The sequence below is a fragment of the Diadema antillarum genome, unplaced genomic scaffold (assembly GCF_040938485.1).
Source record: "Diadema antillarum isolate AM-2024a unplaced genomic scaffold, OU_Dant_1.0 seq00000377_RagTag, whole genome shotgun sequence".
Lineage (NCBI taxonomy): Eukaryota > Metazoa > Echinodermata > Echinoidea > Diadematoida > Diadematidae > Diadema > Diadema antillarum.
In genome coordinates, this window is record NW_027271376.1 from 229,495 (window position 1) to 472,993 (window position 243,499).

Consider the following 243,499-nt stretch of genomic DNA (forward strand, 5'->3'; position numbering starts at 1 on the left):
TGAAACCATATCTGGGTCCATTTGTTGTATTTTATTATGATGTACCATGTGTGTTATTTGTAGTTTGTCTGATATGGGGTCTTCTTAAAAGCACAATTTCCCATCAAGACTAAAAGAACTCGTTATGCATATCGTGTATAATGTATTTGCATGTCTATAAACTGTGAATCTGGAATACCTTTTTTTTTCCCCTGTAATCGTCATAAAATGCTGGAATGATTTATCATGGGACAAAGGTAGCTGGATAGTGACAGAACGTTTCAAGTAATTTTTGCAATCTCTTAGTACCTCCCCTAAGGCACTTAAACTGTTTAAAAAAACAAAACTTTAACTGTTAAAATGATATAGCCATTCATCTGATGTATGCCAAATAATGTGGTGGGATATTTACTTTTCCTGCCAAGAAGATGGCGACTTTGCCGCCAGGAGTGGTAATAAACATTCAAAGGCATCAAAGTTCAATTTAGAAATTCAAAAGGTAGTAAAAGAGAATATGAGTTCGCTAAAAGAATATAAACCGTTTTCAAATGAAGATGTTTTCGGAATGATTATTCAGCGCAAAGTTTCGTCACCGAAAGCATATTTATAATAAACCCAGGCCTGGCTTAATTTTCATGATCTAAGTATATGTCCTATCGAGAGACAAAGACATTCCAAGAAAACATCGGAAAATTACTGAAGATGCCAAATAATAAATACATTTTCTGCCTGCCTTCTTCAGCCTCGTTCAATTTGTAGTCATACGTCTTGGTGCAATAGTAATGATGTGATATAAAATGATAACTACTGCAACAAACAATGATTATAAACGTAATAGTGATAATTTGTATAGTAAAATCATTGACGATTATGATAATCGTATCATTTCTTTTTCAGTCATGACTTATCTTACATTGTTCAGTGACATTGCGGTAAAACCTAAACATGAATTGGTTATTTGTAAAGCAGCAAATGTAGGAGAGAGTTTCGTCGAACGTTTGGGATCCCTTTTGCGTAATGGCCCAGCCTCCACTTTATGTGGTGCGAAATTGTTTAGAGGTGTTTGTATTTTAATTTGACCATAAGCTTATTGTAATCCGACCTATATGTCATTCTTGAATCTATAGGCTCCTTAGCATATGGAGTTATTTTTTCCCGACAAACTGTTATAAGCTACTGAAATCCTTGCATCTGATGGGCTGTGAGCGAATTTGTCAGAAATTATCAGACAAACTCTTCATAAAATCCCCTCCCCTTTCTCTATGGAAATATTTCCATATATAGAGAGAGATCAGTGATGTAAGCTTGCAGCAGTGCTTGGCCCTACATGTCAATGAGCGTTGATGGCAGCAAACACTAATTGCGGTGATGCCACAATACAGTTTTGATGTACATTGTACCAGTACTTGAAGTCAATATAAACACATTTACTGGATAACCATAAATTTCGTTTGACTTTTTTATTTCATAATGTTCTCTTTCTGGCAAATTGATAGTGTGAAGCGGGAAAGGTAGATAGTCTGTAATATGGAGAATAATTGGACTGGCATACACTGTACATTATCACATGATTCTTTAGAGATATATTTAGAGTTAGTATACCATCGATTACTACCGTTAATATAATCATCATCATCATCATCATCGTCGTCGTCATTATTATTATCATCATCATCACCATCATCATCATTTCAGTTTCAGTTTATTGATCATGTACGTGTAGGAACATTTTTTACAATATCGGTTTACAAAATTGCAAGACTTTTAGGCCTACTCTCTTTAAAAAGATCGAGTGAAAATATTCACTCTTAAAGGAGTGAGTTCAAAAAAGAGTGAATTTAGAGTGAAATTGGAGTGAATTTTGAGTGAAAGTGTTCATTTTCACTCGTTTTAGAGTGACGTCAGGGATCCTCCAAAATCTTCGAGTGATCCTTGAGGTCACTCCAAAATGAGTGAAAATGAACATTTTCACTCGAAATTCACCCCAATTTCACTCTAAATTCATTCTTTTTTTAATTCACTCCTTTAAGAGTGAATATTTTCACTCGATTTTTTTTAGAGAGTATGCATTCTTTGCTGTGAGGGACCTAACTAAAACACAACTTGTTGAACAAGATCCCAAAGTATACAATACATCATGTAGATAAGTGAAAGTAATGTAGATTATCATTACTTTTTTTAAGGTAAAGCTGGGATGAGAAAGAAAGTGGGAGTAGAGGGAGGGGGAGAGGGAAAAAAAACCAAAGTGAAGGAGATGACAGAGAGTAGTAAGTTGGCACAGTGCAGCAATGTGTTAACCCTCTATGTGCTACGTTTATTTCCTGTCCATAGGTATATTTCTTTTGTCCACATTAGACGCATTAGCACGGAAAGGGTTAATCATGGCTGCAATATGTGATTGATGATGGCATAAACATTGAGAATGACCTGGGAATTATGTTTTAGAAGGAATGCACAAGTTAGGTAACATTTTCATTAGTAGTCAATCATGTCAGGAATTGCAAAAGTGACTTCTTAGTTTCCACTGAACGTGGAGTTGTATAGAAGATGAATAATTTTATTCAAAAATACAGAGCAAGTCTGGCATTATTGAATAAATTGCATATCAATTGACTGCACAGAATTAGTAACGACAATTGTGAGTACAGAATACTACTATGAGTAAATTAAGATGTGCATTGGCAATTAATGAGTCAAAATATGATTTCATTAACCAACACGTAAGAAACAAGGAAGAGTTTTTCTTTTCTTTTTTACTTTCTGCTTAAATGCAAATGAAGAGATAGATTGTTAAACGAGTTATTTCCATTCTTGTCAATTTGGTATAATTATATCAAATAACAAAGGAAATGATACCAAATCATGGAGTATTTCAATCATAACTTCTAGAATATTTTTTGTTATGCAAGAAGTGAAGTGTCATCGGAAAAGTTTTATTTTGCTCCATCTGATGATGGGCATTCTCTAAAATGCTAAAAAGAAAAGAAGAAAAAATGGGGCTTAGCCTATTTTGCGCAAAAAACGAAACAAAACTGGGGCATATTTGACATCGAGTGGTGCTTATACCATCTTAGAGTTTAGGACCAGAAACCCCCACAAATACAACGTATTATATTATGCGTATACGAAGCATGTGGAGTATTGCTGATGAATAGAATGAATTGATGAATTAGCGATTACCCCACTCCCCACCCCCCCCCCCCCCCACCCCATCAGTCCATCGCTAGCTGGCAATGTAGGGATCATCTTCAGCAAGCAAGCTCATTCTTGTACTAGTATTATCTGCGTCGTGATTTATTAGTTTGATGCCGGTAATTGATTCTCTAATAGAATGGTTTTCGATAACCTGGGGTTTCTTAGCCAGAAAGACCAAAGTTGTGTTAATTGACTATACACAAATTTGAGAAATCCCTGTGTATAGGTCACCTGACACATCGAGGGTGTGAGGGGAGGAGCAATAGCCACAGAACACAGAACTATTCTGTGGCATATCAGTAACTCATTTCACGTTTTACGTACAAAAAAAACTAGCGCAAAGATGGCAGAGGACGAGAAAACAATCTCAAAGGTGTCCAGTTTGTTGAATGGTATTGCTAAACGAGATTATCTCGGAGTTGAAGGAATCACCGATGAGCTGATGAAGGAAGAATTATTTTCGGATCTCTCTGAGGATGAGTTTGCGAATTTATTGACGAAATGCAAGAGCCTGTTGAAGGTGGGTCTCTTTTACGAGGTGTTTAGTCCCATACATTTAACTTGGTGTAAAGCGCAGTTTTCTTCGATGACGATGGTTGCATGGTTTGTTTGTCCACGTCCTTTCACTTCTGAAGATTATCGCGGTTATTCACCAAGAAACAACATGTATGTCGTGATCGTATGCAGGTCAAATGAGTCAGTGCAGTAATAAAGATTATTTGCAATCAATATCATGATGGGGCCTAACTCACTGCGATCAGCCCCAACGTGCAGCGTTGGGGCTGGGCAGAGCGGCGGGTCTCCGGGGCTAGATGGGGCCAACACCTTCTTCCTGTACCAGATGATGATGATGATGATGATGATGGGGGTCCGGTCCGGTCCACCTAAATTTTGAGCATGGCTTTCCCTAACCGCAGCCATCAGCAGCGACCCCAATCAATACTACTATTAGTATTACTATGTTACAGCGCCCCGTGCCGGGGTTCGGCTTTCCCTTATACCGATGGCGATGCTGTCAACCAAATATTGGCGGAAGAAGACTTCTCAAATTTATCTAATTTTATTTACCTACATGGTAGGTAGGTACGTAAGTCGTAGGTAGCTGTAAATACCTTACCATTATAATGATGTGATGATGAAACACTGCAGCATGCAGGCACAGCAATTGCAGTATGGTTGGGGGCTTTCAGCTTAATTACATTGCATGCCTGTTTAGTTTATTTCATGCCCTTATGATAAAAATTTCCCTGTGAAATTCCCATCTGAGTATTTAATACTCAGTTGGGAATTTCACAGGGAAGGAAGTTAAGCTGTTCTAACTGCTTGAAGATGGGAGTGACAGGGATTCTTGAGTGACAGCAGTATGTAGCCATGCTATTAAGAATATCTATAAATTTTATATGTTTTCAGGAATATTTTTCTGTTTTCATGAGGTGGTGTAGAAAGCTGCTCCTAACTAGAGAAGAGGTCTATACACAGCCCTGTCGCCGTACACAAATGTCGCAATGTCTAGTTGGGCTCAGCTGCTCCCTGCCTAATGAAGGACATTATGAGATAAACAGATTCTTTAATGGAAAACTGAAGATTACATCCATATTTTGTCATATTTCTATCTTTTCAGAATGTTGCATCAATTGACATGGATTTCAATCAACTTGAGGCTTTTCTGACATCACAAATGAAGAAGAAAGAAGGCGGAATATCCCAAGCTCAAGCCACAGCTTTCACCAAATTTTGGAAGAGTAATCGCTCAAAGATTCATGACAAGGTGGTTTATCAGGTAATTGAATAGCTTCATTTCTTGGACATACATCTACATGTATGTGCTTCACTTCCTCACAAAGAAAAGGATTCAGACTTGGTGTGGTAGTCCATGCTTCACACACACTGAAAAAAAATGGACAAATGATACAGACTCCTTGTGATTTGCCTTAGGTGACTAGCAATACATATGTAGTCAGCAAATACGGCATCGGCCTGGCATATTGTGCCATATAAATGAAGCGCTCAATGAATTACGGAGAGGGGCAAAATGCTTCAGATTTTTTCTGGATTTCCTTTCTTTTGCTTGATACGAGGTGAAGGTAAAGTATTGATTAAATCACAATGCCATAGCTAGTCTTTCTTGTTTTTCTTTTTATGGCAATTTGATTCTCCCTCAGTGAGTATTACCCTTAGTCACCCTCATGATCACTGAAGGTAACAACAAAGAAAAATAATTAAATCTTCATTGTAGATGTATTTAAAGAGAGTGAAACTGGCAAGTATGCCATAAACAAATTGAAGATTATTAAGTTTGTAGGTTGAGAAATTCAGCTCTGGGCTGAATGATCCTAATTAAAGGACAAGTTCACCTTCATATACAGTGTGCTTGAGAACTGAAAGGATGCAACAATGTTAATAGAACACATCAGTGAACGTTTGAGGTAAATCAGACAATCTGTTCAAAAGTTATTAATTTTTGAAGTTTCAGTGCTGTCATCGCTGGATGAGAAGAGTACATGTGTACTACAGCTTGTGGTGTATGTCACATTTGTAGAACTATGTAAAGAAAGTATACATGTACGAAGAAAATTCAACATATTTTCACTTTTCTTGCAAAAGGAAGGAGCACTTGACATGCTCTTTCAGAAGGCAGGGGGAATAATATTACCCTGGACATACGTAGGTGACAAGTTCAGGGAATACAAATGTATGTACTTAAAAAGAATATACATGTATATATATTTTGTGAAATTTTATTTATTTTTTCCTTATATTGTTCTACACATATGACATTATAAACTGTAGTAGTCTTTTCATCCAGCAGTGACCGCACAGAAACTTAAAAAATTTATAACTTTTGAACAGATTGTCCAAATTTCCACAAACTTTCAGTGATATGTTCCACTGATATTGCCGGATTCACTCAATCCATGTACAATACTGTATATGAAGGTGAACTTGCCTCTAAATGTGACATTAATCAACAATGCTTTTCCCTGACTCTTTAATTCCAGTCAGTTTTTGGGAACAGCTTGAAAGATGTGAGCTGGAGAATCGACATCAAAAGTCAGGCTAAGCACATCGACCAAATAAACACACCGACTGCAATTGTTGAGCTACAGCTAAACAACAGGAGTCATCCAGATCAGGTACTGTAAATATCTAACATGTTTTAGAATCATTACTGTAATTTTAAAAATTGTGTGTTTCACGATGCTGTGGTAAATATGAAGACTTTCCTGGTAGTGTATATAATTCAAATGTATTATTTTGATACCATTTCCTCTTTTACTGTGGTTTGCTTTGATGTGGAAAAGCTGAAAGGAAAACTTAAGTACATTGCTCATCTGATAATGTCTAGAAATTATTTGGTAAATCCATAGAAACAATCTCTGGGGTTTCATTTCCTTATCAGAAGAGTTATTTTCGAAGCAATCCCAGATTAATGCTGCCCATAACACAGTCTAAACATTTGCCGTTGGGCAGAAGGACATGTCCTGAGTCCATTTATATTGCTGTTTTGTTTAGAACTGCTTGTTGTTGCATATGTTTTCACGTTGCTTTGTATATCATCAGTGGGTTTGCTTACTGTACTTTATTTAGTATAATGTCCACGTACTGGAATTTATGTTGGGTAATTTGCACAGGCCAATACTAGCTGCCCTTTTCAACAGGGGAAAATCTTGTCTCCTAACTTCTCCCAACTAAGTGGATACCACTTTAGTGTTTAAATCCATGTTACATACGTAAACAATCAGTCTTCTTCCTTATTACATTATGATCATCTTTAGATTTTTTTTTTCCACTGCACACATTTCTTCAGAGAAAAGAGCACACTTCATCCACTCAAGATTCAAATACGTACATGTTGTGGATGAGCATAGTGTCTTCATATTCTGCCCTGTTTCAATCGTTTGCATGTGTTGTAATGATATTCAAAATGTTTTCTTTTTTTATGTTTGCTGCAGGATGTGGAACACCTGCGATTTGAGATGGATGAAACACAACTCACTCAAGTCATAGGCAATTTAGAAGAAATTGAAAAACAGATTGTGGCCCATTGCCAGTGACAGCAGAATCTATTTTTGACTGCAAAGACAATTTGTAAAATGAAAGTGCATCATAGCCTGATTCATTTGCCTGTACTTGTCAAAAGTGGGAAACGATTCGGACGTCCGTGGAGCATCATGACATCTTCTTCAGAGCATCTTTCTTCATCTTATCGGAAATTGGAGTTCATAATCTTATGGCATAGAGGTACATGCAGAGTTGCATAATCCACACATGCAATATGTTATGAATACATGCAGAGATTTCAGCTACCATAACCTGGTATTGGCTGGTACCACTTGTAAGTGTAATGGTGAGCCCCATTATGATTAGCACCCATCTACTGAGTGTGGATATTTGAAATGTGAAGGTCTATGGTACAACTAACTCCATATAGCGAGCCAATCTGGAAACACACATGCAGTAATGAGATTTTGTTGGTACATAAGGGTTTTACTGAAAAAAATACAACTGTTTTTATTTTCTCTTATTTGCTTTGTCTTTTACAATATTGAGATTTAAAATGCTGGGGGGGGGGGGAAGGCTCAACTTCCTTGAGCTTGTTTAGAGCCGAGTAGAGGATTCACAAGAAGGCACACTTCTTGCACACATGGCATGGGCACAAATGTGTGGTACACATTGTACATCATGAAATGTTGAGAAATTCATTTTCAGCTAGAGGTCTGTGTTAGCCTTGAGCTATTAACCTCATGCACTTCTTTTTTTTTTGGGGGGGGGTTGGGTGGGAGGGGAGGGGTAGTTTGGGGATAGGTTACTTAAATCAGTGTGAATCACATACTGTCAACATATGTCAATTTAAGTCTGAATGAAAGTGATGAATATACACATCAGGGACTGATCCAGGAATTCCGTAAAGGGAAGGCGTCTTTACAAAATTGAAGTGGGGGGGGGGGGGTGCATACGTCCCCTTTTTTTCTTTTTATTTCTATTGTTTTAACAAAAATCAAGAGAGGGATGCATCCGGTGCGCCCCCTCTGGATCTGCCACTGCGTATGCACAGAGTGTCGAATGATCATTCCATTGAGATTGTAGCATAGTCATAGTCATGTATGTATTTGTGTCTGTGTGCATATATCTAAGTTGTAGTAACTCATCTCCATTTTGGGTAACCTCCCTTTGAGAACTGGTGACAGTCTTGTTTTCAAGCAAACCTGTGTTGTTGATACAGTGCACTCCCGTTACAACGAACACTGTTATAACGAAATCTCGTTATAACGAAATAAAACTTCTGGTCCCAAAATTAACGTCATTAAAGTCTATGGTACAAAATTTGCTTATAACGAACACGGTTATAGTGAAATTTTCGTTATAACAAAGTATTTTCCGAGCACCACTGACAAAGAAAAACAAAAGAAATGTGCTCCGTTATAACGAAATGCGGATCGCTTTCGAAAATACGTAGCGGAACAAGGCATTTACAGCGTCTGCATGGGCAAACGCGTCACATCAATTTGTGTTCGCCTGGTGTGTCACGCACAGTTTCCGAGGGGAACTTGCGTTATTGTAATACAATAATCTGAAATTGATTAACTATTTGTTTTATTGTTCACATAGCTTTGCAGTGTATGACGAGTATTCAACAAACAGAATATCATATATGCGTGGCTTCCTTGTTTTCGTCATATATTGTATTTGTTCGGTTTCATCAAAATTTCGTTATAAACGAAAGAAAACTGCCGGTCCCGAGCATTTTGTTACAACGGGAGTGCACTGTATACAGTATTTTCAAGATTGTAGCTTGATCATGCCATACTTATTACTGATGAAGAATCTTACTTGACTCATATACATTTGTATGTTTACTTTTCTATTGAATACATGAACGAGAAAAGACAAAGCTAGTATTATGTCTGAATATGAATGTATGAATATGTGTATTTTTTTGTGTTTGTGTGTGAATGTGTGTGTAGTGTATATGTGTGTGTTTGTCTTTGTGTTTGTGTGTGTGTGTGTGTGTGTGTGTGTTTGTGTTGGCGTATGTATGTATATGACAGTATCAGAAAATGACATACAATCTGTTGCTTCCAATTAGGATAAGTCTCCAATATTTGTAACCACTTGTCAAAGGGAAATGGAAAGATATATCGAGGGAAGTTAATTTGCTGATTGTACGATAACCAAGACTAGACCACCTTTTGTTGTCTCTGTTATATGCTAAACATGTAAGACCATCGTAATTATGCAAATCAAGACACACCAAATACAGATATATACAGTGCACTCCTGTTATAACGAACACCGTTAAGAGGAACTTCTGGTTACATCAAAATAAAAACTCGGGTCCCAACATTATCCTCTTTTTTTATAGTTTATTTGTTTGGTTATAACAAAATTCAGATACACTGAAAGAAAGCTGCTGGTCCTGGTGATTTCATTATAACGGAGTCAGCTGTGCTTTTGCAGACAGTACAAAATTCTGTAAAAATCACCAAGCTTTATTGAACTGACCGTCATCCATCCAAGTCAACGCAGCTTTTTACTGATACAGGTACAACGTAGTCACTATAAAAATCTCTTTGACAAAGTAATTTAGAATGATCGATAAGATTGAATGATGGCAATACATGACCACCATGTGAAATACAGAATGAAAATACAATTTTAGACATATATACAATATAGAATAAGTACATGTATTTATGAAATTCAGAAGTTTCAAATGTGTTCATGAAACAAATGCAAAATAGAGGAAGTAATGATGCCATTATGCTCATTCTGACTTACGAGTTCTTTTTGGTCTGTTTGATTTTGTGTTGTGTTTTTTTCTGGGGGGGGGGGGCAAAATGAAATTAAAAAAATAATCCCATCCATTGCATTAAATTATAATTACTGCTGTCAAAACTTGACTGTGATATATACAGGTATATATATATATATTTTTTTTTTCTTTTTGAGGGAGGTGTAATTCCTAAGTAAGAGTTGTTTGTTGTTTTTTTTTAAGAAAAAGATGTGAACTGCACAGGATATGACTAATATTCTATTACTGCTTTCAATGAGCTTCTGCTATTCTACATATTTTGTTTGATTTACACTATGTAATGAAGTCTATTTCAATAAGAAGTGCATTGCACTCCAAATGATATTTGATAGCCTCAGCGTGCAGTCGAATGATATTGATATACATGTACTTAAAGGACAAGTCCACCTTCATATACATAAGGATTGAGAGAATGCAGCAATATTAGTAGAACACATCAGTGAAAGTTTGAGGAAAATTGGACAATCCGTTCAAAAGTTACGAATATTTTAAGTACCTGCGCAGTCACTGCTGGAAGAGAAGACTACTACATGTACAGTGCATGATGTCATATGCGTACAACTATATAAGGAAAATAAAAAGAGAATTTCACAAAACTTTACTTTTTGAATAAAGTGCATATTTCTTCGACTTGCTACTGATGTATGTTAACCCTATAAAGCCCAAGGGGGGGCACATTGTGCCCCCCCTACCAGATTTTCGTTTGCCACTCCTTCGCCCTTTATCCGATTTCAACCAAATTTGGTGACTTTTCCTAAAATCTTATTGCAAACATTTTGATATATAATTTAGCTATGTTTGATGTTGTTGGTTGCCATGGCAACCATAAACTGACAACCATGTCAGTCATATTTTGCATCTTTTTTCTGTTCCCATTTCATTTAACAGCATTACAGTGTATGAAATTGGTGTTTCTTGGCTGAAATTTGTTGAAGGAGCAAAATTCGAAGTAATTATGGTCCTGGAAAGTTTTTCTTATTATTTCCTTTGTTTTTATGTGACAAAGGCATAAAACAATAGATATAATAGAGATAATTGAAAACAATAATATTTTCTAAAGATTGCCCCTATATTTTGAGTTATTTTGATTCCTTCACCCAAGTTATGCCTCTAATATCATTAGTTTATCGTATTATCAATTTGCGATCTCAAAATTCCAGGATTATGCAAATATGAAATGTCATAACTATACATGTACCCATCCCAAACATTTCATCTCAGGTCTCATAATGTATCACTATGTTGATATGAATAGCGCCTCCATGTGGTGACCTTGAGAAATTTCAACCATAACAAATAATAAAATTCCACTTACTTATCATTTGTAGCAAATATGAAAATGATTGGTCTATAATAAGACATATATAATGGAGATGAAGAAATTATACAGAAAAATCATGTTTTTAGCATATTTCCTATGTATTTCTTTATATTTTGGTAAATAGCGCCCTCCATGGGTGACCTTGTGAAAATTCAAATGTACGATCATGTAGAGTATGAGTTATTCTACCCACATGCCAAATATGACGATGATACATCAAATAATAAAAAAGTTATATAGGGGGGGCACAATGTGCCCCCCCTTGGGCCTGCGAGGGGTCAAAATAGCTTGGGCTTAATAGGGTTAAGGGTAATATTATTTCCCCTGCCTTCTGAAAGAGAGAAGTCGAGTGTTCTTTTGTTATGCAAGAAAAATGGAAATATGTATTATGTTGAATTTTCTTTATTCTTTCTTTATATCGTTGTACTCATATGACATCACAAGCTATAGTAGTCTTTTCATCCAGCCGTGACTGAGCAGAAACTTCAAAAATTCATAACTTTTTAACGGATTGTCCAATTTTGCTCAAACTCTCACTGATGCGTTCTACTAATATTGCTGCATTCACTCAACCCACATGGCTATAAAGGTGAACTTTATGTTTGCCATAAAATCTAACATTTTATTGAATCTACATTGTTTTTAAACATTTAATGAAACATATTTATCACAGTAGGAAATCTAAAATGCCAGCATCCATTATAAAATAACATCTCAAGAATAAAGTCTGCTAAGCATCTTTACAATAACTGCAACAGCAGATCGTACATTACGATCTTTGATGCAAATAGCGGTAAATAAATACATATATACATATGTACTTAGTGCAAGTTTGGTACCTGTAACGGTATTCATGACGGATTGCAGACACGGTTGGACGGTGTGTGGGTGGGGGAGGGGGGGGGGGGTCATAAAACGCGCCTGTTAAACAGCCAATCAGTACGATCAGTGGAAGACTATTGACCAATCAGAATTGTTTACAATGAGAAACGTTCTCGTTTGAAAACAACGAGTTACGAGCAGCGATCCAACGCAGCGTGTTTACGTTCCTGCGAATTACAAATTTACTCCCCTCGTTTCGCGAAAAAAATATACATTGCGGTGCTTCAGCTGCATATTCAATCATGGCAAGTTTATACGAAGAAGCAACTTTAGCTGGTATGAAGCGATGTGATCTCCAAAAACTTGCAAAAAAGCATGGAATCAAAGCCAACATGAAGGTGAGCGCACCCGAGTGTGCAGTACTATTATGATCAACAGTCCCATATACTAGATATTTTGTTAGCGTGGGCTCAGCACTGGCACCCTTCCAGCATAGCAAACGGCGCGGCGCTTGCCAGCTGGCTTGCGTTCGAGCTGGTCGCTGCGCAGTTAGGTAGCATTGTCATGTAATTATGTAGGCCTATATGCAATATGCCAATGATCCTAAATCAATTTCACCAGAAAGGGTCTGTAATTTATGATATGACATTTCTACCGTTTGTAATCACACATCCGCTCACCGCTGGCTGTAGAATCTAGCCAGTTGAGCCGAGTTTTGAGTTATCAAATCACTATTGACTCTAACAGTTAATAGTAATATATGCTATTTTGTTAGTATTATGAGTATGACGTAATGTAACTTAAAGCGTTATTTATTAACCGTTAGTTAGACTGAACTTCTGTAGGTCTCTAAGCAGTTCCAAGTCCAACTTCAAGCAAAAAAAAAAAAGTTTAGGTTTTACAGTTGGACCTAAAACAAGTAAACCCTATACTATGACCATACGTGGTCAGATCGGACAAGTTGTGGGACTGGACTAAAAATTTACTTCCACAAACACAATAAAATCCCATGAAATAAGCATAAAATACGATGGCATTTGAATGAATGTTTTATACCAATTTTTTAGGTAACTTCTCTAAAGCAGAATTCGGTGATTTGTTTCATGATTTGTCAACCAGAAGAAGCGCGTAATATGCTATCACACGCGCGATGTGAAACTTGTGCGCATGTTTGAGTCGGAAGCAACAAACTTCAGTGTTAATCCATTCCCATGGACAATACATGCAGGCTGGCTACAACGTTCAAAATATATTATATTTGCAAATGCCAAAGGTTTCAGTTAAGTTCTCTAATTACGACAGAAATTGATTTTGTTTGCCTCGCTTTGGAAGAACTGTTAAGTATAATTTTCAGAACCTCATCATTGTGTATTGGAATATTTTTATTGAGAATGGCAATGTGAAAAAATCATCTAAATGTCAACTTCTTAAGTGTCCGGGTACACAACACCCCATCATACTATCGATCGATGCATGATTAAATTGATCTAGGCCCTCCAGTACCTTTATTTTAGATATTCTTGACCTTGAGTTGTTGATGATGTATCATATGAATATTTATCCCATCAGTTTCACCTTCATTTCATTTTACTCAACAAGGTAGTTAAATGCAGAAAGAACAACAACCTCAGATTCATATCCCGGGCTCAGATTGCTGACTCCGATTGTATCATAGTCTGTAGGTGTCCTAGGCATGGAATTCATAGCGACATGTACACTCAAAGTGACATTTTTTTACTGTGCTCTGGTGCAAGCTCACCATCCTCCATTTTAATTGACCGCCCATTCTCCCATTGTGATACTGAAAGCATGTAAATCTAGTGAATGGCAAAGACATGTTAACAATAATTTAATAGAAATAGTACTTCAAGAATCTAGATTACATGTATTTTTATACTTATTTAAATGAGGATTTTGCCGATTCTTTTTCCTCTTGTTTCCTCAGGTTATTCATCTAAACACGTACAGGTATCCCCCTAAATTTCTCTTGATTTGTATTCATGTAGATCTACGAATGTTTGAGCATATGTGACCTGCTAGCCGCTACAACAAAAGGATCCTAAAGTCGCTGACTGCTGAGCCGAGAAAATCGAGTTTGAAGTCACATCATCAAAATTACCTGTAGTCAAAACAATCAAATTTCTGTTTTTAGCATAATTTTGTAGTCTAATGTTTTGTCTATCATCTGCTGAAATTACGAAGCTAAATGATCAAAGAAAGGCAAGAAATCAGCGTTTTTCTGGGCCATGATTTTCCAACTTTCAACGTAACAGAAACGTGTCCGAAGATTTGGATTTAGTGCCGCAGCTTGACTCTGCCCCTAGCAACGAGGGAGTGATCTTATTGGTCAGTCCGTGGCATCTTGATTACTGATTGGTCGTGCGTAGACCCTGGCGATAAGCTGGAATGAACATCGCGGAGGTTGCTAGGAGCAAGCCTTCTATTGTCAAGCGGTGAAAACTGTCTCCCCTCCCGTTGATCATGATAGCGTCGGAAGGAAAACTTTGAAGGCGTTTTTCTCGAAACTCTGATTTCCTTAACTACCATGCGCTAATAAAATCATCGATGTCTCCGCAACAGGGTACTTTTATGAGTTGTGCTATATGAAATTAAAGTAGAAGAGTAAGGGAATAATGTCATGCCATTTTCAGAAAATTGTCCTTCCCCGACTTTCGGATCCTTTTGTTGTAGCGGGTCACATATTATTGCGCCAAGTCCCACATGTACTTTTGATTTTATACGTGAGAAAGCCATTGTGGTGGGCGATGGGCGATATAAAATTAGGTGGTCGATAACTATATGAGTAGTAGACTTTATTACACACTTTTATCATGTTGGCTTGCAGACGGATGGTTTGATAAAGGCACTTGCAGCAGTGATCGAGTCAAGTGAAGCTGAACACCAGCCTGAAAAGCTTTCTTCAACCCAGTCCCCAAAAGAGGAATCGGTTACTACGTCTACAACTTCATCAACAGAAGATCAGGTAAGAATAAGAATGTTATTATTGTAAAGCCCTTGTTTTAAAGAAAATAAAATAAAGAGGTAGACATTGATCCTTGATTATCCCTATCACAAGCTCTGCAGACCCCACCCCAATGTAACCATGCACGTTACACCAAATCACAAGAAGTAGACATCATTTTCCAATCATGAAAATATTCATCAAATTAGTTTTTGGGATGAAAATCATCGATACCGACATTGTCGTTGACTTTCAAATTCAAGTTTTAATTTCATATTACCCCAGACCTCACTCAAAACAGCTCACTCTGATCTAAACAGCTCACTCTGATCTTAATGACCATAATTCTGCCTGCCTCTGTTAGTCACACTTTATCATTTATTGTTTGTTTGCTTCCCCCCCCCCCCCCCCCCCAGTCTGAATCTGATGTGCCAGAGAAAAAGCCCAGAGTGCGCCGTGGGAGAGGCCGCAAGCAGAAACCTGCCAAGGAGAAGATTGCTGAGGAAACTTCCGAGACTGAGACTAAAGCTGAAGTGAACAACAAAGAAATTTCTGTGGAACCAGAGGCAGAAACCATTGTCCAGGTACAGCACAGTGTGCATCAGTAATGTCTTGTAGTTGTATTGCCTTGGGCTTGAAGGATTACCCATTCATGGTGATCTCATTTGTTTTTACATGTTGCTAAACGTTGATCGTGGTGATTTCTGATTCAGTTCACTTCCAGTATGTGTCCACTGACTCAACAGTGAGATTCAAATGGGTTACTATTACTGAGCTGAGGTATGTGTTGAAGTTTAGCTGCCAGTCTTTTTTTCCTCTTTTTTTTTTTTTTTTTTTTTAAGGGAGGGGTTGGGGGGGTTGGGGGGGAACATTTCTACAGTACTAGAATTTTTACTCCACAGTGTTCAAGTTACAGTAAATTAGGTCTAGATCGTTTCCAGAGATTGGTGAGAAGTTGCAGGAGATAGGAATGATAACAAGTTTCAGTTACATTCATTATCGATTGAAGACATACTATGAGATTGAACATTAATTGTCATGGAACTTAGATGTTCCTTTGCTTGGTATTTCTTAGGGAGTATGTGGTACACTATACATTCAAATATGCTTTTCTTTGACAATATAACTAAGTAAACTTATAGATTACAGGATATAATGTACAGTGTAATCTAGAGCAGAATAATTAAATTCAAGGGGAAAACGTTTGTTTATCCTCTGAAGATATCGTGTAGGTGTCTCGTAACATAATTCAGTTATGTATACCCCCATTGTGTTCAACCCAATTTTGCAAGTTCATCTAGATTCTATACTTGTATTGAATGTGGCAACAATGACAGTTGAGTCAAGAGATATGATAAGAATGTATTGTAACTAAACTTTCCAAACCTGATGTTGTAACCTGCAGACACTTAGCACCACAGAGGATGAGAGAGTGTCTCCTGCTCCAAAGGCAAGCAAGGCAAAGGCCAAAGGTCGTGGAAGAGGGAGAGGTAGGAAGGGCAAGAAGACCAAAGACATCCCTGCAGAAGAGCCGGAGGATACCCAGGCTGCTGGCGATGCACAGAAGGTGTGTTTCCCACATTTTCTTGTTTCAGTGATATCAGTACATGTATACTAATACAGTGTAGTGAATGGTCATGAGTGTGATGGTACAAGGTTTTGCATTTTCATGAGGTGAAAGATAGCACTAGGCGCTCTATTCAATGAGGCAAAGCTGAGTTGATTAGTATGCCTCATCTTTGAGTCAGTGCTAAGTCTTGTTTCATTGCGCAAGTAAGGACCGTACACTATTTGTTGTGTACAATAACTTGTGTACTTCAACAGACATTGTCAACACAGATTCTTGAATGTAGCCTAGAAATGACAACCATTTTTTGTGAACCTTAGGCAAATGAGTGGCACAGTCACACTCATACAGTGATTTATGTCAAACCTTCCATCAAGTTCTTGTGTCCAGTCAATTTCTTCTTTATTTTAAAAGTGAAGTTAGCGAATCTGTTTACTGAACATAATTGTTTGGCTGTATTTGCAGTTTCTTCTGTTACATGAAAGTGAACCCTGACCTAGGGTACTTTGTACAGAATTCTTTACATTCATTACAGGGAGGGGCCAAATATGCATCTTAACAAGTTTGTGTCAACATATAAACTGCAAGCAACATGGATGACATCAAAGAAGTTAGCAGTGTATTGTTCAGTAGCCCTAGCAAAGTATTTAGATGTGTTTATTAAAGAAAAAAAAACCTAGCATTAAAAAAATACATATATTTTTGTTTATTCAGAGTGAAGCAGCTGCAGAGACGGTTTGCTCACCTGCTGCTACACGTAGGTCTCACAGCAAGCCACCCACACCCGTCCAGCCAGTGTCTGTAGCACCAGCCCTTACATTTCCTACACCACCAAACTCTGGCTCAAGGTATGTCAGCATGGAGCTGTACAGGTGCTGCTTCTCTTTATTCCTCGGCAAATTCAGGACAGATATAATGGAAATCATAATAGACTGATAACTCACTGAAAGAGAAACCAATTTGAATTTGAATTACATGTACAGTCTGGACTGATTCATCTTTCAACTTACCATAGCTACAGCAAAAATTTGAAAGACTAGGGTTGAAGATGTTGTACAGTACAGTGTTATAACGAAGTCCTTGGGACCGGCAGTTTTCTTTCGCTATATTGAAATTTTGTTATAACTAAACAATAAAACACATAGAGTGGATAATGTTAGGGTGTGAATTTTTGCTTAGTTGTAATCGAAATTTCATTATAACCGTGTTCATTATAACAGGAGTGCACACCTCTTCCTTTCCATCTCAGTTGTAAAATTACTACTAATTGATGTAATGGGATTCAGCTGTGCCAAACAGTCCATGTTACTCCACTGCTATGCTTGATCTGCAGGCGTACAAGGAAGGCAACAAGATCTGCCAGTAACACCCCTACGCCCCTTGCCCAGCCCAGCCCAGCGGCAGCCACCAAAACGCCGGAAACCCAGGCCACCACAGTTCAGTCATGCGAGAAGAGGGCATCCCGCAGTTCCAGCAAGAAGGGTACAGCAGCAGCCAAGACGCCAGAGAATGCAGCTCCAACTTCCGGAAGTGGATCGTCCCGTAAGAGGTCAGCCACAGGATCTGCCGGCAGGAAAACGAAGAAGGTGCGGCGAGGGACATTCGACAAGTCCCCTGCCAAGGAGACTCAACCGACGGCAGAAGAGAACAAGAGCAGTGGCACATCCCTGAAAGATCAGATTATGGCTGAAATTGACATGAGGGTCCAACAAGCAAGTGAGTAAAGAAGGCAGAAAGAGCTTTTACTGTTGGGTGATTACAGTGAAAAATTGTGTTGTAGACTTTTTAGTTACTTCCCAGTGAAAGCATTTTATTGATGCAGAGTACAGTGAAGTGAACTTACTCTGAACTTTCTGATGTGATAAAATATGTATATTGATATGCTTTCTCTTTTTCTCTCTCTCAGCTGAGAGGCCTATTCAGCTTTGAGGAAAGACAAAGAAATCAAAACCTTTGTTTCCTCATGTTACATCATGATATTCTTTTTCACGAGTTGAAGTGATTTCCTACCAGTTGTATGCTAAACAAATTGCTTTGCGAACATTTTAATATTACTTCTGTTGTAGCTGACTGGATTGAATGCAGGGAGTGCTTGGCACAGATAGATAATAACAACAATTCAAGCAAGACTTGGCAAGCCAATGTTAAAAATGGAGTAGGTGATTCAAATTAGAGAAAAGCAATGTTTCTAATGTGTTACTTCTCCTCCAACACATTAGGAGCAAAGAGTGGCATCCCTACCCTTGCCAAACCAGCGAAGAAAGCAGTCGTCAAGAACTGGAGCAAGACACACCATGGAGCTTTCAACAAGATGGAGTCCATTGATGACTACTTGGACCGCAAGAGGAAGAGGACTGAAGCTCTGTCAGCCTCCAAGAAACCCAGGGTGAGAGCAAGCAAATGCCTAGGAGAGTGAAATGTGATTGTCCCATTTGCTTTTTCAGTGATTACTAATGATTTTGCTTCCCTAAGTCATCTCGCACAACAGGACTGGTATTCCACTTTGCTTGCTTCTCAACAGGTCCCCGGCAGCACCAAACCCGTCAGCAAACCGCCTCCCCTTAGCTTCACTTCCCCCGCGCCAAGCCGCAAGCCAGCCATCGCGAATGCCAAGTCAGCCAAGTCTGTCTCCTTCAAGGTGTCGAAGCTGAAGACCCCATCCAAGGCCAACATCCCAGGCTTCCTTGCCACCACCGCCGCCAGCGGGGGCAGAAGCAGCCTCAGCAAACGGCAGGCCACACCAGGAGCCAGGAAGTCGGTGTCCGTTCTCACCCCAGGATCGGTGTCCCGCAAATCGATTGCAGGGGTGACTCCTGCCAGGGATAGAAAATCCTTTGGTACGGTGCAGGGCACCTCCAGGAAATCAGTTGGAGGTAAGGATCGATGTCACTTCAGTTTTGATGGAACTTGTTTTCTACTCTTCCTATTCCCCATGGAATATTTTTCTGAAGATGCCAGTACAGTTTCACTGTAGTGAGTTCATGATTATGAATTTCCAGTACCTCCTCATAAAGTTCTTTGAAAGGTATAATGCTGTCCAGATATTTCATTAGGTTCTTAGATAAACATCTTGCTGACTCAAATAGTGATAACATGATGAATAATCTATTTAACCCTTATTAGGTCAGTGGGGACAGGAGGGGGGAGGCCCCCCTTGAAATTCCGTGCCATATGTCGCCATCGCAAAAAGCTATTGCCGGGATGTTTCACAACTTTTTTTGAGTCTCCCGCATCTTTTGACACAAAATCTGGGATGCCCTGGTGTGCAGCCTAGTAAGGGTCTGAATGTCATTCTTGATCGGGTCAGAAGTTTTTGAATGTATCTTCACTGAATAAATGATTTTGTCAGATGTTGAGTAATATGACCTAGTGTTGTAAAATGTAGATAATGAGAGTTTTTCTGTAATATGAGGCTCACATGATAGCATGAAAGCAACTTTATTTCATTCCATTGACATTCAATTTTCAGTGTCTCTTTTTTGTCCCCGCCGAATGAGTTCGAGCAGGGGACTATGAAACGGGCTCCGTACGTGTGTGTGTCCGTGTGTCCGTCCGTGTGTCCGTCCGTCCGTCCGTCCGTCCGTCCGTGTGTCCGTGTGTGCGTCCGTGTGTGATCAAAATCTTCAATTTGCTACTTCTCTGTCATTTATGAGCCAATTTTGATTCTGTTTGCTTTATATGATAGCACTACATGGGAGCTTTGAAACTTCTACACAGAATTTCAGTCGTGACCTTTGACCTTGACCTTTGACCTATATTGTACATTTTGCTACAAAATGCTACTCCTTCGCCATTTCTAACCCGATTTCGATTCCGTTTGCTTTATGTGATGGCACTAGGTGAGGGCTTCAAAACTTCTACACAGAATTTTGACCTTTGACTTCTTTGACCTTTGACCTTGATTTTTGACCTGTATTGTACATTTTGCTACAAAATGCTACTCCTTCGCCATTTCTAACCCGATTTCGATTCCGTTTGCTTTATGTGATGGCACTAGGTGAGGGCTTCAAAACTTCTACACAGAATTTTGACCTTTGACTTCTTTGACCTTTGACCTTGATTTTTTGACCTATATTGTACATTTTGCTACAAAATGCTACTCCTTCGCCATTTCTAACCCGATTTCGATTCCGTTTGCTTTATGTGATGGCACTAGGTGAGGGCTTCAAAACTTCTACACAGAATTTTGACCTTTGACTTCTTTGACCTTTGACCTTGATTTTTGACCTATATTGTACATTTTGCTACGAAATGCTACTCCTTCGCCATTTTTAACCCGATTTCGATTCCGTTTGCTTTATATGATGGCACTAGTTGAGGGCTTCAAAACTTCTACACAGAATTTTGACCTTTGACTTCTTTGACCTTTGACCTTGATTTTTGACCTATATTGTGCATTTTGCTACAGAATGCTACTCCTTCGCCATTTCTAACCTGATTTCGATTCCGTTTGCTTTATGTGATAGCACTAGGTGAGGGCTTCAAAACTTCAACACAGAATTTTGACCTTTGTCTTCTTTGACCTTTGACCTTGATTTTTGACCTATATTGTACATTGGCTACAAAATGCTACTCCTTCGCCATTTCTAACCCAATTTCGATTCCATTTGCTTTATGTGATGGCACTAGGTGAGGGCTTCAAAACTTCTACACAGAATTTTGACCTTTGACTTCTTTGACCTTTGACCTTGATTTTTTACCTATATTGCACATTTTGTTACAAAATGCTACTTCCGGCGGGGACATATGTTACGCACCGTGTAATTTCTACTTTTCCTTGTTTTTCCTCCAGGCATTTCACAGCCGTTTCAACTTGACAAAACATCAAACACTCCCTCTGCCAAGAAGGCATTCAATCTGACTGCATCTCTGTGCAAACCTCTCACATACAAACCACATACAGGTAGGTGCAGTTCTCCTCAGGTGGAGATAAAGGAACGTTTTTAATTTATTAAATCCAGAAATAGAACTATTTCGGATAATTCCTACTAGATTCCACTGTTTGATTTCGTCTCATGAAATGTGTGATAATGCAGCCCTGCTGGGGAAATATATCACTTGGTGTGTAATGTTCTGCCATATCTGATTGAAGAGAAGTGAAGAAAAGAAGAAGAGAAGTAACAAATGTCATGTAGTTGGATTGTTAGATGTACAACTTTTTGAAAAATGTTTATTATGCACTGTATAGAGCGTTTCTTGAGATCATTTGACTGTCAGATATTTTATGGTTATTTACAGAAATTTGTATACGTATATCACATTTTGATAGTGTCCGGTAGTAATCTTTTTCTGTTGTTTAGCTCTGGTAATTCATGCAAATGATATTCCAAGGGAGTGAAGGGAGACAGAACATGCAGAACTAGACAAAGTGATAGGCCCTAAACACATAATACTGTATATTCCATCCATTATGTGAATTGTTATCAATACAGCAATTTTGTGATTTGCAAACAAGAACCACATTGATGGATCGAGAAAGAACTGATATCAATCTTCAAGAGAAATTTTAGCTATTTTCCATCTTAGATATGATATGCAAGGCATGTGTGATACGGAAATGGGGGTGATTTGTGTGATATTTGAAAATGAAAACATTGCAAAAGGTACTGCATACATGTTTATACATTTATGCTGAAGGTGGTTTGTCATATGTTTTAGCTTGAGAAAGATGTTTCTTTTTGCTGTGTCTGTAGGTAAGCTGAAGCCTTTCGGTGAGTCCCAATACAGCAAGGCCAATGTCAAACCGGCGTCAAACATTGTCTACGCCAAGACCCTCATGAAGAAGCCACACCTGAAGGGGCAGGAGGAGAGGCGAAAGGTCAATGTCAAGCATCGCGCCCAGCGACGAAACGAGAGTTTCATGGCGAGGCGAGGCATTCCCGGTTGCTAATCTGTGCAGCGTTCGCTGTAAAAATTCACAGACAAGGACTGTATGATTTGTAAATTATGTATATAATAATACATAGTTTGACATTGAGACCACAGGTTTAAGACTTGTGAAGAAACATTTACTTTTAAGAATGAACAAAGACATCCTCTCCACTGTTCATGTACATTTTAATTTTTCAAACTGTGTTGTTTTAAAAAGTCTTGGTTGAGATGTATCAGAGAGGAGGTCGTTATTTCTTCACAATGCTAGGTAGTTTCTTTAAAATTTCAAGTGTTTGCCGTCACAAAGTTATAGACCTGTTATTTTAGTTGCTTCTTTTAACACTCTCAGTCTAAATGAAGAAATGTAATGTCTATGTGGTGCAGTCCTGGATTTTTTTTTTCCCTTTTAATTGAGAGTTGCCTGTCTGAATTCGAATAACCTTTTTAAAAGTGAAAATTAAAGAAGGACAACTAGCAGATTTAGCTGAAAAACATCCTTCAAACCTTAATAGACTAGAAAGAAAATTGCAAGTACATGTATGTGAAATTACTGCATACATGCTTGTGGCAAGACACTGGAATCTATTCAATACTCATTATAGAGGAAATTGTGGTACAGGTCTTGCATTTAAAGTCATGGTTGAATTTTGAAATTTCACTGTGTAGGGTAATCAAAGAATAATTTCATGGATACAGAAAAAAAAAATCAAATTTAGTCATTTTTTAATTATTTTTTTTTATTCAGAAGCAAAATGTATTTGAATTCAGAGATGAATGATTGTAGGAAAGTTTATCAAGATTTTTCCAAACTTTCAGAGTGAGGATGATTGTGTGACAGTGTAATACATGTACTGGTCTTTATGTTGTGACACATGGTAGATCAGATGTTGTCACTGTTGAGAGGGAGAAAAAAAATGGCTGTCAGTTTTCTAAGAATGCAGTTTTAGTATGCAATGTACTTGAAAAGGAGTTTGCCAATACAGTATTGTCACATGGAAGCAAACCAGTCAACTTTTTAATGCCAAATTTTACTTTGTCTGTTTTGTCTTTTCCATATACATGTACAGTGTATTTTTTAAAGACTGGATTTTGGTACGTAAATCTCAGTACAGTTTTACACTTTGTCCCCCACCAGCTGTGGTCACTTTGTAAGATGATACTGTAGCATAGCTAAGCTTAAAAATGTGTCAAGACTACGAAAAACAGATTAGAAAAAAAAATCTGTTAAAATGATTGATCATCCTAAAAATAGCTCACATCATGGTTAAAGGGATGGTACAGTATTGGTGGAGATGAAAATTGGGCTCTGACTTTTTTGCGAGATACCAAGAAAACACTTATGAAATAGTACAGAGCATACCATTTTAAGAGGAATTCAAAGTTTATTTGGTAAAAATCGGGTTTGGAATAGCTGAAACATCCAAAAACAAAGTAAAACAAAACGATCATAATAAAGTGTGGGTCCCACACTTTATTAGGATCGCTGTATTTTGGATATATCGGCTATTTCAAAACCAATTTTCATCAAATAAACATTGAATCCCTCTTAGAATTACATGCTCTTTTATATTTCAAAAGAGTCTTCTCACTATCTCACCAAAAAAAATGATAAAAACCTGAAGTTAAGTCTCAACCAAAACTATACAATCCCTTTAATGTGTAAGATTTGTGAATATGCTAGTTGTTTTGTACATAACACACAAATAGTTATAAGTTTGTTGTTTTTATAAATCATCATTAGACTTTGTGCATCAAAGTGATCCACTTTTTGTGGAAGTTGTTGATGTCTATTCCATGGACTGATGACTCAGTAACATTGCTTCCAAGAGTCACATTTCATCAAAAGAATCCTCTCTCCTCCACAGAATAAATTGATGCCTTGCAGGGTAATGAATGCATTCAATCCAAGTGTTTAACCAGTTGAAGACTTCTGAATGTTATTGGCTGTCACAAGTTATATTTACTTTACTGCATTTAATAGTTACATGATTTGAACTCACTTTACCAGTTTTAGGGAATGCTTTGTTTAAAGTGTGATAATTTCATGTTTTATGAGTTATGTGTAAAACTATGTTTGTTTTTTTTTTCTTTTCAAGTAGATACTGTACAAGCATACATTAAGATCTCTAGTACCAGTACTGTATATTTTGTGTGAAATTTGGAGTGCTAAATTGTTGACAATGAAACCTATCTTGAGGTGTATACCTGTAAATATCTCTTGTAATCACTAATGCTTTTGACTGTGAGAACCTTTCTGTAGACTTCCCGTCTGAAAAAATCCTTGATTTCATTAGGTTTTGGGAAATACTGTATAAGCATTATAAGCAGCTAAGCTGCATACTTCTCCTAGTTAGATTGTGCCAAAGTTTCCCAAGCCAATGCTGATGTACAGCTGTATGTCTTGGTTTGAATGCGTACAGTATAATAGCATCATGAGAGCATTTGCTGGTCAGCTTTTGATGTGCAAAAATTCAAAGATACATTCAAGGCAAATTTTCCTCTGAGTACACTCGGAAAATTCTATACTAAATAGCAATGTGGTTCATTGTTGTAGGGAAAGGTTGCATGGCTGCTTCATTAACTACACCTACTCACCCGGCCTATGAATTATGATTTTGCTTAGTGCATAAATGGCTTTTAAGGATCAAGGATGGAGCATTGAGTTACTTGCTGTGTAAATAGTGAAATAATATTTGTTTCCTTTATTTTATATCCAATCTTTAATACAGTGCTAATCATATTATCTTTCTTCTGTAATTTGTTTCGAAATACTCTCACCTTTTTGCAGAAATGTCTTGTTACATTGTATTACATATAGACAAAACAATTACTGTAGCTGAGGATTTGCCTTTGTGCTGCAGGGATACTTGATCAAGCTGAATACACATAGTATATATTTTAACGTTTCATAAATGACGTAAATTATATAGATTCTTAAATGCATGTTTGCAGGTTTTATGGCAGCTAGGTCTTCTATACAAATGGAATGCCTATGCATTGTCTTTTCAAATTTTTTATCTAAACAGGAGAAACCTGTGTTTGTGACTTCAAGATGAGTCATTGAAAGGACAAATACAGATACACAAACAATTCACATCAAACACATATCTCACATAGTTTAGCATAAGTTCTAATAGTAAACATACAATTTTTTTTTTTTTTTTTTTTTTTTTTTTTTTTTTTTGGTGTGTTATGTTTAGGTGCAGGTTAAATATACACAGCCCTGTAGCTTCGCACTGCATCTAGTCAGGCTAGGTGCAGGAAGATGTGAGTGCATGAATAGGTAACTTGTACATACTAAAGGAATTCCATTGCCTCTGTGAGCACAAACTGATGTGTACATATTCTATTATTCTGTTAGTTCTGTCACATTTGAAATCATGCATTGACTATTGTATGCGAGGAGATTAACTTTTTTTTCTCTTCAGCTACCCTTACATTACACAAACCCAGGGAGTTTCTGTATCTGTAAATATGTAAAAAGAAAAAAGTGAAGTTTGCTATTTCTTGCGTGTACTGTACATACAAATAAACCAGAGGCCTTTATCACTTTCGGCCTCGATCAGAATTGTTGGGAGTTTCTTGCTTTTGAGTCATCTTCCTTTGTAGAGAAGTGGATGTGTATGAACTGTATTTTTCTACAATGAAATATGTGCCATTGTCTGTGCATGTATTTTGACCATCAATGGACAGCTTCAAGACCCAGTAGCATGCCATGTGGGATAATATGTAATGGGAAGGCTGATCCAACTGATGTACATGTATTAAAAAAATCTCCATAACAAATAATGTACAGCTTTATCACTGATCTCTATGAAAGTACACTGCATGATAAATGACATGCAACATTATATATGTACAGTGCACTCCCGTTATAACGAACACTGTTATAACGAAATTCTGGTTACAACGAAATAAAAATTCAGGCTGCATCGTTACCCACACTATGTATTTTTATTGTTTATTTGTTCGGTTATAACAAATTTCGATATAATGAAAGAAAACTGCCAGTGCCGGTCCCGAGGACTTCGTTATAACAGGAGTCCACTGTAATTGCATTCGATGACAAAAGAGACGCTGTATTCAACTCGGCTTTGTTGAATAAAGCGTCTCATCTTTTTACCTCGTGTGAAATCTTCAACCTCACACTCGTGATCATTCACTATTATTGTACATCAGTAAATTGCCCTACATGTGGGACTGGACATTTATGTGTGTTCTGATGGTTTATTCATGCATTTGAATACAGTACATACAATGTTCTATTGTATAAAAACACTTGCATTCACATTAAGAAAGGTGACAGGTTCCATGACATTTGCTCCTACGGAAATTGCTCCCACGAAATATGTGCGCGCTAAGCCAAACATAATTTCTACTCGTAAACATAACCCTAACCCTAATCCTACCCCTCACATCAAACTGAACCTAAAAACCTATCACAACCCTATCCTAACCTGTACCCCAAGTCCTTTGAGAAAATAAGACCCAGAGCAAATGTCGTGTCACCAGGTGATAACACTTTGTTTAATAGATGATTGATAAATTATGAAAGTAATCTCCAATATGAACACATCTGACCAAGTTCATTATAATCATGATATGTCACATATATACAACATATACATTAATGACTGATACATGTACCCCTGAATATCGCTACACTCAGATAGACATGTTACACCCAAAAATGGTACAAAATTATTAATCTATGAAACTTGGCAGCATAAAAAAAAGAAACTAACTTTGTCTTTAAGTGTGAGCTGCAATGGAGATTATCATACTGTATGAACATTCAGTGTCATTTCATATAGGCAATGTCTTTCAGGTATCTAACGTCATTGATTAATCACAAGCACATGTCTGTCACAAAAAAAAAATATATATATATAAGGATAATGAATCAATAACAAAACAAAACAAAAGAAACAAGCACACCTCATAGATTACTATTGGCAATCCATACTGTTTGCTGTGTCAAGCTGGCCAAGTGCAAACACACACACACATACACAAAGAGAGAGAGGGATTGAGACGAATGTGATACAAATGTATTTGCTTTTCATGCAACAACATCAAAAGACACGCAAACATCCGAAGGGTCTGGGAAGTAGACCAGGTGGGAGCATACACCACATGCTTACCACACAGATCGTAGGAAGGGCTTACCATATATGGATAATCACCTCCCACATGCACCTCTCTATTGATTAAAGGGCAACCGCAATGTAGTGGCCATGTAGCAATGTACCATACAGAGCTATACTAGTAGTCACCAGGTTGAGACTGCAGTGCAACAATTTGAGTTCAACTGCCCGGCTCAATTGTAAATGAATGGATGACTGAATGATTGAATGAATGACCAAAAAAATAAACATACACATAATCATATATGTTTATGATATATATATATATATATATATATATATATATATATATATATATATATATATATCATAATCGGACCACCAAAAGATAAATTGAATTTCAGATTTAACGATTTTAGTGGTCCAATAAAATGGGCACCCACACGAAAGCAGTTAGTGTCAAGCCCTTTATATACATACATATACATATATATACATATATATATATAAACATGTTGATATTTAATGTATTGGCTCCACAACAAAATTACACAACAAACTGGTGATGCATTTTTGACCAACAAAGAATGAGTTTATTTTGAGTTGAATGAACTCATTTTTTTTTTTGTCCAAAAATGCATTACCAGTGTGTTTCTTCATTCATATACCATATATATATATCTGTGGGGGCTCGACACTAGTGGTGTTGTCTGGCCACCAAATTTATCTTTTGGTGGTCCGATTGAACAACTAAGATTCACGATGAATTATTACTCTCAGAATATCAGATTTAACGATTTTAGTGGTCCAATAAAATGGGCACCCACACGAAAGCAGTTAGAGTCAAGCCCTTTATGTACAGATGAAGAGTTTGATGGTAAATAAAATGGGTCAAGTGCCACATTTACATATCTTAAGGTAAGTCCATCACTAGGTTAGAACAAAATGAAACTATTCCAATTATGATACCTCAACTCTTGCTTAACAAGGAATATTATTGAAGTTATGATAAGAAATATCCCATACATTTTTGTCATTTTCAACATTTTTTTAGCAAGGTTAACGCAAATTTCGCAACTTTACGAGAATATTTTTGTTTGGCGATATGTATAACTTTTGATATATACACTGTGTGTGTATTTGTGTGTGTGTGTGTCTATTATATATATAAAATCATATATAACATATCAATATACGTGTATTCATATCGGCATACCACTATATAATATTATTAAAAATTGCAGTGCCCATACAAACATGTATATGCAATGCATGTATTCCTTCACACATATATGCTTCTTCTTTTTTTGACCATCCAAAGATTATGGAGGGCTGCAGCTGCCCCACCCCCAAAATTTAAAGATTGTAGTGCCCCCTCCATTCCACAGCCCCTACATTTTATGTTAATTTGATTTTCTATTTCACTCTAATATTTACACATACCCAAATATGAGTTCAATTTGCAAAATTAAAGCCATAAACGTAAACGCTTGCCAAATTGAATTGCATAGTGTCTAACACAGGTTACATCTGTCAAACCAAAATGCACACTTGAACTTTCATGTAGTCTTTTATTTATTTTACATTACATGTACAAACACATGGATATGCAAACGAGTAATATTACACTCTCGTTAACTTAGCTACAAACTGCTACCTCTGTATTAGTGAGTCAAGGAAGATATCAGGCAGGCAAAACAAGGTCAACCTTATACATATACACAAGATGTAAACCGCATGAAAGCACAACATAATGTTCATGACACAAGTATGTATATTATTAATCTGGCAAGGACTTTCTTATTACTCACAATTTCTGAACTCCCATGAATTTTTACTTCTTTAGTTTGGAATGCACAAAAAAGCGCATTGAAACGCTGCACTCAGACTTGAAGTAACCCCTCGCTGCTCTTTTTTGACAACATGCAAAATTGAGTGATAGCTGTTCTACCTGACAGTAAGTGATTTGACCTTTCAGAAGAGTTAGACTATTCAGGAACCAGCAACCACATCATCACAGGAAATGACTGGTAGGCTCACATTTACCATCAATGTCTGTTTCTATGATGATTATAAAGGTGTCACACTGAGTTTTGCTTGCTTACAGTGACCCACCCAGAACAATATATCAGTAGCAGCGACAAAGATGTAACAAGGCATTATCTAATACTTTGCAAAGACAAAATGACGTGTTTTAATCCTATCACTTAAACAAGCAACTTTCCTTTTTTATCACCTGTATCTTTGGACCTCTGAAAAAAAAAAAACACACAAAAAAGTAGACTAGTAGATTAAGGTTTTTCTAGCAAAAAAAAAGTACACAAATATTTGCATCATAGCATCATCCTAGGATAGATAGAACTGAAGAAGATTGGTCACAACAACATTGAAAAAGCCTTTTGTTTAATTTATTAATATCCATGTTCATGAGGAGTTTCCAATATCATATCAAAACATTTGGAAATCCTTCTTAATATATGTGATTTAAATTCATATCTAGAAAAATGCACCTCTATATCCCCCCAAAAAGAGAAAAATAATAAAATACAATAAATGTGCCATAGCATTGAATAATCAAATGTCAATTTTTGTCTGCTACAACAAGAAAAAGAGGAAGAAACAATCATTTATGAGTAATATCCCTCAAAGCAACAGCAGAAATAAAAAACCTGTACAGAACAAAAAGACCTATGTGCATCATGTGTGTTGTGTGTTTATTTCTGATTTGTTTGAGAATAAGCAAATTTCACTGAAAGAACTGGTAGAAATAGAGTAAAATACAGGCACCAGAAAACAACCACATTTTACTGATTAAACATGTGTTGTTCCAATTGGAAGATTGTATAATTTAGATTTTCTACAGAGAAAAAGATACATAAAATATATCCATAAATTTTAATCTAAATCTCACTCTGTGTTGATTCTTTTCCCCCAACCTATACCTCACTATGCTCATTCTCAATATAATTGAAATGGTGACAACTTATCACACTATAAGAATATATATATTTCATTGATAGCATACTACAAGACAGAAAGTTTGTGAAAGTAAAATAGACAGTATGTGCTTTAGGAGATGTTAGTCACCACATTTGGAATGCCATATGTCCATTCATATTCTGACAGAGCTATTACAAAGTCTAAAATGAATTGATGATCCCTGCAAAACCATATTTCAAAATAGTATAGGCTACACAAAAAATGGTTGGCACAATTGTTATTCACATTCATTGGAAGGCATAGATGATAAATCATGTACTAAACACCCCCCCCCCCCTCCGCTTAGAAAATCCAACACACCAAGCACATGTTAAGTTTAATATCATCAAAATAATGACACATTCACATCAAAGTGACAATGTCAGGTAAGACTTTTAGCTCATGGAAGTATGATCATTTTTTGTCTTTTTCAGTTCAGAAATGTCTTGGCACAGAAAATCTACGATTTTACTTCAGCTTTGGTATCTTTTTATATACACCGTCTATCATAAATTTCTTATGTCCTACTACAATTGATGACATTAAAATGGAGATTTAAAAAATGTGCCTTTTGTTTGAATCACTACAATTTCTTTGTTTGGCAGCCAGAGTGATACGTATTTCTGAAATGATGTCTTAGCACCGGGGTTCGAATGAACATACATATATGAGTTCACATAGATAATAAAAATATGGTACAAAACATATTGCTTAATTGTTAGAAATCAAAAGAATGAAGGAATGAACGGTCCTTCTCTTACATAATTCTTTAACACCCAATGACACATCAGAGAATGTGCCATTGCCTACTGGAAGCTGCTAGGTTATCTTAAAATCCAACAGAGACTTCAGAAAGTGGTAGTCAACGTGTTAATATTTCCCTCATCCTCAAGCAATGCATCAACGTACACGCTCATACCACATTTACACTTGTCAACAAACAGTATGTATCTTGGGTAACATATCCTTCATATTCTATGAACAGAAATGCCTACTGTGTGCAGAAATTGCACAAACCTATATTCCTGATACACCCACTATCCAGATGTTGGGGCTATCAATCATCAGCTACCATTTTTTTGGTAAAAAAAACGTTAGAGACACCTACAACACAGACCCATGGACATCTGATATGTTCTTGCATCATTTCTTATATGCAAGTTTTTATGAGTGCAAACCCTTTATATTTCAGTTGTGGATATATTCATGAGATAAATACTTTCAGCCTTTAAAAAGTCAGCCATTACCTTCAGAAGTAAACCAATAACTCTGGATCATTAACTGCATCAAAGAGAGAAAGGAAACAGACTGGGAAAATCAAGACATCTCTGCTCTTCAATCTTTCAAGCAGAGACTATCTATCTAGAGGAAGAACAGAAGATTGAAAATTTAGAATCAACACAGATCAAACCATTCAAAAATGGTCGTAACGTCTGTATCTTATTCATTTATTATATACCTATCAATCACTAAATTAACTATCAGAATTTGTAAAGTCAGGTGGCCAAATTTGGGATGTCACTGCTCAATGATCAAATATCATTAAGTAATTGTTGGATACCCAGGAAGTACATCCTTCCTGACAAAGGTTACTTCACCATTTGGCAATGCCTTGCTCCTAGTCTGCCTGTTCCCTTTTACCTCGATGACGGACTTATATCATCACATCCTGAATCGAAATGTCAGCAGATCCCTAACCTCTGCTCAATTCCTTAAACTGTGCTCTTGTTTTATCCTGTTCATGCTAAAATAAGAACTGGGAGGCCTGAAGTGGAGTTGTCTGTATCACTGACACTTGTGCAATGACCTCTATATTCCCGACAAAACCCGTCAGGCGTTGGTTGTTTTGGAGATGACCTGGATCACGTCCCCAAGAGAGATGAATGAAGGAAGAGGTAATTACTGCAACGACTGGGTGATGTCTAGCTTGGATGGGTGGGTGAGAATCTCCAACCCCCGGTTAAAAATCCACCATCACAACATCTTTATACATCTTCGACTGCGTGTAGCTTTCACACATTACTCATGATTGCCTAGTACATGGCAGACTAAAAAAAGCCAAAAATTGGCATTTTCTTAAATTTCAGTCTCTTGGTTTTTTTTCACATGTGTACATGTTCAAAATATCCCATGTGATTTTTGAAATCTACAAAAAATCCTTAAAAGAGAAGACTTGAAATGTTTTCAACTCACGATGAGCCTTATAAAGTCGTTCTTTAAATAATACCTGGGTCACCAAATCGAACAGCTGCTCCATAATATAATCATGCTCCCTACTCCAAACATGCATTTCAATCTCCCATTAAGAAAAGAAAATTTTCTTGAGTTCTCATTTCAATAAAAATCAACTTCACAAGGAAATCCAAACAGTGACCCAAGAGCGCGACCTCAAGTCAATAGGTCTATCATTTGTAGTCCCACCACACTAATCTTTGATTTGCATTTCTTTGACAGAAAATCACATCAATTATGGTTTTGGTGTGGTTTTTTTTCCCCTCATTGTATGTGTGTGTGTGTGTGTGTGAGTGTGTTTGTGTAAGGAGGCAGGCCACCCCTGCTTTCAGACAAATTACTGTATGTCTTTCTTTAAGCTGAATACCTCTGCCTTCCTACATGTTTAACAGAAAGATACAACACTGATGAGTTGTAATGAACACATTTACACGCACCAGGCTAAACAACATCAATTTCAATGTCAAAGACAGATAAAATTGTATGGAAGAATGACAGGGAACAAGTACGGTAACTATACTGCCTTATCTATGTTTACAGTAAAACTAATACAATAGGTATCTAGTGGCTACATCATTAGCTAATCGATGGTATATACAGGATGTGAAAGCAAGCTGGATCACAAGATTTACATTTCGTCTTGCTGGACTGGATTCTTGTAAGATGCTGGTAGGTGTTATCTCTCATAAAACAGCATCTTCAAAACAATCCAGTTTTGTGAGCATTCATTTAGGTTTACTGTTTCCCATTTCGAGTATAATGCCACTTCCATAAAGAATCATTAAAAAGCCTTTGGAGGTCAACTACATTGTGCATGAAGAAATATATGCAGCAATTAAATGTGATGTGCAGTACCATTTCTAATACAACTAAACCCAGGTCTCTCTGGTTCACACAAAGTTTGGAATTTTCTTCCAAAATCTCATTGGAGAACGTCACTATCATTTGCATCTAACTGTGCATCTATTTCAATTGGGATTGGCAACATATTGTAAATCTTAATCAATTAATGTTGGAATTTTTATCTGTTATCTGTTTCACTGACAGGATATGTCATTGTATCCTCTGCATGTCAGCAGCCCAGAGAACACGTTGAGTCCCTGATGATAGTCTGGCAATCGCAGCTTCTGTTTCTCATCTCATCTCCAAATCAAATTTGGAGAACCCCTTGATGACTCCTCTTTTTTAACATCCAGAGCGCTGGGCCACCATGTTGGTGGAACATGTGCGCGGCAGGTCGAGGCCGCGATGTATAAAGTTCACGAGGTCATTACAGCCGGGGCAGCAGGGCGGGAAGGCACAGAAGATGGCGTAGAGGATCCCGCACAGGAGGCCGATGGGCCAGCCAATGATGATGAGAAGAATGACCCAGATGATGCTCCAGAGCCAGCCACAGTTTGCCATGGTAACGGGGTGTGGTGGGATGCGGTGCGCTAAAGGCAAGGTGAAATGGGGATGCAAGCAGAAGTTCTGGAAGAGGGCTTCTGAAATAAGCTGCAGGGCACCTTCTTGTCTTGTGTGATGGCAAATTGATGTGAGAGTTGGCTATGCAATCTGCAGAGTTGGAAAAAAGCAATGTAACATCAAAACGTCAGACTTAATTTCATTTTCATTACATAGAACTGTCTCATAAATGGATGGTGGAAATGTAACATGATTTTTCGAGGTCACATAAAATATTCAACTCCTAGCATATAGTGGTGTTTCTTTCTAAAATTCTGACAAGCCTTAATGAACAAGATGAGACTTTGTTTTATCTGATACATGAACATCATTTTCACAAGATTATTGATAAAGTTGGGTGGCAGGTTCCTTCAGAAAAGTGTCAAGCTTATAATCAAGAGCTTGGGTTATAGGCATAGAGAAGCCAACTCAGCAGATACATTTGCTATATGAACATCGTGCACCCCTTTTGGTAAGATTAAAGACCGTTGTGCTCTCTAGATAAGACATAAAAGAGAGATCTCCATATGAGAGAAGTGAAACTCATGTACTCATGTTTGCACAAAATCCCACTTCACTTCTCCCTTCAAGGAGGCAGGATGGAAACCTGTAGTGGCCTAATACACACAAACACACAAACACACAAACACACAAACACACAAACACACAAACACACACACACACATACCAGAGACTAGGTGAATGATACCAACCCCATGTAGTTTTTGCCATGGATGACAAGCCAGCAAGAAAGAGCAAAATGGTTTCAGGTTGACTTGGCACAAGTATACCCACACTGTATGAATGAATGAATTGATATGGTATCTTCCACTGAAACAAATGCATTGTAATTTACTAACTCTCACCATCATGTCATGGGAGTGCTAGATACGATGCTTTTACATTTTCTAAATCATTGTTCATTCAGTGAGAAAAGCAGTTATGGCTGCAGAAGAAAAGACTTCAGATTCTCAATCTTGAGGTCTATGGTTCGATCCATTCACAGCAGCATCAGCAGTAGGCCTATCCCTTATGCATGGCACTTGATCCTTAATGTCCTTCAAAGTGGACTTACACAGCAATTGGCCTTTTGGTGGGTTCCTTTTTCAGCACTTTAATTGCTTCCTTTAGATAACAAAGCATCAAACAAATCCTACCTCACTCACGAAATAAAGTCAAATTTTTAAACACAACATTTGCACTGCAATCATGATCATCCTCTTCATCTGTCTCAATGGAAGAATAAAATCTATGTACAGTGTACTGTAGCTGTATGCTTCTACCTTTCTTTTCTACTTGAAAGGGTTGTTTTGTATGTTTTTTACTTTTTTTCTGCAGGGGGCAGACAAATGGCAAAGAAGACAATCAAAATTTAAGAAAATAAAAATTGAAGAAGAAAAAAAATAACCCAAAACGCAACCACACTAAACAAACAATACTGAGACCTGGTCCTCTTCTGGACCATTCCTTGGGATAGAGGGTTAAAAATAGGCCCATCCACACACAAAAGTTATTAGTTTTGTTTGTTCATTTTTTCATTGCAATGTGGAAATCAATTATAATTGTCACATTCAATACATGGCTAAAACAAACAAACACACAAAAAGCAAAACATCCTAATCCAGTTGTATACGCAAAGCACTTTTAATCCTTGAATTGCAAATGCCTATTCCAAACAATGATTTGATCATGACCACACACACTCTTTTGTAAGGTCATTGTGTGTAAGATGGATTGTGGGGCTAAGAAACTCAAAGGTTCTTTGATGTGCTATTCAAACACTAAAATTGTTGACTAAAATTATTGTGAGAATTTCCAAAAAAAAAAAATGATAATGAAGATGGACTGATTTTTAAATAGCAATTGAACTTTTTGTGTGTGTCCACTCGAAGAATTTGCTTTCCACATCATATTGCCAAAAAAAAAAGAATTTAAACTGCTAATTTTGGATGTGTGTAAATGGGCCTTGTAATTTATGCGAGGTGCTCCATGGAATTTGGCCCTAGGACTATGACAGGATGTTTATAGACAGTGACAGATTAAAATGATGGCCTTTAGAGGGTGACAAGAACAACTTAAAGGGGATCATTTTAACAAGAAGCATTGGATGATTCCTTTCTGAAGTATTATACTGGAAAAGTCGAACATATACACATATATATATATATTTTTTTTTTTTTTTTCATGCTTGGCAGACTTTCAGAGGACACTTATGAAGAAATGAGTTCATAGGCAACAGGAAACTAAGTGAGTGGGGAAAAAAAAAAAAAAAAAACCAGGAAGGAATCGAAGCCTAATTACGTTAAAGAAGGTCAAAATTCTTATGCACACTTCTGCTAAAGAGGTTAAGCATGACAGCCCCAAAGCTAGCCGACGGTTGCCCAAGGCTTACCTGATGTACTACAACAGCAGGGCTACACCAAAAACTGGAAGAAATAGACAAAAAGAACAGGTCAACCCATCACCTGGCCATCTGAATAACTGACATCCCTGATTTGTCCACACACAAAGAAGCAACCACGACATTACCCTATTTTTTAAAAAACATATTACACTTCTCTTGATGAGACCTAATTGCTTGAGTTTCAATGCACAGTGCACTACTTTCAGTGCCAACCGCCCAACTGCATCTTAAGATTGTGGAACCGGTACCTTTAAAATGGATCAAGTTACAGGCATGTCTGGATCTTGCAATGTGACACTGTGATCTAGCTTCTCTGTGAAGCAGCAAAACTGCACATGGAAATGCTTGGTGGTCATGACTGCGCTACTATGAAATACTGTAACTTAACAGTGGTGAGGATGTAGGTAGGTGATAAACAAACACCGCATCCTACCTGTGGTCTTCCTGTCTGTTCAGAAATGAAGGCAAGACTTCACATTGAACGTTGATCACTGTGATTTCCATTGAATATACAGGCCTGTATGAATGCCACAGTGAGTATTTTTATTCCCACTTTGAAGGTTACAATGACAAGACAGCTAGAATCACATTTAGAACACAAAATGTGTACAGATGGAAATACTTGGTGGTCAAGACTCTGCAGACATAATGTCATAACTTGGAAGGAGGATGCAGGTAACCAACAAACATCAGAGCCAACCACAGGTTGTCCTGTCTGTTCTCTGATAAAAAGAAGACTTGTTTAAATATCAGTTACTCCTACTTTCACACCAACATGAGAAGCAAAAAAGTCCACAGGGTTAACATCCTACTGCTTATAAAATGGGTATATGATAGTTTTATGTTCTGTATACATAGTGTCTTGTGGTTATGTGCATCTTCATCGGAAGAATGGATGACTAAAATGTCAATGGATAACTTGAATTGTTAAGTGGAAATCAAGGAAGCATCAAGCATGGAAATATCCTGGTTTGTCAGCTCACTTTGTGAAAAGCTGAGTTTTGAAACATGCATTTTCATAGTCAATTCATTGGAAAATATTTGTTGTTCATTTACAGTGAAATTAAAGACAAACAAACTGTATGAAGTCACTTCATTTGTGACACTTTCATACAATTATGACCTTCACAAAAGTAAACACAGTGAACACCTCCTGTCATCTAAAATGTCCAGAGGTTACAGGAGTTTAATCCTATCTGCTCTCTATCTCTCTCCCCCTCTTTCTCACAATCCTCATCTTCCATCTTTATCTGATATTTCACTCGTCAATAATGTTTCTTTCTCAATCTTCTCATTTGCTATCCATCATTTCCCTCCATCATCTCTTCCCGTAGTGTATCCATCTCTTAATCCCCTCTCCTACCAATGCCTCTGGACTCTAGTCTGAACTGGAGCATGTCTTTGTGTTTGTCTTTTCCCTCTCCATCCTATACTCCCACTCCAGTCGACTCCACCCATTAGTGGTGTAAGGTCAAGAATGACTCATGGATACGAGTATGGCGTGATCTACTGCTCCAGCAATCTGGATGCCTCCATGCCATTGACTGCCAGTCAACAGCCATGGCATCACCTAACCCATTGTGTCCTGGGGTAATTTCGCAGCAGGAATTATCATTCTGTTCTAATCAAATTAGCAAACCTACATATAATTGCACATCCCACACAGTAGAATAACTAGAGGAAATTGATTTATTTCAATAAATCCTACATAAAATCATTACAAATTTGGCCATCGTATGAGAACGACATATTATTGGTGTTAAGCATTTCAAATGTGTTGCCATTTGAGTATAATATCACTTATGAATTTAGCAACATTGAGGTGGTTGATATTTTTACAAGTGAAATAAAAAATGGTATGTAATCAATACACCTATAGGGCTCAGGGGAAAGAAAAGTCTCTTGTTACCTGATGATGACAAGTAAAAATCATCATAAACACATACAGCATGAAACCACAGAATATAGTTTCTGGGTTGTGATTTTTTTTTTCTTTCTGTGTGGAGTCATTTATTTATTTCCAGTTCAAAACGAAGGGATAGAGTAGGCCTAATCAAACACTCTTCACACTTGAATGTATTTGAGTCACCTTTTAGGAAATGATACCAAATTAAGTGATTGAGATAGGTACCCTACATTTGTAATTCTGCTTTGAGTCAGGATCATATTGTACATTATTTCACACAATAAAATTGAAATTGCATATGCATGCATAAGTACCATAAATGTTTCAAATGGTGCTTGACAATATGTTCAGGGTTTTTTTTTGTTGGTGGGGGGTTTTTTTGCCATGGTATCTGACAATTTTAAGGAGTAGTATTTTCTGTAATATAACTAATGAGCAACAGTAGCCTACATGGGGAATATGGCTTCACTGCAATTACTAGTAAAGAATGTCTCTAAAAGCATCCTTGCATTTGTTACAAAAAACTCACCCTAGACATCTGCAACCAGGCCTGTCTGTGACATGACAAAATGTTTTAAGCAATAGGCCCACTTCTCATGACCTGGGAGATTTAAGAAATTGCCTTCGGATAATTTAAGGCCATGCATTTTCTCCTCTTCTTCCTAAATATAGGCAGATCAACAGACATCTCTTGTTTTATCTCCCACATGTTGCTGCAGCCAACACCCACGAGTTCACTCCGCCAAGGTTGGCAGTGATGGCCATCATGTCTAAAATGTCAAGAAAGTATCTTCCTTTGGAGGAAACATGTCTTGTCTGTCTGGAAGTTGTGTCTGTCGGCTTGGGAGCTTTGCCCTGAGTCAGATTTCTCCAGGAATTCCTGATACATCAGCAGCTGTTGCAAGGCTAAAGAGCAACAGACCCACGCGGAAGACTGCCCCAGATGTTCATAGCAGGCGTCTGCTCCATGGTAGCAATGCTCTCGCACGCTTGTCGTCGCAGTCTCAATCGAGTTTCATTGCAGACCATGAGCCAAATTTTAGGTCAAAATGCCTTGTAATCATTAATGGGGCTTGAAGGATGCTTTTGAAGATGCAGCACTTCATTTCTTTTTACACCTGCAACCATAATTATCGATCCTTGCATGACCGTGAGTAATAAACAAATATACAATGCATCGAGAGGCTCTAGTCGAAATTATGGATTCCGAGATGGCAGGAATAGCGCTATATCTTCTGAGGGATGCAGCCCCAAAGAAAATAATGCACTTTCTGTCAGAGGAATCCATAATTTCACAAGCGGCTCAAAATATATATATTATATATGTTTTTTTATAACTCCCACAAATTTTTCGGGAGAAAAAAAGTAAAATTGTTGAAATAGAAATGTTTGCATGTTGCAGCGCAGACAATCAATGTGCCATGGTGGACGCGATGTGCACAGTAATCTATGAGGCCTATACTAGTAGCACTTTACACAGACTATCTACCAAAAAAAAAAAAAAAAAAAAAAAAACTGATTGATCACATACACATGACATTCAGGTATAGAGCACATATTCCATCCAACAAAATTGAATCAAATGTTGAACAAAAAAGACTGTTTTGATTTCAACAGTTTTACAATGCCACTATTTATGAAAAGAGCAAATGAATATGATAACTCAGAAGGCATATTACTACGACAATAAAAGGAAAGGAGTAAGTTTGGTGTTTGGGCAAAGGTCCAGCACAGACAAACAGAAGACAAAGGATAATGCAAGATATCACAGATATAGATAGACAGATTGGAAGACAGATAAATGGAAAGAGAAGAGAAAGGATACTAAAAAAAGGAAAGGGATTATAACATACACACAAATATATTGGGTGTGGCATAAGTGCTGTCTCAAGTGTTATTACGCCCATCAAGTGTTCCATTCAGCTCATAATGAAAAGATCACAAGGTAGGTCTATAGGCTATATATATGAAACAGATTGAAAGATGAAAGAGAGAGGGGAGAGTGACAGACAGACAGACAGACAGAGAAAGCAAAGAGAGAAAGACAGACAGACCAAAAGCTTGAAAAACAGATTTATGAAGATGCAGTGCAAGAGAATGACAGACAAACGGATTGACACAGACAGGGAGAGAGACAAAGACAGAGTAGAAAAACACACATAGCAAGAATTCAAACAGAAATCGACAGACAAAAGGAGGGATAAATCAAGAAAGAGCAGATGAGGGAGTAGGAGACAAAAACACGGACAAATGGACCAACAGACGCAGAGTAGATAGAGACCCGAGAGAGAGGGAGGGAGAGAGGGGGAAAATGTGGGTGTGGCATTTCTCGCCACAAGTTCCAATGTGGTGTACATGTCTTCAATGTGCTCGGAGTGCACATGCAGCCACTGTGAAATTACAAGTACACCTCCATCACCACACAAACTGAAGAACCTGTTACAGAAAGTTTGACATAAAGCACTGGCAGTCACAACACTCACCTTGCCGATATCCAAGGCACAAAAGACTTGTAAAGAAAAATCACCAGAATAATCCGTCCACCCGTGTCTAAACTGACCCCTGCCTCTATGGAACACGGTCGGTCGTCCTCTTAGAATGGCACGCAAGATTATTGTGTCCCCTCAGCGTGGACAGAGTACCGAAGACTGACAAGGAACCAATTAAGCATATGCATTCCCTGTCTTCCGTACTCCCACGCTCTCTCCCTCTCTCTCACACACACACACACACACACCAGATGTGGGCCTCACACAGCTGACTGAGTGGAAGCAAGGCTAATATATGATCTGTTGGATCCGTTAAGAGTTTAAAGGGAAGTGAGTGGGCTTCCTCTCGTGGTAGGCCACAAGATATCTTCGCTGTCAGAAAACGCAAAGTTTTGGGAAAATATGCTCCCAAGAGCTTGAGGGATGAAAGTGAAGGAGATACTAGCTGATTACCCAAGAGAGCAGGCTTTAAACCTCTACAAAAGCAATCAAAATAACAAGAGGATACAACGATCCTTTCTCTTGCGGGTAGCTATCGGCACCATCAAAACCACATTTTGAGAATGGAAATTGCATTTTATAGAAAAGGAATGAGTATATGTTTTCTTCATGTTATCACACTTAACAATTAAATGTGAGAAACTGGCACACATGAACAAAATTTGGCATTCATTCAGGGTCTTTAATGTCATCAAGTTAAATCGCCCTTGAAGAGTAACCCCCCAAAACACAAAATCATATCAGGAATTCTGTGGTGGTGTGACCTTTTGGGAATTTAATCTTAGCCAGGTGGGGAGAGAAAATTAAATTTTGGCAGAAATCATATTCATAAGTGACACAAACATGCTACGTTATAAAACATTGCAGGATGCATCTCCTCTGTTTCCATTGAGGAAGGCTGTGATAAAAACCCATGAACCATTTCTAGTTCCATTGCACAAATTCATAGTAAGATAAAGGGGGATAAAAGATAGGCAAAGCTCTGATTTGATATTGACATGGAGTAGTAAAGTTCTATTTCATCATGTTCAAGTTGACTTCAAAAACATACAGAACTATCGGACAAACAAGATCAGACAGAGCGATAGAAGTGTCATCAAAACTGGACACAGAGACTCCAACCCCAAGCACCTTCTGATCTGGAGATTCTCCCGCCCGAAACCCCTAGCAAACGGGAGACTCCAAGTTGATGTGTGCGAAGTTCCTAGGGTTCTAGATGCTCTCTGGTGCTATCTAAGGCTGATTTTTTTCAACATACGATAGCAATAAGTAAGAAATCCTTTCCAACGGGAGACACAGAGCCAGGGCGGGAGAAATCAAATCTCAAACGGGAGAACGGGAGATTTTGCAAAAATGGCTTTTCGGCGGGAGAGTTGGAGTCTCTGTGGACATGAAATAAGCAAGTTATGGAATTTCAAAAGGACACACTTTCATCAAACAGTAGCAATGACTGCAATGTTTGTATAATATGAAGTTTGATTTATGTCAGAATGTGATTTTGTTACTGGACCCCATCGATACAAGCCCTGCTTCACAGGGGTCCATGATCTTTCAATGCCTTTTATATAATTATGACCACTTTCTGATATAATTACACGCATATTTTTGTTTGCATGTGTATACTAATGTTTTTACTGAATGGTTGAATAAAATTGAATTGAAATGAATTGAATTGAACTAAACACACACACACACACATACACACACACACTGGAGAAGGCAATGGAGTCATCACCTCTAAACAAAGATATGACTGAATTAGTTTTTACTTAATAACACTCAGCAACTACATTCCTTCCCCTGGTAATGGTAGGCTACACCTTGCCAATCATATCAACTTAAAAGGGGATGGCTAGTAACTGATCAGTGGGAATCACTGGGAATGCTGAGGGATGATTGTTCCAATCCTTGTGGGATTCATTTAAGAGTACATTACATATCTATTGTTGTGTGAAAATTATTTGCTTCAGAATAGTCTCATATTCAAGTAATGTGCAGTTTAATGTTTCCAGGTTAGCATGCCTGTACAGTGACGGGGCGATTGTTAATGGGCCCGTTAATGATCCCACAAGGATTGGAACAATCATCCCCCAGCATTCCCACTGATTCCCACTGATCAGTTACTAGCCATCCCCTTTAATGACAAGAAAAGGAAATTCAGCACACATTTGTGTAAAGTTCTATAAGAGATTTGTGAAGCCTAATCACATTATAACTTTTGCAAATTTGAATACAAGGTGATTTGTTCAATAAAAGGAAACTACAATATTCCATAATTTCCTTTAGTCAGGTCTGATTCTGATGAAACATCTACTATTCTCTTTGTCTGATTTTATTCTATTTATCAAAACCAACTTGAACATGATGTGAAATTGAGTTGATGGTGCTTTTTTAGGTTAAATAATTTTATTGTAACAACTCATGATGTACATTTTTCTTATGCATACTGCATACGCCATATATTTCGCAAGTCTAAATTTTCACGAATCGGGAATTCCTGACGATTTCGCGAGTGGTTAAATTCGCAATCGTGGAGTCCTGTACTAAACGGAAAAGTGTGCATGCATATATCACATTCACATCGGGATCAGAGTCAATATTTTTGCATGTCTTTAATTTCACGAATGTTGATAGCACCTGACTCTCAAGAATTCGCGAAAATAAACACCTCATGAAGTATTTGGCGTATACAGTATGTTCTGTTTGCGTGCTACATTTTTGTGTGTGTGTGATTTATCTTGCAGTGTCAGAGACTTATTTATAGTGTCTGCTTGTTCATGTGTGAGTACTGCATGATTAGTCACATCATATATGGGAGAGAAGTTTGATCAATAGGAGATCAATCCAACACTTAAAACTTGGTGTTGTTTTTTTCTCATGATTAAAGGCAAATTGAATCAATGTTGCCACCGAGTGAGTGAAGGTATGTTTTCTTACTTCATACACAACACTTGGCAGCTAATAAAAAGTTGCACTTAGAGGCAAGCTACCCATGAGAGAAAAGTTCACTGTTTTTGTTTGACTTTGTTTTTGTTTTTTCTCTTCAAAATACCCCGTTTCAATTGAAAATCTACCCAATACTAAAATGAGACCATGACCAAGACTGGAATCAGAATATCTGAAGGCCAAAATCTTTCCACAGTATGTCACTGTCATTACAAACTCTGGAGTGAAATACAACACAGCTGTAATAATGTAATAATGACAGAACAGAAGAGAGCTACATGAATGAAAGTGAACAATCAAAAAATCCTGCTCCTGACAAAAACCTTGTATCACACATTAGAAAATGCCTTAAAAACATATACCTGGTACACCCTTTCAAGATATTTTTTTTTCCATTTGCATACCTGATCCACTACAGTCATTCACATTATAATTAATGAAATTCCACTTTTATTACTCAATTACACACAAAAAGGAAATATCTTTACTTGTGTCCTTGATACATTCATTTATTTCATTAACTGTCAAATCATGAGCATTACTGTCTACAATCACAATTTTCACACAACTTGATAATTACAATTTCATAATTTTTTTTCACACATTGGATCTCAAAAAAATAAAATACCTCACCTGAAATTAAAATGCTAATTACGTACACTTGAGTTTATGCAACTACTACGTAAGGCAAAATTGTGGTTCATACTGATTGCATGGCACAGAATTGCATAATGACAAATATATGAGTGTTAGAACATGATAGGTGAGAATACAGAAGCAAGAAACGTGGAGTGATCTCGACTATTTTTGTTGCCAGAGTCTTTGTATTTCCACTCCAAGAGTGGAAATCACAGTATTTCTTCTTTGAGCCTTTATTTACTACTGGTAACTAATTCTCATCCACTCTCACCTACCACAATGCAATATCACTTTTATAACATTGATCTATTAAAAAAAGTAACTAAATCAAAACTTTGCAACCCTTCACCATTGAGTGATATTCAATTCTGATAGGTCAATGAAATGTAACTGATTGCTTTTGGTTTGCTGTCCATTTCCAAGTTGTATGGTGCTACAAAAATGAAAGACAAATGTCTGGAAGTAAGACTAACCCTGAACTGAAATGCACTTCCATTGGCAATGAACATAGAATATCATTCATTAAGGCCCTAAACATTCATGATCATTTTGTGAGATGCAGTATATATGATAAAATAATTTCTAGGAGAGAGGCAATATTTTCCCTTACAGTAAACATAACAAACATTCATAAACATACACATTTGCAAGGACAGAAAAATGTCAGCTATCTGGCCTATATTTACTAACTACAACAATATCAAAATGTATAATTTGGCAAATTAATTTCTGAAGCTTCATCAGTTGAATTTCTTTACAAGATATTACTGTTATGTACAGTTTGTGTAATTTTCATGAAGATAAAAAAAGAGTTTCTACACAGATATCTGGTATATCCACAGTAGAAAAATACTTTCACAAAAGAACATAAATCTTTTGATGTAAATGAGAGGATGTAAAAGTTGCTGTGTAAGCAGGTTGCTGGGTTTGAAAGATACTTGGTTGGGCAGTTTGATGGATGAAATATCACATGTGATACTTCGGTTCTCCCCTGACAAAACTCATGATTGTTATCCACTGTAATGGCATTTAGCTCTACATCAAGAGAGCTAAATTTCTCCTACACGACTTGAAAGGTTGTGAAGTATTTTTGGTCGCTTCCAGGATTTGCTTCTCAGTTGGTCATCCATCGCCATGGCTGCTCTAGCACCTCCTCAGAGCAAGTCGAGGATGATTTTGTGGATGGTGGTGGGGGCCCCCGATTGGTCAACCCACAAGTGGGCTCTTAGCTGCACACGGGCTTCTGCCCGACGATGCCCTCTGCGCACGTCTGCGGGAGCATCACCAGTTTTTGCAAGAGTTCCATCACATCCTTACAGAAACTTATGCAGACTCCAAAGGGCATGATGCACACCCAGAGCCAGGCCACGAAGAAGCCCACCGGCCAGCCAAAGAAGATGAGGATGATGAACCAGATGATTGCCCACAGGATACCACCTCCTCCTGCCATGGTGATGAGATGATGCTCTGGGGTTCACGCGCTACACACAGTAAGCAAAGATATAAGGCCAATTCAACGAGGGCAGCGTTCCAGTCACGAGATACCTGTTTCAGAACAGAAAATGGATGATAATTTGAGTGTCACATGTAGGGATATTAAAACAGCAGCAGGTGAATTGGGCAGATATCTTGAAATTTCACTACTAGGATACACTCCAATTATCATCATAGCTATGACTCATTCTTAAAATTCTACAAATCAATCAGGTCTCAACAAAATGGTAATCTCCTTCCAGCATAACATGACGACGCTTGAGAAATTCTGAAACAGATCACACAAATCAAATCAAGACTGTGTAAAGAGAATATTTGTATGTGAAAGCCCTGAAAGAAGCCTTCTTGAGGATGGATGTAAGGAGGGAGATCTTCTTTTGTAAAGACCAAGTTCTCATGCAATTAATACACATTTATATCAACATCTTCGACATGCTGTCTTTTCTAAAGCAACTTACTTAGAACTTTGTTCCAATGTGTTGCTTCTCAAGATTGAGAACATATCTACAATTTGGTACAAATTCCAGCCTATTTCTTTAATTCTTTGTGTGATGTGGGGTGTAAACCGTCTGTGTGACACACTATTCCAAGAAAGCAACGCTTGGGCAGTTTGGGAAACATTCTGGATTTTAAGACCATATAACTTTTTATAGAAGTATTTATGCAACGCTGCACACTGGCACTTGTCCGACGGTCCAGGATCAGTCAAAATCACTGTCGGACCAGTAACTGTTTTCTTGAATGGACCAGTAAAAAATGGAAAAACTAGGAACCTGCTAATATGATAGACAGGTTGGACCAGTAGAAAAAAATTGGTTAGCGTGCAGCCCTGATCTATGCTACAAATGTAGTACACCACAGTGAAACCGCAGAGAAAATTGCAAGCTCGCTGTGATGTAAATTTCATGACAAAACTTTGGCTGTTTTTCTTGCTAATAACCATATTCAAAACAAACTGGTTTATGCATGGTTGTGTCTTCAGGCAAAGTATGCAAAGTTGGCAAGCTGTCGACTGAGTTGGGTGTACCAATGCGGCACACAAAGAGCTAAGATTGGACATTAGTGACCAAACACAACTTGGACTTCAAAGTATGCACCAAGTTAATGGTTAGGAGAAAGATAAACTGATCAGTGTTGAACAGACAGCATACTATCAAAGTAGACTGCTACACAAGCCTGGGCAAGATAATTAAATGATTCATAAAAAGAGACAAACAATTGAATGGTATGAGGGGTTAAGGAGTGATCAAATTCAAAGAAGAAACAAGCCGAAGGATATCAAATATTGTAAACTTTACTTGCTATTTAAAGTGTTCTTTAAGCTTGGAGCCGAAGAAGCCTCTTAAGTGGTGACTCATTCCTTATACCATTCACATTCTATGCACAGTCACAATATATACCAGTCACGTGTAACATTAAATGTCTGTCACTATCAGGTTACGGGCCACATTAGACATGGCTTTATAGTACCAGGCAAGCCCCTTTTGTACTTCAAAGCAGTTTATACTTCCTCCAGAGTCTGTTAAAGGAACACACACAGTATCATAACAGTATGTGTTACAATTCAGATAAAGCTAAATCAATAACTCATAGCTGTGTGTGTGGATTCTGAGGGTACTGAAACTTATATTATCATTAAATTAATACCTGATCAGATTTTGGGTCATAACACAAAATTCACATGGCTTTGACCTTGTGTATTTCATGACAGTGAAATATTTTTGTCAACCACCAACTTGGATGACATGGAAATTATTCATAAAACCAAGACCAGAAATAATGTACGTGTAAGCCGACAAGCTATCAAAATACCAAAGTGAACTATGATAACACACCAACAGCTAATCGATGACTTTCTGTCTTTTTACATGTTTAGGTACCGGTAGTTTTAGAATGAGCAATATAATGTACGGAATCTAATATTTCCATAATCCACTGAAGGCATGACAGGCTGATAGAGAAGTCTGGATAAGAGATGACTGAAAATGGAAACAAACAGGCAGTTGGTACGCAACCCAAATTGCTCACCAATGCAAACAAATGATGTTAGGTCCATGCAACATTTATTGAAGAACCTGGTAAAACATGTTCAATTTGTAGCCACTGCTTTTTAGATAGCTGCATAAAATTCTATTGCACACTGAAGGGAAACACATCACTGAATTAATCCCTCCTGCAAACAATGAAACAAGTTATAATGAATGAGACCTAACTAACCAAATAACAACCCTCATCCATCCCTTTGGCATACACTCCCACTCTTTGTCCAGGGTCATTCCATCCAAAGGTCAATATTTGGCAGATAGCTGCACTAATTACCTCATTCTATCTCCAAATTTGTACCTTGCAGAGTGTAACAGGCATTCTTGATCTATTGTGACTTTATCTGTTCACAATACTCTTGGTGTTGAGTCTGCTAGACAACACAACAGTATGCAGGTGATTTCTGTGTGCTTAATCTGTATGACCCATAAGCTACTTCATAACTTGATAAATTATACTAATCTCCTGGACTTGAAAAAAAAAAGACAGAGAAAAGATATGGGAATCCATGAGATGTCTCGTGAAAAGAGACAATGTACGACACGACATGAAACGATACTTTGGGTGCAAACTTTTGGTGACGGAACTACTGATGCACTTCTGTATACACCATATATTTAGCGAGTGTAATTTTTAGCGAATCGGGAGTTCCCAACGATTTTGCAAGTTGTTGAATTCAGTGGAGTACAGTACTCAATGGAGATAGGTATGAGTGTACATCATATTCATGTCAGGGATCAGAGTCAATATCTTCGTGCGTCCTCAAATTTGCGAACAGCACCCGATTTGCGAAATTTGCAAATACAGTCAAACCTGTCTATAGCGGCCACCCAAGGGATACGGAAAAAGTGGCCGTTATAGACAGGTGGCCGCTATAGACAGGTAATCCAACTTTGTGTACATTGCCTACATGTACATGTATCATCGTTGTATACATCTATAAACACTTACATGTACATGTATGTGTGTACGTATGCACACGTGTGTATCATGCATAAAACAATGCCGGCGTTATGAAATTGTTGCACAGTACCGTAGCATGTGCACAATCATGAAGAAAACTTAACACTAGTGCATTATTGGGACTGAATAAGTGACGAATGCAACGGTGGCGATCACTGAATGTTGCCCAGGAATGACTGGCACGGCTAAAAAGCAGAAAACACGCTGAATTATCGGCTCGGCTACGGCTCCATCAGGTTTTTGGCCGCTATAGACAGGTTAAAATCTACCACGGGAAACAAAATTTGTGGCCGCTGGCCGCGTTAGACAGGTGGCCGCAATACACAGGGTCTTTAACATGGCTTTTCTCTCGGGGGGATTTTTCAGTGGCCGCTATAGACAGGTGGCCGCTATAGAGAGGTGGCCGCTAAGGCAGGTTTGACTGTATATATAAACCTTGCAAGATATTCAGCATTATATGCAGCATGTTACTGTGCTAGGCATGTATAATAATCACACATATCCACATCCTTTTTAGGTAGTTTATGAAAAGACTACCATTTTCACTGAGTGCAAATGCTTATTACTTTTGTTTTGATATAGCTGTTAACACCATCAACAAAATGTTGGACTAAATAGTTTATACAATCCTAACTACATATATATTCCAAAACCTAGCCAGTTTATTGAAGATACAGCTCAGTTTTAACGTACCACATTTTCCCTTCAGACAATTCCAACAAATTAACTGCTTCAATTTAGAATTTTACCTCTATGTTGAAGCACTTTATTGCAATAATCACACGAAATAAACATCTATAGTGAAAGCACATAGTACTACAGTTCGGGGTGGGGGGGGGGGGGGGGAATGTCTGCATACTATTCAGTTCTTATCACTCAAACAATCAAGGATCAATTTAAATTAGGGATGTACGGTAAATCAATAAAGTTCCCTGATATTTGCATGGGTCAGAATCTCCCTGTGCAAGTATCTTACTACGCAAAGAATAATTGCATCATGCTAAAAATACCTGACAACAATAGAAACGAGAAAGTTATATGATAATGCATCTTACAGTATTAACATGACTAGTCTGTACACACATTCTACAAGGGAGATCCATAGTTCATATAATTTATTCTAAACAAATTAAATCACCTGTCTGGTCAGCAGTCTGATCTACAGGCACACACACATATATCACCTTATGTAGTCCTGTGGCTGTTATACTCCAGAGTATCAAACCTCCTCTCAAAGCAAGTGAAACATGATAGAGAGTGCCCAGCAAATCTCACAGAGCAGAATCAATTCAAAAGTGCTTGATTATGATGCACGGTTGAGGCACTAAGGATACCATAGCACGCCTAGTGTAACCTGCATAGCGAGGCTTAGTGTACTGCTGTATGCACAGCACTGCCATGGCAACGTATCAACACACCATAGCTAGTGCAAGGCCGTAGTTACGGAGTAACTTACACCCTCATCACACAAAGAGATCAGAGCAAACAGAAAGAGTATTGAATGTCCCTGGAATGGGAGCAATAATTGATGGACGTGCTTTCAGCCTCTTCAACTGACCTACAATTGATATCATGCCACAAAGCAATATCCATATACTATCGCTAACTTAGATTTCAAAGAAAATGTTTTGATTTGGATTCATATCTTCCTGCTGATAACACTGATTTTCTCATATGAAGAATTTTGTGGTATATATACCAAGACAAAGAAGTAACTGGTATGTTGTCACCAAATAATGCAGTCATGTAAAAACACAATTCTGAGCTAGGTCCATTTTACTAAATTAGCGGTGACTTTTGTTCAAAATATCTGTAATGACAAATCACTCATTTCAAAATGACAAGGCTGATTCAGTACCGTACATGAGAAAAAATACCAAGACCTTAGATGCTAAAATAAATCCCATATGATTATGATGGAACAATGTCAGTGAAGAAACAATGTCTAATACACTACATTCCAGTTTTGTTGTTGTTGTTTGTTGGTTTGTTGTTTGTTTGTTTTTTGTTCTTTGGGGTGCCAATATAAGAAGTCTGACAGAGGACTTGAAGCAAGGCTAACTATTGACAGGGATGCATTTCCACTTCATTTGTGTTGCTCCTTCATTCTACACCTATTGAATGAAGAACTCTGCTCAAATAGGGAAGAGATTCCAACAGGCTCCTGATATGTGCTATCTGAGTATAAGGAAGCAAGTTTCACTAGTCTTGAGATAATTACAAGGTATGTTGTTAGTATAGGTGTACTGTGCCTGGAAGCCTGCGGTCCAGTATACAATATCAAGTGCATGGCACATCACAATGTCTGGAAATAGGGTAAGCGAAGCTGATTACCTTTGATCATATGGTCATTATGTGCATAAAGCCTCTTTCTTATCATTCCATGAAATAAAGTAAAGGTCATTTGATTAGTAAAGAAATGAAATCAAAATTAGTTTTTTGTTTTCACAGAGATTATCTTTTGAAATGACATATCATTGCAGTTTTGCTTCAATTGCTATTTTATCTGATGATACAACGATGAATACCTGGAACTTGGAATTATATTCCAAGAAGGGAAAACCAAATAAGTTCATCTGAATAATTTTTGAAGGCACAAAATAAGTATACTAGAGCTTTTAAGAGTAAACATACAGTTGCAAATCATTGGTATACATGGCTGCTGACACATAAAAATCAGCATAAAAATCATGATGTTTCAAAAGATTAATTGAGAATAGAAGCATGGCAGTATGTGTTCCCAGCTCAGAGAGACTTTGATATTTTTTTATCAAGACATTGAAGAGATTTCCGACTTTTAGAGAGCATCCTGCAGTATTAGAATGAAAGAGACTTGGCAGCTATCCTGGATATACCATATATGAGTCGGGTCACTTAACCCTTTGAGGACAAGTCTCGAGTATACTCAGACTAATTTCTATACGATATGGGAAAAGCGTCTCGTAGCAAAATCAAACCATCCTCCACAGGTTAATCCGGAATTTGTTAGGTATCACAGACATCAGATACCCTGGGTGTAGCAACAAGATAATAATGTAATATGATTACATCCTCTGCATAATAAATCAACTGCAAAACATGTTTTGTGACTGCAATGTATATTATGTGTAGATTAGCTATATTGCTAAGTATTAATCAACAGGCAGGTTGTTCTGTGGGTAATGTCATGGACTTTAGCAAACATTCCGCTCCCTTGAAACCTACGTCAATGCCTAGGACAAACAGAACACAAATGCAGTGTAGATGAAAATATGGTGCAGTGTACAGAGATAAGTATGTAGGAAACTAATGCTGGCTGTGCCTCATTTTCACCACAGCAAGTAACCTGCAATGGCCAATTCATAACTGTATTAACATCATGATTTTTTTTTCATCAATTTGGAGTTTATCCCACGCCAGAGCATCCCACAATAAGTATACAGTATATTTTTTTCAACACTTTCCAGTTCTTGATCTTTTCCCTATCAATACCTTACAAACATTTACAAACATTTACAAACAGCAAAATTCAATGTCTTCATTTTACAATATTCACTGATAAATATATATGTATATATAGGTCCTATATATTTTCATGAGGAACAAAAAAAAAAAAAAAAACTTATCACAAGAATGTGTATCTATACCTCTACAAGAAATGCTTTTGAAACACTAAATCAAATATTGCCAGCAACAAGATGATTGAGTCACATATATTGATAACATTTTTTTTTCCCAAAAACTTGAGCACCACTATACTGTGATTTCTCTTCTGTAACCTTCCATATTTCCCCAAAATATGTGAACAATCTGCAGTTTTGCCCACTGCATCAATGCCTAAATGTCAAGCTCAGTCTCCACCCATATGACACTATTTCCGGCAGTCACAAGAGGTTTCTCATGATAATCATTTAGCGTTGATGCAACCCTGACAATGCCTCCCTCAGAGCAGATTTTTGTTTCTTTCAGTCAAACCACAAAAAGGGGAAAAAGAGATAAAGATGAGTCAATACAGTTGTCATTTTGTCCATCTGCAAGGGCCATTACCTCAGCTTAGTTATCTGACCTGACAACAATAATATAATTACATGAATCATACACGAGAATAAAGTATACAATAAACTTCTATAATGTCAATAGTCAAACTTTCTAAAGATAGCTACCCTTAGGAAATGAAAATGATGAGAGTGACAGACTGCTCTCTTAGATGCCCACCAAGCTCAATTTCATAAGATTTCATCTGAACATGCATATCTGCATAGTATCACAGAAACAAAATTGTGTCAAAATGAAGTATAAACTGCCAAATTGTATTGGCAAGTTGTGGAAAAGAGTATTCCACAATTTTTATTTTAGTTTCTTGTAACACTTTATACATCATCCAATTATAATTTGCTGAAAAGATCTACCTAATCACATATCAAGAACATAGCTTTTGTTGTGATAACAGACATAATTTTGCCTACAACGTTGTTATTTTGTGTGTATGTGTGTGTGGGTGTGATGAAAGGCTTTAAGAGAAAGAAGATTTCTCATGCTTTAAAAGAAGACACTTAGTTATATCACCAAATGTAATTACAAGCTGAGCAGTCTGGTGATCTCACTATCATGGATCTAATCCTCTACAGGGTTTAAAACACAAACAGAATACTCTGTGTTTACCACAAAGCACTCCATGTTTACCACAAAGTGCTAATAACTAGAGTCATGTGAGTAACCAGAATAAAGTCACATGAATGGGTAAACAGGAACACTGTCCATTACCACACAATGAAACCAACTGAATATTTAGGTGATACGCTATCAGCGTATCACCTATTGTGATTGTCAAAATTTCTCTTTTTAGGTGATACGCTATCAGCGTATCACCTATTGTGATTGTCAAAATCTCTCTTTATTTCTTTTTATTCTTCTTTCTTTCTGGACAATTTTGTGTCATCAATATCTCAAGAATGACATTACGGAATAACATGACATTTTCAGGGAACATGTCTCATGACAATATCTAGCCACAATAAGGTTTTCATGACAGTAACATATCTATGACGTCGTCTAGGCGCCATTTTGTGATTTTTGGACCATGTTACATGATCGATCATAACTTCATAACTAAAGGTCATTTCTGTATCATTTTTTGTGGACATAAAGTTCAGGTCACGTTCTATCTTACTTCTTTTGATGCTAATTACCTAGGACATCATTAAGTGCGCGTAAGCGCGCGTCAAAATTTTAAAAGGCTCAAAACAACTTTCCAATGGGAAATCTCGAAGTTTCAGACAATTTTATGCGTTTCAAACAATTTTGCGCGTGCGCGTCCGTCCGCGCATTTTCGCGCGCACAGCGCGTCAGCAACATGAAAATACACTTTTTTTGACAGATTTGGATTCCTGATACTTTGAGCAACAATATCCATTGATTTCTAATCGATTCCTACAAATAACAAAGCAATGCACTTGCGTCAAAGTTCAAATTTCGCCTGCGCGTCTATGTGCAAATATAGTGAAAAAACATGTCTTTGTTTATTTCGCCATAGCTCTTTAAAACGTCAGGTGACCCTATGTTTTTATTGCATATTACAAAAGCATATAAATTGGACTTGACGTTTCAAGTATCATTATTTCCATAATTACATTATGACGTCATCATATCGTCATCTGAAATCAAAAAAGTGGAATTAATTTTTTTGAGGTACTGTTTCTGACATTCATTTGCTCGTATCTCTGTTGTTTAAGCTCAATATTATCCCAAATTCAGATATGTTGTACTTTGAACATTTGCCTTTCAAGTCCATGTCATGGTTTTGAAATTTGATGACGTCATCATGCTTTAAATTGTGTTTAAAGGTAAAGACGCAAAATCGGACAAGTTTACGTGTATTGTCTATGGGAGGTGATTTTTTTAGAAACCATGCATTGACTTGACAACGTTTAAGCACCTTTATCTCAGCTGATTTTGCTTCATTTCCTCTGAAACTTATTTATGTTGTAGATGTGACAATAAGCTGCAGTAATCATGCATTTTATTCTTTGAAATCTCCTCATGAGGTTGACAATTTTGCAATTTAAAACTGAAAATGAGAATGGAATGCGGACCAAACGATTCGTGATTCATCTTTCACGTACATAAGCTTACGTTCCTCTAATTTTCTCGTCGAGACGTATGGCCGAGTGGTTAGAGGCGTCGTCTTAGAAACGTGAGGTTGCACACGTACGGGTTCGATCCTCACAAGAGCACGAAAGAAAATAATAATTTTTTTTTAACTTTTTTTCTTCAATGGAGTACTACACCTTCGTCCATGTAGAAATCACGTTTGCATGTAAACACACCTATACGCACACACTCACACAGTGTACCTTTGTTTTGCGTTGGAGACTGCATTACTTCGTCTGCTGCAAAATTATAGTTTTGCAGGTTGGGCTTTTCAAACTGATACAGTATACTGTAACAAAATGAAATTTGTTCATATCAATTCAGTAACACAATGTAGTCGTGGTTACTTTGTGCTGATTTATACATGTAACAAGCTATACATTGTAAAAAAGGTATTCAGTCTTCTGTATTGATGATTATTTGTCAATTAGTGGTTTTTGTGGAGTTTCAGATAGTGATAAAAAGTATGGATGATAAGTGCAGCGATAATTCCTATAGTTAGTTCAAAGCTGTGTTACAGATGTTTGATACATACATTTAGCATTGTGTGTGTGTATATACGTGTGTATACAGGTTGGCCATATGACACATTCTAGACAATTACTCTTAATTGATTAGCAAACGTGATCAGCTATGGAACTGAATATGGTACTAATGTATGATGTTAATGATTCTAATTAAACTGTGACGAGTTTAAAGGGATAGCGTAACTGTGTGTAAAAATAAGGCAATTATAAGGATATTTTAGGGCAATTTGATAACCATGCCTATAATAATTTCATACAGGTACTAATGCCTCCCTCATATTCATGTGATAGATCGTCATGTCAATAGCAAACTGACAACGTATGATGAATGTGTTATATATTGAACAACTGTCTTTCAAGTCCATAACGTTCCCCATATTTTCCCGTCGAGACGTGTCGCCGAGTGGTTAAAGGCGACGTCTCAGAGACGTGAGGTTGCGGGTTCGAACCTCACAAGATCACGAAACAAAATACTTAGCTACTTTACTGTTTTTTTTTTCTTCAATTTTGTATTACATATTCGTCCATGTAGAAATCACGTTCGTATATAAACGCACCTATACACACACACAGACACACACACACGCCATATCCCTCTTTTTTGTGTGTTGGAGACCACATTGCTTCGACTGCAGCAAAATTTTGCAGGTTGACTTTGTCAAACCGATCATAGTATGTAATGACGACGACTGAGGTGTTGTACTTTGAACAATTTTCTTTCAAGACCATGTCATTGTTTTGTAATTTGATGACGTCATTACACTGAAAATTGTGATTAAAGGCAAGGTATCAAAACCAGCCGATTATAGGTTTTATGTCTGCGGGACGTATTTTTCCCAAGTTGCCAGAAATGGTATAGCGACCTCAGTCGTTACAAGGCCGCTTTTCCGTCTAGCAATGCAATAGATGTTCACACGGCCGCGTTAGTTGAGTGGGCATTGACTTTCCCCCCGTTATATCTATACATTGTTGTTGTTTTTCTGTCTTACCATTTCCGTGGATGACCCGTGGCCGAGTGGTTACAGAAACGGTTTCGCATGCACGCTCAATATAACTTCAAGGTGCCTATATCACATTCTTTTCTTTGTCGATCACAGATGACTGTCATCTGATGACCACAAGCGTATCACCTAACTCGTCCTCAATGTGACGAGTTTTCATGTCTCGTTTTTTATTCTTCTTTCTTTCTGCCACATTTTGTGTCGTCAATATCTCAACAATGACATTACGGAATAACATGACATTTTCAGTCAACATGTCTCATAACAATATCTAGCCACAATAAGGTTTTCATGACAGTAACATATCTATGACGTCATCTAGGCGCCATTTTGTGATTTTCGGACCTTGTCACATGATCGATCATAACTTCATAACCAGATATCATTTCTGTATCATTTTTGGTGGACATAAAGTTCAGGTCACGCTCTATCTTACATTTTAACGCTAGTTACCCAGGTCATCATTACGCGCGCAAACGCGCGCGTCAAAATTTTAAAAGGCTCAAAACGACTTCCCAATGGGAAATCTCGAAGTTTCAGACAATTTTAAGCGTTTCAAACATTTTTTCGCGTGCGCGTCCGTCCGCGCAACTTCGCGCGCAGAGGGCGTAACTAACATGAAAATGCAATTTTTTTGACTGATTTGGATTTCTGATACTTTGAGTAACAATATTCATTGATTTCCGATCGATTTTGACCTATAACAAAGGAATGCACTGGCGTCAAAGTTGAAATTCCGCGCGCGCGTCTTTCTGCATATATAGTGAAAAAACATGTCTTTGTTTATTTCGCCATAGCTCTTTAAATCGTCCTGTGACCCTATATTTCTATTGCATATTACAAAAGCATATGAATTGGAAATAACGTTTCAAGTACCAATATTTCCAGGAAAACTCATGACGTCATCATATCATCATCTGAAATCAAAAAAGTGGAATTAATTTTTTTGAGTTACTGTTTCTGACATTCATTTACTCGTATCTCTGTTGTTTAAGCTCAATATTATCCCAAATTCAGATATGTTGTACTTTGAACATTTGCCTTTTAAGTCCATGTCATGCTTTGGATATTTGATGACGTCATCATACCTTAAATTGTGATTAAAGGTAAAGACGCAAAATCGGACAAGTTTACGTGTATTGTCTATGGGAGGTGATTTTTTTTTAAAACCATGCATTGACTTAACAACGTTTAAGCACCTTTATCTCAGCTGATTTTGCTTCATTTCCTCTGAAACTTTAGTATGTTGTAGCTGAGAAAATAAGCTGCAGTAATCATGCATTTTATTCTTTGAAATCTTCTCATCAGATTGACAATTTTGCAGTTTAAAACTGAAAATGAAAATGGAATGTGGACAAAACGATTCCTCATGTATCTTTCACATACATAAGTTTACGTTCCCAATATTTTCTCGTCGAGACGTCTGGCCGAGTGGTTAAAGGCGACGTCTCAGAGACGTGAGGTTGCGGGTTCGAACCCCACAAGATCACGAAACAAAATACTTAGCTATTTTACTCTTTTTTTTCTTCAATTTTGTATTACATATTCGTCCATGTAGAAATCACGTTCGTATATAAACGCACCTATACACACACACAGACACACACACGCCATATCCCTCTTTTTTATGTGTTGGAGACCACATTGCTTCGACTGCAGCAAAATTTTGCAGGTTGACTTTGTCAAACCGATCATAGTATGTAATGACGACGACTGAGGTGTTGTACTTTGAACAATTGTCTTTCAAGACGATGTCATTGTTTTGTAATTTGATGACGTCATTACACTGAAAATTGTGATTAAAGGCAAGGTATCAAAACCAGCCGATTATAGGCTTTATGTCTGCGGGACGTATTTTTCCAAAGTTGCCAGAAATGGCATAGCGAACTCAGTCGTTACAAGGCCGCTTTTCCGTCTAGCAATGCAATAGATGTTCACACGGCCACGTTAGTTGAGTGGGCATTGACTTTCCCCCTGTTATATCTATACATTGTTTTTTTTTGTCTTACCATTTCCGTGGATGACCCGTGGCCGAGTGGTTACAGAAACGGTTTCGCATGCACGCTCAATATAACTTCAAGGTGCCTATATCACATTCTTTTCTTTGTCGATCACAGATGACTGTCATCTGATGACCACAAGCGTATCACCTAACTCGTCCTCAATGTGACGAGTTTTCATGTCTCGTTATTCTTCTTTCTTTCTGGCACATTTTGTGTCGTGAATATCTCAACATTGACATGACGGAATAACATGACATTTTCAGTCAACATGTCTCATGACAATATCTAGCCACAATAAGGTTTTCATGACAGTAACATATCTATGACGTCATCTAGGCGCCATTTTGTGATTTTCGGACCATGTTACATGATCGATCATAACTTCATAACTAATGGTCATTTCTGTATCATTTTCGTTGGACATAAAGTTCACGTCACGCTCTATCTTACTTTTTAATGCTAATTACCTAGGACATCATTACGCGCGCATTAGCGCGCGTCAAAGTTTTTAAATGCTTAAAACAACTTCCCAATGGGAAATCTCGAAGTTTCAGACAATTTTAAGCGTTCCGCGCGTTCGCGTCCGTCCGCGCATTTCCGCGCGCAGTGCGCGTAAGCAACATGAAAATGCACATTTTTTGACAGATTTGGATTCCTGATACATTAAGTAACAATATCCATTGATTTTCGATCAATTTCGACCTATAACAAAGGAATGCGCTGGCGTCAAAGTTGAAATTTCGTGTGCGCGTCTATGTGGAAATATAGCGAAAAACATGTCTTTGTTTATTTCGCCATAGCTCCTTAAAACGTCAGGTGACCCTATGTTTTTATCGCATATTACAAAAGCATATGAATTGAAAATAACGTTTCAAGTATCAATATTTCCCTAAATACATTATGACGTCATCATATCATCATCTGAAATCAAAAAAGTGGAATTAATTTTTTTGAGGTACTGTTTCTGACATTCATTTGCTCGTATCTCTGTTGTTTAAGCTCAATATTATCCCAAATTCAGATATGTTGTACTTTGAACATTTGCCTTTTAAGTCCATGTCATGCTTTGGATATTTGATGACGTCATCATACCTTAAACTGTGATTAAAGGTAAAGACGCAAAATCGGACAAGTTTACGTGTATTGTCTATGGGAGGTGATTTTTTTTAAAACCATGCATTGACTTAACGTTTAAGCACCTTTATCTCAGCTAATTTTGCTTCATTTCCTCTGAAACTTTAGTATGTTGTAGCTGAGACAATAAGCTGCAGTAATCATGCATTTTATTTTTTGAAATCTTCTCATCAGATTGACAATTTTGCAGTTTAAAACTGAAAATGAAAATGGAATGTGAACAAAACGATTCCTCATGTATCTTTCACATACATAAGTTTACGTTCCCCATATTTTCTCGTCGAGACGTATGGCCGAGTGGTTAAAGGCGACGTCTCAGAGACGTAGGGTTGCGGGTTCGAACCCCACAAGATCACGAAACAAAATACTTAGCTATTTTACATTTTTTTCTTCAATTTTGTATTACATATTCGTCCATGTAGAAATCACGTTCGTATATAAACGCACCTATACACACACACAGACACACACACACGCCATATCCCTCTTTTTTGTGTGTTGGAGACCACATTGCTTCGACTGCAGCAAAATTTTGCAGGTTGACTTTGTCAAACCGATCATAGTATGTAATGACGACGACTGAGGTGTTGTACTTTGAACAATTGTCTTTCAAGACGATGTCATTGTTTTGTAATTTGATGACGTCATTACACTGAAAATTGTGATTAAAGGCAAGGTATCAAAACCAGCCGATTATAGGTTTTATGTCTGCGGGACGTATTTTCCCAAGTTGCCAGAAATGGCATAGCGACCTCAGTCGTTACAAGGCCGCTTTTCCGTCTAGCAATGCAACAGATGTTCACACGGCCACGTTGGTTGAGTGGGCATTGACTTTCCCCCTGTTATATCTATACATTGTTTTGTTTTTTTTGTCTTACCATTTCCGTGGATGACCCGTGGCCGAGTGGTTACAGAAACGGTTTCGCATGCACGCTCAATATAACTTCAAGGTGCCTATATCACATCCTTTTCTTTGTCGATCACAGATGACTGTCATCTGATGACCACAAGCGTATCACCTAACTCGTCCTCAATGTGACGAGTTTTCATGTCTCGTGAATATTGATTTTCATGGTTAATCAATTGAATAAAAGTGCCCTAGCAGCTTTCCTGTCAATTCCAAAGTGCAAAGGCATGTCCTTATGGAAAAAGGTAAACAGACAAACAAAATTTGATCTCACTCAATATCACTTCAATCAAGTGTGACAGTGTTTTCCCTGCACAGACCAGACAGACAGCCACTGGAGTTGGTATAATTCGCACCATGTGGAAAGGACAGATGAAAACCATTAGCTACAGAAGGCCATGAACCTGTGTGTCTGGTTCAAGACCACAGCAGATACTCTTGCAGAGGAGGGCATCACAATTATCTGATCTCATTGTGGTGAATATTACGCTGGGAAGCCTAGAGTAAAGCCTTTAGGGTCCAATCCAACAAATGGGCAAAAATGTTAAAGAATGATATTATAACACTATCATATGATGATAAGACTAAGTGCTATGTTGTAGCAAATCACAAAACTGAAATGACATAACAGCAGCTGTCTAATGAATTAGTTTCTGGATGAAGAAAAAAAAAACTTGCCAATGAAAGTATACCATTTGATCTATGACTTCCACATCAAAATTTTATTCCCTTTGGCAGCACTTGAATGGCTCAATGAATGAACCTAGCAGCACTAGAGAACCATACAGTGACTGTGTGTCTCTCATGTTCCTATGACTTCCTTAAGGATTTGCACCCTCTGAACGATGGATTAGGAGTAAAAATTCTGCTTTGTGAATCCAATGAATGAGGATAATCTGACAACCTAAGCCAGAGAAAGTGTAGTAGCTAGACATCACTATTACAGGAAGGAGGTGATTACAGCCTTGATAGCTATTTTCAGCCCCATGTCAAATTAATTGGATGTGCGCCTCATTGAGACATAGAAGCACTGCAGGATGGGCAAGAATTGAATCTGAAAAAGACTGGCATAGTAAAATTACCACAGAATAGACTAGAATTAATAGAAGCTGGAATCAGGGAGGTGGGAAGAGCCTCCCTGCTGGAATAAAATACAGCTGAACTGACAACCTGCTTGGTATACCGGTACATGTAAATATGGATAGCTACCTTCTGTCATAACTAATTAACTGCCAAAAGTCGCAAAACATCATCTGGTAAGACATGACATTAATGTTATTTTGGGGTTTTTTTTCACACACACACATAAATGCATAAAAGCATCAAGTCACACTTGTCTGGTCTATCATATACCTAGGTAGGTCACTCTTACATGCTAACACATTCATAAAGACATAAAACAAGGAACAAGAGAATGGGGCCCCACATACAGGTGACTTCCCCAGGGAAAATTAATTTAAAAAGCTATTGTACAAAATCTTACTGATTTTAAAACCAATCATACACTGTAAAAAAGCAAATACTCTCAATTTGATAAATTCAATACAGATAAATGCATTTACCCACCAGGAATCTGCAGCTGAGGCCTCCAGCAGGACAGAATTTCCAGGTATGGTACACTCACAAAATAGTGTCGTCCACTAGCTCAGCTTCAACAAGTTGATAGTGATACAGGAATAGTCAAAGAGGCCGCAGACTGCTGAGCAGTATACATGTGTACTAGATTTTGGGGGCGGAGCTTTGCTTCAGTCATAAGGCTGCGTAGGCGTGCTATGTCAATTTAGATTTCTGCTCTCTAGGCTAGACTTCGAGCACAGGCTGTTATTTCCATTGTTGGTATGGACTATCAGTTGATCAGTAACGTGAGGAGGCAAGTAGTTTTATGATACGTTGATCTAAGGAATTCTGGCTGGTGTGTTAAATAGTTATGAATGCAAAGTGCAGTTACATATTAACAGCACGCTTCATGCTACTTGAATTCTTGCTGTTTATCAATTTCAGCACATATGAACACACTCCTTTGTTTACTAACTATCATATAAAAATACCACCACACGCTAGGCTATATCCCTCAATACAAATAATTCAGGTGCTGTGTTTATCTATGAATAGAAATATTCATCAGATAAAAAAAAGTGAAAGAGAAAATACAACCACAGAGATACACTCTAAATCACATACTTCATCAGCATGGATTTTTTTATATTCTTTTTTTTAAAATCATTATCACATTCAGTCATTAGGCAATTCTCAAAGTCTGACTGGTAATATTGTAGCAGGACTTCATTTCTGTATCACAGACATGTATAGCACATGTAAAATTACAGATCTATGCATAGATAGCTTTGAGGTAAATTTTTGCTTTAAAAGATATATTACAGCAATCAATTTTCTGACACACTTTTTGTTTCTTGTTTCTTTTCATTTCACTACAACCAAAACTACCATTGTGCAATATTCACCTAACCTTGTTGTTTTCATTTTCAGAGTATGTGGAGTTCAGCAACCTTACAATGTATGCAGTCTTACTAATATTTTACTGGGACAAAAAAAAGGACATACAGAAGATTTGGTAACCAAAATTTTATGACAAAGCCAGCCAGTTTAGTGCAGATCGATGTATTCATGTCATATACCCCGTACTAAAGTTTAACCTTGAGTATGGTAAATTAATGATATGCAGGTGCCTGCCTATTGACCGTGATAGTGACATGATATAGATAAGGGACAATGGTACTTCATGTTTGATTATTTCTTTGATGAATAATAACAATATCAATTAAATTCATATAGCCCTTCATAAAAAAGTTCTCCATGCACTTTACAAGAGATGCATGAATACTTAGACTTAACTACAATCTTTTAAACAATTAATTTAATAATTTGTTACTACTACACAATAAACATAAACATAAAAACATATATATACTTAGTGTGATATAACTGTTAAACAAACAAAAGGGTAAAGGTTTTAGCAAAGGCATGATTAAAAAACAAAGTTGTGGACTTTAAACCTTATTAAAGTTTTGAAGGAAGCACATTGTGCATATGAGACCATGGCTGGATTTCTTTGTATTGCTGTCATGTACGATTCTGCACACAAAATTGTGTGATTGAGTCATGCCAATATGCCAATCCAGCCAGCTTGTTACACAATCTGAGGAGGTCCAATACCAGTATATCGAAACATCTATTGAAATATTTATACTCCTGGTCTGCCCTCTAACTTATCTTACTCTTCATACATTTCTTAATATATTTTGTGGTTTTTTATTAAGCTGGGACACACAATAGTATGCAATATTGTCTTAAATGGTTGGAATAAACAACAGAGAACAATAACATACAATGAAAATTCCTATCTAGAGAGCTGGCATTTTTTTTTTTTTTTTTTTTTGGGGGGGGGTTGGTTTTTTTTTTGCAAAGTACAAATAGCTAGAAAGTATTATGGTAATTAACTCATTGAAGACTAGTCCAAAGTGTACCCGGGCAGATGTCAATGGGAAAAGAGTGTTAAAGGACAAGTCCACCTTCATATACATTAGGATTGAGAGAATGCAGCAATATTAGTAGCACACGTCAGTGAAAGTTTGAGGAAAATCGGACAATCCGTTCAAAAGTTATGAATATTTTAAGTATCTGCGAAGTTACTGCTGGATGACAAGACTACTACAGTGTATGATGTCACATGCGTACAACTATATAGGAAAATAAAAAGAGAATTTCACAAAACTTTACTTTTTGAGTAAAGTGCACATTCCTTCGACTTGCTACAGACGTATGTTAAGGGTAATATTATTCTCCCTGCCTTCTGAAAGAGAGAAGTCGAGTGTTCTTTTGTTATGCGAGAAAAATGGAAAATATGTTGAATTTTCTTTATTCTTTCTTTATATCGTTGTACTCGTGTGACATCACAAGCTTACCTAGTCTTTTCATCCAGCCGTGACTGAGTAGAAACTTCAAAAATTCATAACTTTTGAACGGATTGTCCGATTTTCCTCAAACTCTCACTGGTGTGTTCTACTAATATTGCTGCATTCACTCAACCCACATGTCTATGAAGGTGAACTTGTCCTTTAAAATAAAGTCAGCTCATCCTCAATAGGTTAATGCCTAATACCCTTGTAATCTCAGATTCATTTTGCTGTGTATGGGAGAACTTTGCAGCATATATAATAGTGAGTTCTCAATTCATCACACACAAAAATTTATTTAGTATATTACATATCTGCATTTAGTTTCAATACACATCCTTACATTTCTAGAATATATCTCTAGCTTACCTAAATACTTATGAATTCAGATGTCCTCAACACATTCAAAGAAAGATAGATACATCAGCATAATCATATAACACTCTGATACAAGCCCTGAAATTTTCAAGACTAATACTGTCTTTGATGTTAATAGTCAAGGAGCCTCGTTTTGGAAGCAGCTGAGCTGAGAGAAAAATCAATACTGACCTTCCAGAGGTATGCAATCAGTGATTCAATTAACAATAAAAAGTGCAGCAAGGATATGCCATGTAACCATGTGGAGGAATACTCTTCACTACCATTACAACTATCTTCCACACATTTAGTTTAATTGTCACTATCAAATTATCATGCACAATAATAGAACTACATAGTATCACAATTTTGTCTTACTCTTTTTCTTAAAATTTCTAACATGCTAACATCTACCTGATTTTCCCCATGTTCTAAAATGGCTTTTTCATAAAGTATACTTGTTTCTCCCTCTCTCTTTCTCTCTCAATAAATCAATACATATCAGTCATACACAGAAAATACAGCAGCTACTATTGCTCAAAAAAGAAATATAGACTAGATGCCTGCAAACTCTACTTATGGAGTGACACAATCCAATATATCTATATACTTTATTTCAAATGGAGCTCTATTTATCTGGTTTGTCTTAGTATCGAAGGAAAACAACAAGAAAACATGTTCAGCCATTTAAAAAGATTATTGCCAAGACAAATATCACTCTGGACAATCTTTCATTGATAACAACTAACCATTCTCTCACTCATCTACTATGGGACATTTACTCTCAGTTACTCAGTTACCTCTTTCAAACCAGTTATCATTTGTTGTATATGCTCACAAGCAGAGATTTGTGTGTTATGACATACACTTTTAACATATCTAACCTTCTGAGTGAAATACCCACATTCTTCACTTTTTTCAAGAAACATGCTAGTGCAGGAACAGTCCTTGTGGTAGCTAATATCATATGCCTCATGCGATTATGATTGAAAGCACAGCAGTTCTGTACTGTAACAGGAAAAAAAAGACATATCAATGTTACAAAGTCCTTCAAATTATTCACTAAAATCATCTGTAAGTTCACCACAGCACTGCATTGTATAATATTGATGGAAAATGATTCTGAGTTATCGTTCATCTGCTGCCACACTGCCTGTGTGTAGACATTGTATTCTTTCTGTCCCACTTTCAGGCAGTATATTGTGCTTGTACCACTTTTCACACCTCGTTATCTATCCGGCACACTGTCATGTTAGCATGGACTGCTCTCTCCAAGGGAAGGCTGTGGGGGACTGAACGATACAAAAGCTTCAGTCAGGGATGAAAATCGCTCTCAATGGAGACAAGATTTAACCTGTGAACTGGCACGCCTGCTTGTGTCAAGTGACACCAAAGCAATAATTCACATTTCTTTTTGAATGTATCAAAGACTCTTACAATGCTGTTCAAATGCACAATGCTGTGGAGTACATGTGTGTACCAAATTTCACACCAATTTCAAAAAGAAAAATCATCCTTTGGATTCAGTTCAGTTAGAAAGAGCGTTCATCAGTTAGAATCTACTATCATTACAGCAATCATCATTGCTTGCTTTGTAAGTTGCAAGAAACCAAAATGCATGGTACTGTATAAATCATGAAATCCAGTGGTGGATCCAGGGAGGACGCACCGGGGGCACGCCCCCCCCCCTTATTATTATTTTTTAAACAAAAGAAATAAAAAGAAAAAAATATGGGGGAGGGGTGCGTGCACTCCCTTTAATTTTGTAAACGCACCCCTCTTTACGGAATTCCTGGATCCACCTCTGAAATCTATGTGTATATTGTCAGAACATTTCCTTAGTTTTAAAGCATCTTTACAGCTAGCCTGAGTAAATTATTATCTATTTGATAACTAAATCTCCCTTATTTGGAGGACTACAATTCAGCATTTCACCAGATCATCAAACCATGACTTTGTGAATTGAACCGTGAACCTGAATTGTGCCACTACTTGAATTTTTCTGATCAATCTATATCACCATTTTAATCTATGAGACACATGTTTGTTATTTGCTTGTCATTTATATTATTACTATTAGCATTATGATTTTTATCTTTATCACTGTTATTTTCATCACAATTATGAATATATTTGTCTTGTATTTTTGTCCACAGTATCAACTAAGCCCTCATCAGTGCCTATTTAATAATGCCTAGATAAGAATCTTTACATCTGGTTTGAATGTGACATCTATATCAACCATCAGAAAATGTGTATAGGCCTACCTCACATTTTTCAAATTCTAAATCTCAAAGAGTCTGCTCATAATGGCTTTGTCTGGTGTGTTCTACCAGGGAGGTGGGAAGTCCCACCTCCCTGGTTCTACTCTACACTTTGGTCGAGCACTCCCATTCTATTTCCTGAGCACTGTTGGACCTAACTCTTGGTGGATGGTGATATTGAGGGTTACCACGCACTTGATAAAAGGTCAAGTGTGAAATGACTGTGGAATGCCCTTTAATGAATTCTTGATAGTCTCAGTCTGGGAAACAGGAATATTTGGGCATATGTCACTAGTCAAAGCAGTTTGTCCTAAAAAACAGTTTTAAAAGTGAAGTATAATTATAGCAACAAGAACAAAAATATTACCCTGGCCAAATATGTCATTTTCAATATCTTTTCAAGTAAATAAAGAACTTACACCTTCGAAGAGTGTTCAACATAATAAGAACAGATGATAACTGGCAGGGGAGGGATATCAATAATGTTTCATCATCTGGAAAAAATTACATGTTCCCTAATACTAGCATTTCAATCCCTGTGGTTATTAATTATAGTAATTGTTGGCCTGTTGTTAATACAGAAAACTAATCTGTACAAGAAAATGTGGCATGTACATGACAAAGAGAAAACAAACTGTACAGGCAGGTTCGGACGTTTTTTTTATAATCCCAACAACAAGGTATCAACAAGGCATCAGATGGGTGAATCACTGTACTAGGAGAAAACGTTTCTACATGTTGTCATGAAAATTCTGATTGAATAGAGATTGTCTTAAAATGAATAGACATACAATTTTATCACAATGGTTCTTTACTTGCGTCACTAATTATTATTCAACTAGCTAATTCTCTTTTGCATTGCATAGTTGATTGCAAGACAAATATCATTATTCCACCATTTGGCAGCACTTGTCATTGTTTACACAAGAATGTTTTGCCAATGGGTTAAACATACAAAATATTCCCCTCAGTCAGTATTTGTCCAACCCATATAACACATCATACTATTTAGTTTTAGTTTCGTTTGTTTTATACACATACTTGTACAAAAAGAAAACAAAAATGTCATGGATCAAGCGCATACCACTTGTATTCTCGTTTGCGTCTACTTGGGGGGAAAAAAAAAAGAATGAATGAAAAGTTCAAAACAATATAAAGATATGGATATAAGGTTCCTGCATGGAAAAAGAACTTAAACTTTTTTAATTTTAACTTTTCATGTAGGAATTTAGACTTGAAATACAGATACCTGCTCAAAACGCTTAATGATTAACATAATGCATATGCATTCACAATTAAACATATTCACATATTCTATTGTATCTGAAAATCACAATGATCACTGTGAAATGGACAGCTTGAGTATACCTTCATAATCATCTCATCTATATCTAAATCTCTGTTGATTGTAGTACAAATAGGATACTATCAAATGTTATGAAAGAGCTGATGATAATCATACCAGTGACAGAAAGAAATCATTTTCATTACTATTCTTATCATCAGTGTCTGTAGCAGTAATAATAATAGTAGTAGCAGCATCACTTACTAAAAAACTACCAAACACCAGTATGAACCACTCTGCATTAGAGGGTTTAGAATTTCTGCACACTTGGCAATTACCACATCAGGGACAAAGGGACACTGCTCTGCGTGTGTATCTACCAAACTATGTCAAACATTATTAGTCCTAGCATAGTTAAATTAGTCTAAAGCATATATACCACTAAGACAATAAACCACAGCAGCTTGAGTTTTGAAGGAAGACTCCAGACTCCCACACATACTTCTAGAACAAGTACAAATATATTCAGATACACACAAACAGTACACAGACTCAATACATTATGTGAACTACAGTCTGGTACCATAGAAATTAGAACATTACTAAATTTTGCTTCTGAGATATGAAAATTGAGGCAAAAACTATCATGATTCTTACTTTTATATTTTGAATCATATTAACATATTATTATACACTGGAGTATCTGCATTTAATGCCATAAATGAATTGAGACATTAAAACTCTACTTGGGAGAGGGGGAATGGATGTCACATCAGTATGTATGTTCATCATAACATATGAATAATTTTGCAACAGATATTAATAGCTGAGAATACGTTCTCATTTGATTGGTCCCATCCTATATCAGAAGTAGAGGGGTGGGGGAGGCAATGGGATACAGTGATGACAAGAGATGGGACTAGAAGCCATCTGGAAAAGCCATCGGGAGAAGACAGCAGCTCAATAACAGTTGAGATGCTGCATGGTCATCAGCTCAGGATGACTGCTTTGCAATTAGGAAGATGATTCTTGCCAGATAGAAAATTGCTCTGAAGGGGAGCTACAGCGCCCATAGGAAAGGGAGACGGGGGGGGGGGGGGGGGGGGGGGGGGGGGGAGGGGGCGACACATGCACACACAGAGACAAACAGAAATACAGGGGAAGAGTGTATGAGGTGAAGAGAGAAAGAATAAGAAACTGATATTGATAGTAACAGCTATAGAGGACACAAATGAGGTAATTGATTAGAGATTCTAGGAACAGAAGGATCGGTGAAGTTGGCATTGAACCCAGAGAGAAATCCAGGATAATGAAAGCAATGAAGACTGGCAAAGAGAACAAAAGAGGAGGAAAGAGAAAAAGGAAAGAGACAGAGCAACCATGCTGCTCATAATGCAATTCACTACACAACACTGTGTAGAAGTGAACCATGAGGGCAGACCAGGGAGGTGGAAGAGAGACTTCCACCTCCCTGGGCAGACTTAATACACATTACACACCTCCTAACCTTCCTGACTGAAAAATGAGGATGATTTGGCTCAAAAGTAGGAAAGAAAAAATTATCAAAAAACAGAAAACTGCTATTGGAATAAGAATTGGGAGTGGTGAAAATTCTGATTCTCTCCTCCAAATTCAATATAGAGGTCTGCACATAGTTCCTGTACCCCAATCACTACACACCCAGACATGATTCCAGTTATTCGTTCATAAATACATTTTGTTTTTATTTTTGTGGTAGCAGTCACCTTGTTGATTTGGAAACATCAATTCAGAAAGAATGTCATTGTCAATTTAAGGATATAGTTGTAATGTCTCAATTATTTTCCTTAAAAAACAGTTGATTTATTTGAGTAAAATACAATGAAGATACCAAACTTTAATCTATTGGCTTGCTAAAGCAAGACTAGCCTAGGTCATAATCACATCATCATGCCATCATTTAAAAAGTCATTACAAAATACTCCAAGAACTTAGTGTTACACTCACCTTTATATCCCAAAGGCAGGCAATCAGTGAACTGAAAGCAGATAAACGCTGAGATAGGAGATCTACACATGGTGATGATGCAGGCATCAGGTTTCCACACTTCTGGCAAACATGCTTCTTGTTTTGTTTTGTTTTCCCACTTCAGAAGATAGGGACATTGTTTGGTCTGGCCTGAAGAAATATTGCTTTGAGTGTCTATTTCACAAAACATAATATATACTGTCTGCCTTTCAACATATCATGAGTTTCTTGTTCTTTACACATTTAAACTGCATGTTTAGCTGTAAGAACCTATTTTTCTACACACACTACGAAATTCATCATAATCTGTCTTTGAACAAGATGGACAAAGCTGCTTAGTTCAATGCGATAACATGAAGATTAGCATTTGACCTTTTTCTAACGGGCTGTGCACACTTTCAATAGAAGCTGGGTTGAAAATAAAGAAAAGATGTAACAGGTCGATGAAAGGATTTCTTCCACTCTTATAAGGACACAGTATGGTAATGCAGGGGCTGATCCAGGAATTCTTGAAAGGGGTGCATGCATTGATTTCATTTGTTTTAATTTCTTTTATTTAAACAAAAAATAAAGGGGGCGTGCACCCAGTGCCTGCCACTGTTATTATGCCTAAAAAAGACCAGAAGTATCTACTTATTTTATGTGTAAAAGGCTTTTAGAAATTTGAGTTACTGCGTGGCAACTAGATTCTACAAATAGGTCAAACTAATATCAATTTGAAGACACAAGGACAGGACTTAAACCCTCCTCCTCCTCCCCCCCCCCCCCATTTGGAATGAGATGCATGAAAATAACCAGATTGCACAATCCTGTCAACATTGCTTTCATAAAATTTGGTGGGTTGCCATGGTAGTAAGTCTCAAACATGGAAGTGTAATTGCCAGCATGCAGGAAAACTCCTTAGGTGAAGGGGCACAGTTATGGGATATACCTGTTAACATCTCTGGGCAATCTGCATCACAAGTAGCAATTACTGGTGCTATGCCTAGGGGGATGTCTTCCTGTTTTGTCTGTGCTTGTTCTGCTCAATCAAGGGAACTCACATGCAGTATGCAGTATCAAAGAGTTAATTTAGTACCAGTGCACAAGTATTCCACGATCAGCTCAGCAGACTTCTAATTCCAACATTTCATTGCAGCTAGGCAATCCTTATGTGCCATTTTGAATTTGCTGCTCCAGTCTTGGGATTAACTGACCAATCTTTTTGCCTGACATCATTACAATCTACAGCAATCACTTTATCACTGTAAATGGGTACAATGAGCTACTGGACCTCATACAATTTTCTACTATAAAAAATGTATACTGGCTGCAGACAGCTGCACACAAGCCAGAGAATATTCCAGCATGTTCATGGGAAAGTCTCCATAAAACTTGCCTCATAATTCTGTGTGGTATAGTGTATGATACAAGGATGATAAATTACTCTGCACTAATTTTTCAAACCTCTCTTTTGACTGACAATAGAGGTAGGCCCTACATGTTTTCACTACTTACACACAGCTCAGACATACCCCATGGAGCTATAGTGTGCTGTAGCTCTGTTTCTGTGAAATGTTAAACTCTTGGCATTATCACATTTAGTATACTTCTTAAAAGAGTCCATATTCATGTGCTCTGCAGGATCGAAAGTCAATATTTTCAATGAATGTGTACACTGAGATTTGATAGCTCAACATTGCCTTTTAATGGCTAGAATGACAATTATGGTGGGTACAGAGTTCAATCTATATTAGCTTTCACTTTCACAAACACTTATGAAAACACTTAGCAGATTGATTAAGAACACCACAAACAGCTATCACCTTGTTTCATATCACGGAGTTGACAGGAAGTTTCGTCACATGCCATGGAAGCCCATGTACTGTATATTCCACATTTTATCGCATCTCTGCTCACTCCTTTCTCACCACCACGACGGTTTGCTGTAGAACAACTTGACACACACATGCATACACACAATGTATAACACACAAAGGCGGCCGTCTCGCCGACATGCCCTCGCTCGCGACACCGGGAATCCAGGGAGGCGCGAACCGAGGAGAAAGAAGAGACTCGCTCATCGCGGGAGTCTACTCACTATTTCTCAAAGTACACATTTATTGCAGTCAGTTTATCTTTAATATCAAATCACGGCGATCACTCATTGCCGTGCCATATCATTATCTAGGTGTATTTCAGTTTATCATCAATAGATATACATCACCACGACCGATTGTTTACATGTACACTGTACTTACCTTCACTTTCACCCGTGCTCAGCAGATTTTCCGGCGCCTGAATATGCAACGGCGAAACGGAAATCGGAAGTGGAAAGTAGAACGAGAAACCGATTGAAGTGCATCGGTCGTCTGCACGTGTCTGATTTTTATAATACGCATCGGCGTTAGTTGCGTGATTGCAGGTGGGGCGGAGTGGTACTGCGTGGTGGTATACTTCGCCGCTTGTGCAGTGGATATTTTAGTCCTATATATTCCATAAAATACCTGAATTGTGCACTGTTTCAGATTTGTACTTGTATAACTCGTTATTATCCATTGCTACTCATTGTCATACATATTTCGCATATTGTTATCTATTTGTATTCTGTGATATCCAGCGTTTCCAATGTGTTTGTATGTTATCATGTTGTGGGATCCATGCAATTATCACTATTGCTTGATGGGTTTCCTAAACGAACAACGTAATTTCTTTAGAACTCACACAAAACTGCCCCCCCCCCCTGGAAAAAAAAAGAAATACACACACACACACACACACGCGCACACACAACGAAACCATAGACCAGAAATTCGGAAGAACTTTCTTAGTTTTCTTTTCATTTTTTGGAAACTGACTTGAATTCAAGGTTTCAATATGTTGATTGCACCCTCAACCATGAAAACACAAATGAAAATTTGGTTGTTCAATATTTTAAGACATGCCATTTATTGACAATGAGAAAATGTTGCAAATTTTATTTATCTAACATCATAATTATTATGGTATAATATTTCTCAAATCAAAAGACGTGGTTTTTCTGAATTGCTAAATTCAGCGCTAAACTTTCCGGCCTTGTTATCACCAATCACTACGAGTATGTGTCTCCGAGTATGTGATGAGGGCTGAGGCAAATTTCTGTATTGCAATTGGCTGTCCAGAAATCAGACAAAACTACCGCGGCCTCCTTTATCACCTAAACATACCTTTGCAACGTCCTCGTTCCACCTTTTACAAGATCAAAGGCTTCTCAGCCTCTTCCTGTAACTTTAAAAAAAAGTAAAAACTACATGAACAATAAATCATAAACCAAAAGAAAACCCTTCGAAAGAAAAAAAAAACAAAAGCAAAAACGTAGGCATACTTAGTGATGTCCATAATAGATAAGGACTAAAGAATGTACCGTTTTGGTTTCAATTTTTGTAGTTGCGTTGCTTTTTTAAACCGGTTGTTACGTTAGGATAGTAAAACCATTATACAGAGGCAGTCCATGCAATCAATCCCTGCAGGGTGGGGGCTCTCCTCCGCCCCGCCCCTGCCCCTTTTCTGTTTGTGGTCAAATACATCAGCCGTCACAGTAATCCGACCCAGTGTGATACCATGCTTGTTAGTTTCCTAAAGTATTGTTTATCTAAAGTGTGTCTGTCGCCCTCTGTGGTTTTGATGACAAAAATGGAAAGAATGAAATATGACAAGACAAAGTAGAGTTGATGGCAGAAATGAAGTATAAATCCACACAGACATCTGTAATTCTCCCTATCTGCACTAACATATCGCACATACCTAAATACTAATAATGTTTCTTACATTCGACATAAATACACGTACACAATGGCGCAATTAGCGGCGACACTTTAAATTCAATGCGTCATATTTTATTTAGTGGGATGCATGTCGGCTTTCTTCTCATTTCCAGGTGAAAACAATTCGTTGCCAGATAACAATTCGTTGACAGAGTATATTTCTGTGAGTATAAAAAAGGCACACATTTCAATCAGTTGCATGGATCACGCATGACCAATCATTTAAACGTGAGAGCAGCGAGTGTAGTGCTTAAGACATGGTATTGCAAAAATACTTGATATAGCCACGTCGTGACAACTCTGATAACTCGTTAAAAAATTAGCGCTGTCACATGAGCAAGGGCGTGACTGGTGTATCTTCAAGTACTACGTAGAAACATGCAGGAACAACTGGGGAAATCAAAAACTCTAAATTTCTGAGCTTCATGAACAAGCAAACCTTTCTTCTTATCTTTTTTTTTTTCAGGGGCCCTCATACTGTCGGAGTCAGTCCGGAGTAGAGCACATTAAAAGCCTCTCGCTGATGGCTCACCGCAACAGGGCCTTTGATAATGGCATACTGGTAAAATGGGCTCGATTATAGACAATTTATCTTTACAGAAATTAAAGTAAAATACCAAATCTATGAAAATGTGGACTGCGACAGTGCTGATACATATAGAAGTAGTCTTTTTTAACACTTGTACCTTATCTTGTTTCAGGCGCAAATGGAGACTTTTCTTTAGGTGCGATGAGTTAAACAAGAACGCAATACAATATTGTATCATTATAGGATATGTACCAGTATCATTCTTATTACTTGTATTCATTATATACCAAATTCTTGAAATAAACATACCAGTTTACTCTCATCTAATTCCGTTGTAAATAATTCAAGTTACATATTGATTGTTTATCATCGACAAAGCATGACAGAGTTGGCCAAGCCCTGCTGTACGCCAGGGCTGTATGACCTTCATATTATGGTATGCGTCTTTGGTTGCTCTGAGCGTCAGATTATTTACAACGCAGTCACTATGGACTCTTAGTAATGCAGCCCAAAGACTCAGCGATAAAATTCATTGTAAAACCAATGCAGTATGATGAAAGATAATGGACCAAATTCATTTTCACACATTATTAAACTTAAAAGTGTCATGTGACAAGCTTCTATTGGCAGGACTCCGAATGATTGTCGGCGTAATATGCAACGACAGCTTGAGCGATAACTTGCAGTTTACCTCGCTTGCACCAACGGGCATAAACCGGCGACATAGCTTTCTTTAAAGAGGGTGAACATTCTATTTGGCAGTACTGTACATGTAGGCCTATTACTGCCAATTTCATTATAATAAAAGTACAAATTACGAACAAACAGAAATGACTATACATACATACACATCTAAGTCTTGCATCAAGAAGTATGTGTTTCACCTATCTAAACCCTATTGCTGTAATCACAACTCTACTGTCTGACAGTGACGACTTAATACAAGTCACAGCTATGGAACTAGTGGTACAATATTGTATCATACTGATTATTTCGTTTGAAACACCGACAATGATTGTAAAGTGGTCACAGCACTGGCTGTGTCTCCGTCCGTCATAGAGGGAGTGCTTTGCATTCCACCGTCTGGGCTCGGAGGAAGACGCTTGGTGAGTGCAACAAAGCAGATGACTGTCACTGGATGGTTGTATTCATCTTAATCATGCGTGTTGGGCTACCAAACATTCAAACAACAGACTAAATGCAGCACAGTGATAATAGAAATGTACCTTTCAAGTTCTCTCGAAACAAAGGCAGATAATCATGTGAATATTGATTTTTACAACGTATTTTACAGCGTATGAAAATAAAAGAATGCAAATATTTGCCCAAATAGATACGTATTGATGGACATTAATCTTTTGATATTCAGAAACATTTAATCATCTCACCACACCCTACTCGCAGATAAGGGTGCCGTCATTGACCGTTCGATAAGGTGTACATTGCTTCACTCTATCATCGCGCCCATGCACTCAGCCTGAAATGCTAATTTCACGACAAACTTTGACGAATGATAAAAAAGGGTATGCATAAGTAATATTAAACTGACGTAATATTCACAAAATTAGGAAAACAGTTTGAAACTAAGAGGTTCCCAGGAATTCATACTGTACGAATGATTAGTGTCATAGGTTTTCCAGACACAAATAGTCTTTAAAAGTTACTTCAATGCATCACTATGCACACTGTATGACTGCTTATGCTACGTTTACACCATGCTCCCGGCGGCCATGGCAGTCCTGTTTCAGGCTATACCGTGGACAAAACGGGTTGGAGGTAAGACAACGCGGGGGACGCGATGGACAAACGTGACAGGTCGTGATTGCCGTGGATGCCGTGTCAGACATTAAAAACTGTCTAAAAAAAAAGTCATGGCAGTCAAGGTGGCTGATGGGAAACCTGGTATACCGTAATGAAACGGAGAGAACTCAGGAAAATATAACAGCTCATATTAAAGGCCGTATCAAAACTTGGAGAAATAAAGTGTATAGTCTAGCCTGACGGACGCCGTGAGAACGATGTCTGCAATAGGCTAGCCAAAGGGGATGTTCACCTGAGCGAGGACTGAAACGATTACGAAGAGGGGGAAAAGGAAAGTATCTCTCCTGCCCACGGCGCACTACGTTTCGGGCAGACGGGGCTGCTGTGGCCCCCGGGAACATGGTGTAAACGTAGCATCAGTAACTTGGCGATCTCACTTTTAACGAAGTAAACATTTCTCATACTAACGTCAAAGACGATTTTAAAGCAAGTGGCACCATAGGCACCATAATAGTTGAGATGTCTGTGAGAATTATCACAGTTTAGGGCAGACAAACCTGCATACGTTGTCCAAAACCTATTCTATCAATTTATCATTTTGCTCATGTAATATCAAAAATAAAATCACCCAATACTTTCCGTTAGTCATACTCTTTCTGTGATACTTTAAAGCTTGGATGAAGTCGTCCCTAAGCATTCGCTGCTAATTTAAAGAAAACAAGCATTACTTCGTGAAAGATTGCATATCACAAACTCCGCAAAGTAATATAAAATGACCCTTTTTTCAATTAGTGATAATGCTGATTGAATTATTGTAAAAATTCACGAGTATGATTTGTTCATTATTCAACTGATTCCTATGATACTTCGTTCTCATTTCTCCGCACCTTTCACGTACGACTTGCAACTCTCTATCCAGAGCGCAGCGTCCGCTACGCGTTTCTTGAAAGTCTCGCTGATATGAAAGGGCTTCACCATGGATAGATTGAATCCGTTTGCATCCGACTCTTCTGCCACCACCGTCTGGTTGAGGAACAGGTATGGGTCATCCATCTTGGCCAGCTTGTTCACCATGGAGACCGTGGATCGCCGAAATATACACATGGAGTGCAGCACCTCCTCAATGTAACCTGCACGGATGGGATGAATTGGCATTAGAGTACATAGCTGATTTCCTAAGACCGTCTAAAGACATCCTGACGCCTTATATGGGATTGGAATGAGGAAAAGATGCTGTGTATCAGGTCTACAGAATACAGAAATTGCGAGTGCAGAGTCCGTACAGGTCATTCAGTTGAGGAAGATTTATCTCTCAGCGTCATGCCTTTATTCCTACATGTTTACTTTGTTTTTATATTTGGCAGTGGTTTCTGATACATGTAGGTTCACTTGCAGGTCTTACGTTGCCTGTTGGAGCAATCGTTGTCCTGAACAACGAGACGTTTTAAAGCTGCACTGTGAAGCTGTCATAACTCGCGAAGGATGATTGTGTTGATGTCCTGTCAATGCGAAAGATATATTTTGGATTAGGTTTCGTATTTGTACGCTTAAATAGTAACTTTCTTATTTGGCCTGTATACCGCAGGACTGTAGCTTAACTCGCATGTATTTTGCGCCAATATTTGCGTCAAGCCAAGGACATTCAACGGCCGAACCCTGGATGACGGTAACAGGACAATCGGAATGTTTCTGCAGATTGATCCAAGAAGTATTTGCTCTTTGAGTAAATTTTGATACAGGGTTTGAGAACAACTAAACGGTATGTGACTTTAAGCTTGAGTCTGTTAGCTGGCGTACACTCACACAGACACACAAAAACATACACACATGAACAATACATGCCTTGCATCTGGTCTTTGTTTTTGTAGCCGTAGGCCACGGCATAGGCGTTGAAGATGCCGTTTTCGTTGTCTATGAACCACAAACCTCCGTTCGATTCGTGCTTGGCCAAGTTGTGTACCTCTCCTTTGTATAGGGAATCCATGTTGTAGTAGTCCACTGCATTTTTTCGGATGGTCATTCTGGTGAAATGAAATTTGAATGATTGTGATCAAGTGCATAGTATGTAATCTTGAATGCTACAACCATACTTAAAACTAGGAATGTTTTATGAGCTAACAGGGAACAGCTCCTGATTACAATGTTTGTTTGTTTCGTCAATACCAACCTTCACGAACTCTTCGATCCTCAACTTCAGGTCTTTTACATATTCCGTTTTCTAGGAAATCTTGGGGGGAACGAGCTTTCGCTCACGCTGGACCAACACTGTGGAATTCACTTCCTCGTGAGCTGAAAGACTCAAGCTCTATAACATCTTTCAGGAGTACTTTAAAATCCTATTTGTTTAGCAGTGCATTTTGAAGATCAGTGTCTTTTGAAGACAGCTTTCATGTCTTTTTTTTTCTGCTTCTTCATCTTCTTCTATTACGATGATGTACTTGTATCTTCAGTCTGTTTGCTTTGATGTACAATTGTAAAGCGCCTTGAGCATTTAATCAAAGTGGAGAACGGCGCTATAGAAATTGTATGTATGTATTATTATTATTATTATATACGCGATCCTCGTGTTACACACAAAGTTTACTAATCTCACTCTCCTCGAAGATGAAGTTTAAAAGGACCATGAGAAGAATTTATTCGTCAACTATGATATTTGTACAATCTAAGATATGAATCATTCAACTCACGAGTGGATATGGCGAATGTTTTCTTAACCGTTTTCTGAACTTTTTTTTTGTGTGTGGAAACGACACATTCGTAACAAAACAATTAAACTGCTACTAATTCAAAACGCTATTGCGTGGATGAAGATGAAAAAGGCAGAAAAGTACAGGGGCGATTCATCAATAATATGATTTTCAACAGTTAAGAAAACGGTAAAGGACACATTCGCGGTAAAGACGTGACTGATAATCAAATACATGACGGTCGATGTAAAACGATCTATTCCGGGACTTGGCTCTTGTACACAAATGATAACAAAGCAATCAATTACCAATGAATTGTCGACTTTAGAATTTTAGCAGAGCTACGAACAATACAAATTGAAAGTATAAGTTAGTTGATTAATATCTAAATGAGCTAACCTATCGAGATGAGCCGTGATGTAGTCGAACACGATGAGATCGCTAAACTGGGCCAGTTCGGCTAGCTGGGTCAAATTCTGGTCGGCGAAACCGGGCGATGACGGAGTAAGGGTTTTGCGCTGGTTGACGAACAGAATCTCTGGTAAGTCGGTGCTGTATAGAGAAAAGAAATTTGATTGAGTCTCTGAATTTTTCTACGTGTCAATGTTTAACGTCGTGATCACTTTTAGCTGTTACGATGAGCATGTGTATTATAATTTTACTACTACTACTATCATTTTATAATGATCGTTAGCTTATGATCGTCAGTCACAGGTAAACTCCAACTACAAAACGGTTGACGTCATGACATACCGGCCAAGTCCATCCACCCACTGGCTGAAGCTCGCCATCGTGTTGTCGGTCCAACCAGCATTTCGGACATCATCGATCACCGATGCCCACTGGGAGGAACTGTCCGTGAAGGAGACCTTAGACAAGACAACTGTGGGCACATTCCTGAGTCCGAGAATCCTAGCCAGATGGTAGCAATACAGCTCCCCTGTATGTTACATGTGTACCAACAGTTGTGAGGGGGGAAACATGGAAGACTACAATTAGTTTGTTAGGTAGATCGATCTTATGTCGATCTTATGTCCTGTCGACTCTAGACTTCTTTCCGCTACGCCTGAAAGAAATAAGATAAGATAATCACAAGAAGTTTGCTATTCATTTGGCTCGTTCTCAAGATTCCGCTGCAAAGTGACATGAGCCATAACAAATCTTGTGCAGTAAAGTGTGACAGGACAGAAGTGATATTCAGATGCATTCTTGCGTACACAAGTAAGTGGTAACTATCAAAAAAAGAAGAAGAGAGAATGTGCAGATACGGGACATGCACATACACCCATACACACAAGCACACACCCACACACACCCACACACACCCACCCACACACACCCACCCACACACACACACACACACACACACATACACACACATACACACACATACATATACAGATGGTAACCGTTCAGCAGACATAAAATCCAAGCCATCAATCTATCGGTAAGCAAAATACCCAATAGTTTGCAGATTCTTTAACTAGCACAGTTTGCGGACAGAGGTAAAATTGTTCGAAACAATTCGATTTGTGGCGCATTTTTCTCTTCGCTATCGACAAAGGACACAAAATCCCTGTTCGTTTCTTCTGTTTGTTTCTAGTTACGATTTCTCGCATTGCAATGAGCGGTGCTAGAGGGTTCTTTCGAGAAAGCAACACTGTGCTATCACATATAGATCGATGAGAGGGACTTTATAATGCAGTGGGTTTTAAAAAATCGTAAAACATGAGTACAATACACACGAACTTTTGTCAATGTCATGAAACAGTCACTTCTCGTCCACTGCAACCCAAGACTTGACATCGCGGATGTCTGGCACACAATCACTCCCTTTGATCGACTGTTTCAGAAAGAACATTGCAATAGCTACACAAGACACACAGTGGGGAGAGTAAGATAGCACCTTACTAATATCACGTGCGACTACATGAGGATCTAGCTTGACTGCTGCCTACAGGTCCGATAAAGTACAAGTGCTATCACGATCTATCCCTCCGAAACAGTAAAGTATGCTTCCCACCATCTTACCCAACACAAAGTGTGACATAGGATCGCGGTATCGGGCGCAAGACGTCGAGCCATCCTCAAACTCTACATGGCGGTTCTTGCCGCTTCCGCACTTTTCTCTGGAACCGCCTTCCACTTTCACCACCTTATGCTTCCGAATTTGTTGGATCCACCTTTCCGCTTCCGCCTCGCTCAGACCTGCTCAATTCAATCGTACAAGCGACAGCCACGGGTTTCACTTTGAACACCCTCCCTTTCCAGAGACCTCGTAGAACCCGTGGGGCTTTTGAACACACCCCTCTGATTGTCAGGTTGGGCATGCTACCACCACTACTACACATCAACTACATACCATTTACAAACTCGTCCCCTCCAAAGAGAGTCTGGTTTGATTTATCCTTGTATGAAATTTCATGTACTATTATTCATGTGATGTTAATTGGGCTTGCCATGTGTTTCCTTATTATAGATTCAAATTCTATTGATGTTTACTTCTGACAATATAAACAAAGCATGTTTAATCTTCTGCTATTCTATACCGATAAAACTGGTGATGCCAAGTAGCCTTATGTACCTATACTGACCACAGTTACTGACAAGCCTGGCACAAGAAAGGTAATGGGAGGAATGAGAAGTTTACATCTGGAGGAAAGTCTTCGAAATGAACCATGTCCATTAACTTTTGAAAATTCCGTCGAGCCGTAATCTGGTAGCACCGTCTGCTATCAGGGAGTACCAAGCATCATTTCCAATTTTTGTCTGTACTAGACTCTGCCTGGAAAGGACGAGTTTGCAAACAAGAGTACATGGATGACTTTTTTCACACAATTCCATGTTGACATTCAAAATACACAATTAAATACACATTTGCCACTTGGTTTCAAATGAGTGTCTATATGTCTTTTTTTCTCGACTGTGAAATTTCCGTCGTATTGAATAACTGAAGGTTTTGATATCTAGAATCTGCATAAAATTTTTGACACAGATCTCAAACAAAGTGGCAATTGCAAAACTAAAAATGTATATACAATGTTTACAATGGTGTACAACAAACAAAAGAAGACAACAGGATAAGTGTAAGCATCAGCACACAATTCAGCTTCACTGCCCTGATAAGCTTAGAATAGATGTAATGATTATGAAATGTTAATACATTATCATAATGTAAGACATGCCTTTCACGTTATGGCTGTGCAACATAAAGTAAAAAAATACACGAAAACATCTCTTCAAGTTCAACTTTTACGACAAAACATTACGCAACGTTACATGGAATCTCCTTGATATCTGTGCACAGCCACCGGAACTCAACTTACCTGGTGGTATTGCATCCTCCACCGTCGCTGACCAAAAGATGCCATCTTCAACAGCTTCAAAGGATGCAGCGTCAGATGGGTTGTCTTCTTCGACGACGGGGGATCCTAATCTATGGCGATGCGTCTGTGGTTGCTTCTGTTGCTCTTGTTGTTGTTGCTTCAGCCCTCGTTGATTGTCTCCGTGGCTATCTTCCGGTTCCTGATGCAGGTAATCCTCCGAAGTCCTCTGACGCTGGTGACCGTGCTGACGCTGGATCCGACTTCCTTCCAACGCACTGGTTCCTACAACGGAACCCTTATCCATCCGTTGGAAAGTAGTTTCGCCAATTCCGCCATTTTCCTGTCGACTCCTTCGGGTCACAGGAGAGGCGGCTCCGTGTCCTCTATTGTCGCCTGTGTCGATATCGGCATGGATAGGGGCTGGTTTGGCCTCATCGAAATTGGCTGCATTATTCGAGTAGCGATACACCGGTGCATCTTCAACTTCGAGCAATTCCACTTCTTCGTTTGGACAATCTAGGGATGTGCACTTTTTAATCGGATTCAGAGGAGCTATCCCATGCGACAGTACAATGGCACTGAGGTAAAGACAAAGTCGAACGAGGGCCATATCGAAGATTCGCTTCCTGTGACCTTGGACAAGAAAAGAAAATTGTTCGATGATGTGGTGCTTAGTATTCCAGTTGTGATGCGGTCATCAGTAGTTACTGGTAGAATTCTGTTGAAGAATCATGATAACGATAGAGATAAATGAACAAATAGGGAAAAAAAGTTCTAACATTAGATTGTCAGCCCACCCAACCCTGGCACCCGACGCATACACCCTTTCACTTAATGCAGTTTGATATGTACAACTGATCTCTATTTTGGTACATGTATTTTGTACAGACACGAATGCAAACATGTTATGTGATAGCTGCATCACGTCAAATTCATAGATTTGTTTGCCGTCATTATCGTGTGTTTCCATCATGTCATTTTCATTCCTATTCTTCTCGAGGTAAAGTAACTGCGAGACAGCCACACAGCTGAACGAAACTGAGGAATGCCGAGGAGGGGGTCCGCCGGATGAGTGCTGCTGCAGCCCCGTATGTCAGTCAGTGGATTAAGTCAAGCGAGTCAGTCAAATCATGATCCGCTCCATGCGGAACACCAAAGGGAAAAGGAGGTACCGGATCCAAAGAAACCTTGCACTGAATAAAAAGTAGAAGTGAAGACGAAGGTACCAACCCCGAGATCGCCTCACATGAACAGTACTGGACAGGGTATAGTTGAGATCTCTTTCATCGCCTTACAAACACTGTTATTTTATCATTAAAAATATACCAAATGGTTGAAAGGAACCTCCATTTAACATGCGTTTTGTCCCATTAGACAAGAATTGGGTTAACCCTTGCTAAGTGATTATTGATTTCTCTTTACTTGGGCTCAATTCTCTATCTTTATATCTCATGACATAAACCCACAAAATGGCAAATGGTAGCCATGTCGAAAAGGTAGCCACCTCGTCTAGTACTCTCTAAAAAAAATCGAGTGAAAATTTTCACTCTAAAAAGAGTGAATACAAAAAGAGTGAATTTCGAGTGAAATTGGAGTGAATTTTGAGTGAAAATGCTCATTTTCACTCATTTTGGAGTGACGTCAGGGATCACTCAAAGATTTTGGAGTGATCCCTGACGTCACTCCAAAATGAGTGAAAATGAGCTTTTTCACTCAAAATTCACTCCAATTTCACTCGAAATTCACTCTTTTTGTATTCACTCTTTTTAGAGTGAAAATTGTCACTCGATTTTTTTTAGAGAGTACATACCTTTGTGAGAAATTACACAGAATTAAAAGAAGAAGATAATTGGCTTCGTTTCCTTCAAGAGTGCACGTCTGACCTCAACATGTTCCGCATAAACGAATATATCCTTGAGTTGTATGTACCTTTTCCTTCCATCTTACCCCCCGTTCTCCTATAGTCTCGTCAAATCGGGTAAAGTGAAAAGTACAGCTCGACTGTGCTGAATTGATTGTTTGCATGCACACAACACCTTTTCTACTTCACCGAAACGTCAGTTTTTGGACAAAGACACCTTCACAAAGAAAAAGGAAATTCGACAGTGGAAGCAACCATATTATAACCGTCCTCTTCAGCCCATTGGACACTCCCAGAAAATTGCCTGCCTTTGATAAACCCAGTATCGTACAATAGGTTTCTCTTTTTTTCACAAGTTTTCCTTCATGTTGCCGACGAATGCCCGAAACACACACACACACACACCCCATCATGACTTCTAAGTGAAGTAGAATGATCAGTAACCCTATTGCAGGGAGAAAATACAACTTCCCGAGCACTTACTTGATGTTTGAGATCGTTTGTTGTTGGTGCGGGGAATTGGTTATCCAAAAAAAGCACTCTTTACAGCTAAGTGAGGTTTTCTGACGTACATGTACGTATCACAACAAGAGTCCCTATTTATGGCATGAAAAACATTCTCTTAAAACTCATCATTCGCATTTATGATGTTCAAACCAAAGTTATATTCATGACGTGTTGATTTTTCACGATGTTCTTTTACCTCAACAGGCTATTTACTCTTTCTGAACATAAAAACACAAATACTGAATGAAAAACACAGGTACTGAGTGAAAAACAAAAGTATTGAATAAAAAAACGACAGGTTTGTGGAAACGTAGGACAAAATTGTGCCACTTCATTCGATGGAAAGATAATTTCAAACGCTTAGAGCATCACAAATTGGTATGGAATTCCATTTACCTGCCTGCCCTCAGGAGTAAAGGTGAGTATGTTTGATTTTGGTACTACCGCCTTGAAAATGGAGCTGATCGTCTGTCTCTGATAAACTTCTGCAGTGAACGTAATCTTTTACAAAGTCATTTATACTCCTGTAATCAATTGCAGCTGTTTGAATCCATCTATATATCATCGTTGCACATGAGAAAAACATGCAAATTAACAAACTAATACTTTGATATCTCGTAGTTTTCAATCATTGGGTATAGTCTGGAAAAGGTATTGCATTGGATGACTGCAGATATATACCGATTGAGTGAATAAAAAAAATCAGGAAAAGACAGAAGCATGAATTGGGTTCACGTTGGCATGCATGTACAATCATTTCAGATGGAATGCTAAATACAGAAGGTGAATTTATAGACTGGGACTAAATGATATTTCCAAAATGGTTCATGATAATGAGGATCATGCAAACGACAGCCTTACGGAATATGAAAATGCACGTTATTGAAAACGTTGCCGCGTGTCAAGTATTCGAAGCTTGCGGTCTTGATAAGATATGAACATCTACTATTCTGTGATTCGAAACTATACTGACCTTCGAAATATTGCAGGGGGGAAGGAATAAACCAAGACCGGTATCACTCGAAGGTAACATTTCAAGTACACAACGTGAATCGGACCATCCTGCTTTTGGTGATGCCAGATAAGGAAATTAAATCCAATTCATCTGCGCTGCGCGGTGTACCACTACGTGTTCAATCAGTTCTGCATTCCGAAGTGTCCGTAGGAAAGAAAAAGACAAGCAAAAAGGAACTTCCTGGTATTAATCGTCCAATCAACATAACGAAAACCTCTCACCACATCAAACAAAGCGATGTATTCATTGACTGATTACAATGTGGCTTCAATATAACCGTAGAGATGGTAACGAGATGTCACCCAAGAACGATATTGTATGCAATGCAAACGCCAAAGAACAAAGATGGATTTCGTGGTGCGTTTAAAGGGAGGGGTCGCGAAGGGGCAAATGACGCCTTTTGTGACTCATTCGCATTTTGCAGCTTCGTGTGATGAAATGGGATAAGGTTTACCAACATAGTTGGGGTGCATGTTGGAACTACGCAATCAAACTCTAGCGTGTCTGAAAACTTGGCTTTGACAATATTGTTTATGAGATTACACCTGTACCAGTAAAGACCCTCCGCAGTGTGGTTCTGAATAGATTGCTTTTGGCAGGTAAGTGAGGATATCACGTGACCTATAGTAATGTCTGTATTGAGGTGACTCGTTTTGTTGTGTTGGATATCCTCTGCCTTGGAAGTGGTCACACAACTTGATCTATATATGTAAACACTGTGCAATGAAAGTGCCGAACGTTGCCTCCTAGCTACAGATTGGATTGTTTACACCAAACACGTTTCCTGGGAGTGAAATGATTTTTTTTAATAAGTACAAACTTGTCTCAGGTCGGCGTGATTACTCTCACTAACACAACATAGGAATCATATTCCATCACTCCAAAAATGAACCGAGAAATTTGGTTTGATTACCATTTCTCCAAGAAGAGAAATTCACGCATAGTCATGGTATTATCGATAAGCTATACTGGAAAGTAACGATCCGATTTCCTATACATTCAAACATGTGTTATGCCAAGAAATAAACGAAATCCATTCTGAAAGTCAAAAGAAAAAGAAAAAAAAAAAGAACATGCGCACAGTTCAACCAAAAAGCATCAACTGACCCGTTCTGTGGCGCTATACTGATAGTAGTCTTTTCTTGACGAACGTTTAAGACCGTTCATGATATTCAACACTAAAGTATTCCCTGAAAGTACACCCATAATCCTTGCATCCCCCGGTCTAAATCCAAGAAAACTATTCACGAGTAAATAGACTACATGAAAAGTAACATGAGAGTGGTAATAGGCTTCCCTTTCCCTCCTACTATATTCCTATGTGATTTGGTCAGTAAATTAGAATTAAGCATGAAGTGGTAGGCAAACAGAAAAGAAGAAATATGTATATATATATATATATATATATATATATATATATATATTTTCTTCCTTTCTTTTTACTCCTTTTCTTCTTTAAGGAACAATGACCCAAGTTTCTCTAGGTTTTGGTGAACAGAAACTGATGATCAATCGAACTTGCCCCAATTTCTTTTTAAGTTTAGGACGCCTTATGGTAGTTTTGATTTAAACAAAAAAAAAAGCAAAACAAAACAAAATCTCTTGATGTCACAATTCATGACTTCGAAAATAACATTCTCACATCGGCATAAATATGATAACAATTTCAGAAGTTTATGTTACCATCTGGAATTCACTTTATGATTTCTAGCAATGTATGTATGTATGGTATCCAGGCCTGTGTATCATAAGAAATGACTGTTTGAAGAGGGTGAGTAGATTTTACTTCGCTCTCAAAATGTCCCTGAAAGACAAAGGAAAATGATATAATTATAAATAGAATGAAAACAAGCATGCTGGTCCAGCGAATAACAGAAAAAAGAACAGTTGACAACAATTTTCGAAAATGAGACACATCCAAGGTCCGACAGTTCATCATCTACTTCTCAATAATGAGATTCTCGAGGCTTCCTGACCCCGGTAACAACAGACGCGATGTAAGACGCGGGTTTCACTATCGTCGATTGGTCGGCATTTAATAGAAAAGATCTCTTCGTAGTCCTTCATGATGGACAATCTTCTGTGATGCGTGAAGCTACTGAAATGAGATGTCAATATGGAGATCCGTTGCCCTTCAAAACCAATACAAGGAAGTAGAAGCAGTTTAGGTAGGCGACACGTACAAATTGAAGCCCTTCCAATTTGCAGCTGAGTTTTCTCGTCATGGCGGGACAGCTTTACGGAGCATCAGAAGTTTGTCAACGCACGTTAGCCAATAAAAAAAAAGTGATTCCAGGCCTGGAAACACGAATAAAAGGGGCGTGTTTATCTACATCTTTTCTTTCAATCTGCGTCTTCGGTATCGACGCTGTCTCATATCGCGGACAATGATAATTATTTGGAGTATACGAAGTGAATACATTACAACACAATCAGATCAGATGACATAAGACATCCCTAACTGATGATAAACTACGACGTATTATACTTAACATCCAGTTTGCATGTGAAAGTCGTTGCTACGCTGTATAAGCTTAAAGCAAGGTGTATGCATGGTCATGAATAAAATTGGTAAAACTGGATGCAAAGGTTTGGAATAGTTATGTCAGCGAAACTTTTTTTATCACGAGTCGCTTGGAAATGAATTCGTATCTACAGACGATACTACATAATAATCTTCCTTGAGACGCCTTTGCAAGTTTTGGGGACGCTGCGGCATTGCAAATGAGACGAATAAAGAAATAACACATATTCATTCAGGCTATCCGTGACGAGTGCAAGTAATATTCCAGGACGTTAAGGTTCAGTTTTGGCAGACTCTCCTATATACAAATCATATATGCATCCAAAGTTTTATTTCCATTTACCTTGATATACCAGGAAACTATATAGGCCTGCTGTTTTTGATGCTTTTTGGTCCTCCTTTCCCTTTTGACTTGGCACCTGCGTGATTTTTATATGCTATTCCATGCTACTTACAGTACTACGTCAATTACACACAGATGGTTTCCCATATTATTTTATATCTACTGTTAAAACGGAACTTTTTATGTACTTTTATAGCTACACAGCAAACATACCCATTGAATAGATAAGAATTAACAGACTGGAAGCAAAGTAATTCGTGTCGTAAGTCCTTCATCGTATCAGAGCGATTAGTTTGGAGATTCATTGCAATTCCGAAATTGGCGGACCGGTCGCCTGAACCACCTCGTAGATGATTATAGTTATCTATGAGATCAACTTCTGAACTTTTGAGCGCTTATTAAGCTTCTAAGTTGCCATAAGGACTAATTGACAATAGCCGTGTAAACCTAATTTGCTCTCAGGCAACAAAAGAAAACTCAGTGCGCTTTGTTCGCATCTTTTTTTATTACCATGCAGTCACAGGGGCGAATCCAGGGATTCCGTAAAGAGGGGGCTCCTTTACAAAAATTAAAGGGGGCGCAAGCACCCCCCCCCCATTTTTCGTTTAATTTCTTATGTTCTTACAAAAAATAAAAATAAAGGGGGCGCCCAGTGTGCTCCCCTGGATCCGCCACTAAGTCACACAGGTGGAGATTGAGCAAGCCTTGTAAGATCGCATATCTTAGTTTCTTCGTGCAATCGCCGTTCCTTCTGAACAGAAAGACCTCGAAATGTCTGGGCAAAAATCGATAGGGCTAACATTCTACGCCCATCCGGGACAAGAACTGACTCATGTTTACCAGTGGATTTCGATCTTCCTGGACAAACAAGTCCACAACTTTTCCTTGAATGAATAGGACAAAGCCCTCTCTTTGTTCAGAAGTACCCATTAAGATTATCTTATCAAAAGGCGACTATTCAAACGAATCAGACCTCTAGCGGAAAGGTGTTCATTAAGAAGTGTAAAGCAATTTTAGCGAGCAAACGAGAGACTCTAGCTCTGGTCCACTGACGAGTTGTGTATACGCTTTGTCCATTTGTTCCAGTTTGCTGCTATGGTCAGTGGATTGCATAATTATAGGCTTCAATCACGTGTGATGACGCTGGTTTTCTTTTGTTTTGTCTGTCTGGTCACAGAAAGAGCATAAGTGGCGATGAATTGGGTATACGATGTTGTCCAGATTGAAGATCACACCTGTGTCGTCTTCGTTATTGTCATTAATAAGTTATCTTGCTCCATCTTCTCTTCAAATGGCCATCTTCCCTCAAAGGCCATCCCAATACAAACACCCAGTACTGTCGACTTCTGAATTTTCACCAGAAACATTCAAGTAAACTCTAATTCTTGTTAAACCTCATGACTTTTCTGAGTATGGAAAAAAAAATCAGTTTTAAAAGATATTAGAAGTGAATGGGAAATTGTTTCAAATTTGCTTTCCGGAATGGTACCGATATCACTTTTCCCAGTTCTGAGTCCACAGTACTTGTCTCAAGCAGAGAGCATGAAAATGGCCCATTAACTGTGCAATATAATAGATCAGCTTCCATGAATTGGGTCCTATGTAATACTATAATATCAGTGATACAGTTTACAAGCTGTCTTTGTAATACGCTGTAGGGGTCTATACAATGATTATTTGGGTACAATGCCGAAAGCAGTCAACATTAACTCTTGAAGGCAGAGTCATGACCTGAATAGACCTGTGGACTAACATACTCAAAATTCCATGTTTAATTCACTTGCATAGGTCGTTACTGGCAACCACAAAATTTGCCCTGGTCTTTCCCGACATAGCAACAATTAATTTATAAAACCTAGATCTAGACTTCAATCACTGAGTTGGGTGAATTACATACAGGTGGTTGGAACAGCTTCTTCTGAAGTCTCTAAAGGCAAACTATCCATGAATATGACTTCATTGGTAAACCAGCCTATTTTCGATGGATTACTGAACATATGGCTCTACCGCATGCATTCTCTGCATACCACAACAAAAGTAACACACGTGACAGAGATCCATATGAAGACCATAATGATGATGTGGTTATCGTGAAAACTGATATTGTGTGCTGCAATACCGTTGCATAGAAATAAATCTGTGACAATATATAAGAAAAAAGAGTAAAATCAGCATGTCGGGATGTTCGATAAAATGTCGGCAAATGAGATTGCTACATAGAGGATAAACATAATTTGGCCATAATTTCAACCACAAAACAATAATCGCATGAAAAATTAGTGAAATCGACTAAACAGTCAGACTCATGGTAGTTTAGGGATTGATAAACCACAACATCACTCTTATTCTTACTAGTAGGCCTACTTATAATTACTTGTAGCTCAAGTCATAAGGGAACGTCTCGCAAGACAAAAGCAAATGGAATTGGTCCTTCACAAAATGACCTGCATTTTTTCCTCCATTTATTTCTCATGAATCCTGTATATTAATCACGGATCATGGTTGTGAATAAAAACTCCGCGAACCGGTCCTGTCTATATTCTACCTCCTTTCTGTATGCCACCAATGTAAGATTGAAATATGAACAAGATGTTCGAATCTACACTGGATCGATGTCACTTCAGAATAAGTTCAGATCATCATATAATTTCTATAATCATGTCATATAGCTACAACATTGTGGTAGCTCCATGATCTAAGTAAGTGATATTCTCAAGTGCACTTTAGCAGTGGAATCATACTGGCCAAACAGGGCCGGAATGAATTCAATGCATATACATCGTACTTTACTCTCAGTATCAAGAGTGAACTTTTTACACATAAAGTAGATGCTGCAGAGAATAAAAACTCACCCTCTGGGACTGGAATGGTAAGTATTAGATTGGAAAGCAGCTCTGAAGAGTAATCCCGCTCCCGGGTCCTGCTTGGAGATGTTTGTGCTATGACAGGCGGGACCATGCCAATCGCAGCACTGCTCCTTGGCGCCGCTGACTTCTTCGTGTGGCGTCCAAAGCACCTCGCACGTTGAGCTGAGTGAATGAATGACTAAACAAGTCTGCCTCACTATGGATTTCACCTCCCGCTAGCTGCACATCTTTTGTCTGCCTCGACCCGGGAAAGTGATCCATGCGTTTATTGTGACGTGGACCAGTTTATTAATAGCACCTCACTTCCTAGTAAAATGTTCTGAGCGCCATGAATGAGAGCTTACGTAATCCTTAATAGTTAAGTAGGTTTCGCCCTGGCGGCAGAGTGTGATGAGAGCTGCTAGACGGAGACACTCCAGTGAGGGAAGCCAATGTGTGGGACTGGTCAAGAAAACGCCCTCACACAAACACACGCAGTGCACACCTTGCACACACAACGGGAAACTATATGATGCTTATGTTTGATTGTTTGATCATGTCTCAGAATGGTTGGGAACATTTTTTTTTACGGTCCTCCCACATAATTATTTCAATATTGCAATATCCCTTACACCTTATTCATGTCATTAATTTTTCTCTTTCTCCATGAAAACAAGTAAAGACACGCACGAGTGATATAATCAGAAGCGGAAAGCAATATTCGCAAATTATGTGCGTGGGACATGACATAAATATTGTGTGCACGTTTTTGTATAGGTCCTATAATGAACGGCGCTTCCTTTCTTGTTAATCAAAGACATCAAAATTCAAAGGCGCATTCACGGTACACGTTTAAAGTCGTCTTACCTTACTCACTGCAATAAGTTTCGCTTTCACAAAAACATTTTGTCCCCCTGCAGTATTTTAGTGTTTGTACTGAAATGATATGGTTATTTCCAGTCGTAAATCAGCCACATAGATGATAATGATGATGATGATGATAATAATAATAATAATAATAACAATCATGATAAATAGATAATGATAATAAATAATTAATAATTAATACAGCATTTGTAATGTATGCGCTGTCGATCTAGTGGCCTGTTCTTAGGCGCAGAGGGACAGCTAAAGAAAATAACATGCATTGTATAGTTGTACATAAACAAAAGTTGAAGAACAAAGATACTTGGTAAGCAAGTCAACAAACAATATTCAACCAAAAGAAGATGCGAACATGACTTCAAATGCGTTTTATTTAATGTTTCAATGGTTTTTGTTGATCGGATCCTCAGTGGAAGAGCATTCCAGAGAGATGGGGCTGCAGAAATAAAGAGCTTTTTCTCCGAGAGTCGAGATTGTTCTTTTAACTGTTAATATTGTTTACTAGTACATGAGCGGAGATTTTTGCCAGGGACATACTCTGAAACGAGGTTTTGCAAATATTTTGGATCTGAAGAATATACTGCTTTCAATGTATGGAGCAGAATTTTATCTCCTAGACTTGGATACTGGTAGCCAGTGAAGATTCTTAAGAACTGGGGTAATGTTGGAGACGTCCGGAGCGGAGTTCGGTTCGGAGGCGGAGCGAGACGTTCCAAAGAGGACCCGAGTTTTGAGCACGCTGTATAGAGTGATACCTGCAGTGGTCCAGGTTGATCCCCAACATTCTGCAATGGGAATAGAGTGTCTTGGTAATCCTTGTTTTAAGTAAATGTCTTTTGTCACTTCGTCAAAGTGTGCTTATACGTATAACGCTTTGATGTTTAATGTATACTGTTCCTATATTTCCCCTTTTTGGTAGTTCTATCAGACATTGAAATGAACTGAGATGGTGTGAAATTTACAAACATTTGAAGAGTATAATCTCTAAGACTTAAGTTAAGACTAGACTCTGCTCTTGATAAATGTTAATTATCCACATAGCTGTGTTTTCTTTGAGTTACAACGAATCGTAAATATAGTGTCGTCATGATCGCTTGCGCTTTAAACGAGTTATACGTTACTTATAATGGGTCAGTTTTAGTATAACAAAGTTCTATAGTGTATTCATGATAGTTCTTGTTGCTTCCGAGATACTTTAGTAGAAAATTATTTATTTTCATGAAAATAAGTAACATTATTCTGTTCAGTCAGGTTAGAATTATCCAGTTCAATAACAAACCGTCTAACCATGTTTAGCTGTGGGAGATATGATCTCCTGTCAGTTATATAATGCTCCTCTTATTATTTTTCTTCTACCATTTTTAGTTATCTGTAACTGAGATGTCTACAATAACATTTTATTCACACGTGTCATATTGAACAAGCATTTTGATGTCCAATATACTGTAGAATACACCTAAAGTCAGCAAGAAAGAATTTTACATATTTCACTTTCTATTTCAAAGTCTGCGCAGTGTGTTAGATATTCTAATATACTATATGAGCCATAAGGTCAACGTATTCCAATGCATTTGTGATTTGACCTGTCAGACATAATCAGAAGGTTCAACAATTAGGATAATGCTGTGAACTATTTGGAAGATCATTTCACTATGACAATTTCCTCCCCTTGAGAGCCATCTGCTTATATTCGCCAGCGCTTCTTCAACAGGATGCAGGTTGAAAGTGGTTAAACTCTCGGGACAATTTGTCTAACTCAGTCCCTCTGTCACTGTCTGTTGGAAAATCTGTTGGAAAATCTGTTGCTTTCGATTACGCAACATTCTATATTCTTTTATCATTAAATGGGTAAATCTACTGTATTCTGCTCGCGTGAAAACCCATGATCATGCCGATATTAATGTAATTTAACAAATGTATGTGGTATCAGTCAGATTGATGCCATTACCTTTTTTATATACAAAGTCAACTTCAACTGGAAGAAAAAAGGATCATTGTCTTAGTAACTATGTAAATCTAAATTGGCTTTGTCTTTTGTCGATTTGCTGATCCTTTATTGTAGCCGTGAGCGAGGGCAATGGTATATATACATTGAGATTCAAACAGACGTGACATTATCATCCAATTTCGGCCAGATGTCATCAATTTGTAGCTCCTGTAAAAATTATCCAGTATTCTCAAAATTTGAGGAAGCATCTCATGTACGTCTGCGAGATATGTTTCTGGAGTTTGCTCGCTCGTGAGGCTCGGCCAGCCCTTTCAGCTAACAGTAATTCAAGTTATGTGTATTATTTTCAAAGTTGGACTCAAAAAGCCATGGAACATACCCGACTCCGTTGGGAACTGGTGTGATTATCATTCTTATCATCTTGACCATTCTCTCTCATCTATCTTCAGTCAACGAGTTAAAACAACATGTTTATTGTTTGTTTGTTTTTTCTCGTTTTTTAGTGTAACTGCTTCTTTTATCACACCATTGCATTTATTTCATGTACACCTGGTTTAGAATGGACTTTAAGAGTATTGTGTCTGTTTGTGTTTCAATAATAGCGAGCCTAGAGTGCTCCATTTTGTCTTTAACAGGTGCATGCTTCTGATAGATTGAATCATGGCGTGAAATAGTGTAATTTGTGTTACGGTCATTTACGTTATGTTAGTATTCATATATCGATTAAGTAGCATTAGTGCTTAGTATATCATAAATGGATTTGAAAAATTCTTTAAAAAGAATGAAAAAAAGTCTCCATATACCGAGTGCATAATATGTATGTGACCTGAAGACCCAACAGATTTTATACCGCATTTCGAATCACAGTTTATGTCGCTCCTACCAACGAGTGGTATAATGAGGTCGGAAAGGATCAGCCAATAAGTCAATACGATTCACAGAAGTGAACCCCAACAGACGGACATGCACCACAAACATGCATGACAAGGATTACCTGATACTGACCGACAATGGAAGAGACGATATGATGGGGATGGGTCGGGGTACAATATGCCCATTTCACAAAGCTATAATGCCGGATGTATATAGTCTCCATATACGATATCATGACTTCCTGCAACCAAGAATATAAACTTGTATAGGTGTATGATGATGGTAGTGGTGGTGATGACGATGTTGATGGTAATGACGATGACGGTGATTCCTATATTATTATTATTATTATCATCATCATCATCATCATCATCATCATCATCATCATCCCCACCACCAGCACAACAACCACCACCACAATAATTATTAAGTAACAGTGACAAGGACAACGTCGATGCCTATGTCGACGTTCATTGTGATGATGTATAGATAATGAAGACGAGTTCGGCGACTTCTTTCTAACATGGAATGATTGTTTTAGATCATTATTATAAAATTATGACGAGTAATGCACAATGTCGTGTCGAGACGTTGACTTTCTGACTGTTATACTGACAGAAGGCTGTGGAGCAGACTCGTGATAATATGTATATTGTAATTTTACCTTAATATACCCTTTGCAAAATACGAGCCATAACTTGCCTAATCATTAGTTGTGAGATGAAATCGTGCTGTCACGTTTCCAACACACGAATAATGATTATAACAGAAATGAAGAGGACACAAGTTATATTGAGGAGGAGGAGGAGGAAGAGGAAGACTCGAGATAAAGAAAAAGAAGAAGAAGAAGAAGAAGAAGATCGTGATCGAAGGAGCAGCAAACTGAGGGCAGTAATTCAGTTTTTAGTTCTCATTATTTTTTAACAGCGGCCATGATTGTCAATATTGCAGACCTTCTTCTAGCTTCACTATGAACAAACAAAGAAAGCGGGAGAATAAGAGGCCACCTACTTCCTCTGCATTGGAATCGTTCAAGCTGCAAACCACATTTCTTCGAACAAGGATATGCCTTCTCCATTCCGACGTAAGTCTGCCCGCTGTGGTCCGCCCCGTCCCTTCATAGCACTGTTGCCGTAATAAGGCTACAATATGTGAAAATGGAATGCTGTAAGGAAAAGACGTGCCGATTATTTCCTCGGGTGGGAGAAGTTAATGAATATTAAAGAAATACGATTGTACTGGGATATAGTGGTAGCGACAAAGAATGTGCATGCGTCTGTGTATGTGTGTGTGTGCGTTTGTGTTTTGTGTCTGTGTGTATAATGTAAAAGAATATAATGCAGTTTGTCTTAGTATGATGTTTTGTTTTTGTTTCTGTGAATGTTTCTGTTTCTGTGTTATGAAATTGAAGGAAATTCGAATAAAGAATTATCAAAAAAATGTATGAGATAGGTGAGGGAGGACAATAATTGGATAGTAATTTATGTTTCTAGAGATACGGTAACACAGACATAGAACGAAGAGGAGATGAGACATTGAATTATATAGAGAGATGAGGGAGAGATAGGAAAAGGGAATCTTCAAACGTTTTTTTTTTTATTTTTTCCCAAAAAGACCGTATAAGAACACCACTTGGTAATGGATATGGTTAGTCTGATAACTGTGATTCTGAACGAGAAATTAGGAATACATGCAACAGTATATAATGTATATAAGCATAATATTTATTTGTTTGTTGGAAATGAAATAAATCAACTTGAACTTGAATATAGTTATATTGGTTACCATGCAAATCAAACTGAGCTATACAATTATTTGTTCCAAGTTCAAGTCAGTCTATGGAGAATGGACCCAGATAACTCATGAATGATAAAGATTGGTTTTGTTGCCATTTTGTACAAGCAAGTATTAAAAAAAAGTTTTGCCTTACCCACGAAATGTTCGAGATTTCTTCTTTAATCTGTAAATTATTGAAAGTACTGTATCACGACAAAGGACATACACGGTGCAGTGAACAATGTAGTCAAATTTGCCTGTCTGATGATTCGCCTCAAATCATCACACGAACATAGTACATACATACATACATACATACATACATACACACGCATACACCCATCCATCCATACATACATACATACATACATACATACAGTTAGTCACATATGTACATACGTGCACACAGATATAATTATACAAACGTAGTGTGTTCATACACACATACACACACATACTAGCATACACACATAGTGATACATAATTATACTTGTATACTACATGCATGCATGCTTGCTTATTTACGCAATAAATGCATAATTATGTAAATGCACTGTATATTAATGTGTCATTCATTTTATATTTTTCTTACTTTTTCCCTTCACATTACTTGGATAGAAACCTTCCAAACCGAGATTCTGCCGATGACATCGTCTGTCTGTCACTATATGATTAACAAAAGACATTGCATTGTATATTCCTTGCAAGTAATGTATCGCATCAGGGCAATTATCAGTAACCCCCCCCCCCCCCCCCCCTCCCCCGGACATTACTAGTATTACCCCCGGCTTAATACTGGTAAGTGAATAGGTTAGAGTAAAGATTAGGGTTAGTTTACGGTTAGAGTTTAGGTTTACGGTGAGGTTCAGGATTAAGATTAGGGTTAGGGTCAAGGGAAGGGCCAGGGGTAATACCGGTATACTGAGTAGTTGCGCCCACAAAACTCTGCACAGAGTTGTGTGTAGAGTTCTGTGGTTGCGCCACTAGTAGATCTCGTCCCCCAACAGATGGCGCTAATGATAACGCCACACAGCGTCCTTCATGTTGTAATGAAGACTGACGCAGCACACTGGCGCCGCACCAAAAAGGGTCCAGTGAAATCGAAAACTCAGCCTGCGCACCACTGTTACATGCAGTCACAGTCATGTCCAATACAAACTGCAATCAGAACCATGGAACAAGATTCGCTTGCATATTCATTTCCCCTAGAAAAGGTCTTTATATAGTCTTTACATCTGATAGCAGAATGGTCATATCGAAATCATTTTGATAACATTGTTCTCTCCAATCAGTGAAGTGCTCTTCATGGAATGATGATGTGGTACGCATTGCTGTCCTCAAGTTAAGCTAATATGACTCTGTAAAAGCTCACTGTTTGCATTTTGTTTAAATAATATACATCTTAATCGGGTAGGTCACTTTCATTTGTGCTCATTGGACACGGTTCAAGCGAAACTATGCAACTAACATTCCATTGAAAGTAGAAAACAATATTGTACAGAAAAAAAACCAACAGAGGAAGACTAAAAATAAAAAAGCGTATTATAAGCGCCGATGTCAAAGTACCAAACCTCACTATGTTATTTTGTTTGTGCAATTTTACTTAACTTATTAAAGTCAGCTTGATCATACGCCAATACTGCAATCATGTGAGGTTCCAATCTCTCATGTTTCTCATGAGTAATATCTAAGCATACTCTCAGAGTTATATATGTGACGGACTCAAAACAGAGATTTTAGTCCCAAGATATTGTTACACATGAACATGAACATGACCAAGAGTATAGCTCATCTTTTAGACGCCCGAGACATTTCTGTCATCGAATTCTAAACTCTTTGTCTGTAATGCCTCTCCCAAAGAGATTTTCCCCACTAACTGTACTCATAAAAAAAGAAGCTTTATGACCGCTCGCTTGATTCTCGACATGCTCAAGCCGCGATCTTGTAACCTCGAAAGATGTATAGCGCCATCTCATAGTCACGCAATGCGTCTCGCTTTTCTGATTGCAATGTCTTTCCCTCTGTATCTCTCTTTTTGACTTTACACACAACCTACATTTTCCAGCAGTTTGAAAGTCTTTTAAAATAACTTGATATCTCTCGCATAATGTTTTCTAATAATGCGAATGTAAAATCGCGCTTAGGGGGAATGAGGGGAGAGAAATAAAAACAACGTTGCCGGACACCGCACACTTTCACGATTTGCACTAATCTAGGTTACGTCCGTTTTGTGATTGGACGTGTATAGTAATTGAATACGACGAATTTGCACAACCGTAGTTGTTTGTGTGGTCGTTATGTCGTCGTACTCGGAGTAGTGAGAAAGCTGTGGATCTACGCTGAGGACCTCATCATTTCATCCCAAGAAATGCTGTTTCCCTGTATGTCATGGCATGAGAGTGGTTCCACGTGTGGATATAACCATCGATGTCGTGCGTATGAGGTTTAGGAATTCTTATGGATCGAAAATCACCTAGTGCGCGCTGTGTTAATTCCGTCAGGATTTCGAGGTCGGCCTGAGCTCTCCAGCTGACATTGGCCAACCAAGGGCATCGGAACGAGATAACGTACGCTCGCCTGCGCTTCGCGGCTGCTGTTCTCTGTACTGTAGCTTAGCGCCTACCTAGCCCGAAGTGCAAGTGAAGCCTTCTTCGCTTGAGGCTTGCAGCTTGCGATACCATACGACGTGATTCCGTATGGCGTAACGCTAGCGTAGAGCCGTAGTGGCTTGTAATTGCCTCTCTGTCGTGGAATATGTTTTAATCAGTCTTGATGTACCGGTATGTATTTTTTCTCCAGAGTATCGGTATTTTAACTTCTGCAACTTTATATACGGTACCATTATTGTAGGGCTAGTTCCACATCCATCTATTTACTACTCGCGTGCTGTGTGCACATCCAGAATAGACCAGAGCAGAGAGCTGAGAGTGGGAGACGTCAGAGAGCTGTCAAGTCAAGCCAGGAGACAGAATAAGAGTCACCACTGTATTGACATTGGATTTTTTTCATCATGGATTGGGGCGAGAGTGCTGGCCAAATTGATGAACTAGAAAATAGTTTCAATGACCTTGGACTGGAGAAGTCTATAACAAGTGGCTTGAAGGTAAAATTCATAACACTTAACAATCAGTAAATTTATTTAGACTAACAAATTGTGAGAAATACACCAGTAATTTTTGTGATAATGATATGCATTTCATATTTTGTACACTTGATTGTGCAAATATACATTACACGGCACCCATTACACCCTGTTGCTGGGCTGGGCTAATGATCTTCCTTGGCTTTAGAATAGTATCCTCCTCCATGAGCATGAGCGCCACTAAAATTTTGGGAGAAAAAAGAAATGTGGATTTGTAATGCTTTAAGTTGAATACACGCTGTATATCCAACCAAAGTTAAGTGTTTGGGAGAGGGATTACAAGATTAAATGGCTAGGGTTGATATGTAATATTTTTATGATGTAAGTTGTTACACTCCAAACATTTTCTGAGCCCCATTTGAAATATAACTCAATGCTCAACAGAAAGACTGCACTCTTTTAGGAATGCTTGTATCCTGAAATTTCCATTGAGAGTTCATATTGTACAGCATTGGAGCAGTAGGGAATTATCAGTATATCAATTTGCCAACCTGATTTTTAATTATATATTTGACAATAAGAAGCCTAAAATACATCTTGTGCAAAGTATTTTGGGTGGAGCTGCACCTACACTGTAGATTAACTTGTGTGTTGTTATAGTACAGGTATGTATAATTCTGTGAATACATATCAAAGAATAGGATTGAATATGTTTGGCAAAGATTCACCAAATTATATGTAAAAGAGAAGATCAAATTCAGTATACCAGCAGAAGAAGATAATGTTAACAAAAACAAATTTATAATCAAAGTTTGTGTGACAATCCTTAGAATTTCTACCAAGTATTTACATGACAGCATATCCATTTAACCTTTAGTTTAAGTAACAAAGTATAAATTCCTGTGGCAAATAATCTTAAATCTAAATTGTACAGGAGTTGTATTCAGTCTTGTAGGAAAGAATTTACAAGCAGTAGGTTGAGATAAGACTTTCTGGATCAACTGCTATTAATACAATCATTTGATACGGTTCATCCTGACTTATGGATCCTGCTGAGTATCTTCGTAGAAGTATAGTGTTTGTCAGAAAGTGCTCATAATTGAAACATACATCATTACATGTACCTCTTTGAACCTACACATACTGTATGATATACAGTTGAACCTCTCGTATCCGGACAAGTCGGGACCGGGGCTCATCCGGATAAGGGATTTGGCCGGATACGGGAGACTCAATGCTTTATACATCATGTACATACATGTACATACACATGTACTGATGTAGCCCATTGTAGTACCACATGTTGTAATGTGTATACTGCAACCTTTTCATTGTTACACTCAGTAACAGACCCCAAAATAGAGGTTCGTGTTTGCAAGAATGAAATCATTTTCTTTTATAAATTCTTGGGATGATTTACCTAAATAATTATTAAGAACTGTGTCAAGTATATGTACATATGTAATTCATGTGTGTTTGTGTAGGAGTTCTCAAGGAGTGGGGAATCCCCCTTTCCTCCCGTAATTACATTGTATAAAAAAAAATGAAATTGCGTCTGTATAATAGAGAGATCCGGATAAAGGGAGGCCGGATAAGAGAGGTTCAACTGTACATGTACATTTAGTAAAGGCTGTACAAAGAGCAGGTCTAATACGTACATTGTATGTGCATGTATGACAATTTCAGATTATTAATTAGTATTGAATCATCAACTGTATCAATAAATAGAATGATTCATTACCGGTATGCAAGAATAAACAGTATAATGAAGCTTTAGAATGATTAGTCTAAAGACTTCAATGTTTTATAAATGTCATGTGCATACTTGGCATGTTTACAGTAAGAGTATACAATATCAAAGACCCAATCTTTGCTGTGAACTAAAACATGCTAGTTATTTACATCATGTACTCATTCAGGGTCATGCCCACTGACAATGATACATTTACCACCACTACTATAGCTGCTGGTGTTTCAAGATTTTGTCATACATTGTATTTATCATACTGCCACTGCAGTGCTAGTAGCTGCTGAAGTTGTAGATGAAGCTGTGCACAGCTCTGTGTGCCCTGAACTTCAGAAGTTTGAGTGAATTTATCATAGTGGACTCTGGAGGCCTGCCTGATGTACCACTTGTATGGCTGGTATTTTGTTCATAGATAAACTTTATCCTTATTTCTTGTCTTTTTCAGACTGCTGAAGAAATAGAAAGCTTGACAGTCGATGAACAACTCGGAGATATTGATAGAGCGGTATTTCTGCTCAGGTGAGAGTACATTTTGATACAGCATCACCTTCATAGACATGTGGGTTGAGTGAATGAAGCAATATTAGTAGAACACATCAGTGAGAGTTTGAGCAAAATCGGACAGTCTGTTAAAAAGTTATGAATTTTTGAAGTTTCTGCTCCTTCACGGCTGGATGAAAAGACTACTGTAGCTTGTGATGTCACATGAATACAATGATATAAAGAAAGAATAAAGAAAATTCAACATATTTCCATTTGTCTCTTTCAGAAAGCAGGGGGAATAATATTACCCTTAACATACGTCAGTAGCAAGTGGAAGAAATGTGCACTTTATTCAAAAAGTAAAGTTTTGTGAAATTCTCTTTTTATTTTCCTTATATAGTGTGTACGCATGTGACATCATACACTTTAGTAGTCTTCTCTTCCAGCAGTGACTGCACAGATACTTTTGAACAGATTGTCCAATTTTCCTCAAACTTTTACTGATGTGTTCTACTGATATTGCTGCATTCTCTCATATTATAAAGGTGGACTTGTCCTTTAAAGATCTGCAAATCAATGGATCAATAGGGTTTCTTTGTAACTCAATCAAATGATTGATATTTGTACCTCATTTCAAAGTCAAGCAAGTGTTTGGAGCAATGAGAAAAAATGCTTGCACAAATTGGGCTAACAAAAAGGTATGAAACCACCTTCTTTTCACTCCCCCCCCCCACAAACATACAAAGTCAACCAAACGGAAACCCAAAGATAATGACTGTTTAGTGATGCAATACACTTTTATTTCATTTCTGCATTTTCCCAATACTTAGTGAAGAAGCCCCATTGCAATGCAAGACAAACACTTGATCAAACCAAGTTTGTTGCTCCAATGTGTTTGAGCATGTAAAATCAATGTGTAGTGTTCATTCAAATGATTGTGTTCCCAATATGCTCTTGACTTTGTGATTTTCTTGAACAATTTGTTATTTTTGGTCTTTTAGTAGGGCAGATACGATTGTACATTGTGTATGTAACAAAATTTGGTCGAGATGCTCACATCCAGCGTAAAGTATGAAATTTTGCATATTGGGGTATTTTGGGGCGCTGATTTCAAATATTGCCGGATCCAAGAGATCTTACCACGGGGTCGGCCGCCATTTTGAATTCCAATATGGCGGCCATCACAAAACAAATTTAAAGATCCCTATCTTCACTTCTGAATGACCTGTGGCACCAAAATTTGGTACACATGAGCGTTTGGACATATTGAATCCAATGACAGATTGATTTGAAGTGTCTGACAAACATCAAATGGCCGCCATTTTGAATTCCAATATGGCCGCCTCGACGAAATATTCAAAATCCCTATCTCGATTTCTAAGTGGTGAGTGACGCTGAAATTAGGTGTAAACAAGTATTTTAACATACTGGGTTAAAATATTAACTTATGTGATGTGTCTGGCAAACGCAATGCCTGCTATTTTAAATTCCAATGTGGCTACAAAGACAAACACCACGACTAACATTCACGGGCATGTCAAAAAGTGCAGCAAAAAGGAAGCATAATGCACCTTTCACTGACGTCACAATGTAAATACAGCAGCGCGCACTCAATCAGTTACAAACACGCGCTCAATCAGGTAGCCTAATTTACAAACCCGAGATAGAGATTTTCAACACTCCAACATGGCAACTATGTATAAAATTCAAATTGGCTGCCGTGCAGCTTGTCAGACATATCAAATAAGACTGTTATTGAAGTCATCATATCACAATGCTTTCATGTATCAAATTCCAATGGCTTAACTAATGTCATTCAGAATTGAAGATAGGGATCATTGACGGCGGCCATATTGGAATTCAAAATGGCGGCCGACCCCGTGGCCAGATCTCTTGGATCCGGCAATATTTGAAATCAGCGCTCCAAAATACCCCTATATTCTACCACATGTAAAATTTCAAACTTTCCGCCGGATGTGAGCATCTTTTTCACATATCTGCCCTACTATTTCTTCTTTTGGGCAAGTAATGCTTGGGCAAGTGTTCTGCAGCAATTTGAAAATCTGCTTTCATAGGCCTGTGCATATGAAGAACATTGTAGTTTTAGAATTAAGCAAGTTGAGGAAGAGAGCATCATTTACATTTGGGGCCCTAAAATCGTTAACTCTGAAATTTTGAAAGATATAAGTGGCCCAAAATAAAAACAAAAGTTACAATCCATTTTGAATCGTAGTTGCCCGATTTGCCACCAAAAATAAATTTGGTGACCCAACACCAAGTCCTAGTGGCCACAGGCCACCACTAACGTTGAGCCCTGATTATGTTCCTGGATAACTCATCCTGATATATTTCTGTAGGAGCATGGTGAAAGCTTGACCTCACTGTTAAATGTCACTACTTAATGAGACTCTTGTGTCCCCAGGTTGTTATCAACCAAAATTCCCAAGCTGCTCATCAAAACTTTTCATGAGTTTAAAAAATCGCTTGCCACCAAAGCTGTGGCCAAGATATTTGATTTTTTTCTTCTATTTATTCAGGAAAAATAGATTGAATTGATGTGAGATAGTTACTACATGTATATGGTGTATCCTGTTGAGATGAGTCCTACATTGTACATGTATTCTACTCTGCATTGCATTAAAGTTAGCTTTAATAAATGGAGTAGATCTACACAAACAGAATGGTCGAATTCAGTACTAAACTACCATGATATACTGATAGCATAATTTAGCTCTGAGATGTTTATCAAGAACCTCGGTTTTCACAAATGTATATTAAACAGTCATATTGCAAAAAATTACACAGGGTAGATAGGTCCTAAGAAAATTTTCCATTTTACCCTGCACTCTAATAATATCTCAAATTAGTAAATGATGCTTTTTGTAATGAAATAAAACACAAACATTTCATCTTCAAATTGAATTGTATTTGTTAATTATGATTTCAATTGGTGAAAATACTTATGATTATTACTAAGTTATTGAGGAAAAAGTTATATATGATTTTGTAAAATCCATACCAAATTGGAAAAGTTGTAAGGGGATGACATCAGCTTCTCTTCTACTTTGCATGTTGGGTGCTACCATTATGATTATTTGGCGGAATATGAAACGTTTTAATTCTGTGTCTGATTACTGTCACTAGCATTTTGTTTGCTTGATTTTACTCATTGATAACAAAATTTATCAGAGTCGGCATAGATTTAGGGTGCTATTGCTCTTTAAGTTTAAGGCAGGAACAAAAAGGTCATGAATGTAAGATTTCTTGGAAGGCTGAGGGGTACTAGACTTCCTCTCAACATCACACATAATACTCTGGATGTAACTGGATTGAATCCCCACCCAGTGACACACCATTCTGAGAACCTCGACTAGTAGTAACTGTTCACTTTTTGGATTAAAGAATTTGATATTTCTTTGAGTTCCATGATCCCCTCAGTCACCTCACCTCAGCATACATGTAGGCCCTACATTTGAACTTTCATGATTGGAAATATGAACATTATTTGGTCGTGGAGTGAGGACAGTGTGCATGGCATGTCTGTGGAGTGGATGTTATTTAACCTGCATAGTTAATTCTAGTCATCCATGAAATGCCATTGTGAATAAGGGCTGTTAAAGACATAATTTACCATTTGCAGAAGAAACAAAAACCCAACATTAGTGCTTTAAAGTAGTTCTAAAATGTTAGTTTTAATAGGGATAGAAACAACCACTGTAAAAATTTGAATCCGTATAATCGATGCTAAGTATTGTTAAAACACACAATGTGAACAATAGCCGTAATAAAAATGTTTCCAGACTAAACCGTCTAGCATTACGGTTTAATGAGAAAAATACTGATATCTCCTTATATCGTAGGCTTTATTGCAAAAAATGTATATGTTATGTTTTGTGATACAACAGACCTACACATATTATGCATCAAATGTGATATCTTTAACATTTTTAAAATCACTGCTCCCAAAGATAAATAGGACCTTTAAACTCTTTCATTGGGCACGTAGATTCGTTGTCATTTCTTCTATTTGATTTAATGTGTGCTACCCTACAAGATTATGATGAACATTAGATTGAAGACCAGCCACTTTCATTTCGGCATGATATGCCTTTTTTGGTGGGGGGTCATGAGCATTGCACCTTTTTGTGTGAATCATGAGTGAGGTCCTTTGCATTGATACATACCTTTAAGTAACGAGTAAGTGCTAACGCCAACCCAAACAGAACCATGTTTGCACAAGCTCCCTGGCACATAGAGGAGGGATTATAGGTTCATAAAATGGATGTTGTGTTGCACCATGCTAAAATCAGGGGAAATTATGCCATACCTAATGCATCTTACAAAAAGACCTTAGCAATGCTTGGTACACAGTGATCTATGCCAAAATAATACACTAGTAGCAGAAACTTAATTCTGTGTGTAGTGTAGTCAGAATGTGCTAGGGCTTACATTAAAGGTTTACTGTCAGAATGAATGTTTGAAAGGAGTTCATGTACTATGGAAAGAAGATTGTGGCCTGTGGAATCTTCCCCCCTCTTTGCTCAGATATGGTTTACATGAATTCATGAGTAGAGCCATAAAACCATAAACTACCTTTTGATAAACATCAAGTGCAATAGTCAAGTATTGAACAAATGTTGTCCTGCTGGACTGTTCAGATGTGATTAAGTGGCATATATTTTACAACCAGGACTGATTCTATTTGCAATGGAAACTGTTTTTTTTTTTTTTTGCTTTAAGTTTGTTTTACTTCATGTTTTATTTGGGGTTGGTGAGACTCCCTCAAAGACACAAACTTATAGCACCCATGGGTTGTATGCACTATGTTGTATTGGACTGTTGTATTTGTGCGTGAGTAGGAGAGCATGTTTAGTATGCATGTTGCATTGTTCTAGCGGGAAAAGGTTGTTATTCCCTTCAAAGCCAACATGGGTCTCGGACAATATGCGGATGACTCAAATCGAGATATATTGATTTGTTTCAGTACCTCATCCAAGGACACAAGGCACTCTACTGAAAAGCGTAGATCTTATTTTCAAAACCTTATGGTGAGATTAGGGTAGTAGCAAAGGACTTTACTTTGGATATTGACTGTCAATAAGTTAATGTGTTTGGCTTACATGTGTATTTGGCTTTTTGACAATTGATGCGTTTGGTCTTTGTATGTTATTGTGGTTTTCATAGAACTTTAATACCTAGTGAAGTCAGTCTGTGTGACATACATGTAGGCCTGTGTGTAGGGCATCAGAGAGTACTGTATGTGGTTGGTTCAGTTTTTAATCACTGTTCATGTTTCATGTTTCCCAAAACATTTTCAAAATTATTCCAGTCTGTTTTATCCTTACTTCGGGAAATGATGGTTGTGTGAAGTGACATTTTCTAATCAATGTGGTTATGTAAATCAATGAATTACCTCAAGTGATATTTATCACTTGTGTACAGACTCCAGAGGATTGCATGGAAGTGTATACTACAAGTGTAGTATTCTGCTGTCAGTTGAGTGATACAAATTTTGCTGGTGATCAGACATAATCTTGGAAGTGGTTTCACTTCATTTTCAGTGACCAGTTCTGGGTAAGAGAGAGAGATGAGACTTTGTGCTATTCACTATTAGTACTTAGAGTTTGATCTCTTCATAATTGATATTTGATGCATTGAAAAATTTGTGTCAGATTTCAAGATTAGCACTGTATCGCTTGAAACTTTTGTGGAGAAATTGCACTGCACAGATATCTTCGTAATGTACAGTATGTAAAATGTGAAGGAAGATGCGTTTGAGTGATATTCTGCTCTGTGAAAATGTCATGTTTCAAATTTTCATCGTTGGTGGATAGGGCCCAGGTTTAGTGTCCTCGTACCATTGAGGCTGGAATGTAGGCTTAAGGTTGGACATTCAGCGTGGCGCGAGGCAGCACTATTACTGGGGAGCATTCTTTGGCATCAGCAGAGCGTCAAAATTTGTTTAGAAAGGGAGCGTCATTGAGTGGAGAGCAATCTTATTGTTCGCGCCCTGGCTTCAATAATCAATACGCAGCCTCTACCTGTGGGCATAATGGCGATGCAACAATGGCACTTGACTGGAGCGGAGGTTCGGTCTGCAGCCAGTCGAAGTGTGTTACCCCAATGCCTGGTAGCCCCATTGTCGTGGCTATGTACACAGAAACATTCATGTTGGGTCCTGGGAAGGGCCACTTTGATACTGGCATGCTATGTTCTATTAATGGGAATTTCTCACAAAACAGTGCATAATGTACACATGTACACATGTACAATTTTCGTCACTCTTAGTCAAAGAGAATGGGCCTGTATCTCCCATAGGTACACTGTAGTAGCGATTGTTTTGAGATACAGGTCTTCACAATTTGAATGAAAGCTTGTAAGAAAGACATTTGTTGGTAGACTTCAGAAGATCTTTTACTCAATAACATTTCTTGAACTATAGCACCTTACATACGTGTACAGTATCATCTTGAGACGTTTGATGTTCACAAACCCCCCTTTTTTTGTTAAAATCCTGTGATTTTTTCCCTTCATGATGGCAATCCAGCCACATGACTTTATTAAGTATTTTGATGTGCACAATGCATGGTGCAGTCATTCTAGTTCTGAACACGCCTACAGTGTACTTCACATATAATCTTTATCAATGACCACTGCATGGTTACTTGAATGAGTATGTTTGAACACAGTCAGCTTTTCAAAAGGTAAATGCTGAAATATGAGAACTGGAAGTTTTACCCAGTCAATGATGACCCATACAAAATGCTTGTGCTTTCTATGGAAGAGTAGTTCTGAAATGTTAAACAATGATTTTTAGCAAGAATTGTTTGGTAAGTGAATGTAACAGTAACCAGTACTCTGTCTGGTACAAAATTTCACTACACCGTCGGCCTACATATATTATTGTATAACAAGTGTATTCAACAATGACTACAAATTTAAATGAAGTGAAGACAGTAGCTTCAATATTCACAGCTTTACATTCACTTTGAACCATGATATTGGAGTTCATGTTAACCAGACTCTGAAAGTGTACATTCGTATGTGACAATTTTACCAGAGAACGAAGGGAAACAGTTTTGCTTTCAATACAGTTCTTAATTCAATGTTTTTAGTCATCATAGTATTTATGCCCCATTACACACTATTGAAAAACAATTTTTGCTTTTTTAGTGGAAGTTGCTAAGCAACAACCATTTTGTGAGCAAAGATTAAAAAATAGAATTAAAAAACACTCATCAGAAGTAGTTACATTCCACAGTTTGATTCCGGATTTTGGTCATGTGACATCTGCCTTTGGTGCTTGAAATCTTCTGCCTACCTATCTACACTCACAGACAGCTCAGCAAGGTGACACATGCGCCCTACTCACCAAAAAACATGAATAATCTGTTCTTTCCCATACATGTACATGTTCATTTCCTGCCAAAACACATGAGCGTTTCGTTTTTCTTTTTTCTTTTTTCAATGTAACTGGTACAGTGTACTGTGAAAAAGTCTGGCTTTCCCAGTCCAGCTACATGTATTTTGCAATGTAAATACACCTATACTTGTATTACTTGTATGGGAGAGGGAAAGCTGTGTTTGTCAAGCAAATTAGGTACCAAAAATTAACAAATTTAACTTTGTCGCAGTGATATCCCAATTCCAATCTGGAAATTATCATTAGCAGCTCTGTTGATATCCTTATTGAGAGTGATGTCATATACAGGATTTACTAGTTCTAAAAGTTATAGTCCTAAGTACAAAATGCTTACGACAGTACAACTTAGTGTGTAAAGGCATTGATTTGTGTCAATGAAAGAAATTATGTATAATGAAGTCAAGCGTGTCAGGACTAGGTTTATTTCAAGACTTGCTTGCCTTAACCTGTGCTCTTACACTGTCATTACAGTTGTCATTTCTGTGCTTGTGACACGTTCAAACAGCAAACCCTTCTCGTATTTGGTGCCTGGAAATCCATGATTGATGCATCATGTATTCTATCAGGATCTACATTTCACTGGCTTCGGGTCGTGTTGGAAGCCCTGTATTGAACTCTGCAGACATACAAACATGTACACAGTAATTTGGTTGAGTAATCACAGTTGACAGAAGTGGAGATACGTGGAAGAACCAGACTTCTGATTTCTTTGTGTGTTTGTGTTGTTTTGTTGATTTTTTTTCTAGGTAGAACTACAAAACATGTAGCTTGCTAATCTGGAATGCAATGAAAACACTAAGTTAACTGTACGACATCGCAGTAATTTATGCAGACTATTTCTACAGTGCATTCATCTCTTCTCTTTCTCTGTTACTGAACACTGTTGATTTCCATGGTCTCTAGCTGCTAGCTGGTTCTACTTTGCCTTCAATAGCATTGTGATTATGCCATGTGTATATAATTATGGTATTCTTTCATTATATATGATTGTAGACCTCGCTGTTCTGCAGCTCATCTTGTTTCTGACATGTTTGTTTGTGTGTGTGTTTGTGTGTGTGTGTGTGTGTGTGTGTGTGTTTGTGGAAGGGGGGTTACAATGTAGTTCATGATCTAAAGATGGTTAAAGAGCTATCACATAGTGTACAAATATGGGTCTGAACAGATTGCGAATGACAGGTTATGAGAGATGAATTTTCATCTATAAGTTTGTTTAGTTCAATTTCTCAGCTACTTCTATTCAAAATGTAATGTTTGGCATCTGATCAGAATGATATATATATATTTTTTTTTCTCTCTCTCGTTTTTTTTTTTTTTTTTGGGGGGGGGGGGGGAGGGGGGAAGGAGGGGTAGAAAAACATTGTTGAATACCTGACCTGCACACATGGATAACACTGAGGTGTTGATCAGATGATTGAGTGCTGACACAACCATTTTACTGCCTGTACTTTTCATGTTCACAGAGTTGTTCAGCTGCAGAACAAGCCCAAGAACTGACCACAGATGTGTATCGGTCAATATCATTATCGATTGTCAAATTTAAGACGTACCCTTTATCATTATCAAAATCTGAAGAACTTATCAAATGTTTTTTCTATATTTTTGTTAATTGTGCATTCCAAGCAGCTGTCCACATATTGGTTTTTATGCCTCCGCCACGAAGTGGTGCCGGAGGCATTATGTTTTCGGGTTGTCCGTCCGTCCGTCCGTCCGTCCGTCCTTCCGTCCGTCCGTCCGTCCGTCCGTCCGTCCGTCCGTCCGTCCTTCCGTCCGTCCGTAATGAATTTTGTGGACAGGGTAACTACCAAAACCTTTTGACGTATCCTAATGAAACTTGGCATGTATGTGTATTAGGGGGTGAAGTTGTGCCTATCAACTTTTGGGTGCACATGCTCATGGTCAAAGGTCAAAAGGTCAAGGTCAAATGCTTAAAATTTTACTATTTTCCCCATATCTATGCAATACCTCAAAATATTTTCTTGAAACTTACTGTATACATGTATTACCCAATTAAGATTCTCTGGTGAAAGTTTGGGGTCATGAGGTCAAAAGGTCAAAAGGTCACGTAAAATGTTAAAATTTCACTTTTTTCTCTGTATCTTGGAAATTGTTCAAGGTATCTTCATGGAACATAGTACATATGCATCTACTGACTGGCAGTGGTTATCTAGGGAATTTAGGGTTCATGGGGTCAAAGGTCAGGGGTCAAAGGTCAAGGAAAATACTTCAAAATGTTACTATTTTCCTTATATTTATGCAATGCCAGCAGGATTATTTTCTTTTTAACTTGATGTATGCATGTATAACCCAATAGAGATTCTCTGGGATTTTTTTTTGCCAAGAAGGTCAAAGGTCAAAAGGTCAAAGATCAAGTGAAAGTGCTGAACTTACAAGTGTACTTCTTTCTCCATATCTCGGAAGTTGCTCAAGTTATCTTGAAACTTAGTGCACGCTGAATGTATGTATGTTCTGCCTGACAGTGATTCTATTATAAATCAAAGGCCAGATGAAAATGATAACAATTTACTGTTCAATACAGAAAGTGAGCTTTTTCTCCATACCTTGAAAATTACTCAGTGCATAAACTTATGAAATGGTCAAAGTCAAGTTAAAGTTCTTAAATCCCCAAATACATGCTCTCCTATTCATCCAATTAAACATAGGTCAAGGAAGGTAAACATTCAATACATTTGTGACAAACATGTCATTTTGATATTTTGCCAATTTTTTGAAAATGTAATCACACATTGTCCACATGTACTATAGACCTATTAGGAGAACACTGCATTATGGCGGAGGCATACCAGTCGCCATAGCGACATTTCTAGTTTGTTGATTATTGTTCCTGTTTAAAATCTCGTCCCCCCATAGCTCTGGACAAGAAGTACAGAGGATCAGTGTCATCCAGAACCTACCCAACCTCCTACGTGACAACAATGTGGATGCCATGCGCAGGGTGGTGCCAAAAGTCAGGGTAGGTCATACTCATCGCTCAAGAGGACGGTGTCATCTATCGCTTCATGGAAGCTTCTGTGATATCCCATGACATTTTCTCCAGAAATTTACTTCCATGCTATGACCTCTCACCCTTCATCTTAGGACACACACAGAAAAAAAAACAACAACAGAAAAACAAAATATTAGCCAATCAATGCAAGCATTGCATATAAAAAAGCATGAAGATTATGTTTGCTCTAATGGAGAACTTTTTATTGCTTGCATGTATTTACCCTTTGGTGCAAGACGACACAAACAACAAAAACAGGTCTGGGCCCCGTTTTTAAATCAGAAGATTAAATCAATTTTAGATTTCCTTACCACACAGGCTGCCATCGACTTACAGTTGAAATCAACTATATAATCAGTTTTAACTCTTCCTAGAACAGGGCCCTGGAATTAGGCTTTGATCATATCTTGTGTACAAATAAATTTTCATGAAGACCAATATTCTAATAAGTCCTATTGATGGAGTTCTAAATGCAGGTATTAGTGATGTTTGAGTTGATGTCCAAATAATCATATTTTATCAAGCATGGACCTGGCTCATTTTGCAATCATGTGAATGATTGCTGGTATGTTTTGAATAGTTTTTTTTTTTTGTGTGTGTATTTATTAAAGGTGAGAGGTTGAAACTACAAATTTAGTGTGGAGTTGCTCCCTGAAAAGATCGGTGCAAAAGAATTTTGCATTCACATGACTGCGTAGCACACTATATGTTTGTGCACAGCATGTTCACCACATGAAAAGATTAGGATTTAGCAGATCCAATAATACGCTCCTATGTGTTGCTTGCACATGATATTTTATGTCATCATGGGGTTTAGCCAGCCCATCAGGGTTGGCTAATTCCGCCGGGAATGTGAAGAATGTTTGACGGCTGGGGTGAGGTTGTCCTTAGCAGGAAGTAATAAGTAACATGCTCTCCAACCCTTTCCTTCTTCCATCGGGTATAGCCAGCCCGTTTCAGTAGAAACAAGTGAGTTATATATGCAAAACAACAAATACCAAAAGTCTCATACACAAAGCAAGTTTAAGACATCCACAGATAACCATTTGTATACTCCAGGGTGTGTACATATATCTCAAAAACAGCTTATAAATGTTGTGTCTGACATTGTGAACATACATGTATGATTGGCACAGGGTTTAGTGATGATGCTTCACACATACGTAAATAGACCTATTGCCATTCAATAGGTATTGGCTGTCAACATAGACTATTTGCATGCATTTGAATTTTGCGAGAGCCAAGATTCACAAAATTCAAATGCATTCAAAAGTTCTTGTCTACACTATGCATTGAATGCCCGTGGCTATTCATGAAAATTTCATGTGCGAAAGAGGCCGATGGCTCCAATTCATTCGTGAAAATTTCATGCTGCGAATATATCTTGCTGTACAGTATAGAGTAGTTAATAACTTGTGAAGAACCATGCTTCTTTTCAGATGGTAAGTTGCAAATTGATTTGTCGTGTAACTGTAAGCGTAGTAAGAGGGTTGCCTTACATATCGTTGAGAGGAGAGTGGCTGGGATATACACAGAGAAGAATGATAGAATATATTATATTCGACATACTAAGAATCTTGCTACAATGTATAGGATTGGTCAAGAGCTGATCACGTGATAAAGCATAGTTTTGCCCATCACATCACCTGAGAAGAAAAGTTTGTTACACTTTTTTACAATGTTGATAGTCCTTTTTTTTCACTGGTCTCTTCAGTCAGTACAGTCCTAACGCGAGATGAGTATGCGCGAAATAAAAGTGCGTTGCACTGTGGACTATCATTTACTACTAACTAGGTCACTTTATAGTCCACATTGCAACGCACTTTTATTTCGATGCCGCGTGGTGTGCGGAGCAAATTCATTGTTTTGTCATCTACGCGCATACGTCTAAAGTAAACTACGTAGCCTAAACCCTAAGGAGACCTAAAGACAGCTAAAACGGTTTGAGATGTGGAATAAAATGGGAATATCTAGGACCCTAGATGTGGAATATAAAGCAAATAATCAACTTTTAGTTTCAGGCAATGAGACAAACTATCACTTCCTCGGCAATCTGAATATGTACGCTATCTTTCCTCAGCTGCACTTTGGAAAGATAGCGACATCCAGATCGCCTCGGAAGCGATACAATGTAGTTTGTCCCATTACCTTCACCAATGTTGATTATTTGCTTACCATAGTACAGATCATGATCTACTTTGTCATAGTGAACAGTTAATTTATGTAATTTATATATTTGCACAGGTGCTCCATAGAAATGAGGATTGTTTAATTTTTCATTTTATTCAAATACTGTAAAACAAATGTTTGCTTGCATTTTAATTTGGCGAGCAGCAACATTCGCGAAATTGAAATGCATGCAAAAGTTCTTGCCTACATAATATGCATTTGATGCCAGTGGCAAATTGTGAACATTTCATGCTGCGAGAAAGGCCGTCAGCTCCAATTCGCGAAATTTTCATCCGCAAATATATCGTGTTTTACAGTATGGTAATGAAAAAGAAAAAATACAGTAATTGAAACATTATGTAAACGGGCAGTTGATTTAAAAGAAATCATTATATAGTTAAATAGGCCTACATGTACTTTCATCAGTGTACCGTAACTGCATAATGCTAAGATACGTTTACTCCTGATTGCTTTAGTAGGTCATGACAATTCTTATTGACACAGTCATTGCATTTTCTGTTTGTTTCTCACTCACATAAAGTATGGCCTTTGAACCATCTGTCATACCCACTATTAACCAAACATGCCGATTCAAGTGATTCCACACCCCGTCTAAAGAGTTCATGCCGGCCTGAAGCTTTCATCGATGTGCATTTCGTTGATCTCTTATTGTTTGATTTAATTGCTTCACCTCCCTTCACCACATGATTGTTATGAGGTTTATGAGCACATTGGGCTGCTAAGGAGATTATCTCACATAATGGTCAAACAATACACTCCCGACCTTTCTCGCTATCTGGTTTATGACACAAGATCTTAGAACAGAAGATAAAACTATGCAGAGATGTATCCATGCAGGCAGCTACTGTAAAAGTGGAGATTTTCGCGTGATTAATTTTGTGTGTGTGTGTGTTTGCTCAGCCGGGTAGGATGAGTTTTGCTTGTTTTTTAATTCCACAGAAACATATGGCATGCAAAAATATTTTCGTGCTTTTATTTTTGCACTAGTTTCTTGTTGCTCGAAATGCAGGACAATTTCAATATCGTGAAAATTATCACTTATACAGTATTGTTATTGACCACAGACTTGAAACTACAGCAAATAATTTCGTACTGTAAAAGTAGAAATATTCATGCAGGTTTTTTTCTTTTTTTCATGCTCGGCAGGGTAAGATCAATTTTTCATATTTTTAATTTCGCGGACATGACGATACAGCACGCATTTAAAGCAGCTCACCTCTGCCATAGCAGTGAAGAGGCTTTGGCGGCATACACTATGACTCCAGTCGATTCTTCGACTGTGTTTGTACTTTGGTACTTGCATAGAGATCAGTGATAAAGATGTGTACAATTTGTTACGGGGTTTCTTGCATATATCTGAGCAGGGCCAGCCTTCCAGCTCTGTGATATTCCCACGCTACTGGATCTAAAAGCAGTTTGACCATTTTTTTTTTTTTTTTAAACTTAGCTGGTTCATACCTTCATAGTTACACAACATCAGAGCTCTGGTAACAAGTAGGACCATGCGGTACAGATTTGTCAAATTAGACATGCCTTTATTAAGACTTCATACATTCATACCTGCTGTACATCTTGTCAAAGTAGCAATGCATGATGATCTTCAATGTTTGATTTTTGTTTGTTTGTTTGTTTGTTTGCTATGCCAGGATGTCCTGCACTTGGGCAATCAAGACTTACAGGACGCAGCCACGGCGTCGTTTATCAAGATTGCAGAGGAGCAGTCAGTGCCGCACCTCACCTATGCCCAGACTTTTCTGCAGACCATCCTGCAGAATGCAGATAACAGAGACCCAGGTGAGCCCAGATAAAAATTGCTACTACTGCATACATAAGTAGCCTTGACTTTGCAGACCCTGTTTTCATGATGACTACCAGTCATTTTTTTCCCTAGTTGAAACATACAAAGCAGAAGTTACAGAGGGAGGATATAAAAAACAAACAAACAAAGGAGAATTCAAGTATAGTTCAACATGTATCAATTATATGGTACTGTCTGCTGAAATATATATAAAAAAAAGAAGCATGCTACTTTCATAATTTGCAGGAATGTGAGATGCTGATCACTCTAATGTTGAGACTACATGGTGAAGAGTTGGGGGGGGGGAGGGAGAGGAAACATTCCATAAATAGCTCTGATTTGTGTCGATTGATCATCTTTATCAGTTGTGATTTATGGGAGCTTCAGCTTGTGAATGCGGGTATTGTACGTGGTTATTGCACAGTCTGAATATTTTATGCAGTGATGATCAGGATTCCACCTTTTGTGTGGAAATGATAGTTTCCACACAAATGGTAGTTTCTGTACTGGAGAAAGCTTACACTAAACTGTAGAGTTTCTCAGAGGTCTTCAACTGCAATGCAAAAAGAATTTTTATATTTGATAAGATGAGTAATAAATTACCAATCTGAATAAGTACATGCACTGCAGAGGAACAGTGCAGACTGTATTGAGTTGCATCATTGTACTAACAAGTATAAAGTGTTTTAAAGTAGACACAGATAACCACTATGTTTGAAAGAAATTGAGGGATTAGATTGTTGTAAACATTCATCATGCCAAACTTTTTATGTTGTTGGTATTGCTATCATGATTATGATTTTTCTTTTCCCTCTACATTTCATAGACATCTCAGAATCCTGGCTAGATGTTCTTCTCCAAGTCATTGTTCATCTCCCCAAAGAAGTTCTCAAGAAAGATGTAAGTGACACAGTGCCTTTCTTTTTAGTTTGTATTATGAGCCTCTTGTTAACTTGATATTTGCATTCTGTAACAGTGCTATACAAATGATGCACAGGATAGAGTGCGTTAGTGTAGGCGTATAGTGCACTCGAGGGTATTTACAATTGTGAAACATGCACGAGGCGAAGCCGAGTGCATGTTGCACTACATTGTAAATACCCGAGAGTGAGCTACGCCTCCACTAACGCCACGAAATAATCCTGTGCATCATTTGTTTTATAAAATGGGTCGAAAATTCGAAAACTAACAGCATTTTTCAGCGTTTTTCACGTACCTTTGTGGGTCAAGACGTCCGAAGATGTTCGTCCCAAACATTTACGCACGTCGCACTCGGAAATCCCGCACATACAGTATAAGTATGATGGGGGATTGGGTTTCCGGACACTTAAGTTCCCGCATGAAAACTTACTTATTTAATACATAGAATATGCACCCTTTACCTTAAAGACTTGATATAGACTCCTCACATAGGCCTACTAGACAACATACTCTGAAAACGGCGTGAGAATTAAAAAGTGACTCCATGTACGCGTCCGGTCCCACAACGCTTGGTCTACTGTACTGTACAAAGTGTACGTAAGTAGAGTATACGTACGCCACACATGTTACTACAGTATGCACAGGAAGAAAGGCCGGCAGCCCGAACTAGAAGTTGTTTACAGGATTGACAGCGCGTATGCATGCAATCACATGCAATTCAAAGGAGCCGCCGCCCGCACAGACGATCGGCAATAGGATTTAACACGCAGTGCAATGGGACTAGAATAAAGGAAGCACACCCGACTCATTTCAGCGCTTCCTATTGGCTACATTCTTGAACCCATTTTATAAATATGATTGAAACATGAAAATATACCTATGGTTTATTGCATGGAGAGAAGACTTATAGTTGGCATGAGCTTTCATGATTTTGACTAAAATGACACTGTCAGTGATTACAAGTGACAAATTTGTGTGTGGGTGAACAAAAAAGAAGGAAAACTGTCTTCAGAGCAGCTGCTAGTTTCCATACAGGTGACAAAGCCAGTTCATCCATGTTGAATATTTTTCTACCTTAATTCGAGTCATTTTGTTGTGGAATAGGATGTTTGCTTGTTTTAATGCAAAGTCATCCCAAGACATGCAGTCACTACTTACACATGTTGCCCGTAGCGTTTACCATGACAGTCATGGTGTGACTTCATATCACCCCATCCCTTACTCACACCGACGCCCTTTCTCTCATCTCTCCTCTCCACCATCAGATCTTGCCTGTCGCACTGTCAAAGGGTCAGCTGGCGCAGTCTGTCCAATCACGGCTTGCGAGCTGTCGGCTGCTGGGCAGGATTGCCACACGCTTTGACACCTTCATGTAAGTTCCTGCCTTTAAAAAAAAAGGAAAGAAAACAATGAGATGAGTAAAAGCAAGTATGTGAAGGGCAAGGATGTATCTCTTGAATCAAAATGAGTAGAGTATTCTGTGTGTGTGGTGTGTATGTATGTATTTCTGTCTGTGTAAAAAACACAACAACTACAGTAAGTTATCTGTCTTACTTGAATTCATACAGATGCAACAGCATCCTTCACAGAAACCCTGAGTTTTGTATGTGTGCATCCATGTGATTTGTGTGAAAAGTGTATCTACACATATATGAAGAAATTGAAGTCCTTCATTGAAGCTCCCGGCATTTTAAAGACATGTATGCAGGCTTTTTTTTTATAGGAGTTTGATGAGGTTTGGGTGCAGCATTACAAATGGATCACTTGTGATAATGTACGGGGATGTGATATGGATTGTTTACACCTGCAATACAAGTAGAAAGATTGACCATTTCTGTAATTTATTACTATACATGTATGGATGGTTCTTTTCTTGCAGCTTAATAAAAAAGCATTTCATTCACCTGCTCCCTCCCATTAAGTTCCATAGGCAGGAATTCACTTAGTTGTTGCTAGGTGGGGCAAGTCTCTGGCAAGCTTTGTATTAGGTTGTTAAGGGTGACTTTTGCAAATATAGCATGAATTAATCTGAATGTTTCAAGTTTCAAGTTTATTTCATATTTCCACTTTCTCAGTGATGGGATTACAAAATGATTGACAATAAAACAAAAGTACAAAATATATACAACCATATCTTATGTTTGAAAAAAAGAAGACAAACAAACATTACACACAAATATAAATGGTCGTTATCATCTGAGGATATCACAAATAAATGTCAGAAATATGATGGGGCCTACATAAAAGCAATGATGCTTGTAAAAACTGTAGGTTCCCGAATTTATAGGCGTGAAATTATACGGAGAACGGACATGTTTATCTCGACCAACTTAAATTGTACCAGTGCAAAATCAGTATTAAAAACGAACTATCGAACCACATGAATACTTTAGTATCGCTTAAACGAGACTGTACATATTTCGCCGTGTTTACACACACACACAAAAAAAAGTGCTATAATGGTATCGTTAAATAACTTGGAGCTGCAGACAAAGACAAAAGACTGGGGGTATTAAAAAAAAGAATGTTGCTAAGAGCCGGGTAGTGTGTATCCACTAAGTAATAGCCGTTTTAGTTTGCGTTTGAAGGTGAATAAGGATAAGGAAGAAGTAATATCTTGAGGGAGGTCATTCCAGTATCTGGGTCCAGTAAACATAATTGTTTTCTTTGCAAAAATAGTGCGAGTACGGGGAAGGTGATAAGAGTCACTCTGACGAGTGGGGTAGCAATGAATAGAGCGATTTCTTTTGAACATGTGAATAAAAACAGATGGTAATTCATTAGTTGTTAGTTTATACATGAAAATTCCAAGATTATGATAAAATAGGTCTGGAATTTTCAGAATTCTGTTTTGATGAAAAAAACAGTTGGTATGAGCAAAATATCCGGCGTGGTTTATAATTCTTATTGCACGCTTTTGAATACGAAGAAGGGAATCTAATAGTAAATTGATTGCATTTCCCCACGCCAAAATTCCATAATTAAAGTGTGGAGATATTAAAGAAGAATATGTACATTAAAGAACCACTGTAAAATTGTGTATTGAAAGGTAACAGAGTTTGTGGGCTGAAATCATATTACCTGCTCGCATCTGGTATTCATATTATGAGTGATATTGGATGAGTATGCAAAAATGTTACAGACTGTAGATAGTTGTCGATGATGTTTAAGATTACATATTTCTGGTGCGAAGTGTAAAGGTCAATGTATCAGAAGTGATAACAGTTCTTTGACTCATACCACACATAGTTTTCTTCCATCACAGAGAGAGCTCATTGTTTGCCCAAGCTGAACTTATCACCCAAACACATAGTTTGTGGTATTTGGGACAAGTGTCCTTGTTGTTGTTGTTGTTGTTTTTCGTCTTCATCTTTTTTTGTTCTTTTTTTTTTTGGGGGGGGGGGGAGATTGTGAGTGTAAAGGGAGATGTGTTGCAGTGGCATGTCACTTTCAGCTGACAAGAGCTCTCCCAGAGAAGTTTTGATATCTTCTTCTCACATGCATGTTACAGTGTGCAATTTTGTTGCTGATGAGGCTGCTCCCAGATCATATCAGTGTCATCTTAGGAGCATCATGTGAGGTTGTGTTTCAATAGGTTATTACTTGTGAGAAAGAGAGTGAGAGATAGGATGGGAATGTGTTTGCCATTTCCCGGTCATTGCCTCTCGCTGAGTTGTGTGTGTAGAAACACTAGTCGTGTACTCTCTAAAAAAATCGAGTGAAAATATTCACTCTTAAAGGAGTGAATACAAAAAAGTGAATTTAGAGTGAAATTGGAGTGAATTTTGAGTGAAAATGTTCATTTTCACTCGTTTTAAAGTGACCTCAGGGATCACTCCAAAATCTTCGAGTGATCCTTGAGCTCACTCCAAAATGAGTGAAAATGAGCATTTTCACAAAAAATTCACTCCAATTTCACTCTAAATTCACTCTTTTTTGTATTCACTCATTTGAGAGTGAATATTTTCACTCGATTTTTTTTTTAGAGAGTAAGAGCATCCCTTGTGTTGTTCTGATGAAGTGTGATGGAGAGTGAGATGGATGAAGAATGTCTGTGCTTGTAATTCAAATATCTATGGCATCCATTCTCTTTTCTTTTTTTTAATATCCAAGTAACACTAACATGGTTAGATACCTGTAGGTACAGACAGCCTCACACCCGATTGATGCGAAACATTTTTTTTTTTTCTGCTACAGCCCTACACAAATAAACGTATTGAGAGGAAGGTGGTGCTTGAGCCAAAACTTTTGTGTCAGAGTTCAGGCAGAAACATAAATCAAGTTCTACAATGATGCAAATACTAGTATGAGATGTCCTACATTTTCAGCAGCCCACATTTCCAGTGTGAATATGAGTTTTGTGGGGTAAATGTAAGGAATCTGCATTATCCTTTTCAAGATGTGAAGGAATTCATTACGTCAGTCTACGTGGAATGCCTATAATACAACACACGAGTTGACTAGCTGGAATTATTTTGCAGGGAATTAAAACTGTCTGTCAGCCTGTGATTTTAGGTTTATTTATAGAGTCTTCATCCTGCTGTCTATATGTTACAAACATCAAAATTTAAAGGGACTCTGTTCACATTCAATATAGGCCCTGCAGCAAAATCCCTTGTCGATCAGCTCTCTAGCAACAGTTTGTGAATGGTTGTTACCTTCAGTGACCTCATTGAAGATGTGAAGAAAATGTGTCTTTATTATAGCTGTTCGTGACAATTAGGAAATATCAGTTTCATCCTACAATTTGCTGTACGTAAACATTAACTTCTCACATTTCGTGTGCTTATAGTAGATAGCAACTAAAGGTGTGCCGGTGAGCTTTGATGCTGCATATGAGTGTGTGTGTGTGTATGTGTGTGTTTGCATGTAGTTGTACTTTTGCCACCCATTAAAGCCTCACCACCTCGCAGAAAGATGGATCTCTTACGCACCTAACCCATCAATTTATCGTTTGTCACGTTCTGTATTACCTCATTAGGGCGCCGCTGTCAATAGCCTTGTTTACAGTCTCTCCCCCTGTCACAATATTAGAGATAAGGACTGCTGGGAGGACGTGTAGAAATGAGATAGATTTATTTCCCTGCCCGGTCATTCCCATGCGAAATTCTATCCCCATGAGAGAGCTGTCCGCCGTTTGAAACCTCTGCCAGATAACGATGAGCCAAACTGGGTTGAAAAATAACATCTATATCTCTTTTCTCCCCTTCTCCCTCCCCCCCCCCCAAAAAAAAAGGCTTATTCAGCATTCAAATGCAGTAACGTATTGTAATGTAAAACTCTGAGTACACATTGATTCTGGTGTACCTCCACAAAGTGTTAAAATCACACACTTTCTCAATACATGGTCCCCAAATTTTGTTTGTGGAAGAGTATGAGATTCAGAAGAGTTTGTAGAAACAGAGTTTTTTAGATTTAGAGACATGTTCAAAGGTGGAGAACTAAACTTCCCAAAGATAATTGATTAGCATGCTGCGATTTTGTTGCCATTTTATCATTGTGTAAGATGAGAGTGTGTTGTTGTTGTAAGGGCAAAGGGAAAACAAGAAATTAATAAACTGATGTTCAGACTCAAATGAAAGGCATGCATCTTAAACGAGATTACTGCTCTCGCCTACTCTCCTTCTCACATCTGAAAAGGTCGAGAAGGCGGGGCATCACCTCCTCATCTTAATAATATACTAGAGAGGGGCCGTCAAAGGCGGCAGACCCACGCCTAAGTACAAAGTCGGGGTAAACATAATGTGCATTCGGTCATCTACCAGAATTCGGCCACTTAATTGCCAGTGTGCTTTATCACCAGCCAGTGAGTTCTACCAAAGATCGTACACTGAAGTGTACGATCTTTGGTTCTACAGTCACATCACACGCAAATCACATCATTACACATACGGTATTAACACTCATTCACGTACAGGAAAGTCCTTAAGTCTCCTCCAAAAATCCATCGAAAATCCCAAATTCCACCGTCAAAAGTGCAGAATCGGAACTTTTCCAAGCGCGCGCGAATTAAGTCCAGTTTTAAGAGTATTGTCTACGCGACGGGTCGCGGAAAAAGCGCTAAAAATCGAGAAATACGCCGTTTTCTTGCGGGATATTTTGATTATAGCAAGCCGAGAGTGTGATGATATCAAAGGTCGTATGAGTGTACGATCTTTGATGGTATCCACAAAAGCAAAAAAGAAAAACAAAATTTACGTACCCCCTAGGCAATTACCCCTATGATTAGTGTCTACGGGAATTATTCAATGCAAGGGTTGAATGCAAATGTCTACTGCACCAGTATTCGGCCACCAACGAGCGCCGCAACGTCCCCGGTGCAATTTTGCACCAACAGTGTAGAGCGCGATGCATTTTCAGCGGCCTTGCACACGCATTGACATTGAGCACGCATATCGTGCAGTGTGACTGCGACCGAGCAAAATGCTCCTCCAACGAAAAAAACAATCAATGTTAATTTGAAAAATCATCAAATATCAAAGGTCGTATGAGTGTACGATCTTTGATGGTATCCACAAAAGCAAAAAAGAAAAACAAAATTTACGTACCCCCTAGGCAATTACCCCTATGATTAGTGTCTACGGGAATTATTCAATGCAAGGGTTGAATGCAAATGTCTACTGCACCAGTATTCGGCCACCAACGAGCGCCGCAACGTCCCCGGTGCAATTTTGCACCAACAGTGTAGAGCGCGATGCATTTTCAGTGGCCTTGCACACGCATTGACATTGAGCACGCATATCGTGCAGTGTGACTGCGACCGAGCAAAATGCTCCTCCAACGAAAAAAACAATCAATGTTAATTTGAAAAATCATCAAAATACGGGCCAGTTTGTGATGACGGAGAACGAACTTTCATAAATCTAGAAGGACATAGTCCCTCAAATAGGCCTAAACGTAAATTTCGGAATTCTTACGAACATTTGAGCAGCGAAGTCGGATCGTTGGGGAGTTTATGTCTTCGTATGGTAGCGGAAAATCGCAAAGTGAGAAACGGGAAATTTTCGGAATGGTCACTATACCATGGGGTCAAAACTTCAAGGTCACACAGAATTTGCAAGGGTCAACCGATTATCACCAAAATCTAATCGATTCTTTCCTGTCATTATCCAAACATTCCCTGAACATTTCGTGCAAATCCGTTTACCCGTTCTCTTGTTATCTTGTACACAAACAAACAAACAAACAAACAAACAAACAAAAAAACAAAAAAAAAACAAACAAACAAACAAACAAACAAACATACGGAACCCTTTACATAACCCCCTGCCGATTTTCATCGGCGTGGGTAAATATTTAAGCATCTTCAATGGATATGGAAGGCAAAGATCCAGAGAGCCAATCAAAAGACTCCAAGCCCAATATCTACCCAATGTCTCACACTTAGGGGAACAGGTTTGAATAACTCTGACTGTGTTCCATGTCCCAGATACAGCAGACCTTTCATCCCCGGCTGGCCGGGTAGAGGGACATGGCCTTTTACGTCCAGACAAATCGTCTTGCCTCCCCGATTGATTCATGTGTCAAGTATGGTGATGGCAGTAATCACTGCTCAGCGGGGTCTCTTTCAGTCCAGCTGGGGTCGTGCAGTACTTTCATATTGATACACCCTTATGCCAAGATGTGACAGTAAAACTCAAGAGTGGTATAGGATGTACAAATGATGGGGCTTTACAAATTCAGTGTACCGTGGCTCATTTCAAATGCAGATTATCTACATGCCTTTTAAAACAAAATTTGTTTGTGACAACCTAGTATCTTGCCAAAGGCTTGCCTATCATATGATAATTATGTACTCTTTAAAAGAGTGAATGGTAAAAAAAAAAAGTGTGGTAATATGACTGATGACTTGCTCATATTATATCTAATAGACCACTTTACTTGTGATGGTAATTCATACCTCCATAGCAAGACCAGCTTATCGTAGCTGAATATGGGCTATCCAGCCATCTTCTCAGATGGAAAATGAACAAACAAGCAAAGGTTGCTCCCTGCAACTGGAGTACTTGCTTGAGGCTCGCCTTACATATCGTACAACTGACACATCATAGACTAACTTGTTTTCAAGTATTGAAATATATTCTATTTTGATAGATATGCAAAGAGAAGCTGGTTGCTATGTGTTCGGATTAAGGGGAAGAGAATCTACAAAGTTGAATATATGTTTGTGAACTGGTTTACAGAGTGGTATCATGATGCTTATAAACCTATTGACTATTGACAACTACATGTATTTCCTTTCGTGGTAGAGAAATAATAATAATAAAATAATAAAAGGACATTTATATTGCGCAGCTACTATAATGATATACTCTGCTGCGCATTACAAAATGACATGCATACAAGAAATTCAAACAGAAAATACACTACTTCAAGAGATGACTTTTTAACCTGGTCTTAAACTCATTAATTGTAACTGCTTGTCTTACAAACAAAGGGAGATTATTCCATAATTTTGGTGCAGCGTACAAAAATGCCCTGTCACCAAGAGTAACTTTTGATTTCCCCGATGGATATTTCAATAATGTTTGATCCAGTGAACTTCGAAGATGATAAAATGTTTGAAATGATGTTTTTAACTCTACAAGTTCCTGTATGTACACTGGTGCTGTACCATGAATAGCTCTATACACAATCAGCAGAGTTTTAAATATGATTCTCTGCTTTACAGGCAACCAATGTAATGCACGCAGTAATGGACGACAATGAGAAAAACGAGGAGAATTACAAACTAATCTAGCACATGCATTTTGCACCCTTTGTAGTTTACCTAACTGATTATCAGGTAAACCATAAAATAAACTGTTACAATAATCCAATCTGCTTGTGACAAACGCATGGATGATTTTTTCAGTACTTATGAGTGTAAATGAGAGTGTATGCCAGACATTCCTTCACTTTAATACCTTGTTCCAGTTCATTACCTCTACCAAGGAGGTTATGTTTTTGCCGGCATTGGTTTGTTTGTTTGTTTCTCTGTTTGTTTGTTTGTTTGTTTATCTGTCTGTCTGTTTGTTTACAAAATAACTCAAAAAGTTTCAAACAGATTTGCATGAAATTTTCATGAAAAGTTGGTAGTGACGCAAGGAACAGATGATTAAATTCTGGTAGTGATCTGGATGACTGTCTGGGTCCAGGAATTTGTTTGAATTTTTCAAAGATTTTGTGAATTGCTATTAAAGTAGCAATGATATAAATATACCAAATGTCATTACGTTTTGATGGTCCAGAAATCTAATAATACAGAGATGATATGAATAGGACTATGATATAGGGCACAAAAGAACTGAGCTAAGAAGGTCTGTGCTCTGTGAGTATGTTTTACTTTTTTATGTTGGCTAACAATAACGATGTATCCTATGACTATGTCACTGACCTGAAGGTCTTGCCACCTTTCTGGTATCAAGAGTGAAATCCTGCTTCATTAGGGGTAACTAAAGGGCAGCCATCTTGCCAACCATGTTTCATCCCAGCTCATTGTAAGATACACCAATATTTTATATATCTGTGCTATGTCACTGACCTCTATGGCCTTGTCCCCTTTCCAGGGGAAAAAGGGATCCCACCTCATAAAGAAATGGCCATAAGGCACATCTCTCCCGAACCTTTGTTTCATTCCAACCAAATATATGCATTAACCAATTATGTGATATGCCTGGACAATGTCATTGACCTCAAGGTCTCCTCCTGTTTCCATTATAAAAAAAAGATCCTCCCTCATTAACAAATTACTGCAACACGCACCACCCACTAAACCTTATTCCATTCCAACCAGATGTGTTTATAAACCAATGAGGTGATGTGCCAGGGTCTTGACTCCTTTCCAGGATTAAAAAAACAGAGATATATCTCATTATGAAATGACCGTAGGACTCACCCCTCACCAACCCTGATCCATTCCAACCAAATGTATTCATAAACCATTAACATGATATTTGCCATTACTGTGTCACTGACCTCAGGGTTTCTTCCCCTTCCTAAGATAAAAAAGGAGATCCTTCTGTGTTAAGAAATTACCATAAGACTCATACAACTGTGTTCTATTCCATCAAAATAAATATTCATAAACCAATGATGTGATATGCCCTGGATGATGTTGCTGACCTCAAGGTTTCCTCCCCTTTCCAGGATCAAAAAGGAGATCCTGCCCCTGGTCACCTCTCTCTGTCAAGACGTGGACTACGAGGTCAGGGCTAGTATGTGTAAACAACTGGATAATGTCGCCAGAGGCTTGGGGTAAGTTGATTGCCTTTTGGTAGGGCCAAGTTGATTACCTTATGGTAGGGCCAAGTTGATTGCCTTATGGTAGGATCTTGTTGCATTCAAGACATACATGCCCTTATAGATTCCAAAGTTCAAGGTCAAACATTTTTCATGGTGTTCAATTCTGAATTTGACAGGTCAACTGTCAAGGTAGCAGGACCTTAAATGTTTCACTTCAAACCATATTTTCTTGTACAGTAGGACTCACACATTCAGGAATGCAACTGCTTTGTGAAGCCAGGGTTTGTGAGATAATGTCACCACGCGTGAATGGTATTGAGGTGCCATCATGTATAGTTTCAGGAATGTAGGTGACATGCAGTAGTGATAAACCATTATGTGTCTGATCTGGCCGTCCATCCTCCATTTCTCGATCTGTCCTATTCTCTGTGTGTAATAAGTACTAGCATTAGCAGTATTTTGAGAGTAACTTGTATATTAACTCAGTGAAATTACCTACAGGTATACCTCTAAATGGCCATGCAAAGATGTCTTTGATCAAATTTTGAAGTCAAAATATTGAGGTCAAAGGTTACAGATCCAAGGTTAAAAACTGAATAAATACATGTCAAGATTGGACAAATTGCATCATGTGTGATTTAAACATTTTGTGAAGGTCAAAGATCGTGCTTAGATTTTAAATCCTATAGTTGCTAAATGCTCTGATGGAATTGTAAGGACATGAACTTTAACAGAGCAATTCATTAACTTCATTGTGCATTTTTCTTTGCATGACATCAGGTCAAAAGCAGGGGCCAATTAAAACATTTCCATAGGAGTATGATAATTCTGCCATCACTGGAAGACACTGAGCAGATAAATTCCAGGATATAAAGTAGCAGGTGAAATCTGCCGGATTTATGATTGACATGTGCAATCAACCTAGCAAGTACTTGTGGTCAAATTGCTGTGTAAGTCAGATGTTGGAAACTAAAATTGTGTCATATGAGTGCTGAGGATAAAACTTCTACTAGGTTGAGGGAAGTTTGGGCATCTTGCATCATAGATAACACTACTTGATGTTTCATGTTTTGATAGTGATTCAAATTTATCTGGATGACTGAAATCAAAATGGCTGATTGGAAAAACTCACAAGTTGTTGCAGTCTATTACTGTATACACCAAATATTTCATGAGGTTTTTATTTGTTCAAATTTTGTGAGTCAAGCGCTATTCTCGAATTTAAGACCCCGTTTAGAGTGCGGGGCTGGGCCGAGCCGCGGCCAAGCACAGCCTCAATTGCGTGGCCCGCAGTTTTGTCCATTTACACTGCCAGGCTCGGTCCGGGCTTTTAATTCAAACCTTTCAATATTTTGTCGTAGTGGCACTCTGCTTGTAAACAAACGCAATATGGTATAGTCTGGTTTCCAGACCCTTTGCCAACTGGGCTCCGCGGCAGCGACGAAGTCGCCGCCTTTGCCGAAGGAAAAATCCTTTGCAGGACAAAACCACCTTACACTGTACTAGTTTTCGATGTTGAGGGCGTTCATATCCTGAATAGCGAATAGTACGGACAGAGGGTCTGGAAGCCAGCCTAAATTTGGTACCGCATTTGGCCCAGTTTGCGTTTACACTGAGAAAAGGCCGACTCGGCCACGGCCGAGACCACCTCCAGAGCGTGGCCAAATGCGTGGCCAATTTTGGCCCCGCATTTGGCCTTTTGCACGTTTACACTGAAATGAAGGCCGGGCTAGGCCGTGCTTTTCGCTCACTGTATACGGGGTCCAAGACACACATAAATATTGACTCTAATCCCGATGTGAATATGACATGCACTCGTACATTTCTCTGTTCAGTATTGTACTCCAAAATTGGGAATTTTCCCACTTGCAAAATTGTCGGGAAGTCCCGACTCGCGATAGATTAGACTCGCTAAATATATGGTGTATACAGTAGTTGAAAAAAAGATGTCTTTCTAGTTTCTGCTTCATATAATAAAAACCAGTGATATGAATACAACGTGATGAGTGTTTATCCTTGTCTCCTTGTTTTCCATTAAGGCTGGAGCCAACGAGAAGTGCAATACTACCTGAACTGGTGGAGCTTGGGAAGGATGAGGAAAGTTGTGTCAGACTGGCTGCACTCGAAACAATAGTCAGCCTACTCAGTTTGCTGGACGATGGTAAGTCACTAATTCTCATGAGAAACATGTTCCCTTTCTTCTTTGAGGAAGGAAACAAAAAAGCCTGTTCTTGCCATGAGTTCAAGGTTCCATCCAGCTTGAACAAATACTGACAATTGTCACTTTTGTCTGCGTGTGCTGTCTACATTGGTGATTTCCCCTCACAATCTTCCCTGTGAGCTAACACGGCAGCGTATAAGGAGGTTGATACACTGTTCAGGGTAGTGTGTGCACAGGCATTTCCCACGATAGTACAAACTTTTGTGTAAAGTTCATAGCTGACTGTGCTTTCTTAACATATTTCTCGATCACAGAAAAATGTGATGTTTGATTAATGAGAGTATGTCTGTGATTTTGAGTTGCAGAGAAACTACTTGGATCATATCAGAAATGGTCACATATCAAAAAGGTCAAAGGGACCAAAAAAAAAAAAAAGATAAATGAATGCAGTAGTGTGAATTCTATATACAAATTATGAAATTCATAAATGTCCTGTCCACTCATTTTGTACTGCTGAATCAGATTCTTTATCTTTCATTTGAAACACATGATTGTCTATGAATGTTGACCGAAATGATTTGCTGTTTGACTTTTGGACAACTAATTATGCCAACTTCTAGCCTGATACCAACTGATGTGTTTTGCTCTAATTTGTTGATTATTATTTTTTTTTCTTGTACACGTCCTTTCCCATTCGCATGGCCGACAGTGAATTACATTCCTCCAGGTATAGCAAGATCCACTCTTTTTTTTATTTTAAAAAGATTCAAACGTTGCTGTTTGTGTGAGAAAGACAGTATGTAGGTTATATATATCTAAACACATCAGCTTGTAACAAAAAATGTACGCTTCCTCATATGCACAGATATCTCCATTTGATAACATAGTCAGTTCAGGATATAGTCACAAAAATATCATTTTGTATTCTTCATCACATCATTGCAAGAGTTGACAATGTATATTTTGAAGAAGCCATGTGATATTCTGGTTTGCTTTAATTCACTCTTCGATGTGAGTCATTTTCCAGTGTGTGCTTGTGTATATGTGTTTCTACCCCCTGAGACTACCAGAAACAATTCACAGTCCTTATGTACACCTACATTGTAGGTGACATTTATATTGAAACCCTCTAAGGCTTTCTTTGCAGTGCATGAAAATCCCTTAATCTGAACATTTCATCATACTACATTTGTATCTTATACAATTCACAGCACATCTATGAATTCAAGGTATCATCATATAACTTTATCAAATGCACATTTCCTGCCTCATCTATACAAGGACTACATCAAACATATAAAGAGGTTAAAGATCTCAGTTACTGATTTTAATATGGAGTGCTTGTCAGCCTACTGCCCTGTGTTTCTTTGTGATGTTTAGTGTACATTGGAGTGTTACTGGTTCTATTCTTGTTGAAAGGTGACAGTCTATATGCATTTTTTAAATGATTGTGCATTCTATCTCTGTGATGAAATACTTATCATGTGATAGATTTTCCCTCAGTTTGAGAGTTTTTCTTTCAAGTCTTATCTTTTTTATCTTATTTTATTTTTTTGTATGTGGAGAAGATCATATGTGTAGCGTGTGTCCCCAAAAGCAAGACCAAGTACTGACATTCCAATTAAAAAAAAAAAACATCTCACATACATTGAGTGATATCCTTGTTGGAACTCTTATGTGAACCTTGTGAAAAAGTTGATAAAGTTGACCTATCAACTATTCTGAAATAATTTAGTCACTTTCTTAAGAAATATATTTGTAAATGTATATTTATTTTCTTTTTTTTTTTAATATGATATTTCACTAAATTCATACTGCAACTTCAAACTTTGGATAATGGCTAATGAGTTATCACTCCCAACTCTGCAAAGCATATCATTATAATATATCGTTATCAGTGCCTCTCAATATTCTCTGCCACGTGCAACAGATACTTCAATCCCCCCATGGAGTTGCATCACTGTGAAAATGTTGTGAGGGATTTTTTAGTCTGTCGTCTAAATCCTGTAGTCTACCTACATCATGTGGGCTTGGGGATGTATGAGCATTTGAACAGATGGGCATGGATCAACTTGAATAGGATTGTGATGCACATATAATGAGAATCGATCAATCAGAGGGTAACATGGGAGGTCAAATGTCAAAGACGGAACGTTCATAAGCCCTGGGCTGAGACTTTGAGTGCAAATATTTGTTGTAGGAAATGCCCCAGTTTTAACTCTCTAGATATGTATTTTACTTGGGTAACCTTAAGACATGGGTAGGAATGGAACAGTGAATAAGAAGCAGCAGAAGTGAAGGTGTGGACAAAGTTAGGCAAATTGAATTAAGTTATGACCACTGGAATGTTAATGCTAAATAACTTCACACAGTATCTTTTAAATGGTCAACTTCAAATTGCCCTCTTACTAATATGACTGTATGATACTTCAGTAGTCCAGGTATTTGTTTCTCCCCTACGCTTGTTTTGGATGGCTAGAAAGAAAACTATGCATCAGAAACTTTATGGAGAATTAACAAAAATTACAAAATCATGTTTAGTAGACATACTCTGTAAGGCAGGAAAAAATAATTCCTAGGAGTCCTATGTACAAAGACATATAAAATGATATTTATCTTATTTTGTACAAAGATATGTGGAAGCAGGTAAGGTTGGGTGAAATATTCATACAGCTGTTGCTTTCAAATTGATCGTTTCTCATTTAATCACTTTTCCCTTTATTGATACAATTCCTCTCTCTCTGGAGGGCAATATCTCTTTTTGATGAATGGATTCCAGTTTCTAGACTTTTGTTTTACACTGTAGCTTGATTGCCTCGTGCCATTGTGTTCGCTGCTGAGAGAGAAAGAGCATGAATGTTGGCCCAAAGACATGTTTTCTTCACCCTTGTATCACCCATAGCTAGGAGTTAGGTCACGCCCTGGGTCAGTTACATCTAGCCTCAAGCTCCCAGTCCTGCCCTGGGAATGTACCACACTAGGTTTTTTCCTCCAAAACATGAATTGACTGCATTGCAAAAAAAAATGTGAAAGGTACATTTCTTCCAGTCAAATCAACTAAGTCTGAGGAAAGCCTTTTAATAGTGTTGTCTATTGTTAATCATGTCTGGCATTTTAGAAAACACAATGTAAACTCGAATATAGCACACACTGTATTGTAAATCATTCTGTGCGAAAAATAGGTTAGGTGTTTTCAAATATATCTCAATTTCAGTTTTCGATAAGGCCTACTAACTTGATGTCACACTGATGTGCTGTGCTTCTATAGATGGCCTCGTTATCAAGCATTCGTTTGAATGGAAAAGATTAATTGCAATTGTGTTTTTGTGACTGACAATGAAAAATTTTATGCTGCGCTTTTTGCAAACCTGGTTCCCTTTTGATCAGATGTGGCATGTTGTGAGCATGGTGTGTGTGTTTGTCGGTTTGTTTCTCTGTTTCCCCTCCCACAGTTGCTATGTACAAATGTACCTTGTCATACATGCATGCCCACACTGTGAGTGAATGTGATTGCTGTCTATGCACTCTTCTTTGATACTGTATACAGTAGTACTGTCATACATGATCTGTCAATGATTCACTCTGTGCTTTCCTTTTTGTATAGGTACTTGTATACTCTCATTTTAAGCAGTCATGTGCTGCAAGTACGCTTGTTACTCTGCAGAGGGTGTGAGTCTGTGTACCCATGGGAATGTAGAGTTCCGTAAAAGTTCTGTGCAGCCCTGGATGTATGTACAATGTATAGGTTTAAACTAATCTTGACAACATTCTTGTCTGTGTGGAGAGAACACATGTTCTGTGTTATTTAGTCTCTTTCTCTGCACTACAGTCCATGCTGAGCTAAAATTGGCTCCATGTATGGATTATGGCTATATCGTTTTATACATAACTCCAGCGTGACGTTAATTGTTTGCATCACATGCAATTTCCAGTGCATACCGATTAGACCTGTGGTATTTTGATAAAGTATGCACTTGCACTAGTTAGCAATGAACCTTGGTATCTTGTATGTAAAAAAACAACAACTCACAAAAACACATGCAAAATTGTCAGAAAAGAATAAAAATAGATAAGTCAGTGTGATAGAAAAGAAGTTTGGACATTATCCTTACTTTATTGCAGTCATTGTGAAAAGATCTGGTTTGGCCCATCCAAAACATTTGTGTTGAAAGAGTATTTTATATCGAACACTTTCTTGTGAGTTTGGGTCAGAGAGTCCTGAATGATTCTGCTTTGAACAAAAATATATGTAAATACAAACAACTTTGACAGATTTTAGCAGACTTGTAGTGAGTGAGCAAACTTATATTATTCATCTGTTCCATTCTTGCAAAGAATAGAGATGTATAATGATCCCAAAGTTTCATTGTTTCGTAGGATAATCTATTGCAATTTTTTTTTTTTTTTTTTTTTTGGTTACATTATATTCCTTCTGTCTTTGTTCATTAATCTGTAGTTATATCTACACGTGTAGTTCCTCTTAGTATCAGTGAACCGATTTGATTGGCCCTGCCTTGGAAATTCATGACCCAATTTGGATATGGTTTATAATTGCTAATTTTTACCACCCCACCCCCGCTCTTCCTCGAAACTTTGACATGCACGGACAGCAAGTCATTGTCTGTTTTGAATCAAGATCATACATGTACCACTTTTGTCTTGGATATTTCTTTTATGGCATGGAGGATCCCTTTAATGATGAGGCTCACATTGGGGCAGCATCACCCAGGAGTTTATTGTTCGTTTTCATTTAAAGTGACTTTTTTCATTCTGTGTGATGGATCTATGTATGCGACTGAATGTTGTTAGAATCTTTGAGATGATTTGGCTTCAATGAGTCTGCATTTATAAGAGATGAAGGAAGAAATATGTTGGATTTCCCTTTTGATAGCTCAGTGACTCACATTCAGATGTAATATGTGTGCAGGTAGTATATACAGTTGAACCTCTCTTATCCGGCCTCCCTTTATCCGGATCTCTCTATTATACGGACGCAATCTCGCCGTGATTTTTTTTTTATAATTACGTGAGGAAAGGGGGATTCCCAACTCCTTGAGAACTCCTACACAAACACACATGAATTACATATTACTTCCAACATGATTAACATACATACATGTATATTACATCAAATTTCCTTCCAAATTGCTTACCTTCAGACATTTTTAACATCCCCAAACATCCCCAAATGTAACAATGAATAGGTTGCAGTATACACATTACTGGTGGTACTACAATGGGCTACATCAGTACATGTGTATGTATATGTACATGTATAAAGCATTGAGTCTCCCGTATCCGGCCAAATCCCTTATCCGGAGGGGCCCCGGTCCCGACTTGTCCGGATACGAGAGGTTCAACTGCATATAGTGATGGGCAGTTAATTTCATTTTTTTATGTGTGTGTGTGTTTGATATTTATATTAGGAGAAAATTTTCCTTCAACATTCCATTGGGGAGGGAGAGTAGTTGGTATGGATGATATGCAACATGTAATGGCAATATGTATCAAAAAAACAAAAACAAAAATATCCATTGGTCAACAAGCCCATTAGATAGAGCAGCATTCTGTCATACAACGTGTATGAAAGAGATCTTTCTTAATTTACTCTGGCATCATACCAGACATGGATATAGAGTCAAGATATCTCAGCTCGCTGGTGCATTGAACAGAGAGGTCATACGAATGAATTGACAGAGACCAGAGGTGTGGCTGTGGAATTTCTCTGGCAGGGATATGTCCTTGTAGCCATTCCCCTTTCAAAAGACTTTCCGACCCTTTGATTGTTCGGTGAGCGCTTGGCTCTTACATACATCAACAGTGCTTGTTTCGGTAGCATTTGTCATTCACTATCGTACTGAATTTCCATTGGATTTTGTTGATAAGCTGGTTGTGGGTATGAAAACAGCGTATTCAGCCCAAGTTCCAGGACGAAAAGACATTGAACAAAATACAAATATGAGAATTAAATCAGTATACTTTCTTTGAGAAAGTAAGAGCATCATATTGTAAGAGTGAAAAATAGAAGTATTTTTTTAATTCTATCTTGCTAGTATTTCCTGAAAATCCCAGAGGGCATCTCTGCAGTGCATTCCAAATTAAGGGCATATTTCATCTGGGAGATGGTACTGTGGCATTATGAGTGAAATGTCCACCATGCATGCTGTCATTTTCACTCGCACATAATACATCTGGGCTTTAGACCACTGATGCTGGCGTTGTTGAACCAATACGGTCTATTTCTGTGTAGAGGGATGTGGTCATTGTAATGCTAAACTTCTGTGTGTGAGCACATGTCATGTCATTATTTCCACATGTATCTCTTCGTCAAATTGTGGTGACTGGGAATAAGATTGGCAGGCCTTTGAAAGAAGGATAATTCTTTTGAAGAGTTTACCCGTTATAATGTCTAAATGCCAAACATTTCAAGAGAGTAATATTTCCCGAATTGGGACTTGTAAAACTAAGTTTTCGTGAATGGTTGAATTTGTGATTGAGATACGCAGTGATGAGGTGTAAAATGAACAATATCCGTTTTCGAGAGAAAAGCTAGTGATTTTCCCCTTGGAGATGAAATACATTGCATTTGTGTTACAAGAGGGAATATTTGCGTAAGTAGCTAATTTTGTGACTATTCAATAGGTAACTCATTAAATTCACGAAAATAAAACGTCACAAAATATACCAGAGACATCAATGCATTTGTCATGTAACATGAACTGGGGAAACACAGAAAAAAAAATGCATGATTGAATGAATATTTTTACAATCTGCTTTTTACAGCTAATTCTGATTACATACCTATGCCGAGATGCTTGCCAGAAACCCTCATTGCTTATTGTAATCTGTGTGTGTGCTTGTCCCATTTGTATACCGTTACTGTGTATATACACAGATACCAGTCTTACTTTATATTTGTACTTGTATGTAGTGTGTTGGCTTTCTGCTTGCTGTGACTTCTTTTGATGGCATATCAGGGGTGCATTTAAAGTACTAAAACTTGTCATACTTTGTTATGTGCTTTAGAAGCATAATGGTATTAAGTCAGGTGTGTGAGAATGGGTACTAGAGCCCTTCTGGTTCTGACTGTACAGGTGTTGCAGACTATACTTACAATGCTAACTCTGCATTTTCACCTAGATACTTGTACTCATACCATCATTCCCCTGGTGAAGAAGTTCTGCGAGAATGCCATGAACAATGAAGACTCCACTTTACCGGCCGTAGCCAAACAGTTTGGGAGACTATGCCATGGTTTGTCAGGTAAGGTCATATGTCATTTTGACTGGTCCTGTTCTGGAGAGAAGACAGAATGCAAAATGAGGCCTGATTGGCAGTTCAGTTTAAGGATATTTCACGTTAATTTTAATCAGTAGTGAGTTGTGTGGTTATGTATCGAATCTTTATTTAAAAACCTTGGTTTTCTGTGGTCCTACACAAACCTAAGACTTTTATTTAAAAATTCTTGTTTTTCCTGGTCCTACTTGAAAGCTGTGTAAATTGTCCTTTTAAATATAAGAGGCAGAAATTAGTTATCTTTCACTAAGTATGCACAGAGAGACTTCTGCAGTCACTACAGTAAGGGAGACAGAAGCATTACATTAAAGAACATCTCTTTTATGCGACACCCAAAGAGCTAAATTGTCAAAATAACAAAGTGGTTTCAGTACTAGATAAAGCTTTTTGACACACACAGAGTTCTGCTTGCAGTTTGACATACTTTCATAAAAATAGATTTGTTATTTCTTCATACTATTGATACAATTGAAGTGGTAGGAGAGTGATTGAACTCATGGAAAAAAAAAAATCTTAGAATCAGGTTTGGATTTATGTTTCAAAGGCCGACCATTCACCTGCTCTTTGGAATCAACCATTTTGTGGTCAATTGCTGTCTGAAAGAACAATGGGTCCGCTCAATCAAAATGTGCAAAATATGCCTGCAGGTATCATGCTGTCTGCTTGCTGTGTGCATGTGCCAAGTTTGGCGGTAAATCGTAGCCGTCAGCGAGATATCACGAACGTGACCCCATGGTGTAATGGAGAAATCTTGTTCGGTGTAACATTTCAGGAAACGCTTGTGGGCACGGAGTGGGCATTAGACTAAGTCATATTGTGACGATAGATGGCTAGATCCGTCACTTTTATTGGTATGAATGAATGGCATTCCAAGTGTATCACATTTTGTTCTTTCTTTCTGTATGGCTATGTATTGCACTAGTTTGCAGTTTTTAGGTGCAGAAAAACAAGCATGTTAGCATCTGAAATTGATTTTGCATGAATGTGTTAGTGAAGTGTAGAGGCAGGGTGAATTAAATTGTGAGGTTTCTTTTTCTTCCCCCTTTGCAACCTTGCATCTCCTTCAGTGAATTTGACGGAGGAGTTGAAACTCTGGTTCCTCAAGTTTTACTACCAGCTCTGCTCTGTGGGACTCAATGAAAGAAGTATCAGCAATGACAGACTGGTGAGTACAGGAATGTTTGACCTTTGACCCATCAAGTAATGGGGCATGTTTGCTGCGGAAGCTATTATCTTTTGGTCATCAAATTGGCAACTCTGAATTTCACTGCGTCTCTTCTGAAGATGACGTGTATCTATTGGAATTCATTAAACCTGCATGATATTAGACTGCACTTGACAAAATTTATCAATTTGAGAAACACTCCCAAAATGTGTTGCTGATTTGAAAAGCAGTTCGAATATAAGCATTCTGTAGGCTTTCGTAAGTTCCGCAAATGAAAGAAAGAATTGTACATAGGCGACAGATCAAATGAAAGAGAATTTTACTCTACTGTATGTATCACAAACAATGAATGATGAAAGCATTGATAAGGTAACATTTATTTTCTGGGACTGGGAGTTAAAGTGAAAAAAACAAAGGCAGTGATGTAAGCAGAAAAAAATCCAGACTGTAGTATTCATAGTTGTTTGAATTGAGGTTCTTTCATTTAAGCCTATAGTTTCTGTGTTTTCCTACCATTTCTGTAAATGCTTGTGAGATATGAGGTAAGCAAGAGTAACCTAAGGTGTAGATTAAAACAGTCAATATGACAGTGGATTTTTTTGTCATCAGTGATGTGTATCAAGCTTGAATTTTATTCCATGCTACTAGAGAAAAGCAGGAAGAATACACCTTGGTATACTCCTCAGCATTGGATTGAGGTGTCTGGGTGCAACAGATCCTTCTTTACATTACCTTGTTGTGACCCAGTAATATTTTATGCTCATTGTATCCCCCAAACAGAGTTGGGAGGATACTATGAATTTTTGTGTGTGTGTGTGTGTGTGTTTCTAGGCTTGATTCCAACGTGTACCCTACAGAAGTTTGTGATGGAAATCAGCCATTAGTTTCTGTGTATTTTTCTTGTGGAACATGCAGATATAATTTTGTACTTTGGGGACAACTGACTTTTCACAGAATATAATCTAACACATGCTTTGTATGACCTATAAATCTAAAGTGTGTTTAACCAGTAAGAGTACATATTTGAGAATGCATGTTGAAGTATATTGTCTGCAGAGCAGGAAGTGTTAAAGTATGTGTCAGGAGTCATCTCCAAAAAGAGAGAAATATGGAAGAAAACCTTGCATTAAAAACACTATATTATCATTCTGTCATCACAAGGACATAGGCAGTGGCAAGCAACAATGGGAAATTGAATATGACTTGCCACAGGGATCAAATGTTGGAAGAAAAAAATGAAATCAAGCAGAACTGATAGAAAGAGGAGTCAGTGGTCATAACTATATAAAAAGCATCTTTCATACACCAGGATAATTCATGCACAGATTGTAGTGACTCTAGAAGGATGATACAGTAACTGTGGGCTGTCCATTAAGTAGGTTGCCAGGTTTCACTTTATGAGACTGGGATTTTGTTGCCTTTTAATTGACCCATTAGCTTAAAGCACTGGTATACTAGTAATCCAGTGCTTGTCTTTTCTCCCTGGTTGCTATGGGAGACTAATGGTGGAGGAAGTGAGATGGTTGTATAGCAGCTATCATGCATAACCCCCATGCCCCCTTTTTAAGATGCAATCTCCTTTTTTGCCCTCTGGAAAGATTTGATACATAATCAGTGAGAGATGAATTACATGTATGCCTACCTGAATGGGGAAGTCCAGACGATTTTCATAATTTCACATCATGCCATACATAAATCGACAGCTCTAGGTATAGAATTGTGGAATTTACTGTGGTCCTTGAACAGAGAAACCAGTACCCTGAAAAACCCGAACCCTGAAAAACCCGAAACAAATTACACTGAACAATGATAATGACAATAGGAGGCTCTGATATTTCAGAAATGAAGCAGTGTAATTCCATTACAATACTGATTGCTTAACAAATTCACCTGTGTGGAATCTATGCATGCCTTCTTACTTTGTTCTGCTTCCTTGAGCCCCAACTCATGCATTTTCATGGTGAGGCTGCCACGTCGTCATCCTAGTTCATTGCGATTTGAAAATTTACATTTTGAAAACATTCTTATTCCTCATCCCAATCACTATAAAGTCTGAAACTCTGTACCCAGTATAACCAATTTTTAGTTGTTCAAATGCAAAAGTCTGAAGATCATCCAGAGGTTTCCTTTAACTGCATTTTGCAGTGATGGACTCTTAGGTGTACATGTATTACTTTTTCATTTCCTCACCCATATCCAAAAAACTTTGTTTTTCCATAATAAAAAGAAGAAGGAATATATATCTGTATTTTACATCTGTAAGCAATTGTCCTCAATGTTCTTGACTCTTCTTTTTGGTGGTATTGAATGGGGTTGGTTTGAATGTCATGTACAAAGTGTGGAAGTGTGTAGTACAACTCCAGTGTACTTACACCCCAGCATAACAATAGCCCGAGTCAATAGGAGCGGCTGTGAAGTCACAATAAAGCCCTTCACACATCTGACACACGGTCAGTGAGTAGAAGTGTTGACATAACGTGTGTGTGCATTGTATTCTCAATCAGGAACACTCCAGTGCAGCCGCCAATGCCTCCCAGGTATGGTATATGGTCCCAGCAGAGTCTTCTCCTCCCCCTTCTCTTTTTTTTTCTTTTCAAAAAAAAAAAAAAAAAAAGAGAGAGAGAAGAAATAATGATATAACAACAGCAACTACAGCAGTGGCTGTTGTTACAGCAAGTACAGCAGTGGCTGTTGTTGCTGTGTTGTTTGTAGTGTGTTTCTTGATGTAGAGAGAGGTTTTTGACATTTTCTCTCCCTTGCAGTTTGCTCTCAGAATGCTGTTTAGTTTCCCTTCTCATCCAAACTGAGTGCTAGAGATGAGTACTGTTCAGCCTTGTTGGATCAGAATCATGAACAAGTCATGAAAACAACAACAACAAAAAAGAAAGACTTGTACAAGTCATGTCTTGAGAATGATATATATTTTAGGAATTCTATATGCTGTTTTAAGTCCTGAAAATCTCACTCGGTGATTATGAATGTTGATGTTCCAAGTTTTCCCATTGATGTTTTCAAAGCATGGACAAATACAATTGCATTGGCATTGGGCTGCACCTTGTGCCAGGCCATGGAATAACAGCGTTTAATTAATCTTAACGGAAAGACATCACAGTGTCTTTCATAAAAATCATCTTGCGTCATGATTATGAGAAGGCTGAGCAGTGCCATACCTAGTCCAGATTCTGGACGTTTTCTATCATTACGCATCCACGCGCCGCTCCACAGCTTATCGCGCTATCCCCTGTAACCGCTCGGTGCCAGCAAACCTGTCCGAAAAAACGTCCAGAATGGTTTGACAGTGCGTAGGGTCAAAAGTTCATATTAGGTATGCTGACGTAATGCCCTACCTCTCGCAAGCTCATTGCGTATGCATGAAAACTAAGGGATCGATCACAGAAAAGTTCTGTGGGATCGATCGATCTGCAGCCAGCTGTCTGCATTGCACCGTGAATATCAGTGCGATCTGCAACAATTACTAATTATGTGCACAGAGATGCCTGCATTTTTGCACATCACACATTATCACAATCAAAGAGCCAACTCCTTGATCACAATGCAATGCGATACTCAGTACTTCAGTGATCCGTACCATGCATTGTTGCACAGCTGATTCGTGCAACGTTTTTGACTGGCTGAAAGTTATGGTTGCAGTCATCTAGGACCTACTTTCACGTGGTGTTTTGGACTGAGTTGTGCCCAGATTCGATGATGACTTGAATATCATTCTTGAGATTCGAAATGACGAGCTACAAATCGCCAGCTCGCCGATGTATCATTTGTGATGTGCCACTTCTAACGTCCAAACACTACATAAAACTGCAAAGAACGTCGTGAGATGTGGACCTCAAGAAAAGTTGGAAGATTTGTTTGGCGATGTTATTGTTGGTAAAGGGGATCAGTATGTTTTGTTTTTGTTGTTGTTGTTGGTTTTTTTTTGGGGGGGGGGGTTGTGCCAATCATATTCATTAACGGAAATAATTTTGTCATCAATTATTCTTCATTAATAATATTGTATGATGAAATATTCAGAAATTAAAGAAATTCTTAAATTGACAAAGGCACTTGTATGCACCTGTTTTCATTATTATCTGGCCCACTAAATAACAATGTAATTTTGTAATGTAAGCTCAGGGCTGTGAGATGTGGGTTGTATGAACCGGTATTTAGCTATGGTATACAAGATACTAGTATCAAGCATATTCAGGGGAGGTGGAGATGAAGGGGATACATTACACAATTGTAGTGCAAAGTTTTGAAGTATATGTATCAAGGAACCAGAAAGTGCCTTTTTTGTTTGTTCTTTTCCCCAAATGTTAGTAGAGAGCAGTCTAAATTTAAAGAATTGCGCTAAGTTTGTAAAACTTGTATCATTTTATTACCACTTCATGTAGGCCTACTGGGCAGTTAGACTGAAACTATTCACTTTGGTAATTTCTATAACAGAGACAATCAGACCAATATCCCTGTTGTAAGAATACCCCGTCACTCAGTCTTTGTTAGTCTTCATGATAACAAAGCTAAATTTAGTAAACCAAGATGAAGACGCTTAAGGTAATTTTTGCTATGTACAGAGATATTGGTCCATTTGTCTCTGGCATTACAGAAGTGAACAGTTTTGGTTGAACTGCCCTTCTGCATATGCATATATATATATATATATATATATATATATATATATATATATATATATGTATATATAATATCCAATTATATCTTCCTTTTTTTTTGCAAACCATACCTGTATTTGCTCAAAAAAGTAGCTCCATGTATATACATTATTAAATAATAGGCCTATTCATATCAAAAGACAGTCTGACAGAGCAACTTGTTTGTTTCTAATTCACAAACATTTAAGGGGGATATCAGCGTGAAATTATACTTGGGAAATGCGTGGGCCATGCACACAACACACACAAATGCATACACGAATGTGCACACAAATGCATACACAAATGTGCACACACATACACACACACAAACATACACAAACACATGCACACACACACTCACATGTTAGCAATTTGATTAAACCCCCTATTACAAATCACATCCAAATTAAAACATTATACATGTACATTAAAATTATGTGTACTTTGTACATACAGCTGTACAGTGTAGTAGACTTTACTTTTTTTTTTCCACGTTTATGGCAGCTGAGTATTGGTAAATAAGTTTAGATTTTTTTTTCACTGTTGAGGTGTGGTCAGGAAATACATCAATTTATCACTATTGTACTTTGAAATGTGCAATGTACAGTGTACATGTACATTGTACATGTGCAATATAAGTATGTACTGTTAAATACACTGTGTAGTCTTCATCATTTCATGTACAGTAACAGCAGACAGCAAAGTGAAAACAAATGGACTACGAGTAGTGTAATTTGAACATATGTATAATTTGTACATTTTTACTTACATTACTTCTTCAGCCTTCATTATAAAAATTTGGCCATGATGGTAAAACTGTTAATGTTGTACCAACTACCAAGGAAGTTTCAAAGCTAGCATCCCACTCCCAACTGTCAATAATGAGTTCAAAAAGTTGTCACTCTGGGAAGGACGTTCAAAATAATTCCTCAGGATAAGTTGGATATTCTTCGCCACCATGTACTCATAAGGAACTAAAATTAAATGTTCTATAGTTGATAAAATATTAGGCATATTTCAGTTGTTTCTCCATGCTCTTGAAATTCCTTCATTATACACTTTCATTTGTACATGTACATGTACAAGTACTGTAATATACAATACATTTACTGTATATTCATGATAGTTCATGATTATTGTTCAAAAACAGTGCATTATTTCAAACAAAATACATTGTAAACTGTTTGACTCTGAATTTTGATGTCAGAGAAATAATTTGTTATGTCACATCAGTCTGATTACCATGTGTAGTAGATGGTAGTAGACTCTCATTACACATCAAAAACACAGGATTAACATGAACTGGTTACAAGTTATGACAAAGAAATCTTCCTGGTCCCTCTGTAGATTTTTTTTTCATTTGGTGTGTTTTACAACAATTCGTGGTAAAAAAAAAAAAAATTGCTTCGAAGTTCAAAAAAGAAAATAAATTCATTGCTACACAGTTCACACTACAGGTACAAATGTTCATGTGCATTAACAGAATTAGTTTTATTTTTATCAAAATGGGCCAAAGAACATACTGTACATGTACTTCTCATGAATGATTTTGTATGTAAAGAAAGTATATGTAAACAAGTTCTTGGTAGTTGTACAACTCAAAAACATACTCTACACATGTGTACACTTGTATGTACATGTATGCATAGATGAACATGCGATGTACAATTACATGTGCAGACAAATGGCATTTACAGTTCAATTTTCAAACACCCACCCAAACACCCAAAACACACAGCCCATCCCCACTTGGCATGGTCTGTATGTACATGTACATGTAATCCACTACATCACAAAAACACAACCTTGAATTAAAATATTTCAACTTTTCCATAATTTTATCACTTGTAATTACGATATGTTACCATCAACATGTCCAATGAAATGAAAATATTCACGCCTAATAAACAAAGTACAGTATGAAAAGTAGGTGTGTACAAATGTACATTGTATTTGCTTCTATGAATAAGAGCAAGGTACAGGAATTGCAGTGATAAAAAGAAAATTATTGTACATGTAGCATGGATCTGCAAAAATTTAGGTACACCAGAAACCAATGTACCAACCACTCACCATTACAAACCTTAAGGAGGAAAAACACCCACAGTGGATTCTTGTTTTAAAACAATCATATGAATTCTCTAAAAAAACAATTTTCAAAGCCCAAAGGTACAAGCTACATGTACACGTGTGTACGTAACATTTTTCAGTAAAAAAAAAAAAAAAAAAAAATCTGAGCTACGATGTACAGCTGCACAGCTGTACATGATTCTTCATGTTACCAGTATATCTGACAAGGCCTGAAAATTGAGTGCTTTTAAAAAGTGGATATAATCGTCTAGATCACTTGGGCATCCACACAAAACCGTACTGTGTACGCTGCTTACGTCAACACCCAGGCCAGACGCAATGGTAGCTATCAGAACTCTGATTTCACCATCTGTTGCCAACATGCTGTCAACAATATCCTTTTGGATATCAGTTTCTGTGTTCCGGTGGTACATGTAAACTTATTAACATACCTGTGGCAACCTTCTGGAAGCAGTGCCATAAAGGTCGCGTATACATTACTGCACATTTTTCTTATCATCCTTTCACAACATGCACCATGGGTCTTCAAGTCATCTGCCAGCCACTTGAACATTGTATCTTGATCTCCTGCAGCAGACTTGACAACATGTTTTATATTTTGCTTGTCCCGCAACTGATTTACCCACACATAATTGCAAAGACCAAAGTTTTTGATGATACCGCTACGCACATCTCTGGTTGCAGTGGCTGTCAGGGCAACAGTGGGACTGACGACTTGAGTTTCGATCGTAATTCACCCAATTTTCCATACGCTGCTCGAAATGCTTTGGTGTCTCCAGATGCGATCCCCCTATTTGAAAAATAAGAAAAAAAAAACCCAGTAAGATTTAAAAAAAAAAACATTTTCTACATTGCACATAAGTGATTTTAATAATGCCTGCAGTCTCTACAATGCATATCGCATAGCCATAAGACTGCATTAATCTAATCTATAGATGAACAAGTATGAGTACATTTGCATACTGAAGCATGCTCCTATTTGAGTCTTTTCTCAATGTACATGCACATGAAGAATTAGTCTGAGGGCCACAGCGTGTGTCTCGATCGCTCCTCTGAGTAAAGGAGCAAAGCCGACGAGACACAGGCTGTGGCTCACAGACTAAAGCCATGAAAAGACAGTAGGCCTATATGTGTAATTGCATTTGTATGCGAGAAAGTTACAGTAGTTATACTGTACTGTACAAAAAAATTAAACCAGTGCAATTACGGTGTTAACAATTTATCACAATTACACAGGATTTAACTCGGTACACCTAGGATTAGGAACACTAACAAGAGTAGTAGTAGTACTGTAGTAGAAGCCTGACATGTGTTTACCCTAACCGGCCCAGAGGCCAGACATAACTATATTTAGTTTTACAATCATTTTTTGTTGTTCAACTAGGGGCCTACAGTTACAGTTTGTAATTCAAGACAAGAGACACGTAATGAAAGTTGCCTTGACGAATCATTTTTAGAAACTGGATAGATCTAAATGATTAGCTTACCGCTAGGTAGGCCGCTTGAGTCTTTGACTTTGTCACGCAGGCCAAGCAAGATCCATACTCGACCATAGCCCTGCTCATCTGGTCCGAAATTAAAGACTTCAAAGGCATGACAACAAGAGCCACAGCTTTCGGAGAGTCTGGTCCTTCATGTAGATCTAGTTTGGGAAGAATATCAACGCATAACGGTGCAGCTTGGAAGTTGGAACACCACACTATTGCCGAAACCAGTCGGCAGGGAGATAAACAAATCATGACCACGCACGGAGAAACGAGTACGTGTACGTGTAGGGACTTCTGACACTGTGGTTCTGCTGCTGCTCCCCGAAACCGTCAACGAATCCAAGCTCCTCAGTAGCACATTGCATTGAATGCTCTTCTCATTATCACTGTCATAAAAGCGACGCGGAGACGCTGATGTTGACATCCATTGATCATGTAAACAAGATTTGGAGGAAATACTTGAAAAATGCTGCACAGATTTTGGTCGGAAAACGCAAGACTCGGAATCAATATGAAAAGCACATTGCACAAGCTCTGTACACGCGATCCGGGGGATCCCCGATCGAGAAGTAAAAGCCACCTCGAAATTGACATGTACGATAGGTCACGATGCTTTAAATAGGCAAATACTTTTTTTATATGTATTTATCAATTTTTTATTTGTTATATGTAAATAAGTATTTTTTAAATCGAAAAATAGATTTAAAATGTTGATAATTGTGATATTTATAATTTAATTTATAACAGTTATGGAAACGAATAGAAGTTAGTCTTAATCTTACGCACGGTTTATGTACGTTCTAATTTCATTCTCCTCTTATGATCTCTAAGATATATTGTTTGAGCAATTTTTAATAAAAAGAAAGATAATTTTGACATTCTGTTAATATATGTTGAGATTAATACAAATATTGGCGTAAAATACGTATCTTATATTGCTTAATGCAATATACCTCTTTGCAATAAGGCTACAAGATTAGAGATCGATCGACTTTTTTTCGATCCCGCAAATTGCCTGCTGGACGCGATCTCATCGACCAATCAGGATGCTCGAAATGAATGAGGGAATGGGGGTGGGGCCAATTTTTTCCGAAATATTTCGGGGAGACTTGGCAAACCAGACTGGACTGTTTTGGAGGTTGAGATGCGTGCGTGCGCGGCAAATTAATACACGAGCGTACGGTGGGGCATACGCGTGCTGTAGCGGTGTGTGCGCGCGGTAAATGATCGCACAAAACAGTCCAGGCAGTGGACTATGCCATACCTAACCTTCAATCTCTACTTTCGTTTAACCTTTCAGTTAGAAACCACATGTAAAGCAAAGTTTCATTCCAAGGAAGAGAAAGCAGGTGTACGTAACCAACACTCTCTAAAATCCTTCAGCCAGATTCCTGCTCAGAATGCTCTGTTGTGTGTTAATGTCTCTCTGTGTGTGCTATTCTTGATTCTGACATGTCTGCATATTATTATCTTTAATTGTTATTATGCAGTGTATTTTAATGAAGTTCTGTGTATATTTAGAATGCTTTCTTAACATATTTTGAAAGTATTCCAGAATCAGCTTTCTTCTCCCCCTCTTCCCTCCTATTTGGCCATGATTTCATAATTGTTCTAGTAGGACAATTTGGACGACTGCATTGTATTTATTGCAGTCGGTCTTTATGAAAGTCAGCTAATACCCTATCATATCAGTCATGGCAGTCATATTCATTCTGTTTCTGTCATAACCATGGTTGACGATCTGTAAACAAGATTGACAAGTAAATGTAAATGATAAGTACTGTTAATTCTCCCAGCATTTTCATTTAAAACTCATCAAGATTATTTCAGTCTTTTATTTGTACCAGAAGACAGTTCAGCATTCACAGTATGTGAATTACTAAATTCCCAATGAATTGTGCATTTTCAAATGTACAGCATGTCTTTCATAAGATAATGGGCTGGTTTTTATGTAACATATGACATAACATTATCACATATGTCAACAATTCCTGAATGTGTCTTGTAAAACTTTTGCACAGCCTTGAAATGAACCTTGTCTTGATTTTCTCTCTTTCCGTTTAATAGAAAGATTTACATTTATATAAAATAATCAAGTTCTCATTGTAGAAATTCTGCAGTTTGGTAGTGTAGTGTTCCTTATCTGATAGTAGCTGTGTTTGCATGCATGTGTGTGTGTTCATGTTGTCATATTTCCATTTATTTTGTTTATGTAGTGTTTGTAATGATGAAGTGTAACAGCAAATGCAAACACATACAAGATGTATTGAGGTCATAACTTTTGCTGAATGTTCCACCAGAGTTGCATTGAATATTGCAGACCCTCTTTGCTGATTATGCTGAGTTAATATATTGACACTTGTGATGCGTGGCTATTGTGGTGATGATCTTCTATAACAGTCCAGGTTAATTTGCTTTATTGCTTTTGAGAATTTACAGCGTCTTTGGAGTGTGTGTTTCAATTTTGTTGTAAGTCATAGGTCAGACATCAAAGTAATCTGGACTGATGGTAGGATGGTGGAAAATTAACTCTTGAGATCGGTTTGGATATTATTGTTTTCCGTACCCAAACTCTTCATTTTATATTTTGTATGTGTTTACTTTTTACTTTTTTCTTTTTTTGCTGTGAAAGAACGAGTGTTAATCAGTTCTCAAAAAAAAAGTAACTTCAACATGATGAAATTATGTTTGTGGATGTAACTGTAGTAATGCAGTGAGGTTGTAGTTTGTGATGCAACAGAAACTACACTTTCTTCAGTACCCGTGTAAGTTGAGCTGTGTGAATGTATGGGATTTTTTCTTTCTTTCTTCTAAAGCTCACCGTTGTCAAACAGGTGAATTATGACCCCCTCGTTGATCTGTCATCCTGTAGTATCACTAACATTAGATGAAGAAAACATTGTGATCACATGCTCTCAGGAATATGGTGGTAATACAATTCCTTTGCAGAAAATAGTCACTTTCATCTGTAGTTTGCATTCATATTCAGCAGAAATAGCATCATGTAAAAGAGAAAGTTGTCAGGAATTCAAAAGTACATTAGGAGCTTGCATATCATGTACAATAGCAGAATTAGTATAATTTCTCAAGTTAGAAATTTGATGCTGTTGCTATGAATCTTTCTGTTCTACTTTTTATAACCTGAAAAGAATATTCTAGATACTAGTAATTTAATAGCTCTGGAAGATAGATACATTGTATTCTATAGATCTCTTACTCTTCCAAACCTCATGTTTCTTTTTATGGAAAATGTTCCACTGTCTACATATTATGCTGTTGCCTCTACAAAACATGTTTGAAGAAACCAGACATCACAGCATAAAAATTTTTCAGTCTGCATGTGTTTTTCTCCCCCAAACCTAGCCAAAAATTAAAGGTTCACTGGATTGTGAAAACCTTTGCAGATCTTTTGTAATATTGATATAAATGGATGTCTGGTGTCTGTTGGAAATCACAAGCACTGAGCATAAAGTGTCACTAAGGACCTCAATGGACTCTGAATGGGGTGTGAAGTGAGTGGCATGAAAACTAGTCCACTTCTCTGCTGAGAATGACTAACATGAATCTTGTCCCAACTCCTCTCTTTCATTGCATCAGAATTCGCCAGTGCTGACGATGTATCGAGAGGAACACAGACTGACGGAATGCAGACAGCACTCTGCCTTCAACTTTCCTGTGAGTGGACAAGGCTGCAACCTTGTTTTGTTGTGTTCCTGTCTTTAAATGCTTTAAACTCATTACATTAATGATTGATGTACTCAAAGGTAGTTTGCATTCTGTGAGGACATGGTCACATGGGAGACACTGATGCTAGGCAACCTTGCAGGTGAAATGGCTACTCATTTCTCTTTGATTAAGAGATATTAGCTCCATTGCCACTTATTGTGGGGAGTAAGGGGGGAATGCTATTAATATTGAAGACCTTGTTAATGAAAGGTAATCACACTGATTGAGTCCAGTGTAAAGTATAATGGAACGGAATAGGTATGTAACTTTATATTGCATAGTATCCTTGATCTGCTAAATAAAAGGGAGATGAGGCTGCTTAAAGGCTCATGACAAAACTTGCATTAAACAAGCCTGTATGCTGAGGGAATCATGAGGTCATTTTCTGAATGCAAGCTTCCTCTTGTTTTAGCTTGTTCATATCGAAAAGTAAAGAAGGGTGATATACCAAGAATGTGTACAAGACCGCATAAGGGTGGAATGGTATCATAATCCTCATGAATGAGTATGGAGTGTGGATGTGTGATTTTTTTTTTAAATGTTACATAATGCCAGAAATCAAATGCAATACTGCAAAGCAAGATATTTTTGTGACATGAAATTTTCGCGAATAGGAGCCCATGGTCTTTTTTTTGTGGCATGAAATTTTTGTGAATTACAATTGGCATTCAGCGCATATAATGTAGACAAGAACTTTTGTAAGCATTTTAATTTTGCGAATCTTGGTTCACAAAATTAGCGTCCATTGGAGGGTGCGTGGGTTACATTATGTTATTTTTCTTTGCCATCCCGTCTTTTCCTCAGTGTATGGTGCTTTTTGCCGGTCCTCGCAACTTCAAGGCAGAGCTCCACGGGACCTTTGCCAGTCTATGCGACGACCCTCAGCCCCAAGTCAGAGCGACACTGGCGTGTGGGTTCCATGAGGTAGGATAGAGGGCACTATTGAGCTTGGATTTGTTAGCATAAGCACTTCAAACAAATTATTCATGATATGGTTGATACAGTAGCTACCAATGAAATGACTGATGATGGCAATGACTCTGAAGTTTGTATCATGTGAAATTTTGATGGATTATTCCTATAATCTGTAATCTTCATAATCGGTAAGGTGCAGTTCAGCCATTGGCTGCTCTTTTATTTTTACTATTAATGCTGATGCTACTGCTACTACTACCAATACTACTGTTACTACTGCTGCTGCTACTACTACTGCTGCTACTGCTGCTGCTGCTACTACCACCACTGCTACTACTACGTCTACTACTACTACTACTACTACTACTACTACTACTACTGCTACTACTACTACTACTACTACTACTAGTACTACTACTACTACTACCACTACTACTACTACTACTACTACTACTACTACTACTACTACTACTACTACTACTACTATGACTATTACTACTACTACCACTACCACTACTACTACTACTACTAATGAAACTAGACCTCCCAACCATTGTGAATTTGTAGGAACGAATCTGGATGTTGTACCAATCACAGCTCTTGTTTCAATAGCAGTTTCTTACTTTTTGTGATAATTTTATTAAACACTCCTATGAGAACTGCTATTTCTTTCCTACTTTGTAGCCAAATCATCCCTATATTTCAGTCACAATGGTTGGGAGGTCTGTGAAACATCCTTTTAGCATCCCATCTCTTTTCCTTTGATCTATGATCTACAGGTTGCTCATCTCCTAGGAAACACAGTGTCCTGCATCCATGGTGAGCTGGTTAGCTTGCTGAAGGATGACAGCTTACAGGTATGGATCTCTCAATATTTTCATCTCATCTTACAAGAAACCTGATATAACATGACTACGAAATCGGTATTACCTGAATTGATTTAAAAATGACTTTGCTCTCAAATAGAGTCATGTAGGTCTGTCAGCCCTCGTTTTATGTTTTGCAGCTTGCTTTATTTTAAACTGGTATACATCATTGAAGTAGAAATCAAATCTGAATGACATCACATGTGTGGCAGCTATGATTTATTCCCTTTTTCTCCATACCAACTTCATACCAGGTTGTACAGGGTGTTGTGTCACACCTCCCCGAGACCTTGACTGCCTTTTCCAAAGCCAGCGCAAGCCATCACAATGACAACAAGGTATGAGTTATATGCCACCCCTCACCACCTTCTACTTCTCAGATTATGAGATTTCTGTCCTCATGTGTACCTTGGGGACTTGCTCCTTCCCCTGAAAGTTTTGTTTTCAACCCCATTTACACTTCTGAGATATGATCTTGCTTTCTGTCGTAAGACTAGCTCCTAAACACCTGTGTTTTCTTTATGCTAAACCTATGGGCAGTCTATGAACAATCACAACACTATGCTACCACACCTACAGTGTATTTCTTCAGATAGACAATAGAAAGCTTCTCTTGCATGTGTGTGTCTTCACAGTCCTGTAAGAGCATTCCTAATAGTCTACTCATGGCATGCACAAATGTCATTCTGGTGCTAGTGGTTTATAATGATAGATACTGTAGATACAGATAAAGCAAACATCGTTCCAATATGCTGAAATTTGGCTATGAGGGTTTTACTGCCTTAAGATCCTGAATGGCAATCTGGAATGGTCAGTCACTGTTGTTATGTTGGACTCAGATCCTCCTTCGCCCACCTTAATCATCGGATCGTCCTGTGTGGTCACCAATTTCCACTGACTGTATGAGTGTCACACCAAATGTACACCCCCATAAAAAATCAAGAATCCTGTGTTTCTTCCCACTTCCTGTCAGATGTATCTCTTTACTCGATATTTATCCCATCTATTCTTAGGATGTGATGGCTGTAAATCTTCCTGTAGCCTGTCTTTCTCTTTCCTTGGTCTGCAGTAAGATTGCAATTTGACCTATTATCTCCCAGATGCCGTGATTTCCCGTAAGGTTAGCACATGGCACTCCGAGTTCCCAGAAACAATGACTCAGTTTTTGATGAAACAAAGGAATTTATTCTAAAAAGTGCCCCAGGCAGTTATTTGCAACTTGCCGCAGCTTCTGATAACAAGTCACACAGAAAGAAAATTTCTCACGAATGGAAAAATAATGCATTTAGTTCTTTGGACACAAGCCTTTGTAAGGGACAGAATACTATCTTTATAGTTTTGCTTCTACAACAGCTTGATATCAGAAATAGTGCAGAGATTTTGCACTAAGCTGATAGTAGCTGACTTGGGGGAAAGACTCATCACCAATGTCACTAGCTTGATAGGTGGTCTGACCTATGCCTTGCCCTGACAACAAGTAAAGTTGGATAATGTGACCTTTGTGCAAAAGCTGAATCGAAATATCTGAGCAAAATGACACCCTCTCACATTTTCATTGTCAGATCTACACAACATGGCCATGAATTCATGGTCATGTCCTCAACAATATCTTGAAATCCTTCTTCCGTGTCCTTTCAACACTGATAGGCCCTACCGTGCAGAGAAAGTAATCACTATCTTGTTTTCCTTTCAAACTCTTGATAATTTTAAAGCTGTAGTCAATGATTTGCATCCTTTCTTCATGCTGAAAAGTAATTGATGGTCTTTTATGTGTGGAGAGGTATTTTCATATGCCCTTTGCATCCTCTGATTTTATTTACCTGTGAGTTTTTGTTGTATGATCTGTCATATCTTCCTCAATCTCCTCAGATGATAAACATTGCCATTTTTCCCTATCGGAGGGTAAGATAATTTCATCTGTCCCGTATTTCATAGCATGCACAGCGATATGGCATTTACTTTAGCAGTAGACCCGTTTTGCGTCTTTCATTCATCTGGCATTAGTTTGCTGTCTATTTTTCCTGACATGCCTTTTTGTTTTGTTATGCATTTATTTTCTTGGTGTGTGTGTGTGTGTGTGTGTGTGTGTGTGTGTGTGTGTGTATGTGTGTGTTTGTTTGTGGGTGTTTGTGAGTGAGTGTGATTGTGTGTGGTCATTTAGCTGCTGCAGTGACACTTAAGATATTGCTTCATACGGCAAAGTTTTCTTTGTAATCAAGCCTGGGTTGCATAGAGGTGTGGTGCTCCCTTTTAGATATGGTTTTGTTTATGATAGATTTGTTTTGTGTGTGTGTGTTTCTTTTTTTTTGTGGGACTGATACTTGCTTTGATTTCCATATACATTTAGCCTGCTGATACAGAAATCCTTGTGTGCAAGAGAGATACTGTATACGCCATATATTTTGCGAGTCTAAATTTTTACGAATCGGGACTTCCCTACAATTTCACGAGTGGTCAAATTGGCGATCGTGGAGTCCTGTACTGAACGTAGAAATGTATACACGTACATCACATTCATATCGGCACTAGAGTCAATATTTTCGTGTGTTTTTAATTTCGCGAATAGCAGCTGACTCGCAAAATTCACGAAAATAAAAACCTCGCGAAATATTCAGCGTATACAGTATTCTGAGAGGAGATGGCTGTATTTATAGTGAAACGCCATTTCATGTTCATCTGCAAAAAGAATAGAGCTAAATGAATGACAAAATGATTGAGAAGTGAAAGGTTTAACATGTAATTTGTTCGTCGGACTAAGCTCTTTCTTATGGTTTCAGTGTAGACATAGAGTGGAGTTTCCCTTTAATAACGATATTCATGAACATTTGGATATTCATAGAGACTGACACGGCCTCATAGTTTATTGGCTGTAGCATAACAACATGGCAGTGCTCACAGGTTTTAGCCCATATTTGCTATTCCATGAAATCACCAGAAGATGCTGGTAAAACAGTGACATACATGTGCAGCAGGGGTATATATTATAGACACTTCATGTCTTCATTTGAAACTGGAAATATGTATATATTCATGTATTTTCAAATCTTTAGCGCACACTGCATCTAGTGCAGTCTGTGCAGAGGAAAAACGATCACATTTCTATATACATTGCAAATGGCAGATGACAGCCATAACTTAACAGTGAGGTACGAGCTATCATTGCGCAAGAGCACATCAGAATCATCAGAACCCATTTTTGCTCCATCAAAGTGCTCATTAACAAGAGTTGCTTGCAGCCTCATACCTTCATTCATCTATTTATGAATTAGTTTGGCAGAGTATCCAACATCTGTAGAGATCACAACTCAATGATTTCAGACAAGTTTACCACGAAGTAGGTCATAATTCATTGTTCAAGCTCGTATGGCATTTTCTTTTTGTTATGCCAATAGAAGTTGTCAAATTCATTTTATTTTTTGCTTGCAGGTCATTCTTGATTTAAAAAAAAATAACAATAACAAAATTTTGTAAGATATTTGTGTTGATAAAGCATCAAACTAGGTGATCCACATGATCAAGAAATATGTGCGCATGTAAAGTAAAACGTTATTTCGTTAAAAGTTTGAGTTTGCTCAGCATTGAATGCCATTCCTTATGAATGTTTAGAATGTTCTTGCAGTTTCTTCTATGTGTGTGTGTGTGCAGAATCACATGTTTTTGTAGATAAAGTGAAGTCATTATGACCACTTTTGGAACAAAAATTATTCTTATTCATGACACATGATATGCGATGCCAAATATTTGAAGCTGGGTTGGAAAAAAATAATTCCACATTGTTTATCGCATCAAAGCAAAGGTATTTGATTGTTGTTTTTTGTATTCTTGGGCTTTTTTTCATTGTGATTTATTACAATTGTCACTTAAAGTTTCATATTTCATATAGGAGTATGTCTTCAGTGCAGTATTTTTTAGGAGGATGCTAATGAAATGATTATGGTGCAAATGGCTGACGATGTGGCTAGTGAATATCAACTCATCAAACAGTGCTTTGTCAAGCTTTCTATGAAATCAAGATTAGATGTGCACTTTAGTAAGCTAGTGACAAAAAAAAAAAAATCCATCACAAAATGATTGCCAGGGATCAACAAAAAATACAGAGGGCATTAAATCTGCAGGTGGTTGTGTATTTACTATATGCTCCATTACTATTCATTGTATGACATTGGGCATTTATTGTGTATCAAGCAAAAAGCACAGCAGATTACTGCTCTATGTAAACTGATATAGTTGCTGTGCCATAAACTGTTGTAGCATCAAACAGGACATCTAGCTCCGTCTGATCTTGATCTAACAAAAATAAGCCTCCCATGGTATTATATAACATGAGTCAATATTGGTCTCTTCCTGTCAAATTTGTCTGTTGCTCTTCTCTACTGCTACCAATGCCTCCATCCATTCATCCATCCATTCATCCATCCATCCATCCATCCATCCATCCATCCATCTATCCATCCATCCACCCACCCCACACAGGTTACCGGTTTGTCTGACCTCATCCCGGCCATCTTGGCCGCCGAGAGCCGCGCGGCGTCCTCCAGGAATTGGAGGCTCCACGTCGCCGTCCTAGAGAAGTTTGCCTGCCTTCCAAAGTGCCTCACCAGCGAGCAGATCCATTCCAAGTTTGTGCCACTAGTCTTCAAGTACGTCACCTCCCATGTGAGTACCTGCTTAGCGTTGATTTTTGTCATCTATGATGTGGAATGATACATGTGAAATATGAAGCGGTGTGTGGCGGGGCTCTGCATCAGATACTGAGCAGTCCATTTCAATCAGACAAGGGCCCTGTTTCATAAAGCTGTTCGTAAAGTTACAAACAACTTACGAGCGACTGGTGATCAGTTCTTATGTGCTGTACTTATCAGAATTTCCATAATTCAGCACAAGAACTGATCACCAGTCGCTTGTAAGTCACTCGTAACTTTACGAGCAGCTTTATGAAACACCCCCAAGGTAGTCATTTATGTTTAATAGTGTTTCAAGAAGTGTTATTGTGTTTCAAGCAGAGTTATTATTTGTAATGTACACAGGTGAATTAACATGAGGATAATCTATAAATCTCATTTTCTCCTCTTCCCCTATTCCTGCATTGTTATTGAATGCCTTCCTTATTAAAATTTTTCTGATGGCATCAATTAATTTTCATATATGAAATGTGCAAACTTGCAGTGGGCCTTGCCAATTCAGCACGCCGCAGCCAGGACGTTATGCGTTTTCATGAGAAACTGCCGAAAACTGGATCACAGGCAGGACATGTGCAACAGGCTAATACAAGGTAAGTTCCATCTGAATGAATATGGACTTGTGCCATTGATGGTGGCAGTGGCCATTTGCAATAAAACATTGACGAAATTTGCTCGTGTGTAAGTGGAATTGAAGCCAATCATTGTTTACCTCTTTTAGTGAAGTATTGCACCTCAGTTCAATACAGAAAATCATGAATCATTGTGACAGACAGGTAAAGAAGGAGTATGAAGACAACTTAACTTGAGGAATATGTGTATCAGTATGATAACTACCCGTGGTTGATATGACTCGGTTCAAGGTGCTCAGAATTTCCAATTTGGGGGTTTTGTATGTTTGTCATTTCACTGTCAGTGTTGTAGCCGAGTCTCATCTGACATGATTATGTCAACTAGTCATTGCTAAGCTTGCCACGTGTCTTCTTGCACCTTTGCAGAGTGCTGTAGGAGTAAGAGCAGTCGCTACCGCAAGTTATTCATCGACGTCTGCGTCATCGTCATGGAGATGTTCTCCAAGGCGTTCTTCAAGGAGTTCTTCATGGAACCTCTCATGGACCTTGCGTCAGACCCAGTCCCCAACATCAGGTGAGTCAAAGTGATGAGGATTCCTATTGTCACTAGGCGTGGTCAGAGGAAGGACATGATACCCTCTATGAAACTTGTTACACCCCATGTAACCCTTTGTCTAGATTCTCCAAGACTAGACTCCATGGACAGAAGAAAGTTCTGTGTTTGAGATTAATCATATACTGGGTGCCTCATCTCAGGATTGACATATGACTGGTTAGCAATGCGATCTTGTATTTTTACTGATATCACCCTTCAAGAAAGAACATAATTCTGTAGCAGCGGAAAAATTGACAAAACAAATTGAAATTAATACATGCTGCCCAAGGCAGACTTCCTCTATATGTATTTATAGCAGACGCCATAATAGTGTTTGCACCTGAAATAATGTTATCACAGGCTGTGTGTAACAGATACCATGTTGTGTGTGCAGCTGAAATTGTGTTATCTCACTTGTGCTTGTGCTGCACAAAAACACACCCACAAACATTTATGGTAAATTGTAAACTTGCTGTTGCAAATCAGCCTGTCTAAATGTGACTTCTATAGAGTAATACACAAGGATGATGCACAATAGCTCAATTTCTGTTCATTTCTTTCTATGACTCAATATTCTGTGCTTGGCTTTTCCCCTTCTCCTCAAAAGAAAAAAAAAAGCAGAGATGGCCACCATCCAAATACTTCTGAAAAGACTCCTCCACAACAATTCATGTGCTGTTTCAGGAGCACTAACGATCTGTTCTCATTTTTTGCCCCCCTCCCCCACCCATCCTCCTTTGGTTACCTAGGTTACGGATGTGCACCATCCTGCCGTTGATCAAGCATCAGATGAAGCTCCCCGGAGACCGGGAGAACTTGCAGGCCCTGGAGATGGTGGTCAGGAAGCTGCTGTCATCTGAGAAGGACAAGGATGTTGATGCTGCCATCAGACAGGTGGAGGAAGCCAGCTCACCTTCTTACCCAGCAGCCAAGTTTTACTCCTTTTTCTTTCCGCTAATACTATCTCCTTCAATCTTTCTCATCTTCTCTCCCCACATGCTCCTTGTGCCCTTCCTCTTCTCAAGAAAAAAAAAAGGAGAAAAATAAAGAAATATGTATGGTGCATAACAAACTGCTCCAACTCGTAGTGCCTTGCTTTTACATACTGTAGATACACTTTCTGATACAAGTGTTACTGCCCTCAACTTGTGCCCCACAAATGTATGAACAAACCAGCAAACAGGCAGACAAACAAACAAACTAGACATCTAAGCCATGGGGGAAAGGCAATTTTTATACAAGAGCGCGATTAATCATTCTTTAAACATGTGCCACAAAGTTTGCAAGGCAAAGGAGTAGTATTTTAGGGTTGCAATTTGTGTCATGCATGTGATATGTGACAGATATTGAAATTTGAGAAGTTATGCTATATTGCAATAATTCAATAAACTCTTTCACTGATATCTTACATTTGTAATAACTTAGTATATCGCGCTGTGATTAAAGTAAATGTTTGCAAAGATGAAATTACTCACATTGTCAAAGATTCTCTCTCCATTATTTTTCTACTGCCACTCTCCCAAAGGTTCTTAAGGCATTAATTTTGTTCAACTTATGTTTTTTTTAAGGTTTTATTTCCCTGTTTATGTCTACAAATCCTCTTTACAGGTACCCATGCAGATATGAATAGGGGGGAACTTTTGATTACTGGTACAGGCCACTCCTGTTATAACAAAGTCCTCAGAACCAGCAGTTTTCTTTCATTATATGTAAATTTTGTTAAAGCCAACTTATAAAGTATATAAAGGATATAAACATGACTTTGGAACCTGAATTTTTACTTTGTAATGAAATTTTGTTGTAACTGTGTTCATTATAACGGGAGTACACTATATCAGCAATGCAACGGAGTTAATTGAAAGTCTGTCTTTGCCTATTCTCTTTACAGGCTGTCTTTGAATTGGACAGGATACAGGTTCAGGTTGAATCAGTAAGTTGTTTAATTCCTGCATCAATAAGTGTGTTGTTGAGATTGTAAGGCCATGTGTGATGAGATGCTCGGTGTGTAGTCTGTGAGTAGTCTCTGTCAAGCAGTTTTGATATTATATTTCTGTATGACTTTGTAGTTGGGTTGTGGTAGTAATGATAGATCAAAACGTATTTAGTCCCATCGCTCTAAATTCAAAAAGGTGATATTCTAACTAAAGCATGAAAAAGAGATTACACCAAACGGAATCAGGCAAAAGCAGTTGAATAGCTCAATATTCAGTAATGTTAACTTTATATTTTCATAAGTCAGTGGTGCAAAAGGTGGTGTAAATATGACAAACATTCATCTCACCTCTGTTTTCAATAGGTATATAGTATTATTTTTTTCACAGTGAATTCAGTTGAGATTGAAGTGACAGCGTGGTGTCATGTTGTTGTAATATTTGCTGGTAAATTTGGCAGTCGATGTGTTTGCACATATAGATATACACCCATACACTGTACCTGTCTGTGAGTGTCATGTCGAGTGACCTTTACTGAGAGGTGGTCTTTGTGTTCAAATGGTGTTCTTAAGGTTTTGCATACTGTATTTAAACCCAATCATAATTAATTTTCAGCTAAGCAGCATGTCTCAGTACTACGACGATGACCTGCAAGACCGGAAGAAGGAGGCGGAGGAGCGGTCCATGATCGAGGCGGAGAAGAGGAATGCCGATGACGGGATGGAGAAAGGATCGAAGGAGAAGGGCTCCACCCGACACTCGGAGAAGAAGAAGCTGGAGAAGGAGACAAAAGTGGACAGGGGCTCACCGAGCCTGGCAAACTCCTCCTCCTCAGCGTCCACCTCCTCCCCATCAACCAACTCATCTAGGAAAGGTGAGTCTTGGGTTGCAGAGATACAAGATTGCTTTGTGAATGGATCATACTTTTTCAATAATCCTTTTTTAACTCTTCTCCTTTGCTGTGATACATTTGAAAGCAAGTGTTGACCTGTACAATCTAGAGTATTGTTTTCTACATATGGGCAATTCCGCGGTTAGTAACGTTACATTTGAACAAATTTAGATATTTGTTTTTACTACTAAATTACCATTTATTCATTTCAAGCCAAAATTATGTCAAAAACATGTTCATCATTCCCAGGTTTATGATACAGAAAAGAATGAATACAATCCAAGAAATAATAGCATTGCTATGGCAACTTAAAGGGCTGGTTAGTAACGTTACGAAAAAAGGACATGACAAAAAAATCAATGTCTTGTAACAAAAAGTGTGCAAAAATTCAAGTTACTTCAAACAAAGTGTTGCATTAATTTCAATTATTGCATCATGACAAATGTTCACACAATGTTTTTTAGCAGTTCGACCAATAATTTCTTAGCTAGACCCCCAAAAGCATGGTTAGTAACGTTACGGTTAGTAACGTTACATTTGTCCGGAGTAATTCCGCAGGTCATTTCACCCTTTTGTAATTGACAAAATGTCACATGACTTCCGGAGTATTTAAATGTATTTATCTTTTACCCTTTAGCAAAACTTTGAGGAAAAAATTTCGAAGGAACCCACTGTAATTTGCATTTAAGTGAATTTCAGCATCCCCAGTCCCACATGTACATTTTAAATGATGGTTTTAGATCTTGCGAAATCAATCAATACGAAAGATAAAATCTACTGAATTTGAAAGACCTTAATGATTGGTGAACATCCATGGCATTAGTTGATACCTAGATTAAAGAGTAAGATAAAGAGGCACATTTCTTTTATCCATGTCATGTCCACCTAACTGCGGAATTGCCCATATGGCGTATTTTGCTTGTTATCAGTTGAAAAGCTGAAAGGCAACAATGTTGAATAGCTTCACGACCTTCTGGCTCTCAACGATGACATGGTGAAATTGTGTACTTTCTCTCAAGGAACTTGTAGAAAATGACAGCTAGACCAGAGCTTGTTGAATGAAACTTTAGCCACTACTTTAGGAAAAGCGCAGTCAGTTAATTAGCAATGACTGATTACTAAAATTGATCCAATAGTTATGTAGTGCAGACTCTAGAAATGAAGTCTGTGATTTGATAGCAGTTCACAATATAGTCTGCTCTTCTCATGAGTTGTCATGTACTTCAAGCAAGCTAGAATACTGCCTCTTTTGATGAGGTATGGCAAGTGCCACAAAGCTGGATAGATTTAGAAATAATCTGTAATGAATAAGTCCTTTAGTTTCTTCAATGCTACAGAACATATCTGATAGATTAACCTTTGTTTTCTATACCTGTTTGATCTCATGTACAACTCTTTGTGTAATCATAAATCATATGGTGACCATAACAAGGTTGATTTAATGAAGTCTTTCGAATCTTGCATGTTGCATGAATTTTTATGATATGCTTACACTGATTATACTTATCTGACTATACTTATCTGACTTCTAATTCTGAATTGTTTTTATTTTCTCTTAAGATTAGATAAGACTTATTTCATTTTCACAAGTTAGAAGAAACTTATTCATTGTTCCTTTAGGGCAGATTTTATCATATAGACTGAATATCTCCAGCCATATAACTCAACTTTAGAGATGATGTTCATATTTCTAGAGAGGTGAATTAGCCTGCAGAGATGGCTGATTGAAACTTAAAGCTTTTTCTCTACAAAAATTGACCCGCAAAATTATGCAAATCTGAATTGGAAATATATGTGGGGTTGTATTTGTGAATTTGCAAGATTCTCATTTGTTGATGGCAGTGCAGAAAGCCACCAAAATGTTCATAAAACACAGATTTTAGAATAGTTTTTAGTTTCCATGGCTCCCATACCTCCAGTTGGAATACAATTAGTTTTACTGCTTTCAGCAAAGGCAAGTGTTCATAGAAAAGCCAGGGAAATCTTGTATTCTATTAGTAGTTCCCTTCTGAGAAGTCAGTTACTCTAGTGACATGCTTACTGTTTATTGGGTAAGTTTGTAGTGAAACAGTTAGACTGGAAATGAAAGTGCTTCTCATTCCATGGTTGCTGCAGTGTTGTGAGGCTCTGCAGGCCATTGGACCTTTCTGTGCATGTAACCCTCATAAAGTTAGTGGTTAGAGAGGTGACATGAGTGATACAATACCATACACTCCCATTTGGTAGACTCATAGCAATTTTCTTCCATTTCTCTTCCTTTATAGTATTTTGGTGACGGAGGGATGAAATTGAGAATATGCTTGTATTCTCACGTCTTGTTTGTCCAAAATGTATGATGATTCTCATGGCTCTCTTGTCTTTGGGTGAACTATGCGCAGATTGGTCCCGGAAGCTGATGGTTTCTAATCATACTATGTAGTAACAATGCATGGGGTGTGCTGTGAGTGTGTATCTCTCTCCTCTTCCCCCCCTTCTTCTTCCTCCTCCTCCTCCTGTTTGCAGTGGCTAAAAGCAGCAGTGGTAGACAAGCTAGCCTGTCCTCCCGTACCCGTGGCTCATCCTCACCCAATGGGCCCCCTATGCACACTGCCATGAGAGGTAGGGGTCTCTTCGTTCTAGTGCCTTTTACTATCAATGGCCTACAGAGGGGGCTTTCTGAATCTTATATGTAGACTAGAAAATTATATGCCAGTGGGTAGGAAATATCTAATAGCCTTTCCTGTGAGTAAGCCCATAGAAACACCATTAAGCACAAATCTTGTCTATGAATGCATACATGTATAAGGAATAAAACCATTCATTGCTTGTGCTTTTATGTATTTTATGTAATAACTAATGTTTTTTCACACTGTAAATATGATGTCAGGGAGGTAAGGTTTGAGATCTCAATACAGTGTAAAGGGGAAGTTGTTGTTTTTTTTTTAAACCAACGAGAGCTGAAGCAAGGTAATTTTTGAAGTAGAGTAATTCAAGTCAAGTAAAGTAACTGAAGTAATTAGCATGTTATCCAATAATTCATGTGAAAAAGGATCTGAAAGTTTATGATGTTTAAAATCTGATCTGTAGTGTATAAAAGGTTATCAGTAAACATCAATGGGGAGCTTTAGATTTGGGACGTGGACGTTTAGACGACAATTGCAATGGCCGTTCTCCTTTCTCTCTGCGTTGTGTTGCAAAATAGCTTAAGATTACACGAAGACGCAGCCTCTACAAAGTAAAATGGCGCCCCCATATGGTCATTGCATCAAGCACCTCTCTGTGTCGTGAATTTGAGCGGATGCTAAGATGGCCCAGAACAGACCGTGAAAACTCAGACAGCGCAAGATCGATTTTGATAAGCAAGTTTGCGCTTGTGCAGAACAGGTTTTATCCTCTGAACATTCGCGTCGTGAAAATCTAAACCTCTCTTACAATTCTTGGTACAACATTACACAGATGGTGCTGCAGTCATGCGTTGAGGCTGCTATAGAATTGACTTCATGTGGGCAAGATATGTTAGTAATAAATTTTTAAGATATGTTAGTAATACATTTTTAAGATATGTTAGTAATAAACTTTTTCAAAAGTCTACTATCAGCTACCAGCATGCACTTGAAAAAATCTGAGGTGGTTTGTTGACCTTTGTATGTACAACCTGTATTAATACCTGACTTTGTCTCTTTCCCACTTGGTTGGTTGGTTTAAAGCAGGAAAAAGTAAGTTACTTCCCCCTTTAAACTTCTCACGTGTCCTCCTCTTACTTGTTCATTTTTTCACCTTGAGAAATATTTCATTTGTATTAATGTTTGATATTAACTTCATTCAGAACCTTGTCACATTTCAGATATTTGTCACATCTAATGTATTACCTGTAGTGCAGTCTATTTTTGTGTGTGTTACCAAAGAATGTTTCTATAGTTTTGTGATATTCTTGAAAGTTTCAGATACCTTTATCTTGTTTATCTCTGTGAGAAGCAAAGGCAATGACAGAGCAATGTGTATCGCACAAGAAATTCAATCAAAGTTAAGAATTCAAAGGTTAGCATTTTGCTATGTCGGAGAAACAAGTCTCAAGAGTTTTTAAAGATTATACGGGCAGACCTAGCTCTCTTTGTGGTCAAAAGCTTGCTGCCCGGAATGATAACAATATGACCAATGTGTTATAGCTGACATTGGACATTTCACAAATATTCTCATGAAACTGAATGATAATGTAGAGTAATTTACGTCACGCGAGGGAAAAATAAAAAGGAAATTAGGCATTTTCATTTTCTCTCTTTTTTTTTTTTGGTTTTATTTTATTTTTGTAGACTCACCCTTCATATTATTTATCAAAGGCGCTTCCATACTTGCACAACCTGCACACTCTCTATCTTTCTCTCTCTCACACACACACATACACAGATGCACAGTCCTACAGATGAGTTCTAGTGTTTGCATGTGCATGCTTTGCAATTTGTATTGGATTATTTTCGTTTATTGTTGTAATTGTACAAATATCTCTATCATATAGCTATCAGATGCACCCTGTGAATCACAGTTCATAAAATATCCACATAATGATCATAATTCAGTCTAAGATTCATTGATTTATAGCATCTAATGATCGTGACTCAGTGTAAGAATCATATAATCCTAGCATGTACTTCTACGTGAAATATCTTGTGATATGAGAGGGAAATAAAATTTAATTGTCCTCCTTATCAAACTGTGATGCTGACTGAATTCAGATTTACACGTCAGTTTCTGCACACATAAAATTTCATAGAAATATAAAGGACGGGCAAAGGAGCATTTTTACATTTCAGTGTGTCTGTTGATTGAAACCTATATGTAGACAGTTGTGTCAATATTTTGTCTACAAAAAAAGAGAGAAAAGGAAAAACGAACAGGAACGTTTTATCCCAATTTTCAATATTTTGTTAGGCGCATTCTACTTTCATGATGTTTATTATGAGGACATTGCTTTTGTAATTTCAATATTTTCATGAACACTAGAATCGACTATTAGAATGTATATTGTCATGTGCTTCACATATTCCATGGAAATTTTCCAAGATGTTCCTAGTAGTTTCCTAATGTATTCTCATGTAGTTGTTTCAGTTCATTATGTGTATGAATGAAAATGTACAAGTATATTTCATGACATCATTTGGCAGATGTTGATCATTCCTCATGATTCCGTTTAGTTTAATTGCCCTCATATTTTTCTTATATGTTCGTTGTTTGTCTACAAGTTCTAAAACAGAAGAAGAAAAAAAAAACAACAATCATCTAACATCATCCACAGAGCTTTCAAGCCTCCTCTAATCTACAGGTGGCTCCTGAAAACTTTGTCTTTGATATTTCATCATTTTGTTAACAAGAGAAAGTTAAAGTCTCCCTCAGTTTGAGAGATATTTTTAGCCTGTTGAGATGCATGCCATACACAAGCATCTCCCTAATCTGTCTCTAGAACCTCCCCAGCTTTGATATGGGAATGTTGGCAGCCATGCATGTACATAATGAATATAAAAATGACAAGTACGGAAGAAGGAAGATACGGGCCATGATAACATTTAACATCAACCAGTCTATCGGATGTAAACTACAGCGTTGTACAAGCAACTAAAATGGGATTGTCAGTGCAGCAACAATTTCATTTCTGGACATTGCATCACTGACTTCCAAGATTCTGTTGTATGTTGAAATTCATTTCAATTTGGCAAATGAATCATAAACCTCTCATTTCTTGATGTATTTAGGTGACCAAAATATTAAAAAAAAGAGATAATTGTGTCAGTGATGTAGTCAAAGTCTTAATAAGGAGGAAGGGTAGTAGACACGCTAGGGAGCATAATTCCCTAAAATAGTATAGTAATATTTATGCATTCCATATTCTCCTCTCTTTTTTTTTTTATAGCTACATTTTGTTATTTTTTTGAAAGTGTAGATTGAGGAATTATGCTGTTGATGACTTCTGAAGGTATATATGAGGTAGCTGTACTTGGCCCTGTTTTATAAAGCTGTTCGTAAAGTTATGAACAGCTTACGAGCTGAATTACGTGCTGAATTACGTGCTGAATTATTGAAAGTCTGGTAAGTATAGCACATCACAACTGATCACCAGTCGCTCATAAGTTGTTTGTAACTTTACGAACAGTTTTATGAAACATCCCCCCCCCTCCCCCATGGAAAGATGTACACAGTAATTTTGTATACCTCCTGTCTTACCACTCCCCTTTTTGTAGTTTGCTGCTGACCATTTGCACACTCACAATGAATCCATTCTGAAGTGCTAGTTAGTGCCATCACACCATGCTACATGAGATAACCTTTTTCTAATGCCCCCATTTCTGTTCCCCCATCTATTCTGTTGTGTGCCATTCAGCTGCATCTCACAAGGCCCAGAAGGCCCAGAAGAGCACTGCGGCGGCAGAGCAGGCCTCCTCTGCGCCCCCATCAAGGAGCAGCCGGGCGGGGAAGACGTCGCCCCTGCAGCGGGAGGCCAACAACAACGTCAAGACCAATATCAGGTGAGGAAAGGTCAATTATGATGATGGTGATGATGATGATGACGATGATGACGATGCCATTACAGGGGATTAGAGCATGGCAAGCAGATTTAGCTCCAGATAGTAGACTAGAATAAAAAATGGACCGATTATGGCTGTAATTGATGATTCATTGGCATCACAATACCTCCAGCATGACTTGTATACTGTATAAGCCGTTATTTTTGTAAGACTTTAATTTTCGCAAATTTCCCAAATCACTGTCGGACTGTGAATTTAACAACACGTGAAAATGTTGCCAATGTCACCATGCACTAGGCTACTAGTGCCCTTAATAGCCTCGGTGTCAATTCACAAAAACAGTACTGGTATCTCACAAAAATGTCTGTGACCTGCTCATTTGTAAAAATATCTGTATGTGAAAATAACAGCTTATACAGTATTGAAGAATGGATATACACACTAACAGAAGAGGCAAATAATTGGGTATGCTGACATGCTGAAATGTTTGAAAATTCATGGAAAGTTCAAGAATATGTATAAAGCAAGAGCATCATGTTCCCTTCTGGTTGCCAAACTGGAAATATGTGCAATTTTGTGCAAGCTGTATCAAAGCTTATGGCCATTGACACAAGAAAAGTAACAAGGTATTCTAAGCAACAATATGATTTTGCCTTTGTGTGTGTGTTAACTGTGTGGAGGACTTGGATTATGTAGTGACTTTATATAGAAAAAAAGATTGAGATGAGATTTCTGGCGATGGCTTGAGGAAAGCCAACATGATTAATGTGACATGTAAAATTTATGAACCCTTTCTACTTCATAGTGCACACAGTGTAATATTCATCAATGCAAGACAATGCTTACTGTGGTACCACCAAGTCTTGAATGAAATTGCATGCTTGGTGATTACTTTGTTTTTCCCTCTGTAGTGCTATCTGTTCAGTCTTAAGTTTTTGAGCAAGAAGAATAATAGTTTTGGCCCAAGTCTCAGCTGTACTGGCATGAAAAGGTGACTGACTACAACAGCATGGTTTACACTATGTTGCTCATGTCTTGCTGACCAATTGTCATGGTAGTTAGCAGAAATGAATTGGAATTTGGATGTTTTTAAGATGTCATGAATAAACATACAAGTTGTTTTGCATGAGATTTATTGAAAGAGAAATTCTGGCTTTCGGGCAACATGATAGGCTTAGCTTTGAAGAATAGTGAAGAGAATGAGGGGAAAAAATTGTAAGATTCACATTGATTTTGGGGATCATGACTGTGGGTGTATTAAAGTGTGAAGGTTCGCATTGTGTATAGGGTAAAATTAAATCATGGACTCTGACCTTTTTGCTTAGCTATAGATTTCTGTCTGGTATTTCTTAACTTTGGAGAAAAACAGAAGTCATGAGATTTCTTGATATCCACTTTAAAATGCCTGCCTCTGACTTGAAAGTTTGTGTATGTCAAATGTTATTCAAACCTCTGTAATAGTGCTTGAGTGAACTTCACAATGTTTGTTTGTGTTCTCTTTGTTTTCTCCACCCTCTCCCCCTCCACCCTCTCCCCCTCCTCCTCTTCTCATCCCCTCCCACATCCCACGTCAATCTTCCGTCGTGTGCGGTGTTGATTTGACAACTGCCACATTTGAATTGCTCACTTTCTTGTTTGCTTGCTTGCTTGTGCTGGCCTATCTGTTTGTCCACTCCAGTCGGTCTAGGTCTGGTTCTGATGGGTTGCTTGCCACTACGATGATGAGGAATGCCTCCTCAAGGTTTCTACATTTTCACCCCTTCCCCCCCCCCCCCCTTCATTCTTTTCCCCTGCATTTGCCACTTCACAGCTTTGTTGTTGCCTTGCTGTGTTATTGTCTTCAAACAGGTTTCGTGTTTGGCCTATGAAGAGGCCTTTCAGCATCAAGCATACTCACTGTGTTATTGATTGCACCTGCACTGGCATACTATGCTACCAATTTGATTATCCGTTCCCTTTTTGCTTCTACTCATATAGTTCTGTTTTTAAATTTGCTTTTGCCAGTTACCTGTAACACAGGAACTAGTGTTTTGTTGTTCTTTAACATGAAATTACCATCATTTAACCCAGTAATCAACAGTTTATAGTTTTCAAACTATAGAGCATTTTTGTCCCCGCCGAACGAGTTCGAGCAGGGGACTATGAAACGGGCTCCGTACGTGTGTGTGTCCGTGCGTCCGTGTGTCCGTCCGTGTGTGCGTCCGTGTGTGATCAAAATCTTCAATTTGCTACTTCTCTGTCATTTATGAGCCAATTTTGATTCTGTTTGCTTTATATGATAGCACTACATGGGAGCTTTGAAACTTCTACACAGAATTTCAGTTATGACCTTTGACCTTGACCTTTGACCTATATTGTACATTTTGCTACAAAATGCTACTCCTTCGCCATTTCTAACCCGATTTCGATTCCGTTTGCTTTATGTGATGGCACTAGGTGAGGGCTTCAAAACTTCTACACAGAATTTTGACCTTTGACTTCTTTGACCTTTGACCTTGATTTTTGACCTATATTGTACATTTTGCTACAAAATGCTACTCCTTCGCCATTTCTAACCCGATTTCGATTCCGTTTGCTTTATGTGATGGCACTAGGTGAGGGCTTCAAAACTTCTACACAGAATTTTGACCTTTGACTTCTTTGACCTTTGACCTTGATTTTTGACCTATATTGTACATTAGCTACAAAATGCTACTCCTTCGCCATTTCTAACCCGATTTCGATTCCGTTTGCTTTATGTGATGGCACTAGGTGAGGGCTTCAAAATTTCTGCACAGAATTTTGACCTTTGACTTCTTTGACCTTTGACCTTGATTTTTGACCTACATTGTACATTGGCTACAAAATGCTACTCCTTCGCCAATTCTAACCCGATTTCGATTCCGTTTGCTTTATGTGATGGCACTAGGTGAGGGCTTCAAAACTTGTACACAGAATTTTGACCTTTGACTTCTTTGACCTTTGACCTTGATTTTTGACCTATATTGTACATTGGCTACAAAATGCTACTCCTTCGCCATTTCTAACCCGATTTCGATTCCGTTTGCTTTGTGTGATGGCACTAGGTGAGGGCTTCAGAACTTCTACACAGAATTTTGACCTTTGACTTCTTTGACCTTTGACCTTGATTTTTGACCTATATAGTACATTTTGCTACAAAATGCTACTTCCGGCGGGGACATATATTACGCACCGTGTAATTTCTACTTTTCCTTGTTTATGTAATGAACTGAGTGAATTAAATATGATGCAAATGTTACAATATGAAAGGAAAATGGAGCTCCATGCTTCTGTCACTTAAAGTTAGATAGATTTTTGTATTCATTGATGGAGAGGTGTAGATCTGTATCAAAGATGAAATCTTGATTACAACAAAATTTTGAAAGTGCTCTGAAAGACTTTCGGCACTTAGACTAGTAACATTTCCAGCAAATCTTTCTGAACTGTGAGCATAGCAAAATTGTGTCTCCCTATAAGATAATGGCCAATTGCCAACATTTCTGATGTGCTAGTGACATTCCTTTCACCAAAGTTCACTGATTTTTCCCGCTCTGCCGTGAGTTTGAGAGTGATATACTATCAATATGATGTCAGAATGTTATGCACTCACAACTTGGCATACTTGTGACAAACAAGGTGTCATTCCATATCACTGCCAAGTGATCATGTAATTTGTATGTGTGAGTGTCTAATGCATATGTGGACATTATTTTACGATTAGGCAATGATATATATGGAGGCAAGTTCAACTGTCAGCATTCAATTACTGGTGGTCAAAAATCCTGCTACTACTTCTGACACTGAGAGCACTCGTTCACATGTAAACTATACTCATGTACATTGAGTTATGATACATGGCATGTTTTAGGTGGATATGCAACACTTCCTTCCGTTTCTTGTGAAATAGGAAAAACAGACCAAACTCACTGAAAAACAAACAAACAAATGTCCCAATTGGAATAAAGAGAGAGCTGCAAGTATCCAGATTAATTCTTGAGTATATTAGGGACCTTTCCTTGTGAGATTCAGTGACCCTTTGCCATTGTTTATCTCCTTCACACAAATTGAAAACCCTTCCTGACCTTATCTGAGCAAATTTGATAATGATCGTTTTTGTTTTCCACCATTTTATTATCTTTTCTATCCAATGATTTTGTGAAGAAATCTAAGTTCATTCTGGAATTGAAATGCTTACTGAATTTTGTTATCTCTTGACCAATTATGATTACAGTGGTTATGCACACCTCCCAACCATTCGTAATTTGGAGGAAAGAATCTGAACTTTGACCATTCCCAGCTCTTGTTTCAATTGGAGTTTCCTATTTTTCTTGATAATTTTACCACACACTCCTATGGGAACTGCTCTTTCTTTCCTACTGTTGAGCCAAATCATTCTATTTTTCAGTCAGGAAGATTAGGGGGTCTGGTTATGGGTTGTCTATGAGATCATAGTGGGATCAAAGAATTTTCACAACAATCTGCTAATGTGTAGCATGTGTACACACACTTACACCTACACATAGGAAATATTACAACTCCTTGTCGCAAGTTTGATGTGATTGAACTTTGCTGTGTTTGTTGACAAGACTTTATCATGCATCAGAGTTATTTAACTGTGCAAAAAGTTTTTACGGCATTGGTATCTTTGATATCCATTGCCATTTTGTTTGCTTGATTTTTCGTATTAAACAGCATGACATTGTTAGCTTGAAATTCCGGTGTTCTAGCTTTGCCCCTTGGTCATGTATGTACAAATACATAATTAAACTAACATTGTTTTCTTTTTCTTTAACAAGTCCTGAATAAATTTTACATGCTGTAAAAGTGGAAATTTTCACGGTGTTGAAATTTTCGTGCATTTCGTGCAACCAGATACTGGCGCGAAAATAAAAGCACGCAAATATTTTTGCTTGCCATATGTTCATCTTCTTGCTGTCTTGATTCCGCGAAATTAAAAACATGCGAAACTCTTCTTACTGGGTCAAGCGCGAAAAAATCAGTCGCGAGAAAATATCCACTTTTACAGTATATGCTATTCCTTGAAGGTACATCACATTAGTAGTATGTTACACAAAGAGTTATGTCTGACTCCAGTAATATGAGAATTTTTTTTTTAGTTGTTTCTTCTTTGATGGTTGTAATCAAGAGATTATGGTAATTCTCTGTAATGGACATAGCAAATTTGCAGCAGTAATGCAGTGTTGTATTACTTTCACAGAATTCCAAATTGAGTGGATGTTTTGTTTGATTCATGAAATTTAGCAGTCAAAATTGTAAGCTATGGAATTTAGTGTTCAAAGGTAAATACTGGTATTCAATAACTATGTGCCTGTAGAATCTGCAGGGCAAAACATGTCTGTATCACTTGACTTTGCTTTTGATTCTTTTCTTTTCTTTCTTTCTTTTTTTTTTTTTTTTTTTTGGGGGGGGTTAATTTGTTTGACACTTTGTTTCCTCATGTTGTTCTCTCTTGTATTGCCTACTGTTCATTACATTTCTTATAAAACCTGCAAACTCATTTATGTGAATGAGCATGTACACTGTCTATTGATTTATACATATTCATATACATTGTATTCGTTGTTCAATTTGTCAATGTGTTTTGTTTTTTCATTTTGTTACTAGGACTAATAAAGTAGTGGAATACAGTAGCTCGGTGGTGTCCCATACAGCCAGCAGTGCTGCCAAGCGGGCCAGCAGTGGAGGGCATGTCTCGACGAGGTCAGGTACGATCAACAACCTAGGAAGATGGTCTTACATTGCACTGAGAAAGAGAAACAACAGCTCACAGTGAACTGAATGAATAGTTGTATTAAACAAGGCAGTTTTTTTTTCTTTTAAGTGAATGTGTCATGTATTTTGTAAGCATAAAATTTGCAAATGGGGACTTGAGACAGACTATCACATCTGGTTAACTTCATTATAGAGAATAGCATTGGCAGAATGAGACTTATTAGCATTACCTCATTTCAAGAAACAAACTTTGTGATTCCCTTCCTTAGAGACGATGGTGCTTTGCGTTTCCGTAAACGGGGGGCCGAGGAGGCAGTGTTTTAGTGTTTGGTTTATTTGCAGATGTCAGTGAACTTAAGAAATTTTCGAGAATAGAACCAAAGTGGAGTATTTGATATATTCATTAACACATATTCAATATTCATATTTAATGTAGATTCTGTTCGTCCATTGCCCCCCCCCCCCCAAAAAAAAAGGAAAAAAGAAAGAAAGAAAAAGAGACGTGTTGCATTACATTAGGATTCCAGGAACTAGCTCATCTATATCAGGGAAGGTGTTGTAATTACTTTCAGCACATGATCAGTTTACCTGCTTGTCTTGAGTAGTGGTCAAATCTTAATATATATTTCCTCTTTCCAGTGAGAAAGGAAAGTAAACAGTGAATGAAAATGTAGATGATGAATCAATAAGGTTCCACACGTGCAATTATTGCCCCAGGTTCTTAGGGCATTGATATCTTCTGAAAACAGTATTTGCTGTAATTTATGGATGGCTGTGTAATAACAGAATGATTGATAAGGTCCAAGCACAGTTTCCATGTGTTGAGAACTGTTCCAATTTGTTATAAAATGCTAATTACAGAGTCTGCTATGACTTGTTTAGTATTAGGTCACAAATCGTGGTTGATCCCCAAAGTGTTGCCGTTGTGTTCCGTTTGCTCAGAATCTCGCAAGGGCTCGGCGTCATCCACGAGTTCGACCAGTTCCCGTTCCAGCTCATCGTCTCTGACATCGTCCTCCACTTCGAGAACGTAAGTACTGCCTCTCATCAACAGTCTCATGCATGTGTGAGCTTCATTGAAAGTCAGTACTAGTGCAGAGTGGCCCAATTGCAAACTACCCAATAATGTAGTAGAGATTTTTGCAGTGTGGAAATTTTCACACATTTCGCCGGACATGAAACAAGTGCAAAAATGAAAGGGCATGCATGTTTTGCTTGTAATACATAATAATATTTCATCTCTTTGAATCCATGGAATTAAGAACATGCAAAATTCATTTCAACCAACTGCACGGGAAAATTACTCATGCAAAATTTCCTCTTGTGCAGTATATCAATGTTTGACTATGTGGAATCTGTTAGACATTTCTGTCAGTGTCATATTTTGAGTTTGCTATTTGTTTTTATATTTGGGCATTCATGTGGTTCTTCATGTGTGTGATATTCTTGATGTGGAATACGTAGTCCAGAAAGCTGTTGAGTTTTATAGGGGAATGGGACACTGAGGAAGATGGAATGTCCCCTGTGTTGAATCAAAGTACAATATGATGCCATGTAATATGACAAGCTAAAGTATATATTGCTAAAAACACAAAGAAACTATTTATCCAATAAGTATTCTTGTTTTTTCCCCCCATTTAAAAGTCATTTATAATTTGAAAACTTTATGCAATATATACACTACTCTGTAAGTGTTCATGTGCTTTCCTTTTCATTCAGGAGAAAGACGTCAACACATAAAACCTGATGTAGAAGCAAAAAGAGAAACATCGTAGGAGCTAGAAACATTTTGACATGATTCTGGAAGGAGCAGATTCTGGCACAAAGGGAAGAAAGCCAAAGCTCTGTGTGCCATGTGACAGGAGGAAACGACCGACATGAATCAGCTGGTGTACATGCCTTATCCTGGATGATGGGGAAATCCCCCATTCTGGATGATGGGAAATCCCCCAAAGACATGTGTAAACAATAGATGATGTAATGCAGGCAAAATGGAAACAGATGAAAGATTCCAAAAGGCGAGGCACCAGTGAAGCTGAGAAGTAGCTTGTCCCAGTAGAGAGGAATTATTTATGATTTTTTGTTTCATTCTGTTATTACAACAATTATTTTTCGTTTGTTTGATAGGGGTAGTTTTGCATGTATTGAACTCCAAAGAAGCATGCTCTGTCACCTGAACAGAAATGGTATGGTTTTGCCAAGAATGGATGGAAAAGTGGTGATCAAAAGTGGACACGATGATGTTTTTTACTGAATTGTGATGTCAGTGTTGTTCTCTCTGTGATTCATATTATACTGCCAAAGTTTAGAAAATGGTATTCAGTCTCTTGCAAATAGTTGCAAACAGAAGTGTGATCTTCCCATCCATTTCTCTTTGGTGAGATTGTGTGGCCTTTCTAGAAAGAGCGCATATATTTTGATACATGTACAAGTGAACTGTGGAAATCCTTACATATCAAAATTATCACACTTTTCTGCTGTATTGAAACAGAGTGTGTACCAGAGTCTCTGGTGCTCAGTGATGACACCAATTTGCTGACTATTGCTAGTACTGGCAGTGTATGGATTGAGACCAATGAAATCTCAGCCCTTCCATTGGCCTAGTTACTGTGTTTGTCTGTTCTTTATGGCTGCTTTGCCAGGTGATACAATGAGTAAAGCAGAATCGTATAGCTGCATAACAATATGGGTCGATACCCTCTCACATATTCTGGAGTGGTGTTCCATTTCATTTATATTTTTCCTGTCCAAAGATTTACTTTAATAGGTATTCTAGATGATATTAGTATTTCATTCAAAGTTGATATCCAAGTAGTTTGGTTCCCCCATCTCAAGATCTATTCATTTAGTGACATTATGTGCTGATATTCTTTGAATGCTGTTGGCACTGAAGATGAAGATCAGCTCTGTGATCATTCTTACACTGTATTATTATGTCATACACTCTTTTCTCTCATTATTATATTGCTTTCTTTTTTCATTTTTAATCAGCAGTTAATGAGCAATTGTATTCAGTGAATAGAATCAATGTTGTGACCACTTTTTTTTTCTATAGTTAGTACATTTTGAAGTTTTGACTAAACCTGGATGGTGTGTTGTAGCCTGCAGCATACACATGAAATACCAGATATGTGCAAGTTTACGCTAACCCTGTTCTCTGTTTGCACATTGGATAGAAATTTTGAAACTCTTATTTTGCACATATCATTGGTTTCATGACAGTTTATGGGTGAAATAAGCACATTGAATAGGAGAAAAATTATACACTCTGGCAAAGTTAGTTTAGATGGATAGGTTATGGCAAAAGTAGTCATGGGTCAAACCAAAAGAAAGGAAAAATTACAGAATACCACTGTAGGACAAGAAAAAAAGACCCTCTGAACAGTAATTTTAGCAATGATAAACATCAATATTCAACTTTTGACTATAAATCTCCTTTTAAGATTTCCGTGTTGATTAGCTCAATTGGACAATATCTTCCAGGTTTCTTGTACTTGATAGCTATCCTCATTTTGTGTGTTTGTGTAGACAGTGGCGTATAGGGGCAACAGTCCAGGGCCCCATTTCATAAAGAGTTGATTTGATGACAACTCTTTGCTGGAATGACAATTGTCATGGTAACGACAAGAATCCAGCTTCCTGATTGGCTGTTTGCTGTGGGAAGTTGTCATTCCAGCAAGAGTTGACATCCTAACATCTTTTATGAAACGGGACCCAGATGTGCAACAGCAAACACTGCCCAGATTAAATCTAGAAGGGATGGATGTCAAAGTGCACCATTCTAGAGAGGAGGAGCCATGTTTCTCAGAGCACATGAAATAGCTTACACCCGAGTGACTGAACTGAAGATTTAAAAGCAAGAGTATCAGTTCCGTAAGTTCTGTTGGAGGTGACTCTCAAAAATTTGTCATATTAGGATATTGATGTGGCATCCCATTTGGGTAGAATTAGTCCTGGCTGATACTTTTTCACAGGATTAATCCTATTGTCTGTGAACCTGAGACAAATTTTAATGGCAAAGTACTTTAACATTTCACCAGAAAGCAGAAATATTTTTAGTATCAAAGATGAACTTGCGATTTGGTAAATATGACATGATATCAGATATTTCAATCAATGGCCCCCCCCCCCCAAAAAAAAAAAAAAAAAAAAAAAAAATCAAACAGGTAGGACTCTATGACTCTTCATTCTATTCAAACAAAAGTTTGGTGACAGTGTTGCCATGCATAGGATCAGAAGAAGTGGTACGGGTACTGTAAATAGCCTAGAGATAGTATTTGAGCTGTCACCATGAAATTCTGATGAAGTTGCTGAATATCAAATTTCTGGTTTGGGTATTCTGAAATACTATGGAAATTAAAGCTAAGCAAGACTTTGTAGACTTTGAAATGTGGACGAAAGGTGGTTTATCGAGTTTTGGTGGAATCACTTTACTTTAAATTTCAATCAGCTTTAATGACTATCAGCAAGATTTGTCTTAACATTGTTTAGACCTCGTATTCAACTGGTTTAGAGACGGTGTATTCATCTTGTCGTTTGCAACAAAATGTAGTATGAAATGTAGGGGAAATGAAGATGTCTTTCTTCCTGAAATGTATTCACGGTTCACTCTGGATGTATGAAGTGCCTTGCACATCCGTCTACACTGCATTTTGCAATGTTCCAAATGTTTGCCTTGAATTTCTAGCAAATAATGGTCACTAGTGAATGAGCAGAGAGAAAGGCTGAGTGATATGGTGATACAGAGAAGAAATGGAGTCTGTGTGTTTGTGTGTGTCTGTCTGTCTGTTTATGTCTGTGTGTGAAAGAGAAAGAAATGATAGGTAAGGGCACAGATCTCTGTATTAGTGAAGGCAATATTTTTCATGTACAGTTTTTTGTACTGAATTTGTACATTACCTTTTAGGAATTCAGTAATCATAAACTGGAGAGAGAATTTCTATAGGCCTTTAAGGTGCTGAGTGATAGATGTGCCTTGCAAAAAGGTAATAAAAATTTTTCTACAACTGTGTGCTCTTAAAAAACCTGGAGTTAGTCTTTCAGGGTATGCAACAGACTTTTCCCAAAGCATAGTAGCGCATCGCAACTTGGCACTAACACAAGTTATTAACTTGAATTTTTTTTTCTTACTTTTTGCTCTTCCCAGGGTAGACATGAGCCTCGAGCACTGTGCACAATACGTTTGCAGAGGCATTTCATATTTACTGTTTCCATAGATTTATTTTGATCCCCCTTTTTTTTTTGAGCAAGAAAGACAGAGTAGACAGTAGGAGCTTGTTAATGCCCTTGTCTAGAGGCAATTTACTGATTTTCTTGGAGATGGACCAGGGGAGGAGGGAGTAAAGTGTACAAAGTCAGTTGAAAGGCCCCTAACATAACCCTCTTCTTAGTGGCTTTTACAAGGCATAAATTAATTGGTTTGTAGATTCCCTGAACTTCGCCCCACCCCCTCCTTACCAGAAGAGGGGAGGGGAAGGAGAGGGGAGGGGTAGGAGAGGAGAGGGGGAGGAGAGGGGATTGAGCGGGGCTCATGCAGAGAGTAGATTCTGAGTTTGCATAGTCTTCACATCGGCATTTTCTTGGGAGCCAGCTGATGTGACTGTGCATCCGCTGTGTTCCTTTCAGCGCTCTATCATTCCTCGTTGCTTAACAGACTCATTCCTTTCAGTAATATATACTCTATATATTTCTACTTTAAACAAGGGCATTGCACTTTCCTTTATATATTTAATTGGTTTCATTTTGCATATTGACTAGGCTGAATATAGGTATCAACCCATTCTGTAGTTAATATTTCATTATATGTATATTCAGTATGATTATATATAGCTACTTGTATTAGCTTTGTTTTGTTATAGTCTACATGTATGTGAACATGTACTTCGAAAAAAGTGCAATATTCTGTTTTACACAAAAATTTGTGTGGATGTTGCAGACATAGTTGTCTTTTTGTTGCTCTTTAATGCACGCTCCTAATTAGTACATTGTAATACAGTTAGTGAAAAGGTTCCATGTGTCTTTGGTGTTAATATCATTGTACACCAATGTTTTGATAACTAGAAAACACAAACACAGTGAGTAAAAGCTGATTGACTTTAATCTGTCGCTCCTGTATTATTGATGGTATTGTTATTGTGTGTCAAGAGTGCCAAGTGCTGTTTCATGTTTTTGAGACTCCAAATGTGAATTATACAGTTATATCGAGGTGTGATTATGACAATTTACATACACATACAGAATGAAGTGTTATTTTCATTTTTTTTTTTCTTTAGTTAAATATTATGGAAAATATTCATGACATGATTATCTTATACTCACAACTTCTTTTGTATGTGTAAATATTCTCTTCATAAATGCAACTCTTCTTGCGCACATTTTCTACGCGTTTACTATTCTGACATCACATAGTGTGATATTGCAGGCAGGATTTGTAAATATTGTTCTGAATGAGAATAAAAGTTTTCTTTTTTCAGACCGACATTGATATACTCTCATTCGTATTTACTTTTGTTTTGAAAGCTCTTATTGCTATTACAATGCTCTCCTGTTATAACAAACACGGTTACAACAAAATAACATTAAAACGAAGTAAAGATTCAGGTCCCAAAATCTTTGTATCTTCATATGCTGTACTGTTCAATTATAGCGAAATTTTGATATAACAAAAGAAAACCACTGGTCCCAAGGACTTCGTTATAACAGGACTGCACTGTACAGGCATCTACCTATGTCTGCCACCTACCTACATCTACAAATGTACCTATCCATCTATCTATTCATGTATCTATTGATTTATCCATCTGTCTATTTATCCAACTGTCCATCTACATGTATCTGTTTCGAGAGATACATGTATGTTCTGTATATCACCATAACAGAGGATCTGTCCCACTAAAGTTTGTCAGCACTGGGAAACCTGCCATTGATTGGATGTGTCGAAAGTATCTTCTATGTCATGTTTGAACAAGCGTGATTGTCGTGTTACAGCATTTTGTAAGTAGTGATAGAAAGATGCTTTACAAGTGCTAGTACAATGTATGTGTGTATGTAGGTACTGTATATGCAGTATGTTTATTTGTTTCTCTTAAAGCACAATTGGTGAATTGGGACTTGTAAAACAATTTCAAGACGGGTTACATTGGGCTATTGGGAATCACAGCAACAGAATCAGATTATCCCTTGCTGAGAAGCAAACTTGGATATTTTTCACCATGCAGACAATATACAATGCCTCTGTGTTCATTTTCTAACAACTTAGTTTTCAGAACGAGTCATCAGTACTTCAGAAACAAAAACTTTTGGTAGCATACTTACAAGAGGGCACACCAAACAGAAGAAGCTGTTGCTTTCTTACATCAGATTCATGTAACACCCAATGGTATGACTTATATCAGTTCATATCAAATATTTTATTTTGCACCCAACATTGTTGATACATTAGACCTCATACATCTTAATGCGATCATTTGGATCCACTTCAGTTTGGTCCATTGCCTAACACACCAGAGCCTATAAAACAGGGTAAGTTCAGTAGCATTCTTGAAGAAAGTAATAGAAGTGAACTATGATATGCAATTTGAATCAAACAGACATGCAAGAATACATCCAGAGAAAGAGTGGAGAAATCTAGCGTTTTGTAAAGAAGCTTTATACTTGAAATAGTGTCATTTTAGGTTAGGTTCCAGAAACTCCACACTACTAAAGATTAACTATATCAATGTGTCAATCCTCTGTTGGAACATACTGACAGTTTTACCATTCATCTAGTACAAACAGCACAAGATGAACACCCCCCCCCCCCCCCCCAGGATTTCAGAGCTAAATTTTGTGACTCCATTGGATTAATAATGTGCTTTTAGACCAGCCGAGACTTTCACAAACTTGCAAACTGTGCTCAAATGTCAGCAGTTATGAATTACCGATATACGGAGTTGTGGTCTATGCCACTTCCAAGTAAGAGCTTGGTGTAATTCCACATGGTCATACTGACTTTGTCTTGGGTGCTAGGAATATGTTTTATATTGGCCAGGGAACATTATGGACATTTCTCTTTAAATTCTGGCCATCTGTTGCAGTTCACAGTAACACCGACTTGATTGTGTGAATGAAGAACACTAGCGTTCTTGGATTTGACCATCTAACCGAAAATTGAATCTTTACTCTCCTGGACTCGGCAGCCACTATCAGGATTAACTCAAAGGAACAAAAGTACTTGAAAGATGAAATAGAAATCAAATATGTCCTCAATGTAGTCTGCAATTACTGTATAAGCTGTTATTTTCCACGAGGATTTAATTTTCGTGAATTTCATGAATCAAGGTTTGATCGCGAATTTAGCAACACATGAAAATGCCTTGCGCTAGATTAATAATGCATTAATGATAGCGTCGGTGTCAACGCGCAAAAACAACATCTCGCGAAAATGGCTGTGACTTCCGCATTCGCGAAAATATCTGTACGGGAAAATAACAGCTGATACAGTACACCACATGCATATCCACAATCACCTCCATATGATGAAATGCACTAAACACATTCGATTCCTTACAATAGGAGAAAGAATACCAGGTATGAGGGCTCCTTCGTAATAGGCTATAGACTCCAGCTAACTGGATCATGATTTTGAAAAAAGGCTTTCTAGATGATGGATTTGAACCTTTTCAGGTTCTCACAACTGACAATGCACAGAGATCAAACAAAATCTGTATGATAGATGATAAATTTGTTTAATAATACATCAAATAATATGACTGTCTTATACCAAGACCAAGTCAACTTATTCAAATCAATACTTACATACACATCAAAATCAATTCATTTTTCGAGAAAGCATTTACTTCAGACAAGGTCCTCAAACCAAGATACTGATTTTACAAAGGACTTTTTTTTTTTTTTTTTTTGGAGAGGTGGAATGCTGTAATACTACACATGGTTACCAGACAAAATCCTCTTCCACAGAGAGAAATACAAAAAGAGTGCGAGAGAGAGGGATTTATAAAGTACCTTCCAGAACATGACAGTGTGAATTTCAGTCCTCACAGCAGTCCTGATACTGCAATGTGCATTTTCAGTTTCCTCTACATTAAACCTGGATTAGATTCTCTGCCATGTGTGTTACTTCAGGTGAAGTGAAAGAAAAAAAAAGGAAACTCTGAATATTCAGGCCTTGAATTATTGAATTAAATCCCAATATTTTGCTGCTGTTCTTTTTTTCTGTTAAAAAGATAATGACAGGGGAGTGAAAATGTTATTTGTTATCAAAACTGATCACATCCAATCATCCAGCCTGTTAGTATACAAACTACACAAAAATCATTTCAATGAAGTCCAAATGGGGCCAGAACAGCATGTGTTACATGGCATGTGACAAAATGAAATTAGTTGTGGTAACATTTCACGAGCTCTGAACTGACAATATTTATACTCAAAGTAATGGAAAAGACAAGGAAAAGAATGAAAGATAAAAGACATATATGAAGAGATAATACAGTCAATCTACCAGTCATACCTTGAAAAGATCATGAGCCACAATATATCCTCTAATGACTTGTGCTTGAAAAATTGGTCTTTACTTTACATATATATAATAATGTATATATAAGAAAAAAATGTTACAAACTTCTTGTTGTAATGGAGTAGAATTTGTTACGTCCATTGCTCATCTTATCTGCAGGCAATGCTGTACATACTGTCCTCGCCACAAATACATGTACACATGGGCTGCAAATATTGTGACCAACATCTTCTTACACTGTGTGGTATTATTGCTTTGTGACATCATAACCCCAAAAGGCAATGCACTTTACGGTTTTGAGGGTGTGTGCACATATATACACTGTGAGCAAGATAAAAAAAAAAAACAAACATGCAGCAAAGCTCAAAACACATAATAGACATATAAGCTCTTGTGTGCATCAAGCCTGATGCTCTGCATGGCTGGCTCGGAAAGTGGTCAGCAGTCACATCCACACAGCTACAGTGTTCAGTAATCGATAGTATATTACTGGATGTGAAGTTTGCATTATCATCATCAAAAGCGAGTTTGGAGCCAGACGAGTGGATGACAGACATATAAACTCCTGCTGCACAATGATACAGTGTGAAATGAAACCAGTTTAAGTGTAGCCATCACCCCATAACTGTGATGTCACACAAAATACAAGACTAACAATTTCTTCATACGCTACCATGTAAAGACTGTGAGTAAGAAAAAATAGGGCAGTCCAATACCAATTGAAAGAAAGACTAGAGAATAAAATAACACAAAATACAACAACAAAACATGCTGACCTATCTGTCAATTTGGATTTATGAAAAATTACATGAGTAAATGTCTTAATAAGTCCAAGAAGAGTTGGATGCATGGTAGGTTAACTGCATAATGAGAAAAGAAAATCAAGACTGGAAGACCCACTAAAAACCAAACAGAATCAGCATGAAAGCAATAAAACACTTATAATGAAGAGCATACCTCTCCCTTGGAGTCTTGTACACACTAAGCTGAAGCGTTGTCCATTATACACAAGTATGATTTTGAAGAATATATCACACACATGCAGACAATATCTGCAATATTCTACTGTCTATACTTTACTTTAATTCCTCTTTGCCTTTTCCCTCTCAATAGCTTGAACAAGCTTATAATTTATAGTAATTTCATGTTCCCATGCCACAACAGCTTTCATAGGCTCTCCTTGTTTGCACGTATTCTTTTTTTCACCACCTTCCAAAAAGAAGATGGACTTTTAGAGATATTTAGAAAAGAAATGTACAAAAATATCATCTATTTAAGTCAATGCATCACAACATATCACACCAATTTTTCTTTGATCATGACATCACATAAATGGTGACATCCTAGATGCTATGTATAGCTACATTTTCATTCAATATCTACAACCAACTTTGAGAAAACTACGAAAATATCTTGTTACGGTAACCGTGTATAAATCTGTGAATTGATTCTAAATTCTGGTGAATCAACTTGAGAAAGTATTCCATTCTGTGCGATCAAAGACTTACAAGCATTATTGCTTCAAAGTACACCATATATTTCCTCGTCCCTGAAACTAATTTTCATTTGAAGCATGACACAAATTTTGACACTGTTCATATTTTTGTCTAAAAGAAACCCAAGCTATGTCCTTGACAAGAAAGCACTAAGATTCCTCGGCACAAGGAAACCTCTCTGCTGCCAGTCATACACTCTTCTAAGATTTCCCCTTCAAGAAACATAGATTCTGACCTCCTAGATGTTCTCTCAAATCTACATGCAAGAAAGGGGGGGGGGGGGGGGGTGGGGAGAGAATTACATCAGTCACCTGAATGATATAGCCAATGTGATGTACACACAGGTACACCTTGAAAAGTAATTTACTCACACTTACAATGGGTCACTACTCTATTAACGCATGTTACCACTCCCAGTCTTGTTACGCTGAAATGTCCAATATCTTATTTTGTATATCTTTCTGCGTTTATTCACAATGGCTGGTTAGCTCTTAATGAAACTCCCTCCCCACCCCACCCATTTAGGGATATAGGTGTTCACTACAACATTTTCCCTTTGCTTCTATGGGCTCATTATGTCTTGATATACATCACTACAATGGGATCAAGTCAGCTATTAACAAAAGATAATACACAAAACAGAAATGAAAGAAACATTAATTTTCTATCTATCATACAGTGGCCCTGTAGTATAGTGGTACAACAGTGTCAAAACACAATGTTTATGACAGAATATACATTGTAACCAAAACAGAAATCACAGCGAGAATGTCTCCTAAATTTGTACCAGTAACTGAAACCCATCCTTAGCAAATGTGCATACCATAAGAAATCAATGCTTCGAGTAAGACATCATATCAAAAGATGTGAAAATCCTCTGGTATAAATCCTTAAAAAGGATTGATCAATGTTATATCTATATTCCTTTTTTCAGACAATTCAACGATGCACAAATACTTCCAACTGTCCATTGCAACAGGTATCATTTGAGAAATACTTCTATGTGTGTCTAAATGCTATGCACCTTGGAAGGTGCAATTGCTGAGTACTTTCTTTCAACACTATTAACATTTGATCACTTTGGAAAGATACTATCTGAATGATATTACCAGTCTGTAGCTCAAGGACAGATAAGCATACTGCTGAGTACTAGTGTTGACAGAATAACTCTCAGGATATTACATGTATACCAGAGTACAACCATCTTGTTTTATCTGTGTAAAGTGTGGATACCAAACAAGGATTGTCCTGTGTTGCATGTATGATGTCATATATCGATACAAGTAAATCGTAACCCCTTCAACCACAAACACACAGGACAGCTACAACCATGGTTACTCCAGGAGAAAAACTGAGATGATCATGATGCTGATTAACCTGTTAAGTGCCCTGACACTTGGATTAACCCGCTCCATACTTAATTCTGAAATGCCCATAGACTTAACACGCAAGCCACCAGGTTCCCGTACGGAACGGGTTAACTGACCAAGTTTTATAATTAGCATTCAGTAATCATCTGGACTTCACCTAGTTGTAAGTTAGCAAGTCCACTCATGTGTAGCAATGTACTTCAGTCTAACAGGAAGGCCATGGCAACACAATGCTATAGGGGATTAGGTAACTCTGTTCATTGAAAATTAGTTTCAAGACATCTGTGCTAATCGGCAATAAGAGCACACCAGTGTGCTTGCCAATCAGTGAACAAAGCACAATAAAGTTTAAACGAAGATATAGCACTGACTTTAGGAGGGATGTGATTACTGATGATGTGATATATCTTTAATATTTTGCTACCCTGACAGGATGTATATACACCTCATCCAGGAGCAATGGCGTACCCACACAGTTGTGTCTTGTCAACAAGACATGGTGCAGGAAAACAGGTTCACCAACTAAATTCCATTCTGAGACATACAGATTCTTCCAGATAAAAGTAGAAACATTCTTTGCCATTTAAAGCATTGTCTGAATGAGCAGCATTTTACACATGGATTAGGCTGTCTTTTCCAATAATTTGATATATTGAATAAATTTGTCATTATCTATCATACATACCACAGTCCTTCTCAGCTTGTCAACTCTTACAACTTGATAAAAATGTAACTGCATCTAGAAATATTGAATATAGTAACGCAAGACCAATAAGTTCAATATCATGTATCTTACATCCAAATTACTTTCTGCTTCACTGAGTGTAAGTTATGCCTAATATGAAGTGGACAGAAAAATCTACATACAACAAATAATCACAGCAATTAATACAACCAAAAAAAAAACCAAACAAACAAAGAGAGAAGAAAAGAAATGCCAAAATAATGGTTTCTTCTGATGCAAAACACCCCTTTAGGCTCAAGTGGTGAAGAGGGAGTTGGGCGCCAGGTTGATCTTCCCGTCTTCTGACACCACCTTGCCGTGCTTGCCCCGCAGGTGGCGCTTGTACGTGTTGCGGGTCTTGAAGCGGGCGGGGCAGTCGCTGCAGCCGAAGGGCTCCTCGCCCGTGTGCCGGCGCAGGTGCTCGCGGTAGTGGCTGCTGTGGCGGAACTGGCGGTGGCAGTAGCTGCAGCGGAAGCGTGCTTCCTTGTTGTGGATCATGGTGTGATACTTGAGGCTGTGCAGTCGGGTGAAGGTAGCCTTGCAGAGATCACACTGATATGGCTTGATACCTGGCAGGAAGATAGCAAACAAGATTTGTTCAGGTCTTATTGAAATGATTAAAATCCAAGTTTAAAATTGACAACACTGAACATCTTACTCACACCACAGCTTTTTCTCTAACTGGGGGTAAATGTCAGTTGTATCTGGGACATCATCACTTCCATCACTACCGTTAGTAGCAGCAATAGTGACACACCAACTTGGTAAATTCTGCAACTTGTTGATGCTGTGAGCTAGTCCGACTAAACATGTCCACCCCACACAATACAATGCAATTCTGTACACTCTCTATTTAATTACAAGTCTTGAGGGTTTTTTTTTTTTTACATTAACTAATTTATTCTAAAATATACAATGACCAAGAAGCTTTAGGAAACAAAAAAAAAAATGGGATTTGAATGAAAACTTTCATTACTTCAATGACTGAAGGAAAATCCTGGGTGAACTTACAATTCCTATAAAAAGTTCACATTATATGCAAAGGCCTGTATAAGCTAAGCTTCTTGTTGAACTTGTTGCACCAATGGCCAACTCATGAGCAAAATACAAATTTGGCTTCAAGACATTACAGTGATTTACTGATTAATTTTTTTTTTTTGTTCAAACTTTCAGTTTGAAAATTTTCAACCAACAGAAAATTACAAACCATTCCTAACCAGTTCATCTCTGTACATGATGCTCTGTAAATGAGCTTAGCTGATCCATTTTCAACAGTATAGGTAGTTCTTCAAGGACTTCCCAGACAAAAACTTGTTCACGAAGTTGCATTACCAATACCTTTGTACAGTCAGATAATAAAGCTCTTATCACAGAGTTTGTCTTTCAGTAAAATACTAACCAGCATGGCTCCGGTAGTGGGCTCTCAGAGTACTGGCTGCAGTCAACTCCTTGTGGCATATCTGGCACTCGAAAGGGCCTTTACGCTTCCTGCTCCTGGCTAGGGTTGTGAGGTGTTGGATGGCCGTTTGCTGTGGTAGTCAAGGGCGAAAAAGGGGAGGAGCTCTACAAGTCATTTAGCTAGAACAAAAGGGAAGCACTGGACCTTTAATATGGGATATGATATGTGTGTGAGCACAGCATGCAATTTATCTGCAGTTATCAGAATGGATACAGGGCTAACACAAAATGTGAATTGGTCTGCCCATAATCACACAGCTCATCTCATTTTCATGTTCCTGTTTCTATCGATAGTCCTATCCCTCAAACTGAAATATATTTATTTGAGTACAGTCAACCTTGCCTAAGTCAAATCTGTTTGGACTGAAGAAATAGCTTCAAATTAAAGAAAACTAGAAAAGCACTCTGAGAGCGCAGACCTCCGCCAAGCAGCTACTTTCCACCTATGATCTTACTCTTCCCAAAGAGATTTTTCTCCTCTCCACCACTGGGGAAATACTCTTTGGGCTCTTCCATAGTGATCAGTGATTTCCACCATACATGCTGAAAAATCACCCGATTTCCCAATACATAAGCCTTTGTTACGTCATAAACCCTCAGCTGAGCGGTGCGCCTCGCCCTAGTAGAAACTAGATCATGCACTTTAGTGCGCGTTTGAAAACCTCAAAAATGCGCAGCTTGAACTCCCAAGTTCATTGACCCTACCTGTCAAAATATAAAAAATCCTTCATAAATTCCAAACATTTCTCAGATCACTACTAAAATTTAATCATTTGTTACTTGTATCATTCTCAAACTTTACTGTAAGTTTCATCCAATTCCGTTGACCACTTTTTGAGTTATTTTGCACACGGACAAACAGACCAACAAACCAAGAGTAACGAAAACATAACCTCCTCCCTTGGTAGAGGTAATTATACTGATGAGGGATTACAATCAATACAATATAAACAGAAGAGGACATGAAAAGACCTTAAACTTAGGCAATTGTTTGACTTATGCGAGGTTGACTTATGCGAGGTTGACTTATGTGAGGTTGACTGTATTTCTCTGATTACCTTCCTTCTTATTTGGTGTAAACGATGTTGTGTCTATAGCCAGACTGTATCTCAAACATACATAAGCATGCTTGCACAAGCCTTTTCAAAGGTAAATCAAATTCAAAATCAATACTGCAGGACACTTTATACATATAAAGTACAGTTGAGGCCAGTTTACCTTGACTTCTTCCGTCTGGTAAGAACCCTTTGAGATTATCTTTGGTTTGCTTTTGCGAGGCTTGGAAGCAGCCTCATCTTCCATCTCCACGGTAACATTTGCCCCCTCTCCGACAACAGGCTCTTCGTTCTCATTGGACACCCTACCAGAGGGCTGGGGGGCATCAATATCTGCTATCAGCTTGTTTAGTTGGTCGTTCATTGAGTTCAATAGAGGGTCAACGTCAAAGCCATCGGGCTCCGACTCCTCAATGTTCGGGGGCGTGTCTGTTGGTCTGCCTTCAGAATCAAGATGTACCGGGCCATTATTACTGTTGCTTGTTAGTGCATAGTTGTGGTCGCTGTGGGGAGGCTCAACAGCATTTGGAATAACAGAGGACAGGTGGTCGGATTTCTTTTTTGCTTTGGCCGATTTCTTGGACTTTTTCTCCTTCTGCTTCACCAGCTTGCTGGATGATGCAGATAGCGAGGATCCTGGTGATATTGTTGGGGATACAATCTGTGCTATACCATTTCCTGCCTGTGACAGATGGCTTGAGGTTGACGCGTTGTTTTCGACCTTGATGCCAACGTCCTCACCCTTTCCCAACATGGCTTTTGCGAGCGCCTCGGCTGCCTGTATGTTCAGTCCCTGGCTCTCTTTGTCCACCATGGCTTCCACTGCCTCAGCCAGAGACTCTATACTCAAGCCTGTCATACCACTGTCAAAGCTTGATGCCACTTCCATGTCCGTACCGTTGCCAGAGGCACCTCCATGTAGGCTCACCTGGTCCTCGTCAACCTTATCATATTCTGGTGCATTGCTGGTCCCTGCATTGACTTGACTTTCCTCCGCCCCATCCCCACGTTTTTTCTTGGAAGGATTGGACACACCTATCAACCTTCCCTTTGGAAGTAAGACCACCTCGTTGATGCCGCTGTCCCCCTCGGCCGACCGGATGACGGTGTAGCTTGATCGCTTCATTCGAGAGCTGACATTTTTCGGCAAAGTGACCCTCATGGGGCGTGGGGCACTCGGTAAAATGTACATTGTAGAGTCTGATGGGCAGTTGTCATTCTTAGCTGTGAGATAATCAGAAGGCAGAATGTTGAATAGATTATAAGATGTCCCAGCAATTGACTTTTACATGCAACACTTGCCACTAGGAAATAATGATAGATATGCATCCATGTTTACTACCTGGACAGCAGGGCAAACCCTGGCTGGACTTCACATTCTGGCTTGCTTTCATGATGAGATTATTAACTTGTCTGTGAATTAATCTTTACTTTGTTGCAGCATCTGATGTATTATACATGACATAACAAAATGTGCAGTGGTTGACAAACAACTCTCAACACAAGAAATGTAGATTGCACTTATTTGCTGGCACAGTGCACTGATTAAACAATAACCCCTGCCCCATCAGAGACTACAGGGTTGGTACAGATTTGGTTGAGATGGGGTTGCAGGTTTCCAACATTTTTTGATGATGATTTTTTTCTTCAGATATTGAGAAACTTCTTATGAAATATGGAAGAGCATATAAGTCTTAGAGGAAATCAAAGTTACTTTGATGAAAATTGGTTTTGAAATGGCTGAGATATCCAAAACAAAGCGATCTTCATAAAAGGTGGGACCCATCTTTTCTAAGGATCACTTTTCTTTACTATGTTTTTGGATATCTCGGTCATTTCAAAACCAATTTTCATCAACTAAACTTTAAATTCCTCTTAGAATTGTATGCCCTTTAACATTTCACAAAGTGGTTTCTAAGTATCTTGCAAAAAGTTTAAAGCAGAATCCTCACCTCAACCAATACTATACTATCCCTTTAACCTTAATGAACACATTTTCTTTCACATACCTGTATGCTTTGTCTTTTCTGGTTTGGGCTTCTTGGTAGATGTAGTCATCATGTGTATCCCTGAAGGAAATTAGAATGCACGCACAAAGTTTTCAATCACTTTGCTATAGAACTTCCTTCACTTTGCGCCTGCGTGCGCACGCATACACACACACACACACACACACATACGCGTCTATGGAGGAAATCGAGGACATGTTTCACCCACAAGAATCTTACCACATAACCAAGGACCTGTGTGTAAGTAGAAATCTGGTCAATCGAGGACTCATTCATATATTACCATACAACCGAGGACTTATTACAGTAATGTTAATCGAGGACCTACAAACATGTACCCCTAAATGCAAAAGCAGACCGTCTGGAATGGTCTGCTAAGCGAGGGTGTCCTCGGTTTAAATGTAAAATTTGTGTGTATGTCCTCGTTTTCCACCATGGATAAGTGCATCCACACACAGTAATGATGTAATTCCAAAACTCCTTCAGCTGTTTACATCAAAGCATGAATGTATATTGTGCTTATATTGTGTGTATATATTGTGCTTAGTAATGTGTAATTTCTGTTATATTTTGTATTATGGTATAATTTGTTTATTTGTTGTAAAGCGCATTGAAATTCTTTTCAAGTTTGAAATGCGCTATATAAGAATTTGTTATTATTATTATTATTATTAATGTCCTGATCGGTTTATAAGATGAAAGAGTGAGTAAGTATTGACATCCTATTCAGCTCAAAGAAATTACATCATGCTTGCCATTGTTTTAAAATTTTAAATTTCTCCATGTTTGAAAGCCAAAACTTACTTTAAAAAAAAAGTAAAACTCAGTTTGAACTCTCCTTCAGCTTTCCGGCAAAATAACTTTCTGTATAAGCCAAAGCCTCCTACATGCTCACTGACCATTATGTTAAATGTTACACTGTAATCATTCATCAAGAATTCATTTCTGTGTAATTTGAAATACGAGTTGGCGTAAGGAAAAGACAAAAAAAAAAAAGTGCCTAACGTTGCTTGTGCTGCTTACTGCAATGGTGAAATACGTACCTCTATTTGTGACAGTCAGCAGTTCTCCAACGTGTCTGAGTAAGTGCTTAGTCGCTTGTCTCTTAGTATCTTCATCATTGCCGTAGAATTTCTCCGTACAGTAGTGGGGCAGCATTCTACACGTATACACATGCTGCTTCAGTGTGGTTCTTGAGTCTTCCGTAGGCACCTGCAAGAGATAACAGATTGATTACTCACAGTGAGACACTGATATGGTTATGATGTACCACCCTACTCCTTGCAGAGTTTAAAAAAAAAAAAAAAAAAAAAAAACATAAGAAAGAAAATATAATCAGTTATGCAGTTTGATACCAAAAGCTGCATTCAAGCCCACAGCAAACTGTAAAAAGAAAACAAAGATTGAGAGACAAAATCACTACACGCTCACAAATGCACATTTGCCACACTGCTAAATCAGTTTTTTTTTTTTTTTGGCATTACAAACAAATGAAATTGTGACGCGTGGCTATCATCAGCTTCCAACTGTAAATGACATACAACTTTAAATTCTTGAGGCCAGATTGGGATTCTTGTTATCATCTTTCTCTCCTCTTGGTAGATGATCTGCTGCAGATCTAAGCCTTTCAAACTGAAGTCAAACCTCCAACCTCTTTTTGTTTATTGCACTGGGAGAGAGAGATCTTCAAACAGTTGTCTATGTCAATGAATTAACTGTATTTTTTTATTATATTATTATCGTTATCATTATCATTATCATTATCATTATCATTACCATTACCATTATCATAATTATTATCATTATCATAATTATAATTATTATTATTATCATTATTATCATTATTATTATTATTATTCTTATTATCATTATTATTATTATTATTATCATTATTATTATTATCATTATTATCATTCTTATTATTCTTATTCTCATTATCATTAATATCATTATTATCATTATTATCATTATCATTATTATTATTCTTATTCTCACTATCAATATCATTATTATCATTATTATTATCATCATTATCATTATTATTATTATAATTATAATTATTATTATTATTATCATTTTTTTTTTTAAAATCATCATACTTCTTGTATACTGTATATGAAGTGAGAAAATTTCAGTTTTGCATGTAGAATGAAAGCCATGATTAAGCACCTTGAAGCTTGTGTGTTTGGCAAATTTCTTCACCAGATCGGCAGCTGGCAGCATCCTGAGCAGGTCTACATCAAGGACGTTCCGGTAGACTGGTCTGGCTCTCTTCTTGCTGGAAGAAGAGGTCGCAGACTTGGAGGTAACCTGTGCTCCCTGGGAGACACTGCTGCCAAGGGAAGGTCCAGGGTCAAGGGGTCGAGGCACTCGGTCTGCAGCAAGGATGGGGAACACAAAAGTCTTTCTCTTCCGCTTTTTCTTCTTCTTCAGCGATGCTTTGTGGTGCTTCTTTAACTTCATCGGTTTGAGTTCCTCGGGGGGAATATGGACTTGCAGAGGTGGAGCTGGTGGGCTGGCTTTCACAGGCTGTGCAAAGAATGTGAACAGTGAAAGAAATGACACAAAACATTCTCCTATTATTGGTTTGGTTCATATCAAAATGTTGAATAATATTCAAACCAACCCTAGCAACTGTGTACCCCTAGCAACCACTTACATATTCATCACACAGAAATCATGTAGTAAAGAATCCAATCATAAGGGCCGTCTGCCTATTGAAGGCAAACAGCCATGAACCTCTCTGTAAAGACCACCTGCCTTCATAAATTGCATTTTGTGTTTCCCCTTAATATGCAGTCTCCGAAGACAGGGAGGGAAAGGAGAATCTGAATAAACACAAGTATTATCTACCTTAGCCAGCTGAGCTGAGGCATTGTACAAAAAAAATCTGTTGCATGTGGGTGATGATACAGACTCCTGATATCAAGTAGGTAGTACCTTTGGTTTTACAGGGGGTGGCTTCTTCTTTCTGCGTTTTTTCCGCCTGCTTGAGAGTTCCACATCAGGTGAAAGGGGTCTCTTCGGGATGATCTTTCGCTGTGGTCTGGACCTAGCTAGTGAGGGTTCATCTGGATCTGGCTTAGATGCACTCCTGGTTGGTCTTGTGCTCTTTTCTGAAAGGTGCATTTGACATGAAGAAATGTTACCCAACAATTATATGCTTTATTTGTGCTTACTCGCTCACATGCACACACAAAATCTCATGCAAATTAGCAAGAATAGGTTTGCATGTTTGCAAATCATAAACTGTTTACAGCTCTCAATGAGTCATACCAGCAAGAAGCAAAATTCTTGTAAAGAATGCAACTATGGCAGTGTCGTAGAATGATAGTGATAATAATAATAATTATTATCTTTTTAAACTAAAATAAGCTTTCAGATTTTGGAGTTTTACCTAATTCTGGTGATTATTCTTAGGATGACTTTGAATGTGACAAGAGATGCAAATTCCTACTAACCTGATTTTAATAGTCTAATCTAGCCTGACTGTGGGTAACTCAGGATAGAATAATATGCCCTATTCAAATTACATTCAACAAATTGCCCAGCACTGCTATTGAATGCCTATGCCCTTAAATAATATAACTCACTTGTTATGCTATTCTTAAGTACTCTTTTCCAAACAAAAATGGTACAAATGTGTAAAAGTACAGGACAGTCCCCCCCCCCCCCCCCCCGTCCCCCCAAAAAGAGAAAAATTTGTAATACATGTAACTGAAAGTACTGTAGATGGAGACCAAATTTCCCTCAGGGTTAACAAGCTGAAAAGTAACAATCTTCATAATTTGAGCAGCTGGTTTATGCTAGAAATTATATGATCTTTTAATGCTGCTGCATCTGCTTATCGATGACTAACTGTGTGTTTCTTAGTTCATGTACCAGTATGATTCCAATAAAGCCATGTTTCTGGACATACAACTACACACAGTACATTTGATGATTATTAACAGAACCATGATATTTTGATTAGTAGCATGAAAATTGTAAGACTAAATCTAAGTAAACATATGGTATTACATTACATAATATCTGCTATTTGATTTTTTCCCAATTCAGAATAATGGCATGGTTATACTTACTATTTTCTAATTACCTACAGTACCTATATAGCAAACAATCTTGGACAAATTTTTGGTCCCTCTTCCCCAAGAGAAGCACTATGTACCCGGTACTGTAAAAGTTGAAATTCAAGTGCATTTCGCACAAGCAGAAACTAGCTCGAAAATAAAAGCACAAGAATATTTTTGCTTGTTATATTTTCAGCAATGTGATGTCTTCATTCTGTGAAAAAAACAACAAATCAAAACAAAATCAGGAAATTTATTTCACTCGGCCAAGGGTGAAAAATTAATCGCACGAATATCTCCACTTTAAACAGTATCACTGACGAATCAGAATATCCATTCCCATTTGAATCTCAGAATTTAAATGGAATTGGATATGCACTGCTTTTTATCAATCAAAGAGAGATTGCAAAAACGGCACCAATTTGGCCAAAAAAAAAAAATGGTGTTCTGCACATGTGTGAGACAACTGTTTCCATTGTACAACCAAGGAGATTGCTTCGTCTTAGCATTCGCACCGCAGATCTAACGCTTGCTAATGACTAATCAAATCCACATTGTGATTTTTAGACAGCATGATTAGAAACACTATAAAAAAAAAAGAATTCATGTATGGGTAATTCCATGAAGTTGGGGCACAAAGTGTTACATTTTAGCATAACTCAATACTAATTATGCTATACATATATTGTTTATAGGCTTTACATTTGTATTGAGACCATACATTTTCCTGGAAATTTTGTGCCATTCAGACTCAATTTTGATGAAGTTATCTTTAAAAAATGTAACGGTGTCCTGTAGCATCGTGACGTGTCCATGTAGCATCGTGATAGTTAAAATCTGGTCCTAAAAGACAAATTAATGCAATTAGCTTGACCAAAATTTGATATAATATGCATAATTACTAGATTAGTCAGATAGCTACATATCTTAACTTTCCTATCCACAGTTTTACTTTTACAAGAAAATTACACAATTTGTCACTATGCTACGCGGTGTCCACCAAATGTAACAAAAAAGGACACCGCGTAGCATCGTGATACATTTTGTAATTTTCTTTTAAAATTAAAACTGTGTACAGGAAATGTGAGATATTTAGCTATCTGACTAATCTAGTAAATATGCATATTGCATCAAATTTTGGTCAAGCTAATTGCCATAATTTGTCTCTTAGGACCAAATTTTAAAATATCACGATGCTACATGGACACGTCCCGATGCTACAGGACACCGTTACATATTGTTTAATAACTTCATCAAAATTGAGTCTGAATGGCACAAAATTTCCAGGAAAATGTGTGGCCTCAATGCAAATGTAAAGCCTACAAACAATATTTGTATAGCATCACTAATATTGAGTTATGCCGAAATGTATTTTTCAAATATCACGATGCTACATGGACACTGCCCCAACTTCATGGAATTACCCGTATATATTACAATGCTCAGCTTTGAAGACCCTGCTGAATTCTAGAATTATCAAAATTAATAAAAATCCAATAACAGACAGAATTAATGCGAACATCCCAGAGGGATAGCACAGAAAGAACTGACGACAGTCTGTCCTTTCAGGTAGGGAGGGTATTTTTTGTTTTTGTTCTATGGTAGCTACATGTAAGTCTGTGTATATATGTAAGCTGTATAGTGTATGTATTTTGGGTCATGCACTGATTGATTTTTTGTTTTTTAATTTACTTTTTCAGTTGATCAAAAATAGCTAATTGTATATTGTGTTTATTCAAGATGAATGTTTTTGTCATGTGAAATTACAGAAATCAAACAAAGATTATTGATAAACAAAGTGCCCACATGAACACACACACGCACACACACACAAATAAAATCACACAGTTGTCGACACTTCTTCTCCTGGAATACCGTCCAAAAAATCCAGCAGGGCAGCACAAAACTGATCGGGTAGGTGTGATATCACTATCACTCAGTACACACACAACTTGATGAACAAACCCTAAACTGGTGAGTGATACCAAGTCATAGCTAGAGTGCAGTGATAAAGAAAAAACATAAAGCTGCCATCCACACAAATAATTAGACATTACAATTTTATTTAACAGACATGCATGTAGCCTGTATTTAGTGGACTACACACCAACAAAGAAACTGAGTAGAATTTAGCATGTATGGACCTCACAGCACAAGTCATTTTCATTAGGGTCTAACACTCACAGGTTAGTAGATTCTACATCGTCATCAAATGTAGAAATGATGAAATATATGTCACCCCATCACTGGTTAAGTTATAAGAATGTAGTGTGATATCATCTGGAACGTTAAATCTTAGTTTGTTGCGTTGTTTCGCGAGAATGTCGTCTCAAGTAACTCGCTGGAATCTGCAATCTGCCTCACCGCCATCGCGCCATGCATGCTTCAACTTCCAAGTTCAAGCCACCCGAGAAAGCACGCTCTCTCTGCACTGACGCTGACTGCGTTATGCATTGCTAACATAATGGATAATGCCATGTCAACCCGACATGCAAAAGATCGAACGAATACGAAAAACAAACTACAAATTACGCAACAAAAAATAAATCCACTCTCTCATATCATAAAGAAACATAACACGACACTAAACGAACCTTTCTTCCTGATGTCAGAGGCAGATTTTGTTGGGTTATTTTGCTTCCTTCTAGTAGAAGACATTTTCGAAGCTTATTTCGCAGTCGTCTGCTGTGCAAAAGAATAGCAGAAGCATCATGGCTGGAGCAAATACCTGAATTATTCTTGTCTGCTTTATTACCCAGAGTGCCTCACCCGTGCTTCATTTCTGCTCGAGAAATTGCAATTAAATTGCAAAAATTGGTTATTTCTAGGCGAAAAAATTAACCATCAAAATAACTAGAAGTAAATTAGCCATAAAAACTAGATACAAATAAAAGGAAATGTATTTTCTTTTTAATACTAATTACTAAGGCATCATGGGTAAAATAGTAAGAGAGCTCGAAATACCGATCAGGGTACCCACGAGATTTAGAGCAGTAATTATAACGAGATTTTGCGAGATTTTGCTCATTAGGTCACAGCTACTACATGCACAATATGAATGCACACACTGGCGAGTTCCTCGCTCGCTAGCACTATACGTATACAATACATACACAGTACGATCGAGCAGCACAGTGGGAGCTTACGGAGGAGTGAGACACTACTCAGGTAAGGATACGCAACTCCACGCAAGATATCGGGAAAACTATTTCCTTTTCCATATAAATATGATGCCGGAGCTCCTTGTTCACATTATTTAGCAATGAATGACTTTGGAATTGACCTAAATTTCCTAATTCATGATAGGTGTTACCCGAGATGAGCGAGCCGTCAACAAGAGTTGAGCTGATCGTTGGCCGTAAGCGCAATAATAATAACGTTATATACGGAGGTGTATTAACGTTAGTCTGTAGCTCTGAGTGCTGTGAGTGTGTGAGAGCTGAGCCTGCCTGAGAGCAAATTGTCTCAAGTATTTTTACTTTGTTGGGTTGTTCGTTCGGTGATAAGTATCTAGCCTACATGCGTTTGTATTCGAAATGAGTGATGATGATGATGAGGATGAAATGGTGATCAAATGAAATGGTGTGGCGGCAGCAGAGAAATGCACACACTGCACACCCAAGTTTTCCCAAGCTTAGTCATTGACTGAAAAGTAGGGTAAAATTTATGTCTATGATGGGTGCTTCGATCTACTTTCACCCTGGTAGAACCATATGGGTTGCCGGAAAGTTGACAGAAAGCGTCAATATCAACATTGAGTTTTTAAGTCATCGCTCATAAGTCATAGCAAACTCACCTTGCGCTAGAGATCACGCCGTACGCTGCTGGCACAATCTAGAACTGAAACAATTACAATGAAGTTAACCATCTAATGCGAATCGACCTTAACACTGGGAGCTAAGAATCAATGTGCAATGATTGTAGCAAGTTGAAAGTAGATCTATGAAATTTTTAGTGGGTTATTATCGTGAAATGCATGTGTGTGTGTCTGTTTGTGATCTTTTGCGATCTTGGAGCTGCATTTCTCATCCGACTTCATTCAACCAGGGACGTCGCCTCCCTGATTCAACTTGCCATAAATCATTTATACATTGATTTATTTGCTCCCTTTCTTGAAAGATTTCTGACATAATATTAGACAGCTAATTTCAGTTTCAGATTGTGCAGGCACTGTACCACACCGTGATCGAAGAAGGCGTTGTTTTGAGCAAATTGAAGCTCCTTGTTTTGAGCTACAACTTAGAATTTGACATTGATGTTGACATTTCCCAATGACTGATTTGGTTCAGATTTATTTGAGTGAGGGAAATTAAGCTATGTCGTTTATCTTGTGATTTTAGTGCAATTCGGATTTCTGGAATTCAAGATTTCTATCATGTATCCTGGATACGAAAGTACATTAGCACTTAGTGCCGATCCACCTTACTATGATTTAGTGTATAAATGTGTGTATGAGTTGCAAAGGACAGAAACCCACTAGGCACTAATAGTCTAGATAGTCTAGAAACACTATGGATTATGCAATTCTTGTCTAGTCTTTCTTTTTTTTTCTTCTTCTTTTTTTTTCTTTTTGTCCCGATGACACACCCCAGGGCTCAGACATTAGTGGCGCAGGGCAGTGAAAAAAATCCTCCAGATATGTATTTGATTTATTGAGACATTCTAGTTGAACTGAACTTGTAGTAGTACCTGGTAGCTGCTCTCTGGCATAGTATCAGTGCAGTAGAGTGTAGTTGGAGCTTTTTAACAGAGCCATTTCAGAGGGGGTATTAAAAGTTAAATTAAACCCCATTAGGCTATAATTTCAGTTGCATTATGCATTGTTTTCAATGCTATGCTGGTCATCTGTCTCAAAAATTAGAATATGTAAAGCATAGTCAAAATGTTTCCATTGAGAGTCATACTGCAGGTGGGGGTGGGGGGGGGGGGGGGGGACTAGCAATTACAAAACCCTGATATCATTTGTGTTAATTTATAAGTTATACATGTCTGGAAATACATCTTAGTTTGTGGCCCCTGTATCATGGTCCCATGTTTACATTATAAATACAGGAGACTTTGAAATTGAAATGAAACTCTCATCGCTAAAAAAGTTCAAATGCAGTATATTATTGCAACTGATTGACAAATTGCCCTACATCGACGTAAATAAGCACTGAATTGATCAGTGTTTTAGTAGTAGCCATGATAAAAAATCATGGGCGTACATACTCGAGCAGGATTCGAACCTACGACCTCCTGATCACCGGACAGGCGTCATCTCCACTAGACCACCGAGCTTTCGCCCGAAAGCAAGTGTTGGTTCTAATCCTTATAGCATGCAGCGGGTACTGCTTTGTTATTCAAATTCATGATTTTCAGTATATTATTGTTGATTACACTCATTATGAAACACCCTTAATGTTTAAGTAAATCAAGTGCAATTTTGATAACATACGTTATGTAAGTTAAGAGAAGGTGAAATAAGCAATATGAATCAGTTGTGTACTATTGAAGAGTCCTTGAGTAATTTTTCTCATTATGAGCCTTGCACGGTTCAAGGTTACAATATAAGATATGGTCATTTTCAAACGTGAGTGACACGACAATCTGAGAGTTAGAAGGGCACATATCTTCCCACCTGGAGGTTATGAATGGATCATGGCTATCATTTTAGGTTCAGTGTAGGACTGGCATGTACCATTACCAGTTGGATTTGAATTCTCCAATTAACAAGTAAATTATGATTAAAAAACGATGCGTGAGTGACACGACAAATTTCGGACATGGGTTTCTGACCATTAACGGTTACAGCTGGATTCGTGCCAAAGTAGTACTCCAAGAGAACCATGAGTACTAGTGCATGTACATCAATAGTGTACCTATCTAATATGTATAGTCACAATCAATCCCTCCATCTCTGTTGTAAATGGTTCACCCTTACGTGCCGTGAGTGACACGACATCCAAAACGTGAGTGACACGACAAGTGCAAAAATTCCACAATTATCTCAACAATGTAACTTTTTTGGTATTATGTTCATGGTAACTCTGCACTAATAACCAATTTCTATTCTAATGAAAAGTAATGCACACATTGTTAGACTTCAACAAATGTTCAGTACGTAATTTTGCACTATGAAGGATTTGTTTATACTCTATTTCTTCTACACAATCCTTTCTAGGATGAGAAAAGTCTGTTTAGAAAAAAATGGTTTGTTTGCTTCCACATCGGCTTGAAGCTACTAAAAGTGATTAGTTGTTTTTTCTTGTTGTTAGTTCATTGTGGGAGAAGGACTACTGCTGTGACTTCATTCTGTTCTAAGAATGGCTTTCCTTTGCTGCACTCAAAGAAATTTTGATGGATTCTTGTCTTTTCAGAAATTTCATACTCCAAGCACTAGCCTCTTAACAGATCACTTAGTAAAGTTTGACCACAGTTATCACTTTTCTGGATTGCTCAAAAATCAAGGCAATAGACTGCATGGCACATGAATGTCTTTGCTTGTTCAGTACAAAATGATATCTAAAAGTACAAAACACTTGATTCTTTTGCAAAGTACAATTCAGGACGTAAATGTTGCTATGATACAACATTACATTTCTACAAACCAAAATACAGTTGCTAGAAGGAACAAACTGCAGACTCTGAGGAAGGGGTACATTTGTATTTCCAGTCACATTCCTTTTCATTTCCACATTATTTGAATGATGAAACATAAAATCATCATGTAAATAACTGGATTGAATAGTAAATTGATAATGTCTTTTGTATGCCCCTAACACAACTTGCATAGAGTGTCATGTTTGAGCACATCTCTCTTATCTGACGAAATGTGTCGAGATGGCTACCAGTCATGACATGGTCAGATATTCACAATGTAAGTTGGAATGTGTATCACAGACAAGTCAGACAGCAACTGACCATAACACTATTAACAGGGATGTTTCTGTTTCTCTTCTCAAACAATGTTTCAACTCACAATCTTGCCAACACAGTGTAATCGCTCATCATGATATGCTGTTGCTGTTACATACAGAGTTGTAGGTTACATCAATTGCCGGAGAGTTTCATGGTAAAAATATAGATCTATAGAAGATCGTAATGGATGCAGAAGATTGGTCAAAACCTTGTTGAACAGTGCACTTATTGCTGATGAAAGTCTCACATCAATGTTTAAGAGATTATGCAAGGGTTCGGGCATTCATTATGACAGATATCAATATTGCAGTGTAGAATCCAAACTATTACTCTCAATCATAACTTTACCTTTAAATACTTTTTCTACGAATGTGTAATGTCTGCAGCATGGCGATGTAATGTCCATAGCACTTTTTTTAAATTGAATTATGCAGGTATTTAAAGAACTGTGTGGATGTGTTGTGTGATACAAAATGTATCACACTTTAGCTTTGCATTTGAATTTAGAACAAAATTTGACCAAAACACTGTTTTCTACCAAAACTTGTATGTCAAAAATAGTATGGACATGGCACTTTGAAAGAGGTTGAAATTTGAAAATATATATATAATATTATATTTTATCAGATACCAAGGAGGATTAATCAGCTGAAAGTCATTTTGTAGTGAAAATTTCTACTTCAGAAGATCTACATGCAAATTTTGCCACATATGAATATTTTCAGCAAAAGACACACTATTTCAATCTGAAAAATACTGTTTATTTCCAAATTGGACCAAAAATTGTAATATCGGTTTGCTATGACCCTTCCTACAAATTGTAAATACTATCCACTGTGAAACAAAGTTGTTTCTGGATATTTGTTTATCATCTTTGTTTTTTATTCTTGGTTTTTTTTTTTTAGTGGAATGCCCACATGTAAAAGATATGGTGCCGATTTCAAACACAAACACGCTGTCACATGCAGATAAACTTATCATAACCAGACTATTCCTGTTGCAATGGGCAAATCTGAAAATAAATAGGGAAAGCTACAGGAGGCCTACTCTTACCAGGGATGACATTTGATTATATTCATTGTTTCCATTTAGTATAATGTTTTAATGATTAGTCTCTGTCCTGATTTGTGTACAATATGATATCGTGAGTGACACGACATATCGTGAGTGACACGACGTTGTGAGTGACACGACAGAACTTTGACTGTGGATTCTGGTTTTACATATTACAAATTGGACAAAGTTACTACACATGAAATAAGGTATCATGAAACTGTATTTGCTCCTGTATTGGAGTAATTTGATTTTCAAAATGCACAGCTCTAGAAAACTTTTTATGTTTAAAACGTGAGTGACACGACATTCATTTTTGAAAACTTTGAAGCCCTCATTTGTTCTGAAAATGATTTCTGAGAATATGTAATGCTATTCAGGGGATAAATACAATACTAAGGTTTTATCTTATCAACAAATACTCTTTAAATACAAATATTCTGTCATGATTTGTAGTATGTGAATTTTGATGCAAAAATACACATTTTATGACATTAAATTATCCAAGTTCTAAATTTGCTGTATTACGAGATATAATAAATTATTTTACGTAATCTTTATGGAAGAATATGGTCTAAAAAGATATCTAGTTTCAAAAAATATTGAAGCCTACTGATTTCTTCCAAGTTTAAATTTTCACCCTCATGTCCACTTTTGTTTGAAAATGGCCATATGAGACAGGTAAAACAGTCTTGATCAAAATCACATAGCTTACATGCACATAAACCAAAGGTTGAATTGCACATGAGTTACATAAGTCATTACATAGCATTGAAACTATAATTAGTATATAAAATGTGGATTACACTAAACATATTAAAAGATTAAAGTTTACTGGCCATCCCACTGATGGGGTTTATACAATCATATCAGGTACTGTTGTAAGTGTTTTTTTTTTTCCTTTAGTATGGCTGACTTTAAAACTGTACAATGATATGATAAGAAAATTTGCTGAAAAATATCACAAATATTTACAAAGTAAATTGCTTGGCCATACATTTACATGTCTGAAATGATGTGGTGACTGGGTGCTGTAGATCCATGATCTCAATGTTTACTGTATCTGAATGTTAATATTAATCGCACTTTCAATTAAATATGCTTTCTGCATGTCACCTTGATATTTCATTGTCAATTGTCCCAAGGTGTGGTACATTTTCATGAGCTGAGTTGTGTCCTATTGGAGCAACATAGCAGCCAACAAAACCCACCCTTGGAATTAAAAGGTAGCATTTAACATTGTCTAAAGTTTGAAATATTAGAACTGCATTGTCTTAGATATCAATTACTCTTTTGTTATATTTGATTAAAAATATGAACAAATGAATTTGCATAATGATGTGAAATAGCCTTCAAGCAAATGAACATCTGTGAATGACTGGATGTACCATTCATCCTTTCCAGTCATGTTATAGAATATCATTTCAGAAATGGTTTACTTGCATTGTGTTATTTGTTAAACATGACTGTTATTTCAAAAACTTATGTCTTAATTAAAAGTATTTTCATGTACTACATTGTATTTAGATATCATTAGCATCACAGAAAATAGAAAATTCTTTGTTACATAGATAAATTTAGCTACCACAGTGTCTTTAACTCTAACAGTATGCGATATGCCAGCAGATTATGGGAAATGTATTTATGCATTGAACAGAGAGATTTTTTTGTGTGTGCAAAACTTTAGAAATTACTGTTTAGAGTGTATGCTAGAATTAAGCCTGTGGACATGAACACGTTGTTACTGTAATTACTGTACCTCTGCTAAGGAAGGAGTTTACAGTCTTGTGTACCGATATGTTTTTATCGGCATTGGTTTGATTGTTTGTCTGTGTGCAAAATAACTCAAAAAGCTGTGAACTCCCCATTTGAATGCAACTTGCAGGAACAGGTGATAATGACACAAGGAACATACACTGATTAAATTTTGGTAGTGATCTGGGAATTTTATGGCTTTTTGAAGGATTCGTTATCTTTTCACATATAATAGGGTGACTTAACTTGGGAGTTCAAGCTGCGCGTACGTGAGGTTTAAATGCGCAGACTAAAGCGCATGCTCTGCTCGGGAGAGGTGCCACACAGCTGAAAGCTGATGTCATACAAATATACAAGGTTTCTATATTGGGAAATTGGGTGATTTTCAGCATGCATACGTATAGGTGGAAATGAGCGGCTGGCTTGATGGAGGTCTGCACTTTGAGTGCTTTTCTAGTTATCATTTATTCTTTTTTTCTTTTCTTTTTTAAGGGAGGACAGTATTTTGAATTGAGAATAAATTAATAGGAATATGTTTGATGATTCAGGGTACATTGTGCCATCATCACCAACATGTATACCATGACTTTATATACAAATAGAAAATCACTTCTGTGCAGTTGAAAAGAAAGAGAAAGAAATCTAATTTAGCAGACTAGTATAATGATTCACAAATTATCATAGTCGCATACAGTGTATTATACTATAGACTACAATGTATGTCAGTACTTACATTATATGGCACCTCCCCTGTATTCCTAAAATGGTAGTGTTTATCCTGAAATAATATTCCAGATGTATGTGTACAATGATAGCAAGGGTGTTTGGCTGCGTGTTATAGTGTGACTTAGTGTTGGAAGCTTCCTGGAAACGTATTTCTTCATCCAATGTAGACTTATCTGTCAAAGCAGGTGGCATGCAGTGAGAAAAGTAAAAGAGCAGGAGAGTGTTGGGGGGGGGGGGGGGGGGACACAAAAAAACTCATTGACTTCAGTGGATGAGGGAGCCCTGAATAATGCATTGTAGTATCAATTCACAGTCCATTAGTAGAGCATCCACATTCTTTTGTAACTGTCTTGTGATAGCAAGGCATTGTATTGTATGTCAGAAAACTATATTCTGATCAGAAGCTGGGAGACTTGGAGAACGATGTCAGGTTAACCCATCAAGTCCTGGAGTAATTGTGCTTTAGAATTATCATTCTGTCCTCATCAGATTGGCAATTCTAAACTTTACTGTACTGTATATCCTCTTTTGGAAAAAGGACTAGATGGAACTGGTTAGATTCATTAAATCTGCATGAAATTAGAAGAAGAATGTAACAAAAAGTTGCCAATTTGAGAGATAAATATTTTCTTTGAAAAGCAACAACAGAATTTAAGAAAAAGGAAAACAAATGATGATATAATATGAACTATTAATAGTATCCAAAGTTGGAAAAGTTTGGATAGTTCAAGGATATTTGCATAGAGATGTGTATGATGATAAAGGAAAAGATTCTTTCCTTTCAAACATCGTAAAGTCAAGAAGTGAATAGCTGTGAATCAATGACTTGTTAACCTTTGCACATTTAAACTTATGATAATTGTGTCAATACTTAAGATGATTGAACTATGTTTAAAAGATGATATGTTTTGATAAATATAATGACATTCCTCACGAAAAGAATTGTCTTTCAAATCAGTGCCATGTATCTAGGGTCCTTAAGGAGTGGTCATTGAATGCCATATTAGGTGATTTTAAATTTATTTTAGTGCGCTCATAACTTGTATAGTAATGGTATCTGATATTGCTTTAATTTTGTTTCTCTGTTGCCTACTATTGATTGTAATCATGGTCTAAATTTGTTCCTGGTATTTCTCCAGAAAGTTCTTGACCTAGAAGTTTGGAGTTCTTGTCTTTGGCAGTTAATACTGATTAAGATGACTATGACATATTTGGAATAAGTGGAGGAAATAAAGGCTGACATTTACTAAATTGCTAAAGAGGAAATCCACCCCAAAAATAAATTAACTTCAAAAGAAAGGGGCAAAAATTCCCTTCAGAATGATACAAAAATGAAGAAAATCAGATAAGAAATCACATTTTTTAGAAAACATTTCTTCACCACTCCATATGAATATTCAGATGAGCAAGTTGATTATGTCACACTCTCACAATTTCTAATTCATTTCAAGACTCAAGCTAAATTGCATCTTTTAGGAGTAATCTAAAATCCTATTTGTTTGACAGTGCATTTTGAAGACAGACTCTCATGTCTTCTTTTTCATCTTCTTCTTTTATGTTATATATGTATTTGTAGTCTTTTTGCCTTTGTGTAAAGTGCCTTGAGCATTTAATCAGAATTGAAAATGGCACTACAGAAATTGTATGTATTATCATTATTTCATATACAGAAATATAAGAAATCTCATATTTCAGCTGTATAAATATAAAACTTCATTTCAAACCACTCAATAAAAAACAAACAAACGTTAACTCTGATATTAATATCATGGTATGAGAACATGCTTTTATTTGTATTATTAGCTAAAATGACATTTTTCCGAATTTTATATATAGCATTCATGATATCATCAACTCGCTCATTTGAATATTCACATGGACTGGTCAAGAAATGTTTTTTTTTTTAATGTGAAATTTCAAAATGTTATATCTTATTTCTTATCCGAATTTTGTCATGCTTGTATCGTTCTGTAAGGATTATTTTTCTCCTTTTTTAACTTTATTTATTTTTAAGATGGATTTCCTCTTTAAAGGAGATACAACGCAAAGCATCCATTTTCTGTGTGTGTTGTCAACTTTGACAGCCTATAATTGACGTAGTAATTGACGAACCAAACATGGGCAGCTGTTCAAGAAGTCATATATATTTGTAGATAATAAACATCATTAAACTGAATCTGAAATATATCATGATTACCATCATGTTTCAGTTCATAATGCTTGCCCCTTTTTATGCACAATTATAAACTTCAAAATACTGATCATGGTAACTACCCCATCTAGCATCCTTTATCACATTATGTGTACATCCGCACATTGATAGAGAATATTTAAAAGATCAACTTTCTATTTTTTGTTCTCAGCCTGCATCTGTTTTAGTGCATAATGCATTGTGTAATAATTGGTGTGTGCAGCAGTGTGCAGCGATAAAGCAGGCCTGTGTACATAATTTAGTTTAGCAATGAATTCTATGAGAGAGTCATGATTCTGCAGTTAAGTGTGATATATTAAAAAAAATAATAATAATAATGCTCTCAAAGCCGGGATCAGAGTTTTTCTCTTTCTCATTCATTTTCCGTCTATCTGTTTGTCTATGATCTGTCTGTATCTCCCCTCTCTCTCCTTTCTCTCTCAAACTCACACACACACACACACACATACACATTTACACACACACACACACATACACAATCACTTTCCAGCTGTCTCCATATATGTATCTTTCTAGCTCTCTGTCTGTCTGTCCTTCTGTCTGTCTCTGCTTCTACATCTATCTGACTTTCTCTTTCATTTTTGCTGATTGCTTTCACAGTCATGTGAACCCATTACAATCAATTGTAGACACTCTCCCTGTAGGTATATCTTCCTGAAAACACTCCCTCAGCAGGTTGTGTCTTGGGGCGGTAGGCTTGTTTCTGCCTCTGCACTCCCATGAAGATGGAAGTCCAGATGCATGATTTGATATCCAAACATTCCCCTTGTTGACAGATATCCCCGCGATGAATAAGGAAAATTACTTGTGGCTGAACAGCATCAATGGGATGAGGCGCATTAATTCCCATTGCCGTTCATGGAACGTGAAGGCTTCAGGTGTTCTGTTGAATTTTGAAAGCGTATTTGCATAGCTTGGGTCTGCTTAGCTGCAAGCTACTGGAGGCGTAGATGATGTGCCTTTTTTTCCCCACTTTTGCTGGCTTTGGATCTTATCAAGATATCTCTCTCTCAGTCTTTAGTGTTTGTCTATTTTTAAGGTTTTCCAATGAATCAAAACAAAGTGTGTTCATGTATTAGTCATTCAATCTTGCGATGTTATGATCATTAAAGTTTGCTTATATCTCGTTAGTCCCAATAATATGAATGTGAATAGTAGGCCCCATTTTATCAACAGATAAAATCGATTATAAATTTCCTTACCACACAGGCTGCCATAGACTTACAGTTGAAATTAACTGTATAATCGATTTTAACTCTTCATAAAACAGGGCCCAGAATAGTAAAATCCAAATGGATGGAAGATTGTGTATAGAAGGCTTCTACTTCAACTGATGATTGAATTTCTTTTTTCTTTACTACTTGAATACGTTGATAACATATCACTGGTAGCAATGATGAGGAAGAATAATAATGATGTACAGTAATTATTTGAGGTCATGTGATATCCTGTGCAAGCACATTGATTTATTTTAATGTGCTTGATGTTTGCAAATTATGGAACAGATATTTGAAAATAAGTGTCTAATGCTGCACTACACAACTTGAAGTCTCAAAGGTTTTGACTGTATCAACTTAAAAACACTTTAATGATATTCATAAATTATGATGTATACTGATACATCAGAAAGTTAATACAAGCAAGAACTGGGCATATCGAAGCTATTTTATAAGCATTTGTGTTAGAAGGCGACACTTATCATTGAAAAGGTTAACTAATTGAAAGATGTAGAGGGCATGTAAATACTGTATTTAGCTGAAGCACCGTAAAACTAGAGAACCTTGTCTTTCCATCATTTGACAGGTTGTGATGACATGGAGATGAGTGGTGACAAATTATAAGCTGACAATTACAAGCCTATCATGCTGTGGAACACAAGACGACCAATCACATCTGTGTCATGCATTTGCTTTTTTTCTTCCACGCTAAGGTGCTTGTTCTTTTATGCATGATTAACAATATCGTAGAAAGGAATATCTGTCTAAGGTTTGTTGAAGTGCAGTGCTCCTTCACAGTGACGTTCGATAATGAATTTTGTACAGAGATGGTAAATTATGTTGCAATGTGCTATTCAGTGACCTGGGTCAGGTTTTTGGGGTAGGGTGCTGCATGTGGCAAGTTATATCCTGTTTTTTTCCCTCATCTGGCCAGTCATCACACTCTGGGCCATCTGAGATATTGTTGAATGTCTGCCATCTCTCAAATGTTTGTCTTCTTCCCTTACATTCTCCCTTTGTCTTGCCGTTCTCTTTTTATATTTGTATCTCTCTCTCACTTTCCACTGTTTCCAGGCTTCTGTCTCTGATCCAGATTTGATAGGTGCGATCACGTGGTCTGACCGTCTCCGCAGAGGAAGGGGAAATTTTCACTCTGCCATCACACTTGTGCCAGAGCGGCAGCTTGCCGTGCAGGTTGCCCGTACTGCGCTACTTTGGCTTGGCGTTTCGAGTGAAACTTGCTACTGCCTGACATTCAAGGACCTGTGAAGTACGAGGATATATATACACTCTGAGGCAAACTGACTGTGGTTTCTGAGAGAGAGCCCCTGTGGATCATGGGGAGCTGAAAAGATAAAGGTAAGTTTGAAGTTTAAATTTAAAGGAAAAACAAAATTAATTCTGAAGAGTGAAATGTTTATGGGTACAGTTTAAAGTAACAAGTTGTTGCTCTGTTGCTTTCAATACTTACTGTAGATGGATAGCAGACAGCTGACCATTAAAGAAAGTTTCATCATTGCCCCTGTTGTAAGAAGTTTTCCCCCTTCTGTTTTCACCTAGGTTTTGCATCTTGATTGAGTTGAAATGTCTATAGTAAACTATACAACTCCTTCAGTTGCTGCCCAAGTTGCTGCAGGGTCACAGCTCTGGATAGTAGCTACAACAGATTCTCTTGCAGTTTTTAGTGTTCAAATACAGAGGCTTGAAGGAGAAATGTTTCTGATGCATATCGTCGCTGGGGCGACAAGACCTCGTATCTACAAAATGTCAATGTTCAGGAGAGCCAAAAAACATGGCGGCCAAAGTACTGTATCCAACAGGATAGACATGCCTTTGACATGCCGCGATGGCTTCATTTTGGGGGTAAGACGTCTAGGATTTGGACAGGACATCACTTAACTGATTATCTGACCATTAACCCAAAAAAGTCATTTTCATGAAAATTGCAGATACAAGGTCTTGTCACCCCAGCAACGATATAGTGATTTTAAGCATATACAAGTTACTGTTACTTATTGAGATTATATGAATGGCTGGTAATGTGTGAATGCTATTTATTAGTGTCATGAAGTATTCAAAACAAATTATTTTTTCTAAAGTTTCTTATTTTAACCTACATGCTTAATGGCTGAATACTTTTGGAAACTCAAATTCTGTTGGTGTACATATTGTAGATCATGCATGATTCACGTGCATCTATATAGTTACACTTGTTATTATTTATAGTCATGCCATGTAACCATATCGGTTTCTGTAATCGCCACTCTCCTCAGAGTAGATGTGGTGTTTTGTATAAAGTAGTCTCCCTACCCTCTTGTCAATGTTTCAGTTCTTATCAAAGTGGACAGGCACTTGAGCTTTATGAATGTTGCAAGGAGTTATCCCGTTGCCAGGCCCCTCAGTAATATCAGCGAGTCTTCCAATGTTGAGATGCCTTCCCTTGACTATGGCCCACTCATGTACAGAGTAGACCCCAGAAGGATAATTACTTTCTCTGCACTGTGGCAACTGTGTGAATTCTCCGAAAGTGTGCGAAGTATGAATTGTAGCCCAATTTCACTCAACTGATTGAAGTAATTCAGTGTACTGAAATGCAGGTAAGAATCATGCCAGTTTTTAACTTTAGTATGGGTATACATTTTACTGTAGAGCTATCCATTTTTCTCATACTTTTCTTTTCAGTGATGTGTGTGTGTTTTGTTGTTGTTGTTTTTTTTTACAGTTTCTTTTTGTGTTTGGATGTGATTTAATGTATTACTCAAATGTACAATGTGCGTGAGCCTTTTAAACTGGTTTATGTAGTGATCCCCCACCTCAAACAATGCAATATACGTATACAATATTTGTACATGTAACCATGCATCGTCTCTTGTAGCTTGTCAAGGATGACTTTGAGGTACGAAGTTATTTTCCTCTTTTTGAAACTTTTGAACTCTTTGACCATTGTACAGTCAATTATTTTATTCCTATAATTGTCAATTTAATTTTTTTCTTTTGTCATTGTCATTATCCCCCCCCCAAAAAAAAAAAGAAAGAAAAGAAAATGAAATATGCTGCAGCTTTATGTTCATAAATAAATGCTATTTCTTGAAAGCAAGATATCCCGAACACCCATGTATCTGTATTATCACATTTCAAGGAATGTTCTTTTAATCCCCAAGTTTAAAGACCAAGTAGGGTGTGAATTCATGGGTGGCCCAATTCATTCGCTGCCCACCAGGATACATTCGAAAACCATGAATAGCACCCGTCAGCAAGTACATACAACTGTATGTGCATCAAAGGATACGCTCATTGGCAAGGGTCCATTCCAGTTGAGATTCTGTAGTATTTGTTCTTACACAGAGATCAGTGATGAGGCTGTACACAATTTTTTTACGGGGATTATTTAATATATTTGAACTGGGCCAGCCTTCTGAATCCACAGGCTACCGGGTCTTCCTAGCACATTAGTTATTATTGTATTCAAAATCATCTTTTAATGATCTAATGAAATTGGTCCACATCGACATCTGCAAGATTCTGTCAATGAATTACAGAATAAACTCCACAACCACACCAGTCAAAGGGTTTTAGATTTTACTGCCTTCTGAAGAAGAAATTGTTTCTTCAAATTCTCCTTGCTAGATTGCAGTTCTTAGAATGTGTGTGTGAAACATATTGCACTTGGCCAGTTTAGTAATGTAATCAAAGTTTATGCTCACTGGTGAGTAGTTCACAGGGTTCATTCCAAGTGCACACAGGGCTACTTGACCTTGGAAAAAGGAGAGTCCAAGTTAGTCTAGCCATACAATATGAATAAAAGAAATATCTGTAGTGTGCAACCAATAGCTCATCTCTGAGCTTTCGGGTGGGAGGTACATGTGTATGTGATAATATATCCCAATCAAAGATTGTGATGAATGTGTCTCGCAGAGATGCCATATTTGTCTTCAGCAAGCAGATATTTCATCTTAAGGGTGTCCCAAAGATTCACAAGGCTCATGCTCATAGAAGGTAAGCAGGGAGCTGCATCCTGGTACATGTACATTGTACCAGCCGTGCGTTGAAGTGTTATGACGTACACATGAGATAGTGACAGGGTAATCCAGACCCTCTCTTGTTCCTACAGACAAGGCATAAGTGAGCGGGTACGATCATCGTCATTCCACTATCGGTCATATTCGGCGAGTGAGTCACCCTGACAAATATAGTAAGACAAACGAAGGTAGAGGCAGGCAGAGTGTATGGAAGAGGAGTTTGGAGGAAAGGGGCTCGGCAAAAAAAGGATTGTTATTTTCTTAAAGGGTCAGTGTCATACAGGTAATACTGTATACGTCATATATTTCGCGAGTCTAAATTTTCGTGAATCGGGAATTCTGACGATTTCGCTAGTGGTTAAATTCGCGATCGTGGAGTCCTGTACTGAACTGAGAAATGTACACGCGTACGTCACATCCACATCAGGATCAGAGTCAATAGTTTTGCATGTCTTTAATTTCGCGAATAGCACCTGACTCGTGAAATATGCAAAAATAAAAACCTCACAAAATATTTGGCGTATTCAGTATATGTCAGCAAATATTTGTGATGAAAACAGGAAGATTTCAATAGTTTATCAGCAAAAAGTTCATCATCAGGTGACTGCTTTGACGGATCATTGTCAGTTCTCATCACCTGACTGACCCCTGGCAGAGAAAGTTTTGAAACCTAGATTGGTTTACGCAGTCATCGTATTTCAGTCTCGTTATTCTCAAAACAAATGTTCCCATCCGTGCCAGATTTTTCTAACCATTGTTGATGTCAAAATGATGACAACATGATACGCCATACATGGAGACAGCTCGTTGCAACTTGAATTCCAGAAATAAACCTCTCAGAATATATTTCACTACTCAAGCTCATGCCAAAGCCATAAAACTGTATCTTGAGGTAGTTTTTATATTTGTTTTTGTGGTTGTAAATCATTAAATTTGTGGTATCCTTGAGGAACCTTGATATGATGACTCTGACATTTGACCACCATCTCAACGAAAGATGACAAGCTTCTAATAATTTGTACCAGTAGTTGGCATCTTAGACTTTGGCTGTGTTAGCGGAAAACTGCAATACACCCCTATTGTATTACTTTAGCTTTCTTCAAAACATTTCTTTTTTCTTCTTGATCAAAGGCTAAATGTTTGAGATCAGTGCTGTATGAAAATCAACTACATTTGTCTACAAAGAAGAAAAATAGAGAAAAGATACTACCAGATTAAAGAGCTATGGGAAGGGGGAGCAATGAATTCTGGTGTAGCCAATTACTACCATTGCTGAGAGATTTGAGAAAATGAAATGAATTAGATTAAAGAGATATTGATACATTCAATAGATGATTCTTGGTAGAAGCTCTGAAACAAGCTTGTGCGATTCTTGTTGTCGCTGAAACAATCCTTTGTGTTTGCCTTTTCGTTCAAGATTATTTGAGTGAAAATGGTAAAATGATGGTTTATTGTAGCATGTGTTGTATGTGAGAGCATTTATGATAAGAGACAGATTTTCCGCCTCATACGGAGATGCCAACTGCCACTTTTTTTGCAATATTTTTCTGTTTGTTCAAAAAATACTGCAGGTTTCGTGGAAAATATTGTTTTCTCATTATTGTGCTACTGCACATGTCTATCGCAGGAAAGGTAAGAATACTGTTTTTCCACAAAAAAGAAAAGAAAAGAAAAGCCTTTCATCCCTCAGAATACTGCAATGTTATTTAGAATATTGACATCCCTGCACATTCGTAGACAAGGAAAGACTACCAGTACATTTCATTTCTCTGGTGTGTATGGGCAGTTCACTTTGTAGAACTCAAAGTGTCTGTCACCAAAGTCTGCTGTAGGACCTCTCCAAACATGGCTCTGAGCCAATACCTTTTCCACAGCCTCACTTAATAGTAGGCTTCCCTGTAGAAAGTGTTACGGAGGACAGGGAGATGAACTTCCACCAGATCAGCAAATGAATGTTCCTCTGCCGCATTTTGATTTGACCCGCGAGTGACCCGAGGGCTGATGAAACTCTGGGAAGGGGGGGGGGGGTTCTGTGATTCATCTTGTCGAATCAATAATGTGCAGTTCAATTGAAGCCAATTTCAATTTGCTGTCCCATCATCCTTCAGACAGACCTCAGTAGAATATGGTACAACTGCATATTATGAGAGTGTGCACTGGCCTTTATTCCCGGCTTGATTGTTTTTCATGCTTGTGTTGATGGATGGTGCTACACAGTCTACTTTTAAATGGATATGATACAGAGAGGTATTTGCAAATGCTGTAATTTCGAAATAATGTGCTTTAATGTTCAACTTCATGGAATTGTTTATTATTATCTGGGAGATACTGTCTACTCATTGAACGCTATACTGTGTTTGAGTGCTATATTTTGAAAGTATGGATGAAAGCTGGAGTCTTGTCAGCATAGTTTGTGTACATACATGTATATACAGAATTCTGTCCAGAAATTATTCAACATGAAATCTCATTGATAAGATTCTGACTTTTAAGGGCTTTTTACACTTGTAAATTTTTGCTTAGCCCCGGACCAACGGTGGGGCTAAGGGGGGGCCTTAGCCCCACCGTTGGTACGAGACTATCCTTAGCCCACTTTCTGTTTACACTCAATTTTGCCAAAGTGGGCTAGCCCCACCGATAGTACGGTACTATCTGGCCCTGCAAAATAGCAGGGGTTAGCACCGCAATTGCGGTGCCAAGCAAGTGAGTGTAAACAGAACGAAAAATAATCCTGGGCTAAGCGACGGAGACGAAGTCCGACCCTCACTGACCAATCAGAAACAAGGCAATCAAGTGCTGCCGGTGCGTGCGTGTACGTGTACAGTACACAGCGTAATTATGAATATTCATGTGGTTTGGAAAGTCCGGGGCTAAGAAATACGAGTGTAAAAAGGTCAGTTTTCTCCTTAGCCCCGGACAAGAGATAGTACGGGACTAATTGGCGAGTGTAAAAAGCTGAAAAAATTGGTACGGGACTAACGATACTCCTGGGTCAGAGAAAGTCCGGGGTTAAGAAACACAAGTGTAAAAAGCCCTTGAGTCTTTAGAAAGGTTAGTCTTTAAAAAGATGATGTGTGTTGTACTGTTATTTCCCAAATCCATGTGTTTGATATACTTAGTCTTTATAGTACTTTTGCCATCCAGCAACCGTATCTTGTTAAGAGTTCAACAGTCAAGGCCTTTACATTTGCTGTTGTGTGAAAAAGATTAACCCCTGAACGTGGATACAACATCGTGATTTCTGAACACCCAGTCAAGCAGGTAATGGCAACTTTCTATGGCCTCCCTCCTTGCAGAATGATATGATAAAAGGAGGGGACAAAAAAGGGGTGTGTTGAATAACATTCCCCTTAATTGAGTGTGGTGTGAGTAATATTTCTAAGAGCAAAAGAATGTACATACGTGTGTACATATCAGCCATTTTCTCAATCTGAATCTTAAGTCCATTTTCAAGGTTTGGAAACCACCAATCAACAAAAGTTGACTTTCATTTCCTATAATCAGCCAAAAGAAGATGGGGTATGTGGGATGCTTGCAGTTTCGACGGTTTAGACAAAGAAATCACCCTATGAGCATATGGGATGTGTCATTACGAAATCCATACCTTGGTAATTTTGGGGAAAATATGATTGTTTTTTTGACAGATATGAATTTTTCATATGCTAAGCTGTAAATCGATTAATAATTTGTCCTACTACAACAAAAGAAAAATATTTTTAAAAGGTAACCAAAAGTTAGTATTTTTTATAAAGGTTATATTGCCAAAAGCACGCTTTACTAGCATTTTTCTTCCTTCTGTGATCTCTGAATTTATATGAGTAACGTGACGAAGCACCACATTGATAGGCACATTGCATGGTGTCTTTAGGCAAAGAAGCATGTCACTGCCATGTCCAGCATACTTCTGTACGAATTAATGGAAAGCTTTTATCTCATCGCTTACTTCGCTTTCAATGAGTAGTTTCTACTAATAGCATGCTCTGTCTTCAGCAGAATTTAAGGGGTTTTCATTGCCTTTGGTCTGTGATGTCTACTTTGAAGACATTCATTCAAGATTGAAAATGCAGAAATTTGCAATATATTCAGAGAAAATTTGATATGCATATTTTGGAGTTTAGTTAAATGATGATGATAATAGAAATGATAATAATAATGGTAATAACAATGATAATAATGATAATAATAAAAATGTCAATAATGATAATGATAATAATAGTAATGGTAATGAAAGTAATAATAATAATTATTATTATTAGCATTATTATTATTGTTATTATTATCATCATCATCATCATCATTATTAACAATAATAGCAATAAGAAGAACAAGAACAAGAAAAAGAAGAAGAAGAATTACAACAATAGTTACAATGGCATTAATAGTTAATGATGATAACAGTAGAGGAAGTTATGACATTCAGGGTATATGAGTCATGGAATCATTAAGAGAGGTCTCCCAAGTTACGCTCCCAATGCTGTATGATGTATCCGTCCTCTGTGAAGGTTTTTAAGCTGTCCCTGGCTCAAGGATGTCTCTAAACATAATGACAGCTATTTACCTCATTCAGACTGTGGGAGCAATTCATTTTATTTGAATGATAGATAAGTGGCATAATAAGATTCTATGCAAGATGCTCTTGCTAAACAACACACACATTTCAACAGAAACTGGCAAAGCATGCTACAAAGAAATACTATCTTTTATGGACTTTTGTTTTGCTGCCAATATCAGCAGATACTTTGACAAAGATCAGAAAATCTGTTACAGGCGACTGTCCTTGCACGGTGCTTTGCACGTAATCAAAAGTATACAGCACCAAGGTGTTAGTAAACATGTAGTGCAGCGCATATAGATATCTGACAGTGACACACTCTGAGTGCATTATGTACCATGCAATGTCAAAGAGTTTGAACAATGTTTTCTGTGGGTCTTCATCTCTTGGTATGCAAAACTGTACTGTGGAGTCATGCCCCAGACTAGAGTGGTAAGTTTGCACCCTTATTTTGTGATCTTCTAGGGTTTTTCATACAGAATTACATTAATTACTGATCATATTTTTTACAGAATTCGCAGATTCTGCAAGATTTCAGATTGCTATCAGTAACAGTGTTTACTAGGACAGGAAAGAAACAAAATGCAGGGACTTGATGCAGAGTACTGTAAAACATGATGTTCATGGCATGACATTTTCGCGAAATGCCACTGGCATCCAATGCATGCAGTGTAGACAAGAACTTTCACGTGCATTCTAATTTCACAAATCTTGGCTCTCGCAAAATTCATGAAATTAAAATGTATGTGAACATTCCTCGTTTTACAGTTTTGCAGTCAATTAAAGTGATTGTGGACAATTCTGTGCTTTGAAATAGTACAATGTTTATACTGTAGTATATTCCCATCAAATATTTCCCGTCATCTTGCCTTTCTTCTTAAACCTGAATATATAGAAAGTTAAGTGTTTGAAGTTTGCATTACTCTTGGTATCAGCATTGAAATACTAACATTATTTGATTTTCTGATCATTCAAAGTGTCATTAAATCACAAGTCATTTGTATGATATGTATACAGGAAAGGGAAGCAAAGATATAAACTAGTATTAATCTTAAATAGGCCCCACTGATGTGATGTCCAAGCTGCATAAATTGCTTACTGCATAAATATCATATTTGAATTACCTTGTATGTTGCTGTTATCAGTGTTATCTCTTGCAATGTTTTGGTAGGTTCTTCAAATTACCCATGCTACATAATCCAGAATATATGCATTGGCATCTAGAATTAGAATGAATGGCATTTTTTTTTTATCTCAGTTTCTGTGGAAAATTTCCATGAAGAGTACACCAATACTGTAAGTAAAATAGCTGTAATGTATTTTGGCATATGAGGCATAAGGTACAAAAGAATTGACAACCTTTAGAACAAGCAGATATAGTGTATCAGTGTAATGAACCCCCCCCAAAAAAAAAAAAACAAACAAACAAACAACCAACCAACAAACAAACAAACACACAAACAAATCAAACAAAAAACAAAGAAAATAACAAACAAGGATGATAATTCATCAACGTCAGCCAGTATTTTTAAATTTCAGCAAGTACCAGGAAGTTGTGAGCTATTAGATATCAAAGCAATCCAACACGTTGCAGTGGTAGATTAGCATAATCGGCGTAGACAATCAGCGCAGACGCACTACCGACGTTATTGTTTAAACAATAACGTCGGTAGTGCGTCTGCGCTGATTGGCAACGACGCCTTCCCGCCATCAAATCAGATGAGCTGATGAAGCGTCCAGGATCGGACGTGAAACCGTCTCGGAATTAAAACGGTAAGTCCAGATGAATTGATTTAATTTTGTACCTTTATTGATGGTTACCTTGATGAATCAGAACTTACGCCATTTGATTATACCAATCTGACTTATTGGTCTTTGCACAACAATATCGGTAATATCAGCATAGTTAGCAGAACATTGGAATATTTATAGACATAAAACGCACATCAGTATGTCGTCAATTTGTGCCTGAAATTGTGGTAAACTGAAATTTGTTTCACTTGTGTGTCAAAGACCATGCTTTTCTTGCCTCCCCCTTCTCTTTCTCTCTCTGTTCCTCTCAGATGAATATATGCCAAGATTATAAAGAGGGTAGCAGTCCATTAAGCTTGCTGATGGTATAAAAAGATTAACCATGAGCCCCAATGGAATCCTGACTACAGTGTGAGATTTTCATTAGCCGTTGTGAATTTCAAGCTCCATTTGTTTTGCCTAGAGAGGAGGAGGAGGGGGAGAGGGAGGGGAGAGGCCCCGGCATTCTGTCTCTCAGATCATCTTCATCTCAAGCATGCCCATGGGAGGACGGCTGAATGATTTGTTGATTTTGCCTTCAAGAGGAAGCTTGATGCAAGGAGAGAATGTGATCGACAGAGTAGAAGGGGGGGGGGGCTGTTGATGGTGGGTTAGGGGTACCAATTGAGAGGGAAAGAAAAAAGTTATCACTATTTATGATTATACTGACAGTTCAGCAGCCACAATGATAACCCTGATGATAAATGATAAATAATAATGATGAATATGATGATACTGATGATAATTATATTGAATTAGATATATTTTTTGTTTTACTTATCAACAAGCCCAGAATTAATAAAAGAGCTTTACATTGAGCTTCGGTCAACTGGAAATGACCAAGCGTCATGAATATACACACTGAGGGAGTTTTGAGACCCTGTACCCTGTTGCCTGTTGGTAATATCCCAATACATTATCATCACTGAAAGCAGATAATCATACAGTACTTGGTTTGTTTGTATTTCTGTGAGGAAAAATAAATGTTTCTGTCAGCCAGTGTAAAGCAATCTTCATGATACTGTTTTCCTCAAGTCATGCTTGCTTATTGGTTTGATACAGGTTTACTTGCACTGTATTTATGTCTCAAACTCTGGAATGACCTACCATTAGAAGTGAGGAAATCCCCAACTGTAGAAGTCTTTAAATCACGACTCAAATAACATCATTTCATTTAATTGTTCATTGTCATTAAAGTACATCAGAAGCTTTTGCAGCACAGAAGAATATATGTCTTGTGCTTTATAAATTGAAATATTACTATTATTGATATATCATTTTGTTGTCAAAATTAATTGTTCTCTGTGGTTGCGAGAACTGATGTGAAACATGCTACCACCAAGTGTTGAAGGAGGTAGATACTTTTGAACATGCACAACAAACTGGAAGTCTTTTCTTGAAGATTATAACTGACAGTACATAGTAGGTGGCAGACAAGCAAAATCTGGTACACACTGAAGCCAGTAAGTTCAAAGAGCACTATGTCTTCATATATCATTTACTGAACATACGAGTACATTGAACATTGTAGGGCAACATTGAGATCACCGATGCTGACTGTGTGTAGCCACTGCTCTCTACCTTGTTTTCTATGCACATTTCTTTATCGAAGTGGAATTGACGTGCAAACCAGCATGTGCATGCATGTATTATGAAGGCGATATTGTGCAATCAGAAGGTGAAGTGAGCTGCAATTCAATAAAGCACACTGGGCTCTACAAGTATACGTCTGCCATTTGTAATTCTGACACAGTCACAATCAATCACTTATACATTGTAGATTATTCGCTCCTCCGTGCTACTGTACATGCATCAATTTGTTGAAAATGCATCACACATCAATAATACTGTGTGTATTGCATATGAAAAGCTGTCAGACTGACAAGTGCACTTAAGACGAGAGAGTAATTGTACTAAGAGGGATAGAGAGTGAGAGAGAGAAAACAAAACAACAACAACATGAGAGGGTGAGATGAGAGATATCTGTTGAATTGTATTTCTCTGCTGGCATCTGTAAATGGATTTAGGGTAGTTACATGACTTGCGTTGAGCCATTAGCCCAGATCTGTTCTGCAAGAAGGTTTGAAAGACTCCTCATGCACTGCAATTTGTTTGAAGAGACACTAGGTACAGCAAGGCACGGTGATGCTGTTGATACATTGTTTACATGTGCAATAATCCAGGAACTAGCATAATGTGGATTAATGCAATGCATATTACATTGTACATTGATTGATGCATTGATTTTCTCCTTTCATTTTGGGCTTGTACACTGTATTGAGTCAAGAGCAGACAGCATCATCAGTCCAAGCATTGTTTTATACAGTGTACAAGAATGCCTGCTAGAGTTGCACTATATGTATGTGTGTGCATGTCTTTGAGTGTGTGTATGTGTGTGATTGAGTTTGTTTGTGCTTATTTGTGTTTGTGTGTGTGTGTGTATGTGCATACATTGACATGATGACTAGTGACATACATGTATTGAACCTGCGAGGAGGCAGGCACGAGTGTGGAGCTAGTCGTGTAAATGTACAGCCTGCCAAATATGTCGCCTTTCTCGCTAGTCCATGGTCGTCAAATGCATTCAGAGCAGAATTGCGTGGGGCTGTTTGCACAGTATATGCTGAACATGTACATATGATTAGGGAAATATGAGAATGTGTGTATTATTGCTTCTTCTCCCAAGTGCAGTGATGGATTGGCAAAATACCAGGCTATCATGTTGTTTTAAGAGTGAGGAAAACGCAAATTTGCTTTTCTTTCCACAGGATTTGTTATGAGTATAAATATTGCATCTACTTGTGGGATTTACATATTTACACTTCATATTTGTAAATAATATGACAGTGGTATCACTGAAAACATGCCTAGAGACTTCAGTAACTTAATGTTTAAAGGAGATGGCTAGTAACTGATCAGTGGGAATGCTGGAGGATGATTGTCCCAATCCTTGTGGGATTCATTTAAGAGTACATCATATATCTATTGTTGTGTGAAAATTATTTGCTTCAGAATGGTCTCATATTCAAGTAATGTGCAGTTCAATGTTTCCAGGTTAGCGTGCCTGGTCAGTGACGGGGCATTAATCTGCAAATTGCTTGAATATGAGACCGTTCTGAAGCAAATAATTTTCACACAACAGTAGATATATAATATACTCTGAAAATGAATCCCACAAGGATTGGAACAATCATCCCTCAGCATTCCCACTGATTCCCACTAATCGGTTACTAGCCATCCCCTTTAACCTCAAATTTTGTGATTATATTTTGTGCCTGATTTCGATACTGTGCACAATTACCTCAGTCCCCTCCTGTACAACTTTGACACATATGGGTTGATATGGTTAAAGCTTGCAGCATTTGTGCCACAACTTCAGTTCTCTATTGTAGCCTGCTGTATGATTTTTTTTTTTTAGTGTTGTACTTTGTAGGCACCTGATACAAATTTTAGCACTCACACACGCACACACACACACACACACACACACGCACACACACACACACATAACTATCCCTGTGAAACATAAAATGAATTTGTGGAGTACATTCAGTGCAATATCAAAGTGTCGGATTGCCCTTCTGTGCAACACTCTAAACTTCCCCTTTACCTGGCATTAGTTATATAAAACGCATCAGTATTCAACTCATACTGTGTGAAAAGGGAAGGATTTTGATAAGTTGAGGTTTCCGCGAAATTCCTTGTATTTCCTGCCCGATGCATACAGATGTAAACTGTGGTATTTCCATGACCTCTCCCAAGTGTAAAACAAATACAAACACAGAAAAAAAAAACATTTCTGGAGAAATGTTACTTGGTGACCATAAGTTGATTGATGTGATGTTCATTTTTGCTAGCTTACATTTTAGTTCAAACTGTAATTTCATGTCCAAATGCCTCATATCTTCCTTTACAGGATATACTTTGATGATGTTGTGTACAGTTGGGAAAGTCATCCCCCCCCCATCTTTCTCACACACACACACACACACACACACACACAGACAGATATCCATGCATTAAATAAATGATGTGATGATTATCACGAAGGAAAAAAAGCACAACAATACTTCTTGGAAGACAATGCCTGCCTGCATAGCATCATTTGATTTTGGTTTTATACCATGTTTATTTATAAATACCATTTAACTGTGGAGGAAAAAAAAGAAACACCAAGCAAAACAAAGAGAAAAGCAGACTGATGAACTAGTTTATTAGAGTATGAATCTTTCTGCCAAGTATTACCTCGCGCTATTTGATGACACTCTAGTCAGCGAGCGTGTATTTCAGGTCTCAGATGTCTCTTTTGGCAGGATGGTAAGCCTCTCAAATCGGGCTCTCCTCGCGATACACGACACTGCCCCGCAGATCAGATCTAACCCAGCAACAAGGCCTTTTGACTACCGGAAGGATGCTCAGCACACCTTTTTCTGGTGTTCCCTTTCACATTTAACCCTCTGAGTTCTGGCGGGTAATCTGGCAAAGAAAACAAACAAACACAAAAATATTCCAATAGAGAATTGACTGTGGAAAAGGAAGTTTCAGTTTCACTGAGGGATCCCTTGTGTTAAATAGTGAAACCATCAAAATTTTAGCAACGTGTGTCTCATTTCAATTGTATCCATGCAGTGCATTAACTTTTGAGAAAACCACCTATGGCGTGAGCTCTTTTACTGTGTGTGTATTGTATTTTTTTTTAAATCCATTTCTTTTTTTCATATGCTCTTGAAAAAAGTTGGTTGGACGTGCCCTGTAGAAATTTTCTTTCAAGAATGATTTTGTTTTGCCATATGGATACAGAAATATGAAACCTGACTCGTATCATTCCCCTAATATCCCTGTTAGGCAATCACCCAGTCTATATAGACAGGAATGACTTGTAAATGATCATCCAACGTGCTTAGATGTCGAAGTGAAAGGTAAATGTGATACTCACAGCATGTGCCTAGCAGATCTATATTTGTATCTATTCAGTTTCAGTTGTCATTTTCAGGAAACTTGAAAAGGATTTAGAGGAGAAATGACATAGAATAGAGCTGGGTGACACTCTTCAGTACGGCAGTTGTCACTTGTGGACATCAATGTAGAATGGGTGAGGCAGATTTTGCCATTAATGGTTGCAGTGTAGGTGGGAAATTGACTCTGAATTTGTAAAGGGACTTTGAGATGTACAGTGTTCATTGCTCTTGGGCAGCTTGGCTGAGACCTACTTTCCATCTCCATTGCATTAAGAACTCTGGGATAAGACAAGAAGTGTTGGCAGGTGGGTTTTTTCCTGTAACATATGTCAGTATGGTAAGTTCCATGGTTTTGTGAGTGGTCATATGATGCTTCCTGCATTACTGCTTTTTCACAGCGTATCTCAGGATTGAGGAGCAAGGCATTTGTTGCAATGTTCAATCTCTGAGCTGTAGAGTAGTTTTAGGTGTACCAGTGCAGTGTCATACAATGTATTTGAGGCTTTGAGTATGTGTTTGGGTTTGTGCATGATACTCAGTCTTTGTTTTTGTTCTATTGGGAAGATATCAATTGACATCGACGGTCTAAAGATGATGTTTATGATGATACTGATGAAGATAGTAATAGTAATAGTAATAATAATAATAATGATAATAAGATTAATTATAATAATCATAATAATCATAATGACATGGCTGATGGATACATCACACATTCCCATGATATCCTCTTTAGTATAATATGCATTGTTCCTACAACATAGTACAAGAAGTTCTTTTTGTATTTATGCACCTAAGGATAACTTTCAGTGCTTTTTAGTACTGTGAGAGATAATTGATTGGTCTGTGATATATGATTATAGTTATAATTTGTCTCCTAGATGTTCCACAGAACCTCTTTCTTTTCCCCTCTCCACTACCCTGTCCCTAGTTATTCCCTGCTCTAATCCTCTTTCACTTGCTTGTATGCTACCCCTTCCAACTTACATTATGTCTCCACTCAAACATCTCTTTACACAGTAGCTCTAAACAAAGTTGAGTTGTATAGAATGTGTGAAAAGGCAATTTGTTTGACATCTGTAGTTGTGATAGTTTTGTGGTGATGTGTGAAACATTGGCATTTTGTGCAGATTGATACTGATGAATAGTTCAGTCTGAACGATATATCCACATCTTCTCTAGATTTCAATATATTCTGTTTGTCTTCAATGGCAAATTGACCTCTTGACCCATGACTTTATACCAGTAGCCAGAAGATGATGTTCAAATGGTCACTCGTTATGTCCAGTGAAGAGCAAGAGTCTCATTTTTCTTTGGCAATCAATTGTGCGTTGATAATCAGTGCATTTCAACAGGAGCAACCATTTAATTTTCAGGGGTTTTTTTAATGAAAAGAAATGGCAGTTTACATGTTGAAAAAAAAATCCTTCCATTGTATCCATGTTACTGTATATAAAAGGTATCATGAGAGGAGGTTAGATATGAAACTTGACACTTGAGCTGTCCTTTTTAATAGTGCATATTTCCAGTTAAATGTCAAGTGCTATGTGACATGGTGCGGTGAGCCTGCTTTGTCATTCAATTCTTGTACAGCAGACCTCTTGAATGATGAACTGCATGCATTCATGGTGCCTTGATTCTTGATTTCACACTGTCAAAAACAAGTTTTGCAAAATGAATTCATGTATCATAGAACAGTGATATCACCAGTTCTTCCCTTGTATCAAAACCAGTCGTGTTTGATTCTGAGGGTCACCACTATCATGAAGTGCCATACTTTCAGTATCGGGTGTAGTACACACTGGTTAGAAAGAGATCAAAGGAGGGCTTTTCAAGATGTCATTGGAGCTCTGTGCATATAGATATTGTATATCACCATGTGTTTTCCTTCATCATGTATTTTTCACTCTTCACCTCGAGCAAATTTGGCTGATCCAGATCTAGAAAGCAGGAAAGCAGTGGTAATTATGGAAAGTGCTTTGAGCAAAGCACATTTGGCTTGCAGGAAGTAAAATTTGATATTACATTAATGCATTTACCTCCTTGGAAATATGCACAAGAATTTTGATCAAATTGCCTTGCTTATGGAGTCAAAATACATGAAATCTGATAAGGATTAGCTTCATAGTAAATTAATAGTGTAGTCTGTTCATGAAGTGGCCTGCAATTCTGTTGGCTTTATCAAATCACACATGAGAAGCTGATGAAAATTTGACTGAGAAACAGGTGTGATTTTGCCCAAGTAATCCTAAAGCTGAACGTGAACATGGGTAAAAAAAATAATAAAACAAAACAAAGATGAAGAAGAAAACATGCTTGAATATGTGTTGTTACAAATGTACACACTAGTAGTTATGTACATGTATGATGTACTGTATGCATGGTTGTTTTAATGTGTATGTACACAGGTGGACCAGATTAATGGAGAACATTCTATGTGGTATACATATAGTACATACAGGCTGACCAGATCAGTGGAGAATTTTCTAGGTGGTATACAATGTAGCTATACAGTACATGCATGGAATAGGAAAAACATTATAGCTCACTCAATCTAGAATGATTTCACCCATTTCCAGAATGTTCTGGGAAGTGCTTACATGTTTGGCTGAGTGAGGCACTGTCCCTGTAGCCCAATGTGATTGGTAGTTATTCTTGGTAATGATGTTTTGTACATAGTTAGGCAGTGAGTCATCCAGGTTTCCTGGAACTTGGACTGGCTAGTAGGTTGGAGAGAGTTATAGAATGTGCTAGAAGGGGGTGAATGGATAGTATATAAGCCAGAGAAATTCTGCAGTAGGCAGAGTACCCAACACCTCTGCTCTGAGAGTTACGTCACTTCTGGCTCTGTAGCGACTTGTTATAGTCAGTCCTGTGTTACCTGCTGACCTGTTATGTTTGTGGAGATACTTGGCCTGGGAGACATTTTGCCTGCAGAGAATTAATGTGCCTTCATTGGACTCCATATTTTAATGTCAACGGACATTGCTACGGCAAAGCTGTGACGGGCTGGATTCCTAGCTGGACAATATAAAGCGAATCATCATTCAACGCATCGACTGGACGTGGTCGTTGGATTCTGCACATGTCGCTGGGAACATTATACGGTGGATCTATTGTGGACATATACCCTGGATTTATAACGCGGACTATTGTAACCTGTGCCTCTGGATTTACGTCGAAGGAATCATTCATCGGTGCATCACGGATCATTCATTTGTGCATCAAGCATCGTATTTGGACACTACCAGGAAACTGTAGGGATTTCGTGATTTAGTGAGTAAGTGATTCCATTACTGACTTATATTTGTTTCTAGTGATCATTATTGTACTGATGTGAAAACCGATTACGAGTCTGTACCCACAATATCACTGTTAATAAACCGCCTGAACATCAGTTGATTGTTTCTTTTGTGCGATCATTCTCGGAGTGATTTTGGTCGTAACAAAATTGGGGGCTTGTGTCCGGGAAGTGAATTTAAAGCCAAAATTTAGAATTTGGAACGTTCCGGAACTTAGAATATTGGTACAGACATAATACCAGTTGAGTTAGTTGTTCAATTGTATATTGTGTGTATTACAGTGTGACAATGTCAATCAGTACAATGGATGTTCAGGCATTTGTTCAGAGGACAGATTTGTCCCTCAAAGATTTGCAAAGGTTACGCAAATGTGATTTGACTGCTATTGCACAGCATTTGAATGTTGATGTTCCACAAGGTGTAAGAAAGTCAGAAATTCTTGACTTAGTAGCTGGTCACATGGAGCTCAAAGAAGAAATCAACATTCCAGATCAAGCTCAAATTTCAGATCAAACACGGCTTGAGCTTGCTAGATTGGAACTAGAGAAAGAAAAGATGAGATTAGAAATGGAAAGAGAGAGGGATAGACAACAAAGAGAAATGGAAATGAAGGAAAGAATGGAAATGAAGAAACTTGAAGTGGAGCAACAATTGAAATTACGTGAGATGGAATTGACTCATGCACAGATTGTTGAAAATCGTGAAAGGGCTCCCCCTGAATTTGATTTGGCCAAGAACATTCGATTGGTGCCAAAGTTTGAAGAAAACAGAGTCGATGCATATTTTGTGTCATTTGAGAAGGTGGCTAACAGTTTGAACTGGCCACAGGAATTTTGGCCCTTGCTCCTTCAAAGTGTGTTTGTCGGCAAAGCAGCTGATGTGTACTCATCTCTCTCTGAAGAGCAATCACGTGACTATGCTACAGTCAAGAAAGCAGTGTTGAATGCTTATGAGTTGGTGCCAGAGGCGTACAGACATAAGTTCAGAAATTCGTACCGCAAACCAGGCCAGACACATGTTGAGTTTGCTCGTGAAAAAGAAATGATGTTTGATAGGTGGTACAGATCCCTGAAAGTGGATCAGGACTTTGATAACCTACGTGAGGTTGTTCTCTTGGAAGAATTCAAAAAGAGTGTTGCTTTCAGTGTGAGGTCACATTTGGATGATCACAAAGTGACAAGTTTGCATAAAGCAGCCTTGATGGCTGATGAGTATGAGCTGACCCACAGAAATGACAACAGACCACCTTTCAGGAATTTCTCTGGAAACAAGAGAGACAAAATTCAGTCGAGCAATCCAAAGAATGCTGGTTCTGAAAAAGGCACGAGTTCTGAAACTTCATCGGCACCAAAGCCTCAATCTGACAAAGGGTCCAGTACAAGTGCAAATGTCATCAAATGTTTTCACTGTAACAAGACAGGGCATGTAAAGTCACAATGTTGGAAGTTGCAAAACAAAACAAAGAAGGACTTGGGATTTGTCATGTCAAAAAGTGTCCTACCTGAAAACAGTGTCCCGTTCAGTGAAACACAGGCCGTTGAAAGTCAATCTCCCAAATTCAAAGATAGGCTGAAGCAGGTGGATGAGAGCTATCGTAGCTTTTTGTTTGATGGTGAGGTGACCCCATGTACTTCTGGTGAGGCAGGTAAGCCAGTAGTCATCCTGCGGGATACGGGGGCCTCTCAGTCGTTGATGGTGGATGGTGGTATGACTTTTCCACCAGATAGTGCAGTGAATGCAAAAGTCTTGATTCAGACTGTTGATGGCAGTTATATGTCAGTGCCACTGTATAGAGTGGATTTGAAGTGTGACCTAGTTTCTGGTCCTGTCACTGTTGGAGTTGTTCCTGAGTTGCCCATGGCAGGCATTGACTTCTTGTTGGGGAATGACTTGGCTGGGGACAAGGTGGTTGCGTCTCCAGTTGTTTCGGAGAAACCAGTGGTGGTTGCTGAAACTGAGCAGTTGCAGGAGGAATTTCCTGGGATTTTCCCAGATTGTGTTGTGACTAGGTCTCAGGCTCGTAGAGCTGTTCAAGATGATGCGGATTCTGTTGATGTGGAGGAGAATTCCGGTGTTTGGTTGGCAGAAACCTTTTTCAAGGATTTAAATGATGGGGTTGCTGTATTAGGCTCCGAGGCTAACAGTGATGGGCTGTTTAGCAAGTCTTCCTTGGTTGAAGCACAGCAGGCAGACTCTGAGTTGAAAGGCTTGTCTCAGACGGCGTGTTCTGAGGCTGAGGCTGGAAAGGTCCCTGAGTGCTATTATGTCAAAGATGGCATTTTGATGAGGAAGTGGAGACCTCCCCATAGGCCAGCTGATGAGGATTGGACGGTGGTCCGTCAAGTTGTTGTCCCTCCTAGTTACCGCGGTGAGATCTTGAGGATTGCTCACGAGTTACCTGTTGGCGGCCATTTAGGCGTCAGAAAGACAAAGGATCGGATCATGAGGCATTTCTATTGGCCAGGGTTGAATGTGGATGTGGCTGAGTTTTGCAAGACTTGTCACACATGTCAGGTGGCTGGTAAACCACAACATTCAGTGAAGCCGGCGCCATTGATTCCGATACCTGCGTTTGAAGAACCATTCAGTCGGGTTCTAGTTGACTGTGTTGGACCTTTGCCTAGGACTAGGTCGGGTCATAAGTACCTCTTGACAATCATGGATATGTCTACACGGTTTCCAGAGGCTATCCCATTGCGAAATATCACTGCTAAGACTGTGGTAGATGCTCTAGTGCAGTTTTTCACTAGGTATGGGTTGCCCAAGGAAGTGCAGTCTGACCAAGGGTCAAATTTCATGTCAGGCATATTTCAAGAGGTGATGTATCGTTTGGGAGTGAAGCAGCTGAAGTCGTCAGCTTATCATCCCCAATCCCAAGGTGCGTTGGAGCGCTACCACCAGACCCTAAAGACAATGATTAGGGCATTTTGTGAGGAGTATCCCGAGGATTGGGATAAGGGCATCCCTTTCCTGCTGTTCGCCACGAGGGACTCCCCAAATGAGTCGACGGGTTTCAGCCCATTTGAGTTGGTGTACGGTCATGAAGTCAGGGGCCCACTGAAGCTCATCAAAGAGAAATTCATGACGGAGGATGATGAGGTCCACCTACTTGACTACGTGTCAAAGTTTCGTGAAAGGCTTTCAAAGGCTTGTGAGGTAGCTAGGGAACACTTGAAAGTATCACAAGACTCTATGAAGAGAAAGGCAGACAAAAATGCCAAAGCCCGAACTTTCAAACCAGGTGACAAAGTTCTGGTACTGCTGCCCATACAAGGTGAACCACTGAAAGCCAAGTTTAGTGGCCCATACTGTGTCAAAAAGAAACTCAATGATGTGAACTATGTGATCAGTACGCCAGACAGACGAAAAGATCAGAGGGTGTGTCATGTAAACATGCTGAAAGAGTACTATGAGAGAAAGGCTAGTCAGCCGGTAGGCGTAGCTCAGGTGGTAGTAGAAGAAGTAGATGAAGAGGGAGAAGCTCAAGATGAGAATGGAAGTGAGCCCTCTAGTGCCAGGTTGTCTAACTCAGAGATGTTAGGGAAAGTAGATGAGGCACTGAACTACCTACCTGATAATCAGAGGAAAGATGTGACTAGTCTGTTACATGAGTACGAAGAACTGTGTAAAGACAAACCAGGTTGCACCCCTCTGGCTGTACATGATGTTGATGTAGGAGATGCTGACCCTATCAAGCAAAACCCTTACAGGTTAAACCCGAGGAAACTGCAAAAAGTAAGGGAAGAGGTTCAATACATGCTAGACAATGACATAATAGAACCGAGTAAAAGCAGTTGGAGCTCCCCAATCGTCATGGTGCCCAAACCGGATGGGTCTCAAAGATTCTGTATAGATTACAGAAAGGTGAATGCCGTGACGAAAACAGACTCTTTCCCCATTCCCAGACTAGAAGACTGCATTGACAGGGTCGGAAATTCTGCATATGTCAGTAAAATAGACCTTCTAAAGGGATACTGGCAAGTGCCCTTGACCGACAAAGCCAGAGAGATTTCTGCCTTTGCTACACCAGATGGCTTGTTCCAGTGCAAAGTAATGCCATTCGGCATGAAAAATGCTCCAGCCACCTTCCAACGGCTGACAAACCAAATCATTGCCGGACTTAACAACTGTGTCGTATACATTGATGACATATTAGTGTATAGTGACACGTGGGAGGAGCACATTACACACTTGCGGCAACTTTTTGATCGACTCAGGGAGGCCAGATTGGTGATTAATCTGGCAAAGAGTGAATTTGCAAAGGCCAAAGTGGTGTATCTCGGGCATGTAGTCGGTCAGGGACAAGTATTGCCAAGAGAAGCCAAGGTAGAGGCTATACTAGGCTTTCCCATCCCCCAATCCAAGAAGGAGTTGCTCAGATTTCTGGGCATGGCTGGTTTCTACAGGAAATTTGTACCGAATTTCAGCACTGTAGTCACCCCCCTTACAAACCTGCTGAAGGGCAAGGCAAAGTACACCTGGACTGATGAGTGTCAACGAGCCTTCGAGAAACTAAAGGCAGTCCTTGCTAATGAGCCTGTTTTGGCAGCTCCTGACTTCGCAAAGCCATTCAAGGTGGCAATAGATGCTAGCGATGTAGGAGTGGGAGCGGTTTTGCTCCAAGAAGATGAAGAAGGCACTGAACGACCAGTTAGCTACTTCTCCAAAAAATTGAACACATACCAGAAGAAGTACTCCACAATTGAGAAGGAGGCTCTCAGTCTCATCCTTGCCCTCCAGCAATACGAAGTGTACTTGACAAATAGCAAAGGGGAGATCACGGTCTATACTGACCACAACCCCTTGGTCTTTTTAGACCGGTTCAAAATGAAGAACAACAGGTTGTTCAGATGGAGCATGATGACGCAGCCATATGCACTCAAAATCAAACATGTGGCAGGCAAAAACAATGTAATTGCCGACGCTCTGTCAAGAGTGTAACATGAAGAGAGTATCAAAGGTGAGAAGTTTTCACTGCATATCATTTCCAGTGTATGTGTTTAGCATATTCATTAATGTGTGCAAAACAGTTTGATATGATTGTATAAGCTCCGAGAATCCAAGCAATATTATTGTAAATGGTATCCATGAAAAGATAACATGGAATTAATACAGCTATCCAAAAGGCATGTGATAGTATGTGATTATTGTAGCTTGACTTGGATTTTACCTCACATTCATTGTAAATAATAATGAGAAATTGTGAAGGTAAAAGAAACCCTTGCTACGGCAAGGCTTTCTTTTTCCCATGGGGGATGGTGTTACAAATGTACACACTAGTAGTTATGTACATGTATGATGTACTGTATGCATGGTTGTTTTAATGTGTATGTACACAGGTGGACCAGATTAATGGAGAACATTCTATGTGGTATACATATAGTACATACAGGCTGACCAGATCAGTGGAGAATTTTCTAGGTGGTATACAATGTAGCTATACAGTACATGCATGGAATAGGAAAAACATTATAGCTCACTCAATCTAGAATGATTTCACCCATTTCCAGAATGTTCTGGGAAGTGCTTACATGTTTGGCTGAGTGAGGCACTGTCCCTGTAGCCCAATGTGATTGGTAGTTATTCTTGGTAATGATGTTTTGTACATAGTTAGGCAGTGAGTCATCCAGGTTTCCTGGAACTTGGACTGGCTAGTAGGTTGGAGAGAGTTATAGAATGTGCTAGAAGGGGGTGAATGGATAGTATATAAGCCAGAGAAATTCTGCAGTAGGCAGAGTACCCAACACCTCTGCTCTGAGAGTTACGTCACTTCTGGCTCTGTAGCGACTTGTTATAGTCAGTCCTGTGTTACCTGCTGACCTGTTATGTTTGTGGAGATACTTGGCCTGGGAGACATTTTGCCTGCAGAGAATTAATGTGCCTTCATTGGACTCCATATTTTAATGTCAACGGACATTGCTACGGCAAAGCTGTGACGGGCTGGATTCCTAGCTGGACAATATAAAGCGAATCATCATTCAACGCATCGACTGGACGTGGTCGTTGGATTCTGCACATGTCGCTGGGAACATTATACGGTGGATCTATTGTGGACATATACCCTGGATTTATAACGCGGACTATTGTAACCTGTGCCTCTGGATTTACGTCGAAGGAATCATTCATCGGTGCATCACGGATCATTCATTTGTGCATCAAGCATCGTATTTGGACACTACCAGGAAACTGTAGGGATTTCGTGATTTAGTGAGTAAGTGATTCCATTACTGACTTATATTTGTTTCTAGTGATCATTATTGTACTGATGTGAAAACCGATTACGAGTCTGTACCCACAATATCACTGTTAATAAACCGCCTGAACATCAGTTGATTGTTTCTTTTGTGCGATCATTCTCGGAGTGATTTTGGTCGTAACAAAATTTTGATCTTTAGTTTAACATCAAGTTTGAGCATGTATCTTACAACAGAAGTACCAGTTTTGTGAATTTAGTACTTTAGTTACACTGTAGCTGTCTGCAAGAATTTGTGGGTATGTTATCTCTTGCATATATGCTTTTTAGTACATATGATTCAGTGAATGACAGTTCAACTTCACATTCCACATTCTTCTACAGTTGTGTATGCTACAGACCAGCACAGTTATCTTCATTTGCACCGTGTTTGTATTCATGAGTATGTGTGTGTGTGTGTGTGTGCGTGTGTGTTTGCGTGTGTGTGTGGGGGGGGGGGGGGGGGGGGAGGGGGAGTGTTGCTATGATGTTGCAAACAGAAACAAGATGTGTGTGTGAAAATCACAGGTCATGTGATTTGGCAGTATCAGTGTGCCCTTGTGACATTTATGATTGAGTGTGGTTAATCTGAATGAAAGTGGAAGATGCCATTGCATCATAGAAAAGGTTACAATAAACTTCCATTCAATACTTCAGTGATTTCACTGCTGCTTTATGCATGCTGAAAGTTGGCTTGCTATTCTGAAACAGAATGCTATGATCTTAATTTTGCCTTGAAGGAGATTGGGATGAGTTTTATACTAGAGCTGCCTTCTTTCTTTCTATCAGGTATTTACATTTTCACAAATGCAATGCTTCATTTCACTTCAATATATCTCTTTGAATGTATTACTGCAGAAGCAAGGATTTGTACCATCAGACATGTTTTTTTTTGTTTTTTTTGGTCAACTTTGCAGGGTATAAACACATGTGAAATGACTGTACGTAGTATGGTGTGTATTTGTCTGTGTTCCTGATACAAACCCACCTATTGCATTCTCAATGATTGTCAATTTACATATTTGTCTGTTAGGCTGTGATGACTCATAAATGTCTGCACAATTTCAGGGTTGCCTATCAGATCCCTGCCTGCCAGCCATGGCTTTGTTGTGTGTATTCCTGAGTGAGTTTGATTGAGCTCGGCTCTCATTGCCACTTAAATTTTTGCCCCATTGCTACATGCACAGGGATCTGAAACAATTACAAAGTCCCTGGACAAGTGGTATTCACTAGCTACTCGGTTAAACTGCTATGATTTGTTTTTTTTTTTTTTCTTTTTATTCATTTTTTTTTCAATAGCTGTACAAGTATAGTTGTGTCACAATTTGTGCATATTGCTGGTCAATATTTTTGAGTGGCGTACCTCAATCAAGTGTAGCCGTCTCACAATTTGGGCATTTTGCTGGTCAGTACTTGTGAGTGACATACCTCAGGTGGATTACTGTATACGCCATATATTTCGCAAGTCTAAATTTTCGCGAATCGGGAATTCCCGACGATTTCGCGAGTGGTTGAATTCGCGATTGTGGAGTCCTGAACTGAACAGAGAAGTGAACATGCGTACGTCGCATTCACATCGGGATCAGAGTCCATATTTTCGCATGTCTTTAAATTTCGCGAATAGCACCTGACTCGCAAAATTCGCGAAAATAAAAACCTAGCGAAATATTCGGCGTATACAGTACTTCAGTTTGGTAGAGTGACAATACTGCCGTGATCACTAATTAAATATTTCAGCTTGAGTAGTGACCTTTCATTGGAGCCAGAACATATTGCCGGTCAGTACTTAAGATACAATTCTACATTTTTCTCTGAATGCGTTTTTGGGCATATGGGCAGGGCAAGGCCTCTATACTGACCTGTCGGCAAATGTCCTTTCAATTTATTTGCCCAGCAGCAGGTTTTACTTGACCCGGGCAAGCAGACGTGTGTGTTTCCAGCATGCTGCATTATGGATACAGAGCTCTTCAGTGCACCTCACTGATTGCCTGTTATGCATGTAAATGATCCTAAAAAAAAGAAGCCCGCCAAAATCAGAGTGACATTCCAGGGCTTTCTTTTACCGTATTGCATGGCATGATGATATGCAGCCTAAATGTAAGATTGAATAGTTCCTTCCTGCCTACTAATGAGTCTAGTCAGTATGGTGGTGAAACTCTTCAGAATTTTGTCACTTTAGCATCCTAGATGAAGTTGTGTTGTGAAAGTGCACTGTGAAATGTAAATTAGAATGAAGGCAATTTAATAAATGGGATCGTGTAGTGATTTGGCTGATGTACTTGTGGATGCACAGTAATACCTGTAGAAATTCTGTACTCCAGGATGCATCACAGAATATATTTCTATGACATTCTTTGATTCAGGTTGATTTATGCTTATACCTTGAGGGAATGAAATGGGCTGGTATACATTACTGTGTATTTAATGCAACATATATTTGAGAAGATACAGTAGGAAGGTATGCTGTATGGTAAAGATCCAAACACTAGCTTTTGCTGGCATGCATTGTTTATGTGCAGCATTGAGAACCGATTATACTGGGTTGATATTGTTGGTATTGAACAGCCGATGTGAAATGCAAATTGCAGTATGTTCTATACGCATATTCGATGTGTATGGGTCAAGCACGGGTCTCCAATCATTTCTTTCACGTGATAAACAGAATAGTACATTTTTTTAAATGATGATGCTTTATGTAGGCCAGTAGGATAATGCTTTCAAATTACTTAGGTTAGATTGTTCATACAGAGGCAGCTTGGTTACCAATGGTATACCTCCATTTTCTTGATTGCGTTGTCACTTGGGTATTGTTGTGATCAGGCCTTGACTTTCTGAAATATGATGACAAAGTGCATTACCTCATGAATTTGACTGGTAAAGTTGTGCATTATTGTTATTATACTGTAGCTCTCCACGAGTGTGTTGCAGCTTTGCAAGCACAGTGCTGAAATAGTTGTGTAGTGCAGATATTTTCAAGTAGTCTTTGAATCATCGAGCAGGGTCCAAAATTGCAGGCTTCTTAAATTTACCCCCTCCCCCCCCCCCCAAAAAAAAAAAGAAATCATTGTGAAAACATGTACATGTGTATTTATGTAAAAAGTAAAACATGCATTTTATTAAATTCCTTGAGAGGATGCCAAAGTTGTGTTAATTAGTGGGGGCATACAGTAGAGAAAGTCCTTTTTCAGAAAATTGTCTATCTTGGATGATTAATTGCATTGATGGATCCGTGCCCTATAATGTTTGGAAGCTGAGCAGATCTCATGTACATTGTACTTGTGGTGCTAGTGATAAAATCAGCATGAGATGGGATATAGTATACCAGCATTTCTTCTATCTTTTACTTTGTATTGTTATTATACGATTACTTGCTGTTTTTATGAAACAAGAGTCCCATGACACTTTGGGAACCTTCGCAAAGGTGTCAACGGTTCTCTCCATGTGGGTCATATGATAGTTTATATCCTGAATCTTTGATGACAATCGAGCTATGATCTTGGGCTTTTCAGGTAAGTTTCTGCTCCTACTGTGTAATGGCTTTTTATCTGATCAAGTAGAGGGTGAGAAAGAATAGCTCAGTGAAACTGTAATTGTCACAGTGAGTCGCAAGTTGCAATTTCAAATTGACACACGCTTGAATCCTTAAGTGCAGTCCGAATTGTCAGGCGTTGATGTGGCACCAGTAATGAGATAATGCCCTCTGACAGCGTGGTGTCAGACAGTGTCCCACCCACTCCCCCTATAGCCAGAGGCGATGTTGAATCAACCCTCTCCTCATTCGGCAACTCAGTCATCCTGTGTTGTGCGAGACAAGCCCAGCAGAATGCGGGGCCACTGTCAGTGGGCTCGACGGCATGCTCCACAGTCGTTGTTTTGGCAATCTCAGTCGTCACCTAACAAGTTCTTCCTATTGCATGTCATATTCGCGCAGGGTTCAACGCATGGTGTGACAAGCCATCGTCTCTCCCCCCAATGCACTACGCTGTCTGTGCGTGCTGTGCTCTGAAATCGGGACGGGCCTCATCCGCTACTACAAGGATCTAATTAAGCGAGAAAACCGCAGCAGATCGTGCTCGGCAATTGCCGAGCTGCATCGCACAGTGGATGTACCTGTAAGAGGCATGAGCCAATGACCAGGTCACCGCCAAGTCGCATCCTTTGAGTCATCTCTCTCAGCCTGCTGGCTTTGAGGTAACATTAAAGGTGAGAGTCAAGTTGGTGAGCAGTTGGCCAGATGGAATTCTGTGTCTGCTGGATAAAATTTCGTTGTATACCTTTTTTTGCAATGTCATTCCAGAGCGGCACACATACCGGCCGCTTCCTAAAGTGAGTGTTGTCCCCCTGTGCAATTGGATAGATGAGTCAGATTGTTGATATCACCTAACCCGTGAGATTGGTTGAGGCATTGAACATTTTCAGGTCCTCTCTTTGAATGCCTTATTTTTTTTTTCTTTGTAGTAATTGCCTGCATAAGAGAGAGAGAGAGAAAGAATTATTGCTGAGCTCTAAACAATAAGAAATTTTGCAGCAGGTGTGCTATATGATGAAAATCTCTCTTGAAACCAAAAGCTTTAAATACTCTACCATTATGATATAGATGAGTACATAGTTTTCTTCACCTGCAAATCAACAAAAAAAAAAAGAATGAAAGAAGAAATAAACAGCTAAATGTTGCACTGGTCCCATGTACACATGTGCGTGTTTGTAGCTATCATGCATAGTCACAAGCTTTTTTCTTGCTTTACTTTTTTTTTAATTATGCTATTTATAATCATTGAGATTGAATTATTTGACGTTGTCACAATTCAACTGAATTTAGGCAATATCCTTAAATGATTGTGGTTAATTCTAATAGCACTGCTAAACTAAGAGGAAATGGGGAAATGATTTGAATGTGGACAAAGTCGATAGAGAATGATTAAAGGTCATTGACTTTTCCCTGACGAGACGTCGGCCCTTTCTGAAAACCTTCTGAATGAGATGTTTTTGTTTTACTTTGATAGATACCATGTGTGTTCGTCAAGGATGGAGTAATCAAATAACCCTACAAAAGGTCAAATGTTTAATGTTTAACCAAAATCTTGCTTTGACACTCATACCATGTCACCACAGTCTGCAAGACAGAAAGTTGATAGATGTATTTTTGTATGGCATGCAGGCATTTGCTACCAATTTCGAAGCAGTTACCTTTTATTAAATGAAATCCTTCACAAGAGGAATGGAATTGTAAATTGAAATGAGAAATGTCATGAATCTGTTTCTGATGTCTTCATTCAACAATTTCATAAAGTTTATATTATTAATACAATGTGTACATGAAAAGGCATTAGTACAATGACTAACAATGTTTTCTATCTTATTAGCTACTGCATCTAAACTAAAAACTGCCTTTCCATACTGCATAAAGCATGCAATGTGTGTGTGCGTACTGAGCCCTACATGTACGTGACTTCAGCTACTTTTAGACCCACCTCCAATTGATGATTTTAGATACCTAGAAGAATCACCTTTGTCAATTCAAGCCAGTCTATACCAAGTGCAAGGCCATTTTTAATTGATTTGGCATTGTTAATAGCCCCAACCCCCCCCCCCCCCCCAATAAAAACACAATTTTTGCCCAGGATAGGACATTATAGAATGAAGGTCCTGTGTGTGAGACAGCTACCGTAAGAACTCATGCACATAAAAGATCACCCCCCCCCCTTTCATGGGAGGGGAGGGGTATGATGAGGGTAATTGTGCAATTTTGTTTTTATTTATTGTAAAAGTACCCAAGAGCACAAGGGAACTTGATCGGCAAAATTAAGGTCTTAAAAAAACAAAAACAAACAATGCTATGTGCTCTGCTCGTTGTAATGGTTTTTATTTTAATATATGATCATTATAGATGTGCAGCGGTCTACTTTTAATCCATTATTTCAGTCTAGTTCCATTGCCATTTCCACCCTGATAAAAAGAATGTTGTGAACAGAAGTACAGTGGTAGCCTTCATGGTATAATGACTCATGTAACACATTCATCATGTCATTTGATTCAAGGTCAGAATTTTAGCACCTGATTCATGATTCTAATAACCAGGGGTACTGTCATACCCCAAGTTATGGCACAGTGTAGTGCCATCTTGTGTTCTGAATATTACCAGTGCAAGCTGTTATCACAGCGGCCGAATTTTAGCACTTGACGATAATGAGCCCATTGCTAATTCATCCCTATTATTGACATGTGTAATATCATTACAATAACAACAAATTTGTTTTCCCAAAATTGTATTGCCTGGTACAGTGTGTAAACCATGTACCGGAGTGTACCGGAGGAGGATAGCAGTGTTATGCTGTTGTTGCGGCCTGACATGTATGTGCAAAGTACTGATGTCCTTTGCTTTTATAGTCCGTCTTCCTCCAGTTGTAGATGATTTCATATTCTTCAAAATTCTGCTGTGTCCTCTTCCTCCTCTTTCAGCATCATGTGCAGTCTCTCTTTCTTCGCCTTTTGGGTAGCTGCTTCACTGCTTTCTTTTCTTCTTTTTCTTCATCTCTTCTTCTTCTTCGAAAATTACAGCTAAAATTACTTCCCGTTCTTGTGCTGATGTTACTACACTCAGAAACACCTTGTTATGCTCATCCTGCTAAGTTTACGCCGTCACTACGCTCTCCCCACTGCATTTATGCTGTCACTACGCTCTCCCCGCTTGCCGTCCGATTAAAAATATGTCAATTTTGATCGGGGAGATCGGGAAGAAATTTTGAACCGGTTCAAAATTTCTTCCCTATCTGAAAAAATGCCCGCTCCAACCCCATCCTCCACACGCTGCTGCTACGATGCTTCCGATCCCCGTACGCTTTTGCCGCTCTCTCCCGATCTTCTAGATCGGGACAGATCGGGGTCCAAATCGTAATTGTGGAACGGGGGCTGTATATAATCATCAAATTTTGGCCCACACTATTTTTGGTTATAAATGCTGCCCCAAATGTTCAGCCTTTTATTGGGTTAAAAGCTGGCACCATGTTATATTTCTTGTGTGTGCTGTGACATCCACATTTCTTGATGGATTTTTTTTTTTTCAAAACTCGTATCGACGTACATCATGGTGAAATTTAGATCCCTTTACAGTCTGTATGTGTGTGTTCCTGGTACTGCTGCTCCTACTGTTCTGCACTTGATATGGTTAGAGGTCATACAACGTATATGGATGGGTGTTTTGTATGCACCATACAGGTGGCATTTTGTGACGCATATTGTGTAAAATTTTTACGTAGTTGTACGATTGCCAAATCTAGACTCCTGTCACTTTCAGTGATGCAGGCCTCAATGTTCCATCTTTTAAACATCAAGGATCACAGTTATGTAAGTTTGCTGACTAGTATACACTTTTCAACTGGTTTCCCCCCCCCCCCCACCCCTTTAGTATGCAGGTTCATCATGACCACAAACTCTTAACGTTTATAATCTAAGAGCCCAAGAGATACACGTCCTTTTCGTGACAGTAGATATATCACGCAGAATTTGGGACAGTAATTCAGGAAGAGATCATTTTAATGCACAAACTCATCCCATAAACACTTACATGTATTTTTTGTCTGTGGAGTGAATGTATAGTGCAGTCGTACTGGTGCTGTTGCTACGTAGCACTGCTGCTGTGCTGCACATGCAGGCACCACCTATGCCGCCGTTGTAGCAGCAGGGCGTTAGCATTTAACTGTTTGGTACCGTAATCTCTGAGAGAGAGGGGAAAAAATGGTTACAGGATTCATTGATCCGTACTCGGGACAATAGACTTTTTTTGATACATTATTGAATAAAGTACACAGTATGTGATTACATGTGTGATTAGCATTCATGTATTATTGTGTTAACACCACCGACAAAAATCTTCTATTGAGCACTAGAAATGACTTTCACCCATTTTTTGGTAATGTGAGGTACAGCACAAAAAAGCAGGATGCAGCTCCCCCCCCCCCCAAAAAAAAAGAATAATAATAGTTTCAGCAACAAATTATGGCAAATTTTCAGTTGGTACCCCAGGGTACCAAATACCGCATCACGTGCTGTGCTGTTGCCAGTTTGCCACATCCAGATTAAATCAGGTGGCACATGGGGTTCTTGCTGAAGGGGATGTCTAACCTTTCAGATGAGTATCAGATTTGTACCATCAAGTTGTTTCCAGTTGGCAACCGTCTCTCGAAAGGTGTTCTTCATATTACATGTTCATATTTTGTGTCTTCATTGTGCCGATAAGAACAAATGATTTGTCATTGATCAAACACATACACACACTCATTCATACAAATCTGTGTGTGTCTGGGATAGACATGCTCGGCCATAAGCATGCTTGCAGTACAGGGTGTCACCACGTTTTGATATTTGAACTTTGATTAGAGTGGCCGGTCAAAACACAATTTAGTTTTGATCTTTGTAACTAAACAAGGTGATAGCCTAATGTGTATGACAATTAAGGTTCATTATCACATCATATTGTTGCTATTTTTTTATATATCACAGTATTTTATATAGGCCTACATGTGGTGCAGTGTTGCAGGAGAGTTAATCTACCTGCCTTCATAGCAATCAAGCAGATGCCAAGGATAGCAAAAGAAAGTTTACAGTCCCAAGCGAGTAGCAAAAAAGAGCGATGTTTAACAAAACTGGCACCATTTTTTATAAATATGTGATTTTGTGGTAAATATTAAATACAGTTCCTACTGTGGTATGTAATAGAGATGCAATGCTTGTCCTTTAACTTCATTGTGAAAAAAAAATAAACAAAAGCAAAAACACTGAACAAATCAGTACTCTGTTTGTTATGAGGTGCATTTAATACCACTATCTCCTTCCGTTTATTATCACAAATTTGTATCAGCAACTACATGAAAGAGCAGCCAACCTGCCGTGAGCATTTCTACTGATTCCATAATAAATGCAGTTTAGACTGTAACACCCAAACTGAATGTGAGTCTCTTAACATGAAAAGGGGCTGTAGGCACACAGTGACTTTTAAGATTTGATGAGCATTACACCTGCACCTCACTCAAATGCTTATCATGGTTCACTAGAAAGGGGGTGGGGGTGGGAGTTAGATAGGGGCGTGTATTCAGATGAGCTACATGTATTTTGTACCTTGATACATTATTTATTGCTTCCTTCCACAATTAATATATGACTCTACTGCAAAGCGGGATGTTACACCTGGAGATACAGGTTTGCCCTGGAAGTGTAGTGGCTATAAAAATAGAGGAAGGGGGAAAGGGGAAACGAACAAAGGCTGGAAGGGGTCAGCACAGGAAGTCCACATTTTCACAGGACATGCTTCCAGATTACACATGTGATGACAGACTTTGTTGTGCCTGGTGGGTTAATTTGCAGGAGATGAGTGCTCAGTGTTGAGCCCATGCCTGATGCCAGATGTTCAAGCTGTGAGGACACTGATAGCCTCCTATCTCAATGTGTGTTTTGAGAGTGTCAGAATGAGGCATGTACATACATGTGTTCTGTTTAGACATTCAGTGTCATGATTATGATGCTTCTTCATACGCTTTCCTTTCTTTCAGGGTTGATGTGTGAGTATTCCGTGCTTTGGACTCTATCAATCAAATGGAAACTAAACTCCGACAGTCATCC

At 38.0% G+C, this 243,499-nt stretch overlaps 5 protein-coding genes and 1 long non-coding RNA gene across 6 annotated transcripts; 4 read left to right on the plus strand and 2 right to left on the minus strand.

The window, feature by feature from the left end:
- The first annotated feature begins 3,517 nt into the window (after positions 1 to 3,517).
- On the plus strand, positions 3,518 to 7,647 carry LOC139731523 (COMM domain-containing protein 1-like). Its single transcript, XM_071642407.1, has 4 exons — positions 3,518 to 3,694; positions 4,796 to 4,954; positions 6,174 to 6,308; positions 7,128 to 7,647. The coding sequence occupies exons 1-4, from the start codon at positions 3,518 to 3,520 to the stop codon at positions 7,227 to 7,229; spliced, it is 573 nt and encodes a 190-aa protein (XP_071498508.1). The 3' UTR covers positions 7,230 to 7,647.
- Positions 7,648 to 12,523: 4,876 nt separating this feature from the next.
- On the plus strand, positions 12,524 to 23,309 carry LOC139731534 (uncharacterized). The gene is made up of 10 exons (XM_071642417.1): positions 12,524 to 12,529; positions 14,977 to 15,114; positions 15,510 to 15,677; positions 16,499 to 16,660; positions 17,375 to 17,508; positions 17,994 to 18,376; positions 18,880 to 19,046; positions 19,182 to 19,533; positions 21,453 to 21,563; positions 22,354 to 23,309. The coding sequence occupies exons 1-10, from the start codon at positions 12,524 to 12,526 to the stop codon at positions 22,548 to 22,550; spliced, it is 1,818 nt and encodes a 605-aa protein (XP_071498518.1). The 3' UTR covers positions 22,551 to 23,309.
- Positions 23,310 to 77,629: 54,320 nt separating this feature from the next.
- Positions 77,630 to 83,379, minus strand: LOC139731535 (four-jointed box protein 1-like). The gene is made up of 6 exons (XM_071642418.1): positions 82,770 to 83,379; positions 81,475 to 81,651; positions 80,197 to 80,383; positions 79,843 to 79,995; positions 78,599 to 78,777; positions 77,630 to 77,886 (listed from the first exon to the last, which is right to left on the minus strand). The coding sequence occupies exons 1-6, from the start codon at positions 83,377 to 83,379 to the stop codon at positions 77,630 to 77,632; spliced, it is 1,563 nt and encodes a 520-aa protein (XP_071498519.1).
- Positions 83,380 to 99,676: 16,297 nt separating this feature from the next.
- LOC139731539 (serine/threonine-protein phosphatase 4 regulatory subunit 4-like) lies at positions 99,677 to 175,488 on the plus strand. Its single transcript, XM_071642422.1, has 26 exons — positions 99,677 to 100,450; positions 102,622 to 102,695; positions 112,951 to 113,053; positions 116,923 to 117,070; positions 117,901 to 117,974; positions 119,261 to 119,367; positions 128,124 to 128,231; positions 130,259 to 130,380; positions 137,521 to 137,643; positions 138,744 to 138,841; positions 141,346 to 141,378; positions 150,666 to 150,743; positions 151,599 to 151,718; positions 152,489 to 152,566; positions 152,830 to 152,913; positions 157,049 to 157,231; positions 157,742 to 157,847; positions 158,253 to 158,400; positions 159,171 to 159,315; positions 160,310 to 160,351; positions 160,968 to 161,226; positions 163,747 to 163,848; positions 167,594 to 167,738; positions 173,364 to 173,464; positions 174,414 to 174,501; positions 175,191 to 175,488. Exons 1-26 carry the CDS (start codon positions 100,358 to 100,360, stop codon positions 175,216 to 175,218), a joined length of 2,790 nt encoding a protein of 929 aa, XP_071498523.1. The 5' UTR covers positions 99,677 to 100,357; the 3' UTR covers positions 175,219 to 175,488.
- Positions 175,489 to 186,405: 10,917 nt separating this feature from the next.
- On the minus strand, positions 186,406 to 197,863 carry LOC139731524 (uncharacterized). The gene is made up of 8 exons (XM_071642408.1): positions 197,762 to 197,863; positions 194,038 to 194,213; positions 193,267 to 193,626; positions 192,141 to 192,309; positions 191,098 to 191,157; positions 189,252 to 190,312; positions 187,975 to 188,104; positions 186,406 to 187,144 (listed from the first exon to the last, which is right to left on the minus strand). Exons 1-8 carry the CDS (start codon positions 197,823 to 197,825, stop codon positions 186,831 to 186,833), a joined length of 2,334 nt encoding a protein of 777 aa, XP_071498509.1. The 5' UTR covers positions 197,826 to 197,863; the 3' UTR covers positions 186,406 to 186,830.
- Positions 197,864 to 198,267: 404 nt separating this feature from the next.
- Positions 198,268 to 238,027, plus strand: LOC139731525 (uncharacterized). The gene is made up of 3 exons (XR_011710969.1): positions 198,268 to 198,335; positions 210,105 to 210,389; positions 237,816 to 238,027. It is a non-coding gene; the product is annotated as an uncharacterized lncRNA (long non-coding RNA).
- Positions 238,028 to 243,499: the final 5,472 nt, after the last annotated feature.

Excerpts from the sequence above, each read along its gene's own strand:
- LOC139731523 (XM_071642407.1), top strand. The coding sequence starts at position 3,518 with ATGGCAGAGGACGAGAAAACAATCTCAAAGGTGTCCAGTTTGTTGAAT. Across the intron at positions 3,695-4,795 it reads AATGCAAGAGCCTGTTGAAG|AATGTTGCATCAATTGACAT; the intron begins GTGGGTCTCTTT and ends CTATCTTTTCAG. Across the intron at positions 4,955-6,173 it reads ATGACAAGGTGGTTTATCAG|TCAGTTTTTGGGAACAGCTT; the intron begins GTAATTGAATAG and ends CTTTAATTCCAG.
- LOC139731534 (XM_071642417.1), top strand. Across the intron at positions 17,509-17,993 it reads CCACCAAACTCTGGCTCAAG|GCGTACAAGGAAGGCAACAA; the intron begins GTATGTCAGCAT and ends CTTGATCTGCAG. Across the intron at positions 21,564-22,353 it reads CACATACAAACCACATACAG|GTAAGCTGAAGCCTTTCGGT; the intron begins GTAGGTGCAGTT and ends CTGTGTCTGTAG.
- LOC139731535 (XM_071642418.1), bottom strand. The coding sequence starts at position 83,379 with ATGGCCCTCGTTCGACTTTGTCTTTACCTCAGTGCCATTGTACTGTCG. Across the intron at positions 78,778-79,842 it reads ATCACGGCTCATCTCGATAG|AATGACCATCCGAAAAAATG; the intron begins GTTAGCTCATTT and ends TCATTTCACCAG. Across the intron at positions 77,887-78,598 it reads AAACAAAGACCAGATGCAAG|GTTACATTGAGGAGGTGCTG; the intron begins GCATGTATTGTT and ends CCATCCGTGCAG.
- LOC139731539 (XM_071642422.1), top strand. The coding sequence starts at position 100,358 with ATGGATTGGGGCGAGAGTGCTGGCCAAATTGATGAACTAGAAAATAGT. Across the intron at positions 117,071-117,900 it reads TGCAGATAACAGAGACCCAG|ACATCTCAGAATCCTGGCTA; the intron begins GTGAGCCCAGAT and ends TACATTTCATAG. Across the intron at positions 130,381-137,520 it reads ACTCAGTTTGCTGGACGATG|ATACTTGTACTCATACCATC; the intron begins GTAAGTCACTAA and ends ATTTTCACCTAG.
- LOC139731524 (XM_071642408.1), bottom strand. The coding sequence starts at position 197,825 with ATGTCTTCTACTAGAAGGAAGCAAAATAACCCAACAAAATCTGCCTCT. Across the intron at positions 191,158-192,140 it reads GCTGACTGTCACAAATAGAG|GGATACACATGATGACTACA; the intron begins GTACGTATTTCA and ends AATTTCCTTCAG. Across the intron at positions 187,145-187,974 it reads CCACTACCGGAGCCATGCTG|GTATCAAGCCATATCAGTGT; the intron begins GTTAGTATTTTA and ends TCTTCCTGCCAG.